At 38.3% G+C, this 288,358-nt stretch overlaps 1 protein-coding gene across 1 annotated transcript; it reads right to left on the bottom strand.

Annotated features, from left to right (window-relative positions):
* Nucleotides 1-91,627: 91,627 nt before the first annotated feature.
* LOC138105676 (neurexophilin-1) lies at nt 91,628-229,936 on the bottom strand. The gene is made up of 2 exons (XM_069005795.1): nt 229,851-229,936; nt 91,628-93,499 (listed from the first exon to the last, which is right to left on the bottom strand). The coding sequence occupies exons 1-2, from the start codon at nt 229,902-229,904 to the stop codon at nt 92,738-92,740; spliced, it is 816 nt and encodes a 271-aa protein (XP_068861896.1). The 5' UTR covers nt 229,905-229,936; the 3' UTR covers nt 91,628-92,737.
* Between the last annotated feature and the right edge of the window lie 58,422 nt (nt 229,937-288,358).

The raw sequence follows: 288,358 nt of genomic DNA, 5'->3' as shown, positions 1-288,358 counted from the left end.
TTTAGAGTGGCCTGCAAGTATTAGACTTGTCCCTCTCTCTTCCACTGCTTTGGAACTTAGTGTGTTTTAACATAACCTCACCAAAGCTCTGCAGCTTAAAATGTATTGGTCTGGGTGTGTCTTTATGTACAAAGAATACTGCTGGCAGAAATACCAGAAATAAGGTATACTGACTCTTTGGTTCCCAGACATCAGCACAAATGAGATTATTCTTGAAAAGAACATAGCCATTCACATCAACAACATTCAGCTGTTAACAATATAAAAAGAACAAGAATTATTGCTTTTTAAATATATTTATATAAAAATTTGTGAAGTCATTAGATTGTCCTCTGAGATTTTTTAACTTCTATTTCTAAAGACTAAAAATGCTTATTTGGAGATTTTAAAAAAACCCATAATAATACCAATTTCAAATCTACTTTTCCTCTCCTGTTGCTACGAGGTAATGCTTTGTACCCACTTTTAAATCAAAGAAGATATATCTGTAGAAGTCACCCATGATTGAAGTTCCATCATTTTGCCATCCTTTTGAGACATATTTACTGTTTGCGGGGTCTGTGGATTTTTAATATTCATGTAGCGAAGCAACATATTGCCTTAATTAAAATAAGTCACATTAATTTATCAATCTCTGTTTGAAATTTGTCAAATAGTGATTAAGGGGTAATAGAAAGATGCAATCACAGCTAACAGGAATTCAGCAGTTGTCTCACAGTAAGAAACTCTTGACCTTACAACTCATTTACTCTTCAGCTTGGCCTGGTAATCTCCAGAATGAAATGACGTGGAACACATGAGGATTCAGGTCAGAACCTTGTTAGAGTCAGTGTGAAAGAGCAAAAGATTATTAGGCCTCTCAATAATTTAAGATTGAAAATTATTTAAAGGCAAAATTGTGCTGGGATGCAAAAGAAGCAAGCAAAAAAATAATTAAATAATAAGTCTTTATTCCACTGAAATCACCTCAAACCTGATGTATATTGACACTTACACTACTATACAAGATGCCTACCTATGTGCAGACTGATTTTCTTTGTTATATTGTAAATATTTTTATTTTCAAAAGCCTATTGCTATTTATGATAATGGACATCAAGAAACAGATACATAGTTCTATTATGTGTGTGTAGGTTTTTCCTATTTGCTCTACTTCTTACACTGATAAAATCTTGTAGTTACTTATGCAAAAATATTTGGATAATAAACAGAGTCAGTACTGATTAACTACAAAGAACCAAGTTCTCTCTCAAAAAGCCATTAAACTCCCTTCACTCCCACATTCACATACTGTGCTCATTCACAGTTTTCTTTACTCCATTAGAGTACCAATACCTGCAAGCTTTTACACAAATTGGAGGCAGAACAGTGTGTCCAAAAAAGACTCATTAGTCTAAAATAACTGGCAATATCTGAACAAATTATGCTCTTTGGCAGTTTGCAGTTGTGCAGTTTTCTTTCTGTATGTTTAGTACTACTCCCTATCTAGGAGTAGTTAAATGTTGTTTAGCATCACCTTATCATTATTTGCCCACTGCTTAGCTTCTGCCTTGAATCCAGACTTTACCTAAACTCTCCCAGTTTGGAGAGTACTATCACACACAGTCCTATCACATCTGTCTTACTGTTGTTCCAAATCTCTAACCTCAATGGTTACTCTCTTGCCTCTCCTTCAGGTTTCCCGCAATGCTGCTACTAGATGAAGGCCTTACTTCATCTTACTTACTTACTTAAGTCAATACTTACATTGACTGTAAATCCATAATCTAGCTATGGCTTATCAGTCTCATCCTCTAGTTACTGGCTACTGATGAACAATCCTCTTCAAGATCTCAATAGTTCCTGAAGGACTTAAGGTCCAGTAAAATATTCAGCCAGAGATTATGCTTTGGTTTTTTAATCGCATATCTAGGTGATTAAAAGAAACAGGATTTTCAGTGGCCCTTTGGCTTCCTCATATTCTTGAAGACTAGAAACATGGTTGTCCTGTTCAATACCCCCAGAGAAGATAATCTCCACAGAAAATGTCCTTTCTGCTTCCAAGACACTTCCTGGCAAAAGAAGAAAGGCTGTAAAACTCTGTGCACTGTTATCCACAAAGTAAATATAAGGGAACTGATCTTAAGCAGTCCTGTCAACACAAAAAAAAAAGAAAAATCAGAAAAAGATCTCCATAAAATGAAGGGGAAAAAAAGGTAAGCAATATGTTGAAAAATATTTCAATGTGATCACCAAAGTCAGGCTTCTCAGAAGACTATGCTCTCTCAGACAGTAGTGAATATGCTGTGATTCCTCTATTGTACCAAGTACTTACCAGGAGAGAAATTCTCAACTATTGAGAACAAGATCTTTGTGTTATATACATTCAAAAATGTATTTTAGGATCAGTTGGTAGATGCTATTCTTATGTGTCTAGGACAAACACATCCCATCTTGGGTTGCCAGCGAAATGCTCACACCAAGGCTTATTGCACTTGCCACAATCCTCAAAAACAATCTCATGATATGAGAAATGCCATTAAGAGATTCCTTCCCAAATTACTTGTCGTTGTACAGGAAACCACCAGATGGCGACTAGAAATGCAGATCATCATTTCCTGAGGCTGAATAATGTTCTGTCTTCAGACCTGGCTTGCTGATGGCCTCAAAGGGCAGTCAACTTAGAGTCGATGAAAGGAAAGCATTTATCACCTTCTGTAGTTTACACCTGCCTGCCAGCCAAAATTTTGAGAGAGCTGCAAACAACTTAAACATCCATAGATCTGTTCATAATGTCCTAGTCTGCTATGAAATTTATTCTATAAGCTCTCCTTTGCCCCAGCTTAGCAACACATACACTGTGAATGCAGCAGAGATAAATCTGCTATCACTCAAGAAATCCTAGGTCACCTGTCAACTCAGTGTCTGGGAGCAAGTCATATTGTAACAGGGAACAGGAGCCCAACTGTTCTGAAAGATAAAGTGTATTAGCAGCAGAAAAAAAATCAAAATAAAGGGAAAAAGGCTGAGGGCAGAAGTGACAAAATTTTTCCACTATTATAATAACACACATATTTATTAATCTCTCTTAGTGTTGCTTTAGTCCTAAAACAATCACTGTGTATCAAATGAATGAGTCTTCTTGTTGCCAATGTGTCAGCTGAACTGGGTTTATGATTTTCTTTGTTACATCTGCTTCATTAATTTGCTTTAAATGACCTGAGAAACTGCTGGGAACATATTTTACTGCTAAATAATTTATATGGACAGTAATGATATGTGGATATTAGTCTGCAGCTGCATTCCCTTGTACAAGTTACAGTCCACTCTCCCAGATAAAAAAGCTAATTACAAAACATCCACAGTTCTTAAATCCTGTAGTTAGACTAGCTATGCAGCTTCAGTGGCTAGTGGCACTCACATTTGTTTATGTTGCCTTGAGCTCCCTCTGTCTTGCTCAAAAGAACATGTTTACCATACTTGCATTGTGTACATTGAGTATTTGAACATGCTTAGAAGCGGTGGCTTAGAAGGCTGTAAATGAATATTTATACTCATCCTCTTAAGTTTATATGAGGAAAATACAACTCTTGATGGACCAGAGTATTTTGATATATTCAGGAGATAATCTTTCTTCTTTCATTTTTGAAATAAAATGTTAAATTATTTGGGGTGTTTTAGTGGGTGGGAGGGTTTTGTTTGTTTTGATATTTCTTTATATCCCGAACTTCTTTATCAAGGAAAAGTAGGAATTCTTCCCAACTGTTTCTTGATAAAAATGACAATACTTAAAATTCAGTGGAAGAAGCCAATTGTCTTTTGTTAATGTATTTTTTCAGTTCCAATCTGATTAATTGGATATGACGAAGAATATTCTTTCTTTATCATCTTAAGAATTTTGCTTTAAATAAAGCCATCAAAATGTAAATCTAACATGTACAAAGAGCTTGGAGAAGTTGAGGACTAACCACAAGTGTAACAAAATTTGTCATCAAGAATTGTTTAGTTTTGTGAATTTTGCCTTGCAATGAATAGGAAGGAGACTACTACTTTACCAAAAAAAACAGATGCAGTACAGTTATGGTATCAAGCATCAAGTACAAATTATAGTACCAAACAAAACATATTTAAAGTAGAGGAATTAAATGTGTATTAACTGCAGGTGTAGCTTGCAATGTGTTCCTATCTTCCAGAAAATTCTCTTTGCCCTTTTCTTCAGCAGAGAAAATTGCTCAATTGATTTAAATTTAAACTTGGATTTTTAGTAGTCCTAGAACCTGAAGATGTGCTTCTTGATGGTGAGTGGAATTTGCGTTGTCAGCTTCTTTGGTTTTCAGTCATCTTTCCAAAATTTGTTTGCAGCTGGGCCTGGACATGATACCTAAAGTTAAAGGTACAGAAAGTGTCATTCTGCATTGGAAAGTGGCCTAAAAAGGTACATCACCTCAGGGACAGCAGACAGCACTGGAATTAAAGTACTTATAGAAAATATCATGTTATTGTTATTAGTCCTTGCTACTCCTTTTGGTACTACAGCACACCCTCCCCACTCTTCCAACCAACTCCACATGAGGTATGTAAAGATGCAAGGGAACTAAGTAATTTCCCATTTTCTTCAAGCATGCTTGAATATCAGCTCCATCATTCCCCTCAGATCCTTACAGTGGTCATCAGGTGCCTTACAGCTTCCACAGAAAAAGGAGAGATGATAGATAAAAATGCAGTGTTCTTACAAGACCAGTCTAGCTCTTACTGTTCTGCAGTTGTTTACTATTGTCTCAGTATATTTATTCAGTTACCTGAATTTCATGTTGAACATTCTGTACTCCATAATCTATGGAAATTATATTAATATACATGTATGTGGTATGTGTATACATGATATATTATCTATAATGTCTAATATATAGTTTATAATATATTGATATTCTGAGCTTTGTCTTATCCCAAAATACTCATCTACCTGCCCTTGATGACCAAAATGTGGCTTGAATGCAAAATTTTATTTCTAATTTTTATAGATCACATGGAATGACGATGCCCATTACAGTTTAATTGGATTTGAGCTCTTTAAGCTCTTTAAAACTACAGCCTGTGATATAAAATATCACTTCATAAATGCAGTGGAAATGTACTAAGAAATACAAAGAAATACAAAGAAATTCAAGAAATAAAAGCATCTATATTCTTTAGAGCTCTTGTTGATAAGCCTATAATGTGTACGTGTTCTGCCAATAAGATTTCACTTACTGTAGGTTTCATTTCATAAATAAAATAGAAAGCATGCATAAAAGTAATTTTATACACCACCTATTTCCTTCAAAACCAGAGCATATTCCAACCCTGTTTTTTGTATATCTACTAAATGTGAGTTGTGAGCAACAAAACAAGAAGCATTTGAATTAAAGTTTGGGCGTGCTTTTCTTACACTGTCCATTACAAAGGCCAAAAAAACTAGCAAACATTCAATGTGGCCCTTTTCAGGACTATTAGTCAGTCACCCAAATTTCAGCTGAACTAACTCCAAAAAGCTTTTGGCTTTTTTGTCGATATATGAAATGTACAAATAGAAATGAGAACTAACATAAACTTCTGAAAACAGCTCCCTTCCCCTAATCCATTATTCTGGGGAAAAAGCCATCATCTGCTCCAATACACAATGCTGAGTAGACTAGGCAATCTGCCAACGCCTCCTTTCTTTGTGACATGAGATCAGATAAAGCCCTATAAATGTAAAAGAAAACACCTCCATTAATAATGGAATCAAACTACTTAACCAAATAGCAAACTGTTTTAATGTTAGGAACTTACCCTGATGCTGACTTTTGAGATTGGAAAAACAAAATGAGGAGGTGGTAAGGAGGGAATGTACCACTTCAGTGGTGTTCTTTCTAGTCTGATTTTTCACTGAGTAGGGTAACTCAGAAGGTGGTAATTTCAAAGCCACACATTCACAATTCTTGTCCTTCACTGTATGTCATAAATTTCAGTATCTAATAAGCTTTAAGAAGCATCAATGCTTGGTATGATGTAAGCAAAATATTTTAATACCTATCTCAGGTAAGATCACCACAAAATTAAAGAAGACACATCATGAGATTTGTGTAACTAAATGAAAAATTTTGTTTAAAAAAATGGAAAAAGAGGATTTTGCTATAGGGCCTACTTATTCAACCAGCTTTTAACTGTACTGATAACTGTAAGCACAGTTTTCCACCTCCAATTGTTTGCTATTTTTTATTGTTAACTTTCTTGTTTACTTGCACAATTTATAGGAACAGTTTTTGTGTGAGAGAAAGTGTAGTCTCACACTACAGTGAAGCAAAGGCACAGAGTTTCATTCCATAAAGTTACTGTTCCCACCAGAAAGTCTTGCATCTACATTTTCTCTGTAGAGTGACAGGTTGTTCATCATAAAAAATGACTGTAACATCAGAGACAAGAGGATTTCACACAATTTTCAGTGAGGCAGATTTCCTTTTAAACTCAGTTTATGAGCTTCATTCTACTTTGACACCAAGATAGTCAAGATGTCCAGTTGGTAAATCTGAAATCTCTGAATGTGCAAGTGGACATTCCTAGATCCAAACTGTATGGGGCAAGTCTACTAATGTCCACCACTGTGGCTTCCAAAGCATTTTGAGGTAATGGCATTTTCTTTTTTTTTTAATATCAGCAATAATAAAGCTGTAGGCGGGATGCCCAGAGAAAGTGTGAAATCTCTGTCTTTGGAGATTCTGGAAACTTGACAGTACAAGTTAATCTTTTTTTCAGGGATCACTAAGTTACAGTTCTCTGCAGGTGACTAAGTTGATTGTCCAGCTGTGACTGAACAGCAGGAAGCCAAGAGACTGAGTAGTCTCTGTTACTTCTCCCACTGTTAGAATGGTAGCTGAAGGTTGCTCTGGACATTCAGGTCTAGAGGGACTGTGAGAGACTATGCTGTCCTGTCTTTCCATCAAACAACCCCACAGACACATCTAGCCCTCAGCTCCTGGGTCATTCACCATCAGAATTTCTGATTTCTCAGATCTCAGAGAACAATCTTTTCTTACCTGCTCTCACCTTCTCTCCTCCTCCCCTATTGCCCCTTTCCCTCTTCTGTCCTAGCCCATGGATTAACCAAGAAAATGAGGCACAGTATCCCATTATGGTCTTCTACCTTGATATCACCTTAAAAGAAACAACAAATCTTTGAACCCTGCCCTCTAACTCCTTCCATTTAAAGCCCACATCATCAAGTTTGGACATCTACCACCAAAGATTCCCTTGCCTCTTCTAGAGAGAAGTATCCCATTCCTCCCTCATAGGCTATAATAATCGAAGAATGTCCAGTTGTTGTAAAAGCCAAAACCCTCAAGACAGCACTAGCCACTAAGCCAGAAATTTGTTTGCATAATATGTCTATTTCTGGCTGCAACCTGTTCTCTAACTGGTAAAATGCAAGAAAAGATAATTTGGGTACCAATACTTCGCTTACAGATCCAGAGCTTTGTAGTCTTCTCTGATTTTGTTCAGGTTCCAGCTTGCAGTTTCATTTATTCCCACATGAAAGGGTAACATGGGACAGAAATCTGTGCTCTTGACAAGCTGTGGCACCCTCTTGGCAACATCTTGGACCTTAGCTCCCAGAAGGCAGCACACATCTCATGACTCCCTGTCAGAGTAGCAGATCAGCTCCTGAATGCCCCTTAACAGAGAATCACCCCCTCATTCTTTCTTTTTGCAGTGTATACATATGAAATACCTGTAAGGTAAGAAGCATTTTTGTCCCCATTTCTGAACAGAGAATTGAAGCACTGGGAGATTAAGTGAATTGCCCAAAGTGATAGAGGTAGTAAGGAATAAATCCTAGTCTTCTGACACCAACTCAGTGCTTTAGTAATCCTCTCAGTTACAGCTGCTATAAGAAAATAAGCCTGATCCCCTGTAAATATTGCCTAGACCTCCAGATGTGTAATCCTGCTTGAACGTGTAATGTCTGTTTCGTTGGCTGGAGACCTGAAAGACAGCTAACTATATGAAGACATCATTATAACACTTTAACAGTGCCCATAACCACATTGAATAGTATTCACACTCTGCTGTTGCTGCCCTGTACAGCCACAGTAAAGTCAGGTCAGAATCTGCAGAGATGTAGAGCTGTAGATTCTTCCTCTATCAGAATGTTAAATAATGGTTTTAAAATTTATTGCGTGCATAGAAGATTGTATTTGTACATATACTAAACACAGTACTTAGGGTTTTTTAATATTTTGAAACAACTACTTATTACACCTTAAAATACTGTCTTCATGAGCTAAAGGCAAAGGCCTACACACTGGTTTAAAGTTCTAGCAGGTCCTGGATAACACAGTGACAAGCAAAAAAAATCAATTTTACACAACTAAAATGTTCCTATAGTTTCACAGGACTGGTTAATTATTGCCAAAATATGTTAATGTGAACCTCTGGTATTCAAGTTTGAGGTATATAAACACACAGAGAAGGCCCACATTTTGCTCAGTTAAAAAATTTAGAAAATACTCATTTCTTTGGGACAGAAAATTCCAAAAGATCATAGCACGTTGTGTGATATGGTATTAGAATGGAAAAATAATTTTTTGTCAGGTCCAAGGTATGGGACAACAAAGAAAGAGAGGCTTTCCAGGTTTCAATGGAGCAGACAGAACTCTGCATTTGGCCTAACCTACTCAGTAGCATTTCCCTGAGCATGACGACCACGAAAGGTCCTAGGCCTGTTCACCGGAGGTCAGTGCTGTCTTGCTGACACTGCACCTCCCTTTGCCCTTTCTCTCCACAGCCAGGAATGTGACTACAAAAGCAGGTGCTTTTGTGATTTTTTTTTTTTTTTTAGCTTCTTTTGTTTCCACTGAATGGAAGTCTACAGTGTCCATTCCCTCAGGGGTACCCCACTGGCAGGCAGGCTTTAGCAAGGCAACATGGGGAAAAAGCTGGCAGGGAAATAAAATGTAGCTACCCTCTCCCAAGGAGTTCCCTATTAAAAAAATCTGAAAAGCTACTACCATTTATTCCCTTAAATCTCCACAGTACCTAATTCAGTGGCACTGAGAATATGAACATTTTTTTAAAGCAATGCAAAGTGATGCCTGGACATTGAAAAAGCTATGTATATTTATACCAAGTAAAATATGGCATAGAAACATGATATATATTTTCACATAATTACACATGCTTGAGAATACTGCTGTTCCTGTAGGTTTTTGAATCCACTGTCTGCCCAAACTGGAACTGTTTTGAGGCAAAAGGTGGCTCCATATTTTTATATAGTACCTGTACCAGCATCAGTATTTAACTGTACAAATATTTCCAATAGGAGTTTTGAATATTAAGCTTTTCCCTAAAAGGGAAAATAGCAATATGCCTTGGAAAATTTGGGACAGGAAATCATTATTTGAAATTCATGTAAGTTGGTATTATGCTTTTGATCACTAATTTCTCTTCTGATATTCAGCTAAGAAGCAGTTGTCTTGAATTTAGTTTAAAGGAAGAGTAGAATTGTTTTTGACATTGGAAACAGAAAATTTTCAGAAACAAGGAATTAAGAATTTAGAGGAAGCATTTTACATTTCTGTGAGAAGTGACTGTAAAATAACAAACAAAACACTCTGCCCTCATCTGCTTCCTTACACCTGCTGTGGGGAGAAACAAGACCAAGAAAACAACAGAACAGTGGGAACTTTCTCTGTGTAAAGAGGGGATTGTAATCAAGAGCTATAGCTTGAAAGCAACAGGTTGAAAATCTTTCAACAGCCATTCTTCTGGGAGAAAACTTTATTTCTCCTAAACTAATTTTTTTTAAATGAACACAGCAGGAATTTTGCATTGGAAAGAGTCTTTAGGTATATTGGATTTTTTACCCACAGTAAACAAAAAGAGACCTCACCCAGAGTAGTCAAAGCTCAATAGTTGTGCAGTTACCTGCATACATGGGTCCTTAGTTTAAAGTCCTTCTTTGCCCAACTCAGAAAATGACATTTTTACCTCCCAACTGAGTATCCTGGATATGGAAATAGGATCAATCATACACTTTCTTTAGCACGGTGACATTCTGTGTAAAGAATCCAGTGGGCCAGCTACTTAAAGACTGACCCAATGGTCACCATGTTCCCTTGAGAAGCAAGAAGAAGAGACCCAAGGCCCCTCTATGATAAATATTTAATGATTTATCTGACGTGAAACAGTTCCATTAAGACAGCTTGGAAAAGAACACTCTGCCAGCTACCCTACATGTCTAGTCACCAGGAAAGACCTTGCTCATCTTGTTCCATCTATAATTATACACTAAAGAAAGAAAAACATAATAGACAGCTTTCTGTTCTTGCATACTGCTTTGATCACTATAAAAGCCAGAAAACCCATATGGGAAATAAGGGTGAAGGTTTTAGCTAGAACTATTTATTGATTACAGTGATAGATATTTTTCACCAATTTTTAAATCAAGATGTGGTTCAAGTTCAAGCAGTTATTATTCAGGGAAGTCTCATGGCCAAGTCAGTCAGGAGGGATTATTAGGAGGTTACACTAATTTCTTTGGGCTCTGTAAGTTTAGAATTTATGAAGATGACACAACAGAAGAAGGCAAGTCAGCAGCAAAGGGAAGTGAGTGACCTACTGAGCTGGTTGCATGGTTAGGCCAAACATTCAGACAGTGGCCACGGTCCCCTCAGATTTGAGGATAAATATCTACTCTGAACAATCATGTGAGATTTTTGGACAGAAAAGGATCTTGTGGGCTTCTCCACAAATCCAAAAGAGTAAACAGAAATACATTCTTTTCTTCTGAGGCTGTTTACTATTTAGGCAGCCAGAGCTGCAATATAAAGTACTACTCTTCTATAAAATTTTTTGTAACCTGAATATTATTCTTATATTGAAATGCTTTTGAGTCACCAGTATTTCAACCAGACTTCATAGCAGAGAAAAACAGCAGAGAGTATGAAATTCTTGCTGTAGATATCTACCATCTAACCTGTCCAAAGCAGACTTACTGTCTGAACTCCATTATATTCTTGGGGAGATAATCAATACAGTTAATGGAGTTTAAAGAACAATTCATCTGATCAAATTTAGGACAAGATGAACTGCTCTCTAGATGCCACTGACTGTATTGGCTATATCTTCATTGACTCTAATGGGACTTACACAATTAATTCAAATATGGCCAGATGCATTACATGTAACCAAGGCAAGATGAATCTTAACTAGACCCTTTCCATTATGTGGGTAATGAAAATACTCACAGCGACATTAGACAAGACTTTTTTTGTTTAAATCTCTTTGTTTCATCTGAAATTGAGCTGGACTGCCCTCAGCCTTTATCGCAGCTAAGAAGCTGAGAGCAAGCAGACATATTGCTAACCGTACTGTTCCTTGTGTGACATGGTGTAAAAGAACTGCTGTACCTCAGCAATGCTTCACTGGCTGGCCATCTTGGTTTGAGCAGATTACTGGCTTTGATGTGTGTGTGAATATGCATAAATATGCATCCCTAGAAATCAAACTGTACCCTTGTCTGCTTGTAGCACTGTGCCCAAATCAGTAACACAAGGGATAACTGGACTTTGGAGTTGAAATTTTCAAACACTTGACTGTTCTAACTTACATTGCTTGGAAATGAGAATGTTGGATCCTCAGTATTCCATTATTACTTTCCTAAGATTGTAAAATATGTTTAGTTATATGTGACATAATGTAATTATTTCAACATAAATTCAAATCCCAGTAGATGAGTACAAGAATCTAAATATAGGGAAAAAAACAGAAATAAAAATATTATGAATGTTTTAGAAAGAGCTACATGCCAAAATATTTTAAAGAATGCTAGCTAGAAGGTGAAAAGTTTCATGTAATAACTGTTCTCATAAAGTATATGCAAATGTTCACTATAATGAATAAAAGATTATTAAACTCTTTTGTACCCTGAATCCATGTTTGGCTTGACCTTATCTCATTAAGAACTTGGTGCTGAAATAATATCTGCCAGATGGCATTACAATTCTGGGTCCAAGGAGCATGGGCTAATTCCTTCAGGTAAAATGTTTTCAGCCAGGACGTATCAGAAGTGGTCTCCTGTTACCTTTAAAATTTGTTTAACAGAGACCAATCGTTTGTCTAAAAATACAGTCATACCGTTCAATCAAATTCCAGTACTTTGACTGATAGGAACACAATTTAAAATGACCAGCTGGGACAGTCCATTTTATTTCTTGTTATTGATTCTGGCAGGAAGAATAATCTGTGAGTTTTTCTCAAAAGTTCATTAATACAAAATAGTTGTTTTCTACAGATTTATAGGTATCATGGATATTTTAAATTTTATATCACAGTTAAATTATTTTGGTTTCATTACTGACAATATTTCTGTAAATTTCTGATTTTCAAAAATTCTATTCCTCTCTGGGCATATGTTATTTGCTGGTAAAAGTAAGAAAAAGGACATTGTTTCTCCAAAAACATAGGACAACCTTCAGCTCACATGTGAGATGGCAGCAAGGAGATTCTTTGTAGTTTTACAACTGAATATATGTGCAGACCATAAGCTATGTCATTTTGAAAAGGGATTTTATGTCATTCTGAGCATGTAGTTATGAACAGCACAACTGCCGTAGGTCAGTATGCAAACTAGAAGCAAAAGGATAAAGAAACTCCATTTGAGCTTTCAAAACTACAGGGAAGTAAAACAGGTACGAAAACCACAAGCCTCTCCCCTCTCCCCCTCTGGTGGGAGACAAAAGGCAGAGATCATAAATTGAGATAAGAACAACTTACTGGAAAAAGCAATGAGATAAGAAAATGAACAGTAACAGCAACAATACTAATAACAGAAATCACACAGGAGAGGGTGATTTACATGAAAAATGCTCACCCAGCCTGACCCAAGGCAGTTTCACCCCAGATAAAGAACAATGGTTAAAGGTTTCCCCACCCTGCCACCCTGTTCCACCCAAGGCTATGCCCAACTTCCCAGAAGCAGACTCCCTTCCTTCTGCCCCCAGAGGTGATGTATTTGGTGTGGAATAACAACCTAGACAAGCCCACATGGCTCCAAGGCACTGGGCACTCATGGCTACCACCAAAAAAATTAACCCTGTCCTGGCCAAACCCAGGACAGGAACCACAGTGAGGCCAGGTGGATTACATAGACTATCCTGAGTAGTGAAATTACAGGAAGAAGTAAATTAAAAATAAAAATGAAATAAAAAGAAAGGCAGAATTGTAATTTTAAAAGTCAGGGTGGAAAGAAAAGCTGCCAAAAAGTCCTGTATGAGTAACAATAACAGTCCTGTTATCCCAGACAAACTCTCTTCCACTTGAGAGTCAGCCCAATGACATGAATGCTGCAAATAGTTCAATGCAAATGTCAGGAAAGACCGAAGACCTTTTTCTGGATGTCATCTCAGAGACAGACCAATGAGCCAGGTGTGCTAGACTATAACTTGAACCTACCAAGCCCCTGCTTATAGAAAGTACGTGTTTCAATATGGTGATAGGGCAGAACAGTATTTATTAAGAGTATGGCCACCCTGAGTGACTGACTCAAAACCTGGGCTTTTAAACAGTATTGGGGAAGAGCTGTTTAGCAGGAGGCATCCATTTTGACTCAGCAAAATTAAATTCTTGGTCAATTGGCAGGTTCTCAGACAGAATGATAATGCTCAGAAAAGAGCTTCACAGATTTGCGTTAAATACCAGAGAAACCCTGTAACTTGATGTGGACTGAAATCACCACAGACTAAATTTATCTGCTAGCAGAGTATACAAATGCTGCTACACAAATGATCCTGAATATCAGTGGACCTCCACAGGATGAAAAACTAAACACAATAAATCCATTCAGATCTTCTAAAGGGCTATAGCCTACCTTATCATGGTCAGGAGTTAGGAGCTGCCAGACCGTAGTCATTGACTATAAAGACACACCAGTATCTTATATATTCTGGTTCCACTAGGTAATACTATGCTGCTACCCACATGCATATTCATGCAATACACATGCAACCTCAACATCTCAATAATCACAAGAGATTTGCAGAAGTGCTTTATTTTCTCTTTTTTTTTGTAGATGCCTGTCTGTGTGTGTTTAACAGCATTGTGTTGGTCTTCAGTTTCATTCTTCCGGCTTTAGGAGTAACACAGACTAACCAGAACTGATAGTCAGCAAACAGCAGGGAATTGCTTTCAAAGCAGGAGAAACAGAGAAGATATTTTTGATCATGTGTTTGACCTGTCCCAGTGACCCTGTGGAGCACAGCACAAAACTTCATGAACAGAAATATTTGTTCAAAAAGGCATCTGAACCTCAGGATGTTGTAGCAGAAATTGTAGGCTGGTATTTTTTTTACAAGTCTCTTCAGGGTGTTAACTGTAGTCAGGGTGTAGAGACTATTCTTAGTCAGCATCAGTGTTTTATACTCATCTTAAGCACTATACTCGTTTTAGTGCCTCACAGATCTTACCTACCAAAATTTAATTTTCAGCATCGTCACACAGCATTCAGTCAGCTTAGCACGTGGACATACTCTTACTTTGATGGTGTTTCTTTAACACTAACTACTTTAGCAAGAAGTGCTGTGCATTTCCAGATGTTAAGTTTCTATAGTTGTAAACATCAAAATAATCAATTCCATGTGCAGAATTGCAGATTGAATAGTGGTATTAAATCACATTAATCCTTCTGCTTTGATGTACACCTTCTTTATCCAGCAACAACAATCACCCTAGCAGGGAAGACAGTAATAGCAGATCTTCTGATGCTCAGAGAGTTCAGCCACAATCTATGAGGTTTAGCAGAGATCAACCCTTAAATCTCTGAAGCCAAATTAGAACATAAGACAAACTAGCTTTGTTTCAACTCTCACTTCCTGAGTTTTTCTGTTTTCTTTACACCACTTATAGACTCAGTCTTCCTGTGCCTAAGACCTTTCAATTCCATAATCCTCCCTCTAGCTGTATGCTCTGTAACCTCTGAATGCAAATCAAGGGACCTCAGCTGGTGTTTCTGGCTGGCTGCTAAACAGTCTTCTCACGCTCCTGTTAAAGTCCCCTTGTGTTACACAGAAAATGCTCCCTAATTCACTTATAGCTACCTTAAACTTTAGAAAATATCATGGTGCAAAAAATTTGCACCAAACCACTTCAGACTTGTATATTTCTGCAAAGATGTTTAGGTTTGAATACATACATAGCAATTTTATATATGGAGAAGAGCAAAGAGGAACTCTACAGGACTTTGGATCTTATTCATACCAGTTCATCCCATAGGCCAGAGGACACTTTCATGTCTGCCCCTCACTCCTGACCTAGTATATGAGCATAGTCCAGCTGCAAATTTGAAAGTTATTTTTCATTTTATCTGAAAAAAATTAGATTTGTTTCATTTTCACCAATTAAGCATAAATCCTACACAATATCAGTCAATAAAGGACAGCCAAGTAGAAACATTCAACTGCTCAGAAGACAGCTAATGAGATTTATCTATTGTGCAAGTCAAACTTTTTCTATAAGAAAATTTTGCATCCTGTTAACTTTGTTTCCATTTTTTCTCTCCCCTTTCTTGCATTTACTTGAGTCCCATCCCCAGGGTAACAAAAAAGCTGATGAACATCAGCAACCTGATTCCATGCAGGCCATTTTTGAATAACTCTCAGAAGACTAGGAAAGAGCAAATCCTAAGATTGGCTATGGCCAAGGGAATTGACACAGATCCCTACTTGCCAGAGGTGATTTTTTTCCAGTTTTCTGCTGCAAATTCTAAATGCCTTGCTCAGCTGTTTATTAGAGTCAGGAATTAGCAAGTTCTTTGCAGATCCTGCAAAATATTTGGAGCTTATCTGGATGGTGCCATAGGATCTCTACAGAATGGATCTCCAGATATTATTGATGACTGGTCATGTGCACTGTCAGAATGAAAGTGAAAAAACTACAATTGAATATAGATATCATGGTTGGTTTGTTGTTTTTTTCTTCCATATTCTATAAGATCTAAGACACTGCTTGTCTCACTGAGAAAAGGAATAGTTGAGCCATTTTTACTCCCAGTGTGAACCATGAAGCAGATAGATATTCCTCCCTGGAAGGAGGAAAAGTGTCATTTTCTTGAAGGTTAGAGGAGGTCAAATTCATTACTTCACCATGTAAAATACAAGGGGTGTTTTATGGATATTTGATTACCTAAAAATTTATAACAAAAACATCCATATTCTTTATAAACATGTTGATTTTGGAAATGATGACACTGTTGGGAGGTCTAGCTTGCAAGCTACTGACCTTCACTCTTGGGGAAGGGAGATGATGCTACTCAGGGCTCCTTTGGTCTGTTGTCTCTGAATGACAGTGTTCAGAGGAAGCCCTGCCACATAGAACAAGAACATAAATCAACATAGTTCTTATAGGATGTGAAGAGCATTTGATGTTTGGGGAAAAAGAGAACATCCCTGTCCTGTTGATCTTTATGAAAGTTCACCAAGTTTCTTACTCTCAGCCTAATCTGCAGAGACTGACTCTCCAGCTATCCTGGGGGGCAAAGTAATTACTTCCTATGAAATGTCTTCAGAACTACCCCAAACTGAGTGTTCAAAGGACTCAAAAGCTATAAGAGAGAATTGATAGGTAAAGGGATCATAGACACACATTTACATCCTTCACATACAAGATGTAAAGTATGAACACCTGAATATTATTCTCTGGCAAGACCAGACTGAAATACATTAATAAAAAATGTGTGGACACATTTATTTAGTAACTAGTAAGCAGAATAATTTGATCTGGCTCATGCAGTCATTAGGACACAATAACTATACAGGCTGACATTCCCACAGGCAGCAAGAAAAAGAGCTACTGTTGTCAACAGCTTACATATATATGTCTTTTTGCATAGATGTATTACTTTGTTTGTGGTGGCACTAAAAGGATGTGGAAGTAAAAGAGTGCATATATTTCCAAGATTAAAGCAAGATATCCAAGTTCAACAACTGTTTGCTTCTGATTTTTTTAAAAAATACTATCTTGATGTTTTCCTATGTCACCAAACAGCTCTTTATCCTTGCTTTTCTTCCACTATTTACAAGACAAAAAATCTCTTTTCTTATAGAGCTAAAGAAACAAGAATCTCACTGGTTTTAACCAGGGGAAAGGATGGACAAGTTATCGTATACTTAAAATTCCCAGGGAGAGTTTTACGAGAAACAAGGAGAGGGTTAATTTCTCTGTATTGTCAGCAGGCTTCCTTCACCCCACAGTGAAAATTCCAGAACAGAACGGTAAGACCTAAATAACAAGGCAAATCATAATAATGATAGCAAATAAATAACAGTGTTAAGACATATTCCAGTCATCTCTTTTGCCTTTTATTTTGCCAGAGGCATTCTACTTTTTTCTATTAAAATAAAACAAACAAAAAGCAGTAACATTCTTTATCAGCTTTGAAAATATTACTTTAAAAAATGGATCCCTCTCAGCAATTTTATTAAAATAAAGTTGAATATCTTCTGGTTTTAAAAGTGGAAATGATTCCGTGCTTTTAATTTCTTTCTGAAGTAACGAATTGCACAGCACCAGAATGCTGCTTACCATTACTGGTTCTGGCCTTAGGGAATGTTACTTTATTACCTTTCCAAACCATACTTCAGAGGAATTAATTAATTGATGCTCTTAGCAGCCTCATCCTGACAAAAACATATGATACTCAAATGTTAAACATGGAAGCTAAGATGAAACTGTCAGGAGAAGGCTGAAAGTGGTTATTAATATGGGTTTTGATAAATATCTTCTCAGGCTCACACTGTGCCTCGTCTACTTTCATCTTGGAAAGTAGTTAATCTGATTGATGAAGATCCTGTTTCAGATTGTCTCCATGCTGAGTTTAATAACTGCTTCTTTTTTTTCTCAAAAATAAAAAGTCCCTTATTGCAAGGCAAAAAGCTTTGCACTGGCAATCATGTAAGAAGCCTAACAGTGAAACCCTTGGGTTTTTCCACATTCCATGCTTGAACAGTGTTGCTTAATTACCACACCATTCCATATATGACAGTCCACTCCCTCCTCCCTGGGTGCTTTACAAAGCAGACTCTGATAAGAAAATTGTCATATGCTGCTAATGTTAAGCCCTTAGGCTTAAAAGAGTAAGTTCATCATGGCATCCTATCAGGCCTCCAGCACAAAGGGGCAACGCAGCAAGCCAGCTTTGTGTCATTACTAACATTCCAGTGTTAAAAATGGGGGTTTTTTATTATTTAAATTATTCTGTTTTAAACATATAGTCACAGTTATGGCTGCCAAGTTGAATAGAAAGGTGTACAGATTAACATCTGCAGAAGCATTACCATACAGAAACCAAACTTCAAAATACAGTATATATTTTAGAAGAGAACTTGAAATATTTTCTAAGCAACTAATTCTACAGATAAACTTGGATAACACTGAGCGCTACTGCAATACTGAGGAACAGGTTGTATCCACAATCCAGCCAAGACTTTACAGCCCCTTAAGAAATTGTCCGGGAAATGTTATTTTGTGTGAAAATACTGACTCATCAGAAAATAAATTTAGAAAGGTTCAATTTCTGCTGCCTTTTGTTCCAAAAATGATGTAACAGAATGTTCTTTTTTTGTGTATGTTTTTATCTGAAAGGGCTCTTTATTTCAGATTGTAGTGGCTTTTCATAATTAAAAGCATGAAGGGAAAATATATCTAAGTAAATGTAGAAAACTGTTCCAATTCACTGAAACTTTGTTTTTATACTGGTACCATGCAAATATTTCTGAAAGGGCAGCAAAATGTTTTCATTCTGTAAAGAATTACAGTATATTAGGGCAGCATTCCATGAAGTCTTCTCTTAACAACGTAGACAAACTCAATTTTGTTCCTGCAAGACCAAGGGGCCTACTGGGAGTATAGTGCTCCCTGTTCCAGCAGCGGAGGCCTTAGCAGACATCTGAGGGGATAGAGAAGATGTGAATCTGTGTACAATGAAGGGAAAACACCTGAAGGGTCAGGCTCGGTGTTCCTTGCAGTAGTGGTAAGGAACAGGCCAGGTGAGAACTTAAACTAGACATCTGTTAGAGGCAGGAGCCACCTTTCCCCACATACCCAAACCCCTTACTGGTGGTGTTGCAGAAACTGATATGGTTTTCCAGGGCCTAAACACTGATAAAGGAAATAGGAAAGGCCCACAACACCCACCGTTTATCAGTTTCCACATGTAAGCTAGCATTGTTCCTTCCTTCCCTCACCAGGGAAGGAAGCAGTTATTTACTGTGAGGGAAGTTGCACCACTGCCTGAAAATGCCACACACACTGTGGCATACCACAGGGAATCTTGAGTTTGCTGCCAGTCAAAAGACTGATGATATCTCTGTCTCTTTTGAAATGAAGGAAAAGCTTCTCACATACCAACTCCAACAGAGCACTAAAACATAGCACTACCTGTATGCTTTCTCAAAATATGAAGAGGGGAGAGGAGGGGAAAAGGAAGGGTCTCACCTTCCTGAAAGTTAATGCCTTGATAAACATATAATACAACATGTTTAAATGGCACTCTTATCAGTGTCATTTTATCAGATTATGCTGCTCATAACAATTTTAAACGTCACATGAGTGCCTTGGGTGCTACATTATTTTAGGTGCACTTTCCTGGATGAACAGCACGCTGAGCCAACTGCCAGCAAATGTAGAACACAAACTTTGCAGGGAAGGACTAGAAATGCTTAGGCTGCCAATCTACACAGGAGCAGCTGGTGGATTTTCACTCCAAATTGGTGTGGCTTGTTTTGTTTTGTGGTAAGTTACAGAGACTGCAAGAAGGAAAAATCAACTGATCCGAACGGCTAAACAGAGACCATTTCATATCAAAATGGAAATAAAATCACACTAGACTTGATTAAAAAAAAGAAAAAAGGTTTAAAAATTAGTATTTTTATAATGATGCCGACTCAGATTTTCTCTTGCCCTCGTCAGAGGGCATATTTTACAGTTTCACAACAGAAGGGAGGACAATAAGAAACCGTATATCTGCAACTGGGAATTATCTTTACATGGGTGTCCCAGTAGGAGAAAAGCAGACGTGGATTTTGCCATAATGGGCATCATCACTCATTCCCATAGCAGGACTGATAGATTGCGTATCAATAGAGGAGCAGGAGGACTGAAATGAGATATTCTTATTTATTCATGATTGTAAAGATGAATTGCTAAATAGCAACCTTTCATCCCCAAAAGGACACCACAAAAACTTCCACAACTGATTACATTACCAGAACTTTCCTCCCTGAATTCTTCATGGTCAACCTATCAAAATTAAATTTATTTTTCAGAAAGGTATTTATAATCTGCACATATTAAATATGTCCTGCTTGTCTCAGGTCTCCTCAGACATGCTGTAGTTGAGTCTCTTATTTTTATACATTCTTTAAAAAAAGGAGCAACTTGACTGTCTTTTGGTGGGAGTTTGATATAACCAAAAAGAGAGACATGGTTTCCTCTGCTGAAAAGCAGAACTATGAGTACTGTGAGTAATGAAGGGCATGCAAGTAAGTGAGGTTTCTCAGTAGGAGAGAGGCAGAAATTGGGGCCAGGGGAGAGAAGAAAGGAGAAAAAAAAGGGAACTTTTAGGTGAGAAAGGAATTCTTCATGGATGGAGATGATAAATTCTTTGGTGGAGCAAACCCAGGAAAAACTAGTAAAATTAGATATTTTGCATGCAAAATTTAGTATTTTTATCCTTCATGCATACAGAAGGTTTTTGTGGTTTTGTTGGAATTTTCCTTCAAATTATGAACATTATCTTTCATGTGTGGATGAGGAGGGGGAAGGGGAAGTGACAGAGGAATGCTGATTCTACCCATGATGATTCATAGCAAAGAAATAAATACAACCACCGTCTCTTTCTCTACATTAGTTACTGGTATTCTTGTGTCTCTTCCTATAGCATTAAATGGTATGTAGCAGAAGAAAGCTCAGTGGAGGATCTCTTAAAATTTTTTAACCATCTATATCACCAGTTGATATAGGTCTTCCCACTCCATCCAGTTATTTTATGTATAACTCACTAGTTTTTCTCCCATAGCAAGGCTGGGAAAATCATACAATGAGACTTCTCATCTTGAAGCATAGTCTTTATCTGTCAGGCCGGTGTCGAAGGGGCAAATTTGTGTCAGTGCTGGGACTCCCCAGAAAAGATGTTGAGATACTCAAAGGTGTCCAGAGAAGGGCAACAAGGCTGGTGTCTAGACAACAAGGGTCTAGAACACAAGCCCTACGAGGAGTGGCTGAGGAAGCTGGTGTTGTTTAGCCTGGAGAGGAGGAGGCTCAGGAGAGACCTTATCACTGTCTACAACTCCCCCAAAGGAGGGTGCAGCCAGGTGAGGGTTGATCTCTTCTCCCAGGCAACCAGTGGCAGGATAAAGGGACACAGTCTTAAACTGCACCAGGAGAAGTTTAGGCCAGACATTAGGAAAAAAATTCTTAACAGAAAGAGTGATTGGACAGTGGAATGTGCTGCCCAGGAAGGTGGTGGAGCCACCATCCCTGGAGGTGTTTAAAAATAGACTGGACTTGCTACTCAGTGCCATGGTTTAGTAGATGAGGTGGTGTTTGGGCATGGGTTGGACTTAGGCTCAAAGGCCTTTTCCATCCTGATTAATTCTGTGATTCTTTTGTAAATGAGCACATTCTATTAACATGGGTAAAACTTGTCTGCTAACAGGAAAAGTCAACTGGCTCATCAGTTTGTACTAGGGGGTACTGAACCCTGCTCTTTTTTTTTTCTTTGCTATTCCTACATTTTAATACAAAGAAAACAATTAATCTTCTGGAAAAATGATAGCTGAGGTTTAATTTATTTGAGAGGATTAAATTTCTACACCAACAAACAGTAGCTTTACAAAAAAATACAGTACACTGTTGGCAAATTACTATTAAGAAATGTAGTTTTAAGAATTCAAATTGGTATCAGATTGGTGGGAGCCCTGAGAAGCTGTGAGGATATACATTAGTTATTTTAGCATCTGTGGAAGAAACTGTAGGCCTAAGTGTCTTGCTTTTGTTTGTATCAATCCCTGTGACTGTTAAAGCGATAAGTATGTCTGACATGTTTCATTTCAAAGAAACCTCTTTGTGACTAACAATGAGTTGATCTCATTACCTGCTTCTTGTATCAGTCTGGTGAAAGAGTAAATCTGAAGTTCAATTTGTCAGTCTTTCTTCTTAATCAGTCTGGAAAAAAAGTCTTTAAACTAAAGTGACTAATTCAGAAAAAAATAAATGGAGAACTAGACGTTCTTATCTTTTGAAATCTGGGCTCTAGCTGGAAGCTACATTTTTTTATTAAAATACCTTTTATAAGCCTAAGATATTAACTAGTCTAGAAAGAACATTTATCAAAGCTGCAGTTAGTCTCTGAAAAGCAGTTAGGTCTGAGGAAAATGAAATTAAATATGAAAATTCAGTGCCACTGTGGAACGAAGCACTGCATGGAAATATAAAATGCTGGTATATATTACAGTAGTTTAGCACACACCACACAGAACAAGTCATTACATAATTATAATTAAAGTTGCTTAATTGTATTCCTACATTATTATTACCAAAGGCAAGAATCAAGAAACGTTCGCTCATGTATGTGAGTCTCCTTCACTAAGGCTTATCACCCTTGGGAATACAGGCATCCACAACAGAGTAAATCAAAGCACCAGATACTCTCTTGGTTTGCTGCTATGTCTTCTATATCACTCAACTTTGTAAAATATGACCATTTAAGAAGGTATTGTGCATGAGCTAAACTTATTGTAAAGAATTTCAGTTTCAAATAAGAGGATAAGAGTACTGTCAAGAGTAGGACACTACTCAAGCAGGAGAAAATACAGGTATTATCAAAATAGCAATATCCAAACTGAGTCACTGAGGGAAGAACAGGGCAAGATGAAGTCACTTGAATGAATGTAACAGCAAAAGATAGTGGACAAATTGGGAAAAAATAGGGTAATTTAATAGCATCAGTTGAAAGAAGAGTGAAGTCCAAGAATCATCAAGGTCACCTCAAAGACACTCAGTCAAGAAAGGGCCTGAAACGGGAAGAGACTTAAAGTGTCTAAGTACAAGAAGTCTCTCAAGGACTGTCAAAGAGTTCAAGCTGAAATTAAGCAAACAACATGAGCTAGAAATAGAAAATGCAACATTTAATATAAAAGTAATATTTGAAGTGCTCAAACATGCTTATTTAGGCATTCAAAGTTCAAGTTTTGGCTAACAGGAACAAATATACATTTCCCCTTACTTTATATTATTATATATAATATATGTTTGAGTCAACTATTTCATCTTCACAACCATGATGCACAGGAGGAACTTTTCAGAAATGAAAGTTGAAATGCACATATTTTTACAAGAACTCAAAGGAACATGGCAGCTTATTCAATTTTTTAAAAATGGCTTTACATTGTGTAATGACCTAAAAAGCATGTGGAAGAAATCCATGTGAAAATGAGTGATGAGTAAAAATTCCATACAACAAAAAGAAAGTCCAGGTTTGGTGGGGAAAGTTTGCTAAATACAGCGCTGAGCAGTACCTGTCTGCCTCCTGTCATTGACACTCACCTGGGTGGGACAGGGTTCAATTTGGTGCATTTGCTCTACCTCACTTGTCTTCAGCAAACCCTGCTTTCAGTTCCTGCTGCCCCACCACTTCACTGTCTGTACTTGATTTAGAAAACAAATTTGTCCACTGTCCATGCCATATGTGAGTGGAGAATTTCTGCTGGATTTCTTTGCGGAGATATACTTACAGCTTTTTACCGGCTAGGCTCATAGTTCAATGCCTTAGAAAGCCTCGGGCAGCCTAGAGAGGTGGCACGGGCAATCCAGCATTTCAGTAGCTCTAAAAGCGGTAAATCACAGCTGCAAAACTGATATCACCAGCAGAAGCAAAGAGGGAGAAATATAGCTTTCATCTTGCCTAATTCCTGCAATTAGAGCTTTCAAATGGAAACAGACAAGAAGATGTTCGCAGAAAGGGTGCAAGCCAAAGAGGGTGGGTCCCCCCTTGGTCCTTTCTTTTATTCGGAGAAGGGGAAAGGGGAGGACGGGGGGTGGACCCGGGGTGAGCGGCCAATCAGACACTGCTAAAGAGTTTGAGTTACATTTGGTTTTGCCCGCGCTTGGAACAAAGGAGTTCAAAGCCCATGGCAGAGGCAAGTGTCTTGGGGAGGGGGAAGGGAAGCTCGGAACAGGCAGCAACATTTCTTCTCTCCTGCCCTATCTTTAGCACTTTCCCCATATTTTTTATGTTACATCCTGAGACCTGCTTGCAAAAACTTACTAGGATTTTTGATTTGGGTGCCCAATTATAGTTTATTCTAAGAGTTTGGCTTTTTTTGCCAAATTATATCTCTCATAGTAGACCAAGTTTATAGGCTTTCCAGCACATTCCTAGAAATGAGACAACGATGAAGCTGGGATACATTAAGAGAAATGCAGCCCATACAGAGAACTTAAACTACCAGAGAGAAAAGAAATAGGAGCTCCAAGACTGTAATTGGACTGTAGTTATTGTCATCCCAAAATAAAATTTCTTCATTGCATTTAAAAATGAAGATATTCCAGTTAAGGACAGCTTTTCTTCTGATATTCCTAAACCGGAAACAAAAATGTTCAAGCAGTCTCCTATCTTCACCATGACAATATATTTCCTTGTAGCAACCATATGCCAGATAATATTTTGACATAAGATTGCCAGTGAAACCTTCCTTTGAGGATAGAAATAAAAAACAACTACAACAAAACAAACAGAAGAATGACATCAATAGAAAACAGGTTTAAATGCATAGTTTCACAATTTTACTAGAAATATATTTGCGTCAGAGACGTGATGACTGAGAGAGACCAGTGGAGGTCATTTAGTCCAGTCACTCAAAGCAAAGCAAGTGATGTTGGTGACGGAATTTCTTTCTCTTTGCCAGGAGGAGAATGATGTTGACCCTCTTCCCCCCGTAAGGGACTGTGTTTTAACATTTTCCAACATGCTTTCATATTGCACTCTCTCCATTGATCTTCAGCTCCATGTTACATGCAAACATATGATAACCAGAGTGCCAGAGATACGATAGATATTTTTTCTTTGCTTTTTTTAATCCCTAAATCCGCTTTTTTTCCTTGCTCACAAGGTTGCATTTCATTAAATGACCAGTGGTTTGTAGAGTTGGTATGTTCATTATCATCTCCTGCCACTTCAGGTTGTATGTGGATTCTTCTCTCCTTCATCCTGTCTTGATCTTAGCTGCTCTTTGTCTTCAGATACCAGGCTCTTGCTATTTGGTGATCACAGCTGCTTTATTTTTTTATTTTTATTAAGACAATATTATTTTCCTGAGAGTTGTAAACAATACCTTCATATTACTACCTATGTTTCCTACACACCTTAAAAAGCGAGATGCTTTTACTTCTTTTCTGAGAAAAAAATTGGAAAATAAAAAAGGGTTTTTTCAGCATTAGATCAGTAACCTGATCTCAGAGAAGAGGTAGGCTGAGTCATGATTACTGAATGCTGAACTCCTGAGATTGGCCATACTGATGATTAGGAGAAATGTTCCTCAAAGGCAATAGCAAAAAAGAAAAGAAATGATTGTATGTGGTTGATTTACAAGTATGAGAATGAAACAAAGATCCAGATGGTGGAGAAATATAAGGGCAGGAGAAACTGGATGAACATCAGTATTTACAGGAATGGTGATGAGGGAGAAAGAAACAAGGGCAGTAATGGTAAGTGAGGAACATTGTCTGTGACAGTCAATACTCAATGTGAGCACTGTTCAATCAATATGCAAAGAAGCAGCTAAAGTGGCAACAGCAAAAGGCTCCAGGAAGAAGTGAAAATGGCTGCAGCACATACAGTGCGCATTTGTTAATCAACAAACAGCTGAAGTCGTACCATCCACTGTGACATGCAAAAGAGCAAAAGAGGCAGGGAGCAGGCAAACTAAGGTTAAGTAAATAAAATGTGATTGATTATTAACAAGGCCAGCAAGCAGGTGGGAAGCAAAGGCAGTTAAGACTGAAGGATGAAAAGCACAATTCTTTGTAATGACAACAGAAAATGCCTAACCACACACACACACGTGCTCACACTTGCAGCCCTGCTCTGCTCAGAACCCTTCCAGCCTCACACACACCAGAGGAGCCGCAGAGTGGCTCAGGCAGGCTGGAAATTTCCCACAATACCCCATCTTTTTTGTCTCTAAGTGCTAAAGAGAATTCCCTAGTGCAAATTCTGTCTTGCTCCAGGCATATCCTCAACATTCATATAATATCCCCCTTTTCAGTCCTATATTAGTGAGTAGGAACTATGATTACCTGCTATCACCATATACATTCTACACTGCTAGCAATAATGTGCACTCTGCTCTTTCAATTCCTTTCTCTATTCAATGCTTTGCTATTTCTTTGGCCTTTTACCTGTCCAGATCTTTACTTTCATTTGTTATTATTTGTTTCATTTGTTACTCATGGAGCTTATTTTTATTGTAACATATGATAAAATAAATACAACTTGTCAATGGAACAGAGAAGGACACATAGAGAAGGACAGCACATTGCAGTCAGCTTAAAAATAAAGAAGAGTAGAAACATTTAGTTAGAGCCCTTAGAGACAAGAAGGATAGCCACAACTAGACTTCCTCTGGTGCTACCATGACATTTTTCTCTTATGATTTCTGTTTGTTTAGGTTTTTTGGATATGGGATAGAGTTGGGTTTTTTTTTCAGCTTATGAATAAACTGAAACAATTCCCAAAGAAGATATATTGTAAATGAAGGTGAACAGGTTCAATCAATTATATCAGTATACTACAATAGGATCTATCAAGAAATTTGTGACCCATAAGTCATATACCTTGTTTGCTTAACGAGACTGCCCAGGCAGCTGTTCAGAGGCAATTTCTCAGCATAATCAGGAATCTGAATATTACCGTTTGAACAGCTGAACAGGTTGTGATATTATCCACTCTAAGAAGAAGAATACAGTTAGACTATGATGGACATAGCCCTTATGAGCTTACAGTACCATTTTCTGCCTGAATGCTGAAATTCTACTGCACATTACACATTTTAGGTACAAAATATTCAAAACCAATGTAAGGCCCTGAGCTATCAGCAAATCTGACTTAGTTTTCCCATAGTAATTTGAAGTGGAAGACATTTAGCTTAGGAAAAAATACCATACGTAATTCTAAGAAGGAGTCATGCAAAACTTGCTGTCTCTGGCCTGAGATAATTTTACACCATGATATTATAGAGTTATATGTTATAGATTACATATCACTCCCATTACATTCCTGTAATAGTTAAACAGTAAAGGGCACAATACAGAATCACATATTTTTCAGAGATGCGCCATGTTTGGAAATATGCTTTAGGTACCAACACTGGGAAAATGCTTTCCAAGTTTCTTTTTTGATTATAAAACTAATTACTTTTAATAATTTTTGATTAAAAAATTAAACTGAAACCACATTTGTACAGACCCTCAAAATACATTTTTTTAGACTCTTATAACTTGAAAAAATATTTTCATTAAATCTACATATAAGCATGTTCTCTAGCACCTTTTATGGAATTGGCATTTTCCTGGAGGAATGTTCATGAAAGCACGTAAACTACGTCTTACTCTCAAAAAGTTTTTAATATAAAGAAAGAAAAAGCTGTTTCTCTGTGCCACTTCATACAGTTACTCTCAGATATCATTATCAACTAAAACAGTTATTCCACATAGCAGATTAATCTATAGACATATAGAGTCTGCATACAGCTCCATAACTACTAAAAAGAAATAGATATCAATATTCAGACAGATTAATATTACTATAGCCTCTTTCACCTCTAAGTCAAAAAAACAAAAGTGTGTATAACTTAGAAGAATAAATACTAGCAATAATGGTCAGAATACCACAAGCTTACCACTGAATTTTATATTTTCTGTGAAATAAACAGTGAGAGTATAAGCATGTTCATAAATGAAGGGGAAAACAGCACTCCATAACAATAGGTGTACATTGTGTTAGGTTAAGGGGAAAAAAGCCTTAACAAATCACAAGGAAATTTGCACATCTTAAGGAGCTATTTAGCAGAATTCCATACAGGTGTGCTTACATCAACAGAGGTTTGGGAGCCCTCAGTAATGACTTTCAAATCTATTTGTTAATCTTAGCCACATTGAAGAGAAGGCAAGAATCTCTAAGATATCTGACAGAAGACAAAGATAGCATCAGTGAATAGTGGTGGAGGACTTAGGAATGTTTTGATGTTCAGCTCTTGCTGGTCGCTGGGATTTGGTTCAGCTGAGAGCCATTACAAGCTTCACAGTTGTAGCAAGGCCACAGTTGCCATTTTCACCTTACTAAACATAACATAATACAGCTGCTAAATCCAAACCCAAAGGAAATTGGATTGGATTATTCACACTTACAAAGCAAGTTTTCAGAGATCACTGGCCTTTATTTATTAACACAACTGTGGATTTTTGCAGCCTGAGCAGGAGTAACTTCTTGAGTAATATGGTACTAGCTGTAGTGACTTTACAATGCCATGTGGAGGTGAAGAGATCTAGACAGAGGCCAGAGATTTGTAGGAAACTGCCACAAAGGGGAGCCTTTCCTAAAGGAAATGTTAATAGAAAAGGACTCTGAGAAGGACAGGTTGTCTAGTCATTGTAACTCCCATTAGTTAAAGTTCTCAAGTGAATGGGGAATATAACAGCCTCAGTAAGAAATCTTTATCTGCAAAAGGAAATGTGCTAGTAACTAGAGAGGAGCATTTCCTTCATACAATTATACATATCTGCATAATTGTAAACTTTAGCTTACCCAGCTGCTGTGATATGGATCAAGGTACTGGAGTGTAAGGGTTTAGACTTTATTTGATATTAGTCCTCTGTGTTTCAACAGGGGAGAAGCTGCATGTTGAAAACGGAGTGGGGAAAGGTAGTTTCACGTCAGCTGCTCTGATACAGAAAGGGCTGAGAGGGAGTTTCCCACGCTCATCCCTATGGATCTGAACTCTTTATACGAAGTGAGAAGGTGACATCAAAAAGACATTTGTGTTGGCTGACTAAAAAGAAAATGATAAAACCAGACAGAGGTCTGGAGATATAATGTATTGATAGATAAGCAGTAAGCAGCTATGGCAATCTGAGTTCATTACAGAAGACATAAATCAAAAAAACCTGTTTCAGTCAGGACATATGGAGATGCCATGTAGTACAGGAAAAAGGCTAATACTGTGACCTGTCATAATGTCAGAATTATTTTACGGTAGAAAACATGGGGCTGACTTTGAAGAGTACTTCATGACACGTGCAGGGAGGTTTGCCAAATTCAAGTACTGGAGTATACAAAAGGAAGTCCCACCAAAGCACTCCTCAGGACACTGCACTTGTTATTGATCCTATGCGAAAGTTACCTCTGTATCAGTTTAAGAAACTTAACCTTGTTTCCCCTTCCCCACCTTTTACTTTCCCAAAGAGAAAATGCTCTGTAAATTCTATTCCAATTACTCCAGTTTTATATTTCCCAAATGGTTTTTTCCAACATTGTTCTCTTGCAAGCATATAGTATAAACATGTTGAGAAATGCTATAAAGATAGGAAAATATAATTTCCTCAGACTCTAAGGGGATTTGTCAATTATCCCCAGAGCAGTAATATTGGGAATGGGGAGGTATGTTTCCTTGCCACTTTAATTCCCCTGGGGAAGACCTTAGCACATTTCAGGTAGGATTTTCTATGAAGGCCATATTTCTATGGGCTATGTAGGCACCTAAGGAAGAGTAAGAATCACAGTGAAGTTTATAAAAGCATGCGAATAAATGGCGGATTGAAATTATCAAAACTAGGCTGAAAAGCAAAAAAAAAAAGTGAAAATAAGACTCTCACAGTATTTAAACACTCTAAAAAGTCTCAACTAAATCAAATTTAAAATCATGCACCCCATGAAAATAACCAATGGGTCTTCTGTTCCTACGTTATTTATGAGCTTATAAAAATTCCACCTTTAGCATCTGTCACTTTTTAATTTTGACAAAAAATGCAAATGTCCCAGTTCTAGAAATAACTGCAACATCATCTCATGTTTTCATCATCTCATGTATTAAACAAGAAAACAATTAGGTATATAACACTATTCTTCTGGTCACTCAGGAGCAGTGGCTGCCAAGCATTTTATAAAGTCAGTGAATTGACTGGACTGTTTCAGTGATCATTGATGGCTGCTACCTATTTCACTGTCTGTAGTTGCTGGAAAAATTATTAGTCTAACTAAGACAAAAATAATGTTAATGTCCCAGAATTCTGTTGCAAAGTAAAATGACTGAAGAGCCAGATTTATGTTTGACTCCTATTTGAAACATTATTCATGACATTTTCCAACAAAAGTTGCAATTAGTGTCATGGACATTGCTGTCATCGCAATGCGAACACTTTGTTTCTTGTCTGTCAAAATCAGAGCAGCTGTCACAATTTAACTAAGTTGAAAAGAATTGTAATTAGAAATCCCCACTTTATAAAATTTCCCCATAGTTTAGCTAAAGTCACAGTAGTAATTACTCAGATTTCAGTCAGAAATGCAATCTTCAAACTTTTAAAATAGAAAATATTGCCTTTTTGCTTTTCTGAATGCCAAAAGAAATTAGAAAAAATGGAGGTTAACTGAGATTAGAATATTACTGTATATCCTCAGTATTAGAAAGTAATACTGTGAAAAAAATATTAAAGTATATATATTGTATATAATCCTCTATCCCTTAAGTGTTTTCTGTATAGAAAGTTGATGCATTTACCCTAGAACCAATAACATGTAAAGGGCACAATAAAGAGGTATTTAGAATTAGAGACTCAGTTTGCATCATAATTTTTCAGGTACTCAGAGAGAGAGATTCCACCAGAAAGTTCTTGTTATTTAAAACCAATAAATGATGCAGAATAGTATCTGATGTAGCTACAGCCCCAACATAGTTGCTGGTTTGGGCAGAATAGGAAGGAAGAATTAGTTTTAAACCTTTCATCCAACTCAGATCCCTACAGGGGCTGTTGTTATAGTGAAGGAAGTGTGGTATCATACAATTTATGAAAAATTTTGCAGCTGTGACTGGCTTTATTAATTTATTAAGAGGTATTTTAATTAGTTTAAATTTCATTTAACCTGTACAAGCATTAATTCTTAAAAATAAAACAGTTTTCAGTAAATTCCTATACTCTTTTTGCAATAATTTGCAAATATTTCTGCTTCTTAAAAAAAAATCTTTTTAGAACTTACCTTTTATTGGTCAGCAGAGACATTATTCAGCCAATTCTTTATTGCTATTTTCTTGCCTTTAAAATCAACAAATTCACCAACATTTCTTACAGAGTAACACATAGACTCAGCAAAATATTAACAGTCAGGCCTCTGTCCCAAAATTTCTGCAGAAAGAGAACAAGACAGCTGAATAATGAGGGAGTAAAATTTCTTCATGAACAGACATCAACATTTAAGTTTGTTGAATAGATTACTGGCTGTTAATAATTATTTTTATTTCCAGGTATCTTTGATTTATTTCCCATTTCAATGTCACTTTCAACTTTTAAAATACATCTATGTTTCCCTTTATACAAAACCCCATATTTTCAGAGTTAGACATATGAAATAAAAGCACACTGAGTTATCCAAGTAAGTGACCTGATTTTTACAAATGTTGAGACTCAGCTTCCAGTGTGATCAATATATATTGATTCTACATACTACATTCTCTTTATGCAGCTGAAACATACCAACGTTGCCATCCAGTATTTCATCAGGAAGCTATAAAAATTTCTTAGATATCTGTATTATTGACAAACTAAAAGTAAGCATCAAACTATAATTTCAGTGGTGTATAATCTTAATAATGCTCAGCATTGATTTGTAGAGTTTGAATTAGAGAACTTATTTATGTATTCTCTGAAATGCAACAAAAGTTTTCAAACAGAATGCTATAGAAAGGGCTTAAAAAGTGTTTCTTACCTCTCAGACAGTTCACTTGAAATCTTTTTTTCTTAGAGATGTTGTTATTAACAGTATATATTCATATTCTACATTTCATGTAAGAACAGTTCCTCTGTGAAGCCAAGCCACTGATCCTAAAAGGTTTGGTTTGTTTTGTTCATATCATTCTTACCATCCTGAAAATGCCATAACTTCCCTTATCTTATAGCTCTTACTGGATTATAAACTGGAAAAATCGACATCCTATCTCTGTTAACCTTTGGCAAAGCTTGAGGAACTATTTCTTGCTCATGAAAAAGCCATCTAATTGCTAATCTATAATCCTTTTAATATGCTCTACGTTGTGGATTGATCTATTGCCAGCTGACCCAGCAGTGCCCGTGGCTATACTAATCCTATTATTCACATGTTCCAATGGAACTCTTTAATGAAGTCTGAAGGGCTTGCATACTACTGATATTAAGCATGGTTACACTTGTATTGCACCTAATTATGGAACATTCTATTGTATCACCTAATTGTGCAAATTACTTTTTTTCCCAAGGCATAACTTATTTCAGCTATGAGTTTTATCATATTGTTTTCATCCGTGTTCTTTTTTTTTTTTGGAGGCAATGACTTATTTACAGCTTCAATGCTATGTTTTTAATATCCTAATAAGTGTTACATTGCTTGACCAGACTGAAAATAAAATTAGCTAAGTAAAGAAAGAGGTTCTGAAAAACAGGAGTCATAAATAGTAATAGTATCTTGTATAATTAGAATTTAACTCGAGGATTTAAAGCTACTCTAAAAATAATGATAAATTGCTAGACCTTAAAATACTCTTTTATGAAAACATATTTAACATTATTATAAATCTGTAGAGAAAGAAATTAATGAAACATGTTAATAGCAATGACACTGCTATCATCTGCCATAGTTCTTCAATCTTGACTTTTTGACTTTCTTCCTCATAGAAAATATAGAAACAGTATGGTTTGCATTGCCTTCTTCTTTAGGAGTTTGAAGCAATTCACAGCTGTTGAGGCTGATGCAATCACTTTCAGTGTCCCATACTAAAAACAAATGTCTTTCCATTTCATGCACTGCACAGCAACTAGGCACATCATCTGTAAGTACAGCATCAGAAAAAAAGTTTCTAATCCAGCCATCTGTAATCCAGGGCAACTTAGAAAATAAAGGCCGCTATTCCCTTCACTAATGCCCTTCATTCAGTCTTATTATGGTTTGGGTCATGTACCTGCCCTGCAGTTACAAAAGAAATCACTTACCCTTCATAATGCCATAAGAAAAATAATAGCCTGCTCACTCAAAAAATCACTCAAACCAGATGTCACGTTTCCCTATCAACCATCCCAAGAAATAAGAGCATCAAGAACACAACCTGTGTTTTCTAAACTGCATCTTGGGTGTGTTACCATCTTACCCCAACTTGGCAGAAGCCTCTATTTGCATTGTATTGGAAATTAACATTTTACTATTAACCCCTAATAATTAAAGAATAGTAAGCATGTTGTAATATCTCAGCTGTTGAGTGATCAGCAGAGTACATGTGCTCCTAACTGGTAAAAAAGAAATAGCAAAGCCTCAACTGAAAAGTAACCCACAGCTTTTTCTGAAAAGAGAAAAATCAAGCTTCTTCTCTTAGATCTGTTTCAAAATATTAAATCTATCTCATAAAGCATAACCTTAGACAAGTAATGTAACAGTGGAGTATTGATTACTTGCTTAGTCTTGGTAAGGTTTATGTATTTATACGCAAATACAGATTCACGACAAAATATACTTAAGATAGCCAGCTTATACTACACAATATTGTGCAACTGGCTTTTCTTGTGCTTCCTAAACACCAGAGAAAATGAGGATGAATGCATGCTGCCTCTGAAACACTTCATTAAGGTTGTCTAATTAGAATGCTACTTAATTATCCAATATAATGCCTACAAGTGCTTATAAGACATGCAAATACTCATAGACACATCTAATTCAGGATAATAGTTTAAAATGCACTACATTGGTGGCTTTGGGTGCCATAACTGTAAATAAAACTGCAGTAGTTGCACATTACTCAATATGTATGAGGTTCCTTGACAAAATACTGGTCTCACAAAAATCTCTTGAAAGAATAATCTCCTCTGGCAAGCACCAGTTCTCACTTTCAGTTTGGCTTTTCATACAAGTCAGTTGCTTCCCCAGGACACTCTGCCTAATCCCTTCATGAGTCTTTCCATAGAGCATCCTTCTTTCCTATCTGCACATGTATCTGTAGTTCCTGACAAGGAAAATCAGAGACACTAATGAATTCATTGTCTTTTCATGGTGTCAGAAATTTGGGACCTACTTCAGAGGATTTGTGTCTTTCAGCATAAACCCAAAAAAACCCAGACAACATTTCCCACAACTAAGAGGCCAGGAGCAACTCTCAAGTACTTTCTCACACTATTTTACATATACATATGTATGTACATATGTACAAGGTAACTACACAACCCCCCTGAAATATTACCCAAACTACAGGAATCACCTAGAAATGAGACACACAGTGCTTAAAGAGACTTGATAAGCCAGAACTGAAGACTAAAAATTCACCTGAAGTTTTGGTGCAAGCCAGATACCCACGCTGAGTATTCTTCCTCCTTACCAGTAACCTCATCGTCATCCCAAGGAACCTCTGAATTTTAGGTGAGATCCAGCATGGAAAACAATGTAACAAGCTGGGAAAGAGAGTAGGTAAGAGAGATAAGTGAAAAAATAAGTAGTTCAACTAGGGAAATCAATAGATTATTCAACCCTGGGCAATATATGCTATTAACATAAATATGTTCATTAGTCTGCTAATAGATTTACCAGCCAAAAGCATTTCTCCCTTTAGGGCTACAAACACCACAGAATGTAAGTCTCTGACTCTCTTAAAAGAAGAGAACCATGCCAATGTTGGATATATTTCCTTTGACCAACACTAGCAAACACTCATAAAACTGAAAAAAAACAAAACAAAACAAAACAAAACAACAAAAAATAAACCACCCCAAAATCGATTAAAAAAAAATCCAACTGGTTATGCAAGACATCAATATTGCTCTGGTGATACCTTAATTAGAAGTTTCTTGACCAACTGAAGCAGGAAACCATTAAAGAAGACAGTAAGAACCAAGTTAGGACAATGTCATCAGTCATGTAGGCTGAGAGAAACAGTATGAAAGGCCCAGAAGATCATGGATTGCATGCAAAAATGAAAACCATCTGGGAAAATATATGTAGAAGTTGATTTATTTTTTTACTATTTCAGATTCCTGAAATCCTGCCCAAATCCTGTATGTTCTCCATTAATAAAATTTCAATTTGTTATCAGCTTATTTTTGTAATATTTTATCTTTGAAAGAAACTAAGCTAAGATTTTAGGTTTAGAGGGAAGGAGAAGAGGGAAGGAATTATATATGCTATCTTAGATTTTGACTAAATGACATTGATAGTCACTATGAGTTTATTTCCACATTATTTCTAAGATATCTCTGATAGTTTACACTCAGCAGCCATATGTGTGTATCACTTATCTGGTATGTTCTCTAGGACTTGTTGAAGTAAATTGGCACAGATTGATTTGGGTTTTAAGATATTAGGTTTTTGTTTTGCTTTGGGGTTTTTTTTCAAACAATTTTAACCCATTTTCAATCACCCTTAAAAAAATCTTCATTTACATCCATAAGGAGCAGTAATAGTTTCTTCAATTTTTAAAGTTAAAGATTAGATGATCTTCTCTTTCTGGAAGTTAATGAATTTTAACTCTGCTGGTTGTCAATTTGCAGTTTGAATGATGCTGAACTAGGCTTTGAGCACCTTTGCAAGAAGGCTTCATAAAGTTTCTGTTGTTGATGATACAGTTAGAGAATCTGAAAGAGTGAAATCAATTCAGATACTTCTGTTAATATATTGATGAGCTGTCTTAAAATTATCAGATTCACAGGTGTGTTATTTGGCTAACTTTACTCTGGGAGCTGGTTGGTAGAGCTCAGCATGGCCATTAGCTTCTGACCTCCTACCTTGCAACCACTTTGAAATTTTGAAAGTTTCATGTATATAAGATTCATATTATCATTAATTATTCGTATTAATTATTCATATTATTCATATGAATCATTTATCTGTTGTTTGCTGGATTACATCTATTATTTGCTTTCTCCAGAAATATGTATTAGAATTCACATATCACCGGTTCATCACAAGGATGTAATTCATCAAAAGAATTTGCAAGTGCAATATGTGATGCTTCTCTGTACAAAGTACAGCACAAATTTTAATTAAGTTTCCCAAAAATGAAACTGACTGGCCATGGTATCATTTTCCTGGTAGTATACTTTGTTCCTAATTTTTACCAAAATATCATGAACAAGTCAATATTTAGAAAATAAGTGACAGTAAATTCACAGATTAAGCACCCATTACAAAGAACAGCTCAACTATATTTAAAAGTCCAAAATCAAAGTTAATTGTAAATTGTCATAACTATCTGATTTGGGAGTTGATCGATCAAACAAACTTAAGCAGCAATATATTTCATAAAATTGTGAGAACCTTGCGGCAAAGCCATCAAACAGAAATAGCAACATTAATCAAAAATGGCTCACTGCAATAAGTGAAGGTTTAATAAGTATAAATGTACTGAAGCAAAACATTTAGTTAACCCTACATGCTCTGCTGATTCAGCAGGCTACACCATAGGTTGTTCTAGTAAAGCATGTTTGTATCATAAAGTAATTGAAGGAATCAGCTCCTGTGGTGCCAGCAGCCTATTTTTTTGTGAAAAAAACTTTAGTATGGAAGAAGAGAAAGAGGGAGACTGTTCATTTGCAGCAGATAAAAATAAATCTTTTGTTTATGCTAGGTCCAGTGGAAAAAATATTACCTGAGGATAAATTAAAATCGCTCCAGGAAAATATTATATTTTTCTTAAAATCTGAACAAAAAATGCATGTCCTAAAGGTTGAAAAGCATTTAACTATTTTGGGGGGGACATATTTTCATGTCTTTGTTTTCTACTATGCAGACTTATCAGTGTTTTTTGTTTGGTTAGTTTTTTCCCCAGGCTAATCCTATAGAATATTTCTTAACAGTCTAGTTATTCTGAAACACAGTGCTCTCAGTGGACTATAATGAGTTACACTGTGCAATCTCTATCCAGGAGAAAAAAGTTCACACAAGGAAAAAAAAAACCAACATCTTTAAAATGAGTCAGTTTGGAATGTACTTTACTTCAAGACATATTCCATTAACTGTGTGGGGGTTTTTCCCCTCCTTTTGGTTGCATTTAAACTCCATATAACTCCTCAAGGAAAAATATGGTACAATGGAAAAAAAATTTCCCCATGTGATCAAAATAGATAACATAAATTCAACCTCAAGAACAATTCCTTCAATACATTAAGATGAACTTGATAAAGTCTGTGAACAGTTCAGCCTGTAATGTACTGTGAACCAGGCAGTGGACATACAGCTAATTCAGGTCCTGAAGTCTGTGATATTTTCCTTAAAAGAACTATGGCTGAATAAATATAAGGGTTAAGATTATGAGAGTATCTGGAAGGACATGAAAACATGGATAATAAATAAAACAATCTACTGAGGATGGACACTGGGTCTGGAGGGTTACTATTCAGTCCAGGGAAAGTTGAGAAACAAAGAAGCTGTGCAAAAAGTGCAGAAAAGTGACCTCGTTTTTGCATCTTCTAAGCTTCTGAACTAGCAACCAGAACTTTTAAGCATGCACCATCCCAAAACAATGTGCTGCTGTAAGGTGAGTATAGGCAATCCTCAGATGAGTCTCCTCCCACTTGCAACTATCCATCCATCCCACCAGTTCCAGGGTCTTGTGGAGTCTACTGCTGCTATGAGTTAAAACTTCTGGCACAGGGAATCTTCACATCTCATTTCTACCCACACATTTTTAATGGCTCCCAGTGCCAGCAAGTGTGTCGGGAAAAAGACCTGTTGACTCAGACAGTAATATGATAAAGAATTTGTTACTTTTTGTTCTCTCTTTCTCTTCCACACTACGCTTCTATTAAACTCTTCAAAGTATTGCAAAGACAAATGATGTAAATACAGTTAGAAATTTACTAATTGGATCAACTATTTAAATCCTGGGAGACCTAAATTGAAACTATTTCTGAATTCAGAATAGGGACTTGGGTACCTTTTTTCATATTACAAGAGTACTCTTACAAATTGTCTGCTGGCTAGGGTCCAATAGATGTTTCTTGTTATTTCTCTCAGTTTTGAACTCTTAGTGATAAAAAATAACTTTCAGTACTGTAAAAACTATATATAATACATATATGACAGGAAAGAATTTTAGAAGAAAGTGCATCAGATGAAGTAGCTGGAAATAAAAGACTTAAATATAAGTTAAAATAAGTTATTTCCTGATCCTTAACAAAATAGCAGCAAACTCAAAAGAAAATCACAGTTTGAAACAACAAATTTAAGTAAAACAATTATATTTAATGATCTGCAAGGACAAGCTAGTTAACTAGTTAAAAATAATGAATCATGAACCAGGAAAGAAAAGAGACTGTAATGTGTCTGAAAACCACTATCATAATTAAGTACATAACTCTGATTATAAATCAGAGTTGTAATTTTAATTGAAAGATTTACCTTTGCAGCTTTTTTGTACTTCTCTGATGAGATCAGGTCTAATAGATCAGAAAATAGCCATTTTGTTGAAAATTTTCTCCCAGTCTCAGTTGACCAAGTGAATTCATTTTGACACAAAGTGATTGCTTTGCTTCACCTGCATAGTTTCAGTGCAGCATTGGGCACAGAAGTTCCCCTGGAAGGATACCTATGACTTTTGATGTTCCCTTTGATACAGTGGGGGAAGAGATGGTGGTGACTGTGCTGGCTCCAGTGGACAGGTTTGTTAGTTGTTCCTCTGATAAGGTCTGGTTGTATATATTAGCCAGGTGGATGTTTGGTTCTTGTGGTGAGTTGGCAAGCTCAGAATGTTCAAATTAACAGAATTTTCTTTATTAGAGGAAGAAATGAAGGAAGATATTTTAAAATACAATGTTCCAGTGCCAATTGCTATCATTCAATGATTTTCATATAGATTAGTTTATGTTATACCATGTGAAAACTAGAACTACAGAGTTTGTGGTATTTGTAACTTGTTTGGCCTCTGCTTTCTGCTTTAAACTTGTACATGATATTAAAGCATTGAGAAATTGGAAAATACATACATTAGAGTTGCTACCTAGTGTGATGCTTTGTGCTTTATGACAAAGTTCTTAATTGCTTGATCTCAAATTTCTGTGAAAATATGTGGTAATTTGGAATCTTTTTTCACGACATGTGCATAAACACATGTATTCACAAAAGTCTGTCTGGAGGGAGATACCAAACTGAAATTTTTTTAATACTAGCTATCATGAGAATTTATTGAAAGTTTTAGTTGGAAGATGCTAGACTGGTCTATAAAGAGTCACTGTCTCAATGCCATGACATGAACCACAGCATTAATTTATTTTATAGATGACCTGGAATAAAGTTCCCAAATCTATTCTTCCATTTTTTTTATGCTATTTGCTATTGAGGCTTAAATCTCTAATTTTGGTTGAATATCATATTTAGATCCAAAGAATCTTTCTGCACATTTCTGAACATATCTCCCACACTAAAGCAGTTCCACAAAGTAGTTCATTTCTAAGGGAATATTTTCTCACCATCTCTGGTTGGGGTATAGTATATACTCATCAAGGGGAAAAGTTGTCTCATCTACTGAGTCTAGGCAGGTATCTTAAAATGGAGATTTTTGAAGATTCCAATGAAAACAAATATATCTTCTAGTGACATTCGCCTTCTTCAATAGACCCAGAGAGAGGAAGATGAAAGTTCAGGGAAGAAAGAGTCTTATAAAACTGTTGTTTGATTTTTACTGATCAAGACAGAAAGCTGTATGTGTTTCTAACCACGCATTAATTGATCGTTATTTGTAAACATTGCTTTATACTTTAAAGACAGTCAATTGGTTCGTTGTAAAGCTTACTCATGCATGGAAAATAAAGCCTTATGTTTCTGCCAGTTCCTTGACTAGTGTTTTACTAAACTACTCAAAAAATTAATTAAATAACTAAATACTAATTCTTGCATTTTCCTATTTTTAATTTGGTCTGTATTCCAAGAGTGGGTTAGTTAGAGTGGGTTTTTCCCCACATCAGTATAATACCTAAAAAACTTGAAAAGAAAACACACATGCACGCACACACCCATGCAATACTCCAAAACAAAACCCTCAAAACCTCAGAATACTTGAAACACAGAAACATTTCAAAATATCGCAAGTACTTTCTCTTCTGCAACTTCTTATCTTTTAAAGGGCATCAGCTTTATGACTGATAAAGCATCAGCTTTATGACTCAGCACCTGCTAAGTCACAGTTATATGTGTAAACTTTGAGATGGAAAAATGCTTAATGGCAAAATACAGAATTTGGCTTGATATGGAAAGAGAATATTGATTCCTCATAATATGGAGTACTTTGACAACTGAAAGCAGTGTAAGATCTAGGCCACTGAAGTGAGCAAAAAGATCATTGATTTCCTTGTTGTTTTTTACATTTAAAATAAATAAATACAACAAACACATTCTTTTGTAATTGTACCATATTCTTTTAAAGAAAGCTTCTGAATTAAATATGGAACCTTTGTTTAGAAAAAGCCAATTATTCACCCGGGTATTTTCCAAGATAAACACTATTGCAAATAGTGAAAATGAGCAGCAAATATCATTTGAGCATGAAAACAATTTTAAATTGAAAAAAAAAATTAACCTTTTCTATTTCAGAATATTTCTCATCTTCCTATTAAACATTATCCACCTTCTCTAATGCAGGATTCAATTTCCAGCACAAAAGAGATAAAACACTGATAATGGTAATGGATATTAATCTGAAATGGAATGAAGAAAAAAAAAAGAAGCGTGCATTAATATATGTTAATGTTAATGTTTGCAAAATATCCATAATATCATGTTTTTAATGTATTTAGGCAAACTGAAAACAACTGACATTAACAGTGGATTACAAATCCCTTTATTTTGTGCGTCCTCATATAATTTACATGCTGAGATCATTATGTTTCTTGACACACATTTGTAATGAAAATAGCAATTAAATAAATTAATCTGGCACTACTGAAGTGGGCATTGCAGTACAGTATCTCTCAGGTTTTGAGCCTCAAATATACCCCAAACACCCAGAAAACAAACAGGACACACAGTATCATACGTACTAGCTTACACCACAGAGTTCTCTTAACACACAGAGAAACTGCCAATATGCCCTTGGAAAATATATTGCATTAAACACGTCAATATCAAACACTATCAGCTTAATGAAACAGATGTTCAGGATTTCAAGTGGATTGAATGACACTGATAACTTCATTCACAAGTAGTAGTCAATATAAAATATGATTTTCTTAATAGAGCAGAGCACAGTATTGATAATTAAATAAACTTTTAATAATGAATCTGTCACAGAGCAAGAAGTGCCATGAATCATTCATAGTTACATGCTTGAGGCAAAAAGTGAAAAATGACTGATATTTTTCACTTTTATTCTGGAGAGATTTGCTTTTCCAAATTAGCTGGCCAAACCAGCTGAATAATGAGGTCAGATTTTTGACAGGGTTAAAACATCATGGGTTTACATCTTTTAAGTAAGTTGGCTGTACAGCTTTAATGTTCAGTAAATTATTCAAGATTATGTAAAGCAAGCAACTATGATAGAATAGATGACATGAGGTTTCCTTTGCAAAGCTGTAGTAAACAATAGCAGTTCTTAATATTTCACTGTGTTTACTTCCTATGAATATACATTCTTTCTTCAGTTCGATCCAGTCTGGAAGTGTCTGGCATGACTTGGGGTAAAAACTGAAACACAGCACAACTCTCCTATAATCTGTCCACAGAGTTCTTGGGGCTCAGGTACTCCAAAACATGGAGTCATTCTTGACATACCAGGAAAGCTCTGAGGTTTCTAAGAAGGTGGCCTGCTAAAGATACCTCAGACAGGCACCTCACACAAAGCCATGCAAAGAGACAGAATTTACTCAAAAAAAAGAATATTGGAGGAAGATAAAAAGTTGTGTCAAGTTTTCAGATGACACCAAATTGGTGAAGACAGTCAACAGGCTCCAGAGCAGAGCTGCTCCCCAATGAGACCTGTAGAGTCTGGAGGAATGGGCCACAGGGGCCTGATGAAATTCACCATGGACAAATGCTGAGGCCCACACATGAGAAGGGAGATCACCTTGTAATGATATTGGATGAAAAGCAGCTCTGCTTAAAGGTCCTGGAGCAGTTTGTAGAAAGTGAGTTAGGTGAGCATGAGCCCAATGGTACTTATTGGTACTGAAAGGTTATAAACTGGCCCTAGTGTTTTTTGTTCAGTCTGACTCTGCTAAGTTTTGTGGAGATGAAAAAAGACCAGACAGAATAGAGACTACTCAGTGAAATAGCCAGTGAAGACTGGAAACACTGCTAGAGACCTTCTGGATAAGACACTACCCAAAGGAGCTCGAGTGCTCCAGATTCTACACTTCTGTTATTCTGTTCCCATCTTCATCTTCCTGAAGGTCAAGCAACAGCACAAAACACTTCTATGTTGCAGTCTCTGTGGTATAGATTTGTATCTTACATAATTTTAAAACAAATTATCTTAAATTACAAAATTAAATAAATTAGCTTTCATTGCGCTCCATTCTGCTGAGACTAGTTTTCTTCCACTTAACTCACTGACAACTTACTTTACCACAGTGACACAATGCTGCAAACTGCAAGAGAAAAACAGCTCAGGAGAGAAACTACTCAGTAGGTAATTGGTGACCTCTAGTACCGGTTCATCAGTGATGTGTCAAGCATCACTGCTGTGCAGCACAACTCTTTGCATGTTCCTAGAGGACTGTACAGTTTGTTTTCCACAGGACTGCAAGGCAGGGTTAATAGTTTCGCACAGATATTTTCTAGTCTGTCTCATATTCTTTCTCTGCTGTGCCATATTTCTTCAGTTTCTTCACTCAAAAGGATTTACTTTCTTACAATCAGATAGATATGGTGAGTAATGCAAGTAGCTCTGTATTATACTCACGTTCTCAATTAGTTCCTCCCTATTGAAGAAGTAGATCCAGGACAGTTTCTCCTCTGGTTGCATTTTCTACTTTCTGGATCATAAAGCTGTCTTCTCTGTATTCTAGGAACTACTTCAATGTTTTACTGTCTTCATTACCTAATGGGTTTCAAAATGGTTATTGTTAAGTCCCTCATGAATATAGTAGCTTCAGCCTTTTAACACTTCAAGAGTTGATGTAGGAATTTTCCATTCCAAGTCAGGTGACCTATAACAAACACACACAGTCATATCCTAATCATATCCATTTATTTTTCCACAGTATACAGTACATCTAGCCAGTAATGTTTTGTTTTCTTATTTTTCTATTTAATGATTCAAATAATTTATATTCTATAGCTATATTATCGCCTTTTTTTTTCTTTTTCTTTTTTTTGGGGGGGGGAGGGGCTGTTTTGGGGGGGTTTTTTTGTATTTTAATTCTCCCCTAGGAATATGTTGGTTTGTGTTTTCTCCTCTTTTGATGTCTTAGCACTTTTCTTGCCCTCTCTTTCTCCTGACACATGTTGCATCTTTCTTTTCTACTGTTTAATACAAATAGCCTAGAGCAACTAAAAGATTTCTTTTTTCTTTCAACTGAAAATTAAGCATTTTACCCTATGGGCTTTGCCAGAAAAGATAAAGATCTTTGTCATCTATTTGTATACATTCCTTTAAGAAAGCATATTCTGTATATCAACTAACTGATACAGTAAGGCACAGTAGTTGCTAGGAGAATTTTTCACTACAATAACAGAACAAATAGTGATTTGTCTGAATATAATTTATAGCTTCCCTAAGGCTGCAGTAAATTATGCATCTTCTTTTACACACAGAATGTCTTACAAATGTCTACTGAAGATACCTCTTTTTCTACCTGTGTTTTTTTCCCATAATGCTTCATATTTTTAATATAGACAGCAATACGTTCATAAGAATGAATAACATTTCTCTTTTCTTTAAAGCTAACATCCACAATAAGTATGGTTTCCTTATAAGTATGCTCTCTAAAGTAGCCAGCTTCTAAATGAAATATAGGAGTTGTTAATTTCTAATCATTATGGAACATAGTAGAATTGGTAGAATGTCCATTCCTTCTTCCTTTTCACCAAGGGTATTAGGACATTTTGTTAGCAACTGAAGTATTTAGGAGAATCACAGAATGGGTCACGTTGAAAGGGGGTCATCTGGTCCAACCTCCCTGCTCAAGCAGGGCCATCCTAGAGAATGAGTACTAAGTTTTCAGAAATACTTCTAACTTCTTAGGGTAATTTTAAAACATGCCCTTTGAGATGCTGAAAATCAAACCAGAGTAATTTTTTATTTTTGTTATTGGTTTCCTCTCACAGGGAAGAGTTCTAGTAAACTCCCTAGAAAGAGAGCTCTAATTTTATGTTATTCATCTTGGTCACAGAGTGCAGCATCAGCAACTGTCACTTGCTCAATTACTTTTGGTTGTCAGAACTGACTTACTGGTATCAGAGACCTCTACTGAAATTTCCAGGAAGCTTCACATCCTTCAGTTTACAGATAGCAAAATTATTTACAGAATAGTGTTATAATGCACCTATAAAATCAATTTGTTCCAAAGGAACTGCAAATTACTAGAATTTAAAATAAAAGTCTTACATGAATCACAGTTATGGCTTCCAACAAGTTCCAGTGTTCTCAAAACAAGAGAGCATTGAGAAAGCAAACTCACAAATGAAGAAATGAAAGTTTGAGCTCTCTAGAATATAATTTATGCAGTGTCCAAAAGTTAAGAACAGTCACATTCTTTAGCTGGATTTATTTCAATATTTTTAATTATAGCTTGTTTTCATGGTATTAACTTTAAAGATACAGGTATTTGTACCCAATGCAAATATAACTGCATTTCATACACTGAGACAATGTGGAGTCTGAAGGCAGTGGTATATGAATGTAAAATATAATGTCTAAGGCTATGAGTGTCAAAACTGACACACTAAAAACCATGATAAGAACTTATAGTAAGAAAATTTCTTACTTATTTAAATGATCAAAGAATTTATTATTTATGGAAAAATGCACTTTTGACCTTATACTCCTAAGCCTATATTGTTCTCAACTCATGGCAAGGCATAAAAGGCTGAACAAATCCAAGAGCTTATGTGAATTAAATGATTCATTTCAGTCATAGAGCAAGTGCAGTAAATTATACTAAACGCAGAACAAGACAGCAGAGGAGAAAGCAAATAGCTCAGGAAACTGACTCTTATTTAAGAAGGCAAAATGATCTTAAACTTGCACAACAAATCTTGAAGAAAATTCATAACCATATCGTGTAGGTTATCTATATTATTCCAGTGTAGGATTGTAGTGGCTTGACCCTGGCTGGATATTGGGTGCCCACAAAGCTGTTCTACCACTCCCCTTCTCAGCTGGGCAAGGGAGAGAAAATATAAGGAAAGCTTTATGGATCAAAATAAGGACAGGGTGAGTAACTCAGCAGTTACCATCATGGGCAAAACAGACTCGACTTGTGGAAATTAGGTATTTATTTTTATGCATCAAAATCAGAATAATTAATGAGAAAACAAAATCCAAATCTTAAAACACTTTCCCTCTACTCCTCCCTTCTTCCTGGGCTCAGCTTTACTCCCAGTTTTCTCTAACTCCTTCTTCCCAGTGGCACAGAGGTTGGGGAATGAGGCCTGCAGTCAGTTCATCACGCATTGTTTCTTCTGCTCCCTCCTCCTCAGGGGAGGACTATTCACACTCTTCTGCTCCAGTGTGAGGTTCCTCTCATGGGAGGCAGTTCTACACAAGCTTCTCCAACATGAGTTCTTCCCACAGGTTGCAGTTCTTCATTCACTGCTGCAGTGGGGGTTCCCCACAGGGTCACAATTCCTGCCAGCAAATCTGCTCCAGCATCATCTCCTCTGATTCCATGGCTCCACAACTCCTGCCAGGAGCTTGCACAAGTGCAGGCTTCCCTTGGGGCCACAGGCTTCTTGGGATACCTGTCCCTGCTCTTGCATGGAGCCCTGCACAGGCTGCAAGTTGATCTCTGCTCTACTGTGGCCATCCCTGGGCTGCAGGGGGACAGCCTACCTCCAAGGGCTTCAGGGGAATCTCTGATCTGGCACCTGAAGCACCTCTGCCTACCCCTTCTTCACAGATCTGGCTGTTTTCAGAGCTGTTTCTCTCATGTATTCTCACTCCTCTCTTATCTGTCTGCAGTTGCTGTTGTGCAGCACCTTTTTTCTGCTTCTCAATTACATCATCCCAGAGGTGCTACCACCATCGCTGATGGGCTCAGCCTTGGCCAGCAGCGGGTCCATCTTAGATCGGGATGGCTTTGTCTCCATTGGACATTAATTAGAGAAGCTTCTGGCAGCTTCTCACAGGAGCCAGCCCTGTAGCTCCCCCTGCTACCAAAACCTTGCCACACAAACCAAGTACAAGGATTTCCTCTTAAACCTTTTTTATTTAAAGGAAGGAGACAAACAGTTACACCTAAATAGTTCTTTTTCTTTTTTTTTCACTGCTGGTTTGATTTTCTTAACTGACCTTGTTTAGGTTTTTCAGCAGGATCAAATGAGCATTAGGCACAACACAAACAGATGTGAACATGGCTACAGTGGACATGGGCAAAGATTATAAAAATACGGACAATTGCAACCGAATGCCTTAAACTCTCCTAGAGAAAACCACTTCATCTGCTGTGTATGGAAAACCAAATCCTCATTTATGTTCTCAGGACATGTTTAATCTCTTAGGTCTGTGACATTTGGTTTTAAATTCAATAATATTCCAAATTACTCTGGGAGTTTAGACTTGCTATGCAAGAAGTTTGCAAATATTAGCTAGCTTTTAAGGAAACATACTGGTAAATATTATTCAAAGGTATGAGCACTGAGGAACTGGGTAGGAAACTATCTTAGCCTACGGTAACACTGCATCAAGCCAAAACTACAACTTCTGAAGGGTTTTATGGGAAAAAAATAGAGAACATCTGTTCAGAAGAGGCAGTAGCTCCCACGGGATATGAGAATTGCAAGTTCAAGACATTCTTTCCAAATGAGTCAGGCCAAAGATGTAAAGTCTGCTTTTTCATATTGTCAGTGCATGGCTATCTGTTTGCAATGACAGGATGGGTTTTTTCTAGTTTTGACAGAAATTAAATGCTGAATAAGAGAAATCTTTCCTGAATAAAAAAAAAATCTGTACATTCATGTGGGTAGTTCCCTTCCAGTACCTCAGTATGTTCTACTGACAGTTTCTCAATTTCTAGTATCATTTTTATAAGCTCTGTTACTTAGTTCCTGGCTTTTTCAGACTACTAAAATTTGTCATAGTACATTACAGAGGTCTTCCTTAACAGAAGGAAAAAAAATAGCCTAGAGTTAGTGATCAAAAGATACTTCAATGGTAGCTGTGCAAACTAAACCATTATATGGGCTCAATATTATCATTAACTGTAAGCTTTTACTGAGCAAATCTGCCTGGTCTCTAGTTCTTTGTGCATTTCTAAGTTACAGCCAGTCTTTGATTCCTGAATTTGAGAGAGTGATGTATTGTGTATAGTTTATCTTCTATTGTATCTCCAAGATAGTTTTCTGCAGTGCTAATTTTCTCATGTTTCACACACCCAAGGAACTCAGGAGGTTCAGAGGAGTTTATAGTGACAGCTGTTTTAGAATATATGGGGGTTTGGAGTTGCTGCTGATTTGAAACCTATGACCTCATACTACAAGGTCCAAGGTGATTCAAGGGAAAAATTTCAGATATTTTTAAGTTTTCCAAGTTAGTTGTTGACCTGCCCCAGCACAGAGGAAAATTTTAAGCACAGACTGAGACACTTCACCTTGATCCCTGACTCAAGAAGAAAGGGGGAAAGGATTTGACTGTCAGCTGCCAAGGAATGTAAATTAAGATTGCTGCTTTATTATTAACTTGATTGATATATTCTAGGTAAAAGCACTCTGGAGCACTCCTGTTAGGTAGTGATATTGGGTGAAATAGCTGTTTTGCATCTCCCCAGTTATCATTATGTTAATTAAGTTAATAAAGTTACAGCCTCTAGCAGTAGTCATATTCTTATGTGTGCATCTTATTTGCCTGAGGTGTTTAAATCAACACACAGGTCTTATCAAGCCTGATAAAAATCCATACTTTGTTACATGATTACCAGTCTAAAAAGAAATTTGGGGGGTTTGGGATGTATTCAGTTACTGGTGCATTGAAATTTTTCCATTTTTAGGAAATATACCAAAGGGATATATACATACTTTCAAAGTACAACTGCAGTCCACACATACAAACTCAGGTTGCATAAATGAGGATTTTTAATGAGCCCAGGGTAGTGCAGACAATCATATTTCTTTTTAAACACTATTTTATAGGTCATTACATCAAATGGATTAACCTCTACCTATTTAAATTCTTTTTATCTAATTTGATGAGATTTTTCCAAATATCCTAAAATTTCTCTTTTCTGGAGAGTTTTCAGAGCAGTTTTTGACTTTATAATTAAGAGAGCTGTTTTCTGATCTTGCTCTAAATAATGATAGTGTAATTGGATTTGAAATTAAAATACAAGTGAGAGGAGAAAATTCACTTAAACCGAGTCAAATAAACATAATCACTCCTATCATTTAGCAGTTCTAAATTAGCCTATGGAATCCAAAAGACATTATGAAAACCTAAGGATAAACCAGCTTCATCGAAGTTTGACTTGTTATAGTTTGAAAAAATTGATATTGAAATGGAAACATCTGTATAAAAGAAACAGAAACTATTCTGTTTATACACAAAAAAAAAATGAGGACATCTGAAAGAAAAGACTTGAAGGGCAGGTTAAGCCATATTATTTCTATAATATCCCACATCCACCCCACTAAAGAATCCAATTTCAGCCACTATCTGAGAAAAGCTGTAATGTTAATGTTCCTTTGATTCTACTGAGGAATATCATTATATCGGACCAGCAGGGTTAAAAGCATTTTACACATCGAAGGATTACTTCCTTATTTGTTTCTTCATCTCACTATGGATTTTCAGTATAAATGCAAAATAGAAGATGGCTACCAGCAGATGATGTCACAACCAGGAGTTGTGATAAGATGCACTCACCACACAACATTAATCTGTAGGCTTGCACTCCATTCTGCAAGATCCTCCAGGCTTTTTAGTGTGGAAGGCAAGCTGATTGATGGGGTTGGCAGCCCTGAAGGATGGGATGCCATCCAAATGGACCTGGACAAGCTTGAGATGTGGCCCATGGGAACTCAAGAGTACAAACAAAGCCAAGTGCAAGGTCCTGCACCCAGGTCAGGGCAATCCCCATTATCAATACACGTTGGGGTATGAACAGTGGAGAGCAGCCCTGCCCAGAAGAACCTGGGGATGCTGGTGGATGAGAGGCTGGACATGACCCAGCAATGTGCACTCATAGCCCAGAAAGCCAAACGTGTCCTGGGCTGCATCCAAGGCAGCAGGGTGAGGGAGGGGATTCTGCCCCTCTCCTGCCTGGAACACTGAATCCAGCTCTGGGGTCCCAGCACAGGAAGGACATGGACCTTTGTGAGCAAGTCCAGAGGAGGCCGACAAGATAATCAGAGGCATGGAGCACCTCTCCTAAGAGGAAAGGCTGAGAAAATAGGGATTGTTCAGCCAGCAGAAGAGAAGGCTTAGAGGAGATTTTACTGCAGCCTTTCAGTATTTGAAGGAAGCCTATAAGAAAGATGGGGACAAACTTTTTAGCAGGGTCTGTAGTGACAGGATGAGAGGAAATGGCTTCAAACTAAAGGACAGTCAATTTAGATTAGATATCAGAAAGAAGTTTTTTACAATGAGGACTGGGAGACACTGACACAGGTTGTCCAGAGAGGTGGTAGATGCCCCCTCCCTGAAAACATTCAACATCAGGTTGGACAGAGTTCCGATAAACCTGATCTAGATGAAGATGTCCTTGCTCATTGCAGTGAGGTTGGAATAGATGACCTTCAAAAGGTCCTATCCAACTCAAACTATTCTATGATTTCATGAAGAAACAATGAAAATATCTAAGTGAAGGTTTGGGTCAGAATACATGACTAGATGCTGCTTTAGGGCATGGTCAGATATGGGGGTCGAATTCAGCTTTTCTGTGGGTCCTCTGGGTCCACAACTGACTTGGCAGTTTGGGGAAAGAATGTGGAAAAGAGACTGTTGGTGAAAGGGACATTGTTTAAATAAGTTCTGGAAATTCAACAATGTAAAGTATTTCACACCATGACTGGCAAATTAAAATTCAGAAACCAAAAAACAAACACACCCAAAATGTATCCATTAAAAAACAATGGGTTTTACCTTATTATTTTTGAACTAATGTCAAAAGATAATTAACTCATGAGTCTCTGATTTCAAAACTTATTCTGGTTGGGTTTTTGGTTTTTTCCATAATATCTAGTAGGAATTATATGGTGATATTCAGTGAAGTTTTCCACATTCATATGTGAAACTACTGAATGCAACAGATCAGTCAGTAGAGTACCAGTTGCAATGAGACTTTCAGTTGTAATGAGATGATGCGTCAGCCAAACTGATATCATAAATAAAAGCCTTTCTCTCTATAGAAACAAGTAAAGTAAGCAGAAAGCTTACTGTCTGTTTAAAATACTTTGGGTTCCAAAAATAAATTTCAGATCTAATTTGAGATATCTTAAGGTCAATAGAAAAACTCCCAACAGTTATCAGGGCTTTTTATAAGGTTTATGGTTTTGGGGGTTTTGTTTCTGAAAGAGAAATTACATCATATTTTCCTTTGAAAGGAGTTCATTGATGACAATTGTTACACTTGACTTGATGATGTATGGAAAAGTTGGGCAGTGGTTTTTTCCCAGCTAGTGCCTTTTTTTTCCTCCCTTCTACAGCTGCAGTTGTGTTACCTATGTTCTACAATGTAGAATTAGGATTTAGATTTAGCTAAACTCCCATATCTTTCAAACTCTGCCCTACGATTTAATTCTCAAAAAAAAAACCCAGAACCCCAAATCATACTCTAATGTGTGATTAGCATGATTGTCTGATTAAACTGTGCTTAGTTTCAATCAGCAATGCTAACATGTCAGGAAGGATTATCTCAGTCCAGCCCATTTTCAAAACTGTCACTGGCTCATAAATTCTTTGTTATGTTGACACAAAACACATCAAGTCAATGGGCATTTTCTGTTGAATGGCAGCTGGGACAGATATCACATGTGTAGTGTTAGTATCAGCACTTCCATAGTGTACAGTCTCTTCTGATTTTACTGTAAATGCTTTTTCCTGCATCTGATTCACCTAAAAGCCTCAGATATCATTAAACAAAAAAAGTGTTTATGATAGCCTATTTGTATAGCCATAATTTAAAAAATACTGATCAGGAATACCAATTTTACAAAGGTGGTCATCCTCCTTATATTTAGAGAACTTACTTGACGTTTGGGTTTAGTTTTCACTTTTCTTTTTCTTTGGGTTTGACAATTTAGAGTGGAGTTCTTTTCCAGTTCTTTCTAGTTCACACAAATTAGCAATGCTAGTTCTAGTACAAATCTCAAAGTTTGGTATTGATTTCACAGACACCTCAAACAAGATTTTGAAAAGGAAAACCTATTAGGAAACTTAATCATTTGTAGTAAAATTATGTTAGCTACTACTTGGCAAGATTGCTTTAGAACTAAGGCTTTGAAGCCTGTCACAGGTCTTAAAAATAAAATTGCTTGAGTAGTTGAGGAGAACTGTATTAAAATGCAAATTTTCAGCTGCTAATATTTCTTCAAAAACCAATAATCCCTCAAGGCCACCAATATGTCAAATACTTAATGGAAAAATATCCCTTAGGCAGAATGGCCTTTCTAAGTTGACTTTTGATTAAACTTAAAATACTATATAGCAAAAAAACTTAAAATCAAAAAGAGGATATAAATATAGTACTAGACTAAAATGTCATAAAGAATGCAATTGGAGGGGCAAATTTAAGGTCGCTAATTTTTAAGTAATTTTCTACCCTTTCTGAGGATTAGTCAAGAAAATAATTGCTAATATAAGGTATACCTTATAGTACACACCTACAAATGGGCCTTGGAGGAACAGAAACTAATATTTTTTTCAGAGTAATACTGATATAAACAAAAAGTTCTGATATAGTTGGTGTGTACAGCACTGAAGTCAAAGTCTCCACTGCCAAACATTTCTGATTCTACTATGTTGTACAAAACCTCAAACCTAAGGCTCAAAATTATCGAGTGAGAATGCAACAGATCTTATTCTCCCTGGCTACCAAATCCCAAGGGTCTATGCATCTCTGTCAAACACAGGAGAGAATTTTCTTTTGAAAAAGAATGACTCAGTAAAAAGTCTAACCCTGTTCTCACAAAAAGCAGTGACAAAATATTAATGTGACGAGGACTAGGATATTGGTTTGTTTAAGTTACAGTACACTTTGACTGAGTACATCAAAATTTTGAGGAAATGAAATTGTTGTTTAAACATTAAATCAATCATAGAACCAATAGCTGCTAGCATATTGAATTCCATCATTCCAAAGTGTTGTCCAATAAAACAGATTTGTGGAAATCACAAGATGTCTGTTTACTGATTAGCATACTCTGTGACAAGCGTGCTGTTGCAGTATCACCTTTTACAATGAAAACTTTGTGGCAGCAAGGTAAAAACCATGAGATGTGTTGGGGTTCCTCCCCCTGCCATGTGGTCCTGGGGGAGGGGGCCCTGGGCTAGAGGCATGACCTACGGGGTTTCCCCACTCCCTGGTCAACCTCATTCCCCTTTGGTTGTTTTGTATTCTGCGTGGGGAAGGACCTTGCGGGTCCGGTGATTGTGGCAGTTCCTTGGCAGTCCCTGGCCATGCGGCTGGAAAATAAACATCTCTAAAACATCTACCAAGAGTCAGCCCCTATTTTTTCCCACAGGCCCGCTGTCTTATACATGTTGCAAAAATCCCCACTGCAACAGAGATGCACGTGGTTTGTAATGTCACTGAGTGAAGAGACTATTTAGTAGCAAGAAAATGCAACACACTCACCTCCAATGTGCTGCACAATTGTTTTTGAATGGGAACTGGACAAGTGTTTTGGTCAGATAAGAAAATCTTATGTGATCACAAGGAAACAGCAGCTGGATTCTCAGCTGGGCTGAAGCAGAACAGTCTGACTAAAGCATCTCGAACATACAAAGATCTTTATCAGTTAAAGACATGACATTGCATTTGATCTTCAGAAGATGTGGCATGATGTTCTTAATCTGTAACATAATTCCAAAGAACATGTTTTCAGCACTAAAGGTATTTTATAGTACTTTGAAACATAATAATCTGTATAGCTTCACTTTAACTTTTGAGGCTTCAGTCACCAATGCATTAATCTAGTAACTGTGAACCAAGTAAAAAGAATTAAATTACCCTGAGGAAAAAGTATGAGGCAGAAGCAATACCAGGCCCCTGCTTTTAAATAGCTCTAGTTTTTAGCAGTGCAGATCCATCGCCTCCCTGAAGAGTCACGGAGGCACCCTGAAATCTATATTCCTCCCAATCAGTTCCTTACATCTAAGAAAACTAACTGCCCTAGGTCTCACCTGCAGATGTCTTACCATCTTCCCATATAACCTAAGCTCTTGATACAGGATTCTGAATTGTAACCTTCAGTTTAAAGAATACAATGCATTTTCTCTCAATAATTAATAATCTCTCAATAGTTAATAATCTAATCTAGTAACCTTTAAAGACTCTTCAAAGGAAAGTACCCACCCTTTTGAAACCCCATGGGTTTAGTTCCTGGGTGAGCTGATAAAGTAGAATCAGACATAGACACTTCATGTGATCAGCACATTTCCAGTTCACCAAGTACTCAATTCTTTTTTGTAAAAAGAAATTGAAGTCTAAAGAAACTTTAATTTTGGGGGATTTTTCCAATCATAAGGAGGTCACTTACTGAGTGTTGAGGACACCATATTAAAGGCAGTGACCAGTGATCACACTCAAAACCTGGCTGTGATCAATGATCAAAATATACTTTTTGGCAAAGTGTTGCACAGTAGCATTTCTCACAGCATCAAAATAGCTATACAAACTGTTTCATTTACACTGGGTGGAGGATGATTAGTAGTACATTTTCAGTCTGACAATTATATGCTTAAGAGAGGGTAGAAAACAAAAATGAAATATAGTTAGGAGTACAATAAACAAAGATCACTTACAGTATTCGGCATGAACAACTTTAAATGAAAAATAATTCAAGTGCATTTCAATCTAACTCCCTGAACTTGTCTTTAAAATTAATTTTGTTGATTCATGCTTAGGCCTTAGCTGCACTTCCAGCCAAAGTACATGTCATCAAAACCATATAAGTACAGTCATATTGTTATTCTAGCTTTACATGGCATTTAACAATGCTTTATTCTAAACCCATTTTTGGTTGTTTTTAAGCCAGACTTTGCAGCAATAAGTTGTTGCAATGAGCACTGTTGAACCAAAGATGGAACCAGACAGTGTTTTGTATTCAGTTCAGGGAGACCTAGACCCCTTTTTCTTCATCACCCCAGAGAAGAAGAAATGAAAGGCTGTTTCAGTATTTCTGAGATTCAGAATTAAATGCTGTCAGACGTTCACTCCTTTAATACTCTTTTAGGTTGTGTTGTTAGCAATTTAAGCTCACAAACAGGTGAGCCTATGTAACAAGATTATAGCTTTCTTTCAACATCAGTTGTTCGGCCTTTGTTTATATATCAGGATGTTCTGACAATCTTTTGAAAGTTAGCAGTCTTACCCTTTTATTTGGTCTGTTTTCTGATATTTCCCTTTATTTTCCCCAGGGTCCATTAGGAGTTAAATTTTAGTTTTGAACAAATTCAAACATCCTTATTTCTCTGATCCCTAAATAGTTGTTTTGTTTGGGGTTGTTTTTTGTTGTTTTTTTTTTAATTTAGTTATTCCTAAGTGGCCTTTTTACATTTTAATAGACAATTGAGAAGGCATTCCTTTTATTTGTTTACGTTTTATCTTAGAAAGTCTGTGGTGGGTTGACCTGGCCAATATGGCAGGTGCCCACCCAGCCTCTCTACCACTCCCCTTCCCAGCTGGACAGGGGAGAGAAGACAAGATGGAAAAAAACTTGTATGTTGGGATAAGGCACTTTACTAAAGTGAAAGCAAAAGTTTACACGTGCATAAGCAAAATTAAAAAAAAGGGTTTATTCTCCACTTCCCATGAGCAGGCAATGTTCAGCCACTTCTTGGGAAGCAGGGCTTCAGCACATGTAGGGTTGCTCCAAAAGACAAACACTGCAAATAACAAATGCCTCCCCATTCCTCCTCCTTCCCTTAGGTTTTATATCTGAGATGATGTCATATGGTATGGAATATCCATTTGGTTAATTTGGGTCAGCTGGCCTAGCTGAGTCCCCTCCCAAGACCTAGTCCACTTCCAGCCCCTTTGATGGGGGGGAGGATGTTGAGAGACAGAGCTGATGCTGTGCCAGAACTGCCCAGCAGTAGCCAAAACACTGGTGTGTTATCAACATCTTTCAAGCTACCAATGCAAAGCGAGGGTTGCTAAGGGAAAGTGAACTCCATCTCAGCCAGGCCAAATACAAAGACATATTTTGTCTTTTAGTTTGGTAAGGAAGTTGCTTGAGCATTGTCAGATTTCTAATTGATTCCCCAAATGATAGTGTTGTTTGTGACTCATTTTGGGGGTTTTGTTTTTTACATTTAAATTGCCTTTTACTTTGTTATCCAGTTATAGCATCAGACAGCCTTGTTATATTGTAGGTAATTTTTTTGATATTCACATAGCAATGGGATCAGGAAGGGATTATGCAATGGTTTACTTTTAGACATATGGTATTTTTGACTGCAAATTTCAAAAGAGCCTTATCTTAAATAGTTGAGAAACAATTAAATTTTCCATCAGAGAAAGAACATGAATAAGTTAAAAGTAATGAGTTTCTGTAAAACATATCCCAACAATCAGTGTTGTCTAAAAATTAAATCCTTTGGCATTGTTATAAAAATTGCTTAAACTAAGAATTATATTATGTTGTAAAATGAGGGTTTATTATCAAAGAACAACAAAAGTAAGAAAGAAAAAGTCTGATAAGTGACTTGGATTTACTGCCCAGCAATAATGCTTATTCTCAACGGCCTCCTTGAATTACTATAAGTAATGGAATTTTCCCTGTTGTGTCTGTTGAGTAACTGTCATTTTGTTGGGTGGGTAAGATTAAACTTATCTTTAAGGTTAACTGGTATCTTTAAAGGTGAATTCTTTTCCTTGTTATGAACTTATGATTCTCTTGTCTTTTGACCAAAGTGGCAAATAGATTTATAAGCTGTGATTTCCTACTATGGTGGCTTGAATTTGGCCAGGTGACTGATTCTCATCCAGCCACTCCCTCTTTTCACTCCTCTCACAAGTCTGCTCAGAGAGACATCCCAGGCTCAACTTCACTTCCTCATTCTCAACTTCTCTAATTTCTCCCTGTTCCAAGTAGTGCAGGAGGATGAGGAATGATGGGGTCACAGTCAGCCCATAGCAGTTCCTTTCTGCTGCTCCATCCTTTTACTCTTCTTCAGTGTGGGCCTCTCCATGGGCTGCAGTCATTCAGTGAAAACCTGCTCCAAAATGGGCTCTCCATGGACCACAAATAATTTAGGAAATATCCACACGCTCCAGTGTAGAGTCCTCCATGAAGTGTGGATGTCTTCTTCAGCATGGTACTCCCATAGGTTGCAGGACATTACCTGTTCAATCACGGCCTCTTCCACAGGCTGCAGAGGATTCTCTGCTCTGTTCCTCCTCCTCTTCCTTCCCTAACCCTTGTGTTCCTACTGCTGCTTCTCACTGGTTTTCCTCACTCCTATTTGTCATTTTTCCTTTTCTTTATTTTTTTTTTTCTTTTCCCCAGAAAGGCTTCACCAGCTTTGCTTATGGTCTCAGCTGTGTCCTGTGGTAGACCATAGAGAAGCTGGCAGGAGCTGGCTGTGTCCAGCACTGGGCAATCCCTGACCTCCTCCCTCAGAGGCCAACCTTGCAACCACACCACTCACCAATAGATATTTCTGATAAATATTCTATGCAAAGTAAAAAATCTTAATAAAGTTCATATAGATTTTCCTAAAATAGAGCTAAATTGTTTAGGAAAGTAAATTAGGAAATGATTCCTAACACAGGTTTAAAATCTGCAAAAATATATGCATGTTTACTAAAATCTTTCTCAAATAACAAACTACTATCTTGCCTATATATTTTTTTCTTTTATGACAGAAATTATGAGTCTTTTAGCAATCTCTCATTTAGGCTGCATATGTCAATAAACTGGCAAAGACCACCCAATCATACCATATATCATAATAGTCACGTTCTTTAAGCACTGTCTGTAAAACCCTGTCTCTTTAAATCAGAAAGAACACAAGCAAGAGTTTAGTAACACAAAATCATCACAACTAAATTTGAATTATTTTATTGAAAAGCATTTTTGCATCTCTATTAAGATTTACTTCCTATAATGGTTTTGCACAAGCATGCAAAGCAAGCAGCAGTTTCTTGTTGTAAATGAAAATAGAGGCAATGATACCAGATGGATGAGGAGACAAAGGGTCAAATTAACCATAAACAGAACTGTCAGAAGAAATCTGATTAATTTTCAACTTGTTGGTAAATGAATAAGGCCCCTTCATTCAATCTGCAGCCAAGACAGTGGCTCCAACACTGCAATGCCATAGGCAGACAAACTCTGCATATGCATTTTACATCAGTATGTGAGCATTGTGACACCAAAGGGGCAAAGATGTGCATGGTTTAATGTAGAAGGCATCTACGTAAAAACAAATTGTAATTAAATAACAAAATTTGCACAAGTGACTGCAAATAGGCAGGATATAATGCCAAATACATAAGAAGGATATTCACATACGAAACAATCACTAAAGACTAGCAACCATGTAGATGCAGGGATGATAACTATTAACTTGTGGAGGTTTTAATGAAAGAATTTGGTAATGTCTTTTTCTAAACCTCAGAACTGTTCTGTTTTGTTAGTATCTTAAGCACCCCCATCATACCAGTCTCCAAGTCCCTAAATTTTATCTATATCTACATATATCTGCACATGTAATAAACTTCATGGCATCTCTCTATCAGTATTTAACCATGAAAATTTTAAAATTTTCGCATCCAACCATTTCCAAAATGACAAAGAATTACATAGGTATCACTGCACAAACTCCTAACAAGTCTGCTGAGAAAGGAAAACCCAAATTACGTCTAAAGTATCTCCTCAAACACACTTGCTGAGAGCATATTTCAGGCTAAGCTAATCTACCAAATCAGCAAAGCCAACAAAAGGAACTTAAACCAGGGATGTTTCTCCCTCTCTTTACCCTAACATGGTGCTATCACCTGCACTACCAAATCCTAGTTCCCCAGTGTCAGAGGAGCTTGGGATACCAAGTCTCCTCAGTGTTCCTTCTCTACTGGGAGAAGCAATGTAGCTTGGAGAGAACAAAATTTGGAGACACAGAACTGCACATAAAACCATCAAATGTGTAAAGTCTAAGGCATGAGACAGGCAATAGGAAATCTGGGAGGGATGGTGTGGTAAAGGCGTGATCATCAGCATTAGTCCATTCAGATCTCTCTGGGGCTACTGAACAGCTCATTTTTATAGGACTCCCTGATGAGTCTTCAAGGGCTGGTGGTGACACAAAGTTCCTCAGTCCCTTCAATTTCTGTGATCACATTGCAGTTTCTGATGATGATGGAGATTGTCTGCATCCCATGAAGGGAGTTAGGGTTCAGTCTCTGGTGATCAAAAAGTCTCTGGATTTGGACTCTGTAGAAAACATTCCCTAGAAAACATATACAATGCACTCTTCAAGTCTTCTCAGTATAGTCAGCCCTTTCTGGGGAAAAAAGAATAATGAAACAACAGAATGAGCATCTTACAAATGCAACAAGTTTTGGTGTATGGGCAAGACAAGAATCCTGATACATCCTGGATCTTGGGATTTATCTACAGAATCTGTATCAGCTGTACATCACTCCAAAAAGCAGTCACAGTAGGGAGAGGCTGCATCTCTTCTTTACTATTATCCTCAAATGGGATGCATAGGTGGCTTTGTTAATCTATGTGTTGAGAAGTATTTGGGAAGAAAAAAAAATGGCAGTATAAGAATATATTTCTACAGTAGGTGACATGTTATGTAGAAAAATTTTTATGTAAGAAAATTCTGTTGCCTTAATTTTTCTTTTGAAATATCCTATGTTTTGATATGCTGTTCATTCAGGTGACTGAAAGTTTCTTCTGAGAGCAGATTTAATAGAAAAGAAAAAACAAAGTATGAGGAAAAAAAAATAAAAAGAGAGAGCTAATGAATATGATGTTTAGTATGCTCTCTGCCATTTAAGGCTTATGCTGCCACAACTCCAGTTAGCTGAGCACAGCAGTAGTTATGAGGAGTAATGAGTTTGCCAGACATTTTGAAATTCCTCTCCTGCTGCGTCCTGTCAGTTGAAAAAGAGGGAGACAGTGATGGCCAACAATTTAAACATAATGGATTGACCACAACTGGCACCTAAAGAACAATAAAGCAAAGACCAAATGGCAGGATCTGACCAGCTAGCTTGTAAGCTCCCTGAATATGACAAAGATTTTTACATTTTAAGTTTTGCTTGAAAAGAAAAATGCAGCTATAGATTCAGTAGCTGGAAAACATTTAATTAGAAATAACCACATTCTATTGGAATAACAAGATAATTTATGACATAATAATGAATATTAAAGATGGCTACATAATTTTTCTCTTTTTTCTGCCCAATTTAAAGTAGGGAGGTATTTCTTGATAATCTTGAGTAATAGATAAGAAAAGGATGCATGCCAAATAGATTTCTCCAGTTCTAGTGATGATCCTGTGAAAGACCAGAGATTATTTTCCTTCTGCATTCCTCCTCAGAAAGATTAAAGTCTGGAGTTTTAAAAAACAAAGAAGATCTTCATAGCTGTCACCATGCTACACAGTTAGAGTATTCATTATTTTCTGGTAAAAGAGGGATTGGACATCAAATTTTCCACTCCAAAACAATATTCCTCTGCCGAGTTATTTAGATCAGATCTATATGAAAAATTTATCCTGCTAGAACTTTATTTTCAAAATAATATTTTAGTATTGATAAGAAAGATTAAAAAAAAAAAAAAAAGAAAAAAATCATAAACTCACAACAAATGGCTTTTCAGTTCTACTATTTAGCTGGAGCAAGTCAGCCTGGAGTGGGCTGTGAAGCTGTTCCTATTCTGGTATATACTAGAAGACTCATCAAAGGAGAGGGTTTTCTCTTCTCCTGCTAAGGAACCCAAACCTTAGTTTATGGGGCTGAGCTAGTCACCCCATGATTCTGCTATAGACAGCAGAGAAAAAGGAAGGCACCTCTAGACAATTATTTATCTCCCTAAAAGGATGGATTCGATTAATTGTATCTATTTTTGCTTATATTTGCTATAAATGGAGTCTCAAGTGTTTAATTCTGAATTAAATATCCAGTTTTTAGACACCTAAACTTTGTGCAAATCTTTTTTTGCCATCAATGTAGCTCATTTTGTTATTTTTCTATAAATATGCCATTTTACTACTTTTGAAATAAAAAAGACAAGGCACTTTTGCCTAAAATTCAATCCTCCATGATTCCAACAGTCCCTATTTTCAAAGGGCAGAACCTTTGGAGTAAATATATACAACTTGTATCATGTTATATAAATTAAGTCATGCAAAGTTCTAAATTATTTAATGCAAAAAATAAAGGTAATAGTGATCATGCCTGACAATGCATGTCTGTACCTGTGATATAAGAAATAACAACTTTCTATTTTTATTTTTTTTTGTAGACCACAGCAGTGACTTGTTGCAAGGCATATTTGGACAACTCTAAGTTCACAGCATTACGAGGTGATCTGGAAGCCCCCTAGCCCCTGAATCTGGAATTCAGCCACTCTGGAATTCACCAGAACACTGCTAGAAGAGGTATTAGTTCACAGATCACTAGCATGACGGAATCGTTATCTTAAATGCCTAACTAATTTCCTTTTGTTTTTAAATATTAAAAAATGATGGGGTAGATTTATTTCAAACTAAGAAAACAAGAATTGGGCATGCCAAGCTCAGAGATTCACCTGCTTTGTCTCCATCAAGCATCCTGACTGTAGAACAGTTATGCAAAGAAGCCTCTGGACTACCTGGATAATGTATAAAGCTCCACCAGATTTACTTAAGGAAGGTAGTGCTGGATCACAGGGTACAAGTGTCCAAAAGAAGCACAGAGACACAGAGTCAACGTAAAATCTTCACTTCCACATCCATTGGATGTAAATATATTCCCTCTTTTGTCATACAAAGGGAACACATTGTTTTGTCACATTACTTGGCAGACACACATCTTGGTGTCACATCACGTACCCAGGAGAGCTTGTGCTGTGCACGCACCAGTGCAGGTGCTGCTTACGTGTGCAGGAAGAAGGGAACTCCAGTTGTGTACTGGCCACATGTAAGCTCCCAGCGCTACAGCACTGAAGCAAATGCTTGCATCCGACTTCCCGAAATAATTCCCTGCCTGCTTAACACACTAAGCGCCACAGAAGGACTGCGGCTTTTACAACTAGATAAGGAGAGCAGCTTACAGCAAGAATGGCAATAGGCTTAGGTACCATAATCCACAGCCATGGCTGCAGCCTAGACAGAGTTTTGTGAACTGCATATAAACCTATCCTGGTCTCACAGGGTGTTCTTGCTATTCAAAACCATTTCAAAAAGTGTTTTTACATGTAGGTCTGTCACCCACTGTAATGGCTGAACTGTATCATCTTTTCTGCAACATGATTATTTTTCAATCCAGGATTCCTGGTATAGCTCATGCTCCTTGAATGGACAACACAGAAGTTTAAGCGGGGAATTTACAAGTGAAAAGTAAAAAAGACTAATCCTCTTCAAATATAATAAAGGAATATTCCTGTTTAAATTTCTCCCTGGCTTTTATATTTGGCAATATTTTTATGGGGAATATAATGAATTTTTAAATACTAATACTAACAAGCACAATAAGGGGAAACAGATTTATAACAATCATTCTCAAAAACATTTCAAGCTGTTTTTTCATACGAAGGCAATTCTCTATTTCACAGCTTTATTTTGTCACTCAGAGAATCATATCTCTTATTAAACAAGGGAATCTGGGGTATTTCCAGCAAAGGGAATCCAGGGTGTTTCCAGCAGTTGTAAGCAACCTGTATACTTTGTACTTAAGAGCAACCGAGTCCTAGAAGAAATAGTTTTCTCTATTTGGAACAATAAGAAAGAAACACTGGGTATTAGAAGGATGATGTCTTAGGATTTTGGCTTTTATATTTTTCAGATCCTGTACTGCTTTAGTGTGTAACTCAAAAACTCCACATAGCCTGTTGGCTACTGTTCTCCCATTCTGGTTAGACATAACAAATCCTCTCCAGGCCTGAGACTCAAGGACAGCTTGCTGTCCCAGGCCCCGAAATATGTAAACAAAGCCTCTAAAAAAGGGGAACAAACTTGGGGTAATGGCATCGTTACCTGAAATTGTAATTGGAGAATTAACCCTGATATGCAAATGGACCAAACTTATAAAAGTGTGAAAAATCCATGACCCATGGTCCATTTTGGGTGTAGCCCTAGCCCACAGTGTACCTTATTGAAGGCCCTTCAATAAATACCTGCTTTTATCCTCTTAATTTTGTCTAGCCTCTGTTTTTAGGTTGCCCCACCAAGGCATCAAGGAGGCATGACCTTAATGCTCCAGTTTTTGAAAGCAAGTGTTTATGACGTTAACTAAATTTGCAATTAGTTAAGAATTTTGCAGTTGAATGAGTGTAATGTCCATACCACATAGATGTCAGTGGTACAATAAACCTCATATTGTCTGACTTAGCTGACAGGAGTTGGCTTATTCTAGGCTGGAGTCTCAGTCCCTGTTCTGACATTGATTCTAATCATATTTTGAAAGCAGTAAAGCTTTGGATAGCTATCATTTTCCACAACTGCTAGTGTAGGGCTGATGTTTTATTCTTAAAACTGAATAGGAAAGCAGCATGGTCTATGTTCTTAGGGTCTTCAGAGGGGCCTGACTTTCACTCTGGTCTTGCCTTTATTCTGATATGTAACAGAATGCCACTCATGTCTGCATTGCCATAGTCTGTCCAGATTCTAGCATTGTCAGGGAAATTCTTTTAACTATAAATGCAGAAATTAATTCCAAATTGCTAAGCCTTGGGTGAGAGGCTAAGTCTTAGAGCATACTGACTGTGTATTCAGCCATCTCACTACAGACTTCTAATCTGAATCTTTATTCAGTTTTATCCATGAGAATTTTTTGCTATGGTACTATAATGTCTCCACACAATAAAAACTGTTAATTAAAAATCTACCTGAAATTCAAGCAATAATTTTGTTGCCTGAACCAGGTTAGCATCTCCCACTTTAAAGCAGAGATAAAGGCAGATTTCTGAAAGATGTACATCACTGTCACAAGATACAAGACAGAAAGTTCAGAAAAAGGGAATGATCCATGTGAAGCAGGAGACATAGGAGTCAATTTCTTCCTCTGTCACTAACTCTGTTTATGTCCTTAGACATACCAATCAGAGCTTTTTTTTTTTTCTGTGTTGGACTACCTTCAAGGATTAATAATATTTCCCTGTCTCACAATATTTGACAGACAATCCACACAAGACTTTAAAGCATTTGGATACAAGGGTACCAATACTAGTCTACAAAAGGGCATTCAATAGAGACTCCACACCAGACTATTATGGGCTCCTCTTCGATGCCTTCACTCGTGGCTTTTCATTTCCATCAGCCCAAGCGCCGCTCCGCACAGCTGCACCGAGTGCAGCCACCCAATGATCAAGATCAAGACCAGCTTCCACACTTCAGTTCATACAACCAGCTAGACCAGTGCTGAAACCTTTTTATATTTTTTGTCTCAAATTTCTCTTATGCTTTTGTTTCTTTTCTTTCTTGTTCCTCCTCCCACCTTTCTTCCCCATTTCTGATCCTGAATCATACTGAGTCGCCTCTTGTAACAAAGGTTTCTCACTCCTTTCCTAATTGGCAAAACCCTCCGAAGGGGATGACTTTTTAGCATTTCAACATCTCATATTACTGCTGTGATCTTTTGCATAAGAGCTGCCAGACAAAAATGATTCAGGTTCAGTTTTCCAAATGAGATGACTAATGGGAGTAGACAATGGATCTGCAGATGGACGTGTTTGTCTCTTTCTACCCCATGAATGTGCAAATATATCACCATTTAGATGACTGGCATTTTGTGGGTTTTGCAGGAGTTATTTATAACATTTTTACACATTCAAACTAGAAAATAATCCTCCTATTTTCAAAACCATTATCTATTAGAGATTACATATCCTCAAAGTCATATTAAATCCTAGTGTTGGGCATAAAGACTTTTTCTAATTAATTCAATTTGGTTATGCAGATTTGGTTCTGTCTAGATAATTTTTTCATACAGCATTTTTAGTATTACCTCCTTTACAAAGAGATTAGACTTCACAAATTAAAATAAAAATCTATATGAAAAATAGGATGACATTGGTCTGCCTTTAACCCTAGCATCTAGTTCTTCTCTAAGATAATGGCTGCTAAGCAGACTAAAGTTCTTAAGTTGAAATGTGACTGCATAAATCATGCAAAACAATTCAAAGTTTCTCGGCATCAAGAGGCTTGCAGGCTTGAGGTGTGATTGAAGAGTAATAATGTGCGTTTGTCAGTGAGTTAGCCTGGATCTGAAAAATAGACTAGTTGATTGAAGGACTTGACCTAATGATCTCATTCTTCCATCTCTACTCTGTCCTTGTTTCCAGTCCACTCTAGATTTTTGTTCCCCACTTTTTAGTAGAAGAAAATTTTCCATCCATTCCACTTATGTAAATGAATGTCACTGAATCCGTTAGTTTTGGTGAGATCACTCTTTATGGTACCCTTACTATTATCAGTTGATCTGACAGACCTAACAATAAGTAATAAAAATAACTTTGGCACAGAGATCACAGATTTTTTTTTCCAGAAAATTTCATGTTACTTAGATACAAATCTATTTAACTAGAACAGTAGCACTTTAGGTAAATATAGATAAAATTTAAAAAAAAAAAAATTACAGAAATACCAAGAAGCATGGAAAAATATACCTACTTAAATATGGCTATTTAGATTTATCTCAACTGCATCTGTATTGTTTTTTCACGGCCTGGTTTTTGGTATCTAGGGGGCCCACAGACACGGCACCTGGGAGAAGGCACTAGAAGCTTCCACCATGCCCAACAGAAGCAGCCCTGGGGTGATGCAAGTGGCCCCACCCACTCTAACCACTGAGTATAACCCCCAACACCAAGCTGTCCTGGTCAGGCACTGAGGTCTAAAGCAGCTCACTCCGTGGTGAGGGTGACAACTCACAATCCCCCAGTTCTATGATTTACATGTTTCCCTACAACTGGTTCATGTTTTTTCCTCCCAGTTTTATGTCTAAATCTATGTAAATTCATTTTCCTTAGTTAATATGTATTGATTCTAGAAAGTTCTGTCGTGCTTGACACTCCATTGGTTCCTTCCCCAAGTCCCTCCTATGTGTTATTCCCATTGGTTCACTCACTGTTAACCCCGCCTACTTGCCCTTATTTCATTGGCTGTAATCCCTTTCCTCGCCTTCCCATCCCCACTATAAACTCCCTGGACCATGTCAAAAATTTGGCTCTTTGTCCGTGTCCCTTCACCTGAATAAATCTTAGTGTGGAATCCATACGGAGAGTCCTCTCTCTTCATCTCCGCCTGCATGCCCTCACACCTGTGACAGAGAAGATTGCTCCCTCGGGTGAGGAGCTCTTTGCCTCCTTTTTGTGTGTGCTGCCTTCCAAAGGGGTTGCAGCCTAGACCTCCGGGCTCCTCTTTGTTGGCACGCTGGGTGCAAACCCCCTCACAACCCCTGATGGGTCTGAAGATGGACATGCTGCTCGCCAAACCTGGCCCAATTAGAGATGGTGGTAATGCCTCTGTGATAACAGATTGATTAACAAGGAAGTCTTCATTATATTTTTTTTCTCTGTCTAGTTGCAGAGGGGAGTGAGCAAGAGGTTTTTGTGGGTGCCTGGCATTTGGCCAGTCTCAAACCACAACAGCATCATTTGATAGAAAGTTTAGTTTGCTTTATGTGTCTTAAATTATTCCCCATCTAGAACAGATTACTAGGAGTTCACCAGTACTTTTCCCAGACCATAACAATTATTGCACAAATAAAAGTGTAAGATCTGTGCTAAAGGACTACCTGAGAGTTTTGTATGACCTACACCACATTGTGCTCATCTTGTTACAGCACAGAAAAAACCCTCCAAGATTGACACATGAAATAAACTATTTTCTTCATTTCACACAAAATTCTTTGTATTTCCAATGCAGGAAAAGAACATTTAACATTCTAATAAACACTGGAAATAAAAGGTCATTTAAGGAACGAAAAATGAAATTTGCATTTCTTACACCTCTTATAAGTTGCCTTATCCATAGTTGGCATCACTGTCATCAGAGTAGAAGGATATTCTAATTTTAAAAAAAATTATATGAATGGCAGTACAATAATTCACAGGTGATTTCAGATTTCAGTGTTCTTGAAGAAAAATGCAGGTTTAATTTGGAATAGCTAACAGGGAAATTAATGAAGATGTATGACTTAATTTAGATATAAGTGAAAATGGCTGCTACCTATTAGATGCTTTCCAGAAGTGCATTCTTTCTAAGCTGCTCTATCACAGAAATAAAGAGATCACTTTATAATATCTTTTCATTATCTTTATTATCAATCATTCATCACGTGCTTTAGCTGTTTAAAAATAAGAACAAAATCATTGAACAACTCTAGCTAAAGATAATGCTGCTTAAAATTAAAGGAATAGTTTTTCTTTGAGTTATCATTTTCAGAGTGCAATGAACAACTGATTTATTTCAATATGTATTCAAAAGTAATGCTGCAAGTTTCTAAACACTATTTCTCTGGTTTATGCCAATATTATATCTATGCTACTTCCACACAAGAAGGCATCCATAAGGGGAAAAAAAAGTAAGTTTTACTTTGCTTATTTTTATAGCTGATTTATTGTTTCTAGGGATTTAATCAAAGTTTCCCCTCAGAAGCCTAATTTTTGAAACCAATTTACATCTTACCAGCTATTCTAAAATGCAACCAATCATCAGAAGACCCATTTGTATGTTTAATTCTTTAGCTGAGAGGGGGATTTTTAAAGGGAAATTCATCCAGTTTTGAAAAGGTTTGCAAAAGTTTTGCACTCATTTATGCACTCCATTCAGGCTGTAAGTGAAACTCTCAGTGCTGCTTGCTCAGGAGACTTTAACCCAATTAAAAAGCCCTTGACAAAATAGGCTACTGCATTTCAGGCTCAGTTAGCCTCAGGAGAAAACATCAGGGATAGGGACATGACAACATGGTCAATTAACATGACTTCAGATATGTTAGCCCAGCGCTGCAATGCCATTAACTAAAATCAAGTGAACTAACACAATTAAACAGAAGAGCCTCTTTATCCATCCAAATATACCCCAAAGACTAAGAAAGATGATCCAATGCCTGCCAGATCTTTTCAGGGAAGACACAGTTAAATCTCCATTTGGAGCACCATTGCATCCTTAGATACAGCCATGTGTTCAAGTGAAACTAGAAATCAGTCATAAATTTTGCATTTATCCTCGGTTTCTCTTGCATAGAAACCATTCAAATGCCTTACAGGAGCATTGAAGCATCCTCCCTGTCCTTTTTTTCTTCTGTGATCCATCCGTACTGCACACTCAACAGGCTAGCACTGGTACAGAACCTGTACAGCTTGGTTTGTGTTTCCTCTACCTGTTATAATGACCCCTTCCAGGAAGGGCTTATTTGGAGTTTTTTTCCAACATTTACTTTGTCCATGTAGGACTATTCATCTTTTCTGATTGAATGTACATTTTCAGCTTTCTGACAAAGGGTGACATTGACATGCAAACCAAAAGTATTATCACTCACTTTGGAAGTTTCTTTGACCATGAGTGGTCATTGTACAAAAAGTTCATTGAGATATAAAAGTGGAATATTATTTTTAAAGTGTATTGACAGACCAAAGATACAAAACTAATTTAATGTATCTTGAGTGGAAAAGTCTCATAAATTGTATAGACACTTAAAGAATAAACCCTAGCAAATTTTAAATACAAGAATAGAGACAATCACAAGAACTGCATTGAGCTGTGGTTTGATAGGGTGATACTGACAATGTTAAAAATAAAGTTGTCCAATTTAACAGATGACTAAAATAATGCAGATGAAAAGAGAGAAAAATGCAAATATTTTCACAGCAGTACATAAATTCTCTAACTTATATTGGATGTTAACATTCAGTACCTTTGCAAGGCTTCTCTTAGTCAAAACTGTTATGGAAAAAACTGTGGGTGCACAGTGCATGTCAGGAAATACCCTTCTCACAGCTGCAGTCCAGAGCCTCTGGATCAACATGTATCGCTTTTACCTGCACCACTTTGTTTACATACTGACATGAAATAAAGTTTCTAGTCAGGCACATAAAACAAGGCAAAACTTCCACATGATTTGTAACTACCAAGCTCTGTGCATGTCAGTGTGGCAAGTCATGAAACTATTACACATTTTTACCCCTATCCTTTCAATTTTTTCTTCTTCCTGCCTTGTTGTTTATTGCATTCATTGTGACCCATTTTAGATTTGATCCTGACCTCTTCAAGGGAGAGACTGTTTTCTCTTGGTATTTTGCACAGTGATTTTTTTTTTTTTAAATCAAGTAATTTGTTTCAAATAATGTTTGAAAGAACTAATAATTGATTTGAATAATCAGTGTTAGCTCTTCTGTTATTGAATCAGAAAAAAATAATCACACTTGCTGAATAATCATTTTAAATTAGAATTTTAAAATATTTGGAAAGTAATTTAACCAGTTTAAGTATTCTGAAATTTGTCTCAAATTCTCCTGGAGGAGTCTCATAGGCAAACTGTGATAAATGCTGTCTGTTGTATCTAAGATTTTTTCCATCATGGAGACAGTAGGATTTTACAGACCTGTAATGGCTGTCAGCCATTCAGGTATGGATTACACTTCTTTCCTATAAAGATCCTTTTGTTGTTTCTGGATGGTAATCATTGCTGTCAGTCATGATACTCTCTGTAATTTCATGGTTTTCATGATTATGAGAAACAATAAAACAGCAGCTCTCCATTCCCACCATTCTAAATTTCTCCCTCAAGTCTCGTTTAACTCAAAATAAAATTAAGACAAATATTTATGTTAGCAGTATTTGACCTTCCAGCATATTGTATTCAATGGGAGTATGAACCACACAGCAATCAGACAATACAGGCTCAACAAAATTTTTTTGGTCAAATAATATAAAAAAATATATTGTCTGTGGGGATTTGTACAAGATTGTCATGGCTATTCACAAAAATTTAGCTTACTGTCACAGAAGGAACTGCTCAGCCTGAAGAAGGGATAATTTCATGGGGAACATGAATGCCAGGACCTAAAAGGACGGCATCAAGAATGGTTCTCCACAGAGGTGCATGGCTGGGAGGATGACATGGACATAAATTGAAATAACAGAGGTTCAGACTAAATGTAAGGAAAAGAAAATTTTACCATGAAAGGAGCTAAGCAGTGAACCTGTTTGGGCAGAGAGTTTAGGTAGTCTCTTTCCTTGGAGATTTTGAAGACTGGATAAAGCCATGAGTATCTTGTGCTTAAGTCATAGTTAACTGTGAAGAGGAGACTTCTTCCATTCTGAATTTTCCAATGATCCTTTAATCCTATATCTAATAGAAATGCAGAATATGATAATGGGTTGTGTGGTTGCATTGCACTTAGAATTGTATGGCAATACACGGAATACAGTCTTTTTTTCATCCATGGAGAACTATTATTATATCGGCAGAAGAATTCAGCTGATTTAGTGGTTTGTACAATGCTTAATACAGTAGGGGACCAGGCTGGGGGAGTTTAAGTGCTTAAGTAGCATAGATCACAAATAATGATATTAAGCATACAGTACTAAGTATTTAAGCATTATGACTTACTTGCAATAAGACAGGGCATGCATTCATTTTAAATATACTACTAATCAAAAATATTTCACCATGTATTTACACATACTTCTGTATGCTCTTATATACCTACACATACAGCAACACACAGCATATTACAAAGACATAAAGTAATTGAAGTAACTACATATAACTCACAGTATAGTCACAGGAATATCAACATACACATGAAGCTGAAATTTCAGCCTTGATTTCACTGGAGAGAATTAGCATAAACAGCATTTGCAGAAAGTGTCAGCACTGTTGAAAGCTATGTCATAAACCGGGTTATCATTTCTTTTCAGGCTGCAGAGGAAAACCTCTTCACCATCTTCCTCATATGGACTTATCCAGGTTGCCATGTTTTAGTGAACAAAAAGGAATCACCCCTTCTCTGTGAGTGTGTGCGAATAATTTCTCTAGGTATATATGGGTACAGCTACAGAAATAATAACTGGAAAGGAGCAGGCTGAACAGATTAAAAGGACAGGTTAAGACATAGCCTGTGACAGCCTCCAAAGAACTAGTATCCTCCAGGGACCAGATATCCTATTGAATCTACAAGAATTGATGATCTGAGAAAGCCAAGAGTTGAACAAATCTGTGCAAGGGCAGTGGCATACAGTGGGATCAACAACAGTCTGTGTCTCTTGAACCACTTCCAGTGATGACTGCAAAGACTAGAGGACTGTGCACATACCTTATAAAAGAATGGACTTGAGGGATTTTCCAAACACCTACAAATAAACCATTGATCCAGCAGATTGCAAACATTTAAAATAGCTGGAATCTGGGATTCCAGCCTACTGCCCTGCAGAAAATGCAGCAAGAAGCTAAAATGACTCAGTTTAGCTCAAATAAAGGCAGCAATGAAATTTAAGTATCTTGAATCCACTGTGATTGGTAATGCTAAGAGCATATTTTAAGAAATATTACTTTTTTTCCAGATTTTCTTCATACATTTATTAAGTCTAACGGCACCCACAAAAAAGGAAAACATTCTTCAACATCTTGATATTGAATGCATAATTTTGTCTTGCCCTGGATGTCTTATTTTACTTACTGTTCCCATAAACAGGAGCTGACCTCTCCTGTCAAGAGACAAGTTATAACTTTTAAGTGCCAAGATAGGCACAAATTGTTACTTTGCTTTACTCTCTGATTTTATATTATTTCTGTGATTTGTAATGTACTGCAACTCCATTTGCAGTCTATACTGTCTTTGTAGGGAGATCAATTAAAGATAACAAGACAAATTCTTGATTATATTCAGGGAGTCAATTTTAATATTACTTAAAAGAGGGGATTGTAATCTTATCAAGGATGTAATCCCTCCAGTTTTGCTTTTGCTTGGGAGGTTTGAACATAGTAATTCAAACCAATATGATATGGAATATAAGCAAAGTCCAATTTAACAGCATTCCATCACATAATTTAAATAAATAACAGTGTAATGAAGTCAAAGCTAAAAAAGAAAACTGCAGTGACATTTCTGATGGCATATTCTAAGAGGCAGTGAATCTCAAAGTCAGTGCAGAATATGAAGGAAGTATCAAATTAATACCAATTTCAGAGAAAAATACAACCTCTTACTGTACTCAGAATGACTTTAGAGCATCTTTATATTCAAAAACAGCATAGTATCCTTGAAAGAGAACAATGAGGTAGCTTGACTCCACTAACTGCTGCCTTCAGTGAATATGGAAACATCAGATACTTCCTTTTCATACAGGATTTCATGAATTGTTAATATCAGAAGACTGATTACGAGGTGGGTGTGAGATCTTGTCTTACTGAAAATCAGAACTGACATCAGAATGTATCATTTTAGATATCTAACTTGAGACTTTTGTAAACAAACTGTTGACATACATAGATTATATTTCTATCAAGCTTTCATTTTGCATACATACCTGAGGCACTGAAAGTCCAAAGTGTTTGCTATTGAACAGGTGTAGACATTTTAGGTTTGTTGAAATTAGTCAAATACTTTTGCAAACTAACATATTGGTGTGAATAGGATTCAAATAATAATTTAGCAACTTTCAAAACAATTTGCTAGTCATTATTTGCTCATAGGTGTAGGTAAAGAGGCCTGAGAGAGGACGGAGTCATTTCATGTACTCTGGAGGCTTTATCCATACAAGACTGATCCCACTTCAGTTAATGGAACTACCGTGACATATAAAGGTGCATCAGAGTGTAGTACTGTCTCTGGTTCAACACAGCTTTTGATTTCTCCTTGTTCTTCACTGTGCAAGACCTACTATAGCTAATTTGAAATAAATTTATGAACAACTATATTTAATTATTTGGGTTTGGAAGATAAGCAAGAAGTAAAAAACATAGCATTTTGTGTTGCTTTCATTACATTTTTGTAAGAATGTGACTGACCTTAAAGCAAAGAAGGCTAAGTGTCCTGAGCTTCATTAGGAGGAGTATTGCCTCAAGCAGGTCAAGAAATATGATCCTTCCCTTCTGATCAGCACTGGTGAGGCCACACCTGGAGTACTGGGTCCAGTTCTGGTTTCCCCAGTACAAGATGATGTGCTGGAGACCATTCACTGAAGGGCCACAGAGAAGATTTAGGGGCTGAAGCATCCTTGATATGAATAGAGCTGTACTGAGCCTGAAGAAGACTCAGGGGTAACCCCATCAAAATGCGTGAATATCTGAATCGAGGCAGTGGAGAAGACGAAGCCAGGCTATTTTCAGTGGTGATCTGTGACAGAACAGGAGTCAATGGACACTGAAGGTTTCATCTGAACTGTGAGGGTGATGGAGCACTGGCACAGGTTGCACATTCCTTGGAGATATTTTAAAGCCATCCAGGCCTGGTCCTGGAGAACCTGCTCTGGCGACCCTGCTGAAAAGGGTTGGACAAGATGACTTGCTGAGATCCCTCTCAACCTCAATGATTTGGTGATTATGATTCTGTGGCTCTTGTAGCTCACATTCCTTTTGGAAAGTATCAGAAATACTGTCTTTGGTTTGCTCCCACAGGTGCAGAGCCTAGAGCTGTGTGGGCATGGCTGAATTGCTGTTCTGTACCACCCACTGCACAGCTGGGGGCGTGGCTCTGGGGGAAATTAAAAAACAACCTCAGGACAGGAGTGCACTGTTCTGTTCTACTTCTTCCTTGGGGCAGCTGCCAGGACCAGCACTGAGGACTGTCTACCTCTCCTGCTGCTGCCCTTCCTGTCCCTCAGAGAATGCAGCTCCAGGCAGTGAACAGGTCTGAGCCATGGCGCATCTCCAAAAAGCAACAAACTCAGCCCAGCCTCGGCTCTGAAGTGGCAGGGAGATGAGCCCCAGCCGAGTCCAGTGGAGCCAAGCAGACAGGTCGGAAGCAGCAGCACCACACAGAATTAAATCAGAGGAGTAGGGCAGTCCAGAGGTGGGCACTGCAGTGCTGTGCAGATGATCCAGCTTTTGGGGAGGTTGTCTGTCATCATTTTTCACTGTGTTGGGCATGGGGATGGGGAATGCCAGCTATGGAGAACCTCCACCAAGTTGTCTTTGTCTTGGCAGCTACACAGAACTGAGCTGAGATGGTGAACTCCTCTTGTATGTAAAGCACTGTCTTGGGGTGACCTTATGATGTGTATCCCATATCGCTGCCCTATGCCCAGAAATTAATTTTTTGTGCCTTTCTATGCCTCTAAACTGAGCCTGAGAGGGGGAAGGAAAAACTGAGCAAAACTTTTTCAAAGCAGTTTGCAGCTTGTTCAAGGTCACACACAGATAGCAATTTTTTTTTCCAGCTGCAGCGGGGGAGGGAGGAAGCACCCAGCTTGCTGCTCCCGGGACAGTTTTCTTGGCCAGTGGTTCAGCTGCTTTTTCTCCGGAGAGAGACTGAGAGTTGAAATTTCCCTTTCCCTAGAATTTTGGATTTTCCCCTTTTCCCCACTGGATTGCTTCAATATCAGAACACATCGGGAGAACTTTCCACCGAGCACAGAGGGCCTGGCCCTGGGCCAAGCCCCAGCTCAGAGGAGACCAAAGGGAGGACTCTAACACTTTCCCAGGTTTTTTCTCCACAGCGAGAGATTTTATTGTTTAGCATTATTTTCCCTGTGTGTTTGTTAAATAAATAGTTTTTTATCTCTTTCACTTTCCTTTGAGGAAAACTTATTTTCCCCAAACCTGGTGGGGGAGGGGTAGTGACCTGCCTTCTCTCAGAGGATATGTATTTCTAAATTTGGCCAAACCAGCACAAGCACCTTCTCTTTTGTCTACTTTTGTTATTAATATTGTTGCACTACTGTGTGTTTCTTATTCCATTGCTATTTGTTTTCAGTAAATTGTTATCTCAACCCATAGTGTCTACCCTCTGTCTCTCTCACCAGAAGGGGACTGGGAGAAGGGGACCAGCATATTTGGAGTTTAATTCCCAGCTGGTTTTTTTTAACCACCACAAGTATATAAGGGCTTTCATGACCAGTTTTGCCAAACATGGGTTTGTGAAACCAGGCGAGTGGGAGGAATGAAAAAACAGGAGACACAAGGAACTGAGCTCACAGTTCAGCGCTACCGTCCTTATGCGGGCCTGCAAAGCCCAAGTTCAGCTGGATCCCACCGCACAGGTGCAACTTGACCTATTAGGACTTAATGATGCTGCAAGGTCTGCATTCACTGAGCACCACTTCTATGAGCTGGGCCAATTTGAAAGTGTAGTATGGACTGTAAGCCACAGGGAGCCTCACATTTATCTGAAAAGACATCCACAGTGCCAGCTGGGGGCATGCACATCTGTGTCAGCACCGTTTTTTATAAAAGTGTTTGGGCCCCATTTTTAGGAGTCTTTTAGCTGATCAAACTCCTGGTGGTCCTAACCGGATTTGAATGGGCTGCTGTGTAGGCATCCAGGATCTGCCACAGTGGAGAGTGAGAGAAGAAAGTAGAAGGACTAAGGAGCTGGATTTGATAGCACCAAGATTGATAACTTGTCCCACTGTGCATCTCACATTAAATTAGGTTTCTCAGTCTCTCTTCCCATTTATGGTACCTCTTTCAGACACAGCTGGTGTCACTTGACTGTTTATGCAGATGTTCCAGCTGTTAAGGACTTTAATCTGGCCCTTCTGCTACAAGGTTTACAGGATAGAAAGTGTTAGGCACTTTATGTGAATTATATATCATTCACAAACTAGATGTTCCCAGCTTCTGTAATAGTCCATCTTCAAGGCCTCAAGGCTGGAGCTAGTGCTCTAAGCAGCTAATCAGTAGGGAAAGTTGCAGCACTGCTGTGAAGCTGCCAGTTGCAAGAGACTATACACGTAACTGAATTGGACACCTGGGAGGCTGGGCTGTAGTTATAGCTGTGAAAACAGCAGCCGTGCCAATACTATGAATCTAAGCACCAATCTGTTGTTTTGGGAGCCTGAATTATTTTGAAAGACCTAGCAAATGACTGTCAAGGAGACTTAGAGCTACAGCTATAACTTGTGATGGGATGTTTCACAGGTACTTTCTTAGGTCCTGAGGTAGTCACATCAGTTCAGGTCCACTCCAGTATGTGTATTTACTTTCTCAAAATGGGATGGTTGCTTGGACTAAGAACCCTGGAGACTGGTATAGGTGGTGACTGGGAGAAAATTCTGCTCACAGCAGTGCAGGCTGGATATCCCAAAACTCCAACACCCCTCAGTGACTTACGAAAACTGGACTTCAGGTTCCCAAGTCATTTTATACTGGCATTTCACATCTCTTTCTGAATTTCTAGAACAAAAATAATTACTATTCCACCAGTAAGGAGTAGAAAGCAATGGTGAAGTTAAATATGGTACATTTAGGGTTTATGTTCCCATGAAACATCTGTCTCAGGAATATAAGTCTCTTACTTTGCCAAGCAAAGACAGAAAAAATCTTATTTAAAGCAACACTATTGAAAAAAGTGTTTTCTCATTACATAGAGTGTTGAACATTACCTTCTAGTACTTGTGTTTCTCCTAATTGTAGTAAAACTATTTTTAAAGTTGTAGAAGTATTTAATGAAAAAAACAGTACAAAAATTGTCTAACCCACAACAAAAAGAGTTCTGCCTACCTACTCTCCCATTCCATCTGATGTATTTTAAACTAGTTCTGAGATAACATTGAATGTTCCAAATATATTTAGCAATGTTAAATATAAATTATGAGCCGGCAGGGCTAGCTACAAAGCATAAGGCTTACTGACACTTTTTTCCTTCATAAAATGAGACTTGTAATTCAATTATGTACTCATAGGGGGAGAAAATGGTGCATGTTCCAGCCAGCAGCTCCCATTGTCCACATGTGCATTCTTGGATCAAACAGATCTAATAATTCCTTGTTAAAGTCATCATTTCCCATTAGATGAGCAACTGTGGCTGGTAAAAGGTAATGGTTACAGTGTGTTACACAATTAACACAGTGTGAAATGAACTGAAATATGTTCTCTAAAGACGATTTTCAATGGAAATGGAGTATTTAGACTGTATATATCAAAAATACACACCCAAATGTGGATTGTACTGAATATTTTTACAAAACTGACAGTGTGCTCAGTCACAGCAGCTCTTATACTACAAATAAAATTAGTATGCTGTCAAAAGCATAGCAAACATTCTTTAGGGCTATGAAAGAGAAAATTTGCATTACAAGAAAATCACTTGAAGTTGTCTGGAAATACATAAATGATGGAAATATTTTCAGGCTTTGTAATGGTTTCTGCCACAAAATGTACTAAAAATTCAGATAATCAGAAGGACTGCAATAGATAATAGCAAGTTTAGTGTAAGTAGAAAGAATTAAGAAAAGAAAATTATATGGGTCTGGGGATAAAAAAAAAAAAAAAAAGAAAGAAAAAAGAAACTAGCAAACTCATAAGTGAAAAGTTTACTGTGTTTTCTACATGGTATGTTCCAAACTATCCTAGAATAACTCAAGTAGTCAGTGAACCACAATATCCAGCAGTTGTGAGCTACAGAGGTGCTTATCATTTCATGCAGTTTCTGCCTCTCAATAAAGAGAGCAGGTTTGGTAGCAGATACCTGATCTGAATTTAAAAAAATAAAAATCCATACCTCTTTTCATGTAGTAGAGCATTTTTACTACCTGTAGGCTAAATGCAATACTGTGGAGTTTAGAGCAATGAAACCATTTAATATCTCACCTGGGTAATGACACACTGCTGGAATTTGATAGAAGGTGCTCCAGAAGATAATGTTGTGAAATTTGTTCTTCAAGGGCATAAATCATTACCAAAACTAGCTGAGACTCTAGAGCCATTTAGACAGGTCTGTATGCAACTGTATCCCTGCTAACAATTCTTGCTTCTCAAATGGATTTATGGGTATAAGGCAGGCTGACCAGGTTAGCACACTGGGAAGGTTAATGTACAAGTGGCAGCGTCTGACCATTTAGACAATTCCTGAAGTACTGTCGTGTTGAACAGAACAAATCTCTAACTCTCAGGTGGCCCTTAGGAATCTTTTGGTGTAAAGAAGCCCCACGTTAGGATCATAAAATCACAAAATGGCTCAGGCTAGAATAGAATCATAGAATCATAGAATCAATCATAGAATCATAGAATCATAGAATATGCTGAGATGGAAGAGATTTCTCAGGATCAACTCCTGGCCCTGTGCAGGACACCACAAGAATCCCACCATGTGCCTGAGAGCATTGTCCAAATGCTTCTTGAACTTAGACTTGGTACTGTGACAGCTTCTCTAGGGAGCCTGTTCAATCACCCTCTGGGTGAAAAAACTTTTCCTGATATTCAACCTAAACCTTCCCTGACTCAGCTTGATTACAAGAGTGAAAAATCTCAAGACACACCCAATAGTGCTGTTGTGGTGAAGTGAGTTTCCTATTATAGAATCATAGAATCATAGTATCATAGAATCATCATAGAAGCATAGAATGGTTTGGGTTGGCAGTGACATTAAAGAACATCTAGTTTCAAGCCCCCTGAAATGAGCAGGGACATCTTACTAGACCAGTTTGCTTAGAGCCACATCTAACCTGGCTTAGAACACTTCCAAGGGTGGGGCAACTCTGGCCAGCCTGTTCCAGTCCCCTCACCACCTTCACAGTAAAGAATTTCTTCCTAATAGCTAATCTAAATGTATTCTTTTGGTTTGAAGCCATTCCTCCTTGTCCTGTCACTCCATGCTCTTGTGAATAGCCTCTTTCCATCTTTCTTGTAGGCTCCTTTCAGATGTTGAAAGACCACAATTAGGTCGTCCTGAAGCCTTCTCTTTCCAGGCTGAACAATCGCAATTCTCTCAGCCTTTCCTCACAGAAGAGGTGCTCCATCCCTCTGGTCATCTTGGCCATCCTCCTCTGGACTCGCTCCAACAGGTCCATGTCCTTCCTGTGCTGGGACCCCAGAGCTGGATGCAGTGTTCCAGGTGGGGTCTCAGCAGAGCAGAGCAGAGGAGCAGAATCCTCTCCCTTGCCCTGCTGGCCACGCTGCTTTGGATGCAGCCTAGCATATGGTTAGCCAGGTGCAAAGATATGGCTAAGCATTTCAGAAGAGGATTTCATAACACTGAGACATACTACATTAGAGAAAATCTGGCTGAATCTCAAACACAGGCAATATAATGCAGATCCCTTACTGCAAAAAAACCAAAGTTCAGATTCCAGTCAGGATGAGATCAGGCCATTAGTAATTAAGTTATATGAAAAGAAAAAAAAGTGATACACCTACATGTGTCTTCCTTTTGGGGCAGGAGGGCTTCTCAGGTGAAGAGATACAGAAGCCAGATGTCGGAAACAAAAATACTTAAAACCAAGAGTCTATCTATACTCTATAATGGAACACAGTACAGTAATCTCCCCTGTAACTACTGGAATAGCATGGCAGGTTTTATTTTCTATTTTTCTGTGTTGCTCTCATGCTAGATTTCTTTTTCATAATTACTCTGTTGCTCTTCTCTTGAGTGTTGCTTCACCGTATACCACTCTGCTTGTCCTTGAGGCTTTCATTTTACAAGCCTGCAAGGTATCAGGTGTTTGATGAGACCAGTTCAGAGAATAATTAGGAGATACACATTTTATCCCATTAATAGGATACAGTAGCACTGAGATAGTTTTTGAGGCACTAGGCAGTATCTCCTTTTCCTTGTCTTTCTCCCTAACTTTCCTTTTTATCCTCCATAATGCACACCTTGAAACTCCCATCTCCATTTAACTAGTTTTTGGGAAAGGGACTGTCTGCTTCTGGCTTCACAGTGGGTGAGATCATATATCCCATTATGCAATTAGTAAGTAATAAATAGCAATAAATAAATAAATAACCATATGACAAACGTCAAAAAACAATGGTTCCATTCCTCCGTTTGCAATCTTTCGAAAGAACACAACTTTTTGTAGGACTGTTTCTTTTGCATTGTCAAGATCACACTCTGTGTTCCCTGGGAATGGGATGAAGAAGTGTTGTTTCAAAGATGAGGAAGAAAAGCCACCACTAAAACATCCATTGACTAGATCTTGTCTCTCAAAAACAGGGAAAGATTTATTCAGCTATCTTGTCTCTTTCAGAAGATTTAGTTAGGTTAGTCTATGAGACAGTTACAACTTTATCTGTAGGCTGTGATGCCTTTGGTTGTAGTAGTATTCATTAAAATCATGGCAGAAAATCCAGAGGCTCCAAAGTGAATCTTATCAAGGATTTTGGTGGTCTTGAGACTGGATATCACATAAACACTCTGATATGCATTTGAGACTGTTCCAAAACTGAGTACTTCAGATAATGTCAGTGCTTTCATATAAGCAAGGAATGTCAGAAATTACAGACCGAAACTTGACCCAGTATGAATACTCAGAAGACTTGATTCCCTCATAGTCTAAATTTGACCTTGTAACTATGCCCTCTGTGAAAATGGTGTTAGGCGACTTGCCTTAACAGTGAAATGATGGAGCATGATATCTCCTTCTATAGCTGAAAATACACACAAAAGAAAATATCTGCTCTTACAAATCAAACACACTGTACCCCTTAGCAGATGATGTCCAGATAGGTAACTTCAAATGATTGGCAGACAGAATTTACAGCCAAATCTCTTAGAAACCAGCAATTTAGTTTCAGTCCACAGACCTTTGAAACTACTCTTCATGACTCAGATCGTCCGTACATGAATTTTTCAATACACTAAGAGCATTTGATAGTTCAAACTAACAAAGAAGAAATTGGCTATAATGATGCTCTTCAACTGCTCTTTTCAGAAACTTCAAAACAATGACGTGTAATTGTAGATGAAAAAAATATTGTCATGTCTCAGCAGAACAGCTTTTGTTCAAGTGGAATATGTGCAATAAAAAGCCCTTACATAATTGTCTATAGTAGTGGTGAAGGGAACAGAGGGAAGTGTGAGGTCCTTCACACAGGTCATGCAGAAATACCTTTAGGTAGGAAAAAGAGGCAGATCTATCTTCTTGCTTTGAACAGCAGGAAGCAGTATTAGTGAGAAGAGACCATATGGATGCATGAGCTGATGCAATTCCACATGGAAAAGCTGTTCTACAGTTGTTGCCTCCTCACAGAAGCCCAGTCCTTGGAAATCAGAGGTTCCACACTGTTTCCTCTTTAGGCTGATACCATACAGGACTAATAACATCAGAAATATAATTAAGTGAAGAGTGGAAAGACCCTCTTCTGACAGAACTTTTGCAGGAAATGAGTTAATTTGTGCCTATCAGGCTGTTAGGCAATTGAGAATAACTGGTATTTTAGTTCCAATACTGAACAACACTGCAAATAAATTCTGAGTATATTGATTAATCAGTGAACAAGTAAATAGAGAGAGAGAGACACTTTCCTCCACTGCAGTGTAAATGGTCTTCCATTTGTTTTTTGATTAAGCTGTAGAGGTTAATTCACAGAAGGACAAATGCACCTTGAAGCCCATCAAGCTTGTCCTTATGATACTGAACCCAAAATTTCATGCTATTCTTTCCTAGCTGACTGACTAAACAGTCCCCTTGAATAGCTAGATCTCCTTCTCCAAAAAACATAGGCCAAAATTGCCCTTGTTAAGTTGCTGTCTATCAGGAGAGGAGGTAAAGCCTACACTTCTTACAATTTCAAACAGTAAAACTCCAGGATACTTGAAAGCTTCTATTCTGCTTAAGTGCTGAAAAATGAATACCTAACATATGCCTAAGCCCTTACACTTTCCTCTTCTTGAAAACCTTGGAGGTGTTCAGAATGGTAGGCTTTTTCAGAGTGCATAGAACAGAAACAAAGAGAAATCATGGTCCTAGAGCATGCAGGTAGAGTGTATAATTCAGCAGAGTAGGGAACACTGAATTTGGAGCTAGGATACATCCTCCAGTTTCTAGGCAAGTGATGTAACCAGATGATTCTCATAGAAATGGTGAGGATGAAGCCTGTATATTTTAAAAGGGAAAACTGTTTTCATTGTTTTGAAGGAAATACAGGAGTGAGGACTGATTCGATTTATACTGCAGCTGTCATGAGATCCAATTAAAAAAAAAAGACATGTCTGAGTGTTTGGAGACAACAGCCCAGGAGATGAAGAAGCAGAAAACTTTTTTTACCAGCAAACTGCAGAAAAAAGAGTGGCATTAAATGAAATCACTTTCTCCGTTCCAGTCCAGGATCTACAAAGTTGTTCATGTACATTTTTACAGCCAGGTGTGAGCTGACTTCACTTATCCTATGGACTTACCTCCCTTCAGCCTGAAAGCTGTGCATATTTATCACCTCAGTGATGTTCTCACATTTAAACCCATCAAAGATGTCTGTTAGCATAGGAGAGTGTGTTAATACAGCTTCCTCCTCACATTTTGATCAGAGCACTGGCAAAATCTCTGCCTGCAAGTAATCAAAGACACCTGGACCTTTGTTTTCACTCTCTACATGTTCTGATAGCCACATTATAACCAGGGGTAAACAGAGAGGTGATAGCTAATAGTAAAACAGTGTAAACAGTAGACATAGGTGAGTTTTGTTTTACAAATATTTGTAGTTAAATTTTTATAAAGAAGGATCAAATTCAGATTAAAACTAAATGATGAAAATTTAATGATGAGAAAACTGAAATAGTATTTAGAGAGATAAAGTCCTTGTTTTGACAAGAAGATACCATTAACATATCTTAGACATGTGGTGTCCATTAAAATGTGGGAGCTTGTCTTAGAGTTATATAAAAGTCATTTTCCCAAACTGGAGCCTCTGATCTAGGCAGGTTTTATTTGTAACGCATACATAATAACAGGCCAGAGGTAACAGGTACTTCTAGTATATTAAAAAATGTCAGCATCAATCCCAAAGAAACTATGAACGGCATTCTCCAAGGAATTATTTCACTCATTAATATGAGAAGGAATTAGGCCTTATTAATTGTCACTGGTTTCAAGAGAAATACTTTTCTGCCTTGACTTTACATGCAAGAATCTACTTAAAGTTTATGACCTTTCTTCATTCCAAAAGCAGATAAATTATAAAAGTAGCTCATTCCCTCAACACATTAAAGGTATCTCTTCTGGTGAATAATTTGTTGAGTCTTCTGTTTAGTCCCCAGTTAATCATTTCTTTAAACTCACGTGATTGCAGTCTAAAAACTGTAACTGTAAAAATGCTATCTTGGTTACTCTGACAATGTTAAGACTCCACCTGTGCCATCTTGTAATGATTTACAATATAATTAAAGACTACAAAGTCTATGAAGAGCTGATGTAACTTTGAAAGGAAAAAAAGGGGGAGTAGACAAGTGCTTTATTGAATACCAAAATTATTTTGATAAATGGGGGGGTTGGTCTGAAATCAATAACAAGAAATTCAATAGAGACAGGTGCAGAGTACTACACTTGGGGCTTGTCTATACAAACAGATTAGTACAGAAAACTAAAGCATGAATTTACAGTACACTTGCTGCTGCATACTAACTTTTCTTGCTGACACTTTGCTAAGCAGTAAGTATAGCTCTCTGTCAGGTCTTCTACTTCACATTTTGCACAGAGCCAGCATTAGTGTAGGCTACAAGCATCCACAGGGGAAGCTGGCGTGGAGCAGCTAGTGTGCTGTAAATTTATACCCTATCTTACTGAAATTTGGTAGTTTAAATTCTACCATAGGCAGAAAAAATCATTGAATGCACAAATAGAAAATGTGGAATTACAGGTTAGACAACCCAACTGCATAAGCAAGTTGTAGTCAGCATAGTCAGTGATAAATGATGAAAAATAATTATGATATTGGTATTACATAGAACACTGTTACTAGTACACAGAAAGAAACAGAAGAGAATTATTCAGATTCTGCTTTTCTCACTGTTGGTGAAATATAAGCCAGAATAGTCTGTTTTCTTTGGAGTTCCACACTTGAAAGGGTAGGCAAATTTTAGAGTAGTCAGAAGAATGCAGTCAAACATGCTGTAAGAACCAAGACTGATAAATCCAAAACAACTATGACTGATGGCTAAGTATGGTAACAGTCTTCAAAGATGTAAAAAAATGCTATAAGACAACTTCCTCCTTAATTTTTCAAGTCCAAGGAGACTTGGAAGAAAATAATTGTTTCATTTACAATTGTGATATTCCATACCAGCAGTTTGGATATGTTGATGTATACCATTCTGAGGGGTACAAGACCAAGGGCAACAATGGAAACAAGGGGAAATGGGTTTGTAACATCAAGACGTTCTAGGAGTGAGTGTAAGAATAGCAGTAAAAAAGTGAAAGTGAGATACTTCAAGATTAGCTTCCTTTGAGAAAAGGGCACAAGAACATACAGTTTGAGAACTAATGAGTTTGGAGACAATTTACCTTGAAAGAACAAGAAATCAACTACACTGGAGGGTCCTAAAAAGTATTCACAGGCAAACACCTTTCCATGTGGTCTAAGCATTCTTGAACCTTTCTCTGGGCAGAAGTTCAGAATTAAACAGCTTTGCAATTCCCTTTAATTTCTTTTTAAACCTGTAGCAGCCATGCTAAAATATAGACCTTCTAGTGATGTGTACTTGGCTCAAATACATTCTTTGCAATTAGCTAGAGAGCAGCAACACCTATTGAGTGAAGCCTGACAGCAAGTGACTGGGACTCTAATTTTATATATGAATATTTATCACCCATTTTTCAGTTTCCCATCTAACTTATCTTCCTCATCTTTGCTATATGTAAAAAGAAATTTTAGTGTTATACTTCTAATCATTGAAAAGAGAAATAAATATGATAATTACAATATATGCAAATTATGCTTATCTTTATATTTGTTCTGTTATTATTCATTTGCATTTGTCTACTTAACTGTCATTCTATGTGCGTCCTAGTTCTCCATATATAATTTTCATTACTGAATGTGTTCTATACTGAATTTACAGCTTGCATGTTACAGCACGTTCAACCCATGTTATATTAGGACCCAGGCAGCCTAAAAAATAAGCCTTTGAGTTGGCTTCATTTCTCTTCCACAAAGACTGCACATAGAAATGATCTTAAACTGAGAGATGAAAAATCAGTACCTTCTAGAAAAAGAGTGGAGAGTAAATGTAAAGTATGCCAACTGGATAAACTAAAAGTTCTGGAAATTTAAGAATTCAAAAGGTCAAAGGGGAGATTACAGTTACAGAAAGTTAGAAAGCCTTCTCTTGAGAACTAGCCATCAGCCTAAGTCATATAAGACTGGCAAAAGGAATCCAGTGTAAAGTCTTTTTAAAAATAATGTTAATAGTATCTGGGGGAGAACAAGACAAAGTGAAAGGAATAGAATAAGCCTACAGGCTGGCAATTACAACTGTGTATTAGTCTTCTACCTAGAAAGATACAAGGAATAGCAGGAAACTAAATGGAAATAGTGTGTATTTCCTAGCAATTATGCAAAATTTTATTACTGATTTGTTCTACCACAGAGCTAATCACTTTGCCTTTAGTGATATTTAGACACAGGCAACAATTTTTTTACATTAGTTCCCATCCCTATGAATAAAGTAACTACATTTTTTTCATGGCATACTTAAATCTTTACCTGAGTATTAGTTACAGGTATGACTACCACTTGTTACTTAGTACTTCTAAATGAGTTTATGCAATCACCTCATTAGCTCAATTTTTAATAGAATACATAATTATATATTTCATCTGCTCCTATGTGTAAACACATCAGTGAGCACTACTCACATCTGATCTGGAGCAGACAGAAGGACTTCAAACATAGAGCAAGAATAAACACACCAAGCAGGGAAGAAGGCAGACCAGAAATCAATCAGAAAAGAATAAAATATTTCCTATCTATATGACATCACAGCAGTTAGCTGGAAGTCTAAGTAATGTGCTAATGAAGTTCACAGGCAATTCTTACATCTGTGAGGTTAGAAGTGTATTAAAAATGGGTCTAAAGAGGTAGACTTGCATGAAGTAGCGGCAAAGGAAAGTAGTCACAAATACATCTGAAGACTGCTACTTCAAAACTCAAATGAGAAGGAGCATTGGAAAGCAGTATAATTAAGACTGGCTTCTATTAGAAATAATAGTGGAGAGCTCATTAGCAGTAAATTTTTTGCAGTTTGGGACCTGAGAGATACCATTGTAACTATGAATAGGAAGGAATTTCATTAGAGAAAGGTGATGAGACTCTTTATCATTGGAATTCCATCTAAAATACTGCATTCATTTTGTAGTCTTTAACTGTAACAGAGATTGAGGAAATGGGAGTTGTTCTGAAAAGACTCACACAGTTCTTTTGGAGTGGTTAATGAAAAGCAACTATACAGGTAATACTTGTGCAATTAGCAAAAGGAACTAAATTGGGCAAATTTGTGTGATTCCCATGAATAAATGAAAGGGATCTTTTTACCTCAGTAGGAGGAAAAGCCTTCTTTTGGGAGTGTAAATTCAGTAACAGCATAGTCTGCAGGGTAAAAAGTAGAAACTTGTTCAACATTTTTAGAAGAATAGTAGAAGAATTTTTAGAAAATAATACTTCGCTGAAAAATGAGAGATTACTTACTAAAACATTTCTCGGAGTAATGGCTTTAATTAAAGAAATTGTATGTCCCTGATGTGCACAGGAGATGTTATAATTCCATAAAATGGGATAGTACTGAAAAATTTTGGTGAGATCTTGAGAAAAATACAGGCCAAAATTTGTGAGTATTGATCCTGTTTTCTGAAGGGCTTACTTACAGCTAACTTACTGAAGTGCATCAGCTAAAGGTTTCAGAAATTTTTTCTCAAGTCATGGAAGATTCATGTGGGAATTAATCTGATACACAATTTGTGTTGCTACTGTCTGTCCACCTTATTAACTAGACATGACCTACAGGTCATTAGCATAATAAAGACTAGAGCACTTAATATCATACAGCTATATATCAGTTTGTTTCATAGAGTTTATGAGTGAACTCCACTGGAGTGTTAAAGTGAATCATGGCTAGATAAATGCATTTCTTATGCCTCTACATTTAAACAAATACAAACACAAAACCAGAAACAGACAAACACAACAAAATTAACATACAATGAACTCGAGATGACCACAGTCCTGCCAGTCAAGTTCTATTATTTCTGGTTTGTTTACTACCAGCAATCACAGTTCTGGATTCCACATATAGCCAGTTGAAAAGAATTCCAGAGTACTTGCCTCTGGAAAGAGTATGTTGCAACTGTAGAAACTTCTGTGCAAAAAATTCCATGTTTATTTCCAAGACCTCCCCACTCTTTGACTAATCAAAATACTTTACTTTCACAATAGAAATTTAAAAATGCTTCATAAATATGTCGTAATAAATTTAACAATTATAGATAGCTATTGGATAGTGGAAGAATTAATATGACTTTTTGTTTACACTCCATAAGTGACCTCATTTTTCCTTACCCTACCTGTTTCTAAGTAGGTTTTTGCATCTCATTATATATTTTCTGTGACCTAGATGAGGAACTAAAGATCTCATGTTATTTATGCCTCTGCCAAGTCTGGTTTTACTTATTTGTGATGAACAGGTCTGTAAGTACTTTTGGCTTTTCCCAGAAACTCAGTAGCCCTTTCATAAAATACTGATTTACTTTTTGAAATGTTTAATTTCCACATCTTCACTGATGTGTATGAACTGCTTCAACTTTATAAATTTTCTTTTGGTGCCTCTAATTTCTTGTTAACAACAGGCAGAAGTTCATTTCACACACCACGTAAGCCTTCCCTCACAGCAATATCTCTACTTGATACATGGCTGAGGTATAGTTTGAACTAGGAATAAATCCCAAATATGCTCCATCTTCCCAAATTCCTTCTTTGACAATGGGACTATGGCTCTCTTAGAATAAAAGTTCAGGTGAGTCTTTGGCTTGCTCCTGATGTAAAGCACCTACAAAAAATTACTTTCTTTATCCCAGAGGCAAATTAAGATAAAGGATTCAAAATTATGTATACCATTCACAGAACATCAGTCCAAGCTCAAGCAGAGACTCACCAGCTGTGTCCTTCAAAGAAGAATTAAAAATTGCATAGGTATTTTCCAATGAGAAAATAAATTCCTGTACAAAACAAAGTAATCTGCTTGCTGGTTTGGGTAATTTAACAAAGTAGCACAGAATACAGGAAACAATGAAAAAAATTAATTTTAACTTTAAAATGCATCAATGATTTTGAAGGGATAATGCTACAAGTATTAGATCATATTATCAGGTGCATAGTAGCCAAGGAAATACAATATTCCCATAGTCCCATAGTCCCACAATTTATTGTATCTTTACAAATGACAGTTTTATTTTTAATGAGTGCTCCTCTCACAAGCAGTAAAAAGTGTTAACCATATCCATGGATATTTAGTTTGTCAAATTGATCCAGAAAATTTTTAATCTGCCAATTTACCAACATTTTAGTAAGATACTGCCCAATTAAAAAAAAAAAAACGAAAAAAGGAAAATATTTTTTTATTATAAAATAGTCTGTTCTTCCACTGTCAAAATATTTTTTGGAAATAGTATTCATATTCATAAACTAAAGTGGTAACCATAACTAATCAGAAGGGCCAAGAGTGCTTGTATTTCATTGATGTATGTATGAGATTTTAAAAATAGTTCTTTTTTGGGAACTGTGTATATTTAACAAAAAAAAAAAAATCAGAAACAGTATGCTTCAAATTTATAAGTAAAGGGTTCACAAGAACTCTGCAGTACACTGTCTTGAAAATTAGGCATTCTTGGCATCAAAACCATTCCCAAACAGGTATTGTATACATTGTATATTATGCAGGTCCTAGCACAACAGATCCTTGATGCAGCCATTTGGGGTCTCTGGCAGTCCTAAGACACACAGTTGAGCACAAATCACTAGAGAAAAGCTTTTCTTCCTTTTCTAGATGCAGTCAGATACAATTTTACTACCTCTGCCACAGAAGGACAGAAGGACCCACAAGATGCCGAGACTGAGGCTCATTGTCTTCTGTTGAAGAATAATTCTTCAGATCAGTTGCCTAAGCCTAGTATTCTAACAGATTTGCAATTTGCACCACAGGATTCAGAACTCATGAGGATATCATGACTTAATCAAGGTAAAACTGACCTCTGACCAAATGGATGAATAGTATTACATAAATTTCTAGGCTAACATGTACAAGGACACTACAATACTTCCATTGTGCTCTCATACAAAAGGGAGTTGGAATATTTCTAATTTTACTGTAAATTACTACCATAATTTTCAACAGTTTCTGACATCATTACTTTTTAAGTAAGGGGAAACTTTGAAAAACCATGTCTGTGTAAAGATGAATTTGTTAGTTTGCTTACTGTCAGTGTAAGAAGAAAAAGAGAGAAAGGGATAAAATTTTACAAGTGATTTCATAAGGAGAGAAGATAGTATATTTTCTGCACCATGCTGAAATATTTTGATAAAATTAACAAGTGAAAGCCTTACAGGTTTCACCATTGTTTAGAACTTTGATCAGTGATTTTTGCAGGTTTTTTTGCAAACTACCCATTTCCTATATCTTCGATTCCTTTTTTCAAAAGCACAGGAACTGACACATAAATATCACTGATCCACACAAGGCAACTTTAATATACTAATACTTGCTCATGTGCATGATCCATGTATTTTTCCACCAGAAATTATTGATTCCATTAAAATATCTCTATTTGTGATTTCTCTACAAAGTGAAAATAAGAGCCAAAGAATGACTTAAAAGTTTTTTTTAAAAAAAAGGTGAACAGAAACAGTCTCTTCACTTCTTAAAAATAAGTGACTTAATCTTCTTTAATCCTAAAAATATATCTTTAGAGATATACATCTTTATTACTTCTAGAATTAGTGAGTTATAGAGTGGCAACATTTGCCTGGCCTAGCACTCCATTAAGGCATTGTTCATGTGCAAGACCCAGATACCCATACATACATTATTTAACTGACTTAACACATTCATGTTCATTAAAATCCTTTTTCAAATGACAAAACCAAAAACATTCTTTAACAAAATTAGTAAACACAGAATGTTTCCCAAAAAGATTGAATGAAATGCAGTGAACTAGCACCTAAGTAATACATTATCTATTCTGATATTAAATCACTGTTTCACAACTCAATCACCAAAAGAACTCTTTCAAGTTCAAACTCAAAAATGCCTATGAAGAATAGCAAATTCTTCAAAGGCATAGGACTAATTAATAGTATGACTGACTGTGACAGAGGCAGACAAAATACCAACAACCACAGTTAATAGGATCAAAACCATTGCATGATGAATAGTTCCTTTTTCTATGGATTTTACCTGAAAAGCGGACAAATATTTATATATGAACAGAATGCGTATATTGCATATATTTATGGGAAGTTTTAAAAAATATAGAAAATAATGAAACTGTACCAGCAATAGTATTTCACATCCATTTTCCAGGTATATAAACGAACCATGTTAATGCTCAATTGTAATACAGATTGCTAAAATTGTTAATCATATTTAACACTGGAGTTCTACAGACTATTAAATAGAAATTTATATTGAAATCAATAGCAAAATTCCCATTGATTTAATAGACCCAAGATATAACTATTGGCAGCAACACAAATTGCTTTATGGTATATATTCATAACAATTACTTTTCATAGAGCACAAGGGATAAACACTACCAGTTTAATCATAATCCCTGTCCAAGGAAAAAATTGTGTATCTCAGCATATTCCTGAATGAGATCAGAATAGGGACTACATGGCTTGGAAAATTTCTTTCTCCAAATCTGCACACGGTCCAGGGTCACAAGTTTGTCCTGGGAAATGTCATACATAATGAAGAAATTCCCACAAGTGTATCAATTCAAAGAAGCCAAAGCAATAATAATATGAAAGTCTCCTCTCCTACTGGTACATCAGTGGGAGAAACATTTACTTTCAATAATGTTATCCATTTGCTTTGTTCCATTCTCATTTAGGTTCTGCACATTTCAGCAAGAGAGGTCCTCAACTGGTAGTTGTTTCAAACTTTTCAGTTCTTGAAACATTAGTGGAGTTTTTACTGGGATTTTGGAGAAGCTGTTCATAATGCTGCACAGAGTTGGAAGCTGACCCATATCTGCATTCACAGCTTTGACCCAAGGGCACAGAACCCGGGGACGAGGGTGATAGGGGGAAGAAAACATTTCCAGGAATGACAATTCTGAAAGATATGATATGATAGGATATACTGAGTTCTTCTTTGGGCAGCCTTCTTTTAGGCATGGACTTCTTACAGTTGCTGGTTTTCTGGATGTTGGGGGTAAAGTATGCCACTATCCACAAAAAAAAATATATATATAAAAGCTATGAGCTTTTTCTTTATAGGAAGAAAATTCCCTAGTACCATAAAAAGGGATCTCTTCATTCCATAGAGATCAGTACCTCAGAGGAGGCTAGAATTAAGGCAAAGACAGGCCTTTGTACACAGAGAGTGGCTCTATGTTTTCCCACTTCTAAATTATAATGACTCATTTTAAACAAAACCCTGCACCTGTAATTTCTTATCAGAGTGGGGGCTTCTGCTTGAGCTAGCAAGACCTTCAGTAATCAGATCTGCTTGCTAGGAAGAGGGCTAGAGAAATTTTTATGTATTCAACATATATATGTATTTGCATACACTCACACACACATGTACTTATACACGCACAAATATGCACACACACAAATTTATAAATAGATGTCTATATATGTACATATGCAAAGAGACAATATTGAAAATCATATTAGACTTGGAGTGTTACCCGCTTGTCAGAACTCTTTAAACTACTATCTACACAGTACATATTGAAACTCAACTTTAAGATTTTTTATTTTTATGTACAGTTCATTTTTTTCCTCTGGAAATAAAATATCTAAATACAGACAGACTGTAATGTTGTATATGTATAGCTTTCAACAATACTTTAGCTGAATAAATGCTTTGTACATAGTTCTGTCTTTTAATGGAGTTTACAGCTACATTGATAAAATGGATTCCTCATTTCCTTGATTGTTTTAACCAATAACAAGCAGAGAGACAATTACAAGTTAATATTAATAAGCAGCTCAAATAACACTGGTTAAATTATGTACAATACAAACCATTCATACAAATGAAGACTAGGATATTGAATTTGTTACAATATTTTGTAATAAAGATAAGACAGCCACTTATAACTTACATGTTCTCCATCAGGCATTTTCGTTCTTAGAGATCAGTTGCAGTTTTTAAGTAGTTTAGCTGGCCTAAACTCAAACAAGTTTAAAGAATCAGAGCTTAAAGAGTCAGAGAAACATTAAAACAGAATGTCTGCTCACATGTAAATTCCAAATGTTTGCCCATCTTTACTAGAAACAGGCTTGTTCCATGGAAAAAGAGCCACCACCACCACCTTGAATGTGCCTACTGTGTGCTGGGAAAAAGTCATGACACTTTGCTGTGTTCATATAATAGGGAATACTGAACTCTAAACACACGTTTTCCCCATTTTTTACAAGTATTTACTCCTACAGTATTATTTACCAGTACAGCTACTCCAAGCAGTAGAATGCATGAGTGGGGATTATTGATTGGCATGTACTCAAAGGACTTTCAAGGAGATTTCCATAACAGTCTGCATTAGAAACCTTGTACTGTCTAGTTAATCCATTTTGCTTGATGATAGGTTATGCTGAATCCTTAGATATCAGACAATGAAAGATTTCTTAACAGGAATCTCAATAATGTGCGCCGAGAAGTGTGTGTGTCTCTGTGTATGTGTATGGTTTTATTTCAAATCCATAGTGATTTACACCTAGATTGATACATGGAGCTTACTGGGTAAAAATTACATTAGATTGTTTTCCACTAACATATTTGTAGCCATTTGACAGCAGCAGCAGCAGGTAGACACATTCCAGGAAATAGATATGGCCTTCCTCCTTGAGGTTACAGCCCTGTCATTCGACCTCTTTTATTCCCCAGGCTTCAGTCTCAGACACGAGTTGGTCCTCACCCTGAAGGGAAGTAGGGTGTGTCACTGTGGTAGTTGTAATCAGGACACACTTTCTGTACTAGTTTATAATCTGTACTATAAAAGGAAATGTAAATACAGATTACTTTAAAGGGCTTGGAGCAGAGCCATGACACGTGACTCTGGGTCTGCTCCTGATAACAGGTTTTTGAAGGGTCATAGTTGCAGAGTGTATTCTTGGTAGCCTTGTCAACCTTTTCATACTCGATTCGACAGTTAAAGGACTTGGAATCTTTGGCATCAATCACTGTCTGTTGTGCCAAGTCAAATTCCACTATTTTCGTAGGGGGCACTAGGCTCACAGATACATTCCCTTGACCAGTGGAGTTATGCCTGAAGTAAACACTAAACGTCCCATTGCCATGGTCAACGATTTTCCCTGTTATTAATAGATTTAGCTTCACAGTCTTGATGTTGGAATGAAAATCTCCCCAGCCAAACATTTTCTTAAATTTCCCAGTCTTGACGATGGGTCGTCTCTTTGCTCTGGGCCGAGGCTCTTGCAGATCTGTGGAGTTCCTCAGCCAGTCCCAGAGATCCTGCTCAGAATAAGTTTCTGGGGCATCATATCGCAGGTCCAAATCTGTATCATTTTCCTTTCCACGAAAAGTCTGTGACAGCAGTCGGCTGATGGACAAGTCTTTGCTACTTTCCGTCCATATGTGCTTTAGTGTGGATTTGGAGCTTCCTGATTTTAGAAGTTCTGTTTTTCCTCCATTTGTTAAATTTGCACAGGTAACCTGAAAAAGAAGGGAAGAAGAAAGAAACAATATATTTAGATATGTGATACAAAACCTATCATTTCCACCTGAGACCAAAAAGACCAGATTTCCAAATCATAGAGAAATACTTTTTTGAGAAATTAAATCATATCATGCTACTTAGTAAACTAAGAGAAATGTCTGTTTTCCTCCACTTTCCGAGTAGTTATTACTAAGTTCTCCTTTGCCAGTTTTTTACGTTGGACTTTAGATTTAATCTGAGACATTCACATTATTCTTCTGTTGTGATGTCTGTAAGTGATGAGTGTGTAATGAATTACTACAAAAACTGACGTACACAGTCTTGTCATCCTTCAGGCTGTATGTGGCTGTATGTGGCATCTCACAGTTCTTGCTTGAATGTTCACTCTGCAAAGTTGCTGTGTCTTCCACCGTCAGAGTCACATTCATTTATTTTTGCTGCCCCTGGAGTCCACTGTCAGGGTGCTGTCTGGGTGGTGCCAGCCTGACCGTGCTTGGAGTCCATGTCATTATGAATCTAATAATAATAATACAATTTCCCTACTCCTTTTATGAATACTCATTGGTCTGTGTTCTTGACTGGGACCTTCAGTCACAACTACAATATAAATAACAGAATAATTAAAATTTTAATGAGTTTTGAGTCGACAGCTGTACATACTGTGTACTCCACATCAGTTAATGCAGGAGAAGTCACAGCCTTTTCTAATAATCCCTTACAGGCAGCTACTGATTTGTCTTGTCTGTATCTGGTATGACAAGCATTTCTCCTTCCTCGCTTCACTTCTTTTTTCACCATTTCCTCCCCAAATTAAATAGTGATCTGTGTAAGACAGAAAGCCTTCTGTGTATTTACAAAAAATAAAAAATATATATAGGCACCAATTTAAAAGCAGTAATAAAAAAAATCCTGCAAAATCAAATTTTAAAGAACACAAAATCTTGCACCAAGTTCCAACAAAATCATATATTTCAGACATAGTTTTTCACAAAATTTACTGTTAGAGCAATTTGTCTTATTTATATATTTTCTCTTTGCTTTAATTGAGTGGAAAACAGAGAACAGATGCAGTCTCACAGCTGTCTAACATGCAGCACTGGCAGAGAGCTCTGACAGAGCGGAGCTGGGAGGACTAGAATTCATGCAGGCAGTGAGTGGATGGAAAGGGGCTGACAATGTGTGTAGTCCCATTCCCCCTAAAATTTGCACCACACACTGCCCGATTTTTTAACATTTGCACTGTTCTGAAGAGGCCATCAAGTCTCTTATTTCCTTTTTCATGGCTACAAATGAGATTTCAAATATTCCTCTGTGTTTTGGCACTGATTTATGTGCTTCTATCATACTTGCAGTTATATCTTTCTCTTCACTTAAAAATGAATTAAGTGCATTCCATACCCAGGAAACCCATTGGAAACCAGAGAGTATTTAAATCATGTCCCCTCCCTACTGTACAACTGGAGGTATATGTCACAGAGGATATCTATCACAGCATGGCCTTTTCATTTCTTAACAGTCATGAAATTGAAACACACTTTCATTAACTTCAGTAGTTTTTCAAGGTCATTTGAAGGCACATACATAAAATCAGTCTAAATTGTCCTAATACACTGATCAGATAAGAGATCTGCCCCCAGCCTTTTACAGCAGATAAATAGGTAAATAAATCTGTCACATCCTACACTATACCTCCGCAGTCTATTTCATGTGGGGCCAGTAAGGATAATAGATAAAATATGGATTTAATTCAGGATTTTGCCAAAGAAACGACTTCCCCCTCTTTTGAATGGACAGAAGGATTAAAACACAGACTAGCATTTTGATAGCCAGTTCATAGCTGCATCTTAGCAATAACACAGTAGGCCAGGAGAGAAGCTGTAATAAAATGCACTGATGGTGCTCTGGTTAATGAAGCAGCAACGAAGATGTCACAGGGAGAGAGAAAGAGACTCAGAATATATTTTTTTTTCTATGGCATATGGGGAAGGAGGGCAAAAATAAGAAAAGAACTGTGGTTAAAAGGAAAAATTTGACTGTCTAGCACGAATCTGTCAACCTACAATGAATCTAAGCAGTTAGCTAGCACAGCTAGCAAACCAGCAATCTGTAGGTGGGATACAGACTGCTTACCACTCTCGTTTTCTTTGCTTACAGTTTATTTTTCCTTTGTTTTTTTTTCTTCATATAATGATTTACATTTCATAGGATTAGACTACCAGTTCCATGTAACAACATGTAGAGTATAAAAACCTATAAAACAGAAGGTATCTCTTTTTTTCAGATATACAAAACTGAAGGCTCAGGAAAGGGAGGAGTTATTTTCTGAAATGATTGATGACTGATCCAATACATGTGGTTTTTTGAAAGCCAGCATATTTAATGGAAATGGATGATTTAGACTCCATGCATTCTATACTGCTTCATACCCAATCTAACAAATACAATTTATTGTTACTGTCATTGACTATGTAATACCTGAAAGACTTCTGGTTGGGCAGGTAGCCCTGAGACCTCTGTTTGTGATTTAGTGTGGGTAACTGTTGCTTCCATGAGTAAAGGTCTGAACCTGCCCTTCCTAGTCAAGAGTCTGTGCAAGCACTAAAAAAGCAGCCCTCAAGGGTTAATAAAAAAGCTCTAGATCTCATTGTTCTTCACTAACATTTTCCATCTAACTGCTCTTTTATATACTGCTAGTATACTATATGCTATAGAAAGTATCCTCAGAGACTCACACACCCAATAACAGAGAGCATTGCTGTGTAATAGAATTTCTGCAAATGCAGCAGTTCTTTCACGTGAACTGATTCAGTTTTCTTCGATCTCTCTTCCCAAAAATAAGGCTACAATAATACAAGAAAGAGCATGCAAAAGCATGAGGTTTTGTACTTAGCATTGTGAACCTGAAACATAGACCTATTTTTAGGGGTGCGTGGAAAAAGAGCCAATTTAAAGTCAGTAATAAAACACTGAGCAGCATAATTTATGTGGTGGTTTTATTGTCCTCTTCCTTGAAGATAAAATTCAGAAACTTGCATATTCTACCTTATCAATTAGTTAACTATAGCCAAGTGTCACTCCTAGACAAAACATTGAAAAGCTTGCCCCAATTTTAATGGCTCTGTCTAGGATGGAGTTCATTTTCTTCATAGCAGCTCATATGGTGCTGTGGTTTAGACTTTTGACCCAAATGCTGGTAACACACTAACGTTCAAGCTCTGGCTGAACAGTTTGTACAGCACCAAGACCTTCTCTGTTTCTCTCTCAGCCCCTCAAGTGAATAGACTGGGGGGGGTGCACAATGGATTGGGAATGGACACAACTGAGCAGAGAACCTGAATTAACCAGAGATACTCCATAATATGTAGCATCATGCTTAGCAATTAAAAGGAAGTGTCAGGGGTTTAGAGGGGGGTAGACATCTTTTGTTCAGGAACTGGTTGGTCATCATTCTACCCACTGGAGTTGGTTGTGTGTTGAGTGTTGCCTTTGCATCCTGTGTTCTGGTTTGTTTTCTTTTTTTCTCTCTTCTAGTATTTATCCTTCTACTATTTATCCTTCACCTATTAAACTTTTCTTTATCTTGATCCCCAAGTTTTCGTGCTTTTGTTCTTCTGTTCCTCTTCCCTGTCCCACTGGGGAAAGGGGGAGAGTAAACAAAGAACTGTGAGGTGCTTAGCTGCTCACCAGTGTTAACCCAAAACACCACTGCAGTGCAATAAATCAAGGTTGCAAAAGGGCTGAGTAGGGGGATTTCCTCCACGACTGCACAGCCAGGAGTGGTTCTGAATGATGATGATGGCAGAAATGTTGATTTAGAAAAATAGTAAGGAGCAAAAAAATTTAGAAGTTCTTATCTAGTGCTACAAGCATCATTGGGAAAGCACTTATTAAGCATGGCAGACTGATATTTGGTTCTGGTCTTGTACTTTTACCGGAAAGTATGGATTTCCACTACCTACTGATATCAAAAAGGCACCAGGAGCTTTTACAACTGCCTAGTAACTCTTTTACAACAAATACTGACAAATTGTTGTTCCATTTCTTCTACTTCTTCTTTGAAGAAGGAAATACAGTGGTTTCATTGGGCACAATATCCAAAAACATCATTAAAAAGACACAGGAATTGATCTGTAATTAATTTTTTTAATCCATTAAAATAGAATACTCTATTCATTTTCTTTAACTTCATGTTAACTTCATGTTTAACTTCATTAAGCATATTTTAATTAATATATGTAGTTCTTTTAGGACTTCCTAAAGGATAGGCAGTTCATTTGTCTCAGAAATTTTGGAGTTCTCTTTCAAGACACTGTGCCCTAAATGCTTTGCCAAGTCAAACCTGAACAATTGGAGCAGAAGAAATGAAGTTAAAAAGGAATTTCAGGAAACTATGAAGGCCTCAAGTGGTGATTCAGGTCCTCTTCTCAGTAATGAGAGGTTGAGTAAAATCAACCATAGGTATATTAACATTAATTTAAGACTGATCAATTTGAGATTTTAAAAAATAGTAATTCAAAAAGGTACAGAACGCATCTTGATTTCTCACTCTTCTCCTTTTATTCTAGCTCTAATACAGTTCATCACCTATAATTACAGTATTGGTTCAGAAATTATGCATTTATTCCTCTGAATATATGACTACTTGAGAGCAAAGGAAAATGCAAACAAACAATCTAATACTCAAGGTGGAAAATCTCTCTCTTCAGGTAAATAACTAATCAAAAGCCAAGATTGTTTTTATTGGCATAGCACTGTAAGAATTTGGCAGCACTGTGTTTGCAAATGCTCTGTATAAAAGAACAGAATTTTCTTTCTTCGTTAAGATATCTCAGATACAACATAGGTAGGAGAATACTGTTGGACATTACAATAAGTTGGACCATTATCAAGGCGTGACAGCACTCAGAAAGTTTTCACTGAATCCGGAGTCCTTATGTTCATCCTGTTTATGCAATGGGTGGAGGGAAAACAAGACTGAGTTTACTCTTCCATTTAGATCAGTTTTTCTTCCTGCAGCTGTCTACACATTGTACAAAGTTACCAGTGGCATGGAAACATTTTATTCAGTGAAAAATTTCCAAAAAAGTCAAAGTCAATATTCTGCAGATATTTGATAATAAAAAAAGAAACTGAGAATGCAAGTTAATGGAGATATTATTTTAATGGGAGAGAGTAAAACACACTGAAGGACTTGTGCCTGTTAAAATGGACACTTTGGAAAGGGAGGACAAACATGGAAAACCACATACATGGATATTTCACAGAAACAGGCCTCTCTGGTTTTAACTTACAAACCTTTTGGCTGCACAACATGAAAAGAATAAGGATGTGTGTCAGTCATCCAAAAAAATCTGCAAACTCATATGAGTCTGACAAACAGAACAGTATCTCATGATCTACTGTGTCAAATGAGAACTCAAAAGTGGCTATGCAGGATCAAACCAAAGATTCAGTTAGAAAAATCATGATGTCTCCAACAGCAACTATAAGAGATGCTTGGTGAAGAGCAAGAACATGGCAAGCATATTAGAGACCCCTGATTTCTTCTCAGCTGTCCAATAATTCAGTTTCCTCTGCTGATGCCAGGTTCTTTAAGGCATCAGCTAGATATTGTTTCTGTACACATTTTCTGTTTCATCATTTCTCTTTCAATTGATAAAATATTATGCTATCTCATGTAAAATCTGTAAACTGAAGGACCAAATGAGTTTTCTGTTTCAGTAACTAAACAGACTGATCTTCTGTGCATGTGTTCACTTTGACCCTTTGTAAACTTTTAACATTCATAAGGTACTTACTTCAGCAATGAGTTCCACAGCTCTACTTCCTCTTACTGTTTGTTTTGAACCTGGTTCCTGACACCTTCTTTGAGAACCCTTCAGATGGACAATTCTGTCTCTATCCAAATTTCCCATGCTCCTCCTTAATTTTCTTTGCTGCTATGATTTAAGTATTTTTTCTACAAATACCAGTGAGTGGAAAATTTGATGATTCCTAGCTGCATAAGGAAGCTTCCTTCTAGCTCACTAGTACATGGGTCAAACTATATCCATTCATAATAGTAAACAGATATTGATCACTTTTCTGGCCCTGAGTAACAACCTCTTGAATCATGCAAATAATCCTTGTACATAAGCTATTCTATACCTGTACCTTTGAATCTCCTTTTTTGTCCTTCTCCACTCCCAGTTCTGTCTTTAAAATGAAGAGACCGGAATGGCACACAGTATACAAGATGTGGCAGAACCACGGTCCTGTATGATGGCAAATATGGCCTTCCATTATTTGTTCAGTCTTTTTTCTCTACTAATTCATTTTATTTGGGTTTTGTCATTAAAGAGCACTAAATTGATGTTTTCGTGAAGCATTCTTAACTCTAAAATCTCAATCCTAATTATATATGGAGCAGGGATTTATATTTATAATGTGTTCCATATTGCATTAGCTACCACAGAATTTCATTCCTTAATTTACTGCCTATTTATCTATTCTGATAAGATCTCTCTGCCTATTCCTCATTCTCAGCTCTTATCATTTCTATTCTGAAATATTTTGTCATCAACAAACTTTCTCACTCACCTTTCCCCAGTCATTTACAAATACATTGAACAGCAGAGGTCCTTGCATAGAGCCCTGCAGAATTTGTATGGTGACTTCCTTTCATTATTAACCATGTAAAAAGAAGCATCTGAAGTTTTCAATAATATTTTCTAAAATAATCACTTGGGATCATTCATTTAAGCATAAAAAATAATTTTTTGTCACACAGAAAACAGAGGTAGTGACATTTTTTTTATTGTCTTTAGGTTAAGAAATTGAATTTAACATGCATTGTTACTGCGATTTTTATATAGAACATCCTTAGGAGTCACAAAATTCAGAATACTACTATTAATTGTGTTCAGTTCAGCTTAAATTCTGTATTTTTCTGGTTTTAATCTATGAGCTATCATTCTTGATTCAAACGACCCTTGTTAAAACAAAAATGTAGCTACCTGAGCTTTTTCATCATTCACACAACAGCAGTTATGCAAGACAAGAGCTGATATAAATTCAGCTGACGACAGCTGATATAAATTCAGTGAAATTTAACATCATTGAAATTACAGTGGCTCTATCAGTTGATATCTGAGATCTAACTGAGAATCAAAGACTAATTAGAAAATTTGTACCCACAGAAAGACGAGGGTACTAATAGAACAGTAGCAACACTGCTTTGTTTAGGTGCATTATAATTCGTAACAGTTGTTATCATAAAATATTAGGGTATTGGAATGGCTGTTCTGCAAAAGAAAAAAGGCCAGCCAAAATTATAGTTTTACAGTGCTTTCTACCCCATGTAAGTTGACTGTTATAAATAAATCTGAAAACTAGCAAGTTTCAAATAGTTTGCAGGAAATGCAAAGATGGTAAAGCACCTTAAGTGTTTGGTCTCAGTAAAAATCCTTAAGAATTGCTCTGTCAAATTTTGCTTTAGAGTTTCATTTCCTCTCCCTTGCATTCCTGGACTGTGGGCTAAGCTGCCACAAGCCCTGTGAATGGTTAACAGACTGATGAATAAAGCTGTCAACCTACCAGCTATTAAGTCCTGAATTAGATCATATTTTTTGCCAGCCCAGTCCATGATCTTGGGTGGGATTCACTGATCTACTAATTCACCTGGAATTCTAGGCCTATTCCCTAATCAAGAGAGAAACAGAATGGATTGTGTCCTCTATGGCCATGAATTATTGATCAACCTTCCAAACTGAATAAATGCTCTTCACCTAGTTGCCCAATGGTAACCAAGAACAATCTGACCTATGGTGCATAGCTTGCCCTGGAGACAATTCTATGGGGAGAACCCAAAGGCTGTAGGCTGGAAGCAGGGCAATGAATGCTCTGTGTAAATGCCTTCTGAAATTCTCTAGTCATGCTGAGGTGCACCTCTCCCTATGCATCTGTAAGCATGCTGAAGCTGATAGAATGATGTGGTACTCATACAGCAAGGCATGCACACTTGCTAGTATTGCTCCTCCTTTTAGATATAGGAAATTCCCCATCTCGATGTTTCCTTTAAGAAACAGTGTAGATTTGTACTATTCTGTTATCTTTTTAGTTTGATTTAATCACCTGAAAAATTTTCACAAGTATTTAGGATCTGAAAAAGTCTTCTTGAGCCTGTTTTGTTCACTAGTGACTAAAAGAACTGTTTAGTAAGCAGCCTTTTAAAAAGTGTTTAGTCATCTAAGACAGATAGGTACTTTAAATCAATCAGACTTAGATTGTAATTACAGAGACATTTCTTCTAGTAGCAGTGCCCTAATGGATACTTTTCTCTTTCTCCTTTTTTTCTCTGCTTCATTCTGCCAGTGCTGCCTTCTCCCCTGTGGCAGTCAGATATATACTCAGAATTAAACATCCAGGCTCCCCTATCTGCCTGGATAACACTAGGACCTTTGAAGCAAGAACCAAAATCACAGTTCCACAACAGGAAATCATGAAAAGCCAGCCATACTGTTTGTTCCACCCTTTTCCTGGAAAGCAGGAGCTAAGACAGGCACTGCTGTCACTGTTGTTTTTCAAAGAAGAAAACTCATTGTTTTCTCTCTAAACATGTAGCTTTTAGAGAGAAAAAAAAAAAAAGGAAATTATTGCCATTGTCTATTTAATTTAAGAGCTTGAAAGGATTAGCAAGTCAAAATGGAAGTCCATCTGGTCCTGTACAACAGCTAAAATTTTATTTTATCAACGAATGCAAAATGAGCGGAAGAATATGCTATTTGTACCAGAAAATCTTTTTCATTTTCAAGTCTTTGCAGATCAAGGACTTCTTAAGTTGGGGGTGTGGCTATGAATTTATTCATTTTCAATAAGTATTGCTTACAAGAATTTGTCTGTTTCTGTTTGAAACTTCCACCATGTGAAACACCCTACCACCTCGTCTCTATTTCAGACTCTTAGAACTTTCTCATCCTGTTTTGAACAAGTCACCTGCCAGCTTCATCTACTGCCACCTAAATTCTGGTCCAGCATGACACAACAAAAGCTAGCAAGGAAGCAGCATTTTTCCTGTGGAGTTCAGGCAGAAGTTTGGTGCCTGGATGCTGAGGCCAGGCAAAGCTGTAAAAGTCTATGGCTGGCACTAGAGGAGCTTCCTCATTAAAGAACATAAGGTGTTGTCTGAGTTACAGGTACTTCCAGAACTAGGCAGCTCCAAAGGTGATAGTCAAGGAAGAGTGTAAAACTGTAGATTTCAAGTGCATAGGAAATGCATGAAATTTTCCCAATCAATTTGTGGGCCAAAATTTGACCCACCAATAAAATTAATTTTAAAAATTCTAGAGGAGCAGAAAGATGGTGTGGTACTCTTTATCTTAATTTAATTTTCTTACCCAGTTAAGACAGAAGGGAAGGTGTTAGGTTTGTAAAACATCATTTTTCATTCCGTTTAGAAAATACTATGCTATCACATATAACAGTCTGTGAACTGAAGGACCAAATGAGTTACAATACTCTGTGAAAATCTTTGCATTAGAATTTTACAGCTTCCTGTGTTTTGCCTTAAAAGAACAGAAATTGAGCCCAAATGTTTCTGATGGCAGAGATACAAGTGAGTGTATAAAGATTTGGAAAAGGATTGAAATATAACTGTATGAAATATCCTATTAACTCTTGCCTAAGTTTTACATTTTTAGAAAGAATTTAAACTAAACTCTTGAAGCCTGCTGTCTATGTTGTCATTACAGATTTTTTACTTCACTGGATTATGACTTTTAAAAATTCACCCATTCCCGTTCAGCAGAGGATTAAACTATGATGGAATAAATTAAAGTGGGTTAAAAATGTCTAACAGAGTTTTAAGACCCCAGTATTATGCGAGTATCACAGAGTGCTGCTAACTTTGAAATGAAAGTCTATCTAGGTAAATAAATTTTGACAAGGATCTGTTGTTCTTGTTCCGCATTCCTGTAAGCCTTCTTTTATTAATATTAGCTTGCCATTTTCTGCATACATGTAGAAAGTAATATTAAATAAAATTAGGTTTTATATGAAAGGCCACAGAGCAACATTTTAATCAAAATTTGAACTATAGTTTGGTTTATGTGTAACAAACTGAAGAGCATCTCCATTTCCATATGAGTAGCCATATCCTATGAAGAAAGGGAAAAAGACTATAACTTGACATACCCTGGTACTAAATAATGGACAAGGCCACTGTGTACTATTAACATACTCTATTAATATTGCTCATTTTCTACATGAAGTTTCCAATCATCCACTGTAAGATGCAAACTTTTAATAAAATTAAATTCACACAAATAGTTCATTGCTCATGTGTCAGACACCATATTTTTTCCAGAGAAAAACATTAGAATGTTGATACAGCTGAGTCACTTTCCACATTCATTGGTGCATCCTAGAAATCTTAATTTGAACAAAGATGCCTTTTGAAGAAATTTAACTCCCAGTGACGCTGGCAGAATGCACATTGCCACACAAAGGAATTTCATATCTATATGAGATACTTGTGAAAAAAAAAAAAAAGAAGGCCTCCCACTACTGCAAGAAATTCTATTGCAAAAATATAGATTCCTTTCATTAAAATTCCCTGTTCCCCACCATGAGTTATTCATTTATTGCAAACAGCTGAATACTTCAGGAAAGGCATTTTAAAAACATAGAGGAATGTGTTCCAATATTCAAAGTTTGGCATATCACTGCTAACATTTAGGCCTTCATCTTCACCTTATGCCCTTGCCAGGTATACATACTGACTTCTCAGAAGTATTTTGTGATCTCAAAGAAGAAGATTTTCCTCTCTTTGAATTTTAGCAGATGCAGCAATATACTGCCTTTCTAACTGTTTGTTTAATAGGCATTGATCATTCATTTGTTGAGTCAGTGGATTTCAACATCTATTAAAATCCATTTCTGAGGAAAGAGGTTTATTTCTTTAAAGTTGTTCTAGTAAGAAAGGGAAGCATTAAGCACCTATTCTATTGCAAGTGTACTCAATTTTTATTGAGATTTTTTTGATGGTTTTGTCAAGGTCTGCTAATTCTTTCAGGGGTATGCTCAGCAATAAGCAGCACGTGGGCACCAGCTCTGCTGGGCAAGCCAAGTGCTGAACGTTGTTTTCCTGGCTATGACATAGGCAAACACGTTGCAATGTTCGCGAAGTGCAAAGATGTCAAAGAAATATGAATTGGCCTGTTGGAAATCAGGAGACACCACATGTTACATATTTACAAGGTCCTGGCAAAACTTAGTCTTGATCCAAATCTAAGCAGGACTTTCTCATCAGTATACGTTTGCTCAGTCAGGATGCAGGGAAACCAAATAGCCTCAGTAAAACCCATAGCCACACTTGCCTACAGAGCTGGTCTTTTTGTGACTCTGGACAGAGTATAACAAGAGACCTATATACCCTTAAGAGGAATAGAGCTACAGAGTACTGGAAGGGGATATCATAAACCAATTTCCCTACATCACATAAACCATTAATATTCAATTAATATGATGCTTCTTTGTGCTGACTATCACTGAGCTTGCACAGACCTGTTTTAAGGTCTATGGTACCTTTCTGAGCTGATCCAAACAGACATTGTCAGGGAATTTACCACAGCCAAGCAAAACAGAATAGAATACTCAACAGAAAATCAACATTGTCTCTGCCTGATAGTAGTCTTGTATTTTCTCCTGCAATAGTATCACACCTAATTAAAAGTGAAAATTGATAGCCAGCAGGATTAATCAAATTCCATATGCAAATAGCTGGCTCATGAGAGCTATGGTCCAATTGCTAATACTATCACTAAGGTCATTAATTTAAATTGAGATGAGCTAAGAGTCCTTTGGGCATTGACACATAAGTTGAAGGAGGTTATTCACTGCTAAGTTTTTCACACTGTAACAAAAAACTTAGGAAGGGAATATATGAACTCCAGCATGCCAACTTCTAGGATGAGCAGCACTGTGAACTTGTCTGTGGGGGCCATGAGTCTTCTCCTGAGCAGTTCTGATACATCACTTTAAATTCTTATTAAGATGTACTGACTTGAGTTACATACAAGACAGTTCAAGGTCTAATAAGATTACATCTTTGGAATTATTTCATGCCTGCTGGCTTTTGCTGAACACCTTCAAATAAACAAAAATACTTCTATTTTTTAAACAAGACTTGAGTACCTGTTTCATAAACCCTTCAGAACTTTTCTAACCTTCAGCCTTCATAAAAGTCCAGTCATTTCCAATTAGCAAGAAATATTAACTCAGTTTATGAAGAGAAATACTGCAGCTCTAGAGCACTGATTATTCTAATGCAAATACTGTGCATTCTCAGCTTACCAGCTCACCCTAAAACCTGTTCCAGTGTCTTGATCTATCACTGCCTTTCCAGACAGGGTGACTAGAAGAAATGTAGTCTTACAGGCAGATTATAATACAGTGCTACACACCTATGAACTTTCTCCAAATGCTGATGGCTAAAATATTTTAAATTGCATAGTAACAAAATGACTGCAGAGTAATAAAGTAGTGATGTGATTATATAACTTCTCCTACATAAAGAATAAAAACATAACATTTATTACTCTGACCTTGTATCGCAAGAACTTCTCAGGTATATAAAAAAAATTCAATTGTTCTATCAAAATAGGCTTAGACTAAAGTGAAACCTGCAAATCTTGGTTACCAAAAGGTTTTTTCTAAATTTAAAGAGAACACCAGATTCTGGAAAATTAAACTGGAATCCTTACAAGTTTGGGCTTCATTACTTATTCAAGATCCTGTTTTCACATTCTTAAAGTATAAAAAATTAGGGTTGAGGGAGAATCAGGCATTATTTGTCCAAAATCTGCTCAAGTTAGGAAATGAGGGGGCACAAAAAAATGTATAGAGGAACACAAACTTTTCACACCAAATTTCAGAAAGCCTTCATCTTTTTTGACTGATACTCTGCGTTGACCTCAGACAGTTCTAAGCATCACCACTCTGACCACACTGAAATATTTGAGCCAATTCTATCTTCAGTTCCACTCGTGCAGCCTCCTGCATGAACAAGATTTCAGTGGAGTGATTCAGACATGAATTAAGTGCTTTGCCTTTCACAGAATAAACACTTCTTCAAAGACAGGTCAAGATCACTGTTACATTCATATGTCTGCCCAAAAAAGCAAATCACTTTTCTCCATTGTCTCATCCTTCTATATCTTTGTGGCTGAGCAGCAGTGCAAAACAATTTAACATTAGCAAGCAAATTTCATTTGTTACCTGCCAAATGCTGATACAAAAGATAACTACGAAAAAGCAATAATAACCTCATTCTAAGGCAGAAGGTAACATGTCTTTGCTATAATATACTTGCTAAATAACATTCAATGAACTCATAAAAGCATTTAATTTGAATATAAATGCTTAGCAGTTCCATTTTTCAGTAAATGACACTCCTGCTTGTGTTTCTTTTAAATGTGTTTTCAGAATGGACATCCTTTCATAACCTACAGTTAGTGTTATATATTATTGCAATGCTCACAGACCTCCCTGTGGTCAGAGTTCAGGTGTACTAGAAGCTAAACATACATAGTCACTGACCTAGAAAGATTTCTCACTGAAACATATTTGGCAAAGGCAAAGCTAAAGGAAGAAATATTGGTGATGACCTAACTCAGTTGCAGAGCTAAGAGTTAGTACAAATCTCTGGACTTCTCTTTCCCATGTCATATTCAGTATGTACCAATAAAAAGGTCAGTTCCAATAACTGCTTATACATAATGCCACTAGCAGTTTTTAAAAGGATGTGAGCTCAAAAAAACAAAGTCAGCTTAGAAGGGAGTTGTGTCAACAAGAAGCCTGAAAACCATTTGAAGACCATTAGGTGGTCCCACTTTTCTACAGGAGCAGGAAAAACTGTCCTTGTTAATGAGAAATGTTTGATTTGTTCCTCTGCCAAAACATGATAGTGAAAATAATCATACTAATGTCTAGTATGATTATTGTGTTGCAATGTCATTGTAAAACAACAACAAAAAAATAAATGAAGTTGGTTTCACAATTTGGAAGACATTATAAATGTCTTTCAAAATGTCAATCCCTCTGATTCCCGTTTATCTTTCAGCAGTCAGTCAACACCAGCTCTGGGTAGTACATAAGCTACCTACTGAATAATAAGAATATTTTTCCATTGTTTCAAACTTACTTTATAAAAATCTAATGATGTAATTGTTATAAACCTAGTGGAAACTAGAAGAATCTTACCTTATTCAAGTTATTAGCTTTTTAGAGTGTTTTCTTTCTTCGTTTGCTCTATAGATAACTAAGACAAGAGACTGTAGAACAGCAAGAAAAGTCCAGCTGGTACATGTTACAAGATACTTTAAAAATTTTATTCATCCACTGATTTCTTTTTGTCCATTTATCTTATGGATTTTATTGCTAAAATATGGAAGAATTTTCATCTACTGTAATCCGGCAATATTCCTAGATTAATTATTAAAATAGATTTCCTGATAATTTCAGAACAGCTTTTCCATGGAGAACAGCATGTTTTAGATTTGATCTAAAAGAAAGAAATTCTTCTTCTATTTACAGGAAAACATTCTGTCACGAGTTACAGGAGTATGAGAATACAAAGCTTTGGAATTTAAAGTTTTGCTATATCATGGTAGTAACCCTAAGCAAATGTCTGAAGCCTAAGCCCCAGCCCCAAACTCTTACCCATTTTAAACCCCTATTATACAACCTCTCACCTAATCCTAAACTGGTTGAGAGCAAGAAAAAGAACGGCAGGCCTTGTATGTATAATACACATAACTTTGCTATACTTTCTCTAAAAATACTTGTGCATCTTAAATATGATTTTGTACTTTGAGTAATCCAGAATCAGATCTTTTTCCAGGTTCACTGACTACAATTTAACTAATTTTTCAGCAGATCCATGTCAGATTAATCCAGCTGAGAATCAACCACATATATTTAAAATTATCAAATAAAACCTGCCAGAGTTAAGTTGCAGGTTATTCTGCATTCAGAGCCCTTCAAATAATTTTCAGCTTTATTTTGGTCCAAAATATTATTTGATATTACTCAAGGTGAAAGTTCTCCAAATAAAATACAAAAATCTCAGACTGCAACTTTTCAGCTTGTCCTTGAGACGGAAAATGGCAGTAATTTTGTTTATGGGGAATGGGAGTAGAAGCTGCATGGCAGTTCTCTGTGCCTGTTCAATTACTGTCCATTCTAATCATATTGCTAACAAGGGACCATTAGGAGTTTGGTGTCTATGATGTAAAATATCTACTAGGAATTGGATTTTGATCATTACTTCATTTTACATCTGTTTCCCACTAACCAATGGAACAAAGACTGTTAATCACTCTTGACCTTTCCTGGACTTGAACTAGTAATTTAATTGTTAATCCTTACCAAGGGACTCTGAAGTACACTATAGAGCCCCCGAGGCTTGCAGCTTGACCCTCTCTGTTCAACGCTGGTTTAACCAACAACATCATCAACACTCAGATTTGACAATGTTAATTGCAGCTTTGGCCACAGTTTCCAGATGAAGTAGAAGAAACTGTCTAATGAGAAACATTAAAAATATCTGCTGAGCTCTAGGTGATTCTACATGAATCAAATAAAAGTCTTTCCAGCCAAGAAGACCTTGCAGGCAAGACAATCCTGCAGACTCACACTACTGCACTGTCAATTTTCTCCCAAGAAATGCCCAACCCTTGGCAATTAGAATTCTTAAGGGGCTGGTGAAAATCTGTTAGTTTTGGCTTGTTTCAAAATCTTCCCCCAGATGATAATATAATTCCAAACCAGCTGAGATTCACTTTGTCTTGAATTTCGTTCTAAAAAAGGATCATGCAGCAAAAAGAGGAACAAAATCTTTTCCCCCTCCCCAAATTTCAAGTTAAAACATGGAGAACATTTTCTTCAAATCATTCTTTTGAGAATGATTAGATTATTCTAAATTCTGTATCTCCAAATCTAACTTCTTCCTTGATTATTTTCAAATCTACAATCAATTATATTTCAGACTAACATTTTCTAACTGAGAGAGAAGAAACATAAGGCAGTATTGTCTACCATGCACTCAGGTCTTACTGCAAAGCTTAAAACCAGAAGAACACAAGCTTCTACCTGCACATTTTCTGCCAGGTTAAAATCACATTAAACTGATAATAATTTTCCTGTAAATGCCAGTGCCTAATACTGTTACAGTTTGTCACACAGTTTCATGCTTCTTACATGTGTTTGTCAATATATATTGGTTTTTCACCGGACTTAAGATCATATTTGTAACTAAGATTAGAACCACATTTCTGTTTTAAACCTGCCTGTTGAAGATTTCTGTATGCATTACGTTTACTTTTCTGTAATACTTAGAGCACATTGTCATTGAAAACTGGAATGCAGGGTCTACTGCCCTGAGATTGTACTGATTAATATCCCAGACAGAAATACTAGCAAGGTCCCTCAAAGCAGACAAACTGCATGGACATCAAGTTGTGCAGCAGCTAATTAAATCCACCTAATAGTAGACCTTATTAACTCGGGCACTATGCACCTCTGTGCTTACTGGTTCAGGAAACAGCTTGCACAGTTCTAGCTTAGAGGTCTGCACTGAATTTTTTGTGCTGTCAGAACCCTATTCTCTTCATTTTTATCCATTGAAAAATGTAGATCTTCCAAAGTAAGTACAAATCACTGTAGTTGTTCACTGGAGAGAGTAATTTCCCCTGCAAACTGAGTTCAGGCTTCACAGAGGAACATATTGAAGGTACCTCTCAGTTTGATGGGCTACCAGCCACTCAAGTTGCACCTCAAGAGACAAAAAGAGAATGCTGTTTTTTTGTATGCAAATAGAATTATTGACTTCACTTTACTGGAGTTACTCCTGAACTATGCTGTCATAAACAAAAGTTCTAATCTTTTCCACATGGTTACTGAATAGCCCAGTCAATAGCAACTTATTAAACGAGTAATTGATATTTGTCAAGACTGAGAACACTTCCCATTTTCTGCTGTCTTGATCACACTAAGACAGGCCTACACAGGTAACAAAAATTATTTTAAAATAAATATTTTGGCCAGTGTAAGCCAAAAATTTGAAACTCTCTCTGCCTGAAGATCTTAGCAATAGACACACACAAGTCCTCACAGAAAGCTGACTGAGAAAGTGTGTTGTGTTGGAAATATTTCTTTGACTGAGAATTTACAAACTTTCATCTAACAAATCACACACCGACTTTCTTAAGCATTTCAAAGAACCAGCAAAACACAGCAAGAGCCATGAAAAGACTCAGGACTTCTGAACCATTCCCAGCCCTCTTTCTGTTACTGCAGCTCCTCCAGGAAGGCAGCTTGCCAGCTTTCACAAACAAATCCCCAGCACGAGGGGACTGAGGTATTGGATGGACTCAGTCAACAGGAACTCGTGGCCAGTGTGCCAGGCCACCTGTTCTATGGGGGATCAAGCCATGGAGAAGGGTTGAATTCAATTTCCTTAGCAATTCTCTTTACACAGCTTCCCAGCATTTATCAAATCTCTGCCACCTGGAGAAACTCTCTTTATGTCTGGCAGAGAGAGGGAACAATGAAACAGAATGTGTTTCCCCATCCCCATACCAGATTGACACTGGAAACCCCTAAGTAACTTCTTCAAATATTACAATGCAAATACACATTTTTCATCTAAAGAATGAAGAAATTTCTGGCAAAGACCAAAGGAAAAAAAAAAAGGCAAAAATTACTCATTAATTTCTGTGAAAATGAATTAAAACTTCAGGGGACTGAATTAGTGAACCAGATGCAGTCCAGAGGGAAGTTTTATCCATGGTTGTATCATGTTATTTACCACAATAAAGCTCAAAAGTTTGCAGGAACTTAAAACTATTCACCGCAAACCCTTTCTTCTTAGTTATTATTATAGCCCAAAGACAATGACTTCAGCAGCAAATCAACAGCAAATTATAACACAGACAACTATATGTGAAAACCACTTTTTTCCTTTACTTCACAACACAGAGAACAATAAATATTTTTTCCATACTGGATAAAAATATTTAGATATTGACCATTGATAAAATGTAACAAAAACTAATTACTTGAATCTTATTACCTGTAGGAACACAATATAAAAATAATATTCTTTTGAAATACTGCACTTTTCCTAAAGGTGTCTAAGAACTTTACAGTAGAAGCAAGTCTGTGAACTGAATCAGAATTATCAAAATACTGAAAGTTACACCATTTTCTCACAACAACCCAAAATTTTTCTGAACGTTGTTTTGACTGCAAAATTGTAGAATTGCCAAAATGAATCCAAGAAGAATCAAGGACAGTTTTGTTACATTTTCGGTGAGAGTCATAATTCAAATGTGGTCCTGGCGGCAAAAGAACAGGCAATAGAACTTTTTAAGTCGAATCAGTTTGAAGCTAATAAGTATCTGCTTTGATTAGAAATTCAGGAAGTAATTGCAAGATTAAAAATAGAAAGTACATATAAGTACTAACATATTTTGAAAGGAAATGTGTAGATTTAAATCCAAATTATTTTTTTGCCTGTCTACACTACTGAATTTGGCATAATGAAAAATGAGACAAGACAGACAAAAATACAAAGCTTCCCAGTGCTAGTCCATCACTGGCAAAGTTGCAAAGAGGAATGAAGGTTTATACTTGGTGTGGACCCGTGTGACACTTGCTGGAGAAGCAAGCTTTTTATTCAGAAAAGGAACAGATGTTTTGGCAGATAGCATAGAAAGAATCCTGTCAGAGACTATAAACTAGGCTTGAAGGGGGAAAAAAAGAGTCTGGAAAAAATGTGAAGTATAAAACAAAAGAACCAAAATGACATGGATAAAATAGAAATGCAGAAAAAAAGACAAGGGCTTTGTTGAAATTGAAAAGAGAAAGTAAATGTGCTCAACTCTTTGTAACTTTGGAAGAAGTTTTAAGGCAAAAAAAATGAAACTTATCTCTCTTCCACTGACACAGCTCATTGCAGCATGAGACTGGGAGATTAATTTTATAGCTGCAGACAGAAATCAAATAAAAGGAAGAGTCAATGCCCTTTTTAAGCATCAGTAGAGAAAGATCACAAGTACACAGCCAATATTAAAATGCAGCCAAGGTTTATGGCCAACATTTAAGTAGATTTGTACTGGAAGAACAAAAAATAACCAACTGTGTAAATGGAGATGGGCATACAACCACCTCACCTCATCTGCGCCCAGAAGTTTTTGTCTTTCATTTCTTGGGAGTAAAGAAGCTCCTTCTGAACCAAACAGATGTGTTTAAGAAGACCTGAAACTCAAATTCACCAAGCCATTTCCTGTCAATACCTTCAGTCTTCATAAGAAAGAGCTTTGTCAAGAAATTCTCAGCCTATGCCATTCTGAAATCTGCTGGACAACATTTTAAAAATTCCTCTTTAACCTCCAAGAATAGCCTTTTCTGAAAAAATATACACTGTTGTCAAGGTATCCGAGCCAATTATGCAGGACTCAGTCCTGCCATCTGCTCAGAATGAAGTACCAGCCAAAGATACTATGGCATATCTTGGTACCGATATCTAAGAGGGAAAAATGTAGCAGTACGTAAATCACCTCCAGCTAGCTGTGTATCTACTGTGATGACACTGATGCCTGAACAAGTCATCACAAAGGATTCAGACACTGTATTTCAGGAGCTCCACAGTTAGAGACCACACACCTATCCTTACCATGAAGTAAGTTCAAGGCAGTTCAAGACCACTTGTGCATAAACAATAACAAAAAGTTATCACAGAAAAAAAGCAAGAGCATAGATTTTTTTTATCACAGAGTACTCAAATATACACTTTAAATTCCACTGCAGTAAGCTACCTACATCCAAAAATGACATTATCTGGCCTGCAGGGATGCAGCTTAAGGTGCTGTCCCTGAAAATATCTTAAAGACTAAATTTAATGCTTAGATGCTGTCCCAAATCACTGTTTCTATGTGGAAAGACCCATGCAGTAACACTGACTAGAGTAAGAGTTAGAAATGTAATATTGCAATGAAAGTTACATACTTTTGTCTTTTGGATTGTAAACTCTATATTAAGTCATTAAAGAAGTGCTGTTTCTCACACAGCAAGACATAGAATATCTCTGTAAAAACTAGAAACCGTGGAAAAATTTACAGTCAGAAAAATGTACAAGGAAAAACTGCAAGGAAATGAGTACAAAGTCCCAGTAAAACTGACAGGAAGAAATAAGAAAGTTCATCTGGATAGAAAATTGACCGTATAAACACTTCTTTGCATTCCATATATATCTCCATCCGAGGTTCCCATTTAAAATGTTCTCAGTCTGCAGTCAAAACCAGATTTTCCTGTCTGATGGACATGAAAGCTCAAATTCACCTCTGCAAATTAACTATGTTCTTTCCGCTTCATACATCAACTATTATGTGCAACGTTATTTCTGGAATTGTATCTTAGCTTACAATTTGATGATTATGGTACATCAGGGAGAAGAGAATGCACCTTGTTCTGCCACAGCTACATTTTTATTGACTCCACAGTACTGAATTGGGAAATTTCTTTTTGTCAGCAAACTAAGCAGGTCTGACTTGGAAGATTTAAAGGGTGCTGCTCTGGCATCAGTGATCAGTTGATGCTTGCAATGACAATGGGATGGCAAAAAGAATATGCTTAGTCTAGGAAGCTACCACAACTATTTACAACTGAAACACTAAGGGATAACAGTGTACCGGACTTTTGCCATCTTTTTCTCTAGGAAGAATGTGTTTCTTCGTGAAAGGGGAGACTTTCTGCACTCTCACCTCCAACCCACCTCAACATTTGCAGCCTGTTATTCGTCATTAACCAACAATACAAAGTAATCACCCCAATGGTTCCCAGTGAGTCTGTAGATTCCGTATTTTGTGATATATGATCCATCCTCCCTGGTAAAGTCTCTAGCCTCCCAGTTTAGACCTTCAGACTCCAGAACCATGAAACATAATATTAAGACCTCTGAGCTCTCTCACAAATCCTCTGAGGCCTCTAGCAAGATCTTTCCTCATCCACCCCTAGACTTCTCAAAATCTTCTTTGACTCTGAAAACTGAGTTTCTGTCTCCTGAGAAACAAATTCTTTGCTGGCGAGGTCTGATTAAAAGTAGATCTCCCTTATTCTGTAAAGAGGAAACAACAGAAATCATTTCTTACTGAAGAAAAAGGCATGAGTCCAAAATGCCAGAGGACAGAGGGATTGATCAAAAGGACAATGGAGACTTTCCATTAACTTGGATAGACTTTGGTCTTAGGTCATCAATCAGCACTGTTAAGAACTGTGGATTTTGTAAGAGGTTTTGTACTGGAAAAACAGAGAGAAAAAATATAATCTTGACATTTCCACTTGACAAGAAAAACTCAGGGGATGTACTCACAGCCATACCACAGTTGCTGGATTATAATGACCAGCTTTATATTTACATAGAGCAGGTCAATGACAAATTAAGTATGGAACTAATGGTATTTTTTTCATCACTAAGTTTTGTGACTGACTGTTGCCATAACTGGTGGCATACACATTTTTATTTTCATTTTAGAAATAAGTGCTGTGACTAAAATAAACACAGATCTCTATATTTTCCTTTCCAGAATTATTAGACCATATAATTTTATGTATGGACATTCTCTGTATATCAAGATATTACTAGAAAATTTAAAATTACATAGACAATAGAAATTTTGGTATCATAGATTTTGTGATTTTTTTACAGCAAGCTAATATAATTTATATTCAATGCTGCATTTATTGACATTTAATGTTGCTTGGGGTTTTTGCTGTTATTACATAAGTAATTATGTAAAAAAATAGTTATATGCTTATAATTCTTTCATCTAGATCATCCTTCTGATTAATGTTAATTTGCATGTGACTTTGGGGTATTTTCTTTTTCTTGTTCCTTCTACAATTCTCTTACATTTTTTCACCCAGTATGTACAAATTAGTTTGCTGAACTCTCTTCCCAAGCTATCCCAAGTAAGTGTGAATTACTTTGCTTACTTGTATTAAAATGCCAAATTCTACACAAATTCTACTTTTCACTGTTTTACTCACTTATGCTCCCCATTTGTGTTGCTCTAGTAAGTGAAAATTAGCATTATGCTGATCCTCACAAAATGGCTGAAGTAATTTGCTTTCATTTGTGTTTTTCATTACCTGATAACTCCAGCACTCTTTCCCTTCCTGCAGATAATCACCCTCCCTTAGACAAATAAGATGAAGGTCTCAGTGTTTGCTGCAGCTGCCACTGACCAATATTTAACCCAATCTGGCACCAATGCTAGTGTGGATCTGATGGGTGCAGAGACTTCTTGGTACCACTGAACCCTCAGAACACTGCAAGGAATCACCAGCTCTGAAAAGGAAGACCCAGGAGCGTATAACATGTATAACATGCAAAGAGATGCTGGCTGGCTAGAAAAGCTTTTAAAAATCTGGCCTTTTAGACTGTGCTATAGACAAAGCTTCTCAAAATCAACACTTACCTGCCTTTCTCCCCCTCCCTAGTTAACTTTTAATCTGAGACTACTACTTAAAACGATTAAATGTCTTCCCTTCCTGAGTTCTGTCTGTAAATAAATAACACCTTTCTGAAAATGAATGTTTAGCTGTCACTGTCCTCAAGAGAAGAAGTGATCCCTAAATATCATTAATTTCCTGTCTCTCAGTTTCTACTCACCATTTCTAAGTCTACCAGTATTTTCTATTATAATATGATGTTGCCTATACTCACATAAGTTCTTGGGTTTCTCATCTCTGGGACAGACTCTATCTGCCCCTGGAGTTTCGCTAATCTTTAGACGTTGTAATAGCCTGATCATCTGTTCAGGTATGGTCTTGATTTCCCTCAGTATTTCTTCTTCCTCTCATAGGAAATTTACAGCCATTTCCAGCATCTGTCACCCACTCACTTGTGAATGTTAAGGCAAATCATTAACTTAATGTGTAGAAGTTCTGTCCATTAATTGTGTTAGCTTCTTACTCCAGCTACCTTTATGGACTTCCCATGCAAAGTACTTTAAAATTACTTCACAAAACAGCTCAGCATGTCTTTTCTTAGGTTGACTTTTCTATAGGATTAGGCTTCCGGCAAAGGATATGTATTTGTGTTCCTCTTCTATAAAAGCTAAAATAGAAATCTATTGTGTGCATTAGTTTTTTTCAAATCTCTCATTAACTACCTGGTCTCAACTGTGGCATGTACGAATTGCTTTGGTCATCTGTATTAAACCCCTGATTTTCAGGGAACCTAACCTTTTTTCTGCAAGCATTTTAATATAATCACTCTTGAAACTGAACTTTTAATTGTGAGGATTATTCTAAAATTCAAAGTAACCAGACCTGAAGGTTTTGAAAAAATGTAAGGGGATGGCATATCCCCAAGAAAACCAAACAGAAGTTTCTGTTGCTATGGCTGCTCATGCTGTATTTTTGTATGTATTTATTTTTTAACTTTCTTTATAGCCCTCATTCAGACAGAAGATTTTTAGCTTTCCGTATTAGAAAAGAGGAGCAGTCTACACACTGACACAACTTTATCTTAACACCAGACAGTGCTTCCCTTTTACATACAAAACTTGTCACATGTTCCTCTAGAAATTTAGATCACATCATCTCCTTTGTAAACAAGTCAATGTCCAATGTAATACACTTCAGCCTAAATTTTTTTGTTATTTCTGCACAGCATTTTTAATGAATGCCCATTGATGTTCACCTACAAAGGTCTTGTTCAGACTGTCATAATCCACTTCAAATCTCTACCATCATAATGTCTGTTCCTCTGGTTAACTCTGATCCCCTCACACAGAATCTAATGGAACAAAAGCCCCAGCCTTTTTGACCAGTGCCTGTTTATGATTTTCTAAATAATCAGATATAAGCTATTTGCCTTCATCTTCAAATTCTTCCTCATTTTCATCCTACCCATGATCTCCAATGAGCTCTGTCTCCAGTTAGACCATAATGTTGGCTTCCATTATCCATTTGTCAGATATTTTTAAACAAGCTCCTCTGTGATTTTTTCCAAGCATCTGCCACACAACCTCATTATCTTCCTTCAAATCCCTCATTAAAACCCTCTTGCTGTGATGCCTACAAAAAAACATGAGAAAATGTTTAAGCTAATAATGCACCAAGACTCTTTCTCTCATACTGACCAACATTGCCTCATTGTTTCCTTGTGCTCCTTTAGCTGTCTCGATCCATGTGTTGTCTCTTACATTTGAATCATAACCTCCCCATGTGGTCCTGGTTTATGACTTAGAGCTCTTTGGTGTTGATAATACAAATAAGAATCAGAAGAAAAGGCTTTTCCCCTCATTATAATTTGCTAGCTCCGGCAAACATGTTCACACTTCCCTTTTGTGTTAGTTTCTAGCAAGTAATTATAAAAAGCACCTCTAATATAATCTCAAAGTCCTCTCTCCCTTTTCAGAGGGGAACACCCAAGTGAAGAACTAATTCATTCTCTATTTAAAAAAAAAATATATTTGGAAAGGAGAACTATGGGTAAGAGGGAAAAGCAAGTGTTTCAGCACACTTTTTTCCATAGAGGATAGAGAAGTTCAAACCCCATTTTCTCTCCATCTGGTTCTTGCCCCTTAGAAAAAGATACATCGGATTCACTTCAAGGAAAGGATGAGGTCTTTCCTGGGGATTAGCAATTCCCTTTCTTCCTTCCCTGACTGCCATTGTTTCCTGGGTATAATCCAAATCCTGCTGCTTTTGAAAGCACAGACTCCTGCTCTGGCGCTTCCCATGGAAAGGATTTTCCGTCAGGATGGGAAAGAATTCTTTTTCCACAGATAATGGAGAACAGAATGGAAAGTGAATGTTTTTCTCATCACATATTCCACAGTCTCTCAGTTTAGCATTATTTCCCTTCTCAGATCTTAAAGTTATTTGTAGTCTTCCCTAATACATGCAGCCAAAGCAGCTCTGCACCTGCACTAAAAGGAGCCCTACCTAAGAACAGAACTTCCTCTGCACGGATCTCAGAGCTACAGTGATGGCTGATGTTTCCACTTTGGCTTTTAAATCCTCTATGTATATAATATGTCCTTAGCCACTTATTTTTTTTCCCTTTGCATCTTGTCTCTTTTTGCCCTTTTTACCAGATTAATATAACACTCATAGGAATTACCCCTGTTTACAAGGAGGATAATTATTTCCCCTGTCTGACACATTATCATTGCAAACACTACTCAGAGGTGTAGAAATTAGTTTAGATAGATACAATTCATTAATGTGCTCAGCAGATATCTGTCTATCAGCTGGACAACTTCACACCTTTCTAACAAGAGATACACATGCAAGAAAAATATATGCGTTTATATACCTACCAAATTTCCCACAGTAAATCGTACAGCAATTGCTGATTTTGAGATGTAAGCAGTCAGTTTGGTTCTGTATCTTCTAAATAGGCAAAAACACACAAAGACATAGGGTTTGTGTTGCTCAAATGAGATAGGACTTTGGGAAAGCTTGATACTAAATTTTTCCTGTGTTTCCATTTTGTTAACAAAAAACACCAACAATGCAAGCTACCAAATTATATCAATTATGTTCATGAATGACAAGACCCTGCATCATATCCTTTTTAATCAATCTGAGTTATGGGAAAATTATTTAATGATAAGAATTTAAGCTGTCATAGAGTTCATTAATCCCATAACACATCCATGAGAGGTAAGCATGGAACTGCAGTGCAAGCACTGGGCAGAGCCAGAGGCTATTCTAGCACAGAAACAGTTTGGAGACAACATGGAGCAGGTGTAATCTTCACCTCTTCAGGAAGCATTTCAGAATTGCAGCTGTGGAGCTTCTTTGTGCTCCTAGGGGAGTGAGGCAGCTCCATGCTGGTAGAATAATCTCACTCTACAAAGGCAGCAAATGCAAATGTACTGTCCCCCCTTTGACTTCATGTTGACAGCACTGTGTCATGGCTGATCAACCAGTCTCCATTTAATTGTAATTTCTTATCTCAAGAGAAGTTCAACTCTTTACAACTTTCACATCAGAAACCTGTTGGAAAACAATACTAAAAAATGCAGCTGAACAGGAAGCTCTGTTTTCTATAGTTAGCACCTGTTAGTGCCTTACTAGCAGCTATGCAACACTGATGGACACGTTACATAACAATGGACTTTCTCTCCATGCAACAAATACAAAAAAGGTTTGCTTGTTATAAACACAGCAGAAGCTCAGCTTTGAGAACTCACAGGGTAAGGACTTTTTCTTCCACGTGAACATGGCTAGCAGACTTCTTGTCTTAGCTCATGAGAAATCTACCCAAAGCAAACAGTTTCATTGTAAAATGCTGAGCCACTTTAAGAAGAAACTCAAACACTCTTGGGGAAAATAAATTTTAAAAATACAAAAAAAAAAAACCCAAACAAACAAAAAACCCTCAAGAACCAAAGTATATAATTTTCCAGAATTTCTGTAACGATCTGCTTTTCTTTGGTGGGTTTTGGTCACTTTCCTAACATCACTTCCAACACATCTCATACCAATATCAACTTCAATCTTTCTCCAAATTCAAGACATATTCACCTGAAATCATGCTCTGATTTAGCAATAAATGACCTTGCAAGACAGCATGATGGACAATTTAAGTGAGCTGAGGAAATGTTAATTAACAACAGATTAAGATATTGGAACTTAGTTTGGATTATTTGTGTAATACTATGAATAAAAAAGCAATTAATCAAAAAAGGGAAAGCAATAATGTGATCATGTAACAAATGAAATTAAGGAGGAGAATCAATTACCTGATCTACAGTCTATGGACCCAATTTGAAGTTATGCACCATTTACAAAGATCTTTTGAATAATTCACCCAGGGGAAAAAAGTTCAAAAATTGCTGTCCAATAAAGCACAGAGCTTTACAGTTCATTTAAGCTATGTTTCTTTATGCACAAGTACCCATATCTCCATTATGCATCCAAGGGTGCACAATCAGAAAACAAGGTGGACTGTGACAGAAAGGGACATGACCTGTTCCAGCACACAAAATATATGCATTACCAGTGCTCATTTCATTGAGGAAAAGTAAAATAGGTATAAAATATCAAACTGCCTGATGTACCCTAACTTAAAATAAACGCTCATTACCTTTGATGGTTTTATTCTGAGTTTTGCTGCAATAGAAATAAAGGGTGAAGAGGAGAAGAAAAAATTCAACCACTTAAAGAAATTTCACAAGAAAATATGCTGATGCTGAGACATGCAATTTGCAGGTTTTGTGGCCCCACATATCTTACTAACATCTTTTACTGATCTGCTTGGTAACATACATGATCACCAGTAAAGGCTTTTGAACACTCATACTTCAAAGGAAGTAATAGGTAGCAAACCTATAGATAATTAGACAATACAAATCCCATGGGACAGTTTATTAAGTTGGGGAGAAACATCGTAAGGGATTTTTTAAAGCCCCCCAAAAAACATAAATTTTATAAACAAAGAATTGTCAGAATCTTATATCACACCATGATCTACAGTACCTGAAACAACTGGATAAAGTGGACACTGAGCCAGCTGAAAGTTCCCATCACTTTGGCATCTTTAGAAATTTTCAATAAAAACAAAATTTCAAGGAAAAATGTAATAATGTGATTTTGTATATTTGGCAATGGCCTAAGCACTGCCAGAACATACTTTCACACTCTGCTATCCACATTTCAACAGAAATGTTGATAAACTGTACTCAGTTCACAGAAGAACCTTGAGCATGCTTAGCAGATCAGAAGATCTGCTCATAGCTAAATACTCCAAGAGCTCAATACTTTTACAGAAGATTAGGAATGATTTCATCTACAGCTTAAAAGAATGTATATGGGAAATACAAACTTAATAATGGCTTCTCTGATCTACAGCAAAGAATAATTTTAAGGAGTCATCCCCAAAATTAAAAAAAAAAAAAATGGAAAACAATATGAATAAAAGCCATCAGCTTTGGAAAAAGATAGGAATTAGAAACATGAAACATCTGATCTTACATACCCCAAAAGTTCCCCAAACTGTTATAGCAAAGGCAGAGCAGAATTGTGCACACATCACAGACTTCTGAGAGATAAGATATATAGAAATACAGAAGGATCTACATTCACAATGAAAGAAAGACTACAAGACATGAAATGGGAACAGTTAAAATACATTATCAACAGGAATACCTTTGAAGCCATTAGTGGACAAACATTCAATTAAGATTAAAAGGAGATAGCTCAGTATTGACTTCACCAATATATCTACTTTCACTGAAGAAAAATAAAGATTATTAGATGATGAATGTGCTGAATATCTTCAACAGCTGTAGGACAGCTTAAAATTTCTACAGTTTTAGTACAGGCAATGAAGAAGCTAAAAAAAAAATTGAAAATAATACAAGTGTTTCATGATATTCAAACTTGATTACTTTGAACAGATTTTATGAAGTTCCTTTACAGAGTACTGCATTTTCTGCTACAACTATTCACAAACATTGGCAAAGAACACAGATGGAGTTACTATTAGCTAGACTGATCATGCACTTACTAAGTCATGACAGAAATCTTTGTCTCTTGGCATCAAAAACCTAGAGGGAGGCAACAGTAACTCATATGACTGTGTCATAAGAGACACATTAAAAAAATTTACATAGTAGAGAAAACACAGAATATGTGAGTACATATAGAAGACATTGTCTTTAGATAATTCAAATTATGCACATGAATGGGAAGTATTGATTCAGAAAAAAATTCTGGAGTCTGCTATAATAAATTGCAGATGTGTTGATAGCAAAAAGAAAGATATTAGGAAAACAAAGGACAGTACAAAAGCAGAGCTCCCCCAAATACATCCAAATGTAAATGAACAACTTTGACCTAATATGCAACATGGTCAGTGTGCCAGTGTAATCAATATAATGAGAAACTACAGAATATGAAAAGGCTGAAGAAGAAACTGCAATTCTACAGAGGCAATACAAAACTTCAAGGAAATAATTAATCAGAATTAATTTATTAAAAATATGAGTATCCTTCATTATTTCAGGACACATTTAGCTGCACAAAGAATACTATGTTCACTCTTGGATCCTTGGTACAGGGTCCAACCATCTGGGGGCAATCCACTGGAGTGCCATGAAAATGTCTAAGGTGCAAAAGCAGACTTATGAAGCTAAAGAAACTGGGTTCAGTCTAGAGAAAAGTGTAAGGAAGGACCTTATTGTCAGATTTCTACTACCTAAAAGGGAGCTATAGAGAAGATGGAGACAAGCTTTCATAGGAAATTTTGTGTAAAAACAAGAAATAAAGAGAAAATCCCTTTGAACATGGTGAGAACCATGACTGTGATCAAACATGGTAACAGCTGCTTGAGAGACTGTAACACATTTATTTACAACACTGGACTAAACACAGCCCTGATCAATCTGATTACCTTCAAACTTAGTTGTGCTACAAGGAAAACATTGAGGTAAATAACCTTCAGAAGGCAAAAAAAAAACAAAATACAAAGCTATGGTTATGTAGACCCTCCTTCAGATCATAAATAGGAGTAACAAATTGCAAAGTTAAAGACAGACTGAAAACAATTAGCTATATTGAAAAAAAAGTTCCAAAATCTGAGAAAGAAGAGTTAATTGATACTGAGAAGTAGAAGAATTTTAATAAGACTGTAGGTGAAAAGTTGAGAGGCAGAGGTAATTGTTAGCTGATTATTAGCAAAGAAATACAAGGAAGTTGGTGCAAAAAGACTGACCATTACTGTTCCTTGAAATCTGGAGCTATAAGGCTTAGCCTTTTAGTATCCAGTGGCATAAGAAATTTTGCTTTTCAAACTTCTCTTTTGAACCTATTTCATACCTTTCCTGCATTAGGCCTGAAGGTCAGAGAGGGAAGGTATATTTTGTGAAAAACATTCCCCCACTGGAAAATGGATTTTTATAGCCAATATTGTTTTTCTGTAGGGGTTCATTCAAGTGTGAATTTGTTGTTCAATTATACCAGTTTCCATCCTCATTTTCCCTAAGGACTTTTCGTGTGTTAGGTGAAATACATTATATTCTGCAAAATTCAAATACAAAATTCAGGGCTTTCAGTGGTTCCTTTGGAGGAGATACTTAATATGGTGTGATGGTGAATGTTGGGAAATTGTACATTTGTTCGTCAGGCAAGAGTGGACCTTTTCAGAGGATTATAGTTTGAATATAGAGAATTTGCTTCTGATGACTGAGTTTAAGGAGTCTGAGACTGTTCAAAAATTTTACAGGGGTATCAATGCATGAAGAAAAGAATATCAATAATAAGAAAGTCTGATAAAATATAGAAGTGAAAATAATCTTATTACAAAGAATGAAAGTAGAGAAATATGGCAGGAGTGCTTAGACAACCTCCATAAAGAAAGTGGAAAAGCTGACAACAAATGGCCATTTTCCAGGCAGCTGAGCCAAATTTTAAAGAGATTCAAGAGGCAATCAGAACCCTTAGGAATAACAAGCACCAGGTGTCAACAGTGTTGCTGCTGAAATGTTAAAAACAAGAAGCTGTAATCTTAGAGACCTTATCCTTTTTTTTTTTTATATGGAGGTCTGTGAAAAAGCTAAGGGAACTGAAGAAAGTAGGCATATTTCTAATTTCAAAAAAGAAGACAAAATGTAAAGAGACAGTCTGCTTTCTATACTTATTATGATTGATAGAATCCTAGCTTTAACACTTTTATATAGATTTTGCCCTTAGAGGCAACAAACAATAGGAGAATGCAAGTTTTTCCAGGCATATATAACATTTCATAAATTTCATCTCTATGTATCAGACATTTTCAACGCTTCAGTGACAAAGAAAAATTGTAGTATGATCAGCATACATATTTAAATAGATTTTAAGGACTGTGTGATAGCATTTTCCAACACAGTCTTTGTATTGCAGTGAAAGAGATGCCTAATAAAATTATTAGGGCAGCCCACTTGTCTTTACATGATTGAAATTTAGACTATGGCATAGGAAATTCCTATGCAATTTGCCAACAATATAGGATTATGAAGGCCAAAACTATGTCTGGAAAAGATCTGTCATGAACCTGTAGGAAGATTATTACATAGGGTAGAAAAAAGAAATAGGTCTCGAGAAAATTCAGTAGCGGATCATACAGCCAGAATTCTGGGAAAATATTCCAGTTACAAATTTCTTGCTACTGTTCTTATGCTGCTATTGGATAACCACACAAAATGCTGACCAAGGAGGAGGCAGAAAAATATGGCAAGCATTGCTAAGAATCTGTAATGTCAAGATAATGAAAAAGAAGAAATGAGAATCTGAACTTAATTCAATCAAAGTGATATAACAGTTGGCCTTCTTCACTGAAGTTGATAGTTTCATAAGTATAATTTCAACAGACACTCAGGATGAGTATACACTCAGTAGTGAGCTGTGTTTATTCGTTGAGCAAGAGCTTCCTTTGTTATAGTGGGTATTTATGCTCTTGACCATACCTTGTTGAAGGCAAGTTTCTGAATTATTGTTAGACTTGACATGATACTGTACTTCATTACATTAAAATTTTCCTGATGCCTGATTTAATATTCAGATGCAAGATGCAACAGTGTTTTGTCTCTATTTTGTTTTAATTTAACAAAAGTTACCTACCTCAGTCATTTCTGCTCTCCCTTCTGCTTTCAATGACCATTTCATGCTCTTCCTCTTTATCTAGTAATTATCGCTCTAGGCAAGTTGCTAGATCCAGTTACAGTGAGTTCATTACTAATTTTGATTTGAAGGTCCACATTGTTTTTCAAAATCATCAGCAGAAGAAGCACCTTATATCTTACTGGAGATTAGCATATTTTGCTACAGAATACCTCTTATTCTTGTCCCTTTTTCATATACAATTTCTCATAGGAAGAAAGCTGCATATTGGCATCTCTGAGCCAAAAGAAGGATAAATAGGTCATTGACCTTGGAAAATAATCACATGCAGAATTCAGGGCTATCATGTAGCATTTCATCATTATGAGATTTTCTTCAAGAGGCAAAGTTTGCTCCTGCTCTCTTTTCATGGATCATTAACAGCTTTTTAATCAAGAAAAATTAGCTGAAGATAGTGTCATTTATCTAGAACTATATAATGATCTTTCAAATCTATCCTAAATACAGTGTCAAAACTGAAAGATCTCCACAGCAGTTCTTTTATTTATTTCCTATTTCTGTCTACTTTAATGTCTGGCTACAGAATGAAATTTAATGTAATGAAAATTACAACTGAATATTGCAGCTGAAGGAAAGAATTAAAATATCTTTTGAAATAACAGAATAAAACTCACCTTTTTCTATTTCTTTCTTAAAAAAAATATTGAATGTATAGATCAACTTATAGAATGCCATAAAATTCAACAAATAGTCTTTATTGGGCCAAAATGAAGAAATAAGATCACAACCCAATTGTGAGCCAGTAAGATATTTCCAATCCTTCAATATTCAAATCAGAAATTATTCAATTAAATCTCTTCCTTTAAAATTATATACTTTCATAAATTTTGTTTTAAATTCACATCTAAAAACATAAACTATATTATATAGACAAAAATAGACTGTATCTGCAAATGCAGAGTGGCATTTATGTACAAAGACTAAATGTATTTCTTTCAAGAATCAACCTAGTGGCAACAGGATTTTCTATTTAAATTAGCTATTTCTGAATAAAAGTGTCATTTATGGGGTGTTTGTTCAAACAACCAGCATATAGTAATGATGCTAAGACAGAAGGAGTTCAAAGCTTTAAACAAAATTCCTATGTTCATCCAAACATTTGTTTTGTTTTAATTTAGAGACTAAAATTTTCCCTCCACCCAAATCTTAAAAATTCAAAGGTGTAATCCAAATTCTTAAACACAATATAAATTATGCAGATGTACTGTTAGATCACCTAAATAAATAACACCATCACTGCACTATTAGTCTAATCTGCATTTGAGGAAAGATTACCTAGTTTTCACAGCATCTGGCACTGACTATTTGAATTTTAAAAAAAAATCCTCATAGTGATAGTAAAATATATGTAGAAATTTTACATGTACATTTATGACAGCACTTTGTTTTGATGATGTAACATTGTAATTTTACTATATTGACAAAGATTTGTGCTTTAGTAGTACCTCTAATTGTACCTAGTGACAATTCTACCTGAATTGTGAAGAGTAACCACTTATCTGCCACAGTTTGATTTTTAAGATACTCCAATATGCTTCTGCCTGTCTCTTAGTTGTCTTCTGTGTGCTTTATTTATATCTATTGTTTACTCATCTCTCCATATCATAAGATCAGATCACCTGAAGCTATGACTTCCCCAGAGAGAGAGAAGAAGAAGATATCTCAATATACTTGCATAACAGTGTACACACACCTATGCCTATGCAAACCAGATGAAATAAGTAAAATGAACAAACAGTATAATTCAGTAAGCAACATTGCACCTCATATCAAACAAATACACCCAAGAAGAAATAATATCACTGGTTTGGTTATTATATGTAACAGGTTCTACATTTCACAGAGATTGAGAAATTGGGAAAGGCTCACCTGCTTTGGAAAGGCTCCAAAGGCAATCTTCTATGCAGTGGCACGATTCTTTTCTACTTCTAAACCTGATATAGAGGTCCTGATATGAGGTTAAATTTGTTGCATATCACACATCTGTGATGAAGTTATACAGAGAATTATCTAGTACTGATTGCAGCTAAAGTCTGCTATTCTAATGTGGCTGTCCTCCACGTGTTGTAAAGAACCTAAAACCTTTTGGGCATTTATAGCTGGGAATGAAAGGACATGTTTGTGAGGCTATTGAGATATCTAAAGATGTAGATTCTAGCTCCCCAGAACTTTTCAAAAGTATCTGTTCACTAAGGTATGACAAAGACATGTATTCAGAAAGAAAGAAAATAGGCACCTACACATCTGATAATCCCGCTGTACTTAACCATATCGCTCAGCACATGAAAGCCTATGTGCTTTTGGTTCTAAGTCATTTGTTCAAGACTTCATGGAAGGAAATGATCACTAAGCAAAAGATAAAATATGGGACATCTTGTATGTCTGGTTGTTTTTCTTTTTCTGAGTTTGCCATACAAAGTTTGCCATACAAAGGCATGTTCACTCAGGAGCTATGTAACCAGGAACACAGAACTTACTGAAGGTTGTTGGATGTATCTGAAACACTGCAAAAGCATCAAATGTACATTATGTGTTTAAACATAGCCATCTAGTGCCATTTTCGGTACACTAAGTTATCCAAGACATCAGATAACCAAGGCAATAAAAATAACTGTATGAAACCAAATTTTAGAAAGAGGAATCTATCTCAGGGTAACTACTAATACAACAATCTCCATTTATCCCCCACGATCTGGTTGATCCAGTCATTTTATAATCTCCTGGATTCTGCCTCAGTTGTAAATCAATGCTAAACAGATTTCTATCAGTTTGTGGCACCAGACAACAACATACACTTCAGCTTCCAGCTCGCAACTACATAGTTTATCTGGTAGGAACCACTTAATGTAAACAAAAAAACAAACAAACAAACAAACCAATCTGAATATATATCTACCAATAACATATTTATGTTATGAACTCACAAATCTTTTCTCTAGATGATATCAAGATCAAGCTCCAATGGGGAATATATTACAGCTAAAGGTAAACCACAGTAATGTGTTGAACCTCAAGTAAACCCTAGAAGTTTATGCTGGCCAGACTCCCCAAGAGGCCAGCTGTAGGGTTTCTAGGACTGTTTGGGTCTGCACAGAGACAGTGCACAGCTGTAATGTAAACAAAAGACTCTAACCTTGCAGTTAATGCTGTCATTGCTTGGCTTTTTAACTCACCCTGAAGAAGCAGCACAGAAAAGGATAGCTTGAAGGTCTCTTCTGCATAACTCAATTGGTGAATAGTTTTAAGTAACGCCCATAGACCTATTATTAAAGGTAAGATGAAAGGAAAGAATTTTCTTTTCTGAAACAAGGAGAGGGTGCTTGAATTGCTGTCTAGATTAGAGAAGATCTTGGTCAATGGCTGTTACAGCGGGGATTACTGTAACATGCATATATCAAACGAGGAGTCCCGTGGAAAAGAAATATATATGGACAGATTCTTGATAGATGTTTCAGAGATGTTTATCTCTCCAGCCGCATGGCTGGAATCTGCCCAGGAACTCCCCGAGTCACGGGACCTGAGACTCCTTCCCACACAGGGGAACACAAACCAACCAATTGGGAATGAGGCTGACCAGGGGCAGGGAAACCCCGTGTCTCCCCCCAGGGCCCATCTCCCAGGGCTCCATGGCAGGGGGGGAGACCCCAACAAATGGCAGCTCCCAGAAGGAAGGTAGCACAGGCTACCTTGGATCTTGGATGACCTAAACAAGGGTGATCTGGACTGAAGGGTCTCAGGTTTTAAAATTGCAGCCTATATGAAAGGAAAGGCCTATTGTCATTGCAATAACTGAAGTAAAGATAGATTGAAATTTCACATCAATGTATAAATTAAGAGGAAATTATAGAGGAAATGCAGAAGATTCATGTTATGGCAGTGCCATTGTCCCCAGAATTCTTCTCCCCTCACCATGTTTTACTGCTAAGTGACACTGGCTCAAGAAGGGACTCCATGCAGAGCACTTCTCTCACCTGGGTAGACTCACTTGAGTTCCCCATGCAGGCTTTCTGCACCCACTTGCTTTTGCCCTAAACCGCTTCATTAGCTCAGATGCCAGTAGCAGTAATTTATAAAATTCCTTTTGATTTTGGAACATACATAAAGAAATCACTGAGTGCATTATCCAATAAATGGGTGTCCACATGGATTTATCTCCTTCTTAGGTATATTAACTCGCTGGCTATTGCATGTCCTTTTCTGATCAGAAACTAAAGAAGATCAGCAACAACAACAAAAACAAACAAACAATATAGCTTATTCTTCTAATGGATTATCTACAGCATATTTCCTGGAAAACGTCAACAAATACCAAAATTACCTGACTCACTATTTCCCATGCACTTATACAGGATCAAGAACAGCTGGGTAGATGGGCAATAATAACAGTCTGCAGATGAAAAGGGTGACAGCAAGATCAAATGGCAAATTCAGTAGAAGAGGGAAGGTATAAAGAGTGATCAAAATAAGTAAGAAATATCAAGAAAAATAAAGCAAACTGACTGTCCTATATAACAGGTGATCTGTGAGTGTGAAGAGAGGGACCATCTTAAAGGAAATGAAGATTGCTGTCACATCTTACTCAGAGGAGCTGTGTAAGGACTTGGTGGGTGTCAGAGGTTGGTTGTTGTACTGAGAGGTGGGTGGGAAGTCAAAAGGCACAGGATAAGAGAAGGTACTTGCTCCAGGTAAAGCTCCAGGGTGGCTTTGAAAAGACCCACCCTATCACAGACCTAACTCTGCTGCCTTCAGCAGCCTAACTTTGTGCCTTCAGGCAATTAATTTTGTTTCTTTGTGATTCTGTTTCTCTTCCTGTCTTCCCTGCCATCTATTCTGAACCGTATGTTGTTTAGGATAGCAGCTGTTCTTATACAGTTCCTAGAACAATGGGGGTCTGATCTCACAGCAATCATCTAGATGCTCCTAGAATACAAATAATAAATAATCTTAATTTAGCAAATATTTATTGAGTTCTCTCAGGTATTAGAACTAATTACTGCCACTTTCCCTTAAAGAAATAATCCATCACTCTGCTGATGATAAAAGAGCTTTTTGAACAATGGATTTAAAACCTATCTATTCAGATAAATAATTTGTTCTTATTTCTTTCTTATCGCTTTATGCAAATTGTTTGCTTCCCTGTGGGACAACTCCAAACTCTCTAAATAGTGTGAACTAAACCAGTATTGAGCAGGTTCAGATTCTGTACAATGTAAAGATGCAAAGAGATAGTTTCTAAAGACATTGTGTACATACAAAATTTACATTCCACTCAAAAGTAATTAATAGAAGAGCTGAACTATGTGGGATGACTGCATAACCATCTAATTTAATAATTATATATTAACAGTAGCATTTTTCTATTAGATTTGTGATTACACTATAATAATTCTAAGTAACTCATTTCTACCCAGACTATTTAATAGTAGTAGACCATATAGCTTGACTACACCTGTGATAGGCACATTTTCAGGAGCAGACATTTCTTTCAATTGGATCAATTTGAGAGCTTAAATTCAGGTATTCAAAGACTTCTTTTCATAATTAAATGAGACCTCAGAGTCCACTCTCAAGAAAGAGACAGAAATTTGAAAAGTTAGACATATTGCATGGGAGGTTTGCTTACCTAGAGATTGTTTACTTCAGCTATTTAGAAAGGGCTTGTTCTAGTTATTACTGGAAATATTCCCAAGAATTTCAGCAGTACTCACCACAGGGACATGTCTAAAAAGTAGAAATTCTCCTTTCTAGTAGAAAAAGGAAAAAAGGTTTTATATTTCATCTACATATGTCAAATATAGAATGCATCAATACAAAAACACAGAAACCCATCTTAGGTTTCAGCTCAACAAATGTAACGTCATGTCATGTAACTGAAAAAGAAATGCTGTAAATAAATTCTTTCATGACTAATTTATTTTGTGGAGGTTTGAAATCCCATTCTATCTATATAACAATTTGAGCTAGATATTACTCTGACATTAAGCTGCTGGTTTACCTGCTGTAACTGTAATGAAAATTTTGGCTCATTTTCATAAACTTTTTCAGGATAGGGGTTTAAGGAAAAAGCCTTAATATAACAAAGGCTAATGGCATTTCTAGTTGGAATTTTAGAATTTTATCTACCTTTAAAAGAGAGCTCTATTATGGTCCCAGATGGTAAACCAGATCAATTTAGAGAGGATGCTAAAAAGAGAAAGATATTGATAAGACAAATGAAGCAGTTCTTCATTTGCCCTATTCCACAGGTATCATTAGTCTCAGGAAACAAAACTGGATACTAATCTAGTGACAGAGCACTAAAAAATCCACATTACATGAGATATACTGTGGTGAGCATGGGTCATGGGCAATAACCACAGGTCAGGTGATAAGATATGTGGTTTCACTGATTGTTTCAGTCCCCGGACTATCAAGCAACTGACGGTCCCTAAAGCTACATCCATTTATCCCATATAAGAGTATTTCTGGTGTTCAAGGCACAATCTAGCAGTGGACTGAATCTCAAGGATTAGGAGGCTAATTCAAATTTGGCTACTCTGAGCTGTATAACCTTCCTCATTTCATTGTGTGACTGACTTTTCCCTTTTGGCCCTGTACTGTTTAAGCTTCAAGCTTTGTGTGGCAGGTACTGTCTCTTACTATTTATGTACACAGCTCCTTGTACAAGATGGCCTCAACCTCACTCAAAATCCCTAGGTACTTCTCAAACTAAAAACAGAATCAGTAGCTCCATTGAATCAACTCACGACACCTCCAGAGGCATACACACAGACCTGGGGACCTCATTCACTTCCCAAGTCCATGTGGAGATAAACTCCCAAAAATGTGTTTAAACCCCATCCAACCACTGGAAGGAGAATCTGCTTCAGTCACAACTTTTTCTCATCACTGATACAGACATGAAGAAGATTAAAGGAAGAAAAAAAGAAACTGGGAAAAGAAAGACAATGGACATGGAGACTGGAGAGACAAGGCGGTGGAGATCTTTCGTTGTCTAGAACTATGGGCACTGGAAGGATGATACATGATTTTTTCTTGATAAACAAGTTCAAGCAACATCACCACAAAATAGCAGGGCCACAATGCTGCTCATGCAAGACTTTTTTGGCTTCGTAAGATATCTGACAGCCCAGACTTCTGCACTTTAATCTTGCCTTAGGGAGATGATGTTCTTATGAATTGCCTCAGTATTACTTTGCTTTCTGCTGATAAGTTTCTGAAATAAGCTCAGAATCAAATTGCATCAAATTAACCAGTTCCACAACAGTGCTCCAATCTCCTGAACTCCTGTTCATTGTGGTGAGCCTGCAAGCATCAAACCAGGACTCCGACCTTTTAATCACCTCTGAGATTCTAAGCTGATTCCTCTGGATGAGTCTAGCATAGTTCCCACACACTCATTATGAAGATAAATCTAATTTTATCCTATTCAAAAATACAAATTAAAAACACAGAGACATATTTTCACTTTCAGCCATAGGCTTCCAGTATCAGCATGACAATTACTTGAGCTTTTAATTTTGTGCTATCACAGTAAGTAAATCTGCAAGCATGTCAAAAATTAGAACCAAAGGTCAGCAAGTTTTCCATAACAATAGTGATGTTAACATTTGTATAGATCTAGAATTCCTATGAATCTTTCCAAGTAGCACAAAACATTTCCGTTTTACAACAGCAATAACTGATACCAGTATATAGATTCTAAATGACCTAATGACCATTTTTAATTTATTTAGGACCTGTAACAGTATAAAACTGTGTTTCTAAAGTCATGCAAGACTAACAGAGTATGAAATAAACAAACAAAACAAAATAAAAAAACTCCCACAAAAATAATCCCTACCATTTGAGCAAGTTTTCTTAAAATGTCCTTTTCTCTCATTTGTAAAAAAGCTGTCACCAGATGGAATGCATTCTTGACTGCAATGCTCAAAGGTACTCATTAAGTCCAGGAAAATATATATTTCAGATGAAATTTGTACATAACCTTTGCCCACAACACTTTTGAGGTTCAGACCTATTCCAATAAGCTAGGAGTAGTGCTTGTTTGAATGGTTGGCTGGTGTTTTTGTGATTGCGCTGTGTCAGGTTGGTTGGCAGGCTGGCTCTTTATTTAACACAGACCACAGCCCCTTAGTAGTCAAGCAGTTTGCAATCATTTGTTTGTCCTCAGAATATTTTAAAATTACAGGAGTCTCATTTATGCTATTGCACAGCTAGAGGACAGAGGGAGACATGACTCAACTCAAACTTGGTTTTGGTACAGACTTACAATTTTTTACTGCCACTGAGTGCAGGATCACAGAGTATCATCATTGGGACCACCCAGATTGAGTAAAGGTGGAAGAACTGCATCCAGATTATTAAGATTAAAACTTGGAATGTAGATTTCCACAGTATTTTAAGGGAAGAAAGAACCTTCCTCATAACCTTGAGTGAAATGCTTCAAGTAAGCAGATAAAGCCCACTCACTAAAACCCCTTCAGATCTGGTCTAGTTGGGTCTTTGTACCTCTGTGCTGCAACAGGTATACAAATTTTCCCATTAGCAAAATATTTTTCTCTCCACCCCTGAAGCAGACAGGATGTTGGGTAAGGAGTGTGAGAAGTCAGTCTGTGGTTCCAATGCACAGCATCTCATCATGGATCGATGCAGGTACTTAAAATTATAATCTAGAGCAAAATTACTTTTCTGTAATCTGTAATCTGTAATTACTTTTCACAGAATCAAAGCCTAAACCCCTTAGTCCCAATCCTATACCTTTGGCTATGATATCATCTCTCCTGATTGGCTGTAAGTCAGTTTGAAAGACTGGTCTCAGATGATGTCCAGCTTAATTCTGCAGGAGGCTTAAAATTAAGGCAACCTGATCTAAGATGCACTGGAAACACTGGGAGTGATTTCCTAAAGATATCAGTAGCCTAGATATTGCAGATCAAGTACGCATACACAGCCTTCTTGCAAAAATAAGGAAATTCTTTCCAGATCCATGTTCCCCATATGCCTTTCAAGGATGTAGAGTTTAAAAAAAAAAAAAAAAAACCACAGGGAAAAAAAAAGCCAAAACACCAACCTCTCATTTTATTAGGACATTTGTAAAAGTCTTGTTATAATTTCAATTTCCCAGTCAGGTTGATTTATGGATTTCCCCCCTTGTTTATGGCTTTTTCAATGCTCCATTTTATAGAAGCCATGAATACATCAGGATTTGCACCAAGGACCTCAAATAAGTAGCTCAACGTCAGCTGACAAGGCAGCAGACTGATTTAATAAGATTTTTTTGCTCCAGGTTCTCTCAATCTGCTTTGCACCAATTACAGAAGGTAGGGTCAGAACGAAGGCTTAACCTAGAATTTTTTTCAGAGATTTTAGCAATGCCATGTTCAGAACTGTTTTCCTGATCCCTATTATGTTGTTAGCCCAGCAGAGGGAAAAAAGCACGTCACAGTAGGAGCTGTCTTAATATTAAATATTAGATCACTGATGGTAGGTGTGAAATATTCTGGCTTTGTTGTAGTGTTTGAAGGCTTGTACAGAATTGCTAAATAAAGAAACATGATTTTACTTTCTTTTTCTATTTTTAGAAAAAAAAAAAAAATCATGAAGGAATCACTGCATGCCCCTGTTAATACAAACTGAGTCAAAGCCTGTGAATGTATCACGACTATAAATGCTGTAATTAATAGCTCAGAAAAAGACCTGCTTTTCTGGACTCTTTTAAAATTGGGTCAGAGTAGGTCACTTCTAAATCTCCAGGCAACCAAAACTTTTTTCCCAAATGCAAAGTACTTATATGAATATTCAAATATGATCTAATTAATTTTCTAAAAGCCAATGTCTTTTCCTGCCAGAACACAGATTATCATAATTTCATCCTTCAACTTTGAGAAAAGATAATCATAAAATTCTAAATAATTTTTAAAACCTTCACATTATTATATGGAAGTCCCCTATGCACAGAATAATAACAAACAGTTCACAGGTTTCTTAACCTCGAGGAAGAAAAATACCTTTAACCTTGTAAAACTTCAAGGTATAATCATCTCATGCTTTTATTCACCTAAATTGGTATGATTTTTATCAGGACCAATCAGACAAGCTTGTGATTTTTGTTTTTTGATTCTTCAGGCTTCCACAGCAAACCTTTTCTGGTTTTTCATGCTTTGATCTTCATGTTGAAAAATTTGAAAAATAATCTATCACTGTATATGTGATAATAATGTACAGACATATCAGCAATATAGAATAATTTCCCTTCATACAACACATGCAAATTTTTATGGTTTTTTCCTGGTTATTACAGAAGGGAAAATGCTAGCCTTGTGTATGACAGCAATGTGGCTTCCAGTCCTTAGCAATAAATATACCTGGAATATGGACAGCAGTGGCGTTCAGCCTGAACATCCATCACCATTTTAAGAGTTTGAAGAGCATCTGGTCCTTTGGAGTATATTTCCTGTGATTACCCAGCTCAAGTCTTTCCCCACTATTGTATGTGTCATCAAATGACAGTAATGAAAATAACTGCAGCCATTATTATAGGGTTTAGGACTTTGCCATCTGTTGAATATTAGCCTCTGGCTTCCCCCAACTGGCATGTTGTTATGCCAAAATCAACACATCAGCAGTGTCACCATACTACATTTGTAGACATTTTTATGGCTCTTTTGTTTACACATATCCCACAGAATTCCACAAAACAGTGTTAATAGAGCCAGTAATCACCAATAAAAGAGGTCAGATAGAACAAAGGTAGTTCAAGCACTGACACCCAAACACCATGGTGCAGAGAGACAGGGACTGCAGCTGAGATTCCCCATTGCAAGATATGCATGTTTAAAAAGCTAATACAACTGTGTTAAGCATATGTTAAGATCTGGTAGTGTCAAACCCTGATCTCAACAGATTTTTTGCTTCACAATTAGCACCTGTGTAGAGTCTTAGGTGCAAGGGAATATAAGATACTAGCATAATACCCTAGAGAACAATTAATGGTTTCATAGCTATCCTTATAAAATATCAGTTTGTTCTCATATACAACAAAGCATTGGCAGTGTCCTAGCAGCTGAATGCCAGAAATGACTACCCAGGCTTTAGACTATAAAACTTTCTCTTGTTTTCTGAAGACTCAAGTCCTTCGAAGACAAAAATGGATATAAGTATTTTGATATCAGAAATTCTGTGAGTTTCAAGAGTTCATCAGTCACAAGACTGCATCATCATTAGCAATATATGCATTCCCACTGCACCTGCAAGAGATCATTCTAAGCAAAATCTTCGTGGTTGCATTCTCACCTGCTATATCACAGATGACTAAGATGACTTGTAAAATTCACATGCTACTTGCTGGGAAATGCTAGGTTTTGTGACTACTTCAAAGACAATATGTCACCATTAGCTGATAAAAAAAAAGGTCAAAATAAAGCAATGCACTGAATGATTTCAACAGGAAATCCAGTCAGTGCAAAAGAACTATAGTAGATATAGCAACACCAAAAACTCTGTGAGGATTCATTGTGGTGACCAGGAAACTAAATTAAGAAATAAAGATTGTTATATGAAGATTGAAAGTTCTAAGGGAACATCCATACTGGTCATATCCTTCATGTTTTTATGTCTGGAATGTACTGTCTCCTTTACATTTTTCTTCAGAGGTTACTATTTTTGGAAAAATTATGATTCTATGGTTTCATTCTTCAACCCATGGAAACAACCTGAATAGAGGATAACAGCTCAATCTATTGTCTTCAGCCAAAGAAGACAAGGAAGTACAGGTGTCTCAATAATGAATATGGCTGAAGAATGAACACAATCAAGTGTGAAGGAGGTTCTTACCAATTTTTTAATAGCCAAAGCCATTTTCACTTCTGAAAATTCATGTGAGCCATGTACATGTATAGCAAAAAAGTACTGCCTACAACAACAAAAAATACTAAGAAAAACAAACAGAATTGGACAATCCCTGGGCAAACTGCAGGACAAAGTGCATCTGCTATTTCCTGACAAACCACTTCCAGTTCCATACTCAACTGATCAGATTTGTTGGTATTAAAATAAAACTGTAGTAGTTTAGAATTCATAGCTTTATCAATAAACTAGTAGCATGGTACTTTGGCAATCGGTCTGAGCATTAAACACGTAATATTGCTCTTTCAGACACAAACCTAGGCTTACTATTAGTGCTATGATGAACTGTAACTGCTGTCCCTGTTTTTGGAGATTACTGATTTAGCAGCATAGAGCAAAGAGATTTAGAGAAAAAATAATCAGCTTCAGTAAATCTAATTAAGTTTGCTTAATTCAAGATTCTAGATGACTCTCATGTCATCTTTATAACCTTAAGTTTTTAAATTACATAAACTGAGCAACAGAGGAAAGATGCATTAAAACAGGTGGAACCATGGCCAGAATATTCTTTTGATTTTCCTCTCGGTTCCTTCTCAGCTTGTCAATATGTCTGTACATTTCACTAGTATTTTTCCTATTATCACTATCTAACTTCTTCATTTCTAAAAGAGATTAAAAGTGAATAAGATGGTAAAGAGTAACTTGCTTATTTCAGCTCCACCATTTTTGGAAGACATGATTTTCTAAAATATGGAAGGTGATTCCTCTTTTGGAGAAGTTATGAAGGAAAATGAGTGAGCACAGAACATCCAGAAGAGTTGATATATTGACCAGCAAAGTGATCAGCCACCAAGATGGTGAAGACTCATTTTCGGTCCCTTTTCATACTCTCCCCACATTAATGCACTAAGAGATAACAGCTCTCTTGGGTTTCAGCTCTGTCTCCGCCTATCTCACTGTTTGTAATCAGAAGTTTGACCCTTAGAGGATAGAAATCTTTTCAATTAGGCTGACTGAAATGCTTACATTACTGTGAAAATTTTGGCTTCGTAAATTGGTATATTTTTAAGACATACCATTTCATCAAAATATGCCTGAGCAGTGTAAGACTTCAGAATCAGCTGGATCAGAAAAAAATGTAGGATAAACTCAGACCTTGTAATAGAAACAGAGCTACATGCAAGTCACATTTCACCATAGCTCTGTGGGAACTGTAATCAGGCTAAGTGCTGTAAAATGTAGCTGCAATTATTTGCAGATTAAAAATTCCAGCCACAGTTACTCCTTGATTCAAAATTGAGGATGAAGAATTAGAGGTCACTCTGTTAAAATAAGAACATTTTAGTGTAATGTTTGTCAAGGTTGTATTGCTTAAGGTTTTTGTAGTTGCTTTTGTACCATGATGTAAAAATAAATTCTATAAATCTGCACACAAATTCTAAATATTCAAATGCAAAACCATGAACTATTCAAAATGCTGCCAAGCAAAATAATGCTGCAGGCCATCTTCAGTGATAGAAGCACAGCTGTATTGAGAACCTTCACTGAGATCTCCACTAGAGCATGGGAGTACAAAGACTGGAGAAATGGTCCTGTAATGTGCAATGGGAAATCTGCTGTAATTTTTAAGGACACAAAATTGAACCAAATTAGAGAAAATTATAAATCCAGACTATTTAGCCACCTCTGGAGTCAAAATGCAAAGTGTTAGAGTAGACAAAAAGTCTAATAGTTTGTTTAGACTACAAAGCTGATTTACGGTTCACTATATTCCCAACCATCTGGGACTAACCTGGAGACAAAAGCCTCTGTATCATGTGGAAGGACACTAAGCTATATCATCCACAGCCCTAAGTACAGAGAGCAAGTAAGGTGAAGGGGAAATGTGTTAGAAGCAACAAAGAAGATAACAGAAGCCAACTAGAGGGAAGTCTGGGGAATACATGAAAAAAAAGGCTGCTTATACTGCTGTGCTGAAGAGACACATATTTCATGTTTTCAGGAGTACTGCATAAACATATATACAAAATTCAGCTTAGTGTTAGTTTCAACTCTCTGCTGGCTACTAGCCATAAGACTAATCCTCTCTTACAGATACAGACTTTCTGAAGACCACAAAATAGCTCCTGTTAACTGAGCCTGATTGACACCCAACCCCTCATTCTCATGTGATACTGAAATGTAAGTTTCTTATTTCATACCAAAACCAATTTTTGGAACAGAAAAAAGATTAAATTATGACTTAACTATTACTTCTTGAAACTGAAACTAAGCTTCTATCAAAAGGAATTACTGTGATCCCCATGTGTTAAAGGTTAGGCAAAAGCCTGTGAAAGAAGTTGCATCCAATCCAACAAGTATGCCATACTCTAGGACTATGTGACACAAAAAAATCTGAAAAGTATATTAGCACAAATCCAGTGAAATTCATTAAAAATCAGGCATGCCTCCAGCAAGAGTTGCAAAAATTATCCTGAATTTTTTAGTAAATTATGAGAAATATTTTAAATTTTTTTTTTAAAGTATGTTGCTTTCTTAACTCTGTGAGAGATCCAGAGTCCCTAATAGACACAGTGATTCAATCAATACATCTATATAGTCAGGAGATATGGTAGTTATTACTCATTCATTACGTAGCATTCTCTAAAGCCAAATTAAAAGGAGATATTAAGAAACGGCTGGCTAGTAGATTGACACATGCCATTGTGCTGTATTCAATCAATTAAACCATCCAGATAGTCCTTTGAGGATAAATGGGTAGATGCTCAAAGAACATATCTGTGCAATCTGATGAAGACATTGAAACAGCAATTCATCATTGCTTCAACATGAATGGTAATAAAGACTAACCAAATGACAGATGTTCTATACAAAGTCAGACATTGCAGACAAATGCAAGAGATAAGACACTTTAACTCCTTCCAGTAATGACTGAAAAAACATCAAGCCAAAATCCCATGTTTATAGAAATATTCCACTAGAAAAAAATCTCCTGCTGTTGGAATAGTCCATTTTGCTTTGCCAAACTGCTGTAAGCATGCAGCCTTGACACAAATAGACTGTAGGTTACTTTGTACCAGCAACAAATCCTGTCATAATTACTTAATACAAATCACTATTTGGTTGAAGAGGAATGTATTCAAGCACAAGAGATATGGCACCACTGGAAAGTGGCTGGCAAGAGTGAGGAACATGCGTAGCTGATCCACCAGCTTAATTTAAAAGGTTGCTGAGAGTTAGTTTGCAAAATTGAAAGTAGTCTCAGGTTCACACTAAGTCTACAGGTTTTAAGGTCTCTCTTAAAGAGATGTTAAACCACCCATGCCTGTTGAACTACTCCTGCATTGTTTGTTTTCATCAAATCACATTTGTTCCTTTCTCTTCCCCAGCTGTACTCTAGAACTGTGAGTCTTTTGTCCCTTGAGAGCTTAGAAATGATTTGTAGGGGATCAAAATGTCTGAAGGGCTCATTTCATGATGGTTTAAGCTAATCCAAGGTTCCCCTGCTGTCAAAAAGAAGGATCCTCTTTCTCACAGCCTCAGACTGCAATTTCCTCCTTTTCATCAGCTCTAAGACTAAATAGAGCCATGAAATGAGTCACATCAGTTTATTGATATCTGATTTCTGGAGGGTTAGTTTTAGTGTAAGCCATCACACAATCACAAAGCTCCAGCACAACAAGCAAGCAAGGCTGGGGGGAAGGGAAGGACCGCCCTTTTCCTCATGCTGGCCATGGGCTAGCATAATCTGAACATAGGACAACTGATATTTAGGAGTACTGATATTTAGCAGCAGTTCTGTTCTCCACAAAGCAGGGAAGCGAAAAGCTACTGCTAATTAGTAGCTGCAAGTGTCTACACTAGCCAGGAGACTACTAAACACTTGTAATTTCTGGCATAAGCTCAGATCCTCCAGGACCAAGTGCGTATTTACAGCATCAGCCAATAATTAGAATTGATTGCCATTCCCCAGTCTCCAGGAGCTGAGCTGCTGCCAAATGCCCAGATCACACAGGTGCTGGGGGGCCCAAAAAGGGTCTCACAACTTCAGAAAGAGGTTCAAATATAGGTTTTTCCATCAGAAGAATGGCTCTTCTTCCCAGGCATTAGGGCCCAGAAAAATGCAGTTCAGCTCTTTTGCAGGCTCTTGAATATTAGCAATATTTTTTTTGTGGATGGTTCTGGCAAAAGATGCTAATGGATTTCATGTAAATGTTTGATGATATTTCAGCAGTCAGTGCTACCTCAGAGAAAACTTAGCCTGCAGTAACAACACTCAGAGCAATCAAAAGCCTTCTGTAAGATAGAGACTACTGCACTTTCTGGCTGGGGAAAACGTATCAGCTCTGCAAAAGGAAGATATATACCTTGGCCCACCATAAGCCTTTCAACCTTTTCACACAGCTATGGACTGATTTTCCACGTAATACTGCGGGGCTTCAAGGAAAATGAGTATCACGGTGTGGCAAGCAATTAGAACTTTGCATGTTTCACTGAAGATGGCAAATTCCCAAGTCCTGACTATGGAAAAGATAGCTGGCACTAAGTCAGGGAAGAAATTAAACACCATGTATAAAATCAATGAATGTCTGTACACCCCGACTTGAACATCACCAAGCCAGTGTAAAGAAAGATTTTAGCACATCAGTGTTGGGATTTTCTCATTTATGCAAGAAATTAGCATCTCCCAAACCAAACTTGCCTTCTCCTTGCAAAAGAACATGAAAACCTTTCTTGTCCTTTAATTATCCTAGTAATTAAAAGGTAGAATAATAAAATAAACTAGAGAATATTTTGTGCTTTCTCTTTTTTCCAAATATTTACTTGTTTCTCATTTTTTCATCTCTTTTTTCATGGATATGTAGGCTAATTCTTCAAAGGTACTCATCAGCAAAGACCCTTTTAAGTGCCAAGGTTTTAGAAATTTTATATCCCAGAAACTTGATAGGTTTGCATTATAACACTTGCCAGTATCATCTCAGATGAGAATTTTTATAAAGATGGACCTTAATTAATATTTAAATGGAGTATTACACAGTGAAGATGTTGATTTTAGTCTACAAACCATTCTGCAACAGTTGGGACTTACCAGAGAGTAATTACATTTAATAGCCAAGCCAGCAGCTGACATTTCCATGTTCCAGATTTCTCCTAACTGTGCACTGTGTTGGCAGGAGGGCAGCCTAACTGTAGTACTATCATCAACACAGAATACAAAAGGAGAGTCAGCTTTATATGCTAAAGAAACAACCAATGAAAAGAAATATAAGCAATTAATTTTGGAGTGTTCTGTTGGTTAAATATAAAATTATTGTGCTTTTTTTCTTATTAAAAACTGATTGCTTAAGGAAGGTCTCTGTAACTGTTGTTAGTCCATTTCTCTTTAGCATAGATAACAGCAGTGACAATGTGAATTTCAGAATTTTCATTATATTAATTTCATTGCATAGGAAATGGATAGCTTTGAAGTCATATTTTTGTTCAATTGGTCATAATTCCTATTATTCATCAGGAAGATTAAGCGGCCTGGCTTGTCCTACCTCTGTCCATTTATCATACTGGTATTGATGCCTTTTCCTGGTCTTAAAATCAAGAGTCATACATGGTTAGAAGGGGAAAAGGGATTTTACCTTTGTATTTATTTTAAGGATCCTTAGGTGCACCATGTCCAGGTCATATGCATCGAGATGTACCCTACCAAGTCTATCTCTCCCTTTGTCTTCTGTCTCCACCTCTGACCCCCTCCCCAACATTGGGTATAACATTATAGGTTTTACTAATTAGCATATCTATCAAAGATTCCCCAATGAGAGGCTCAAGTGAGCCCCCCTCCCCAAGGAACCTTCCCCTGGATGGTTCTATCTTGGTTTACAGAATGTGTTCTGGAGAGGACCTTGGGGTCTGGGGCACACTGATCTCTGGCTACGAAGCTTCTAAAATGTTTTGTCTCTTAGCTTAACAAACAAGTCCAAGAATGTAGGCAAAAAGCACTAGGAATACAGAAGTTGTAAAAAGGTATAACAGGGGTATAAAGGAAAGGGCAAAAATCTTCATGGCATCAGTATCATTCTGCATCCTCAGCCACAGGCAGTCCTTGAACTGTAAATTGTTGGAGGGTAAAGATGCATGATGGAGTTCTGCTTTCCTGGACATAGCTGAAAATCTGCCAGTCCAGAAAGTGATGAAGTGGTGAATTAATTCCTTGGTTTGCTTTGCTTGTGTGTGCAGCTTTTGCTTCACCTATTAAAGTGTCTTTATCTGAACCCATGAGTTGTCTCACTTTACCATTCCGATTCTCTGCCCATCCCACCAGAGGAAGGGGTGTAATCAAGTGGTTGTGTGGGGCTTGGTTAAATCAGGACAAAGAGGAAGGCTGTCCATTCTCCCCAGTCTGAAGTGCTACAGAGATTTTCTCCATAAAGCTTGCTTTCTTATATTTTACATTGAAATAACTGACACTTACTTTCATTTCTGTTCACCATTAGTTGACTTCAAAGGTATTTTATAAATAAGAAGATTCTGACAGTCAAAACATCTATTCCTTTTAAGATCTCTTTTTATTTGCTGCAAGATTTTCTTGTGAAAACTCTGTTTCAATATTTTCTTATATTCCCAGTTTTGTAAATGTGAAAAGAAAAGCATACATGTAATATTAATCGTATCCTAATTCTGTCTTTAAGGTCAAACATAATTTTTGAAGTTGATATACCTGACAAAGGATTATGACTACAAGAGTCATATCTGCATCTTAAAAGCAGATTTGAGAAATGCCAAATTACTCCAGTTCTAACTGCAACGCCCAGAGAAAACACCTTTCCACATAACACTTCAGCTGTTTTCACTAATTTACTCAAGTATTAATTTTCCAGAGTAGATAGTGAGTATACAATGGATATAACAGTTTCAACAATGTTGTCACAACTGTTATGTTACCATAAATTAGGTCACCTACTAGTCAGCAACATCTGAGACTGTACAGAAGATTACCAGGAAAGCCTAAAAAGATGATTTTCTGTCCTCCCTCAACACAATGTGTGAAAACAGCAACCTTTCTCACCTGCATGTGCCCTTCAGCAGCTTAAGAGTTATGTTGCAGTGCATTAGTATTTCACTGTCTCCTTTTGGTTTCATACAAGGTGATAGGGGGTAGGGGTGGAGGGTAGAGGGGCAGAAATATGCATGGATTTCCCCTGTATTTTATTGCTACAGATGTACTTTGCATGATTGCACAGCATCAAGTTGTCCTTCTTCAGGGTAGGAGAGCCAGCACATTAAAGCAGAATATCACTGAACAGCCTATTTGTTGAAGTGCCCTCAAAAGCAAGAGTGTCCAACAAAAACTGATACTTGGAAGTAAGAGTAAAGAGCTCTATGTCTTCTCTACTGAACCCCAGAGAAAGACTTCACAAAAATTTGGTGGCCAACCCTCACTTGAGAAACTAGACAATTGTACCTTGCAGTGTATTGGTATAGGCTCTGTGGTAAACTTCTAAGTGTTGTGTTCTTCATTGAGACTATTGTCCTGGAGAGCAAAGAACAGACTTGTTTTTCTCTGAGTCCAGGTGATGGCATGGTACCATACTGTTTAGTGAAGAAAGAAATCATGTTTAGTCCTCCTGTTGGCGTCTTTCAGGGAGAGGATGCGTTAGTATTAATGCACTAATCTCCTCTGGAAAGGAAACTCGAGACAAGAGCCTCTTCCCAAGGAGAAAATATTGAAAAGGTCATATTTTTATAGCAAACTGAAGAGCAAATATAAGCATAGAGGCAATTTTGTGCCAAATCCTATTTTGAGAGCTTCTTTTTTGTTTTTCAGAAGCAAAAATATCGTCTGAACTGATATTTTTCATTTTTGTGCTCAGTCTGCAGTTTACCACCTTTCATGATGAATAAAGTAAAATGTGGCTATTTTTCATTAAAAACTGCCTTTTGTACTTTAAAGAAAATGTCCTTGTCATTTTTTGCATACTGCTTAGGCCAGAAAAGAGTTTTTTGACAAGTTCCAAATGCTGTATGTATATAGTCAAAGGGGAAGATTTCATACTTGACTGAGTGTGGAAGTAGCAGATAAGAAACAAATGCATTAACACATAAAAAACAACATATTCTAGAACATCTATTGGCCTTTGTAGAACAGGATATTTATAACAATCCTGACTCAATGCTCCAATGCAAATGGATTACAAGTATGTTTAAGGTACTATAAAGTCAAGGCTTCAGGTACTGATCCAGTTCTGTAAAGTCAAAAAGGAGTCTCTGGGTATTGCATTGGATATTAAACATGTAGAAAATGCTTCCTGGCATCCTGGGAAGTGTTGAAATGTTTATAACATAATCAAAACAATTTCTTTGTCTGTTAAGCACTTCTGAGCATACGTTACCATTATGCAAATACAGATATTGTTAGGCTACTGATTACATGGTCAACCAGTTGTTGAAGAACTTCAATACCACGACATTTTCTTTGTAATACTACACATCCCAATTTACTATTTTTGCTTTTTACATGTCTATATTTTTAAAGATGTGGAAAGCACTCCCTCTTCAAAAGGAAAAAAATATCATTTAAAATAATATTTTTGTGACATTTGGTTAAGAAATTCACAGTCATCAAAATGTCAAACAATTCAAAGTTATGATTTCCAGGACAAACACAGCATCCACACTGCACATAGACCTAGAAATAGCTGCCAAAGAAAGTGTTAGAAAATTCTCTGCAAAGTAGAAGAAGACCAAGTTAAAATTCCTGTGAGAAACAACACTTTGAATTTCTTGACTCCTCTGTGCATGTACATTCTTATCATGACATTGCACAGACATACTTTTTTGCATTTCATACTACACTTCTACTACATTTGTAACACCAGAAAATTTCACTGTGAATGTTAAGCACTAGGATCCTAATACCTTGTTCTTATGGAAAAGGCTTACCAGAGCAGAAACTGAGCTGTATTAATTTATTGTCATGATGAAAGGGATAGTGAGAATCAGAACTGACGCTAACTCCTTCTATTTTCTCCTCTACTTTTTGATTGCAATCATTGTGGTCTCCACGGATGTCATATCCTAAACAGGCACACAGCATCTGAAGCAGTTTACTGAGGCTGGAAAACAATTCTGATAAAAATGTGCTGCTGCCAGAACTTGGCATATTAGAGTGTCTGAAAAGATTGCCAAGGCTGGCATTTTGCCTCTGTTGCCCAGGGCCATGGAAGATTGACACAAACTAAAAATAGTTGAAAAGATCAAATGTGTGTGTTTTTATGAGACGCTTTTCTTTTCTTTTAAAACACCACTTCCCTGACAGACCACAAGCACCTAAAACAGCAAGGTGCTGATGGTTTCAGGTATGGTGCTTGGGATCATATGGGCTTTGCTTGGTTTGAGAGCTCTCTACAGAACCAGATCTATGGCACATGTTAATCTGCAAAATAATATGTACAAGGTGGAATTTTAAAAAGCCAAAGGAGTCAGAAAAGCAAATGTCAGTAAAAATCATGCAAATCATGTAGAAATTGATGGACAAAACTAAAAACAAATAGGGGATTAGTATTTGATCAAGGTTTTGATCAAGCATTAAGTTCTGTGACCTTTCTATGCCCACAGAAAATTCAAACCTCAAGACTCACACAATCTGAGTAATAGTACCTGGTACATGATTCTCCCTGGATTTGCAACACCCTTTTTAGATTTTTGAAAACTTGAAACTGGTTTTGCCTCATTTCTTACAGAACCATTTGGATGGATGCAGACACACATACACAAAATTATTTATTTATTTTTGATTTTTTACATAATTCTGCATCTATTTTTTGCACTTTTCCTCTATAAATCATCACGAAGAGAAGTTGTACAGGCAAAAATGTGTGCAGCATGCCAATTTCCAAATCAATTATAATTGACTAATAGGTCAGATGTAACAGTCTCACAGCCAATATCCAGCTTCTACAGAGGATTTTCCAGAATGTAAAGATTACATTTTTAATTGATTATTCTAGGATATGAAGGAAAGGTAAGCATGGGACAGCATTATATTGAGTATTTTATAAATAGAAAATACATTCACTAAGTTCAAGTTATTACTAGTTGTGAACTATTTACAAACTTTAGAACTTCTTGCAGTCTTGGAGAAAAAAGAGCATAAGACCAGATTGGACATGGCTCTGAGCAACCTGATCTAGGAGGTGGCATCCCAGTCCGTGGTCATGGGGCTGTAAGATGAGCTTTATGGCTCATTCCAGTTGAAACCTTTCTATCATTCTATCATAGATTGTACACAGAAAGCAACAGCTTGGACAATCTTCCAACACTTACTTCCTCTGCTTGACCAAACCTTTACCAGAATTCCTTTGAAACAGAACTTTGTAATATACAAATTTGTTTTGCATAACTGCAAAAACTCAGGGGAATTTTAGGTTTCCTCTAGTGGATTTGCATAAAACCTGCTAGAAGCTCCTTTCAGATTTTGTGCATACAAATGGTGTAATTAATTCATACTAAAATCCGTGGCACCTGAAGGAACTAAAAGGATAGCAAAACTTTCCATGGTTTCAGAGAGGTAGAACCAAGACCAAATTTCCAATCAATTCAATTAATTCTACATTAATACAAAATGAGGTCTGTATGCTACACAGTCTGTCTCTGTGGAATGATATAGCGTGTTTGAGAATCGGGAGAAACACTAGAAACCTGTTTCTAGCAGCTACTTATGACAGGAGAGGTACCATATCTGAGGAACATTATGATTTTCAAAGCCACTGTCATTCAGATATGGAAGATTGTGGGTTCAATTACTTCTTGTATCTTATAAAAAATATTAGTTTCTCAAGAAAAATAAGTAAGAAAAATATTGTGGCATAATGAATTTCTCTGAAGAGCTAATAAAACTTCATTTCACAAACTTCTCTCAAATGCTGATCCATACATTTCTAGTTACTGGTTGTTTGATGGCTGCCGAGTCATCAGAGTGACTGACACACTTTTGACTTTAAAAAATGCTTATTTGGTGCATCAGTAGCAGTTTTCAATACACTGGTTCTGTGCCCTGCAGACCTCTGGAATTAGACTGTCCTGGCCCACAGAGGCAGATTCTCCAATTATAATTTCTGCAATATCCTCTCTCCCTGCCACTTCAAGAACAACAATGGTGGTGGATGCTATAAAGCACAGACTGCATTGGACTTTCACACTTACAGCTCACTTCCATGCTACTTACAGTTATTGTGGCATAGATTAATAATAAATACTGCCTCTTAATACTGTAGTACAAATACTTCACCAAAACTGCTCATTCATTTAGCCTTCTTTGTTTTTTCCTTTTCTCATAGGAAGGAATATGTGTTTTTCTGAGGATATGAAACGTTTGATATGTTCACCAAGTTTGCTTCTTCATTATGTTGGTAGCAGTGGAGCTTTTCTCTGTTGGTGGCTGTGATTGCATCTGCATGTTATTGGTCTATTACCTATAGAGGTTGAGGGCGTGTGTGGATGACTTCCACCACTAGAAGTTTCATACTGAAAGTTGGCCATATGGGAAATATCTCCATGATTACTGGAAAAGAGGTTAAAAGGATCAATGCAATTTTGTTGTCTCCATTGAGGGATTCATGGATTGTAAATTTCCTCTTTTGTGTCTCAGCATCTACAAGCTAGAAATGTATGTTAACAGAGCAGCTGTCGCCAGTCTCAAGCATTTAGAGACATCCTGATTCAATTAGATTGTCACTGATGAATTCATACTTGTAATACATTTTGGCCCTTAATTTGTACTCTGGGAAAAAAAATAATTCCTACTTTCTGTAGTCCTACTTTCTCTAGTCCTGCTCCTCATTTCACCAAATCTTCATAAATAAAAGCATAAAAGCACAATAAATGAATGCTATTAATGAAACAAAGGATACAGTAGTACTTTTAACTTCTTCCAAATTATTGAGCAGATACCACTAAAATAAGAGGCCATTTCAAGGGACATTTTCATTTTTCCTATGCCAAAAGAAAAGGTATTAAAATGTTATCTGTCCTGAAAATTTGTAGTATATATGATTTTATGCCATGTCTTAAAAGTATTGAAGAGTTTTCATACTAAACCAGGCATTTTGATCAGAAGGTAACTTGAAATAATATTTGTGTCATGTCACGATCATGAATAGCACTTAGCACAAAGGCAGGGAGACTGTGCAGACCTTGAGAAATTATAGGATGACACAATCACCAACCATCATGAAGTTCAACAAGGGAAAGTGTCAGATTCTGAACCTGAGATGGGGCAACCCTGGATGTACAGACAGACTGGGGAATGAGATGCTGGAAAGCAGCGCTGTGGAAAGGGACCTGGGGGTCCTGGTTAATGGCAAGCTGAACATGGCAGCCAGGAGGGCCATCTGTGTCCGGGGAGCATCAGGCACAGCATCACCAGCCAGGCAAGGGAGGGGATTGTCCTGCTCTGCTCTGTGCTGGTACAGCCTCACCTTGAATATTCTGTGTGGTTTTGGGTGCCACAATATAAGACATTAAGCTGTTAGAGAGCGTCCAAATGAGGACAACAAGGATGGTGAAGGGTCTAGAGGGGAAGCCATATGGGGAATAGCTGAGGTCAGTTGGTCTGTTCAGCCTGGAGGAGACTGAGGGGAGACCTCATGGCAATCTACAACTTCCTCGTGAGGGGAAGAGGAGGGGCAAGCACTGATCTCTTCTCTGTGGTGAACAGTGACAGGACCAGTGAGGGAATGGCCTGAAGTTGTGTCAGGGGAGGTTTAGGTTGGATATTAGAAAAAGGTTTTTCATCCAGAGGGTGGCTGAGCACTGGAACAGGATCCTCTGTGAAGTGGTCACAGCACCAAGCCTGACAGAGTTCAAGAAACATTCAGACAATGCTCTCAGGCACATGGTGTGATGCTTGGGGATGGTCCTGTGCAGGGCCAGGAGATGGACTCAATGCTCCTTGTGGGTCCCTTCCAACTCCACTTACTCTGTGATTCTGTTTCCAGGGCTGAGTTCTCTGCTTTCAGTCAAAATACAAATAATAATGCACAGCAGATATTTTTAGTAGTGACACATTTTCACAAGCAGCAGACTTACCTACCTATTCTTACATGGGACTCTAGACAAGCATGATATCTACCTTTGAGTCAATTACAAAAACTTACTGGAGCAGAGGGCTCTGATCTAAAATGCACAAAAGCTTTATAAAGTTAACAACTATCACCAGAATCATCCTAACACTGAATGTGCACACCCTAAGACTACCTCAAATCTGATATAAGGTCACTCAGCTTAGGCTTTCCTTTGAGTTTTAATGCAAATCCCATTATCTTGCAACTGGAATATATTAAGGACATATACACTTGCTGTGCCTGTTATCAGATGACTTTTATGACTTTTGATCAGTAGAGCACATAGGATCAGGACAGGTCCCCAGGACTCAATAGAGTGCCTGAATATAACTGTAGAAGCTTTGCCATTAAATTACAGAGGAGTTAACTGAATAAGCATAATTAAGCTCAAAATTACCATGACATAGTTTTTAAAATGAAAATATTTTTTCTGTTTTGTTCTTTTGTTGTACTGAAAACATCATCAGCTGAATTTATTTACAGAAATGTAGTTGCAATTGTCTCTGAAACTTTCAGCCCCTTAAATTCAGACTAAGACCTAAAAGACTCATAGTGTGCATATAACTGACAAATTACATCAGGATTGGATCTTATACGCTGAGATTTCTGCATCCTCTTGCATTAACACTTTAACACTCACACAGCACAGGTTCAGGTGCTCTTTCTTCTCCATTATACCATGCCTTCAGGTAGGTTCTCTGAGCTGTCACACTCACCCACTGGAAAAGCAAATTTTCAAAGGTTTTGGAGAAGGTTTGAGACCTTCATAGAAATTTTTTTTGGTGTTGTTGGAAAACCTAATGTGTTCTCCCATAGCTGCAGGCACTGAAGGTGAAACTAGATGTAACCATGAAAGCAATCAGGTATGTCTATTAGAACACATTTTTTGCTGAATTCAGCATGAATAAAGTAGTTACTTGATCTCCTGAGAGCAGTTCTTTGGTCTCTTGAGAAAGGGCCAGCTTATAGAGATTCTTTTCAAGGTGTTAAGCAATGCAACCCTTCTCCCTATAACTTGTTTTTCCCGTTGCAGCAAGTTCTTAGCTCTTTGCTTTTGTAAACAATTAACACAGTCATTCATTAATGCTCTTCTTAGCCAGGTTCTTTGTTGAGCTCCGTTCTCTAATAGAAAAAGAAGAAAATATGAGAGAACTTTATCGGGGTTTATTATGGCCCTTTAGCAGCATTGGAAATATTCCATCAAGAAATTTTAGTCACATTATTTGCTGCAGGATAGATTAATCAAAAAAAAGAAAATTCCTTTAAAGGCATTAACCTTTGCTAAAAATTGCAGATGGCTGTAATGACAATTTTTATGCCTTAGGTATTAGATGATGTACAAAGTGCCTGATCCAGCAAAAAATATCCATATCCTTATGGACCATGCAAACACTGGATGCTGCTTCCGCAGCAGGTGAGTTGACATATTCAGATGAAAGGTCAAACTGCAACAGAAACCAAATACCTCAAGTACAAGTAGTGAATGGACTCCCTGTGTCCATCTGGCACCACCCCTGGTCTCTAGACAGTCTTCCCACCGACAGCCATGTGAATTACAAGGCTCCCATTTCCCTACTCCACTCCTTTTCTCTCTCATTCCTTTCTTCTGTTCCTCAGTACTGTGAACAACAAACTGCTCCTTCATTACTTATCTTTACAAGTACCTTCTGCTTCCTTACTCCTTAAATATGTATAGCCAGTTATTAACAAATCCACTGGAACAGTAATGACATGGGTTTCAAAGTCAGATCACCAACTCAGAATAGTTCATGCTGATTCCTGTTTGTCCCAGCTGACAATAACTGCATATTTCTCCACGCTGAATAAGTTTTAAATGTCAGGACTTTCTATTGTCATTATTCAGATAATCAGAAGAGATCAATTTTGTCTATCTGCTCACTTAAACACCTTTGTGGTGTTAAAGGACAAAACCTTTATCCTCACTGCACATTTCCTGTATAGTACCCATACCAGAAGTTTGTTCTTATTTAGGAGTAAAAATCAGAAAAACTTTGAAAATGTTTGAGAGTAGTTCATATTGGCTTACAGAAATGCCCATTATACCCACGCTCAACTGGTGTGTGTGAATGAATAATCCAAACCTACTGTACCTATAAAAGTGGGCTGGATAATAATGTTCAGGGCACCTAATCTTTAAGATGAATTAGACTTATTCTAAAAATTTTGTATTTCTTGTGATATTCCTGTTCTGTCCTGGGTGAAGGAAAAACAAGAAAGGAAAAAGAAGGCAGTGAAGAAAGTGAAGAAATACTAAGCACAGCTCTTGAGGGATATTAAATATTTGCCCTAGGTTCAGGTGCAATTTTTGGTGAAGGTTCATATCTAGCTCTGTTTGTCAAAGCTTGATTCTTACAGGAAGGATTTCTAAAAATAGATGCAAGTGTATATTACTTTTCCTTTCTCTAAATGCCCGCAAACATTTAAATTATGTGTTCTAACTACATGCTATTCATGTACTTGCTTCATTATTGCAATCTATCATATCTGTACAGGTAATATTAAAAATCTGGTCATGTACATGGGACGCTTTAAATCAAACAATTAATTACTTTTAGAAGCACGGTTCTTTTTCAAAGATGAAGGAAAATATTTTAGTTAGTCAAGATATCTTATTACTTCTCCATAATATACAGAGCTTTAGGGAAAGATTAGGTTTATTAAGTCAGATTCACAATGCAGGCTTTCAACACTGCCATTTCCAATAAGTACACATTTGTTTAATATTAAAGTTCCCTTTCAAAACAAAGTAATTAAGCCTACCCTTACATTTATACATCTGCAGTTTGTTTGATAACTTACAACATAATTACAGGCTGTCCTCCCACTAAATGCTGTATTCAGACTTATGAAACAAGGTGGTAAAATATGCACTGGAATCTGAGTACTAAGCCCATAATTTACCACAAGCACTAGGAAGAAAAGAAACAGAGGGGAACCCTGCTATTTAAACTGCTCAGTTACCACGTTTTCCTCCCCCACACATGCAGTAGCATATAACCCATTCATATTTCAATTTTACATTTCCCAAACTGTCATCTTGTGTTTCAAGTTCATTTGAAATCCAATCTGCTTATCAGAGCAACAGTGAATGCTATTGCAGATAGAGAGAGAGCTGTCACTCCCCACTAACAGATAGGTCTGTGGCACATGGGTTGGTGAAATAAAGCAGGCCTCGAGGGGTTAAGAAAAGTGCCCAGTGTTATGGAGGGAAGAGGTGTCCAGCCCCTTTCTTACCTCCCATGTCCAAGCAATGAGAGAGTATCCTCCCTCTCTGTTGGAGCTGCAGCTAAAATAACTAAATAAATTCCCAGGTAGAATCAGGGAATGTGGAAAAATGAGAGACTGACCTAATTTCAGCCATTTCAGCCAAGTTTCTCACAGAGAGTGGGCCACCCCAGGGAAGGCACTGAAGAGGCCAGCTGCCCACTGTCCTGCAGTGCTCACTGCAGGATACCTCATCACCCCTATCCTTTCTCCAGAGCTGCTTGCTCACATAGAAAACAAGGCTCACATGGTACCTGGGTTCTGTCCAGCCTTTCCTTCCAGCCTGGCTTCCCTTGGAGTAGGAAGCTCTTTCCTCAGAGCCTGCAAGCCATTAGCCAGAAATAATGCTTTCAGGTAATCACATTCTCTTTCTTTTTTACTTTTTTGTTGTTGTTCATTTTACTCTCCCATCAGATTTAAATAGCAATCACAGGTTCTGAATTGTGATGTTCTGTGATATGTGTATGTGAAGCTCGCCTTGCAGCAGTGTTCTCAGAACAGCTCCACTCTGTAAACATACCAGTTCACTTGGTGCAGCTCCAGACAGCATTTGTCTCAGGCACTACCTACAGCTGTAGCAAATTACCCAAGTTTTAGATTTTAAAAAATGAAAGCTACATCTTCACATATACTACTCACTAAACAAATCCTGTACTATAAAAAATAACTGTTAAAGGCATACTTATTTTCCACTACGTTTTTTCTACCTTTTTGCTGCCTCTCAAACCTGCACCATAAATATCAATGAAAACACAGCCCCTCTTAATTCCATTTTAAAATCTCTAAAGTACATTTGCCATCATTGCAAGATGAAAGTAGAGTTAATCTGCTGTGAGAAAACAAGTAATACTAGAATAACATCGTAAATGTAGGTATGTGACTTTCATAACAGTGAAATATTTATTAGGGAAGGGAAGGAGATAATATACTGAAAGCTGAGTGGTTTAGATTCCTTTGTTTGCTAAAGCTTCTCTATAATGTGATTCTGAGAAACCTAGGTCCATTCCCACTCATTCTGAAGTATTGTGAAATGCCAAGAAAATTAGAAAAGCATATTCCACACAATTTGCTCAGTAAGCTTTCTCTTAGTTCTCATACCTGTTTTATTCAAGGACACCCATCTCAGATTTTGTCTGGGCTTTCAAAGAAAATAAAGGATGTTTTCCTCATGCCAAAATCTATACTGGTTTTTTTGAGTGTACTCGACAAGCAGATAAAACTGGTAAAGACACAAACTACCAAGAAGCTATTGAAATCTGTTGAAATTTTGTCTCCTGCAATTACATCCAAAGCTGCAGCCTTACTGAGATTCTACCTTCTATGTGAGCTAAACCAAAGTGGTATCTGACAATATCTGAAATAATACAGGAATCTTTAAAGCACAACTTGAAAAGGCAAAAGCTTTTCTGACCTGTATGGATGCAACATATAAAAAATGGCTAGGACATGAGGCTTCCAATAGGGGTCCCTATTTCACTACAGTCCTTTAAGTTGAACCAGGGCTGGTTAGAACATTCAAGTCCCATCGCCTGCTCCAGAAAAAAATATTAAAAGATGTTAATGGAAGAGACAGACAGATAAAGAAGAAAACCAGATGTGTCTCTCTCAGTATTTTTGCAAGCTCTTTTTCAAACTGTGTTGAAGAGCTAAGAAATTCAGTGCAACTGTTGCAATATCAGCAGAAAAAATATGGCACTACTGTAAAAGAAAGAATGTGAGGCAGCATGTCAAGGTGTTTGATTCTTAAATAATAAATCAGATTTATGTTTGAAATAAAGTTCCTATATAAAACTATTTACAATTTCTGTTCTTATCTGTCAAAGCTGGCTACTTGCATGTCTGAGTCCCTATATAATCTGAATCATAGCAATTATAATTTATGCTTTTCCCCCTAAACCTTTCTCCAGAAAAACATTTCCTTGGACATATTTTCCAAAACTCCAGTTTGTCATTCTCTTCTTTCCCCATCTATCAGTTAGCCAGAATATATTCTTCAATGCAGTAGTGAAACGTGCATGATGCGATAAGTCCACCTAGAAGAGACACATCCTTTATGACACAGGTTGGTATTTGGGCATGTAATGTCTTTGGGTTTTGAATAATTGCCTAATTAACATCCATCTATAGTTCAAATAGTATCAATTAAAGCATGAATGTGATGATGTCCACAAAAAGAAAGAAAACAGATTACAAGTGACTTCTGAAAAGACAATTCACATCTGTGGACTGACCCACCTGGCATGAAAACAAGAACAGGAAGGCACACACAAGACTTTATTTTATGGTCTGCCTAATTATCCAACTATACCTTTTGTCCCATGTAATTAAGGCTGCTGTGAGGGAGGGAATGGTGCTTATGCCTGGATTCACAAAAAGGGCTACTGAATTGTGTATTTTGATGATGGGCAGTGTTTTTTATTTTTTCTTGACTCCTGTCAGTTATAGGAATCAACTGCTGACAGATGTACTACAATTCAGAGTTAAATTGCTAGGTGGCTGGGCTCTGGATTGCTTCTTTAAAGTTCAACAGCAATGATCTTTGGCAGCAAAGCTCTCTTGTTTTCACAGCTAATGCACTGATTTGGGGTTTACTCAACTACTCTGTTTCATGACAGCATCTTAAGTGCTCCATCATGGTGAGCTCCATGAAAAATTGTGATGCAACAACAAAAGTTGCAGTTGTTGTTTTGCAGTTCTTTGATCTGGAAGCCTGAAGTGAAAGGTCTTCTCTAACTAACACTCCTCACCACTCCCAGGCTAAAGCACGGGTTGTAGCACCCATCTGATGCCTGGGTTTCAGTTACATCCCTTCTCTTTGCTAGAGAAGGTAACAGAGTGGTAACCATGTACCCTGGGTCCACCTCTTGAGCCAGAATAGGTTGGGAGGCCAAGGTCCCATGTGGTCTCTGATGTAAGGAAAGGTTGCTGCAGTGCTGGGGAGAGCACAGGATTGAAACTATACACAGTAAAGGTTCAACTTAGTAAGTTGCTGACACTTTGGCAAACCTGATTCAAGTCTGGGGAAACCCCAGTGCCAGGGAAATATATATCACTTGTCCTATTTCAAGCTTTGTCTTTGCCCTTTGGAAAGTATCTCCTTTTAATGTCATTATTATAAATAAATCTATAGGTCCTGCAGAGTGGAAACAAGTTTATAAAAGAAGTATTTTTGCATTGTCACTTATCAGGATACAATTCCTCTAGGCTAGAGACCCTATGGTTACGTATTCACACTAATAAAAAGCAAAATTTTCCATGCCACCCACAGATTTTCCTGCTCTTGGAGTGCAACTCAATAAGAATTGACTTGGGTTAAGAAACATAAAATAGAGTGAGTTTTCAATAATTTCAGGATCTATCAGTTCCAGTAGAAGTCCAAACATGCCGTAAGACCTACAAAATATATTCACAGGCTACATCCAGTACTACTGATGTTTTCCATTCATCATTATTTAAGTTATGCATGAGGACAAAGTATGCTGAAGAGCTGATAGGGAAGGTGACACTACCACAAAGTATTCCTATTCAAAGCAGACTTTAAAATGGATTGTAACAAGTATGAGATGAGTAGTAGAACATAGCAGTCAACAAGCCAAGGATAAAGACAGTAATCTACACCCCAAATGGTCTTTTAAAACAAGGCTGATCATGGCCAGTACTTAACAACCAAACTATGTCAGAGAGTGTCAGCTTTCCAGACACTCACTAATGCTGACTGACATGCAAAGTGATTGTGGAAATATCAAACAATAGTCCAATTCCTGAGGTTCTTACTCATATGTTTAACTCAGTTGTTACTAGGGCAATTTTTTTTATTGAAGTCAATCCATTCTGACACCCTGCTCTGAACGCTTGTTGGACTTGGCAATAATAATTCCTTCTGCTTCTTTTCATGTGTTATCCCTTCAGCCTTGATCCTTTCATCTGTGTCCCCTGTAGGAATGATGTACAATCCCTACTCTATTTGCAATTATTGAGACATCTGGAGACGGTAGTAAGGAGGCATGACAACCAAAATATAACAAAGGACCCTAAATTTAAAAAGCAAATTCACCTAATAGTTGCAGAGAGAAAAGATTGCTATGATTATAAACAGACATTATAAACATCTGATAATTGCTCACTATTTGAAGTATGTTTAATTCAACTGAACGCAATATCTTTTCTCTTGCAGACATTTTGGATTTGAGTAAAAAGAATTAAAGCATAATGAAAGATTAAAAAGATGAAAAAGAGGAAAAATCAGGACTTTTTTTGTTGAAAGCAACTCTACCAGTTGAGAAACAAGTAAATAAAAATCCCAGGTCTCTACCAAACTGCTTCTGCAAAAATTTGACATCAGTTTGAAATTTCAGCCAAGTAAAAATGGTGTACAAAACTACAAACTGTAGAATCCTTTTGTTTTCTGCAAAGAAAGACTATCTGATTATTTTAAATCTCTTCTATAAACAGTCAATACCACATAATTGAAAGAAAAAAGCTGGGAGATATTAAATTATGTTTAAATTCAGGATGACAAAAAAATACTGGCAACAAACATTTTGATACCTTGCATCACAGGTCATGGTGAAGACATGTTCAGCAACTCAGCACAACGTCAATATTATGTCTGCCAAGCAGGAGGATTGAGAACATTTTGTCATGCCTCCAAGGCAAACTCTTTCTAAATTAGTCTACTAGCCAGATTGACTTCTACCACCTATATCCTGAGTATTTATGCATTTTAGGCAGCCCTTTGTAACCTCCAGCCCACCAGGTCTCACTCTACCACATGTGCTATAACATCGGTGCTCTGCTTTGCCACGTGTCAGCCACAAGCTCATAGGCATGCCAGGCACCCTGCCTAAATTCTCAGCAATCATCTCCTTTCAGGGTGAATGATTTGAAGGTTCCTGGACAGAGAGAGGAAAGCCTGCTTTATAAGCCTGTATCATGCTGTGAGACCAGCCCCCAGCTTTCTGTTATGCAAACCTTAATCTCTTCACAACCTGTCTAGTTTCATCTTAGTCTGGTGTGAATATCGTTTCTCTGCTGAAGGATCTGGATTGCTCATGATCTAATCATGTCTCCTGTCATCTCAATACAGGTTATTTCTCCTACATGTTTATCATAGATACATACTTCCAGATGTCATCTAAAAACAATGTGACAATATCAGCAAAGGTTTACTTTATGTTGGGTATTTGAGCAAAATGGCACCATCTTCTTTTCTAATTTTTAATCCTATTGCTTGCCTTTTCAATGTCACTAGTTGCTTCCTCCTTGCTTATCCTCTAAATCAGACAGTGACAGTACATTTTCATACTGTACTGCATTTTTGTAACTCACGTAACATGAAAAGTTGCTTCTGTGTCAATTTTTTTCTATCATTGACTACTTTAAAAGTAAGTCTTCAGCCACTGATATTCACAAAGCGTTTCTGTGAATATCCTTGAATATACCTTCAAAAGCAATCATTCCCTCTTGCACAGTAATGTATGGGTCTTTTAAGTACGTAACCAAAAGAGCGCACATCCTTGGGCTCTATGTGTGGGTCCTTCTTTACTTTTACTGTGTTTTTATTTTGATGTTTATTGATCTTTTTACCCTCAGATCCAAACCCGTAAAAACACAGGAAAAAACATCCTCTTTCGAGTGACAGAAAAAGAAAAGGGCAGCAAAAGCCGATGCCAAAATCCAAAAGGTGAAGGAAGGATCCCAGTGAGATGATGCAGCTATGTGTGTGCAGGGCAATAGAGAGAGAGTGAGCCTTCCTTGTATTTAACCCTCCTTGTAGGAGAAAGAGAAAGGGCAGCAAACTCAGGTCTTCCCAGTAAACAAAGAGCCAGAGGGAAGGAGGAACAGACAAAATCAGACACATCACTGGGAGCAAACTGTCCCCTGAGAAAAAAAATTTTAAAAAAATTCATCCTTTCCCCCAAAAGGGAGGGGAGCAGGTGAGACACTGCCCTAAGGTCTGTTTGAGGAGGGGTGCAGCCATACAATGTTTACCCAGACCTTTCAAACTATGTAGTGTTGCCTTCAGTAAGACATTACTGTGAACACATTATAGCACAGCTATCAACCTAACACAACCATTCACATCCAGGCAGGTTGAGCACTTCATACATCACTCTATCTAGGGCTTTGCCTTTAAATCCTCTTACTTCACTACCTCAAAGGCACCTCAGTGTGTCCTAGTCAAAGTGGCTGCACAATTTATCAATAACAGCAGCAGCTGCTGACACATCTTGCAGTTATTTGGAACTGTAGCAATCCACCTGTAAGGAAACAGTGAAAAAAATCAGCATCTGAGATGTGCACGGGTAACAAAGGCAGAGCAGTAGTTTTATGAGGCCTACAGCAGGCTCCAATACAGCAAATTTAAATGAATGTGACATTGATTTCTCCTGTAGCTCAATTCAGTAATTAAAGCTATAACCAAAGGATCATTTCATTTTTTACTCAGGCAAATTCTTACTGCAGTCAAAAGAATCTATCCAATGAAAGTCCAGGAAAACCTCAGTAGTAGTCCAAAGATTTAAAACTACTTGCTTTATTTCTAATCACTCTCTTTTAGAAGGGTAATTAAAGCCACTTGACATGTGAGATGCTGTATATGTGCTGTAACCTAGTATGAGAAAGTAACAAGATAGCCTTCTTTGTTAGAAAATAAAAAGCGCGAACCAGAAGCAATAATCTCCTCTGGGTTTTCTGCAGCATGCCCTGATTAAAAAGGAAATCTTTCTCCTGTCTACAAATCAAGACAGATGAAGTCTACAATGCAGTATTTAGACTCCAAAAGTTAACAGTGGTGCAGTGTGAGGCAGCTGAAGGCAACCTCTGAGCCAAGACTTTCCTATCCTCTCCCTTTGTACCCCACGCTCACCCTTTGTTACGTGTCCTGCCCACCCATGCACCTGCAGCACCCATTGGTGCTCCCTCACCTGCCCTTGCTCTCTCCTTCCCTGACTCCCTACACACAGGCAGATGTTTCCTCCACTGCTGAGAACTGGATTGTTGCCCTTATTTATTTGATTCCCTTTTTTCTAATCTCTGGGGATGACCACATGGGGTTGTCATTGTCACATCATGACTGCCGCCTTTTATAATTACAAGACACTGGCATTCCTGTGTATTTTCAAATGCAGTTTAAGGATTAATGTTATGTAATAATATCATTTTCTTCTGACAGAGCTAAAGTTTTCTCCATACTGTTACACATTCACAATTATCTCTTAAATTTCTTCTGTGGAAGGTACATCACAGTTAGAAGTGATCATCAATTAACAGTGTTAATATACTGTGATATCAAAGTGTCTTCTAAATAAACTTACTGTTTAATTTTTAGGGGTTTTTTAACGTTCAGAGGTTACTTAACACAGTTTAAAAATAATGGCATAGGTCACTTGGAGGCAAAACAGTTTGAGAAGCTATCCGCCTATACAGCAAAATGCTAATGCCCTTTGAAATACAAAGGTGGGGGTGTTGTTCTATTTATTGTCTGTGTTTTGTACATTTACAGACCAGGTCCAGAAGTATTTATCTTTCACCTCAAAATCTGATTGCTGTGCTAATGCCATTTAAAACTAAATGGAAGAAAATTATATTCTCCACAAGAATTCAATTGTTCCCTTTCTTTGGATAGAAAAAAATAATAGTAGTTTTTATTCACACAAATTCCTATATAGAAACCTCTGTGCATAAATCACATTGGGCCTCTATCATTTGTTATTAACTATTGGTTATAGTTGGGATAAATGCATGAGAACACTATTTACCTAATTGTAAGAAATGTCACATTTGGATTTGGGTGTCAGACCTCCTGTAGCTTTCTACAAATCTTTCTCTAGTTTTCTCTTTTCCAGCAAATTGTTGACTTTAAGCCGAACAGGAACATTGTTCCCAATCACAGGAAGAGTCAAATTAGTTCTCAGTGAGCAAAAAACCCAAGGGAACTCACTATGCAGTTGTATCAACTATATGCATAATGTTTAAAGTGGCAATTGAGGAATTAAATGGGAGGAAATATTCAAGAATTATTCAAGTTTCCAGTGAACCATATGATGCTTAGGTAAACATCTTTACAGACTCTTTACAGAGAGGCCCAGTTTTTTTTCCTGACTCCTGACATGGTGCAGTCCAAAGGAAATGGCTTAATGACACATACCATGCTAATACTCCATATATTTTCCCTTCATATTCCATCTTGTGATCTTCCCTATCATGCTGATAGTATGTGCTGCACAACACAGGACAACAGAACCAACTTACTGATTCACGAGTGCAGAAGCCTTCAACTGAAAATGCTAACTGTTGTGTGGGATGCTTGGATATCACCTTCCCAGACGAGGAAGGAAAGCAGTTCAGTATAAAGATCTCATCCTTTTGTGCCCTTTCACTGACTATCGTTAGTGCCTCTAGAAACCCACAAAGTAATTTACAATCTGTCTTTTCAGAATACCATTCAAAGAAATCATTAAATAATATTTTAAATTTTAGCCCTTTACAGAAATATGAAGCCGTACTTGCTTTGCTTGAAATAGAGGTGTACAACAATTGGTTTTATATGCATATGCAGGTACTACAAGTATATGTTCAAATAGCTTATATGTAGAGAGCTAGCTAAACACCCACTTATGAGTTAAGTTTACATGCCCCAGTTACAGACATTCTGTGTTTAAATTAGGTACTTAATTGCATACTCAAACCTTGATTTCTGTTTGTGAATCTGATCTTTATTGGATTTTCCCTCGATAAAAGATTCCCAAAGCACCTCTGCCACTCTGTTGAAAGTATTTTCTTCCCCTTCCCAATCTTTAACTTTTATCACAGATTCCTTGGGGCAAATACATTGTTTACTATATCAAAGCATTTGCAGTTCACCTGATCTTTCTCTTTCCAGAAGTTGAAGAATCATTCTGTAGATGTCCCAACTGACAGTGCAAAAACCAGACCCTCACAGGAAAGAAGTCAGAGCCTGCACTCATGCCCACAGTCTATAAAGCAGGACATGTATTTGGAGAAAGGTTCCTTGCTCCCTCACCTCCCAGATATATGTGCAAACATCAGGCATAATGCAAGATGCAGCAAATTTCTTTCAAAGCTACAGAGGTCCAGTTAGAATCTGGACCACAACACAGAGTTCCCATTCTCCTCACACAATAGAAGACAATGCTTCTCTAGACTCATTCAGATTTGGGCCTGCAGAATTAGGAATACCAAACTGTCTTACATATTTTTCCAGCTTATGATGTATGCTACAGTCCACTACGAACAGATCTGAAATAATTATATTTCATTTCATCTCACGTCAGACAACAAATTAGCTTAGCACATTTTAATGGAGTGGTGCACAGTGTCTCTTTCACTTAATGAGGCTACATTTTGATGAGAGACTCTAGTGGGTTAAGGAATCATAACCATAATGAAATACAAGGTTTGGGGTTTGGTTCATTAGGCAACAAGGAGAGCTCTTCAGAATACTTGCTTCCAAAAAGAAATACTGATGCCAAGATGTTATATCCCTCTGGAGAGTTTTTCTGTGAACTGTCATTACTGAAGAAATGTACTTGGAGGGAGAGTAATGGAAAGAGGGATTAAAGAATTCAGCTGTGCCACAACACATTTATCTATCAGAAGAGGATAAAAAGTTGATTTCTCAGTCATGAAAAGAAAAAAATTAGTTCATTAATCTGGTTTGATAATCAGTCTTACACTGGGAAAAGAGTCATTTCTATTTCCAGAATATCAGTTACCTTGCATACATTCAATGTATGCATGACAACTGACAGTTACACACATCTCTTTCCACCATGTATACAAAAAAGTACAAGCAGAAGATATGGGCAACGTGCATGTCTCCAACCTTTGGCAGGTATTTTCCTAGAAGAAATTAGTATGGTGACTTCACTAGGAGCAGACAGCAAGAAAAAGGGGACAAATTAGCAATTTTGCACTATTTAAACCTACAGAAACTGCATTTCCACTTCACTATGAAAATATGATCAAGCAAAAGTTGAAGGTTACTTTTGGGACATGTGATGTGTTTTCATACCAATTCTCCTTATGATTATAATTTTCATAAACTAGCAAACATACTGGTAATAGAGAAGGAGGGAAAAGTTATGGATTATCTTGCCCAGAGATGGTCCCTCTGGAAAGGTAAGCAAAAAAAGATGTGCAATTTTTAAGAAGGTTGAAGTAAACCAGATAAAGGAGGCAGGAGTTTATCCTTTGGTGCACTTGTATCCATGCTTGTCCCAGAAGCTAAGCCATAGACCTGTAGCATCAAGTAATTGTGTCCATTTTAAAATCTGAACAGAAGAAGATAAGAAAGGATTTAAGTACTGGAAAATAATCAATATCCCTTTCATTAGTAGTAAGGGAACAATCAATGTGGAGAGCTGGAAGCCCTGAACGCTTCTTTACTATAATAAAATGCTAAAAGTCTGAATCTGGAGATTGGAAGAGGATTTCTGGGAGCTCTGTTCCTCTCTGCATGTGCATGTTCCTCTTTGCATGTGCCTGCCATGGATCACAAAAAATCTCACAGAAAACTGTATGTTAATACCTTCAATCTCTGAACTACTGAAAACAAGGTGAATGTAGTCGAAGCATTCCTTTCAAACATTAATGTGCAGACTATACAAATCCTCCCAGGCATAATCATCCAGCAAAAATTATAATTAAAAGCCATAATACATACTTTTTTCCCAAATCCCACACTTGACTTTGATCATAATATCAGATTACAAGGAACACATAATCAACAATATTGTAATTAAATTCCATCAGAGATTGCTGAACTTTTGGTGCAATCTTTCGGGTAAAATTCACAGTACACAAAAATATTTTATTCTATGTGAAACATTTAACATGCATAAAGAAAGGTAACTTTTGACATCAACATAATTAGCCCTGGCATATTGACTCTACATGTCAGCCCTTGGCTGTGAGCTAACTTGTGTGAGATCTTGACATAATCATGGTAAGTGCTGCCAGTTTGCGTAGCTGCCATGGATTAAACAAGAAAAATGGTATCAACAATGTAGGCGTACGTTCTCTGCCGCATGTTAATGAAGCCATTTGCACTAAAATTGTTGATATTTAGAATTTCCTTTGTTTTAATTATGAAAACGATCAATAGTACAGAATCTTAGTACTTTTTGAAATAGGCTATTAATTAACCTATTGATTAGTTTGGAGAGTGAGATAAATAATCTTCCTAAAAATATATTCCCTTTTTCAAGGTCTTCTCTGTGCCTTTTTGGGATGCTGAGATCTACTGACAGAATAATGTTGCCTTTTTACCGTATGAATAAATAGCCATGATAGCGACAGCATAATTTACAGATTATTTCTGTTCTCCTTGAACCAAGGTCTGAAAGCTGCTAAAACCACTCAATAAGGGAAACTTGCCATCAGATGAAATTGGATTTATATCCACAGAAAGCACTGGATTTAATTTTCTCAACTTTATCTGGAAGTTGCATACTGAGAGCAGGGACCTCTGAAGACTTTTCAACTTGGCCTGTCTTTGCATACTTGATATCCTGCAATCACCTTCTGAGATCTTAGAGCAGTGTCATTTCTCCTAGCAATGAGAGATAAGAGGATGTACTTTGCACATTCCTTAAGCTTGATAACATTAAAATACTGTATCTTGGCATCAGTAGAAACTTCATTGCAAATGTAACACTGTGGGTTTTAATACATGCAAGGTTTACATTATCCAATTTTGATCTTTTTCTATTATTTTAGGTAACACGATACTAATGCTTACTTCAGCATATGCCTTGGTGCTTTGATGATCTGGGGCAAGGCAGCAAATTTTGCCACATGTACAAAACTATCATGAGACCATATTTTAAGGCAGTGACCAAAAGACAGTTTCAAACTTGTCTATTTATACCACACACAAAACAAAGTTTGACTTTTGAATATAATGATTTCATAATCACAAGCTACAACTTCAGTATCAGCAACATCCATTAAAAAATCAGCATTATCCTTTATTGTTAAAAATACACTTAACAAGCATAGGTTATAAAATGATATTAGGAGCTGGCCAGCTCCAAAATTTAAATTTTCCCACATTCCGGTGCATTGCAGGGTAACTAGTTTTAAATATCTAAATCTGAACCCACTCTAGGGTCCAAATGCTGCCCTTCTGTTTAGGATCTCTCTGAAAAAAAATCATGTTTTGGCCACAATTTAAGCACAGGAGGATAGAAAATCTCCTAAAAAAGACACTGCTTTCTCAATGATTCCACCATTTAAAAAACTCTGATTCTGAATCCCTTGCAGCAGGTGAGTACTGCTGATCCAAATCCATCCATAACCCTGAAACTGACTGAACCTGTGCCGTTCAGGTTACAGACCTCATCTGGAGCTAAATCCTGTTAGAGGAATTGTCTTCAGAGTGATTTTTGTATGAACTTAAAAACTGCTTCTTTATAAAGTACTCTTATTAGTATATTAATTTTCTTCCTTTAAAAATAGATCTGAAAGTCAGTTAAATCTCTTAACAAAACTGATTCTTTTTAAAAAGAGAATTGGAGCATCCTAATAATCTGGCTCTGTTCTGGAATTTTTTAAGGTTCTTGCTAACCTTTTATTCCAATCTTCACAGATAAAACAATATTTATTTGCCTAGAAACAGGTATTTACTGGCATTGGGACAGCCTAGGATTGCCTGCTTTGCATCCAGCTACCACTCCAGAAGGGTGTGGGCACACTGTATGTCCTGTGCCATCTCTGTCAAAGCCACACTGCTATCAGATGCTTACAGTATCTCCAGTGGCAGTGGGCATCTTGGTGTGGGCAACTGAACTGAGTCCCTAAGCACTGCTCCACACACATAGGGTAGCATTCAGCATGGAATTAAAAGGTATGTTTTAGGTGTCTACATACAAGGCAGGTGTCCAAGCTCCCACTATAGGCAATGGAGGGCTAGTAAAAAAAAAAAAAAAGTGGTGGGGACCAGGAGACTTCTTACTTCTTATCTGCTCAGCATATCTTAGGGTGCAGTAACTGTACTAACTGCAGATTCAATTCAGTTGCCTAAAGTTTGCACTTTTGTCTATTAAGATGCACAAATGTTGTAAATGTGACATAGGACATGACAAATCCAAGCCTTTCTGGACCAACAGTTTGCAGCAGGAAAGTCTGTGTTTCGAGTGGCACCAGAAAACTATGTTTAAGCAAATGAATCAAGCTGTGCTGTTATACTGTGAATTTAGACTCCCAGGTGATAGGCAGACTCTTATTTTGATGTATCTGACAGGGAACTAAATCCAAAAATGGTGTCCAATGAAAAATTCACTTCTAGATCCCAGTATTCCTGTAACTCTCACAAGTTTGAATCAGAAACAGCACAAAATGTAAATTGAATTACTTTGATGTACAACTGAGAACCACCTGTTTGGCTTCTTTTTCTCCTACAGTCCAGTAAGAGTATAGATTTTATAATTCTGCAAATCATAGGCTTAGTCTTGCCACTCCAAGCACCAAATCAAACCCAATTCCGGATTAAGACATGAACATCAAAGAGATACTTCTACTACTCCTCCTCCTCCTCCTTCCTGCACAGTTTCTTGCTCAGCCATTTAGGGAATTAACTGCACAGTCCATGTACACAAAATCAAGTATCTGCAAAGGAATTTTTTTATTCTGCTTCAGCTTATTCCTTATTCTGCTTAATAGTAATGAAGCTTTCCAAAAGAGCTGTTGATGTGCCTTCCTATTCTGCATGATGATTCTAAGAAGCACTTTACAAGCAATCTTGACAGTACCAGTATTTAGTGAAATGGATTTCTTTTACTTTTTGCATTGCCACACAAGTTATTGGTTCTGGAAATTTAGTTTAATTTATTTATTTCCAAGTATCTCAGCATTTCACATGTCTTTTTAGTATCCCTTTCTCTCATCATGAACACTAGACATATTTATACCTCCAGGGTTCTTCATACATCTTGAACATAAAGAACAGGTATTCTTTGTGCTGCACAGAGAGAATCTAATGATCAAAAACATTCCACTGTGAAAATTTTCATTCATCTTCTCTGGATAGATGCTAATTTTAAAAACATACACTCAGGTATAAATAAATGTTAATTGTCAGTTTTCTCTGGGGAACTGTGTTTGGTTCTGACTGCTTAATACATCAACAGCTTTATATTCTCTTGTGGGACATGTATGTAATCCCTTGCTGCTCTTTCTCCAGTACTTCAAGGAGTCCTAGACAACACAAATAGCTGGTACCAACAACAGGTGGACACATCAAAAACAAGTCTAGGAAATCCACCCATTTTTTCTGGCACTATATTCTGCAGCAACATAAAAGGCACTACTACTGAGCAGAAGCTTAAAATTTCTCTTAATTTTTCAACTCCCTAAAGAATAATTTGAAAACTGATGCCAAAATGTACTTTACAGGATTCTTGGAACTTTCAGAATTTCTCAAGCAGCAATAGCTGAATCCTGTGAAATGTAACAACATGAGAAAGATTTCCAAATGGTGTCATACCCAATCCTCTTTTTTTCCCCAGTTTCTTTGCTTAACTGGAAAATGCTGAAAGTTCAAGAAATCTTTAAGTCTTCTCTGTATTATCATTTTCACTTAATTTTTTGATGTGCACTGAAAAACAGTATTAACATTGGGAACAACATTCCAGAGTGGTACATAGTTCATATGTGGTATTCCAAGCTAGTTTTTATTCCCTAGCAGATTATTTTCGTATGTGACTTCAAAATATTCTTCACCAATTGCTGACTCCTTTCTCCCTACCATTGCTTATGGTCCTTGTTGTCTTCTTTTTACAACGGTTACATATCATGTCCAAATTTTTTTTGACCTGTGTTTTGTTACCTTGCAGTCACCTATAATTTCTGCTACTTTTGTTCAAATACAGAGGAATCTACAACATAAAATTTCACTTCCTAGAAATATCATCCGCACTCCGGGCACCAGAGTGATCAAGGAGAGTTTTGCCCATAGGGTAGTTTTTTAGAAACTTAGAAAAGTTTTAAACATTCTTTCCAAGTCAGTTTGCCCATACAGACAGGTGATCTTGTGTTTGAGACTAAACCTTGGAGGCATTGATATCATTAAGATCACAGTTTTTTTCCTACAATGCAGTGTTTGATGCCTAATCAAAGACATTAAATAAACCAGGATGTATGCACCCAAATGTATGCACTTCACATTTTTATGTATTACAAATACATATATATGCATATATATATTTATACACAATCCAATAATAACTGGCACCCTGCACATACTTGTTCTGTCAAAACGATTATTCAGATATTTGAATGTTTTTTAAAATTGGATTTTTCTCAGCTTGTTTCTATATGCAGATTTTATGATGTTTATAGTAATGTAGATTCTTCCATAACCTGGACCAGATTTGCCAAAATGTCCTGCCTCTTACACTTTCTCGTCCTGACTTTGCCAAGAAAGGCGTTTCATTTTGACTCAAGTATGCAAGCAATATGTTGCAATATTACAGGTTATCTTACTTCTGATATGCGAGCCAAACCTTATCAGGAATGCAATAAACAGCATGTATGGCCACATTATTATCTATAGATTCAGTAACTCACTGAAGAAGACAGACATGGCAGGTATTTTCCTTTTCGTAATAATTTCTAACCTTTTTTAGACTGTGAATCCTTCCAAACATTTCAACCTGTTTTGAGCATGTCTGCTGCACTCTTTTGGAAGCTTATGAATAAGCTCTGCATAGCAACTGCTCCCTGTGTACTCACTCACTGTCGGGAGGTTAACTGGTAGATCTTTATTTCCCACATTTTCTCCCAGGCTCTAAAGCCCTCATTCCCTCTGCCACGATAAACAGAGACCCTACAAGCACCGCTCTAAGTACACACAACCCTCACTTCCATCTCTGCGTGAGATTTCTGTTGACTATTCCCTAACCACTACATGCAGCAAAGCCACATACGTTTTGCTATTATCCAGGCACTGTATGCCTCCTTAGGGGATGGAAATGCCTGGGTCTTCTTTATAATAGTTATTGTCAGAGCAAAGCCCACTGGACAAAGCACAATATTTTCACCTTATAAAGAATAAACACTACTATTCATGTAGCATAAGAAAATGCAGCTAAGCCCTGAATGCCTTTGGCATTCAAAATTCATAGCAATCCTTGTACCCAAAAATTATATCAAGTCTGAGATTTCTTATAACTAACCCTGATTTTATGAGGATTTCACTCATCCGTCACAACCTTCAGAAAATTAGAGTTTACCTATGCTTATTTTTAGACATGAAGGGTAAGAGGATTTCATTTTAACAAGCTTTAAAGAACTTGCAAAGCCAAAAATAGTTTCCAGTAATAATATGCTGAAACTTCAAAATGCTTAATGCTAAATCCTAAAAGTACTAGACAGTGAGTTTTACTATTTTAGTTACATGAAGGGTTTGTATTTGCGTGAAGGTGCTGTGGTCTTCATGAGCATATCATTGCAAAAGTCAGTTTCCAACTTACCATGAAATTTCACAACAGGAAATCACCTTGTTGTAGATATGAAATTTGTATACTACTTTACCTATAAATCACTATTTCTAGAGAGCATGTCATAAGATCCCCAACACCTGAAGTTCATTAGTTTGTTTGCTTCATTAGTCTGGTGGGCAGTAAAGATGCTCATGTGTAGAAGGTATTCTGGTCTCCTTTTACATTCTCAGTTATTTATATATCTGAAATATTTTTCTCATTAAAAATTTTTATGTTTCAAAAATCTTTTCTTCTGATCAAATTTGACTCATCCATTACTGAAAAAGATATTACAAAGTCTCAGTGTGTCATAAGAAGTGAAAAAACACACACGTAAAGATAGTCAATTTGCCGAGAGTTTTTGTGTAATAGTTTTGGACTACAGTGCTGGCAAACTTAGTTCCTTGATGGCAGTCTTCAAAATTGGCTTGTTCCTTCCAGTAGATTTCCAGTGGAACTAAGAAAGCAAGTTTCCTCTTTTTACACTGAACAGTTCAATTTTTGCTATTGAAGAATAAAAGGAAAATGTAAAAAAAATGGTAAGCAATGAAACTTTTAAAATTGAGTATCATTAATTTTGACATGGTCTCCAAACCCGCAGACAGATTCATAACCACTGAGATTACTCTGAAGGTCACTTCAGGATAGTTTTATGTATGGTGAGTTTTAAAATTTGAATAATCATTTCTCTTTGAGCGTGTCTCATTTTGCCATCTCAATAAAGAAATTCCGAACTGAAGACCATCTCCAATGTGTCAGCAAATTCTACCACAATTTATTGAAACATATTACAAAGATTGAAGGTCTTTGGAAGCATATGCACAATCTGGTATTTACTACCAGTCTGAAGGGTTGTTTTTTCGACTTTAATAATCCTTGATAAAAATGATTTCTCCAGAATGCATGAAAAGAAATCCTTCTTTTACCAAATACCTAATATCTTCCATATAAAGATTTATATGCATTCTTTTAAAGCAATATCTTGTTTCACACTCTTAAACTAATGTTTCTTTTCCAAATAATATATGATTAGTAGATATTATGCCAAGAATAAATCTACTGCACAGTAATAGAATGAATCTGTAAGCTTCAATACTTGCACAGTACTCTACCAGAATATTTTGTAGCAATCAATAATACATTTCACACTATCAAGGAACAGCATAACAGTGAAAGATGCATGGAAGTCTTTGCTATATCAAATAAATTATGCTTCTTAGCCAGATTTTGTTTGAGAATGGGCTGCATTACAAACTCCTGGGAACTATAAGTTCGGGATCGCTTCTATAATATCTGCAGATATATTAATGTCAAATCTGGAACATAAGGTTCCAAACTGATTTGATACCTAAGCAAATTGGAACAAATGCTATATCAAGGGCATTTTTTTCATCATTAATAAAGCTGACATACAGCATACCACAGAACTGTGCTAACATATATTTTCAAGGATGAGCCTAACTGCAGGTAATAGAACACATCCTGAATGTAAATGTTTTTATGCAGTGGCAACAGCAAACTTAAAGCCCACTCTATGACATTTATACTCTCTAGCTAAGGTAGATATAACTTTTGCCAAACTTCCTCTGACTACAAGTGACAAGGTTTCTTTATAGCCCAAGTTAACAAAACACTTGTAGCTGTGCAGGTACTTCAGATGAGAAACACCACTTCTCTCAGCTATTCATACCACATCTAAGTCACCATGCCTTCCTCTCTTGAGGAGCTGTAAAACACTTCATGTTATAGGATCCTGTTAAATTTTTTCAGTTGTTTCCCTCTGCATCCAGAGGGCAATTGTATTTACAACAGAGGAAAAAGCTAGTGACAACAATTTTAAAAAAAATGGAAAACAAGGAAAACAAAAGCTGTTTCATGGAGGAAATATTTCAAGAGCTAATATTTCAGGTCTACAAGAGGAAATAACCACCATGAGTCTGAACATCTGCCTACTTTTTGGCTGCCCTTCCACAGACGAAAAGAACTTCATAAAGAGGTGAAGGAAGCATGTTTTAGAAACGACAGTAAGCAAATTTCTGAACTCCAGATTCCCATGGTCTTGGGAAGTTCCACAGATGGAGAATGAATCTATGAAGACCCCATTTTGAAGGATCTGAAAGAGTCTTTCTGGTAAAATAGACAAATTAGTGCCTATTGGAGGTATGAGTTTTGTATTTAGTGTTCACTTAGGGCTCAAATATTTAGATCTGAATGCAGTTTTAATTGCCTTAGAGACTGAGGTGTCATCTCTCAGATTTAGTGAAAATTTGAGGGAAGGGAAAGAAAGAGAAAAGAGGATTTAAGAGGCACAAGACAAGTGACCTTGTGAACCCCCTCAATACATACAGATACAAATTTTCAAAATTATTGTAGTAATTCAAATAAATACCAAAAAAAAAAAAAAACAACTGTAACAGAATTCACTGAAATTTCAATTAGAAATGGACAATCCCTATGATATAAAACTGGTCCTTACCTATCTATTTACTTTATTGACAGCAAAGCCCTGGAAACCCAAGCTGCCACTGAAGGACAAGTGAGAATGCATCAGGCAATACTCTTGGTTGGTGAAAGAGTCTCCACCACCTCAGTAATTTTTTGTTAATTTTGATAAACCAAGCTCTCTGTAGCTCTATATCCTCTGTGTAGTGCAACACACTTCTCACCGATTCACTGATCCCTTCATCCTTGCACAACAGTGGGGCAGAGCCAGAGCGCCAGGACTGACGCAAAAATAATCTCAGTTCTGCCTAGGCCTCTTATAACTCTTTATTCACAATCACTTGTCATGTGTCTTCCCTATGTGATACCTGGAACATGGAGCATGGGCAGATTTTCTTCAAACTCAAAATACAATACAGTTAAAATTTAAGTAACTCAAATCAGGAAAACAATTGAAGAAAATCCTATCTAACCCACTTAGGTGTCAGGGACATACCTCCCTGGTAATTATTGATGTATTACTGAGGAAACTCTCTGGCATCTTTACTGAGCTGGCTGCCTAGATAAATCACCTCTCATTAACAATTGAGAAGGATGCACTGATGTCTGAGACCTCAGAGGAGCCTAGATTTCTAGCCATTCTCTGATGAAAATTAACTCATTCAGACTGCTTTGTGTGAAAAGCTGTGGCAGGTATGAATGGTACCCACTTCCTACATCACAGCAAAGTGTTTGAAGCACCTGCCTCAAAAGCAGGAGCCCAGCTTCAACAGAACAGGCACAGAATACTTTAATCCAAAAAGCTAGTGTTGAAGGCACTGCCTAGAATGCAAAACCCGTTAGGTTAATGCAAGTGAGAGCTCTCATGACTCCATACCAGCATAGGAATACTGTACAGTTTATAAGGTCAACATCTTACCTCACAAAGACACAGAGCAATTCCAAGCTCTGATTCCTAGTACAGGAGTATTACTTGATACGAGAGTATAGCTTGTAACTCCCCTCTTTTTTGGTGCTAGCCTACTGAGTAACACATGAGCTTTTGCGACTCCCAGACTGGGTACCAAACCTGCCACACCCTGTGTGTGGGGAACTTTGGCGTTATGAATTCAACTTGCTCAGCAAAGGTCAAGTACCAAGGGAATTTAGAAGCCAAGCTTGGATAACAAACTTGTTTACATGGCTAGAAAGCTTTCATAGTCCCAGAATTGCTTGGGGCATGTAATCTATATATTGGTCTCTTGCTAGACTGTTGAATGGGGAAAGAGCATTCCCTGACAAAAGAGAACAGATGATAAAAGTGTTACACTGAATGTTTGCTTCTCAACTGAAAAATAGTATTTGTCTGAGCATATTTATTGTACATCTAATTTCATCTTTGTTTGCACTTCACAGATACTGCCTACCAGCACAGATGTCTTATGTTGAAAAATATGACAATTTTGAAATGAAATTACTCAGCATATATAATGTCAGCAGATGTTTTGGAAATATGGAAATATGTCCCATTTCCACACAGCAGACTTCTGCTACTTTTTCCCAAAAGACATACAAGGTAACAGAAAGCTCGTGAGGCTAATGGTTTTGGAGCAGCCATCAGCCATCTTGGAGGAAACTGGTTGTGGACTTTGTGGTAGGCTCGGGTTCAGAGGAAATCCCTTTGACAGCCAGGCTTCCCATGCCAATATCAAACCAGGCAGTCAACACCAATATAATTTCAGATTCCAGCCACTGTTTAAAACCACTCTACCATGATTGCTACAAGACTGTGTGTCCACTAGAACCTATTCAATCACTTACCCAGGGAGGTTTGACTCATTTACATGCAGCCTCTTTATGCTAGCTTAGCAATGTGGAGCAGTCATAAAATGGATACAAATGCAAAAAAAGTCGTCCTCCATGCTGCATCCATATCATCTCTGCATAGTCTCCCTAGCCTTAGCACGCTGTTGCTCCCCATCCCACTCTTTTGTTGTCCCTCTTAGAGTACCCTGTGTGAAAGTAAATCATTAGCTGCTTAGAGCAGGGATGTGTAATTATGGGTAATTACATGCAGAGAATGCACTGAAAAAAATGTATTCATAAGAAAAATACTCTGCTAAGGAATAACTGAGAAATTCCTCTCATTGTCAATGGATGGGAAAATCTAGGCTACTTTATTCCCACTACATTGTTGCCTAAGAATCACAGCACCCTTTATAATCCCTCTTCCATCTCAGGGATGACAGTTTTCAGCATATGCAAGTTACTGTCTCCCCTCTCCTACCTCCCCACACATATTTCCTGTCAGTTATATTTTTAAACTGGTTCTACTTGAGGAACAACTGAGGCTCCCCCACCTCCAGATAGTTCATACCCAGGTAATAGATCCCAGTGCCTGCCACTCCACAATACCTGAGGTGGGCATGAGCTCCTCTACTTTCCTCATCCTCTGAGTACCCTCATAGAGCTAAATGATAACCTACCTTGATTTGATTTTAAAGTGCATTATGGGTGATCTCTGAAATAAGTTTTCAGAGTGTGAACCAAATCTGAAAGAACTATGAAAATATACATATAACTCCATGAAAAAGGCAATCTGGTTTGGATGTGGAAAACTAACATGGTCTTTTAAAAAAAACTTATTAAAAATGCAGTCTTAACCCTAAATGTGGTTAAGAGATATGCAAATAAGCCATTGCTAAAGGTAATATGAAAAGAGATTACCAGGGAATTCATCATGGGGCACAAAAGCAGAGCAGTTTAGAGCATCCTGGTGTTGTGCTTGAAATGAGCCAACTTCCTTATGGACTTCTGCTGTAATCACACACTTTCTCAGCTAGTCTATATGAATGCAGACAAGGTCACAGGCATGGAGAATTCAATGACAGACAGATAAGATACTAATCACATCACCTTCCTGCCTCTTATTGGTATGCTTCAACCACACCAGCCCAGCAAGCCATCCCAAACAGGAGCTGCAAACTCAAAACCTCAAACCTACAATGCTCAGATTCAGGGTAGATGGTTCAGGGCCATCACTTCCTTTCTTTGTCATGTTGGCCCGTTTCCCAGATAAATAACAAAATACATATAGGGTTTTCTGTTTTCTTTCCATCCCTCACCCACATATACAAATGATGAAAACAGATACAAGCATACTAATACCTATTGTTACAGTCCCTTGCCTTGGGACAGAAAATTATTCCCTTTCTCTAAATAAAGAAAATGCTACAAAAATACATGTTAATTCTCCCATAATATTGTATAAGGGTTTTAAAAATATTCCATCTATAAGATTAGAAATCTGAGATTTCAGAGAGTATCTGGAAGTCAAAGTACCTACTGCCACTTTTGCCAGGGGTATTTTTGCATCTAACTTTTCACCTCTTTTCTAAAACTAATGACACACAGATGTTCTGGTAACTTAGTATCAGTGCATGAGAGAAAATGAAAAACCAAATTCATAAGTGGCATTTTTCAAAATAACTTGCTCACAGACTTTTTTTCCGGATTGGCAAACATGCTGAGATCTGAGGACTTATGTTACTGATTATTTTTTTGTTTGTTGTTTCCTATTTAATGTCCTGAGGATGTTTGCATTGTCTACGTAAATGGCACAGGTTAATTAAGTAATATCTTTAAATATATTTCCTTTTATCAGTTTTAATTGCAGAGGCTTTCAATTTCAAATCAAAGTCATTTTTTGATAAAATCTTTAGAAAGTAAATAGAAGCTTCAGATTTAGCTTCTGATTAATATTCACTATCTTGTATACCTTCATTGTGTCTTTTTTCTTTTCTAAAATTCATGACTTCATCTCTTTCTTCAGATCAAAATTGCTCCGTGCTTCTATCTGTTTTTGCCATGTACCTGTTGGCCTCTTCTCATTTATATGTATATGGCTTCGGCTGGAGTGTAGAGTTAATAAAGTGATGGTACTATATCTTTCTATTTTTCCCGTGTTACACTATTGCTCTTTGCCAATTACTGTGGAGATTTATAGTGAGCTGTCCAAAGTAGCCTCCAATACTGTACTTCCAACTCCACAGTCACTTAATAGAGCGGGCTTAATTATATCAATGTCACATCTGGCATTTCAGCTGTTTCCAATTGGACTGTGTCGTAGGTTACAAAAAGAGTATTATTTACTCATTGTAGCTTAGAGCCAGATACTCAAAGTCACCTCTTTTGGGGTCTTTAACCAGTTGATATCTTATATCTTATTGATCTCCTTTGGGATTTTTCATGGAAAAGATTTTGGTCAGGACACTGGTAATGTAATAAATGTCATAATCTGTGAAACACATACAGTATTTCTGTAGACATTTCCACGTATTAAGAAAGTGTACCTCTTTGAAGAATATAATATAATTTAAGTGTAGCACTACTCAACCATTTGATGACTTAAATCTACTCATTATAAATAGTCAAATCCAGATTTTTAAGCATTTTATTTCCATCTTTCTTTCCTCCAGGCTATAGAATTCTTCTTGCCACATGACCAAGTAATCAAGTTCAACTTCCTAGCCTTTTTAGCTTTGCACTGACATGTACATTTTATTTAATATTTAGCCCTTTTATTTAGCTTTGTGTTCTGATATGCCATTAACTTTTCAGGATACTCCTTTGTGAGCAGCACCTGTTCCTCCCCTAGTTCAATTGTAATTTTCCTTATCTTTTACGACTGATGTCTTTGGCAGATGTCTTTGTCTGACCTGAATACTCTTTAGCACCTGTCAGCCTTTTCCTGCTCTTGCTTTATATAATTTCCCTAAATATTGTCAGTTCTCTGTGGTAGCAGTTTTGCCCTGTTAGACAAAGAGGAAGCATCACTTTCTGTAGAGGACTTTTTTCTTCAAAACTTTCTGCATTTCTAAGTATATTTGAACTCCCTGTCTTTACTTCTGTTTTCCTACTACAATTCTGAGAGTTTGAGTACTCATGCTGTGCTGCACATGTTGGTAAGTTGGGGTTCATTTCATGGAACTGTTGCTTAGAGGGGCTTCTTTTCCTGTTCATTTAATTTTGTTTTCTAAAAGACTCATTTCCCTTTGCACTGTCAAATTCATAGGTAAAAGTTTCGTATCAGGCCAGAAGGATTTCTCAGGTCTTGCCAGAATTTTACTGATATCCCAGGAAATAACCCATCTTCACACCTGTTGCCCATAACTTCCCAACCGTCACTTACCCAGTAAAAGACTTATTCAGACTAATAACTGAATTTCCCACCGACAACTCCATCTCCTGGTGTTACAGGAGTAACAATATCACCACCAGTTCTAGTCTGAACTGCTGAGATCATTGAATTTTTCCACAGAAAACAAATTACAAGGAATGAGCAAACAAAATGTGCAAATTATCTTTCCAAAGTCTTTCTTTTGGGAAGTTGCAATTTATTATCACTGGTATGTATTGCACTTTTTTTTTTTTTTTTTTTTTTTTTTTTTGCATGTATAAATGATTTTGTATTCTTTGAAAACATCACAGACAAGGAACTGAATTTTAAGTGGTAGTGGCACAGTTCTCCATTTACATTCATTTTTCATATTATTTTCCCTTGTGGCAATTTCCCTCAGGCTAGAGCACAGGCAGCTAATCGTTCCAGGAACAAAACTTTGGATTAAAAGATTTCCAAGTCCATTACAAAAGTCCTAATGAAAGTGTTTACTTTCAAAGTCATATTTAACAATCAAACACAGTTCCCACTCAGGCTGTAGTCAGTCTTAGAAGTAAGCCAAGGCCTGACTTTAGAATACAAAGCAAATATTCTGCAAAAGTGTTCTGCACATTGAAACTTCAGAGTAGTTTCTCCAGTTGCAAACCCTAGTTAAAGGCTTGCCAGATAGCATCTTACAGCCTCTCATGCGTATTCACGGTGACTGTTTGGGAATATCTTTAAACAAGCAGGAAAAATGGGCAAGGAGAGTTCTTCTGGACTCAAAGGCACCATTAAAGATAGACTGAATTGGCTTACTGTTCCCATAGGTTAGGCTGACATTTTAAATTGTAATTTGGAAAAATGAGGGAAGAGATATTATTGAAAGCAAAAAGGATGAGGGGAAATGAAAAAGAAAGGAAAGAGTAAAGTGAAGCTGAGACAGACTGCTTTTTGCAAATGCAAAATGAAGAGATTTCCCATTTACCAGTAATCTTCTAAAATATAAATCACTGTACTGTTTCTCTCCTGTAGAGATAATCCTGAATTTTTCCTTCTGTTGTAAAGGCCATGTAAAGATTCAATAAAAACATCTCTTACATAAACTGAAAGTTGTTTTCTTTACAGGTCATCTTTTTAAATTTTCAGTTTCTGAATCTTTTCAATTTCTGTCAGGCGTAAATAGAAAAAGACCAGAACTTAGCTGTTATAAATATCATAGGCTAAAGAGAGATCATCAGTAAAATATAGTTAAAAGAAACTACCCTTGGATATCCCATAGATGCCATTCATCTGTTCTTGCACTGGTTTTTGATACAGCAGCAGAGACAAATTTGCCCTTATGCATGCTATGAAAAGCTTACTCCATCACTTCAGAATTAGGTCCTGAGGTTGCAAAGAGCAGAGGACCCTCTGCAGTCCACGAGAACTGAGGGTTTTCAACATCATGAGGGGCTGACATTTTTCATTATCAAAGCTAGAGTCCTTGGGCAACATCATTCCCTAACTCAGAGCTATTACTTCCAGCAGTTCTTCTGATGAAGTATAAGCAAACAGCTCTGGAGTCTTCTACACAGTAGGAAATTTAGAAGTAGTTTCACTGCAAATGATTTCCCACAAATAAAAAGACACCAATAAACACAAAACTGTGATTTTCAATTTTCAGAAATGACCTAATGAGCTGAGACAGTGAAGCTAATGTGCCCCAATTATGTCAGGGAGGAGAAGGGGGAGGAAGAAGAAATGAAAAAACAAAGAAAGAACTTGGATTATAAATGGTTCTGATTTCACCCTTCTGAACACCCCATTTTAATTCACAATGAACTAGTCAGCAACTGAAAATAGACTGCAATTTTCTGAGGTAGTTTTAAAGCTGCACGGAAGGAGTATGCTTTGAACTCAGCATGCAAGAGCACCACAGCAAGTGCTCCTGAAGGCAGTGTCCTTGGAGCAGGTATTGTGTGATCATCCTCTTCCAGTCTACAGGATGCATTTCTTTTGTGAAGGGCCTGTTGTACAATGACAGACATGTCAGTCAGCATGGAATGTAGCTTCAAAGGTGCCACCTCTTCTCTTAGCACTTCCCTGAACTGTGTTCAAGACCCACACCCTCGTATCCACACAGAGTGTCTTGATAAAACACATCTAACAAGTATCTCTCCTTTCCATTCCTCTGCATGCTCCTTTCCTGCTATATGGCTTTAAAGACAAATTCTAGTGTTTTTACAGCTAGAGACATGTCACTTGACAGAGACAAAATGGGGACCTCTTGGCAGATAGACTATATTATACAGTTTAGTTTAGAATTTCTTGGCTTGTCTTTGACTCTTTTCTACAATCTCCTCACAGAATCTTCTCCTTTTAGCTTCATTCCCCCTCTGTTGCCCTTAGAATTCTCAGTCCTCTTCATTTAGCCTCACTTCAGTGTAGGCTTCCCTTACATTTTTGCATTCCATTTCTCTCATCAACACGACTAAAGCCTTTCCTATAAAGTGCCAAAAATGAACATACAGTTTGCCACCTTCCATTATCTGCTAAAGCACTTACCTCTATTTCTAGTTTCTTGTGTTTAGGTTACAAATTTAGAAGGGCAGGAATCATTTAGTGATTCACATTAATACAGTACCTAAAACAAAAGTCCTCCTGCTGAGGAATAAGAGTATATTTTTCTCCCTCTTCTTTTTAATACATGTGATGGAATAAGGAACTTTATGTAAAGCATTGGAAAACACTTGCTAACAGTTGGATAAACTTTTCTTACCTTCAGGCTCCCCTGTAACAAAATATGGTTACTTCTCCTTATCCCAAAGCATAGACTCGTGTCAGCAGAGTTGTGGCCTTTGTGCCTTGCCACCCCATAAGAATGAAAAAACTGTTATCCTTTCCTGTGTTACCATACTGAACTAAATAAACACAGAGAGGCTCTCAGGTAGGAGACCTAATTTTTCATTATTAAAAATGAACCTGGTGACTTGAAGAAGTGGTTTGAAATCAATAGGATGCAATTCTGTAAGGACAAGTGAAAGTGCTACAGTTATGTAGACTAATCAACTGTACAGATAGAAGGTGGAAAATGAGTCTGTAGTTTGTGACCTATGGGGGATCACAAGCTGAACAGAAATACAGTCTCATCTCCCTGCAAAAACTATTGCAGAGGTTTTCTGGGGCAGTATCATGTGTAAGATTTGCCTGTAGTTACTCCAGAATCAGTAAGCAGCTAATGTACTGTATGCGCCTTTAGGCACTCTGCTTTAAAAGAGATGTGAACTTCTTGCAGAAGCCCAGGGAGAAAAACAAGGTGGATTAGAGGACTGGAAAAAAATGATCTGCAGGTAAAAATTGAACAAAACCAGAGTTGTTCAGTTTGGAGAGTGAAACACTTAAGAGGAAATGTCATAACAGACTTTAACAGTACCCTGCTGAGGAATCTGAATCAATTGTTCTCCATGTCCACAGGGATTAGAACAAGAAATAATGGAATGTGGAAACTTTAGACTAAACATTAGAAAAACTTTCTAACTTGATGAGAGCAAAGCATCAGAGCACATTGCCTGGAAAGACTGCAAAATCCATATCATTGGATTTTTTAACAATAGGTTCCAGACATGTTTTATCAGATTCTGTGATAACATTTGTAATAATAACACCTTATGTCTCTCTTGTGTGTTTTATAACAAAGAACCTCAGGGTGCAGCTACCCTCTAAGTAAAACATACAGACAGGAAAAATTTGCACTCCACTTCTTCAGACAATGAGAAAAATGTCTCGAAGTAGTTAAGTCTTAGCTGTAAGCATGCCCTAAAAAAGGATTGTGCTGATAATTTGGGGTCTCAACTCCAAGGTCCCATCAAGCTATAATGACTCCATTGAGTCTGAGCCACCTGATCATCCTACAGACGTCTATAAAGTAAACAGCTATAACAACTCATCATAGTGCTCTCCCTTTGTAGTCAATGAAAGAGAGCAGTTATGTTTAGGCAGTGAATCACCTGGCCGCCTAAGGTACACAATATAAGCTATACTTCATTGTTTTGCAGGCTGGGAGTGGATGCACCAATTAGGAATCTGAGCTTTTCAACTCCTCCCTTTAATAACCCAGGATTTGAAATAAAGTACTTTGAAGCTACATATTTGCATATAGAAAAGTAGGGGTGTAACTTGGCCATTCTCAGTACATGGTGGAAGTTATTATGGAGTAAATTCTATATTTAGGAGCAGAAAAAGGAAAAATTCCCCTTCTACATTTTAACATGTTAAGATGATGGCTCAATTTTAAGAAGATGAACTGCCTGACAAACCTTGTATGATAGATGAAGATGGCCATAGGAATATGATCTGTTCAGCTCTCATGTGATTTTATAATTTACCACATGGTCCATCCTGCATCTATAAAGTGAAAAGGATCTCTTCAGATGTGCTAGAATAAAAGTCAATTCTAGTAACAGCTTTCATATTGCCTTTCCCCCAGAAATCAATCTCCTTTCACACTAGATTTGTTTCACAAATATGAAATCTTTCTCCTGGTCTGCTTCCCAGAGATTTTTTCCTTACTTCAAAAACATCATCTCTTCAGCTTCAATCTGTCTCTTTCTCTTTCCATCTCTTTTTGCCCTCATTCCTAGCATGAGGTCTCACCCTTAAATGTATCATGAGCTTTTAGAGAGACCTGACTAATCCTGAGAAAGGATGGCTTGTTTAGGTGGCAGAATCAATATTCTCCTTGGGACCACAGTACAATTCAGGAGTGTTATTAGCTAGGCATTCTAGCAGAGGTGATCAGACTAAAGACCTTTGCCCTTGACCTCCTGTGCTACAGGTGAGGGAGGTTGCTCTGCAGCCACAGAGTGGAAGGCTGCCAGGTCAGCTGTGGGCACTGGGCACAGCAGCAGACCAAAGGGACCTTAGCAAGGATTAGCAGTGCTTTAGATGAACTCCATGCAGCTGCTGAGCCAACACCATTTGCTTCTGAACACCTCTTACCTTAGGCTGTGCAATACCAAGTGGGTCCCCTGTTAGAGGGGGCGACCCATCCAGGTGGTGCCCCGCTGACTTAGACACTGTGGCCCCTTCTCCAAACATCATGATCCATGAATTAAAATGCTTTTCAAATTAGCAACTCAGCCCTGTATGTATTTTCAATTGTGCCATTGCCCTGGACCGGGATGGAGTCAGAAAAGTGGAGCAAGCTTCCATTTTGTTCATACATTTAATCTATTTAATCACAGATCCTCCAGGATGTGGATGCAACGAAAGGAAATGTCTGAATTGGGATTCTGCTGACAGTGCCTCTTATTCTGAAAATACCAGTACAATCACAGTACTCATTTGGCTTTGTTTTAGTCCTGTAGCTGGAGAATTGCCACTACTGGTCCCTTTGGCCACTTTTCGTTATCTCTTCCAAAAAAAGCCATCTAGCTTGGCTACTCTGAGGGCTAGTTTGGCAGCTGTTAACTTCCAGATTATATTTCTTGAGCACTGGCATCTGCATCAGTGACCGGCCCTTCCTCTGGCCTCTGCCCTGGCTTTGTTCCCAGCAGCCTCAAGAGCCTCAGGCTGGTGCAGGCCCAGTCTGCTGCTGGAATCCCTTCACATCCTGGTGGCTGCTTTCCTTTGAGCCCACCTTGAAAATAGAAAATATGCTTCATAGTAGCTGCCACACTTGCAAACAAACCCAATGGGCTGCATCTTGTATTCAAGACAAGCACAGACCTAACACTATCCTAAACACACCTGGAAATTTTTTGTTGCCACAACATGCTTGGAAGAAGTGCAAATCACTTGTATTTGAGCCTTTTCTTCATAAACAGGGCAGAGATTTTATATGTGCCTTATTTTCTGATCCTGTTTTACAGAAGATTTCTTGTATACAGTCACACAATTGAAAGTAATAAAATTTAATTATCACCCATCAGCAGACGCATAACACCTAACAGACTATGTCAGTACCCTGAGCCTGGATGAATCAGTGTAACATAAGAAGGCAGCCCACATTGTTATAAAGTACTAGAACTCTCTAAGTCCAGAGTTTACACTTGAAATGGGAGATGGAAACGGATAGGACACAAATTAATATGAATAAGGATTTGGTAGATAATGATCATGAAAGCCCAAGAAATCTTACAAAGGACTAAATTCTACATCAAATGTGGAGCCTATGGAATTTTAAAAATAAATGCTCAAAGCAGGTTGCAGGTTCCAGGTGCTTCTTAGATCACTAAGCTAAGTCCTGTCTGAGACCAAGATTTCAAATGAATTAGCCTTAGTATGTTTTTAGAGCAGAAATCTAACTCCCCAAACATGCATGAGGAAACATGGTAGGACTTGCAACCAGTGAAGCAGACAGTGTGTACTCTGTGTCTCTTTCATCTTAATGTAGTATTTAGCATGCTAATATAGGGTTAATTTTCTTTGAGGTAAGTTCAAGATGCAAAGTTCATTCAAAGCCTCCCAAGAACTCCCCATTGCCTACAGAGTTACTCTGCACTGGAAGGAATCATGTCAGACACCAGACTTGCAGAGGCTTCTACCCTGTCTCCTGGGACACTTCCCAGCACTGTCATTCAAATCCTTTGCCAGAATGCAACATAATAGTCAAGAAGCAGGGAAAGGGAGAGTAGAGGGACAATGACAGACCAAAATAACTGTCCATCCCCTGCTTCTGTGAAATTTTGATATGCCATTGGTAAAGTATTACTCCTTATCAGATTTAATTTCCCACTCAGGAATTCTAATTATCTGCTCAAGACCCCTCACTAACTGGTCAGATGTGAAGGTTCATTTTCCCAGTGTCATGACCCTGTAAATCACATTGAATTCCGGCAGCAACACATTGAATCTCAGTTGTAGACAAGACAGTGCGCCAGTGACTAGGCAGAGTCTGATAAGCTGTGATCAAAGTGAGGATACACACTATCTGTATTGTCTGATCCATTCTGGGACTTTCAAGCTAGACCAAACTTTGCTTTGCAATAGCGGCAACATTGTTCACAGCTGATATCTACTGAACTCAGATACAAATGAATGAAAATTTACAGAGCAAATTTTTCAGGTATATAAAGTGTGTTCAGCATTTGCTTTGCTCAGCAAACTACAATTTACATGGGCAAGTACAGGAAGTTTGGTTTCATTACAGAAGCTGCAAAGGTGACACAGGTAACCAGGCACCTGATAATTTTTCCATTAAATCGGAAATCTCCAAACAGGATATCACTACATACCCTCCATTCTGCCCTCTCTTACATTCCTTGGGTAGTGTGTGAAGGAAAATGTTGCAAAATGGCTGCATTTTTCAAGCTCTGGTTCATCTAATGTTCTCAAGAGATCTCTGCTTCAGGCTGTTCTAGCTGAATTTCTGGCTTCAGAAAAATCACAGATCCCTGACCTTCTCTTAGGTCTTCACCCAGGAGAGTGAGTTCATATGAATCTATTAGCTATGGTTGTAATTAAGATTTTTTTTAAATCTACTGTATTCTCTACAAAGCATCATTTACATTTTAAATGTAAAGTGTTGCTACACTTACACAGCTCTGCAATCAAGCTGAAGTCAGCAGCACCACATCCATTTCAATGGGTGGATTTAGTTTATATGAGTTAAAAGACATAGTTGCAAAAGAAGGACCCTGATAAGCTACTACAGGCACCACATCCCGTCATGTCTTTCAGAAATCAAAATCAGTGAACAAAATCCATGTTAATACTAATTAAAGTCTTCACTGAGCTCTTCCAACTGGTCAGATGCTCCAGAACACGTTTCTCTGATTGCTAGATGTTTTCTAGTCTGAATTTACTTATGGGCAATCACAAGACCTTGATTCTTATGGCAATGTTGTTCAGCCAAAGGAAGTGGTTTTTCTTCCTTCCTACTTACCCCAGTATGTATTTAAACAGAGTAGACATATCCCCTTTCTTGTAGGCCTAATAAGCCATCTTTTAGACGGTCTCCTCTCAAAAAAAAAAAAAAAAAAACCTGGCATTTCACAGAGTAATTTATTTCTTCCTTGAATATGAGTTACTAGAATTGCACATAATTTTCCAGATAAAATACCAGTAATATAATTTTCCATCTCACTAGAAGTACCTAGCTTGACTCGCCTCAGGAAAATTTGATCTTTTTCATGGCTAAATCATATTGGGATATGTTGGTCAATCTGTGACCATTTGATTCAACCAAGATTCCTTACTTCCTTAGTAGTTTCCAAAACATGATTTCTCCAGTTTACCAAATAAATTCTTTTTACTAATTCCTAAATGTAGTGGCTGGGTTCTAAAAATGTTCACTATTCTTCCTCTCTGTTCTTCAAATGAAAAGTCAAGCTCAGTCATGGTGTTAAAACTTTCCAGTTGGGTTGGGCTACATGGATTGGACTTTTCCATATCTGGGCTGGACTATCACTCTGTGTCAAGCATTTTACTCACTATTCACATCACCTCAATATTAAAAGGACATATTTCTTACCAGAGTGGATAAAACTGTACAAAACACACTGCAAGAAAAAAAATTAGGTCAGCAAAGAAATTAGAAGAGTTTAATTGCTTCCTGCTGTACTAGTGGCTTTCATCTCTTATTAAATACACAGTGAAGCTTCATATTCTCAACAGATACTTTTTCAAGCACTTCTCTCTTTTATCTTTAAGAAAAGATACAAAGCATCTCGTAGATGGGCAAACCAATGCAGAAAGCCATGATGAGATTTTGCCCAAGCAGGTAACACTGCTGGCTGCACAACTCAGAGCTGTAATCCTTGCTTGGAGGAATGCACAGAGACACCAGTATTTGCTTCACTGAGACTAGGTTTTCGTAATAATATAACTGGTAAAATAAAAAGCATTGTAAAATGAAATTCAGTTTCTGGTTTTGATTTCTTAGTCTGAGGTTTGAGGGTTTTTGGTGGTTTTGGGTTTTTTTCTGTATGTGTCATGAGGCTATCTGTGCTTTAGTTTATTTTTCATTCAGTTACTATTCAAGTATCACTTCAGGTTTTCCAGAACCAATGATATAAACTTATGCTTTATTGAAAACCCCACCAAGAAATAAATGAAGAGAAAAATGCCCTTCATCATGTGTATTTCTACTTTGATTTAGTTTAGGTCAATCTGGGCCAGAAGTGTATTTTTAACATTCCTTAACAGGCAATTTCTCTCCTTTTCAATAAATATTGTTTTGTCATGCCCCACTATAATACTCAACAACTGCAATGCAATCACAATAGACAATTGACTTCTGTCAAATGCCAAACCAGGACATTTATGTCTGAATGAGGTTGAACTATTTACTGTAATCACGTAATAGAGAAGCTTACCTCCTACCCAGGTCTCTTCCCAGAGTGAATTAAACTCTCCTGAACTCTTATTCTATGAGTACACTTGGTTTTTGCATATCATACAGCAAATTGCTAACATTCTTGTAGCATCTCAAGGAATGTGAACTTTGAAATGGAAACTGTCATGTCAGAGGCACCACTCAACAACTCTTTATTTGAGAAATTTACCAGAGGCAAGGGGCCGAGACACGGAGTAACAGAGGTCTATTCTTGCAGAAGTGGTTTTTTCTCATTATTTTGCTATGTAGATATTACCCAACACCAGAACACTGAAAGGTTTTGCATAAATTCCCCCCACTTTCTCTTTTATATCATTCTTGAAGGTTTTTTCCTGGTGTTTCATTACTTGGATGGGTGCACTGTTCACTGTGTAATAAACAGGCTCAGCCCAGTGAGTGGTGGTGAATGGAGTTAAATCCAGATGGCAACAATTCACTAGCGGTGTTACCCAGGGCTCAGTGTTGGGGCCAGTCCTGTTTAATATCTTTATCAAAGATCTGGACAAGGGGATCAAGTTTGCCTCCAGACAGCTTGCAGGTGACACCAAGTTGGGCATCAGTGTTGATCTGCTGGAAGGCAAGAAGGCTCTGCAAAGCAATCTGGACAGGCTGGACAGGTGGGTCAAGGACTAATGGTGTGAGACTCAACAAGGAAAATTTCCACATCCTTCACTTGTGTCACAACAACCCCATGGAGCACTACAGGCTGGGGGCAGAGTGGATGAAAAGACACCTGAGGACCTGGTCTACAGCCAGTTGAACATGAGCCAGCATGTGTCCAGGTGGCCAAGAAGGCCAGTGGCATCCAGGCTTGTAGCAGGATTAGTGTGGCCACCAGCACTAAGGCAGTGATCATCCCCCTGTACTTGGCACTTGTGAGGCCACACCTCAAATCCTGTGTCCAGTTTTGGGCCCATCACTACAAGAAAGACACTAAAGTGCTCAAGCGAGAAGAAGAGAAGCACAACAGAGCTGGTGAAGGGTCTGGAACACAAGTCTGATGGGCAGAAGCTGAGGAAGCTGGTGGTTAGTCTGAAGAAGAGAAGGCACAGCGGAGACCTTATCACTCACTGTCTACAACTACCTGAAGGAAGTGTGTAGCCAGGTGGGGGTTGTTCTCCCAAGTAACAAGGGACAGAACAAGAGGAAATGACCTTAGGTTGTCAGAGGAGGTTTATGTTGGATTTTAGGAAAAACTTCTCCACTGAAAGAGTAATCAAGCATTGGAACAGGCTGCCCAAGGAAGTGGCTAAGTCACCATCTCTGGGGGTATTTAAAAGACATGTAGATGTGGCACTTAAGACATGTTTCAGTGGTGGACTTGGCAGTGTTAAGGTAATGGCTGGATCTGATGATCTTAAAGGTCTTTTCTAACCTAAATAATTCTAGCATTCTATAATTTTATATGCTAGAGTGCAGGTCTCAAAATCATGAGTTAAATTAAATGACTGACAAAATGATTAACAAAAAGTGTTACCATCTTGGAGAATCCTTGATGGACTATTTGTTCAGAATTGCTTTTCCTTCCTATACACAGCAGGAAACTAAGAACTGGATCCTATCACAGACTGAGGGAAGGCTTTGCTGGACAACCACCACTTTCAAGGTTAGAAAAGATTTTAAAAATCTTTTAAGAAGCCATTCAAAAAATAAAACCCAAATCTGCCAAGTCACTTCAGCTTTCTCCTATGGCTCCCTTGGTGTGGATCACAGAGACTGCAGTGATTCTGAGGGACAGCAAGGTAGGGTGGGCCTCTGAAGGGGATCAGCAGGGGCAATATTCAAGAATAAAAGGTTCAGTCACAGAAAACACTGCAGTAAGGAACAGAGTTCAGGAATTAGGTCATTATTAATCAAATTACAGATCAGTCCCAATAACCACATATTTCCTTGAGCTTGCATTCAACAGCCCTTTTGTAAGATATTCACAGAGTAGGATCAATATCTCTCTGGAGGTAAGTGGCATAAATTATGTCTCAACATATACACCACAGGAGTTTTACTGTGTGTTGTATACAGTAATTGCATTTTATAGATGACTGTGGAAGGTTTCAGCTTTCATTGATTTTTATCATAAACTAAAAGGCGTCAAGAAGAAAAGAACAGCAGTTTATATGAAGAAGCCAGTCAGCTGAAGCTGGAAAAGAAAATGAAAATTTGGCAAAGTATGTGCGATCAATCCATGTTTCATGCAGAAATGAATGCAGATATTTGAGCCTTTCCACTCAGAGTAGGAAAAATCCTGAAAATGCCACAGAAATCCCAGTTCACCTAATAGCAGTCCATTGTGCTGTCCATCAGCAGGGTTTGAGACTGTAAGAAGTCTTTCTAATTACAGCATTTTTAATACTTCTTATACCATGAATGCCATCTGAATCATTTATGAAACAAGGTAACAGGTTGTGTTTTCATTATCACACATAATGTGACCACATTCACATTATAATTGAGGTGAGGGATATGAATTAAGATCATCATCCCATCTAACATTTGTAACTTTCAAAAGCATATTTTTAAAACATTGCTCTTCTGATTTCCTTCTTTTTCATGTCCTTCACAGCAAGCAATTCAGAAGAGATGTTAATGCAGCATAACAACTCTTTACCCTTTTTCAAGGCCAATTTTGCAATATGGGCAAAGTGATTGGAAATGTAGTCCTGAAAAAGCTTAAACCATCTGTCAGGGACTCAGTTAAGAAGATCCACACTGTTTCACAGCCAAAGATGTGGATAAAATATGCCTGGCTAGAAATGTCCAAGGCATGTGGGTTACCATTCAAGCTTATTAGGATGAATTGCAATTTTTTTATTGTTCATTACCCTGGTAAGATCATCTTTTCAAATTATAATATGCAATAAACCATGCAGACTGGAAAGCAAGCAAGTGGTAAACACGGGTACTAATGATTATAAAAGCTCCGTGTCCTGTTATATCAAAAAGCCATGTATGTGTATGCACCCAAAAGCCTATTTGTTCCTCTGTTGACATAGCTTTTTCTACATTATTGTGCTCCATACATATTTATTTGTTACTGATCATGTTTAATCACATGCCATAAGCCACTTGTCTATTTTATTCCTGAAATGTATTTCACAAAAAAAATAACAATGTGGAGAATGAGAGGTTGGAATTGTTGTGGTTAATTGTATTACTTAGGCTAGAAGACATAAAAACAATATTAATGTTATGCTGTTGTTTTAATATTGTTATTGTTTTAATGGACATCTGTTATTCCAACATTTCTAAACAAGGATATTTCCAAAGTATTTTATAAACACTCTCAGTCTAAAACCCTCTAAAGACCATAAATACTGTATGAAGCTTTTATCAGAAATATGAAACTGATTATTACTTGAGGGAAGGTCTCTGGACAATATACAAAATCAAAATAAATCAAATTTTCCCATCTAAATTACTGTGCTATGATTTTTAAAACCCCCACAGACACTGTAAATGCTAAAAGGTATGTGAAGATCTATGCTTATTATATATACGTGAGAGTTATGAGAATTATTTGATAAGCAATAGTCACTTTGTGCACAAAGGCCATAACTAGTGCTTAGCTATCTAAGATTTTCTCCTCCACAACTATTAAAAAATTCTTCCAAATCCTAACATTTATCCCTTACCTGCTTCAGAAATTACCACTAATTTCACCTGGGAAAGTAGATGGTCTGTAAACCAAGCCTGTCCAACTAAATTTAACAAAGCCCTAAATATCTTGGCTTTCACATTTATGAGTATTTTTTCTGATTAGTCTCTTAAGGGTCAAAATAAACTAATATTTGATTTTATCACACTACTTTCACTGTCCAGGAATGAAAGATGCTAATATATCTGAGACAGCCCATTAAGACGGTGAAAGCAAACCAAAAAAAATTATCTGAAATGCTGATGCAAATAAAAATCTCAAACTTTCCTCTTTCTTTCATCTTACCACAAAGTACTTTTGCATGTTTGAAATCAGTCTTTCTTGGGGAAAGGAAGATAAAATTAAGAGAGGCATAGAATGATTGTTTAGGGTGATGGCAGCAATTCGGCAGAGTACCTGCTGTAAAGCGATGCAGTGTATAGTGTACAGGTACCCCTACCACACCCAGAGTGGATCCCTCATGACCACTCAAAGCACTTAACAGGCCACATATTTTGTACAGGTGCAATCAAGTGAAAATATACAATGATCACAATTCCAAAAATGGATGCTATGCAGCCAAATTTCTCTACAAAACCACCTTGGCATCCTTACAACCTGAATGGTCTTTTTTATGTTTTCACTGGATAATAAAAGTGATGTAAAATCCATTAATACAGCAAGAAACAAACAAACAAACAAAACAAAACAAAGCAGCAGCTGGCACATTAGGTGCTGTTCAGGTGCCAACACAGCAGTCTGCAACTAACAAGATTATTTTGTGTTTGTTTTGTTGATTATATTCAGTGGAAAATAGATTGCAAGCAGGAATAGCAGCTTTATCAGTGAGGCTGACTGGAGACTCTGTTAGGCTTTTTGCAAAATGTCACCTGAAATGCTTTTTACTCACATCACTTTGGTTTTTGTCTCTGTCTCCATTTTTATACTGGCAAAGCTTGTGTTTCCACTTACAGTTGATGAGTATATGACAATACTCCTAGTCAAGCACGTCTAATTTACAGAAGATTGGGCCAAGTGACGTCTTGGACTGAATTTGAACTGATAACATAGATAATGGAAAATCAAATGACTTTACAGTCCTGTGGTACCTAGGGCATGGGTTAGTTTCAGACATTGGAAAAAAAAAAACTGAGGAAAAATATGGTGCCCTTTTGTCATTTTATTTATGTGAGCAAATTTGTGCATCCCTGAAAGATTATCCTCTTATGTCTTTAAGCTCCCTCCTCCACTATAACAACGAGCCAGTTGAGCTATTACTTATCACAGCAGGCTAAAATTGACACAGCCTTGTCTGACTGTTCAGGGAGAGAGGAAAGGAAACTCCTGGCGAAGCCATAGGTTTTTGCCTGGTTCTGCTCAGAATATGAATTTCTCTGCTATGAAAAGAGCAAGAAGCCCTCATCCAAGTAACTGGAAAAGGGGAATTACAAGATGTGGAACCCATGTCCAGACTTACCAAGGACATGGGGAAGCAACTTATCCTCTACAAAGAAATTAAATGGGAGAGGAATAGAAGGATGGAAATCTTACTGGCAACACCCTAACATACTTGCCAATATACACTCCACCATCTTAACTGCAAGCTTAGATTGTGCTTTGGCTTGTTCCTGGAAAAGGGCAAGTACAGCTCTCCTGTCTATTCTCCACCACCCTGTGGCAGATTGTAAAACCTTAATCTAGAAAAAAACCCTTGCTTTTCCTTCTGCCCTCAAGGAAGTCTGAATAGTATATTATAGCTATAAAATGACTAGATATAAGTGCTACTGTGAAAGGCATATAAAATATTCTTCTAATGCACGGGAAAACTGTATTTGAGGTCAGTTACCTTAAGTCTGTTTATCTGTTATGTAGAACAAGTTTCATTTGCCCTAAGCCAAGCTCTGAACTGCACCAGCAGTGAAGCATTTTTTAAATGAGAGCTTCTTTGAATAACCCAACACCTGCACTTCTAATATACCTTCTATTCTTCTGCTCTCCACTAACTGCTATTTACAGTAGACTTTGTAATTTATATATGGAGTTTGGTTTGTTGGTTTGTTTTATAAAAAAGAAATAAAGAATAGATGACTGAACTTCACATTCAGAGATCACCAAATGAAAGACTGAAAACATCCAGTGAGAGAATAATTGTTAGAGGATAAAAAAACAAAGCCAATTTTTGATTTAGCCTTTCAAATAGCTGGCAGTATTTAAATTTTGACTGGTTTATGATCTCATGTTTTGAAGTTCAAAACAAATCTTGAATGCAATGCAAATAAGCTCATTATCTCACCTCTCATCTTTATGTATCTAATTTCTTGATGACCTGTTTTACTTTTCCTCTGCCTTAAAAGCAAGAAATAATTCAGAGACAGAGGAATATTTTTACATTTTTTCTATGTCTCTTACCCAGATGTGATTACTAATCACAATGAATAAATCATTCTTAAATGAATACTGGGTAGACACAAATGACTGACTAGTCAGTGTTCTCAAAACAGCAAGATATTTTTATGTGGAATAGAAAAATAAAGTAACCCTCTGGTAAGTTTTGAGATGTTAATAAAGATAAACATCTATAGAATTAAAATGATGTTTTCTCAGTTCACCTGACAAAATAACAAATGACAAATGTTAATCAAAATAACATTTTAGTTTAATCTATATAACAAGTTAGCAAAATGCTTGTTTTAGACTCTGAATGATGAGCTTCAGAAGTCTGTGCCAATGTGAATGGATCAGTCTGCTGCTTCTCATTAAACTCTGTTCACAGTACCTGTGTTCATCTCCTTGTTGTGTGGGGATTTACAAATAGAACACTTCTACTCAAAGCATTTATGTGCTGGTTTTGTCAGTAAATGAAGTATGCTAAAGATGAAAGAAGTTGACCATGAAACATCAAAAATATTGAAGTAGCAACCATGTTGCCAACATCTAAATGTGAGGATCTTGAATTATAGACACTTACAAACTGTCAGAGGAAAAAAAGCTGTAATTCCAGAACAGATTGGGGAAAGCTTGCAACTGTAGGTCTACCAGTCAGTGGCAAATCTTTTCTGTTCCTTCTTCTCTCCCCGTACAGTGCACAGGCTGAAGTGGATGCTAAAGTTCACACATTGAGTGGGTAGATTAACTAAAGATCTGCAATAGTTTCTGGGATCTGAAGTTTACATCAGACATTAGCTGCTTTTCACTGAAATATAAGGAATGTTTATGCCACAAAGGGCTGTGGCTTAGCCCACTCAGATTCATTGCTACCTGCCTGACATTCAACTGTTGTGGATCTTTTTGGAGCCAAATACACAGGGACGTCTAAGTGCTGTTCAAAGAGCCTCTGGGGAAAAGGAAATATACATATATGTATATATATATATGGAAGATACATATATGTATCTATGTATGTATGTATGTATTAATGCAGAATATACATATTTACAGACATTGTTTGTGGTCAGTTGGAGCAAGAAAAGCTCCTATACAAAATTGAATTCACTGGTATACTGAAGCTCAGCTGCTACATGGTGGAACACGAGTACCCATGGAGAAAAGGGATCTCATGTGTGGCTTACAAAGCCCTATCATGACAACGAAGACCTCACCTGCAGGTCAGTGAGGTCACATGCTGCCCTTGAATTATGCAGAAACAGACTTGTAGAATCCTAAATTTCCCCGAACTACACCAGCTAGCAGAGTTCATTGGCAATGGAAGTATCCTGTACCTCCTCTGCATGTTCTTACTGGGGGTGTGGGGGACTGTCAGACTCATAAAACATTTCACCCAACAGAACTGATGGTTACATTTGAAAGAATCCCCTCTTCTGCCCACTCCCTTGTTCCAGCACTGAAATTTTCCTCATAAATCAAGGACTGTTTATGGAGCTAAACCATTAGAAAAATTTCTCTTTAGTTTGTTTTCTTGAAGGATGGGGGAGAGGCTAGATAGGAAACCAGACACAACTTCTTAATTCTTTACTTTGGCCCTGATGTAATTCAGAGTAAACCTGTATTTGTGGAAGCTTTGTATTACTTCAGTAGAACTGTATAATCTTATCTAGTTTGAAGTACTAGCAAATATATTCTACAATCTCTACTTTATGCATAATGAATAACAAAATAAGTTTAGGGACTTAGACCATTATTTTGATGGATAGGTTAACATTCTGGCTTTTAAACAATAGACTCAAGCAGGAAACTAATGTCAGTAAAGAACACTGTTAAAAAGTAGTCTAATACTGAAGATAAATTGAATGCCTTTAGAAATGTATTGCTGACCTTTTGATATTCAATGTTAGATACAATTTGGCTCTCTGCACCTTAATTTACCTATAAGTCTCATCTCTGAAAAGTCAGTTAAAGTGATGTTTTATGACATAAGGGATATATTTCAGGGGTCTCTCTGTGGTTTTTCACATCCTAGAAACAACCACACCATCTGGCACAATAACCTCTGCACATGTAGTCAAACTACACAACTTTGCAGCAGCTGAGCAGAACAGTATGGGAAAGGTTGCCTGACAATTTCTGTAAGCAGAGCTTGAAATAAGACCATTAGTTTCTCACATGCTGGAGCACATCATTAACATGAGTAATTGGAAATGAAATAAAAGGAAAAACCCAAGCTACATGACAACACCACTGCTACAATGTATGAAAATACATTTACTTTTTAATTGGACTTTTACCATCAATTTGAATTGTGGATATGTGATCCAAAATAGTCACAGCATGCCTATGTGAATTGGCTAATGAGATGTCCGCTGACTGCTGAGCCCTTCAATTAATCAAATAGCTGAATACATTGAAGGTAGATAAATATTCTTCTCTCTGGTACTCCATTAAAACTCAGCATTATATCAGATATTTTCACAAGAGACTGAAATCTGAGTTCATGTTGGGATAGCCTTCAAACGAAAAACGACACTCATTTAGTGATTCGAACATCTGCTTAATTATCTTTATTACCCTGCTTCTTCTTAGGAGTAATATACCAAGAATTTGACTTACAAAATAAATTACCTTTAAGACAAAGAATGGAAGATTAGTTCATGTTAAGACACCTGGGAGAGAAGTGGGTTTAAATCCCAATTCTACCATTCTTTTCTGTTTAACCTTGGCCATGACATTTAGCTTTCTAGCCTTATTTTCCATATCTATGATGTTACAAGTGATGGTTAGCTCTTCCTTCCCTACAGCAAGTTAGAAGCCATGGAATCCCTGTAAAAATGGTGCTATACAATGATGAGCTAAAAGATATCCAACACTTCAGAAATGCTTAATAAGAAACTACTGTAAAGAAGCAACTTCACAATATTCCTACCTAAAAACTTTCATCAGCGTATGGAGGAACTGTTCAGGGAACATCCCAGACACTGTCTTAAGGAAACTGAATACTATTGAGTATATTAACATTTTTTTGTCTCATCTTGTGTTTTTCAGAGACTTATGTTTGTTTCCCTGTTGAATCCAAGCCTAGCCTCACTCCGTAAGTTGTGAGCAAAAAGAGGCTATGTCCTCACATACCTTCTCTTTTCAGTTCTACTGCGATACCAAACCAGCTTCCAGAAACAACTGCATATTAGTTGCTACTACCATTACCATAATAACAGTGATCTCTGCAAATTCTAGTGATCAAAATCATAAAGGGAAAGGCAGAAGTATGGGGTTTTTCATAAAAGATACCATTAGCTACACCCTATATTCACTCACAGTTTGCTGCATACAACTTCAGCATTTCTCCAGCACGCAGCCAGGCTTATGCTGTGGTCCACTTCCCAGACCATTCTACAGTGGGGTCCTTCGGGACACCTCTCTTAGGCAAATGAAAATCTTATAGCTGAGAATCTTCTTTTTCCAGCAGAAGAGTCCCTTTCTTAAGCATTACATGTGGCTGAGGAAGTGATCTATTGCAGAACACCCAAACTAAAAAGCAGCACTTAAAAATAAGCATATTCAGATAATAGTGCTCACAGTACTTACTCAGTATTTATCAGCAATCCTGACCTAATTAGAAATTGTGATGGGATGGCCCTATACAGTAGCTAAGTTCCCACCCAGTCACTCACTCTCCCCCCAGAAGGAAGAAGGATGTAATCAGAAGGGCTAAAGCAAGAAAAACCTTATGGGTCACAATAAAGACAGTTTCTTAATAGAGTTTAAAAGAAAAAAAAGAAGAAGAAGAAATAAATCAAGTGATGCAAAGGCAATAGCTCACAACCTCCCACAAACAGACCAATCTCTAGCTAGTCTGAACAATGTCTACTTTGGAAAAACTGCCCTTCAGTTTCATTGCTGAACATGATTTTACAAGACACTGTGCAAGCTCTGTTCAGCAATAGCTAAAACATTGGTGAGTTATCAGCAATGTTTTCATCACAAATCCAAAATGCTCCATAAAGGCTGCTTTGAAGAAAATTAACTACATCCCAACCATATCCAGCAGAGAAATGAAACATTCCCATGGTTTTTGGGAAGCCCTATAAAAGTCACATCCTGTTTTCAGTCATACCAGACAACCTCTCCATTATATGCCTCAGTATAATTTCCAAGTACGGAACATGACTGTTGAATATTTGACTAATGCCAGAAACTTTTCAAAGAAACAGCTTCTCCTTAGGCACAGTCACAAAAAACTGTCTTGGTTTCAATGGTGAAACAAAAAAGCCTCTGTTACTCCAGCACCCTTCCAGAAAAGAAATTCAAGATTCCTAAGAGAAAATTTATTCCAGCTTAAAGGCTGAACGTATTCCAGGTCCCAATTCTTAAAAATTTTGGAACCACAATAACAATTAGAATTTCTGAAAATCTTGCTCTTCTTTTTTGTCAGTTCCTCAGTACTTCAAGAGTGAAGTACTATTGCTCAGTCGACGTAATTAAGTCATACTACATTAAGTATACTTCAGCTGAAAAACTGAACTTATCTGATTTTGCCTGCTACAATACCAAGGTGGACATGAAATATCACATCATTTGTTCTGGTGTGACATCACACCCAAAACAAAGTTCCCCAGCTGTTCACCTTGCCTTATAGTCTAGAGAAAATCACCAAAAGGCAACAAAACAAGAAAAGCATTCCTTCTATACAAGTAATGTTATTCCACAAAGTGGCATAACAAATGCTCACAAGAAACTTTCCTAATGAGGACAATATTGGGCTAGATTTAAGTGGCTACACATAGGTCTGTGCACATGAGTTGGGCATCTAAGATTTCATTGTGGCTGACAGAGCTAGCCTACAGGATCATTGGAGCCTCAAGCAATTTTTCCCAAACTGAAATACACATAAAATTATTTGGGCAAGCCTAGTTGCTTTAGCCAAAACTCTAGCAGACAACCCCTATTTCCTACTCCATGCAGAAATGTTCTGTTGTAAGAATATTTTAGGTTGTCAAAATGAGAGAAGAATTTAGGATTTTCCTACTGCTTCCTACCCCTACCTGCAGATGCCAGACATGAGGTAGAGGCCCACTCTGCAACAGTGTAGGAAAGACAAGGGCAATAAACCTTGAAGAATGTTTGGGCAAGTGGCTAGTGAAAAGGCAGAAATATAAGATTAGGAACACAACGTGTGGTTCAGTTTAGGTTTAAGAGGCAGGCTGTCCTCCTAGTTTGTCTAGTTCATCTATTTTCTACCAGTCCATTTCCTTTGATCTGTTAATGATATTAAAGTCTTATTCTGCAGTGCTGCTTCTGAACTGGTCCATTTTTCCTTTAAAATTCCACACTCTGGAAGGAAGGGCTATTGTCTTGATCTTCTTTGAAGATAGATTTGCTTGTTGTCACAGCTGATTTAGAGATTCCCATGACATTCAGATCCCCTCTGGTTTCCCATATTGCAGATGAGCAAAGCTTTCCCTTTGGAGGCACTGACAGGTAGAGCTAATTTGCAGCTCCCAGTAATTGACCATTTCTTAAAGACTAATGATGCAGTTCACACCTAACCAGCCTTACAAAAAATGCAAGAGAGCAAAGCAATTCAGAAGAATGTATATTTCAAACCTCATTAAAGATCTTTCATCGCCAATTCTTCCTCAGACTTGACAAACTTTCACTCTCTTTTATGTTGATGCAATTTGTAAACCTAAACAATTGGCTCAAGCTAGTCCTATTTATTAGATGTTTTAATACGAAATTACTGCACTTTCTATGGATTACCAGCTTTATATTACAAAAAAAATTTACTTCGTTAAACAGAAAAACCATTCCAGACCATATCTACGTGTATTCCTTTTCTCATCACTGCAATGTGAGGAATCTATTACTTACACTCTTGAAATATAGACTCTCATAAAAAATGTGTTTGTGTTCAGTGATTGCTATACATTGCTTTTCTGCAACTTCCTATACACCTTTAATGAAACCTGGGACAAAAGCCAGAGTCAATACAGTGGCGTAAGTGAGAAAGTGGGAGTAAAAGAAATAGATGGGAAGGGGTTAAACAGTCACAAAAATCAAGAAAATACGTAGATGTGTAGCAGTATCACTATGAAAAAAGAGAGCAATAGTAAACCTTGACTAGAGAAACAGTACCAAAAAAAAAATTAAATGAGGAGAAAAAGTCTTGGAAAAGAGTTCTAGAGGAATAAAATTAGATTGGAGAAGATAAATTAGCCTAACATAATATAAAACACTGGTAAAATTCCCTGGAAAAAAAGTAGTCAAATTCCAAGTGAAAATGAGTAAAACAAAGGAAGGAAAAAAAGTACTAATAACAGAAAAATATTGTTGTTTTACTAATTTTTAATCTGTAAGAGGCTCATGCTATCCATCATGTTTGATTTCACAGAAATTCATGAGCATACACATTCTATACACTACTTCATTTATATTGATAGTACTTCTGCATGTGCATGTAGTTATAAATATTTGCAGGACTAATATTTCATCTCCCCCATGTTTGATGGGCCATATTCATGTAGAAGAACCATTTCTGTTGGTATGAATTGTTCTAATAGTTTCTTATCCAGCAAAAAAAAATCAACACCTGTGATCCATCTTACATTGCTGTGACACGCACATTCCACCCCAGAATCTCATCATCTTCTGGAAGCCTTCTTGGTGACACACACATCTAAATTACATGGAAAACACTTCATCCAGCTGTATTTATCCAATGTTAGGTAGACAGTCGCAACACATAACTTCATCTGCATATAGATTTTGAGCTGGTTTCAACTAACTTGCTGGCAGCCATTTCAAAATACAGGCACCAAGAGTTTATTTTGCTCAGCAGCTGCACATTATTTACTCGCAACTACCTTCAGACTATATATTTTTTATATTTTCTTTATGAAGGAGAGAAAAGAATTAGTGTTAGTAGAGATAGAGTTCTCCCATATTTCCAGATTTGGCATGAAGAAAGCATGTTGACTGAGTATATATTACTCATAAAATCATCATTTTAATCAAAACTGTTAGTGATGCTGACTTTGGGGTTATCACAGGACATGATTTAATGTTAAATATGGCACCATGGTTTCCCTGATTAAAGAATTTGCCTTCTGTATGTGTCAGAAGAGAAACTTCTGAAGTGGAAACTTCTCAGTCATGGGGCTCTTATAGTATTAGACACCATCTATCTTTGTGTCAACAGCACTTCAGGTGGCTAAAGTACGAGTTCTCCCCCTCTGATCTACTGATGAGTTACACTATGACCTAAAAGAAGGTATTCATGAGTAAGCAACCTTCTTCATGGAAATTTATTTTCCAGGAAAGTTTTTTCAGGCATCTCCTCACCAGAGGCAAGCAACCAGTAGAAATGCCACAGCTGTTGGACACTGAACACTTGATATAATACCAGCACAGAGTCATCTAAAAAAAGTTTTAAAGCATTCTTAAATTAAAAGGCAAACACTTTCAATAGCAAGTGCATACTGAGTCGTTTAATGCTCCATGATTTATTTATGAGAATTTTCACCGTAGTAAGGAAAAAACATCGTTGAAAAATAAATGAAAACCAGCATGACATTAATATGACCAGAGAGAACCTCTTGCTCTTGCCTTTGGGATATGATCAAAGGACTCACTTCTGTGAGTATAGTTCTGAAAAATAATCATGTCTGACAGTCAGCATATGGCCCCGATCCTTAGTTGTAGTCGAACAGCATTTGCCACACCATCAGTGCAAAGAAAGACTAAAGATAACATAGCCTTCTCCTGCAGCAACTATGCAAAACAGGGAACTTCCAGAAACACAAAGGAAAGCACCTTGCTTATCCTCATAGCCTAGATAAAGGAAATGCATGGGGAAAAGACCAGGATAAAAGGTCATCCCTAAACTAAACAACTAAACAATGGCTTTTGTCCGTGGGCAGGGGAGACAAAGGAACTTTCAATCTCCAAAACTACAGGAGATTAGTTCTTTGAAACAGCTCCCTTTTCTTTTGAAGTTGTGCTGTTCATCCCAGTGACACAGCTGAAAAGCAAGGGCTTCCTCCCACAGACTATACACAGACTGCAATGAATGCTCTCTGCGATGCCACGCACAGTCTCTGTTCACAACTAGTCAGTTTGGGATCTACCCAAAGCTGATTGAAGTTCTCCCAAAGCTCATGTGACCCTTTCTTCTAGGAAAGTGAAAGCATAGGAATGGAGAGGAACAGGAAGAATAAAACTGGTGAAAAAAAAGTAAAAATCAGGAAATGCACAGGTGACACACACAAATCCAGAAACTGGGGAGTAATTCTTAGGTTTTGCAGATTTGATAGAGAGTATACAAGTAGGAAGTCATGATATACATTTCCATGAATGCTTTAGACCACTTGCCCTTATTCACTGAATAATTTTGTCCTTTGCTGCGTGTATTTTCTGCTCCTCTTTGGCACATCCTTCTATCAATTCCCCTAGCAATCAGGTCAGCACAAAGAGATGTGAAAGGAAGGTCTCTGATTCAATGCCCACCATAACACACTCTTCAAAGCAGTCTGTCATGTTCACTGTACATGTCTGGAAGGTACAGTTGAAAGCACACATTCAAGCAAAAATCTCTTGCTCTTCTCTTACAGAGCTCTTCCTCACTCTAAACAAGCCCATTCAAAAACCACTTGATCATCTGAAATTACACCTCCCTCTCCCCGTCCCTTCCCATTGCTGCAGCAAGAACTGGTGTCCTTCTCACCATGAACAACAAGAAATAACTAGATTTGGCCCCAAAATACACATCTGTTTCCAGCACCCTGTAAAAATGCTAGAATTGTGATTTTTTTGTCACTGAGGATAAAGATGTACTTACACTATCGAACAACCTAGGTAATTCTGCATTTTATTACTCAGGATCTGTGATTCTCCCTAAGAGATTTAAATTAATGGAGTATAAATAAGTCTGTCACATCTTCAATAATTTTCATTAAGTGTTTTTACTTTAATTTGTGAAAATATAATTTGTACACATTATAAAAAAATCAATATTTCACTTCCCATATCTTTTCATTTACATGAAGAAAGACAGAGGGGAAAGAGAGAGAGTGAGAAGCCTTTTCCACTTCAGCTTCTTCACCTGGGACAATGAAAGGGGAGCAACATTTATTGAGGGAACGAACACTGAAAATTTATAAATTTTTCAACCTGAAGTGAATTTACTGCATCAGTTTCCCACACACATTTATATAGTGCTGTTTTCACCTCTATACTCCCATGCACATGAATATAGTGATCACCCAACATGCCCTGATATCAACACTTCCTGATATCAAGTCTTGAGCATTTCCACACATATGTTTTTCATGTTTTTAAAGTTCCCTTTAGTAATTAGAAGTGAAGGAAGGGAAAATGGATCAAATAGCTGCAACTGATACTTATGTCCACAAATTGTGCATGCTGAAAATATCATCACATCCAAAGATGTTATTCTGTTCACTTTTAGAGTGGTTGTGATCCTTTTCTGTATTATTTTCAACATCAGTTCCAGTACAGATCTATAAATGCAGAGAAATGCAAATATACGCTGCATTTAGAATTCCATACTGTGAAAAGCAAGCTTTTTTTTTTCTTTTTAAAATAAAAAATTAGAATCTAGGGGTTTTTTTTTATTTATAAAAAGTACTAAAATACCAAAATAGACTATAAAGTTACACATCCCTAGAGAGGCCTAGATACTAATAGATGCTTAGATAAATTATTTCCATTTCAAAAGCACTAAACACTTATAAGTATCTGTTGTACAAAACAGGAAATGCTGGATTTTCACTGCCTCTTACAACTTGAACTCTTTAAACACAGACTGAAGAATTTCATTTTAGGTTCAGTCATGGTGACCAGCTGCTCCTTAGTCTTCTATTTGCAAGATAAGCACTGATCTTGATTTGTCATTCTGGGCTTCAGATAGTCGGTTATGCTCACAGAAAGTAAGTGTAATACACTGGTGTTTTTCTAATCAGTGTTCTGGTCAACAAATGGGTATGTCAGAAGTGGTGTGAAACAGTAGAAAATGAGGTCCATCTATTTTAATGTAATTAAAACCACATTTCAAATAAACCTGTAACATACTGTATGGAAAAAAATAATTTGAATTGTTTTGTTACATAGGTATATTTTCTATTTTGTATCATTCCCTCTATGATATGTCATCCTCTGAACATGAAAATGGAAAGAGTCACATATACAATTACACACCGAAACTTCTACATAGATAAAACTGACTGAAACTTTGATTAAAGCTTTGAAATACAGATACTATTTTATTAAAAAAAAAAAAAAAAAAAAGAAAAAAGAAATTGAAAAGAACTTTGTATATTTGAGAATACACATGGTGATTTTAGAAACCCACAGAGACTGTAAGTACCATACAGATCTGGTACATTAACAACGTATCACATCAGAACTAGAAACACTATGAAAACAGAATATATAATTTTATGTCAGGGAATATTCAGCAGTATGTATTTTATAAATATTTTTAATGAAAGGAAGCTGCCTGAACAGCAAAAGAACAAGGTAAATTAAAATTAAGCCCCAATAAGCTGCTCGTTTTTCAGGTGGCCAATCTCAAGTTCAATTCTGTCATAGAAAAATGTTAATTTTTTTAGAGTTTGCCAATTTTATTTTTTGTCAGCTGAACCAGAATATTTAACCTCAGGAGTAGAGGCAGATGTTTCTTAAATAACACACCTGTTCCCATTAAGTAGGAAAATATAGCCAAATTGCATTAGATTATCCACCTGCATGAATATGTTTTAGATGCAGAAAAGAGAATTGTCTACAAGGAGTTGATTATAGTTAGCTTGCAGCAGTTCAGATACTTGTTTCTGCTTCAAGGGCTGGATTCAGACGTCAGAAGACTCAGACTCAGTTGCTGCACTCCATCTCAGGGTGTGGCACAGAAAACCATTTTCCTTCTTCCACCACTCAGAGGAAGCTATTGCCTTGTGAGGCAAGTTCCCCACCACCCACAGAAGCACACAAGGAAAAGCACACAGGAGGTTTTCAAGACCAGTAAACAAAGCGTTCTTAGTGCAGAGTACAAGAACAAGGTAAGTCTGTAATGATGTTTCCCCATAATATCCTTCCAGCATCTAACCATTTGTGTCTCAGAGAGATCCTCAAGCCACAGCATATTTTTTCTGGAAATCACCCCCCACTGCCTCACCTCAGGCAATTTAAGAAAACCAAAACCTATGTCTATTTCACAAAAAAAAAAAAAAAAAATAAAAAAAAATGGGCTCATTTTTGTCCTAAAAACCTCCTTTCCTTTCCATTGGTGTAAGTCATCAGTTACTCTACACGTGTTGTGCCCTTCTAAAATTACTACTAAAGACAAATCAGGCCTAGCTACAAACCTGTCTCAGTGATCATTGCAGGGCACAGTGAGCCCACCCTCTCTTCTTTCCATTATAGAATTGCCAGTGTGTATGGCTAGGCAGCCATAGGGTTCCTACAAACCTCTCCTTTGCAAACCTTATACTCCAACCTCTGATTCTCCTTCACAGGAATAGGGACAGCTGAGCAATCCCTCCATGTGAAGATAGCCAAGAATGCCAGTTATTTTTGTTCCACACTCCACATAAGAGTAGTATTTAAAACTATAAAAGACATTGTGTTCCCTGTGCACAGAGAACGTGCACTCTTTGTGCTGTAACACAACATATGCATTCCAGAAATCTACAAAAGAAATAACATGACATTTTAATAATAAAGATACCAACTATTCTCCTCCAAGCCTCTATGCAGACAGAGGAAATAGTGACTATTGATAAAAAGTAGGTAACTTCCCCTTGATTCCTATTCATAAACTCCTTATGAATGTTAACACTGTAGGTCTTGCATATCATTGAAATTAAGATTTCTGCCTGGAAATACCTGCACTCCTGTAGTGCTTGGCCTACAAAGGCTTTCAAATTTTTAAAATTGTTTGCATAGAAGGAGAAGATTCACTTTATTGTGAGCCATGGCAGCTTGGTAGGCAGATAAGGCTTTACCCGAGACTGGTGTGTTAACTCCTTTAGAGTTTTGATCTCCCCGTTCATTTACTTTTTAAATAGCAGAGAGAAAAGTGGATCAGATAGAAAATGGATGTAACTGCAAATTATGCATCTATCATTCTTACTGCCTAGTGTCAATTTCCCTTTGACTTGCAAAAGAGTGAGATGGGGCTCTTTCAACATTATCAAATGTAGAAAAGTAAAATACAAGTTCTGCTTAAAGTGGTGGCATTGTGAAATGATGATTATTGAAAAACAGTAAATAACAACAACCAAAAAATCCCTATATACTGAATTGGACTTCCATGAGCCAAAGGTCGAATCCTGGGCAAAACCCACTGAAATATTTCCCAGATAAGGGTTAATGTATTCACATGGGTTTTGTCAGAAGGATTATAATAAGACAAGCTTTCCAATGGGCATTAAACTTCTCCAGTCAATGGGACCAAGTGCAAATGAATTACTTTTATGTAATTACTTTCATGTTCTGTAGTGACACCCTGGCTGTACAGCAATTAGGCCTCAGAACATCATGATGCCATTTTCATCACTCACTTAGGCTTCTCCCACCAAGGACAACCCATACTCTAGCCCTGTGGCAACTATCCACATTCCCAAGACACTGTATGAGCTCAAACTACACGTCCTGATGTGCCCTCAGGCCTTCAGCTGTCCTCCCAGGATTCTCCACATCTTTGACCATTGCATCCTGAGACCAACCACACAACTTAACTGGCCCTGACTGAGTCTCAGTCTTTGATTATCTTGTAGCTAAAGACAAAGGACATCAAAAACTGGACTTGTCTATCAGCCTTTCACTGGGTATATGTGCACATGGTATCTGGCAGCCCAAACGGGCTGTGTATCAAACAAGTACCTGTTTTCTCAAGGAGCCAGGCCAGAGCACTCCAGAGGTTTTATGTCTTGCTTACTTAATTTTTCTGAATATAACTCATGCTGCGATTTACTGGAGAATTCTTCCCCCACTGAGATTCCAAGTCATCAAAGGTCACCAAGATTTAGAAATACAGCACACAGGACAGAACACACAACATTGGATGCAACACTCTTGTGTTAACATGAAGAGGTAGGGAGGTAGTGGAAGAACAGAACCAAGGCCGAGGTTCTCTTCCCAAGTCATACAGACAGCAGATTAGTTACATGTCAAAAAGTCACACAATTTTTAATCCTCCAAAAACCTTTGTTGTTGTTCAAGACAAAAGACTTTCATTGACCGCACTCCACACTTTACTCACTTCACAAAGAATGAATTCTGACAGCCCTGCTTCAAGGAACAGCACCCAGCGTGCTTCTCTGTGTTCTTGGTTCATCTGCAAGGCAAGTATGACCCTTTTCACAAAGGACCCTATCTTTAGCACACCCTGTAATGTTTTGAAACATTGAGTTTGATGAGGAGCCACACCTCAGCTGTCCAAGCCCTAAACTGAAAGATGCATCAAAGACAGACAATGCTAAGAATCCTCTGCTAGAATGGACTTCCACAAAAGCAGGCCAACTTAGTTGTGACATACACATACATATATTCATATCTATCAATATTTGTTCATATATGTTCTCTTTATACTTAACTTTCATCCAAAGAAATGTTGATCTTTACTCACAGGAGCCTATACCCTGTCCTCCCTGGCAGATCTCTGAATCAAAACTCATTATCACCTATCCAAGAAATCCTGCATAGTAACCAGGGTTAAAAGAATACAAGGGAGTTCACTTTCTAAGAAGAAAATCCTTGATAAAAACATCACATGAAAACACATTCTTTAAGGTATACACCCTTCCTTACCAGCCTCTGTTCTCACCCACCACATTCTTCCAACACTCAACACCTGAGCCACTTCAAGACTTGCCCTGTGCTTGAGACACCTTAACAGACAGTCCTTTTCTCACATGCCTGTTCCCAGGATAGCAATCACCTGGTTTGGTAGGATTCTCTTAGATGGCTTTAGTTGTGGACAGGGTTTCTCCTCCCTCACACAGCAGTGAAAGAGAAGATAAATCTAAGGTGTCCCGAAGCACCTATATATGGCTGCATAGAGTAGTAACAGATGGTTATCCAGGAAGAACAAGCAGGAGAAAGGGTGAGAGAGCAGAACATCAAACAAGAGAGAAGCAAGGCCAAACCAAACATGCATACCCAGTAATCTGGTTACAATCTTGGGTTTTTTAGTCCCTTCAGATGCCAGATGAATGGCCATAACCCAGGATACTGATTCAGAGAATGTGCAACAGTAGCTGAGACTAGGATAATCACAGAAGCAGAGATGTGGCAGCCATCATCACAATGAATTTTCTTTATAACACAGGAAAACTTAACTGCTAGATTGAGAATGTCATGTATCTTTCCAAATGTCACTCTCATTTTGTCTGCTGCATGAGTATTTATGCTAAAGCAAACAGAATAACATGGTACTTTGTACAAATATGCATACTTGGAAAATATTCAATCCCTACACATCTTCTGCTGTACCAAATAAAGCACTTCATATATGTATTCCTGAAAGCCCTGGGAAGGGAGCAGAGGAACCATGTGGAGGGAGATGGGTAGACTTCACAGCAGGAAGGTACAGCTGAGCTCCTGATTGAATTTTGCTTAAGCATGGGCACAGACTGGCAATGGACAGCAGTGGTACGTACATAAGTAAAGATAGAACTTGTTCCACCGGTTGACGTGTGAGGTAAGAAGAGGCAGGACCAAACTGAAACAGCCACAGACCTGTGTTGTAATGGTGGGAAGTCAAAGTAACACCATCTATGCTTATGCATGTTGCTCTGGTCATCACTGTAAATTTCAGGTGTCAAGAGTTTCCAAGAATTGATAAGCAAATCTAGGCTACTTTTTTTCTCAACATTTGGGCCACTATCACCAGTAAAAGCATATAAGGCAGAAAGACCTGTTTTCTGTCTTAACGAAGAACCCCAGCTACAACTTGTACAACCTTGGGGATAAGGTAGGCTCTAGATGCACCAGATAAGAGTCTCAGATGAGACTCTGGGTGGTGTAACCAAGGTCACTTCTCATTATCTGCTTCCAAGTGCTGGAAAATCATCTTTCTCCAGAACTGGACTGGGTTGTTTTGCAATATGCACCAGAGATTACATTAGAATACTAACAGCTAAACAAAACTCTGACCAAAAAGCAAGTTAAATAGGCTTCTTACTTTCACCAATGTGTAACTGTAGTGGGATTCCACAGGGCTTCATCCTCAGACCTGTGCTCTTCAACATCTTCATAAATGAGTTGGGCACAGGATTGGAAGGGATTCTAAGCAAGTTCACAGACAGTAAAAAAGTGGGAGGAGCTGTTGACCCCTCAAAGACAGGGAGGCCCTGCAGAGAGATCTCAACAGATTACAAAGCAGGGCAATCACAAACAGTATGAAATTCAACAAGGGAAAGTGATGGATTCTGCACCTGGGATGGGGCAACCCTGGACGTACAGACAGACTGGGGAATGAGAGGCTGGAGAGCAGTGCCATGGAAAGGGACCTGGCAGTCCTGGTCAATGGCAAGTTGAGTATGAGTCAGCAGTGCCCTGGCAGCCAGGAGGGCCAACCACATCCTGGGGTGCATCAGGCACAGCATCGCCAGCTGGGCAAGGGAGGGGATTGTCCCACTCTCCTCTGCACTGGGGCAGCCTCACCTCGAGTGCTGGGGGCATTTTTGGGTGCCACAATAGAAAAAAGACATTAAACTATTAGAGAATGTCCAAAGGAGGGCAACAAAGATGGTGAAGGGTCTAGAGGGGAAGCCATATGAGGAGTGGCTGAGGTCACTTGGTCTGTTCAGCCTGGAGAAGAGAAGACTGAAGGGAGACCTCATTGCAGTTACAACTTCCTCATGAGGGGGAGAGGAGGGGCAGGCACTGATCTGTGGTGACCACTGACAGGACCAGTGAGGGAAAGGCCTGAAGTTGTGTCAGGGAAGGTTTAAGTTGGATATGACAAAAAGGATTTTCACCCAGAGGGTGGCCGGGGCTCCCCAGGGAAGTGGTCACAGCACCAAGCCTGGCAGAGTTCAAGAAGCGTTCAGACAATGAGCTCGGACACTTGGTGTGACTCTTGTGCAGGATCAGGAGCTGGACTTGATGATCTTTGTGGGTCTCTTTCAATTCAAATTATTTGTGATTGTGTGATATGCCTCTGTTCAGCAGAGAATGGAAGCAAATGTTTATACACATGAAGTCTCACTGCAGCCTGTGTTACATATTCAGAGTTCAGAACATGCTTTGTTGTTTCACTTGACTGGCACTAACAGAGTTTCCATATCAGAAAAAGAGTGACATCAATTCCTCTTTGATTGTAGTAGTGAAAAATTTACTAACACTAAAATTCTGCCTGCATTTATTTGAAACAATAAAAATGGACACGTGCAAATACACTTTGGTTTATAGAAAGGACATAAGTAATGTGTAAAGACTTGCAGGGAGCTCAGCCCAGCTATTTACCTTAGGTCAAACACAGCAAAACATTTTGACTTCTAAAGATTGTTGCACAGTTCTGCTAATACCAAGGAAAGAGCCTGTTCACCATTCTTCTGCAAGGCCTCTTTCATTGATAATGAGCTATGAATAGATTTCTGAGGTATTGGATTTGTTTGGTGCTTTTAAATCCTTTTCTGAGTCATATTTCTCTGCTCTTGTCCTTTTATTACAGATGAGTTAGTTGCAAAAGCACATAATATCCCAAAACATCAATCTGAGATGGCATAATGAGAGCAGGATTCATGGGGTGTTTTTTTGATTTTTTTTTTAATCAATTACTGACAAATCAATATATTTTATACTATTTCTGCCTCACTGTTTTATTATTTCATGAGGTCTGCTACTTCGATTAAAGACTAAATGAGTTATCATACCATTAATTGTTCTAAACTGGTGACATGTTCCTGGTTATATATGAATGTCCTTGTTTATGACAGATAGGACAATTGCCTCCCACAGAGACACTGTAGCTGTAGTGTGATGTCCCACAGAGTATCCAGCATCACTGCTGATGGCAAGTGTGCATGGTTAGTGTGACTGGCAGGGAATTGCTTTGCACCTCCAACTTCCCCACCACTGGCCTCATGGTTCAGTCAGTCAAACAAGTGATGCAGCTGTCTGGAGATGAACATCTAAAACTAGCCCAAGATGGGTAGCACCTTTCACTGCTCTTCACTTCTGATTTATCTTCGTTATGATGTTTCTTGGGGGTTTTTTGGGGGGTTTGGGGGGAGTTGAAGTGTTTGGTTTTGGGGGGTTTTGTACCTTTTACAAAGCTCAGAAATCTTTTTTCTGGAAAGCTTTGTTAAACCTGTCTAGAGCTAGTGCAGAAAAATGTCCAGTTACATTGACGGGCTTTAGATCAGACTAAATCTAGCAAATACTATAAGCAAATATTATACTTTTCTTCATACATTTGCTGCTTTTTATAATATATTGAGAGTACATTTTATAACCCTTAGGGCTCTGTCATGCTTGTACTTTTCCTCAAAAGGATGGCATAAAATGGCAAAGGAAAAAATAAATCAACATAAAAACCCCAAGTTTTACTTCTCCAAAACATGTAGTAATCTTGGTTATGGTCAGCACATATTCTTATATCTCATTGAGCTTAACAGGAGACTTCTTTTAAACAACTCCATTCTGAAAAATTCCCTCTTGGCTAATAAACCCAGGAACCATTTCCTTTAGACTCACAGGCTTGTTTTCACATATCTTCCTTCAAGCTGAATTTTACTATGAATATTACAAATAAACACTGACCTCATATCCCTTACTGAGCCTAGAAATACCTTTGTAAGCAAAGGTTAAGTAAAGTAGCCAACAGGGGAAGAACAAAGCAATTTCTGGAAGATAGATTTTTATTCCTTGTCTCAGTTACAATATTCATCTTGTTCATTTATGCTGAGGCTCAGGACAGAATGCAACAACAATGTATCTGTGTGGTCAAGCACAGAGCATTTCTTTGCCTCTGTGTGAGTAACTTCCCAGATGAAAACAATTACATTTGTGCAGATCCACATCCATGCTAACAGTTCACCTAAGAAGAAGGTGTTCTTTCTTTGCTCAAATACTTTGATTTCCTAACTGGGCTGCATATGTTCAGGATTAGAGATACTTCCTGCTCCCATAGCTCAAAAGACAGCCTAGCCAAGCACCTAAGTTGTCTGCATCTGGCTATGCAGTTGAGTTTTAAGACAGAGCCCCATATATGTTCTCTACAGTAAATCTACAGACATCTACCTCATGAGAGGTAGAGTTCCCCAGTACTAGCCATTGGAACAACTTCTTCTGTTTCTAACATATGAAGCTATATGAAATCCCACCACAGAAAGCTAAGAATATATTTGTAAAAATTTAATCCACAGTACCTTTGCTTAATACTGAAAGTCTGATCTTTTTGGAGGCTCATGGATATCTAGGGGGAGTCTGGGAAGTGTGTTCCATCAAATTCTGTTGCTGTAAAGTGTTTGTAGAGTCTAATAGTGGTTAGTTTTTACCAGTTCCTCTCAAATCAGTTGAGATAATCTCATGGTGTGTGTTCAGTGTGTTCCACAGGATATAGAAATGAAGTAAGGGCCAAATCAGTTCACCTAATCTAGTGTCCTGATCCTACCTGTGGCCAATATAGGTGTTTCTAGTGAAGCTCTAAATAATGCAGCACATAAATATTTAAGAATAAGACATTGTTCACATTCTGCAGAACAAAATCTATTATTTCCACTGAGAAAATGCAGAATTAGTTGCATGTATGAGTCTCATGCCAGCATTAAACATTTAAGGGTTTGTTTCTGTTTCAAAGCTTAACAGTTTACACACTTTCAGAACAATTGTCTGCTAGCCAAGAGAGGAAGCAACAACAGAAGGTATGCATAGTCACATATGGCCAGATCAGGGGAACCATCCGGACTTAATACCGGCCGAAGCTCTGGCCAAAAAATGTTGCAGCTATCCAGAGAGAAATCTGTGGGCACTTGGGTAGTCCTCATTGTGGCAAGCAAACTTCACGCTTATCCCAGATCTTGCATTGTCAGAATTTTAAAAATCCCATTTAATTAAAGCTGTGTGCTTATTCATCTCCACCTCAAAACAGCATGCATAGTAGCTTTTGTTTGTTTTCAATTTCAAGTTTTAGAAGAATGCAGTTTATGCCAAATTTGCCACAAAGATGATCTGAGAGCATTGTGTGAGATAAGCACATAGAAGCTTAAAGTAAAACTATCAGAGAGCCCTTGAACTCTTTTGCTAGTCGTTCCTCCTATCTTTTATAATACTCAGTCTTGTTACAAGACTGCAATACAAATACAATACTGGCACTCTAAAATCTTCTCATTTTATACACAGACATTCTGTAAATAAATCTGAAATGAAGTGCTTAAAGGTCTATTTCTTACTTTTTAGCAACTAGGCATAAAATGTTGGGCTATAAAGTGCTTACAAATTAGATTACTGGAAGGGAATGGAATGCATTGTTATCTACTGAACCAATGATGGGTCAAATGGCACCTTGAATTCTTGTGGTGAATATGACTGCGACCTTCACATAGTCCATTGACAAAAAGCAATTTTATTTACATTTTTAAATCCGCATAAGGTGAAAGATGGTACCACTACAAAATGAAACACTAAATATTTTGTCCCAAGGCATAACTGAGATCTCCCAAGGTTACAAATAGTCTGAAATGAAGCAAGACTTTCTTAATCCTGCTACCAGTATGTTTCACCCAGACCTTGTAGTGCCAGTGATCTATTTTTTTTTGCCAGTCGAAAAGTCTCCTCATTTTAAGATGGAGAAATAAGAAATAATGAGAGACTGTTTCTTTGTCCCTTAACTGTTCTGCACAAACAGATCATTAGTTATGTTTGAGCTGCTATAACAAGCTAGTTTCATCTGTACAGATTAAAAAGGTCTACCCATAAAGAGATGGAAGGTTGAAAAAGCCTTATTCGAAACAAAATATACCACATCCTCCTGGACCAACAGCACTATCATGTCTATGCTTTTAGAACAGTGTATTTAGGAAATAATTAAAGCTGTGTCTAATTGGATACAGTCTGTGCATTTAAAGAATGGCATATTCCTCCTATGTATACCAAATGTGCCTGCCATTTTCAATTTAAAAAAAAAATCTTTACAAATCTATCCATTACATCACAGTATTCCTTCTGCGCTTTCTAAGAACCTCATGATGAAAAAGTTATTACTAAAAGATTTGTTTTTAAGCACCATACAGTGGGTAGTGTTATAAAGAAGTTATAAAGATGCAAAAATAACTGCATTCTTCTAACCAATATGCTTAGCCATGGAGCTACTCCAAAGTACAACATTAAAAAAAGTGCAACAGTTTTTTACAGAATAACACCATTTTGCAAAGTACTGTCAAACAGAGCACCTAGAAGGATACATAGGTTTATAAACCCTAGGTGGTTCTGGTAGCAGTGGCTATGATTAAGGTGTCCTGAAACTTCATGTAAGAAGACCTTTTTTTCAGTTGCTTATAAGTTTGCTGAACTCTTAACTACTAGGAGAAAAATTTTTCCCTGCAAGGTATCTACCTGAGTATTTCTTTAGTCTTTGTGGAAAGATTAACACAAAGTGGTTTAGAGAACAAGACTACAGGAAAATATCCCTGGCTTTGGAAAAAAAAACAAAACCAGTTTTTCTTTGAGAAGTCCTAGTGTTGCATTTTTGGAAATGGAAAAACCTTTAAAATGTGTTAGGGCAGGGCCTTTTTGTCAAGCATATAATTTTTATGATTCCTGGAATGCCCATTGAAAAGGAGGCTAGTTTGTTGGGGGTTTTCAATATCAAACCTTAACTACTTCCCAGAATCACTTTAGTTTCCACAGCTAAAAATCATTAGTGTTCTTTCCATGTTTTAACACTCAGGGCTGCTTTCATGGAATGACCTATTCATGTTTCATGTTTCAAAGCAGAGTTTGCTTTCTTCAGCCCACAGAACTAGATGCACCAATCAAGAACACCCCTTCAATCCTTGCTCTGGATATCATAGACCAACAAAATAAGGTGGTGGAACCAACTTCTCCTAACCTTTCCTGACAGTTCCTGCAGGTGCACTGAGAATGAAGAGGTAGGTAGACATAGAGAGAGCATGTAATGCAGTACTTTGTTTCAGGTTTTTATGGATGAGAGATAAAAATCATTAAACAAAGGAAATTATAAGCTTAAAAATAATGGATGGGGAATGAGGGTAGTGGCCTGCAAACTGGTAACTTTTTACATCTCACAATGCGCACCCACAGTTAACCATGAGTATTCCTCTTCAGGAGAAAAAATAAAGCTTTCAGGATCTTGGGCACATAAACAGCTTTCTAGAAGCAATTAGTTACTAATTAGTTACTGTGCCATGGCAGACTGACAGGGTTTCTCAAAATTTAAGACAAGCATTGGACATGTATGTAGCTGTGAGGATAACGGAGTTTCAGCAAGCAGATTAAAATCAGGACTGCTTATGTTTACTGTTAGCTACCTTGGAAGATTATTCAGGCTAGATCCAGAAGGTGCCTATAATTACTATGGTGAAAGGCTTACTCTCTGTGTCCAAGGGACCTGTTAAAGTTCATAAACTGGAATTAGCTACCTATATACTTTTGTTGGGAAGTGTTTCCTGAAGTAATAATTCACAAAAGCTACTAAACTGTCCAAACTAAGCAACCAGAGAAAGAAAATAAATTAACTTAAACACTTTCTGACATTTCTGAAGCATAAATGCCCCTAGAATTAGGAACCTTATTCTGCTGTTGCTCATATGTCCAATTAATAGAATTGACAAGGCAACATATTTTCAACTTTCTGGTTCAAGAATTTCTTACACATGATAGTAAAGCCTTTTTCTGATATAGAGCTCTCAAAATCTGAAGTGTTTCGATTATGAGGGAACTCAAATGCGTGAGGTCAAAGAGCAAGAGAGAGAGATTTAATAACACAAATGTCTTAGAATTTACCTACAGTGAGATCCTGTTTCCAGATTAAAGGAGTCCCTGACTATATTAAACCAAGCAGAATAAAATGAACAAGCAAAATCAAGAAAATTCCACAGATTATTCCAACAGGCAGTGGTTAAAGCAATTACCTCAAATTGTGATGATTGGGTTCACATTTCCTCAAGAAGTAAAGAAATTGAATCTCTTAAATCCCTAACAGAAGCTTCAGTCACTGGACTGATGAGAAAAATATGAACGAGAGAGAGAGAAAATGGGGAGTGGAAAAGTGCTGTGACCCTATCAAATCTTTTGTAAGTCTAGGGTGTTACACACCCAGCTAGAACTGCTTCCTGATGGTCAGCACTCCCTTTTTTGGTTTTTTCGGTTGTTTCTTTGTTGTTGTTGTTTGGGGTTTGGGGTTTTTTTTCGTTGGTTTGGTGTTTTTTCTTTTTTGTTGTTTTTTTTTTGGTTGCTTGGTTTGTTGCTTGGTTGTTTTTTTGTTTTGTTTTCATGTTCCGAGGTGAGTCAACAGAATGAATACCAGAGAAGTTATGGTATTTTAGGCTGAAGTGGTGGCATTTAAGTTGAAAAATAACTCAGAAGTCTAACTATCATATCTGACACTAATTCTGTTATGATAGCTGAATGTGAGGTGCAGTCATTTATTTGTGAGCAAAGCTTTGCTATTGTTAGTTTCTTACAACTGACTAATAGGATGCTTGAAAGTGTGAATGCAGTTGACAGCTGAGCCCAGGAGGTCAGGTCTGACATATCAGCCATGGAAAAGGTACTGTTCAGTGAGGACATGCACACTGAAAAACATCCAAAGAATATGTTCAGACTGTCATGAGACAGAGCTTGAGTACATGGTTGATGTGAATTAATTATGGAGTAATATAAAGTAGTTAAACAATTAAAGCTAGAAGTTGTGATACAAGAGATGAAAAAGAATATTGCATGTAAGAGTAACTTTCTGCACAGTCATTTTGTTGAACATTTGCAATGTGTTTTTGCTGTGATCAATGGCAGTAAAATTGTAGGAGAAAAAAAAATCCCTAGATGAGGATTTCAGCCTTGAACCAAGCCTGTGACTGAACTCAGAGTTTCAGGTTTGTGGGTAACACTGACTCAGACACCAACAATGCAAGATGTAAACGATCCTTAAGTAGTCAAGAATGAAACAGAGGTCCACGCTCAGAGATGGAGACAGACTCTTGTAAAAACAGACATCAAAGCTAAGCAATTGGGACAGGATGAATCTTTACTCAGATTCTGGGTTTTCTGAGATTTTGTTTTGATTTCTAAGAAGGAATTTGTGTTGTGATTGCCTTTTGATTACTGTACTTGTGTCTATGCAACTACAGTGACTCATTCATGTTTTAGAACCAACAGTATTCCATTAAAGACTAACCTCCTGTTTCTTCAGGCATGACAGGTAATAACATGCATTCCCTACCATTCCCAGTGAGTCTTCTAGCAAAAGTAGAGGTGACCATAACAAAATTGCTTAGGTATTAAATAGGTCAAATCATATGCTTTTTAAAAATTATAGCTCCCATATCATGTTTACTTATCATGAAAACAGAAAAAAGGTCATAGAGTCGAGTATATTTTCTAACCATTGGAGGTCACTTTTATGCTGATATTTCTGCTAAGAATTCTCTGCCTAAGCAGTGATACATTTAACATCCATAAGTAACTTGAAATTACTTCCATTGTCAAAGAGAAGTGTCTCAATTAAAAAAAAAAAAAAAATAGTTGAGTCCATTTTCTGTCAGGCTATCTTTATGGCAGCTTCTGTTTCCTAAATACATACTCAGAAGGCATTGGAAACTAGGATAAATTCATCAATGTGATTTCAGTTGTGTAGATTTTTCCATCGCCACTGGGCATATTTATTGGAATCTTACTGTAGCTGGTCACATTATTAATAGCAAACAATTTATTTGATTATTTTACCCTATAGTTCTGTTCATTAAAAATCCTCTCCCATTTTGATTTCTGCTTATTTTAGTCTGGAGTTCATTCAGTGAATATGCTGACAACATTCAGTGAATGTTGTCAGCATATTTTAGTCTGGAGTTTGTTTGGAAGCTCTTTGCTTCATCTAATCAAAATTATTATTTCTTTACTGGAGATGCTGTAACTTGAAATCTTCAGTTAGTATTGTCTCTGTTCCCCTAATTGACTTTGCCACTGTAAGTGCAGTATCTGGAACACTTCTGACATGAACAGTGAACATCTAGTGCCACATTTGAAGCACTGACTTACCAAGGGATGCACAAATCCATAGGAAAACAATCTTTCTCTAAACAGTCATCAGACAAAACAAGTTTACACAGGGGTATGTTGAAAAATTAATAAAAAAATGTGAGAATACAGAAAAATTGAAATCTTTGGAGAAGCAAGAACTTTTATAGATGGATCCTCACACTATTATTCCAACTCATTTCAAGCCTGTTGTCCTGTAATATATTTTCCCAACACAGAATGATCCATCGTTCATTCCAACCACCAATTGATCAGCTCCAGCTAAATCAAGGCAACAAAGGGCCCATAGGAGTTGTAAGTAGCCTATGAAATGAGAATTATAGGATGTATGATCAATGAGTTTGCTGGCTTTATAAATGTTATTAGTATAAATCCACTAGAATTAGTTTCACCTAAACATGCTGAAGAGAGAATTATTCCAAACATCTCTACAGTCTTTGAGAACCTAACAAAAAGACAGGTCACAAAAAATCAGTCATGCAAGGTGGATTTTGCTCAAAGAGGGCTAAGTAGAAATACCATCTTAGACTCCATCTAATTTACCCATTAATGCACAAAGCTGAGGTAAAAAAACCTCCCATAGGAGCTCCCTAGAATCACCACATTCCCACAAATTAACAACTGTTCTTGATGAATACATAAGCATATATGCCTCTCATTACGTGAAACATTTTATAGGTCAAGAGGTTAAAAACTTTCAGTCAGCAATGGAAATGTAGGTACAAATTTAGGGAGTGTAAAATACCTGAGCAAAATTGAGTCAGGGACCTGCCCAGGGAGACGGATTTTAGCCTGAATCAAGAGGCTAACGAAGTCACAGCTCCACCTGTTGAGCTAAAGCAAATCATCCACCTGTAGCAGTTGGCAGCACAGGTTTGGTTTTGTGCCAGACATAGATGACTAACACTGTGCTGCTTGGATAAAGTAAAACATCAAAGTTTAGGGACAAACCATGCAGTCATTACTCTGGGTGAAGGAGTACTGTAGCCATGGAACCATTCTGCCAGAGAACAAAAGGACTCAGATCTACAGGAAGGATCTCATGGCAGACCAAAGACAGGGTGATATTCTTCTCAGTAAATTTACTAAAGAATAAAACAGTGACAGAAACAATGCTAGAAATAAAAGTCTATAGAGCGTGCTCAGCTCTTTTTGACTTCACAGAAGACTAAGTTGCTCAGACCAGAGGCTATGAATACCACATAGCCATACATACATATTCTTTCAGGTTCATTAGAAATTCTTACTACTTCTTTCCTGTGTTACCTATAAATAGCCAGTTCATACAAAGCAAATCAAGCTAAAATGTAGTGAAATATCATTTCCAACAACCTTATAAAAATGGAAATATTTATCAAGCTAAAGACCCCATTTTACAGCCAAAGAAATCAATGAAAAAGTTCTCACGAGCCTGAGTGGTCTTGAATCAACATGCAAGTTTCTTGTGGAAGAATAAATAAGGCTACATTTTTTGCTTTACATGGTCATTGTTCCAGAGAATTTTTCTTCTGAAAGGAAAAAAAGAATCTGCAGTGGTCTGCAAAAAATGTACATCAATAATGCAGTTAGACTTCAGCTTTAGACCACAAATATAGTATTGGAAAAAGGCCACACATGGCTTTCCGAGATATGCCACCATTTGCAGCTCTTTGTAATTCTAGACAATAGTAAGGGTGGTGTCTGAATGCTTCAAAAACACATTTACAGAAAAAAAAAAAGGACACATGAATTACCTATTTGAGAACCACAACTTCAGTTTAATTTCATAGATAAAGATATTTTTGTAGACTGTTTCTTCAGAAGCTGGAGCAGTAGTCAGAATGAGTCACAAATCATGACTCAAAAAATTCAAAATTAATCAAAAAATATAATTATTAACCCATAATTATAGGATTTTTAATAATTTAATTCATTATTATCCAATAACAATAAACAATATTTTTAGGATAAAGGATAGTAAAAAGTATGTGCTTGGTTCTATACAAATACTGTAATAGATTCTAAGTAGTCTAGAGGTAAGTTCAGCAGATTATTGCCAAAAATATTACTCAATAATATTTTTGAAGACATGGATGTGTTATCTTTTCCATCATGGAAGAAGAAAATTTTATATCCCAAAAAAAGAAATGCAAAAACCATACTGGATTCACTTTCTGCTAGCTCAGTAAAGCACTGAAGCATACGTGAGCAAGTGTCCTGTCTTCAGCTGAGCTTGTGTTTTGCTTCTAAAAAGTAGTCGCAAGCTACCGACTTTTACTCTGAAGTGTCTGCTACAACACCACAATTTCAGGATATTCTATAAATTGTGGAGAACAAAAACAGCACCTCCTCTAATGTACTTAGTCACACATTTCCATATTCATTTGGGTTGCATTACACTGGAAGACTGAACCATATCATTACAATCTGCTAATCCACACAATAACTTTTCCAAGACTCACACTCTGCTCTAGCTAGCAAATATTCGGTGCATTTACGATGCAAACACAAGCTGTATTCCAATATATTTATAATTCTGGGGGATAGTACCTTATAGCAATGACTTGTGCTAGCAGAGAGAGCAGAGCTGCTCACAGAGGAAAGAGACACACAGCAAGAGGTCCCACTGAGTCAGCAGACAGAAGCTAAAGATATAGAAGATGACTCACACAGACCACAGCCTTATGAAGGACCAGACAATGCCGTTTCTTATCCACTCCAAGTGACCACTCACAGACGTGATTCCACTGAAGGTATCGATGCACTACCCTCTGTTTGCAACAAGTACTACACTGCCACCTGCTACAAGCAAGTCAGCTAAGCAAATATGATGGTTGGTGGAAGCAGGGAGAAGAAACACGTGGAATATAGTATGTGGACATTGTTAAGGTAATATCCATTGCAGACAAAGGCAGCAGGATGGAGCGCATCTTTTTTAATGGTGAAAGCTTTCATGTACTATTTATTATGCACATCTTTTCTGTCATATCTCTGTAGTCTTCCTTATTTTCCTGATCCTTAAAGACCTGTTTGCTCAGTAATTGTCCTCCACAGAGCTACAGTATTATTGCTGTTTTACCTATCAATATTGCTCACAAAATCTTCTCAAGGTGCAAAGCATTCCCCAAATAAACATTAAGAAAAATCTCTGTATGTAACACAGAGTAGTTGCAGTAAGTGACAACAGAAGTTACTCTAAATTAGAGTCAAATTACAAACTCACATTCTGATTTTAAGCACACTAATATTTTACAATACTGCTATGGACAGTGCAACAAGTATGAGGACACAATTTTAACCTTATTCTATTTTATCTCTATCTCTTCTTTTGCAAGACCTCAAATGCTATGGATGAGATTGTAAATATAAAAAGCAGTCCATTAATTTTATATAAGCAGTTTTATACACCTGAAGGCCTATGACAACATTTCTTGACAAAATAGCCTAGCAGAAGAACTGTTTTTATAAAGTTCAATCAAAAATAGCTTATAAAAATGACTGTGCAGATAAATATTATGGTACAGGTGGTCTGAACTACCCATAACAGAAGTTCCATTAGCTAAAATTTTTTAAGAGCTGCCAATTACACTTCCAGTTTGAAGTGGTTTCTGAATAGTGACAAGCAATTCTCAGAAATAGGAATGGTCTACTTAATCTTCAATATAAACAGAATCTGTCCTTCTCACACAAGAATACAAACCATCGATTTACAGGGAATCCTGTCTTGTATTACACTGCAGGATCAAGGCATAGGATCTGCTGCAGAGGAGTCTTTGCTTTTCCATAGTGTTCTTAATTTATGGCCAGAATGTTTCTCCTTTTCTATTTTCAATTTTACCCAGTAGCTCACATGCACCTCTAAAATAAGTGCAGGAAATATTGTACCAGCTGAAAGTTAACTCACACATAATGCAAGGCTGACATAGGGCAGGGGAAGGGGAAAGAGGATCATAAAACACACTGGTCGCTAATCATCAGTAATTTTACTTCTGTTACTTCAAAGCATGTTCCAACTAGGAAGGTAAGTAGCATCTTTGGTTTTTCAGCTGAGGATAATGTACTGGTTAGATTTAAGTGACTCTACACTTCTCTTTCTAAATAAATATTAAAATTTTATTAATGTACCATATATTAATATAAGATTAATAATTAATATATATTTTATATAATACATATTATAATTTAATTCCATGCCTTTCCAGAAACTAAGGTTATTAGATCACTTTTTTCCTAGTATTATTTTGGCTGTCAGCTCTGCTTCTAAAATGAGTCTGCTGCTATCACCAAATTTCAACTAAATATACGAAGGAACAACATAGACATATTTTACTTATCAGTTTTTCAAATGTCCAGCAAAAAAAAGAGCATTCACAAGTGCTCTTGTGCACACAATAATCAGGTTACACACACAAAGAAACAACCAGGCTCTTTGTTCCTTTGGTTTTTGTGTCAAGTCTGAGTTAGAAGATGAAGTTTGAGGAAAATAGGGCACTAATATAATCATTTGGTAGGCCTAATTTCTCCCCCTTCAACAACCTGCAGATTTGGAAAGAGCAGACTATCTTTCCATACGCTGGTCAACCTGTCATCAAAGTGATCAAACAGATTGACAGGAAAGGTGATAACCCAGAGGCACTTGCAAACCTAACTAGTGAATGGACAGGACAGAGACCAACTAGTGGACAAATCTTTTTTGAGCAGATGCAGGGGGCAAGGAAGAAAATATTACTAAACCTCTCCTTGGAGAAAAAAAGACAAGGAGGGAGAGATGGCGCAGTGTGCAAGGCAGACGAACATCCTGGAGACATTTGTCACTAGCTGGATGGTGAGACTTTGACATTAATGAGGGTGGTATTTGGAAGATAAAAGCAGTATCTGCAGCAGACAATGCAGTTTTGAGCCACCACACACAGGGATAAGTTGTAATCAAAAGGGACTGGACAATGTTCACATCTAGCAAAAGCATCACGATCACTACTGATATTCGTGGGAGAATATGGATCAGGACTAAATGGCTTATGGTTTTGTCTGGAAGGCTGGTGGAGATTGTAGGTTATTTTACCTCTCAGTCAAGTCAATTCCTATCACATTCCTTTATTGAAGGACTCTTCATCAGTCATTCACTTACACCTGCCTTGCCAAAAGTCACTGTTTCATTGACAAGTGCTTTTCAGGCAGCAGAGCTGTAGAGGACAGCTCTGTCGATAGTGAGTGGGGATTTACAGGGGTGGAGGTGCTTGCCTGCGATTATCTTCTCCTGAAAACAAGGAGAGATCTGGGAGATACCCTGAGCACTCTCTGCCAGGACACAGGCAAGTGAAGGCAGCAAGATCTGGCTGCCCCTCACAGATGCCTCAGAGAGCCACGACCCCAAAAATGACATCAACTGTGTCTGAGAGATGCTCCTGACCCGACCCATGGGATAGAAAGTGTCATTGTTAATTAATAACTCCCTGTTCTCATGTCTCAGTGTCAGCCCTGTCTCAGAGCTCATTTTTTACTCCAATGCTCTTGGATATCTCTGGTTTCTCTCCAAAAGAAGTCGATGCCGTGGTCCTGGGATGAAATGAGACAAACCTGAGCATCTCAGAGCAGCTTTCCTATCCCTAGATTCATTCTACCATCCCAGTTCCACTCCATGCTCGTGTATTGTCCCTCTGACCAGTTTTTCCTCACAAAATAAAGCTGCTATTTCGCCATTGAGAGAAAGCCAGTCAGCACCAAGAGTAAATAAATACATCTATCTGCTGGTCCACCTGTCTGCTTCTTCCTTCAGGAAAACTGACGCAGAGCGCCAAGCCCCAAGTCCAGAGCGGGTTGCGGGTGAGGTCTAAGCAGCAGCAGCCCGGAACATTGACCAGCCCGGGACGGGGCGCCTGCGAACGCGCAGTCGGCGGCGCGGGCCGGGGCCGGGCGCTGTCCGCGGTGCTGCCCCGGGCGCTCTCCAGGGTGCTGCTGCACGGCGCCGCCGCCCCGGACAATGGTCAGCGACAGCCCCGGCCCGGCGCCGGGCGGGACACCCAAAGCCAGCCCTCTCTCGGCCCGATTGCCAGAGCTTGCCCGCTCTCCCCGCTCTCAGTGCTTGCACTCGCCGTCCGCGGCTCGAAACACTCAGCATCTCCGACGGGGGGGATGGGGGGGGGAGGGGGGAACACGCTTTAAAAAAATAAATAAACAAATCAATCAATCAATAAATAACATGTAGACCAATCGTGCACGGAAGAAAGTTTTAGACGCGGATCCAGCAACGAACAGGAAAATACGAAGAAGCCAGACTGACCCCATATGTGCTAAGGACAAGCTCTTTCTGCTTCCTCATTAATGCTTCATGCAAGGAGTGCAGCCCCACATGTGAAAGTAACCATGTCCCCGTCCTGCTGCAGAGTTTCGAGAACCTCCCTGTTGTCCTTCAATACCGTCTCTCTGCTTTGATACAAAAACTGAGAGTATTGGGAAGCGATAGAAGAAATCTGACTGCATCAATCACAAGCAAGCCCAGCAAGACGGATTATGGGAAAAGAAGCTGTATTCCTGAGTAACGACTGGCGTCACAGTAGTTAATATAGAACAGAAAAGCCTCTCGCAAAGTCAATTCTTATGTAGATGAGGTGACATAAGAGCTTTTCTCTCCCTTCGAGGGCTTAGTGAATTCCTAATTTGCCCATAGAAGCCCTAGAGGAATGAGAAAGAAAGGGCGGGAATATTGGTATTGCTAGTCATAACAAATATCACCGTGATCTGGATTGTTGCCTAGAAATACACTGAAAATGAGGGGATCCAATGCCATTGTCTCAGCCGAGCTATTTGTCTTGACCTTCGGCTTTGTCCATCCAGGCTGAACAAACTTCCTGCAATGAGCGTCGCCCCCGCTGTCTCCCAGTCACACAACTTTGATCTCTCTGGGTCACGGAAAGGGAAAGAGGATGGGAGGAATTTTCCCCTCCGAAAGAGGGGCACTCGCAGAAGTTTAAACAACAGCCAGAAAAACGTAGGGTTCAGCAATAAACTGGGAAATGTGCTGTCCTGGGAAGAGAGAGTAGTTTGCACAGCATTGAGAACCCGCCAATATATATCATATCAATAAAAAGGAGCTCTTCGAAAGCTTGCATAGTAATTGAGATTGGAGATCTTTTTTGATATGGGTTGGCATTTCCTCATATCAATCTGACAGAGCCAACTCAGGAAATTGCTGGTAATATTCATCTGGGGAGCACTTTCATTAAACGTAATTCATTCGACTTTCACAATAAATTGAGTGACATCCTTACAGCAGAACCTTTTTATCCCTGATGAAGTGCTTGCCAGCCTTTGGTTTTCCACTTTATTGTCACATTCCTTAAAGCAGAATCGTCAACATGTCAATCTGCTGCATGAAAAAAATGCTAAAGCTGTATTTACAAAGCACCCAGGAGGTGGTTTAATGCTGACTTACAAGAAGAGCGAGCTGGGTGTTAAACTATCTGCTAAATCACAGCAAAACTTCATCCAAACCCAGTCAGAACAGAAGCCAGACCTAGGGAGGGAAGGATGGCTCACACATTCATTTTCTCCAAGTGCTGGCTATTCCAAGTAATTGGTTTCGTAACCTGCTTCACCGCACCTTCCAAGACGATTAGGAAATTGGCTTTTTGTTAATTAAAATGGCGGTTTAGAGATGCAGGGAAATATTAAAGAGGTTAAAATGGGTACCTCTAGGTACCGTACCAACGTGGAAGATTTGGCTAGTCGAAAAGAGGCAGGGATATTGGATTATATTCAGGTGCCTCCCTAAAAGGTGAAATCTGTTCCAGATTGCTTTCTCCAGCGATGTACTAAAATAAAATAGTGTGTACTAAGCATCAGGTAAAACAAATTTCAGTGCGGGGAAACCCCTTTTTAAACTAGCACAGGTCCCTGGTGGTTAGGAAGTAAGGAAGCCTGGGAAAGAATACACTATCCTCCGCTCGAAAAAAAAAAAAAAAATTCAAGAGCGCAGATAAGTTTGTTTCACCTACACAAGATCGGGGTCCCGTTGTTATTCCCGTGCCTTACCTTTTCCCTTACACCACCGCTACAGCGTCTCTCAAACTCCTTTAGCAAGAGGGAGCAGGAGCATCTCAAGGCTACGCAAACTCCCCCGCACAAAAAGCCACTTCTGTCCCTGCTCGCCAAGCGCTCTCCCCCGCCCTCCCTGCCTTCGACGTCAATTTGAAAATTGAAAGAAATCGCTTATTTGGGGAGAAAAAAGCAATACCCAAATGCATTCAGCACCAAATGCCTCTGAGAAAATACTGTGGGTGGTGATTACGATAGGACAATGCCTTCTCTCTCTTTTGTTTTCTGCCTATAGAGGTGCGGGTTTGTTTGTTGGGTTTTTTTCTTCCATGATAAAGTAGGACACAATCAGCAACAATCTTAAAAAAGAAAGAAGAAAAAAAATCAATTTATCTTCGCCGGCACGTGATATTTCCTCACGTTCACCACGGCTTTCATTAACCGGGGTGAAATGACCGCAAACAGTGCGACACACAGCGAAATTAAATGTACACAAACTCTGGAGCCGCTGACCCCCTGTTTACCCCCTCAGCAAATACTGTACCAAGTGTGCCACCGCTGAGGACAATTTTAAACTTCTATTATTCACAACAATTTTGCAGGAAAGCTCCTCTCGGTTGTCAGAAGGCCTCCGAGCTACAGTGGCGGAGTGAAACAGACCTTAAAATCCCAGCCCGGCACAGGGAGAAGGTTAGCAGGCTGTTTCCAAAGCCCCTCGGCCAAACCCATCGCCCTGTTTAACAAGGTGCCCCTTGAGCCCCGTAGTTCTACTCCTGTGGCAAAGCGCCGCGCAGGGAAGCTCCCCCCCGCGAAACAGCCTTCGTGGCGGGCTGAAAAATCACCCCTCCTTTTGCTCCTGCGCTGCTTAAGTTTTGCAGAGTTGAAACGCTCTGCTACCCGGCTCCTGTGCGTATCCTAATTAACAAACCCACCGCTGAATAAACACTTCGCTGGGAGAAGACGACAAGCCGAGCGGGAGGATGAGGGGGGGAGGGATCCTTAGCCTAGCAGCATGCCACGCAAAATTCCAACTGCTTTTAGTTCCGTACCCGCTACTCCGGGTGAGGAGCACCTAAGTCATGAGCCGAAGTCTCTTCGAGCCCGGATGATGCCAGCAGAAGAGGCTCATGTTACCACTCCGTGGTTGTGCGGTGCGGGAAGGTCTTCCCGGAGCGGGCGGGGGAGTAAAGCCTGTGACCGTGACGGGGGGTGAAATCCTGCCGTGTGCGAGCCCTTTGCCGCCCGGCGCCCGCTATTGCCGGGGGTGCGCAGGGCCCGGGGGCGGCCGGGCCGGGCCGGGCCGGGCCGGGCCGGGGCAGGACGGGCCGGGGCAGGACGGGCCGGGGCAGGACGGGCCGGGGAGGGAGCCCGTCGCCGCCGGGAGCTGGCTGCCACAGCCCGCCGGGCCCCGCCGCACGGAGCGCCTCCGCAGCTGCCGGCACGGAAACGATCTGCCTCTTCCTCCGAGGCCCTGCTTGACCTGTCCCTCTGAGAAACAATACTTAGGATCCTTGCTGTCCTTCCTAAAAGCCCACGCGTTCTGTAGTCGCTTCTACAGCATGCTGCTTCCACATTTGGCGGGGGGGGGGGGGGGGGGGGGGAGGAGAGGGAGGGGGAAGAAGAGAGGAAAAGAAACAGCCTGGCCTTTTATTGTCGTGTGGTGTCAGACTGAAAGTCCACTGGCAACTAGGCAGGAGGTACAACGAGAAGGTTTCCGTTAAGGGAATGGTGTAAAATCCCGGCGTCCTTATAAACAGAACCCAGTTCTATAAGAGTCTGCAATTTCCGGGTGTTATTTTGGTTATTTCTTTATTCTTTACGTGCTTCCTTACTGACAATTTTGAGCTCAGCACAGCACTGTTAGTTAAGAAAACATTATCCATTAGAATCAGACTAAGATGCTTTTGAAACAACAGAGGTGATATGGAGTGTCGTGGTAAATAAGACCGAGTGTAGGTGTTTGAACACTTTCTGCAGCTTTCTAAAAGTAAAGAAAGAAAACAACTGCAAGACTTTAAAGGTTAACTCCCAATTTTGCCAAATAAGTACTCAGTTACCCGTTTAGGCCAAAGGAAATGCACTTCCACTGCAAATCAAATATAACATTTTCAATACACTGCACAGCTCAAAACAAGGAGAAAATGCACACCTCACAATGCACAACTAATGTTGTTTTCAATAAACATAATACGGTGAACCATCTCTACCCCAGTAAAATTCCTACTCATTCAGATCGGCCATGACCTCTATAAATTTCAGGCAATAAGGCTGGATAGCATATGGCTCTATTAAAAAGGGAAGAAAAGCAGAAGCACTATTTTTTTTTTCCCCTCAAGATTCCATTACGAAGAGGTTTAACGGGGGGGCGTGGGGGGGGGGGAACAAAAAAAGGAAAAAGAGCAGCGGTTTGCTGAGTGAAGAGGAATTACAAGGCAGACAGTGTCTGTAAATGAGTGACTTCGAGGCAGCCCAGCCTCGCCGCAGCTGTTCACTCTCCATGAACACCTCCTAGTTCAGGCAAAGGGGTAACAGGCTATTTTCCCTCTCACCTATATTATTAGCCCCTCTCAAAAAGGATTGGGTTTTTTTTAACAAACTCGATAGGAAGCTGTTTGTGCTGCCATTTTATTTACCCTTCCTAACAGTTTGAGCACTGAAAATTTAATTCCTAATTGAAACTGCTTTTGTCCACGCGGAGCGACGTGCACATACGGATAGGCACAACAAAGTGCTGCACCTTGCTGCTTTGTGGCACCGCATTAAAGCTTTAATCAAACTTCATGCTTCAGTGCTAATAAACTGTTTATTATCATGCGACGGCCTAATGCAAACTTTCAGACTCACTCCTGAAATACAGAGGATAGGGAGAGATTGGCATAAACGTGGAATTATCGAGTCAGAAAAAAGAATCGAGCTAGGGAAATCCTTTGGATCCTCCCCGAGAGCTTTGGCAGAAGACACAGACCAGCCGAAGGGCACATTCCCTCCCCCTAGCTTGTCTTTCATTTCCCGACCTTTTTTTTTTGCCTTTTTTTTTTTTTTTTTTTTTTTTTTTTTTTTTTTGGTATCATATTTCGCATTGTTTCGAGGGAAACTTGAAAATCGTCTCCTTCACTCTGCAATGCCAAGCCCTCGGAAAAAAAAAAAAGTGTTCAGGTAATGAAGTCTGTAACTAAACGGTAATTGAATCAGCATAATTTGCACACTGAATGGTTTTCAAATGCTCCCAGTTTACAATTAAAGGAGAATTAATGCGCTTGTTGTTCAGACTGCAGCGCATTAGAATAAATCCAGCACTGTTGTTGTAATGAGTCGAGAGCAGTTTAAGTGCCAGCAAACACATTTAAAATTTAACACGACGTATCGATCTCGCTCCGGCTTTTTGATGGATTATTTGCCACGCACTTTTCTCCCCATTTTCCTCCACCCCTCCACCCCCACCCCGGCTATAAAATTCGCGGGGAGGAGAGACGCCCGCGGCAGACGTGGTACCGCCCGGCGAGGGCAGGACCCCTGATGAGGGAAGCACGTCGGGCGGGCACGGGAAGGGTCGGGCCGGGCCGGGCCGGGATGGGTCGGGATGGGTCGGGCCGGGCCGGGCGCGGCGGGGGCTGCGCGGGCGCGGGAGGAGCGCGCGCGGCCCCGCCTGCCCCCCCCGCCCGCGCCGGGCCCGCGCCCCATTGGCTGCCCCGCGCGGGGCCGCGCGCGCTGCCCCGCAGCGCCCCCGGGTGGCGCGGCCGCCACAGCGCAGGGAGCGGCGGCGCGGGCAGCGCCCGGAGCCCGAGGAGCCCGAGCCGGAGCCCGAGCCGGAGCCCGAGCCGGAGCCGGAGCCGGAGCCCGAGCCGGAGCCCGAGCCTGAGCCGGGGCCGGAGCCGGAGCCGGAGCCGGAGCCGGGCCGTCGCCGTCACCACCCCCAGCAAGGGCGCCGGTGTTCTTCTCTCGGCAACGCTCCTGGAAAAAGGTCTTTTCCCTCCCCCGTAGACATGGGGATGAGCTGCCGCCAAGCGTTTGCCTGCTTAACGCATCACAGGCGAGAGAGGATGCGGACTGCAAAGGAGCAGTCTGCCTGGTTTTTGTTCCTTGCAATCGTAGAGGGAATAAAGCGTGTGTGTGTGTGTGAAAGGAGATAACGCCGATGTTTACTCGTGTTCCCGCGGTAATCTTAAAGGAGATTTGCTACGAAAGTCAATGACACTTCACGCGGAAAATACTAGCTGTGCTCGCCGCCGAGTGCCCGCCTGCCTGTGCCGCGCCGCCCGTAGTGGCACACCGCGGGGGTTCCCTTCCGGAGGGGCTCCTACCCTCAGGAGGGAGCAGAGGGCAAGAAGTTGCCTCCATCCCACAGCCTGGCCGGGCGCCCCCGTGGCGGCGCTCTGGTGCCCACGCAGACACCCGGGGACCCGGCCCGGGAGGTGGCACCGGGGGACGCAGCCCGGGAGACCCCGACCCTGCCCTGGCTCAGCGGAGTATCCCTCCCCCGCGGAGATGTTACTGGCCTGCGCCCCCACTGCTCGCGCCCCGCCGACATTTCCCGGCCGGGACCAGCAGCTCCCCGGCCCGGCCCCGGCCCAGCCCCGGCAGGACGGGGCAGGGCTGGCTGCGGGGTGCAAGTAGTTGCCGTGAGTTTGTTCGTTCTCCACCAGGCTGGTGCCCTCCTCCCCGACGAGCTCCCCCATGTCCGGCCCGTGAGAGAGGCCGGGGACACTCACCAGGTAGAGAGTGGGCTGCAGCAGAAGGACCGCGTACCAGTACACAGCCTGCATCCTCGCCGCTCAAACTTCCCCCGCGCTGCTTTCGCTGCCTCTTTGTTCCTTCCAGAACATAGATCCACCTGACATCCACTTTACAGAACAAGCAGAGCTCTCACCAGCCTAGACAAAAATGAAATTATAGATCCCATGACCACAAGACAAGGTTAGCCTTAGCACAAGGGGGGAAGAGAGGTGTGTAGAGAAGGGGGGTGGGGGGGGAGGCGGGAGAGAAGGAGGAGATGGGGTGTGTGAATGGGTGTGGGGGAAACAAAAAACGATTAAAATCGAGTTAATCCAGCAGCAGTGCAAAGTGATCGCACGGTCCGAGCTGGCGACACACCGCCTATAGGCAGCGCTCCCCGGCGCTCAGTCCTTTTACTGGGCAGGAGAGCCCCGTGGTGTGAGCTGGGACGGCCCGAGGATGCCACTGCCAGCCCTGCCTGTCTGTGTGCCCTCGGTGGGAACCGGGCTGCAGCCGCCCGCCAGTTGGCCGCGGAGCCCCGGCAGCGAGCTGGGCAGCCGAGTGGCGCCGGAGCGGGGAGAAGGCGACAGCAGATGCTGGGATCGGGGCTCCGGGTGCTTCTGGGCGCTTAAAGCCGAGGCAGAGAGCTTTGCCTTCGGGACGCCCGAGCAGGCTCTGCTTACCCCTGCAAGCGCCCACCTCCCGCTGCCGCTCCTAAAGGCGCGCCGTGCCTTGCCCCGGGCCGCGACCGCGCCCCGGGGCGCCCCGACGGGCGAGGACCCCCATCCCCGGCCCCAGCCCTTCTCCGCCCCCGCGGCCCGCGGACAGCCCCGCCGCCGCGGGGGGGCCGCGGTGGGGATACGTACGGCGTGGGGGATCCGACGGCGGACGGGGCTCCGCGGGATGCTCCATGGGCGAGCCTAGAGGGGCTGAGTGCCGCGGCGCAGCCCACCGCCCCTGCGCATCTCCTCGCCGCGCTCCGCGCCGAGCTGTCCCGCGGCCGCTGTGCATCCAGCGCAGGCACTGTCAGGGCGGCGGGGCGGCTGGCAGGCTCTCCCCCCCTCGCCTCCCCTTCTCCGCACACGGCCGCGCTCTGGGTCCGCCGAGCAGGACACTTACGGGAGGAGGGAGCTGCCCGGGCTGCCCGCTCGCCTCCGGCGGGTGGCACGGGCAGGAGCGGCGGCACCGGCGCTCCGGGGCGTCCAGGGCGATTTGTCTCTATTAAAAATGACTTATTGGCGAGGGAGCGGCGAGCGCCTGCTATTTAACTTCAGATAAAATCTATCTGCAAAGACCTTGGCCGATCATCTTAAAATAAAGCGGTGGAGCCGAGCACTGTCCGAGCCTCACTGCTTGGGGAGAGAGAAAGAGCAGTGGAGGGGGGAGGAGGGGGGGGCTTGCTTGGCGAGGGGAGAAGGGAGGAGGGAGGAAGGGGAGTTTAGCGGCGTCCCATCCTCTCTGCTGAACGGGGTGATGAATTAGAGCCCTCCCCGGGCGGCGCGAGCTGCCTTGCGCTGCCTGCCCTGCCCGCCCTGCCCGCCCTGCTGCCTGCCGTGTGTCCTGCACTGTCCCTGCTGCCCGCCCTGTCCGTGCTGCCTCTCCTATCCGCCCTGCTGCCTGCCGTGTGTCCTGCACTGTCCCTGCTGCCCGCCCTGTCCGTGCTGCCTCTCCTATCCGCCCTGCTGCCTGCCGTGTGTCCTGCACTGTCCCTGCTGCCCGCCCTGTCCGTGCTGCCTGACTTATCGGTCCTGCTGCCTGCCTTTACCCGGGAGCGGGCGATGCCCTCCCTGCCCTCCCTGCTGCCCACGCTGCTGCCTGGGCACAGCCCGTTCCCTCTCTGCCTGCCCGCGGGAGCCGGCTGTCTGCCTGAAAGGAGCATGGGAGAGCACCTTCTTTCGCTTTCTTCCCTTTCATTTCAGTTTTTCCACCTCCCTCAGCGGTGTCCCGTGCACCGGCAGTGCTGCTCCGCCTGGGAAGGCAGCGGGCGCCCGCCAGTCAGGCACGGAGGTGGCAGGATCGCGGAGCCCAGTTGGGCGACGGCTGCGGGAGCCAGGCTCCGGGATGGAAGGGTTGCTTCTCCCTCGCTAGCAGGAACCTGTAGCTGGACAGCCTCTCGGAGTGAAGCTGGAAAGCTCACCCCTGTCGGGTGCTGTGGCTTATTCTGCCAGCTGTCACACAAATGGAAAGGTCTCACCGACCTTTTTTTACTTCTTCTTTACAAAGAGTTCTGTGGATTTTTTCATACACTCTTCCACCCCCCAGACGGTATCATTACTAGTGTGACATTGGGACAGGGTGAAGGGGAGGATACCAGCAGCATAGAGCAGCCTTACCAGATGCCCAAACTCAATAGCAAACCTCATATTCATCACTTCCAAAAGCCAAAGCAAGAAGCAAGCCAGTAAGCTGTACAGAGAAGGAAATGAGAAAGAAAAGGAAGACTTCAGTTCTGTCAAATCCTTGCTTCTCTCAGAGCATGTAGGGGTAACTAATACCTGCGATCTGAGGCTTCAGTATCAAGCTGTAAAATACTGTTTTAATTTGGGGGTCTGAGTTTGGAACATTGTAATAAGAGGGGAGCAGGGAAAGAATGGGGAAGGTAATGAGTACTCTTTGAAAGAGCTGCACCAGAGCCCTCCCCCACAGCCATTTCTGCTCGAAACACCTGGAAGATGGACACCTCCATATGCTTCCAGCACCATCACTCTGCTAGACATGTGGAATGCTCATGTCACAGCTTTGAACAGAAGTGTGCAGCCTGCGAGGATTCGTACTGTCATCCTGCCCCTCCAGACAGCCTCTGCATTACAGTGCAGGCTAAAGCTGCCTAGGGACTTCTTGTTTCAAAAGAATAACAAAAAATTACAGCTGACTTTTCCCTTGCAACTCCTTCCTTCCTACCTCTCCTACTCTCACTTCTCTGTAAGTCTGGGGCTAGAACCACACATAGTAAACAATCTAGAGAGGGATGTGAGAGAGAGAGTACTACTCAGATATTGCTGTCTTTGCATAGAACAAACTTACCATAAACTGTGCTGATCATTGCAATAAGGTGCTGTTTAGATCCAGCACAATTACTCTTATCTTAGATATGAAATTGCCAGGATAGTATGGAGCAGAAAAAGCAAATGCGAAGTCTGCTGGATTTTGATAGGTCATGTTTCTGGAGAAGACATAATATCTTCAGGAAGGAGCAATTCAGCTCTGTGTACAACTCGATTCAGTTTACCCAAGTTCTGATCACTGCTTTCATATTAGAGTGACAAGGAAGTAGTCCTTGGAGAATAATTTTTCCTTCAGCTGGTCAAATAGAAGAAGGTCCTCCCAGTCTTTCTCATCCAGATCCTTAACTTCTCTAGGGGACCATTGTGGAGGAGCTCCTGGTTCCACTGGAATCACAAGCATGGGCTCCTCTTTACTTCATCCCATTGAAATGTCTTCATCCTGTAAATTCAGCAAGGTCTCCTATAAACGGCCTGGTCTGTGTGGCATCTATTTGAATTGTTAGACAGGCTCTCAAGGCAAAGTTCTTAGGGATGGATGGATCTGTTTTCTGAAGGTTCAGACTGATCCAAGGTCTCATTGGCTTAACTGAGGGCTTCTTTCTTTGCCCTTCAGCTGACCTCCTTAGCCAGAGGCCACTGGGACTAACTTTCTAACTACAATGGAACTGAGATTTCCTTCAGAAATGCTGCTTTAATTGCTCCTTCTCTCCATTGCCACTCCAGAAGGAGTAAGGAATATATAGGAGTCTGGATTAAGCTTTTTACTATTAAAGAAAAAAATAAGCAGACTCCAAAGTATTCCAGCTGTGAACATGTGATACTTTTTCAAAGGGAATAAAATGATAAAATGCATATGAAAATCTGACATTTAAGATTTTTGGATAGTCATTTGAATTTCATTTGATTCTGTAATATTGCTGCGGCAGCTTAAGTGGAATATTAGATTTTTTAAAGTGAATAAGTGAATTTTAATTTCAACCATTTGGGTACTGTTTGCAATCTTAACAATAAAGTCCTCTTCAAAGCAGTATCAGCTAGTGAGGTTTTAAAGAATCACAAATTCTGGGCTTAGTAATGGACTTTGAAAAAGACCAATTAGACTTTAGAACGCAACGGGACTATTTTTAAAGCTTGGAAATGCATTCTAACCTTTAGATATCTTCCCTGGTTCTGCAAAGATAGCGTCCTGGGTTGCAGAACTGAAAGGGTCAGAAGCAGAAAATTCAAAGACAATGGCAAGTGATTAATAACTGCTACAGGTTCCAATGGAAGATGGGCACACGGTTTAATTGCTTGAGGCACTAGAAGAATGCTGTAACGATAAATATCAAATGATTGTTCTAAACTTACTGCACAATGTAGCTAACCAGTCTAAACATGGACAGTTATTTATGAAATAGTAAATAGAACTGAATCCCATGGAATCCTATTCACAGAGGCCACGTTTCTTATTTTGGAAATAAACTGCTTGAGAAAAAAAAAGAAAGCAAAGCAAAGAAGGGAAAGGTGGGCCAGAGAACAAAGAAATCTATTTAAAATGTGAAGAGGTGAAGGAATAAGAAGAGAAAGTCTGATGAATCAGTGTTTGTCAATATGAAGAATATTTCAGTAAGATTATTTACATGAGTGATATGAAGTGTCCAGCCTGTAACTGTATAGTACATATGTAGTGCATGTGCAACTCCAGTATCTTATCTATATGCAAGCTGAAGTACTATTGAATTCAGCTGGAGTTGCATATGCACTACAATGACAGATTATGGCCTCCACAGCTTTTCTATATTTGTACTATACAGTGCATGGGCCAGATGCCTCATATCACTCATGTAAATAATCTTATTGAAATGTTCTTCATATTGCCAGCCATTAACTCATCAGACCTTCTCTTCTTATCCCTTCCCCTCTTCACATTTTAAATAGACTTCTTTTGTTTCAAGGAAATCTTCATGTTTGAACAGAGTATTTTTATGGTTGGTATAAATACTACAGAGTCCCTTGTCACATTTTATTTCCATTTTTCAAGGTCAGAATATGACTGTATGTACCATCCCTTTTCTAAATATAAAAATATCTCTGTGAGACTTTTATTTTTATTACATTGATTTCTGCCTACTTACCATCAAAGGCATACCACAAAGTGGTGTTTCTCTGTATCCCATGTGGAAAAATACAGGAATACTCCAACCACTTCAAGAGAAGTACCTTGTATTCATGGTGTTCTTAACTATTTCTCCTGATGCTATGTCATGAGGATTCACACCTCGCTGGAGTGAGATGTGACGTTCAGTATCAAAGAAGACTAAAAGGTAATGTACAAACAGCTGTGTCTGGACCACTCAGCACTTCTGTGATATAAACATGAGCAAGCCTACAGGCTTCACGAGACATTCCAGGTGACACTCAGTGTGCATATATATACTCAGGATTTTACAAAAAAATATTTGAGATGAGGTAAGACATAAATTGTAACCTATATGAATAAAATTTACAGCCAAGTTTATCTACAGGATTTTCTCATTAATAATGCTTTTAAATTCAAGGAGGGGGGGAATCATGAATATAATAAGTAAGAAATCTTTCTAACTTTCATTGCATAGGGAACTTCTTTCCTAACATAATATTTATAGTAGAGATTTTTATTTGCATTTCACTTTTATTTCATCCATTAGATCTAGAAAAAGTTCTACAGTGACAATACAGGTGTCATCAAACCACAAGAACAGGAAATAGAAGAGTTTTAATAATAGCTATAAGAAGTGGAGAAAAAGAATTTAAAGTAAGAAAGGAGTCTGTACTAAGTCTGTATATTGTCCAGAAAATATCACAACTTGGGTGAGTTTCCTGAAGACATAATTAGATTTCAAAAATAGTGAAGGACTAAGTGAATTGGTTAATTAAAATCCAATTATTAGAATATTTCATGATGACTACTCTAGGGATTGTTAGCTGACAGCAATACTTGTTGGAAAAATAAAACTTGGTAACAAAAGTTTTATTAAATTTTTTATGTCTATGAGTCTGGGTTTTAACTGCAAAATAACACAATGTATATCATGTCAGCTGGGAAGGCTTTATACAAAAGAGCTAAAATAGGAGAGTTAAATTGTCTTGAAGTAGAAACTGATGTGGGGGAGAGTCTGCAAAGCCAGTTTTCTTTCTTTCAGTGTGATGGCGAGGAAGAGAGCAGGGAAGTCCCTGAAGGCTTCTTGGGCTGCCTCCTGAGCCAAAGGAAGGAGGGATGTTTGCAGCCCAGGGCACTGTCGAAGCACCTCCCCTTGGCTCCTGGGAGCAGTTTGCTTTTCAGGGCTTGAGTCAGAGAGCTGCATAAACCTTGAGCATTCAGGGCAGAAGGACACTCCACAGAGAATGAGGAAGAATGGCAAAACTTCACCCTAAAAAGCCTGCCAGGGTAGGACATCCCGACTCTAAATAGTATGTGCCAAAAAGACCCTGTGGAGTCACGCCCTGTGAAGCAGCAATCAACTATTCTCCATTCACTGTATTATAAGCAGGAACAAACTCTCTGATGCAGTGTTAAGGCCACTGAAGGCAGATCTGCTTAGTATCTTTCCCTCTGCCTCTTTTTTTTCTCCTTCATCCTGTATTGACTGCATACACCCAACAGCAAGGCTGTCCTGAAGCCAGAATTTACTTGTCACTCTTACGGGATGGCTGCAGCAGCAGCCAGGCAGGGCAGGACATTAGGCTGTATACTCAGTCGGGCTCTTGATGTTGGAGCCATCACACTGAAGGCTCTGGGGGCAGCTCCTGCCACCCACCCTTCCACCCCTTGGGGTTTGTGGCAAGCACATTGGTGCCAGGCTGAGAGGCAGCAGGTGCTGGGTCTGCTGCTCCACGCTCATCTACTCATGGGGAGCCAGGTTGGGGCTACAGCTTTTACACGCTGCAATAAAGAGCTCTGTTGACCTCAGGAAGGGAAGTACAGGTGGTAAATGACTGGAATTGCTGTGCCCAAAAGGAGCCTTATTCTCTTTCGAGAAAGCAGCTGATAAAAGGATAAATGATCTCGGATAGAAGAGTTCAGACACTGGACCCTTCATGCCAAATACAGCTGCCACTGGGTGTAGCTAGCAAGAAACCAGTTTCTGAGTGAGTGTTCAGTGTGTTTTGTGGAGCTCTGCACCCTTTCACATTGCTTTTGCTTCATGGTGAGTTTGTAAATTACCAACCACACTGATTTTGCCTCGAGTTCAGTGAGTAGCAGAACCTGAGGGAGATTTTTTACCTTTCATAAAGAATAACTTAATATTGTTTTACCTACCAGGCAAAATGAACTATCAGGAAACTATGCAGAAAAACTCTGCCTTTCATGTTTTAGACCTGTAAATTTGGGTGACCAGTCTGTTCATCAGCAGATAAACCAAATTATTGAGATTTCCTTTGAACAAGGTGGAGTTGAGATTTTGTGAGAAGTCTCCTCTGGATATGTCTTGCAGCAACAGGAATTTTTAAAGACAAATTTTTTCTAAGTCCCTGATCAAGTACATTATTTCATGTGGTCAGGTCTTAAGACCAGCAAGGAATATTTTTTAAACCATTCAAGGCTGTTTACACTTCATTATCAAGATTTTACATCGCAGCTACAGTAATTAGGACTAAAAAAGCACGTGTTTTATTTTCTTTGTTAGCTAGAGGGCAGTCTCTTAGGCATAGGTGTAAAAAGACAGTCCGTAATTGGACAATAGCCCGCTCAAATGAGCGACATCTGGTTCCTTTACTCAGCTACGAACCAGCTTCGATATTTTCAATATTTAGAAGATCAGAAGGAAATGTGGCTATATGGGAAGGAGCTATATACTTTGTAAAGCCATGCAAAAATTTGTCACATTTCACCTCTAATAGTAATACAGTAATTAACTGTTTTTCTTTACCCAAGCCTACATCTGGTATTAAAACCAAGTGAGATATTTGAACTAGATATTGTGAAATCTATTAGAAGTGGACAAACCTTGGAAGAACTTTCACCTTTGAGAAAAACCTGAAATAGATTTTCAACTTTATAAGGGAAGAGAAAACTTCAGACAACATATGAAAGAAATTACAGAGGAAATTAAATTCCCTCTTTTGAATTGCAGTGGCTGCTGAGGTATGAACACTTCGTTACAAAAACAGAGACAGATGTTAGGATCGCCAGTAGTAAAGAAAACGTTGAAAAACAAAGGGATGTCTATTTGTCGAGTTAGTTGTTGTACCTTCGCAGTAGCTACACTGCATACAGACACATTTCCCTTTCACTCTTCAGAAAACTTCCCAAAAAATTTTTAGTGAATTCAAAAATCAGAAGAAAGAAAAATAATCAATTCCCATGGTTTACATGATTTAATACAAAAAGTTGTGCTTTCTCTGTCGGAGACTGCGGGGTGATGGTGTTAATTACGCTGGATTATAGCAATCTTCCAGTGCCACCTTGTGGCGCAGTATAATACCGCAAAAGGCGTCCAACACTACCCTCGCCAAGCAAAAGCATCCGAGTTATCCATGCAGCAGTCCATAAACATAATAAGCTGAGAGGTGGAAGCGTGTTTTCGTCTTAGATATTACACTAACTTCTGCCCCTGCCACAAGAAAATGTCAGCTTTTGCTGGTAGACAGTAGCACCCATCACACCTAATGCTATTTGGGTGTTACTCTAAGGGTGTCCCCCAAAGCAGTGTGCAGAAAGACTCCCAGGGAGGCTTTGCAAAAGGCCATGTCGAAGCACATAAGCATTGCTCTATGTTACACCACATAATTTAGCACCAAGGAGATTTTTTTTTTTTAAACCACCATTCTTATTTTACAATGTAATTGGATCCATCAACATAGGCAAACATCACCAAACGTGGGCATCTGTTCCAGTCTTGACTACTCTCCCTGTGAAGATTTCCCTAAGCCCACGGGGATTTGCCTTGCTGCAGCCTGACTCTGTGTTATCACATCACACTCACAGCAGTAGGACCACGGCTCCTGAGCAGAGCCCTTCCATGCTGCCATGAGGACTCCTTGCACACACACAGAGTACCTTGGTGGTAAGTGCTTTCCACCAACAGATAAGTGGAGTTCTTAAAGCTGGAAGTTAAGAGATATACATCACCCAAAATAAAACTGGCTGATTTCATTGACACATATCCCAGAGCATAATAGCTTTAAACAGGGAAGGCGTATCTTTGGAAAGGAAAAGGGTCCAAGGCACAAGGATGCCAGCAATAGTGGCAGTGACACTGGCAAGAGCTGCAGCATACTCAGACTGGTCCTGTGAGCTGTGATTTGGGGATGGACAGTCCAGTTCCCCAGGCTGGTTAACCTCACATCCTACTGTGAAACTGCCCATCTCAGCTGTACAAGGCTTGCAGTGACAGCAAGGACATTTGGAGGATATAAAAAAATTAAACCAAGGGGAACCAAGTGGCTCAATTTCCATGAGTGTGAAAATCCATGAAACCTACAAATGACGCATGAATTAAAATAATCTGCAGGATGCTAAGGCAGCATGTACTAATAAGATCAAAATCAGTCCTGGATAATTATGTCTCAGATGGTCATGCAGTGCCAGGCAAGCATCATACAGCAGGCTTTAAAATGGGATTCCTGTTTTGGAGAGTCAACCAATTACTCTACAGACAGATCCATCTTTTACTTTTCATCCTATACTTCTCACAGATCTGTGCTGACAAATCTTTTGTTTCTTGTCATCTGTCGATAGTATATATTATGTTATTTTCAAAGGTGCTGAGCTTATGTAGTGTACCACTCATAAGGTAATAGGATCATAAAATATAATTGTAAGAAGCACATTTTCAGAAGATTCATCTTCCTCTTGAGGACATAAGATGTGTCCATGGTTTTATTTCTACACATAGATTTAAGGAGACTATCAGAAGCTGACAGAAGCCTGATTTAAACAGCAATGGTGTTTAAATCTAGCAAGGTGGCCACGATCACTCCAGCTCCCCAGGTAAATTGAAACTTGCAGATCTCATTTTTGTCTTTTCAGAGGAGGACAGTTTTAAGATGAAGGACAATACTCTTCTAAGACAAGCACATACTAACTACATTGGCTTCTATGTACGCATCAGAACATGAATGTACTATGTTTTTCAAGTTCAGGTTGTTTGCACTTTTAGATATATAGTATAAAATATATATTCCACAATAAGAACAGACTGTCCAGGATAAAATCTGCTTTCCTGAGCTGACAAGTTTCAAACACTGCAGTAAAATAAATTCAGTAAATTTGAATTCTACAGATCAGCTAGTCTTATGGGGGAATTACATTTAAATTTGAGACAGGCTGGGAATTGCGTAATTCAACTAGGTTTTAAGTTCAGCTAATTTAAAACTTTGCCACCATGGTACAGTGTACTTAGACAAAACAGACATACAGTTTTAGAATTTGTTCAGTTTAAGCATCACTGATTAAAATTGAGCAAATCCTTGAGCATGGTAGTTCAAATTCCTAGTTTGAATCAAATCCACAGCTTTAACAATATTTAACTGGATTCAGTATAAAGCTGGTCTGAAAGAGTGATAAATAGGTTGCTGTTTGGTTTCCATTTGAGTGCTGGGCACTGCAACGGTAGATTAATTACCCTTAATTAACTATCTCCTTTGTAGAAGCTTGGAGCAAACTATCTAATGAGACCAGAAGGAGAGCTGAAGCTACTTGATTCACTTAATGCACAGGTATCATCTGTACAATTATCTGCCCTCTGAGCAGATGGGGTGTGCTCACAGCATCCGAGCTCCTGGCCCTGGCAAACGTGACAAATGGCAAGATCTCAGGGAGACAGGAGAGCACCACCAACACACGTGGAGACAGCACAGTCCCAGCTGCGGGCTACAGCACCTGTGCTACTGAGCAGTCCTACATCAGGGCTCCACTCATCTGAAAAGGAGCACATTTCTCCAGCACAGGGAGATGGACATCCTTAACCCTAGGGTGTCCATGTATTCTTTTTCACCAAGGATATCACTCAGTGGTCAAGGAATCTAGTTTTCATTGTAAAAGAGTTACACTACAGAAAGATTCAGTTGTCAAGTACACAGATAATCTAGTTTCCAAAGCCATGGAAACCCGGACAGTGTTTTGTATGCCACATGTAATAGCACAGGACCTCTGAAGGCTTCTAGATAGTTTCTTATACAACATCAAAGAAGATGTGGTAGCTCTGGACCATGATAGTATCAATATCAAAGGGAGAAAACGTAAACTTTTTGGCTAGGAAGTGTACTCTGAAACTTCCATAGAGACAGAGAAAAGATACATTTGAAAAGCAAGGTTAAGAAAGCAGAAAAGACAGAAAGGGTAATTTTTGGAACTCTTTGGAATAGATGAAATCTGTGTAAGAAGGAAGAAAAAACCAAACTAGAACCAATTAATTGATTAATTGAAACAGTTACAGAAAAGTTCTATTTTTTTTTTAAATAAATAAAAGTCAATACCTATAAAAAAAGCACATACTCTTTCAAACTCTGTAGTGTTACACCTCTTTCTCTTTCTATCCAAACAAATGGCACTCCTCTTCACCAAGTCCACAGCTCTGTCAAGGCTCCAGAGCTAATGACTGTGTGTGGTATCTGACTTCCATGCTGTTTGAAGGGAGGCTCTCTCTACTCGGTCCCTCAGAGGACTCATAAATTCTTATTAAGAAAGGACTATATGCATGACAGCCCCTGGAAGCAGAGCTGCCTCACCTCCATGGTGATGATCCAAGGTGATTCAAACACCAAGAGTACCTGTAATTTCCCAGTCCTTTTACAGGCAGCAGATACCCCCGTTCATGACGTGAGACCCAGCTCCAGAACTGACAGCTGAGAACAAACAGTACCTGGTTTCCTGAGAAAGTACCCTGGGATAGGCTGGATGCTGGAGCATTCAGAGATTTTGGACACTCTTGACAAATACAGTCTGAAAGCACCATGATTTTGAGGACTAACTGAGAGAATCTGTTCTTTGTTCACAGTCATAGCTAGGGAAATGAAAAACAAGGATTCCTTCTTAGCAAGGAGTCACAAGGAATAAATGTTTGGTACTAGATAACAACTTCCTCCTCCTTGGACTAAATACCCCAGGGAAAGACTTCTGTTTCTGAATTTTCATTTACTTCAGACTTTCCCTTCTTCTGCTGCAAGATACTAGTGGATAAACTAAGCAGGACCATTTCATCACAGTGGCAGGATGGGATCATATAACACGTGCGACAAAGCAGGTCAGTGAGCTATTAACAGTCTGGAGAAACCTTCCTAGAGGTTCAAGATTCCCAGGAACTGCTGTTGTGCAGAACGGTGTCAGAGGTACCTCCTGTGTCCTCTTCTCAGGACTGCCTTAGAAAACACTGTAGACATTGCCCACTTATGATTACATGACCTAACAGCTTGGAGAGCCCCCACCAGAAAAAGCCATTATTGACTCAGGTCCAAGCAGTGGCCTACTTCAAACTGGCTGCAAAAGGGATGTAATACAGCCTTATATTACAGACACAGTGACTATGCCCACAGGAGCAAATCCGTTGAAAGAATTAATGTGAAAGGTATTTGATTTCAAAAGAGAGAACTCCCTAAAAAAGAGAAAGCTAGGAAAGAGGCAAAAGGGCAAAAATTTTTGCATGGTGTGGAAATTGTTTTAAGATGTCCTGTTAGAGGCTGGTTCTAAAAAAGACAGTAATTACTATCACAAAGCTTTAAAAGGAACAAAATCACAAGTCAGATTGAACAACAGGGTGAAGAAAGATTTTAAAAGTAAACAAAAAAAAAGGAAAGAAAAGAAGTTTCATCCGAGTGAGGAAAAGAGATCATAAAAACTGGAAAGTTTACAGAAAACCACAAGGAAGAACAAAATATTATTTAGAAGCAATTTGCTGAAGGTATAAAAATATTTCATAAAAAAAATCCTCCTTTTAAACACCTCAGAACTAGGAAGGCTGCCAGCTAGTTAGTCAGGCAGATATATGATCAAGATGCAAAAGGAATGCTCATGGAAGATAAGGTTGAAAATGTTTAATGAATTTTTCCACTACTGTTCATGGTGGAGGATCTGAGGGAGGCTCAGGCAACAGAGCACTTCATATGGGATAAGAATATGATGATCTGTCTCAAACTGAAATGTTAGAAGAAAATAGTACAGAAAAAAATTACAAAATAAGTTGTAAAAAATCAGGTTCCAAAACTGAAAAAATATTCACTCAGGACACCTAAAGGAATTCATGTATGAAATTGCTGAAGAGCCAACTCCATTTCACATCTGAAAACATACACCGGTATTGGTACCAGAGATGTTAAATTTGATGCCAATTTTTTAAGTAGTTGATATGAACCTAGTAAATCTGTTTTCCATCTTGGGTAAATTTGTAGAAACTACATTAAAGAAGGGAATATATAGACTCAGAAATAAACATGATATGTTGGGAAGGGTCAGTATGACTTTCATGGTGAAAAGTCATGCTTCATAAATCTTTGAATCTTTTCACACTTCTTTGAAGAGTCAATTAAGATGTAAACAAGGATACTGCAGTGCAGTAGAAATGTGAGAATTTCTTTAAAAGTTAGGTTAAATTCTCTTCATGAGGGCTTTAAAAACTGTCTGCTTGCCTGGAGGAAGGTAGAGTTCTTGTTATGAATTAAAATTTTTCACAACGGGGAGATTGAGCCAGGGGCTCACAGGGATCCAGGTAGGCATTTTTGGTGCTCAGCAGATTTTCAAATGGTCTGGAAGGAACATTATCCTGATGTGCCAAGATTGGCACATCATGATGATATCAAATTATTCAGGGCTGTAAAAAATTAAGATGGCAGTGAAAAGTTGCAAAGGGACCCCATTTACGAGTGGCTGGTAGGTAGACTGGCAACAAAATGTAAAGTGAAGTTCAATATCAGTAAATTAAAAGGTAGAACCTTTTAACATGTGTTCTAAACAAATTTTTTCCACTCAGGAAAGAGATGTGTGGAAAGTTCAACTTAATAGTCTGTGGGAATCATGAAGACAAACAGATCTTAAGCATTTAAAACAAAAAAAAAAAAAAAAGGAGCAAAGAAGTCAGAAAACAGGAGTACAAGAATTACATTGCTCACAAATGGTTACTGCATCCCCATCATTGACTGTGCACAGGTCTACTCCTCTATCAGCAAATGGCTTTAACAGAAGTAGAAAAGCTGCAGAGAAAGATAAGATCACCACTGTGTTACAGCTTCTACATAAGGAAAGCCTCTACAAACCACATTCTCTGCTAGTAAAACCAATGGCAAAGGAATAAAATGACGTGAAGAAGGAAAAAAATCCCCTTCAAATGCATCAACTTGTTTGTACTTATATTCCAAAAAACACAGATGCTTAAGAGCCAGTGTTAAAAAGTCTGATGCTACTTTTTCCTTTCTCTGTTGCAATTCTTGTTTAGGTGCATCTGAGTGACTAGGGCAAGAGAGATGCCAATTTTTGTAAAAGGAAATGGAAGTGCTGTTATTCAACTCAGCTATAAGATCACTAAATCTTAAAGCTTGTCTCATAGTGGAGGAGCAGTGAAGCAGGAAATTGCTAATGCAAAGTGTATAAGAGAAGATCCACTACAGCAGGATTCAAGCTTCACCCCAAAAGCCACTCTTGCAAAGAAAAAAAGAAGAAATATGTGAGGAGAGGAGAGCACTATGAAAATTAAATAGCATTCCGAAACAGAAAAAAAAAAGAACTCAAACTAATCATTTTACTACTACATTCAAAGTTTAATTGGGTTAATAATTTGTGTGCAGTATTTAGTCTTCAGTTATGCATGCAGCTGAAAAACACCTCAGCTCCACAGAATTAAAACTGTATCAGTCCATTTTATGGAGAGCTGGAAAAGTTATATGATTTATTTTAAATTTAGTGATAATTTACCTGAGGAGACAGTCTGATAGTAGTACTTTGGTTTTAATGATTTCTAGCTAAAAGTAGCTTGCTGTCCCTGTGGTGTTTTTGTGACCTTTTTGCACTTCTGGGGCATGGTGCGCAGTTCTGGGGTGTTTCTGCAGACTCACTCAGGACATGTAATTCTCCAGTGCAACTCTGTGTGAAGAGGTAAGTTTTTAAGATCCTGTGTAATCTATGGCCTTTAGGCACCTACTCTAATTCTGCCTACTTAAGCAGTAGCATGCATCAATGGCACTATTAGCACTATATATATTAGGCACACATTTAAATGTTTTCAGAGTTATAGCTTGTATACCTGCAGATATGTGACCAGCTGTGTCTGGCAGGTATAGTCATGTACAAGTATGTAAGATGAGTGGCAAATGAAAATGTGTACTTGCAGAGGTCTTCATTACAAAAAGCCCATGTGCTTCCATTACAGCTTCTTTTCCTGAGGCACTGTAAAACATAAGATTCCAAATTGAAATTGATTCCACACTGTTTTCTCCAGCCTGGTGAGGTAGTTTCTGTGGTGAATGTTTTCACCTCTTCATGACACTGTACAGACCATTCTGTAAGCCCAAGTGGGAATCTTTCACATCTCAGATTGCTTCTGGTGTCTTCTCACCAAAGGAGGCTGGGCATCCTTCTAGAACCCTGCTGACTCAAGAAATGTGCTATGAACAAAAGCCTATCTACATTTTGGATTATATATAGTATCATCTGGGGGTTTTCATGTTTTTTAAATTTATTTACCTATTTATGGAAAACATTAAATCCTCTGCAGAAACAATTTGCTAAAAAACATCCTCCTTCAGAATGTAGCTATATGCACAACAGTTTTCAGTGTATTTATATCTGCTGACAGTACTTTAACAGACCTTAAATACACACCCATACAATGCACAGTGCTTCGTCCTACTGTGTGATGCATTCATACATTTCAATTACCACTCAAAGAGATTAAAAAATATTTAAAAATTCATTGTCACAACAATAGCTGAAGTAGAGAAGTTTGCCTATGCAAGGGAATTGCAAATTGGAAAATTTAAGTGCTTAAATCTAATTCTAATCTCAATAGAAAGACAAACTGTGGTTTACTCAACATAAAGATATACCTGGCTCTAGCTTTAAAGTTAAACTGTTGTTTATACTTGTTGAAAAAAACTAACCTGGTGCACCATTATGCCAACAGATGCTGCTGTGGGTGAAAATTCCAATTTGTTGAGCTTGTGATGCAAAGAAAAAGGCTTTACATTCCTTACATCCCTGTGAGCAGAAACCAGGAACATTTACTCCCAGAAGGACTGTTGAGTTGATCCCTCATTCTTAAACAGTGTTAGCAGTACAGAGGGCCAAACATACCAAACGGATGTAGTTTGGGCAGTATTTTCATAGTTATCATTTCTGATAGCAATTCAACACATTAAGTGCAACCATCAGCACACTTAGATAGCTGTCTAAGTTTCACTGTCAGAGGACCAAGGCAGGAAATTCCAGAAGGCAATTCATCTTGCATAACTCAAACACGAAGCTTCGGAGCACTTTGACATTTGATTCATCATTTTGACACCAATTAGACACCTGCTTTAGTCAGAGTATATTGTGTTTTCAAGAGGCCATATTTCTTCATTGGCTGAAAAAGTGGGGACAAAATATATTAGATCCTGACTTTCAGACAACTAAATCTAGAGAGAATGAAATCCATTTCCTGTGTCTTCTAACTTGCTGGAATCATTAATTGTGCATTTTAAACTACAGTATGTAGGCAACCCCTTGCCTGACCACTTCCAGACACATCATCCAGACACTAAAATCCTAACTTTAAAGTCCAAATTACTTGATGGTCAAAATCAGAAGCTGTCTTATTAAAAAAAAAAAAAAAATAAAAGCCTGATACCAATTTGAAATTACTTCTAAGGTCACACTACAAAGCCTTTTATTTTTGTCCAATACAAATGTTAAGCAGTGGTCAATTAAGGGATAATGTAAAGCTCTTGCTTAGACACAGGCCTCTATGTCATCTCACCACATACAGATACAGAACTAGCCAAGAACATTGACTGTCAGGGACAAGCAGCTATTTTCAAACACAGCCAAGGTGCTTTCACCAAGGAAATTACTCACATGCTGCTTTATGCAAACAGTTTTTTATAAATTCCCTAGTTATCTATTCTGCTGAGAAGTCCACCTCAGCCACCCAGTTAAAAATAAATGAATAATATAATGCACAAAGACTTCAGGGGCACCTTTGCCATCCTAATTACAGGCAAAACGATTTCCCATTCAGTGTTGAACACAACAGATTTAAGTGGATGAATAGTCTAGTTATTTACCTGCTCTAGATGCCACCTTGGACTGTGCCCCAAACCAGCACCTGCAAGTCCCAACTTTGGGATTTCTGTCTTGGGTCATATATCTCTCTCTTAGACTGAGATGCCCTAAAAGACATGAAAATAGATAGATGTCATGACAAGCAGTCTGAATATGGCAAAAATCAGTGTGGTGGAGCAGCAACTCAAATTTATGTAGCATTTGGCCTCTTCCAGAAGAGGAATAGATTAATAGATTAATAGATTAAGCCCTATGTAGTTCTGGCAATCTTTCTTCCAAGTCAGCATCCTCACTTGAGGAAGAGGAGGATCAGGCACTGATCTCTTCACTCTCATAAGTCATGACAGGACTCGAGAAAATGGCATGAAGCTGAGTCAGGGGAGGTTTAGGTCTGATATCAGGAAAAGTTTTTCATCTGGAGGGAGGCTGGGCACTGGAACAGGCTCCTCAAAGTGGTCACAGCACTGACAAAGTTCAAGAAGTATTTGGACCATGCTCTCAGGCACATGGTGTGACTCTTGGGGATGGTCCTGTGCAGGGCTAAGAATTGGACTCAGTGATCCTTGTGGGTCGCTTTTAACTCAGGATATTCTGTGATTCTATTATTTTACTGCTGCCAGTGAGCAAGCTGTGTGACCCTGTGACCTGTGTACCATTTGGCTGAGTTATATGCTGCCTGCTTCACTCGTCCATTGTACTCATTAGCAAAGGCCTGAAGAAAAATTACTTCATTTGTATCTATTTCTTATCCAGAATTCCCACTGGATGTTCAGCTGTCAGAACATCTCTGTGTTTGAAGGTATTCGAGCATTTCTGAACTAAGATTTGAGTTTTCTCTTGTATTAATTACAGGAACATGCTGAGCTACTCTTCAATCAGAAATCTCCCTTTTTCTACACAAGAATGTGTAGCATACTGCTTACAACAAAGGAAAAGAAGTCACAGCTGTATTTAACACTTAAATGAAATTGAACTTGATGTTTCAGAAACCATTGCAAAAGAATTTTAAAGAATCTCACAGGATCAAATAACATAACTATAATCTGTAGCAGTCGCATGATGTTGGCTGAGGTTCACTTGTCCTAACTTTGTGCTTTCTTCCACAGGGAGAAATGTCAAAATTCTGAATTTCCCAGTTAGCAAGTCTGCCAACAACACAAAGCTGTGTGGGGCGGTTAACATGCTGGAGGGAAGGAATGACAGGCTTGAGAGGTGGGTCCATGAAAACCTTATGAAGTATAAAAGGTCAAGTTCAAGGTCCTGCAACTGGGTTGGGACAATCCCAAGCATGAATACAAATTGAGCAGAGAATGGAGTGAGAGCAGCCCTGCTGAGAAGGACTTGGTTGTGCTGGTGGATGAGAGGCTGGACATGACCCAGCCATGTGCACTCACAGCCCAGAGAGCCAAACGTGTCCTGGGCTGCATCCAGAGCAGCGTGGCCAGCGGGGGGAGGGAGGGGATTCTGCTCCTCTGCTCTGCTCTGCTGAGATCCCACCTGCAGTGCTGCATCCAGCTCTGGAGTACCCAACACAAGAAGGATATGGATTTGTTGGAGAGAGTCCAGGGAAGACCCACAAAGGTGATCACAGGACTGGAGCACCTCTCTAGGGTGAGAAAGCTGGGGTTGTTCAGCCTGGAGAAGAGAAAGATCTGGGAAGACACTAGAGCACCCTCCAGAACATAGAGGGGGCTACAAGAGAGATGGAGAAGGACTTTTAACAAGGAAAAGTAGTGACAGGATAAGGGCTCATGGCTGTAAACTGAAAGAGGAAAGGTTTAGATTAGATATGAGAAAGAAATTCTTTACTGCGAGGGTGGTGAGGCACCGGAACAGGTTGCCCAGAGAAGCTGTGGATGCCCCATCCATGGAATTGTTCAAGGCCAGGCTGGATAGTGCTCTGAGCAACCTGATCTAGAGGAAAGTATTCTTGCTCATGGCAGGAGAGTTGGAACTAGATGAACTTTAAGGTTCCTTGTAACCCAAACCATTCTATGATTCTGTATTTCTGTGATCCTACTCTAGGCACCTCTGTGAAGGGGTGAAAGGAAGAGAAAAAAAAAAGACATAAGCCCAGGTCCAAATAAAGAGATAACACAGCAGTGAGATGTGACACTGTCCTTGCAAGGGAAGAGAACGGAGATGGATAAGGCAAGTGAGATGAAAGCAAGAAATGGTTTATGCTTGTAAATAGGCTCACTATAAAGGGAAGTGAAAAGGTCACTGGACTGGAATCAGTGACTGACAAAGATGAAAGATAATGTTGTGTGATTAAAGGATTCCTGTTATTTATAGAAATAGGTTATTGAAAATGGAAATAGAGGGTATCTCCTGATGCTAGATGGGCTGCTGGTGATTGCATGAAAGTGATGCTACTCAAGGAGAAACAGAAAAAAAGAGTGAATGAAAATATTAGAGAATGTATGGAATTGCTGCTAAACTGCTGAAAGAACTAGGGAGTGGTAGGAAAGTATTTGTGACTGTATGTCCTTCTCAAAGTTTACATCTGTTCATCAGATCACACTGCAAAAGCAGCCATCAAGAAAGTGCTGCAGGAAATCAAGAACTGACAGAAAACAAAAGGTAAATGTTTGTACAATGTTCCTACCACTACTAACAGGCCAGCCTGTGAGGATGTTTGTGGCTTAACAAAAGATGTGGCTGAGTGTGCAGAATGTCCCCAGAGATGCAGGTAGTGAGAAGAGAGATTGGTTTGGGGTTGGTCATCCTGCAAATCCACAGAAAGACAGTACTCCAGGCTACTGAAGAAAGACTCATGGAACTTGCAGGTAGCAGATGTAATCCAAAATCTTTTTACAGGGGTTTCTACTCAAGTGTCTGCCTGAATGCCACTTCAATTCTAAAAAAAAAGAGAAGAGAAAGAGTAGTGAGCAGTAGGAGAGTAAGAGTAAGAAAGTAAGAAATAATAGAAAAGAGTAGTGCATGGTAAGAGAAAAAGACTGTAAATACCTTCAGAATAAGCAGAGCTGTGCAAATGGCAGTATTGCCTCCTAAATAGCTCTGTGGCAAAAGCATGAAGCATTGGTGGGTAAGCTCAATCAAACAGCAGCGTGAGCAGATGAGTGAGGAAGGAACACAGGAGAGGAACTGGCAGCCAGCAAAATGCTGACTGGGGGAGAATACCCAGACTGTCTAGGGAGGTCTGCAGATTGCCCTCTTGCCTCCCTCTACTCATACAACAGACCTGCAAAGTCTGACTGAAACAACCCCCTCTCCTTTTTCATTCCACAGGAGGGGCTACTAGAACAGCAAGTGTTTCAATACACGCAGGTCCTGTTGGTCCTGTCACTTGGTCTTGTAGTTCCTCCTGAGTCTAAGTTTGCCTGCTCACATAAAACAGAGGAGTCAGACTTCAATGACCGTCTTCTGTCTTAGCTAAGCTACAAGAATGAGACATACGAGCCAAAAGAGTGCCTGAAGGTACAGAGAGATTAGTTCACAATGCTGAGTCTCAGCTGGACTCTCTGGAAGCTGCAGCTGCTGGGTAGTGTGGCTGTGAATAATAATAGGAAGAAAACACAGAAGTGTCACGAGTATTTGCACCTTATAGAAAGTGTATTAATTGTGTCATCCAGCTACTTCTGTGCTGTACTGAAAGGGTGGTGAGAACATTTAGCTTACCACAGCACCTCCAATCCGGAAATTATCTGAAATACCCTTCGTTATCTTGGCACGGAGGTAAGATGTTCTGTCCTGAACACACTGGCTGTGCCTCTGCTGAGTCTTTTCCCTTTGGGCCCAGGCTACCACATCACAGCATCTCTCCGTATTACACCTTCTGATAATGGCATCCATTTGGCTTCCCTGAGTAGGTGTGTGATTGTCTGAGAACAACAAAGTAGCAACAAGTGACCTACAAAACTCCTAAATAAGCTAATATTTGGTCAATATGCTTCCAAAGACCTGTTTTAGAAGCGAGTCCTAGCAAGTAGATGGCACTCATTTGAAATGTCATCTCAGGTAATCTATAGTCTTATTTTAACTTTATTAACTTTTTATTGATCTTAAGCAGAAATTTATTTTGCCTTTGCAGTATTCCTTTCTTCATTTTTTGTTGAGAATATAACAAAATACAGATGGCTATAAACTCTTCATTTGTTAAGTATCATAATTATTTCAGGATGATTGATTGTGACAAATTCAAGATTTTCTGTGCTAAAACTACCTTGAGAGGGTTCTGAGCATTAGCTGGCATTTCCTGAGTGTATTTCTCATTACATCTCATCACTTTACTGTCTTTCAACAATGATGTCCCTTGTCTTCATTCCAATGTTACCTTGGGGATATAGTAATAAGTCCTCAGACCATTTTCCTCTCTCTCTCTAAAGGGAAAGCAAAGTGCCAGACGGAGGAGGAGATAAAAAAGCTCACATAGTAGGAAAGCAGAGAAGGAGATGGGACTATACATCAAAGAAATCGTCAGTAGATTTGATTCACACTGGGTCCAGGCATCACTTGACTGATCTGTAAGAGACACGAGCTTGGTCTCTTCTGCAAAACTCCATTGAAATAATTTTAGCTTTCTCATGCTATCTGATCCCTTTCCCTGTGTCTCAGCTGCTGGATTTCAAGTGTTCCCCCTGAGTATTTGAACATTGACTCAAAACAAATATTAGAGAATTGTATGATAGACATTTATGAAATAAAAGGAAAGACAGTCAAGTTTTGTTGGCTTTTTCTTACACTTCCTGTTGCTGGTGACCTTCCCATGGCTATGGTATCATCACTAATTTCCAGTATATAATACTGAAATTGAATTAAGGATAACCCATCATCTTCCACATCTTAAGCTTCCAGCTATTGGTCGTCCCGAGAAAACTGCACATCTTGGACTGTCCACCATTTTAAATGTGGTAATGTCTCTGCTTCAAGGACACATCTCTGTTCCTTCCCTTCAGAGGATCATAGAATATGCTGAGGAGGAAGGGACCCATCAGGATCATCAAGTACAACTCCTGATCCAGCACAGGACATCCCAAGAGTCACACCATGTGCCTGAGAGTGTTGTCTAAATGCCTCTTGAACTCTGTCAGGCTTGGTGCTGTGATCACTTTCCTGGGGAGCCTGTTCCAGAGCCCAACCATCCTCTGGATGAAGAACCTTTTCTTGATATTTAACCTAAACACACACCCCCATCCTCCACCCTGCCCCAACTCAGCTTCAGGCCGTTTCCTGGAATCTTGTCACTGGTCACCACAGGGAAGAGATCAGTGCCTGCCCCTCCTCTTCCCCTCATGAGGAAGTTGTAACTGCAATGAGGTCTCCCCTCAGGCTCCTCTTCTCCAGGCTGAACAGACCAAGCGACCTCAGCCACTCCTCATATGGCTTCCCCTCTAGACCCTTCACCACTTTTGTAGCTCTCTTTTGGACACTAATAGTTTAATGTCTTTTTTCTATTGTGGCACCCAAAAATACCCCCAGCACTCGAGGTGAGGCTGCCCCAGTGCAGAGCAGAGCAGGACAATCCCCTCCCTTGCCCAGCTGGCGATGCTGTGCCTGATGCCCCCCAGGACATGGTTGGATTTCCTGGGTGCCAGGGCACTGCTGTCATGCTCAACACACCATCAACCAGGACCCCCAGGTCACTTCCTCCAGCTCCAGCCTCTCGTTTCCTAGTTTATACACACAAACAGGGTTGCCCTGTCCCAGGTGCAGAATCTTTGCAGAGATTGCCAGAACCATTCTTTTTCTTTCCCTCCTGGAACATCCCCATCTGCTTCTCCCTTTGTAGGTAAGGAGAAGGCCTTCATTGCTGATCACTGAAAGGCAAGTTGGCCATTGCTTCTCCTAGCTCTACTTGCTTTGCTGAAATGGGGTCGGATCTAGCCCTCCTCACTTTCTGTTGCTGCAGGACTGACCGTGGGTTAGGGCAGTGGACAGTACACCTATGGCTGCTGCTGCTATAGCTTCCAGCTGAATGAGTGTTTCTCCACAGCACAGAGACTGACTTGGTCAACACTTTTATGCCTGGATCCCAACAGTTTTAACCAGCCAATGGATATTTCAGTTCTCACTCTTTTTGACCAGGAAATAAGTAATATTGGCTCTTCTCTACATAACTCAGAAATCAGTAGGTATTTGAAATCCCTGTGGTTGTCGGTGTTGTTGTCCTCTTTAAACTGCAGAACATTTGACAGCTTTATGCCCTAGCAACACAAAGCAAGGCAGAGTATGCTGTTCTAAATAATTTCCTCTTGCTGGGAATGTAGAAACCACTTGTGATATAACACACGCTTTATCACCACAGTTCTCAGCAGCCCCACAGACTTCCTAACCTATGACAAACATCCTAGGGAGGCTTGGAAATAGCTTGGGAGCTATAACTTGACATGGGAGGCATGAAGGTCACCTGTAAAAAGCACAGCACATTGCTCAGGTTTACCCAGGGAAGTCAGAAATAAATGCAGGATTTATGGAAGAAGTGTGCAGAAGAAGAGGTTGTTCAAGCTCTGAACATGGCTGTTGTGGTTCCTGATGAATCACTTACAGAAAACACACTTGGTTTTCTTTCAAATGTAAAGAAAAGGTACAAAAGAGAGTTTCCACAAATGGTTTTTGTCCTTCTTTTTATGCATTCAAAACATAGCTTTAACCACTTACTGAAGGACTACACTATCCAAAGCTAAAGAAGCCACTTACAAATCCAGTGGAAGAAAAGGATACAACTATAGAAGTTAGAATAAAATATCCTAGCTCCTCTTTTTCCCTTCACAAAAATACATCTAGAGTGCAATCCTAACCTTCTTGCAATCAAACACATGTGGAAGTTAGAGGGGCACGGTTTCTTTGGGTCACATCCCATTGCAACCACTCTGGCCCTCCTCCTCAGAAAGGCTCTGCTCATGGCTGCAGCTATTTCTCTCTTTAACCACACCAAGTATTTGCTCAGTGGCCACAGCTTCACAGGGGCTCTCAAAAAGACACGCACAGCACAAATACAGCAAGTGTTTACTCTTTGTCCTCATCTTCCTTCCTCCCTCCCTTCCTTCCTTCCTTCCTTCCTTCCTTCCTTCCTTCCTTCCTTCCTTCCTTCCTTCCTTCCTTCCTTCCTTCCTTCCTTCCTTCCTTCCTTCCTTCCTTCCTTCCTTCCTTCCTTCCTTCCTTCCTTCCTTCCTTCCTTCCTTCCTTCCTTCCTTCCTTCCTTCCTTCCTTCCCGTTTCTTCCATGTTAGTCACCACTGTGCATTTTGGTCCCCATTGCTGGTGTTTTTACTTTTGCTTACACCCTCAGGCCACTTCAGAGCTGTAAAGTGCAATTCCCATTTCTTCATCCTCAGCTGGTACCTCGAGTACAAGAGCTCATTCCCAGAGAGAGAAAATTGTCCAAATTATCCTAAGACATCTAAACATTTCCAGTCACTACAGAACTATGGATAAACAAGCAGATATGGGTTGAGATACTCTAGGGAACAGGAATAAACATTTTTGGAAGATAACCTTTCCTCTGGTGTTTTTCTGCACTGACACTTTCAAATACCTGCTGTATCCTTCCACCTTTTACTGCGATACTGTCATAACTTATCAGTGATGGCCAGGTTGTATTTGCATTGCAAAAACTCTAAGGAATATCTAGCTTCCTCAGGAAGAGTAAATGTTAATTTGGCAACTTGTATTTTACCCTTTAACATGAATTCTCAGATTATTATTGCAGGACCATGTAAAGAGGGTTTTGTCTTCCAGATAAGACATAAAGCGAGAGTGCTACTTGCAGTCACTAAAGACACTGTGACACTTTTGTTTAAGGTGTATTATTTCCTCTACTCTAGTGAAACCCCAGCTGTGAACCTCCTATCTCTTTTCTTAAAATTAAATTGGATAGGATGGTTTTCATTTCCTGTCCCCTCACTTCTTGTGTTGTGTGGCTACAGGCAGTTAAAAAACCACAGTGTTTCACCCTGGAGGTGCCTGTATCTCAGTAAAAGGTGAAATAATCTTTTATGAAAAGATTTACCTGCCTCACAGGAATGTTTTGAAGTTTAAGCCTGTTCTATTTTTTTTTTTTTTGGAAGAGGATTGAGATAAAAAATGCCACAAATATACAAATGACCCACATATTTACAAGGAATTGACAAATTTTGAATGCAATTAAGATAATAATTTTCTGAGATTTCAGTTTCCTTCATCATTTTTTGAGAGGAGAAATCAAAATAAAACCAATTGAAAGGTAATCCAGACAGGAAAGAAAAACCAACCACAGTGCTTTTCTATAAGGAAATAGATCTCTCTGCCAGGCATGATCTCTACAGGATGTATTAAAACTATTGTGAAGGACGGCTGTCATATTAATGCATTTTCAGGTCTTTTCCTGCAGCCACTTTGAAGACATGTGACTCAGCTGTGTTTCTCTCTATTCGGCAAAACTAGTGCTTGCTTTGAATACCAAAGGATCAGGAAAAAAGGAACACAGAGAAATCTCTGTCAGCACTCACACAGTCAGTGCAATTCCTGATGAAAATGATGGCAGATGCCTAGGTTACATTGGTACTTTGCACTTTCATTCCTCTTTCACTGAGTTTTGCAGATTTGGAGATTTGACATCCAAGAAAAATTAACCCTTTGAGGTGAAACAAGTAGATGTGATTAAAATTGGGTGTTAAAACTGTTTTCAACAAATTGGCAAATACAGGGCATGGTTAGATGTTATTCCATGCAGTCCTGGCAGAGGGAGACATCAGAAACACCTTTAGTTATTACACTGGAGGATCATTCGCCTTGGAAGGATAACAGCTATTATTAATCCTTGTTTTCGGCAGCATCCAGCATGACTGAGAGACTTTCAAGTGCTGACAAAGATCAGTCCTTAACCTTATAGTCTGAAACTAAATTCAGTGTCAGAGGTAAAGAGGAAATAGTACCATGTACAGAGTGCTCCTTTGGATGGTCTGAACTAGACACTCTAAATCAGCCAGGCAGTCTCATAAGTAGGGATGACCTTGAGAATCCTCCGGTCTATTTTAGTCATACAGTGATTGTAGAAACTGACTGCTTCATTCTTGATGAGTTTTGTCAAGTACCTTCTGTGAAAGTAGGCATACACACTGTAGGAAGAAAATTAAGAGGAGTCTATTATCATTTATTTTCAGGAGAATTCTCCAACTTGCAATTTAATGAGACTTCACAAAACAACCCTGAATTCTTCCTGTTTAAGCCCTCCTTTTAAAGTCTTAATTTTTAATTTTTTTTTACTTTTTTTCCAACAGCAAATACACTAACTACGTGTTGGCTTCAAACTCAACAAATGTTTTATCTTAATCAGATGCTTATTTTGTTTGCATTATCGTGTCCCCTTCTTCTCTGGATATTTGAGGATTAGCATATGTGCATATGTTGTGGACAAGATCAAAGGAATCAATTTATAGTTTGTGAGCTTTATAAGGGAATGATTTGATTTTTGCAAACACAACACAGCTGTTGTGCATGAAAAAATCTACTTGATGGTATGTAAAGAAATGATTTCTATGAGTTCTTTTGTTTGACAAAATTCACTTTTCCATCTCATACAAAAATCAATTAAGATGAAAATGCAACTGGACTGTGCATGTGTAATTTTTCTTTCTTTTTTTAAGAGAGCTCCATGTCTCCAAAATCTATTGAAGTAGGTTTTCAAAGCTCTTTTGTTCTCACCTGCCTATGAAAAATCATTCACAGCATCCTGGATCTCAGCTCACAGTGACTGCCTGGATCCAAAAGGTAAAGTAGTCCATCCCCATGGAGGACGCCAGCTGTCCCATTGATTCTGCCTGGCTCTTGGCTGACGTTGAAGCAGCACTGGCATAATTTCCAGAGAGAGGTGTATAATGAGGTAGCTCCATGTTAACTATTAGCAGGGAGAAGTCAAACATCTGGTCTGGAGGAGAAGAGGAGTCCAGAGCTGAACTATCAGTATCAAAGCATGCATTGGTGGGGAAGTGTATGCCAGGACTCATCACCTAGAAGCAACAGATTTGGGGATGAAAAGGGATGCAAAACTAATAGTAAAAACAACAGGAAAAAAACTCCTTGTTGTCACAGATTAGCAAGCATAGTCCCGGAAGGGATGTCCTTGCTAAGGGGTGCTTACAGCTTCCTCTGGGACCTGACAGAACCTATCAGCTGGCCAGTTTGAATATGGACAATTCTTTAAGCCACTTAAAGTTGTGACTGCCTCTGTGATCCACACTTAAGAATAGACAAACTCCCCCCCCAAGCTCTCTCCCATTTCCAGTGCTGGGACAGGCGGCTGCGGGCCCCGTGCGGGGGCCAGCGGGCCCGGCCAGGCCCTGCTTGGGCCAGGCCGGGCCGGGCCACGGCCATCCTGGAGCCATGGGCCTGTTCCAGCCGTGGAACCCCCCCCACTGCTTTGCCGTGGGCAGCCAGATCGGCTCGGCTCCTCCCCCCCTCCACTGTGATAAGAAAAATTCCAGCTGCAAGGCCAAGGTGAGATTAACCCTTTTATTGCTGTGAAGAGCTGAAAACCTGAGGGAAGAGAGAGGAGATGCTTAAAGCTGAAAGTCTGTTGTGAAGCTATGATATATCAGAGTATCCTGTTGTAATTTCATGAAGATATGGGGGGTGGAGTGTTCAACTCGTCAGCAAAAGCACCTGTGCTGAGATAGGCAGATGCTGACGCAGCTGTAATTTCATGAGAAGTTTGAACAGGGAGAGATGGAAGCAATGAGGACTTTTGCTCCAAACGGGAAAGGAGAAACCTCAGTTCCTAGAGATGCTCCCAGAGATAGTCCTAACGATGAAGATGAGGAAGACCCTTTGCTCCCAGGGAAGGAGAAGGGCCTCTGTTTTTGTTTCTGAATGGCTCAACCTTAAAATTGTACCCCAAAAAACTTCAAGAGTGGACTCTCAAAAGCAGTTGCGGGAAAAGCTGCGAGTCGGGGGAAGGGACTCACATGCGAGCAGAGAACCAACCTGGGCAGCTGTCTCGTTGTGATAATGTGTTTATAGCATGAGCAAGAAGAGACTTCTCTTTCTAAATGGACTGAACAAGGTTATTATGGAAGTGGTAAACAGACTGAACATCTTAAGGGTTTTCTTTTTCCATTGTCAGTGGGAGACAGGAGGAAGGTGTGGGGAGGAGGAGAGTTCTGAAGGTATGGTATAATTTTTTTTCCTCTTTTAGGTCTGTTAATAAACTTCTTTACATTCTTTCAAGTTTGGTGCCTGCTTTGCATTTCTCCTAATTCTTATCTCACAGAAGATAAACAGTAATGAGTATTTTGGACCAAACCACTACACTAAATTGGTGTTTCTGCCCAGTTACAAACCGAACCCCCTACACTTGTTCAATGTATTTCTTTTATAGGAACTATATTCTTGATGACCAGCACTATTAAACTCTTCTACTGTGATATAAGAAAGGATACTCAGAATACCCCTCATTTGTGTAAATGCACAGTTATTTCCTCAACTTTTTTTTTTTTTATTCTATCTGTCTCTATGTCTTTCACAGACTAAGCTGACAGTTTGATGCAATCCCACTAAAACCCCAGCTCAGTGCAGCATTTTCTATCCTTTCTTTGAAATTCTACAGCAGGAGTTACAAATGCCAAGAAGCCCATCTGTGAGTTGGGAGCAATTGCCTTGTGGACCTCTCCTACAGTCCGGAGGGATGATGATGTAAACAGGGAAAATTATTCAGCAACACTTGGTGGAGATAAAGGGGAGTGTTTTAAAAACAGAGGCAGAGGGTGAGAAAGGACGGAAGTCATCCTAGGCAGCCCTTGCTGGCAGGTGCGTTCACACCAGGTGCTGGCTCTGTTCTCCACTGATTATAGCAGCAGGACACTGGCAGTTTTTGCAGTGGTATAGACATATCTGGGTATATTTCACCTTTATTTTTGTTGGGTTGACACTTTTAAGAAATCTTGGTTTCTAACAACGAAACAAAAGGAGCAAAAAAGTGTCTTCCTGTAACTTGTAAGGGATAAAGCAGTTTCTGCATCAGAGTGCAGTTTTCTCTTTGGCTGCAGTGTCAGATATCCAAGTGAGTGTATGGTACATTCACAGTTCTCTCATTATCATTCTGGACATGCTTCTTGCTGAACAAAGTTGCTTCCTAGAGATCTGATCCTAAGAAATCTGGTAAAGTACTTGGGATGCCAAGTTCTGGTGGCAGGCATTTCACAATGGATTCACCATTCTCTCTTAACAGTCATGGGGAATGGTGACTCTGACCTGCCTTTTGCTGTTTGTTTTGGCAGGGTTAGGATTCCCAGCATTGCTCCGTCTCATGACTGATTTAGAATCAACTGTCTGATTAACACATCTTGTTAGCTGTGTACCAAGACTTTGTTCTTTTTTTCTGTTCATCCCTGAGCTGTGATCTTTGCAAAGTGTTATGAGATTGATTGCTATTTTCTTACAATGATAATTATGGAATAGCTAAATCTGCCAAGGACCTTTTAAACAGTATCTCTACCAGCTTTCCTGCTGTCCCATCTGGCTGTTCATAGTATGGATTTGCTACGACATGCTTTAGCTGATACAGCAAAGAAAAACATTTTTGGAACATAAGACTCCCACAACCTCTGTCAATCCCAGTTAAGACTCTCCAAAGTCCCTTATTTCACATTGCAAGGAGTCAGACGCACAACAGTAAGTTATCAGCCCCTAAACCAGAATACCAATCTGTCATCCTCACCCATTTCCTCCTCTTCCACTCACAAACTGCTCCAGGTAGTTTTCTACTCTGAACTGCCCATTGTTCTTTCTCTACTCCTCCATCTGCCTGCTCAGAGCAGTACATCATCTCCTTTCCTAATTATCTTTCCTTACCCTACTTTTTAATGTCAAAATATTCTGTGCCTTTGGGGATTTGCTAGTCCATCTTTTTCCTGCTCACTGACTCTTTCGGTCCTCCCTTCTTTGTAAATATCAGAAACACTGAGGGTTGTAGCATATATGCTATATACATATTCCCCAGTATAGTGCTGTGAGTCTATATTTGTATTACTCATTCCCCAGCTGTTCAGACTGGTGGACCTTTTGGTGTAAACTGTGTCCCTCCCTTCCAGCCAGTGTATTTTTTGGCATAAAGGAAGGGAAGTCTTGCTCCTCAGTTTTACCTCAGCAAGATGGGACACTGCTGGTGTGTGCCTCCATAGCCAGAAGCTGCAAAATCCCAAATCATAAGGTACAGATGTAGCCAGGGGAAAAGAAAAGTGCCACTGCATTTAGAAGAGGCCATATAAAAAAGGTTCTTTACCGACCTATCTGTAAAAATGTGAGTGGTTTCTCCATTTATCCACACCAATTCTGGTGTCAGTCACGTGACAAGTTACTGGGGGGTCAGAAATAATATGCCATCAAAATAAGCTCCTTGAGTATTTCCATTTTGGTGCACAGAACATTTGATAAAAAGAGGCACTTGTCATCACTTCCTTAAACATAGTCTTATGCCTCTTTTGTTCAAACCACTAAAAGCTAGATAACATATGCACAGGGACTAAATTCTTCACACGCGGGCATCTGGATCAGTATATTGAAATTGAGTCTATTTTTAGGCCACTGATGCTAGCTTCCCCATGAAACTGCATATTCGTAGTTTTCAGGCTTTCTGAAGTGGATTCTTGCCATAAATTGATTGTAAATCATTTTGAGTGCATGGGAGGAAGGGCCTGCTCCAAAGTCTATTGAAAATACATTAGAGTCTTTCTATTGATTTGAAAAGCTGAAGATCCAGCCAGCAAGAATTCATTTTGTCCATGTAAAATACGTGCAATTTGCATTAGAAATGCAACATAAATGTATTTCTTATGCAAAACTCAGCTGAACAACACACTTCACTGCATATCTAGCAAATTCCACAGCTGGAAATATTGTTCTCTCTCTTATATCCTTATTCTTCTTATCCAAGTAGCTAAGCAGATATTTGGGGTTTTCTCAATTGTTTCGTTAGGGGGATAAATTGATGAGATAGCCTGTGATTGCTCTGGTACAACCTATTTTCTTTACCAGGAGCAAGCATAAATCCCTGATATGGCAGGCAAAGCAATAGAATGTTTTCTTTTTTTTCTTTTTAAGCATTCTAAATCTGTCTTTTTAACAATCACTCTGCCCCAAAAGCTGTTTTTATCCCCTTTGGCTTTCCTTCAGTCATGCCACACATATTTCTCTGTTACCTGTTTTTTTTCATGGCTGCTGATTCTCTGCTCTATTTATTAGATCCCTAGGCTCTGAGACTGCTTTGCAGAAATTTGGGGCTGTTGGGATCTGCTGTCAGTGTTCATAGTAGTAATTCCACTGTGTCAGTTGCTGCTTAGCACCTACTATCTCTCCACTGTTCTCATTTACCTTAAAACAGAGTGATTGTCATGCCCAGGAATTTCAGCGAGATCTCTGATTGTTTCCAAATCCAAAAGCTCAGGTCTACAATCAAGTTACAACATATAAGCAGTTACCTAACTCTAGATAATCCACAATAAGTGTCTAAATATCCATCCTTTCAGGCCATATCAAATACATAGGAAGTTCATTTAGCGAAGTCCCTAAAGAGCATCATCCAAATCAAAATACATTTCATATTAACTCTCTTGGTGCTCTCAGACCAATGAGGCTCTGAGAAGGATTTATATAAATCAATGGGTTCATATGGGGTCAGACAAGAGGAGCAAGTGGTTTTCAATCTCTTCAGGAAAAATTTGAGCTACCAATCAAGCCATTCCTCATTCTGTGAACTTGTATTACCTTGACTGATCACAAATTGTGAAGCAGTGGATATCTCCTAAGTTATTACCTTTTGGGGACACAGTAGCTCACCTAAGCCGCACATTGCTAGGATAAGAGAAATTCAGTGTTAAATGTAATTGTGTTCTGTTACTTTTTCTCTCAAGCTCAAATATTTTTAGTTCTTAAAGTTTTGAAACACATGCAAAGTCAAGATATATTCACAGAACTTACTTTAGCAAGTGTGGTATTTGGTCATGAAGGGAATAGTTTCCTGGTGTTTGTTCTAGGGTCAACCACCAAAATACATAGAGTTTTGAAACATCTTCATATTTTATTTTTTGATCTTGTGTGATGGCCTGGAGAATGTTTATAAGTAGCCTTATGAATTCTCATTAATTTATGAACTCCATTTCTGACTTACTTTCAACATGGAATAAATTTATGGAAAAGAGACCTTGCATGTGAGACAGAAATGAGCCTTGTATGGCTTCTCCCTGGAAAACAATGGAAGTCACTGCCTGAGACATTAACTCTTAAATATTTTAAGTCTTAGATTAGAGAAGGGATGGAGAATAGAAGCAACACAGAAGAAAGGCAGAAGGAGAAGTTATTGAAGAATGGATTTTACAAGCAACATTCTAATACAAGTGGCAAAAACCCCCCAAATCCTAAAACAGGAAAGAAGGTATGGCAGAAAAAGACCCAAAAGTCCTAAGAAATCTTAACCATGATATTAACAATCCTTTAGAAAATCCTAAAGGGTGGTTTTTTGTTGTTTCTACATCTGCAATTCTTTGTTTTCCATTTCTTCCATTATTGGTTGCTTAAACTCTTTTACAAAGGCTGAATGTGTTTAGCTTCAGCTGTCACAGAGCTCTGCAGAGTTAAATAGCCTGTCAGAGCTACCTCAGGAGGGCCTTGATGAAACCAAAACTATTTCAGCTGAGTGTACGTGAGCACAGTAACATTCTAATGTTTCTGGACTCATATTAGTATAAAAAGTATTGTTTTTCTGCCTAAGTTTTGTATGCCACCTCCCTCTTAACTGCTGAATAAAAAAGCCTATTTACACCAAAAGTAATAAATTGTGACATTGGATTCATAGAAAAAACTACTGAAATTAATGACAAAAAAGCTACAGCGTTTGAGTCTTCTATATGAATTTTACTTTCTGACTTATTTTGTGTCTTTGCTCTGCTTTATCCAGACAAAAATTTATAAACACTTATAATAATCTGTTTACCCAGGTCTTCTGCTCCCTGATGGAACACTTTCGTCTCTCAACCACTATGTAAAAAATGGGCACTATTATTCTCCCTATCCTTCCTCTGTACCTTCGAAGAAGAAAAGGATGTAATTATCTGTTCTAATGAGTTGACAGGGAGGCATAAACAAAAGGAATCCCTTTCTCAAGGTCTTAAATTTCCCCATCCATTAGGCATCTAACTCAGATTTGTCAACTCCACTCCCAGAGCCAATTCAGTTTCAGAACTGAACCCAACCATACATGCAAAGCTAAGTATCAAAGATTTACCAAGGTCATGTGAAGCCTGGATGAAGTGAGGGATTTAAATTCTTTCCTTCAAATGGTTTGTTCCCTTCTAGTGCACCTGGAACAGCACTGAAGACAAAAGCACTAGCTATTCATATAATGAGTAACCCTTCCACTAAAAATTGCTCCAGGCACACTTGGCAGCAGGAACAAGCATAAGTGGGAGGACCAAGGCAGATGATAACACTTGGTAAACTATTAGCCAGCCCACACATGGGCTTGAAAGGTTTGTACGTGTGTATATTAATCTTTTGTGTAAACACGCAGAGGACAATTATGGACACGGTGGCTTAAACAGCTGGTGTTAAGAGATTGCTGACCCCGCACAATTACTACTCCACAACTCCCCCAGATATCTGTCCTTTATGCTGAGAAGGACATCCTCGTTGGGAGTGTTTCTGTATATACATATGTATAAAATGGCATTTGGTCCACACTGAGAGATATAAAAAATATCACGGAAAGGCTCTTCACGACACTGAACAGAGAAGACCATCTTGACAAGTGTGCGACATTTCCTTATGTGAAACCAATAATTCCAGCACAGAGAATGCAGAGAGGCTGCAGTTTTTTGGCAATGCCTGCAATAGGAGCTTCACAGCCCTGCTCAGTGGCCCTAGGTTAAAAAGCAGGTTTGTCCTCTGCAGACCATTCATATTCCATCCTCCTAAAGCCCAATTACTGAGATTATAAAAGCACAGCAGCACTCTCCGTGAGGGTGTTTAAGTATCAAAACCCCCTGAATATAGACAAGTACTGATGTCTCTGTATTTGAGTACATGTCCTATCTGTCCTGGAAGCTCCAAGAGCCCAGGAAAACTATTGCCCTCTCATCCAGTTTCTCTGGGCATTCTGTTTTAATGGTTGTGCGATATTGCTGGTTGCTTTGAAAAAGGTTTCTGTTTCACCCCAGAAGTACATACATACAAACTCTGAAAAACTTTGTTCCTCTTTACATCATAGCATCTGGCTTCCTTTTGCAATAAAAGGTTCTGTATAAGACAAGATATGACAATCTGTGCAATAAAATTAGAAATTCTAATCTCTCCATGCTGGGCACAGAAAGAAGTTCATTGAGGCATTGGTTTACTGTAGTATGTTATCGAATTGTGATAATGCAGATAAAAAGGGAATGGAAATGGCAAAGTTATTAAAGTAACTGTATCTGCAAGGATATTAATTTGATTTATCTCACTTATTATTATTGGCATCAAGCTCAAATGCAAATCCTAAAATTTGAGTTAAATTGATGACTAAATTTAATTAGGGGGAAGGAAAATAAAGGATTAACAGTTATAAATGTTACTCCTTTACATGATTTGGAAAAGAAAATCTTTCTTCTAAATTATTTTTTTATATCATTCTTGTTTTATCATTTTCTTGTTAGTAATTTTTAAAGCTCCCATTTTAAAGCTCCCATTTTAGATAAAGACATCTAGTGTGTACAATTTTGCTTTACTGGCCATTAATATGTTTGCCTGATACTAATTTCATTTTCTGGTCTTTCACTAGATGCTCAGAAGCATATGGAAATCAGAAGACCTAGTGACATCAGCGAGAAACATGAGTTGTTATTCTCTGCCTACAAATAAACAATATACTCTAATAAGTTTTAAAGGTTTGTGTTAGGTTATTGCAGTGTTAGCATATCTGAAAAAATGATTAAAATGTGAAATATATGGTTCTCATTTATGTTTCCATTTCAGTATATGGGATTCTTTATTTACATATCACCTTTCTTTAAAGAAGTGATTAGGGTTGTGTTATGTTTCTTACATTGTATATATTTAAAAGCCCATATCCAGGGCCTAGCACTACACAAACCAGCATATTCTGATACAATAAAAGTGAAATTTGTTCTTCTTTTAAAGAAATGGCAAAAGTCCAGAGTGACGCCTAAGGTATAAATACTGGAGTCAGACTGATAATCCTCATCCTGACGGAGAATATATCTATAATATTTAAAACAGCTTCAACTCACTTGCTGAAGGTAATTTAAACTTTAAAAGACCATTTTGTGACACCTTTGGTACCCAAGCAGGCTTCTTCAGAGCAATGTTCTCTGAAGACATGAGGGTTTTTTAACAATACACAGTGCTTGGGTATAGACTATATACCCAATCGTTGTGTCAGGATTAAATCATTCATTCTTAATGCAATGTATTTGAGATGGAATACATGCTTAAAAGACTTGTTAAATTGCAGTCATACTCTGTGCTGAAAGTTAGGATTCAGATCTTATGAATTTAAAATAAAAGCTAAGCCAAGGGTAGCCAAGGTTTATTATTATAGCTGTGTGCAGCATGGTAATGAAACCTGTGGAAATGTCTGCAGCTGTATCCACAACATCCCTTCTGAAATGGTTCCTTCACTAAGCTGAGATCTTGAACTAAGTGGATTGTTGCCTATCATGCAGTGTACACAGGAAAAAAAAAACAAAACCAAGGATAGAAAGCAAAATATAATTTTGGCTGCCATCTCCCTAAGTTAATAATCTTTGTAGAAGCACATGTTGAGTTTTCGTATTAAAACAGTTTGGTATTACACATTACAGGGAGGCTCATGTGAACAAAGTGACAGATACAGACAATCAAAGTGTCTATCGAGGCATGGAGCTGCAATACGAAAGCAATCAGTGCAGAAAGCAAGGCAGAGACAATACAATTTTAAATCCATTTGACAGGCAAACTGTATCTGTTGAAGCTTCCTAGGCTGAATGAATATAAAACTCATTATCAGTATTGCAGCATGCCCCGTGACACTGCTTTATTCACACGAAGATTGGAGAGTGTGAGTAAATACAGCAACCCTGCTCTCTACAATCTCTTTGCAGGTAAATCCTGTGCCTGTATTTGTTCTTTGTGCACTTCCCATAAGTCTCTCATGTGATCTCCCTGCCCACTGTAGGAAAACAACCTTTCTAGAAAGTACAGGGCATGTGAAGGAAGTGTATTTACCATTTAGAATGGTCAGTGCACACATACAAGTCTTAATGATACTGAAAGTACTGAATCCTTAATCTTGGCTTTTAACATTTAGGGTTCTTGGTTGACTATCTCAGATGTCTGTGAAGCATTACAGACTACTCAGTCATGTCTATAAACGATAAGAGTTGCTTGGCTGGCAGAGTCCATTCAGTTACACTGTGTGCTGACATACTTTGCTTCTGGACACAAATATTTGGGTTTTAATAAGTACTTTTCACATACCAATTTTCCAACAGGGACTATGGATCTCAAGCAGTATTTAGCCCATTTCAATCTGTATCACCAGCCAGCACCTTGAGTCCTAATGTGGGGGATCTCTTCTTCTCCTCTCATTTAAATACAAAGAAGTCTTATAAATAAACATTCCTGAAATATTTCAAATGCACATGGCCAACCACATTTATGCATTTTTCAAGATGGCAAAACTTTTGAAGAGCACATTGTCAATGATTACCAATGGTTTAGACAGTGATTTTTTACCCCAAATACAGAACTACCCCTGATTTGATAGTGTCTGAAACCCAAATAATCTCATATGTCGGGATCTGTGATTTTCAGTGAATTTTGAATCAGACTCACCTACAATAATTATTTTTATTTTCCCTGCTTTGTGGTGGAAAACTAGTAAAGTTTCAGACTTCTTTTTCTTTTTTTTCCTCATCCTTGTTATAATATCTGTAATTGTGACAATAACTATCTGAACTACCTTGCCCTTTTCTTTGGTGAGTAATCTGATTTGAAAAAACTCCTATTCTCAACTTCAGTAACCTTAGGGAAGAGGTGAAAGAGAGGTCATTCAAAATACTGAGATTATCAAAAAGGTTTGAATAACATAATCATTAAGATTCTATAGCTGCCTCTGATGCAAAAGAAGATGGTAATGAAAAGAGGAAATAGCATTTTATGCAATGTATTCATTGGGAAAATTACTGTAACAAAACTTAAGCACAGGGAATAATACAAATGTAGCCTGTTCTCATTATGTTCTAAAGATAGACAACACTGTATCCCTTTCTTCCTATCATTGTTACTCTTTTAATAATCAAACCATGCTTTCATCTTAAAAGTCACATTTTGCTTAACATACTATGCTAATGTGTAACAGAAAATTTTAAGACCAGACATGCAGTCAAGTGGTCAGAGTATTTTTTTGCAGTTCATACAAATGGGGAAACAAATCTTATGCTCGGATCTATATGCAGTATTTATCAATCATTACAATCAGTATTTATCAATCATTACAAATATATTGAGATTTATGGGGTGTAGAACAGCCCTTGGAAACATCGAAAGGAAATCTCTATGTGCAATCATGAACCAGTAATCACCTGGTGAGACATGATGTGAAACCATGGGTTTTCCTTAGGAGGCTGTTGTGCAGATGATTACTCCAGTAATCCACAATATTCATGGACTTACTTGATAACTGCAACACAAAATGAATAAGATGTTGTGAGTATTTCCACTCTCCTTGGTGGCCTTGATCTCAACTCTTTCAATCTCCTATGGCCATAAGTACAGAAGAGAGACCGGGGTCGTGGGGTCCAGTACTCCTTACCTCATAAAATCTGGTATTAACTTAATGCAGTGAGGCACATTATATGTAACTTTTCCCTAATCTTCATTGAAAAATCTATTAAATGAACAACGGGTGTGTGTTATCAAAGGATTTCTTGTGCAGAGGCACTAATATACTGGAAGAAGATTGCTACTTTTATTCTTTAGACTCACCTGCTATGATGTGACACTTGACAGGTGCAGATTTTTTTTCTCTTCCCATCTGTCTTGCTTCCTTTGAGCAGAATTCCAGCACTCAGTGCCTTGTGTCCCCTGCATCAATAAACACCCCTAGGTTTCTAGTGTTACATCTTCACCTGACATAACAACATAATGAAAGTGTTCTTCTGTATATCCAGTTCTGTTTCACATAGCTTTGGCAACTGCCAGCTGGAATAGGAAGAGACGCTCTGATTTCAATAGTTGACAGAAATGATACACAGACAAAACCAGCCAGTGACAACTGAAAAGGAACAGGACGTTACAGAAAACCTGCATGTTAACACCAGAGTCCAAGGCCAAAGAGAGAAGATTCAAATCTCACCCCTTCCTTGCCCCAGCTGTCACCAGGCATCAGACCTAAACAATTCCCAAGTTCACAGTTTTTATAGAGATTCATACTAAGTGCCCCTATACACAGGTAGTGCAGCAGCTGTCAAGCACAGATCACATTGAACATTGTCTAGAGGGGCAACATGGCTACAGCTCAGCACCCATGCACTTTCTGGAGACCCAACTATATGCAAACTTGGGAACAACTCCAGAGGCAATCTGGGGTACCTGATGTACCACACAATGGGAACTTGGGATTCTGCATAGAGCCAGAGCTCCCAGCCAACCTACACACATCAACTTTCTCAAGCACTGCACTTCTCCAAACAAGGACCTGTTAGCAGATGACAGGAGTGTGAACCAAGTGAAAGACCCAGATACTCTTATGGCTTCAGCTGTTCTTCTTTTCTTCTATCCCAGTGATGATACCTGCTCCCACTGAAGAAGGGGAAGAAAAGAGAACGGCATAAAAGGAAAAAGTTTGAGAGCTGCTAGTAGAGTATACAGCGGGCACACTGTATAACAATATTTTCCTAATGTCAAGTCTCTTCTTAAATTGGAATAGTGCTTTTTCTCCATGACCACCACTGCATGCATGCATCTGTCCTTAAAATGTGCAGATGTCCCCTTGTAGGTACATCTAAGGATTTGGAGAGCCAAGGGAAGGGTAGAGAATTTGTCATGAACAATTTTCCTGCCAAAGTCACACATTTTGATCAGAGTAACATAGAAAAGGCTCTGTGACTAAGGTAAAACATGGAGATTTTGCTGCAGATCTCAATTATATTAATTCCTCATTCCCTAAAATTTCAGTATAGCAAATTTCAAGGCAAGCTTGTCTAGAGATTTCTAATGTGTTCAGAAACTTCTTTCCAACACTTCATATGATACTTCCAGGCACGTGATAAACTCTGGATGGAGCATTTTTGACACCTGACATCTAGAGCATCCACATGCCTTTTCAACGACAGCTGCCGACAAGAAATAGCATCCTCCAGCTGCACAACTTTTTTTCCTTCCCTTACTTGTGAATTGAGATGTTTGGCTTTAAAGTGGCTCTCTGTACTGTACTCTTAAAACTGCAATTGTCACTTGATGAAAGGAAGCCAATTGCTCCATCAGTGACATCTGACAGCAAATAAAAATCTCTTTCCTAAGGGCATAATGGGCAGGATGCAGCCATACCATTCTTTCCTCTTATTAAATCACACTATCCATGGGATTAGCTATCAGGCACTAGACACATGGACTCCATAAAAATATACAAAGCAGAAGCAGGGTACAAAAGGCAAGCTCAAGTTCTGCCTCAAAACGGAGTACTATGACATTCCATGAATAAACTAATGTAATTACGCTTCCAAAGAAATACCAAGGAAAACAGCTGGCACTAATGCAAGGCCAGGTACCCCATCACCTTAAGCCTGGCCTACACAGTGGGATGAAACCATAGGGGAAGAAACAAACATCAGTTGCTCACTGTCTGCGGTTTCTCACTTGCAGGATAAATTTTAAAGAACAACACAAGCATATGCACAGTAATTGCCAGATAGTTAAATAAGGGTAAAAAACATGATCAGATGAAACAAAACTCTGCGTTTGTTCATTCTTTCCTCTCACAGCTGCTGTCCAGCCGCAGTCTGTTTCTCAAGCCTAATTAGCAGCCCAAATTAAGCCTTCATGTTGCTCTGTTCAATAGAGTTTGCATGTGGCATACATTTGCACTAATGTGCTATGGTAGAGATTTTCTTAAGTGACTCTCTGCTACTATTTAGATGTTGAGGAATCTGATTTCAGAAAGGGCTGAGTGTCCTGACACACCAATAGATTCTCTGTATAAGGACTAAAATGTCAAAGACAATCCAGAGTGAATCCAACTAGCTGCAGGTCTGGAGGTGGTAGATCTGCTGTGGTCCCCATATCAGGCCTACCAAGCACACATACCCTACAGCATCTTCAGTGATACAAGACATTAATAATTAAGAACCCTAAATGTGCCCCACCAGCCAAACAAGGAGATTTTTGGCTTTTATGTGTGCTTTGTCCAGACATAATGACCCTAAATTATTCATCATATTTCTTCAGCCTAATATACAGAAAATAATACTGCTAATAAAAATCAGATTAAATACTAAATTTTTGTTACTTTTTAATATTTCCTTTATTTACTCCCATGATTTTATTTGCAAATTACAGTTCAGTTCCAAAGGGCCCACACAGGACTAGCAAAAATATGCCCTCTTGACCATGAACAGCTGCAAGGCCAAGGACAGACTTCCCTTCTACTACCACTGGGTCGAAGGGAAATTAATAGGGAAATCCCCACTGTACAAAGAATCTTCATACATACTGTCCACGTCCCTGTTACATCCTCCCCAGAGAAAAGCTTGCTGTATCTTCTCTTCACCACAAGCAAGAAAACACAGGAATCAGCAGAATCCTTTTGCTTTTATCTGTCCTCGTTAGAAGCGTAGGAGGAAGGGGTTCTCACTGTGAAACCTCCTTCCTTTTATTTCGTGATACAGTTTGGATCCCTAAGACACAACATTTCTGTTTCTCTCTTGCACAAGGGAAGGCCAAATTCTGTGTTGCACAGGATACATGAAGAGCTGATTTGGGCTTTTCCAAGCAGATATCCAGTGCAGACATGAACTGAGAAGTGTCTCACATACGAAGGACTTACAGGCAGGGCAAACAGGGAGAGGACACACATCAGTGCACTTATCTCTGAGTGCACAGCAAGCCCAGGCCCCAGTGCTCCAGTCAAAAGCACCATGCAAATTACCTTAACTGACCCCAGTTTATCCACAGAGCATTTTATTCTAGAACATGCATCCTGTGAATCCCCTTGGCAACTAGCTAACAGCCAGCAAAATATTCCCTGCCAAATGCCCATTAAACTTCACATAACGTTCCTACACCAAAGAGGCTTTATCTCTAGTTTGTGGTCTCATTTTTTTAAGCATCCTGCAGTACCAGATAAGCTTTTAAAAAAGGTATTCATTATTTGATGTTTCTTTTGTTCAGAAAAAAATGACAACAAATAAATTCAGAAAAAAAGAAACCAACAGACATCACTTTCATATTTTCAGGGGTGCTATTCACATGACGAAGAAAAGACACATTTTTAACATTCCTGCCCAGAATATTAAAGTCCTGTATTTTGCCAGAGAGAGAATTTGGGTACAGAGAGCTTCATTATCAAAGGTCTCAGCACTTCTTCTTGTCTGTATCTTCCCCAACAGCATCTTGGATGCCACGATCACTTTCTGGGAAAGCAATTTTAATCACAGAAAGCTATTAAAAGTAACCTGGATCTTACAGATACAGCACTTTAACCTGAGAATTTTAAATAAGCAATAGCCCTTCTAAATTATTTAATAAAGATTTAGGATCGGGTATTAGCTCCTGGACAGAGCTGTATGTCAAGTATATGTCATATAATTTGTTACCGAAGGATGAACATTAATGTCTGTTGCCACCTTAGAAGACAGGCTCGACCTGGACAATACTTTATTAATAGTTTGCAGGGTGGGAGGATTTTGAATTTCCATCATTTTTAATGATTCATTTGTGTTTTAATGGGGAGCCAGGTTCACTTCACATCCTTGGGCCATTATAGACATTTTACCCCCTGAGTTAATTCTGTGTTCATTCCCCAAAATGAATATTCATACCATTCAAATGCAATTTTTAATTAACAGCACCAGCAGCATTATCATTATTACACCTGAAAGACCCAAAGCCAGATCAGAGAAATGTTGCCACAATAGAATTCACTAAATTCTGCTCACATTCCCTTCTAAGGCTGATCACCTTTAAAGTAATGAGAATAAACTGTGGGATAATATAAGACAGATCTAATTAAGATAATGAACTGGAGATTATGAACATTGCTACTCCATGTCTGAAGAATTTTAATATATTAGTCTAACAGAATGTTAAGGATTTACAAAAGGAAAGATAGTGAAATATACAATGTAGGCTTTTTGGACAAAGCTTGAGATCCAGCACCTAAAATGTATAAATAAGTGGGATAAAAGGAAATCAAGGAGGATATTTCAGGAAACACACATCATAATTTCTTTTAATTAATTTATTTAATACTTCCATAGAACACATGATGAGAGAATTCTCCCTACAAAGCAAAAGCAGGCAGGGAAACATTGTGAGAAACTGAGAGGCACTTACAAGCTATACTACGGAGAGTTTTATCCTAGCTTCCATCTGATATGGCTATTATGGCCTTGGATGAATTTTTCTTGAGGGAGAAGCCTAATTAGCTTGCCAGCAGCAGCAAGGAAAGGAAAGGGAGGGAGGCAGACAGAGAGGAAAGGGGTAAATGAGCTGTTAGGTAAAATAGAGTTGATATGAATAAGACCTACTGTTCAGTTTCTGTGAAGCTTCATCTTCCAAAACAAGGCAGCAGAGAGACAACTGTTTGAGGGTGAAACTAGAACTAAACAATTTTCTGTAATCAATAGCAGATTGTCAGAAAACGTCCTTCTCACATTTGCAGAGGTACATTCTTCAAAGGAAGTGCCTGGGAACTGCTGCCTTGGAATCGTACCCCCAGATAATTCACTATAATTATTCTGCTACGGCTTAAGTTTCACTCCAGAAAGAATCATTATTACCCTTCTAGAATAGAAATATCAGGTTACTAGCATATTCGTTGAGGAGTAAGTAAAATTAGGCCAGGCTGTGTTGGCTCAGTGCTGCACGACAGGCCTCCTCTGGAAAGAGGGGACACTGGAAAAACCAAAGTCTTGAGGCGTAAGTCACCACAGAGGCACGACTGCAGCTCAGGCAGGCATAACCTGCCCATCACTGGCAATGACAGGAGCATGTCTGCAGCAGCACAGCTTCCACCAGACCGCAGTGTCTTGCCTAAAACTGTAGGTAAGTGCTGAGCTGTGAAGCCTCAGCTGTTCCAGGGGGATTGTTGCTTGTACTCAAACTGGCCAGTGTAATACCCGGCCAGGAGTACTCATGAGCCAGGAGCCTTCATGTGTGAGGAGTGACACCACTCCTGGAGATGACTTGGTCTGCGTTGCACACTGCTGCTGTAGACTAACAGGGCCGTGATGTGCCCCAGTACCTGTGGAAGTATAAACATGTCAAAATGTCCACCATGTTATTCTGACTCTCCTCCACAGAGCTAAGCTAGCACTGCTAGAGGGAACAGGAGGCACCAGACCCTGCACTCAGGGGAGTGCACAGCCCTTAACGGAGGCTGGTCACTGGACACAATGGGGGAAGCAGGTTTATGATAGCCAGCTCAGAATGCCATGTCATGTTGTGTTGCCATAGCAATACAATATAAGGAAAACAGAATAAAATTTTCCCTGATTAAAGAAAAGGTTTAGCTTAGAAAGAAAGTATCCTTTGACAGAAAGAAGTATCTGAGAATAAAATGAAAGTAATGTCATTCTGGTTCATTTCTATTGCTCCAAACAGGATGCCATAGACAATACATAATGGCTCCAACATTCATTTCCAAAAGGATAATTCTCACTGGTGCCACCTGTCAAATTTTCATCTTGTTCCAGACACAGAGGTTGTACTATAGATAAGCCTAATTGTCATTGGCTTCACTGCAATAGCAGTGCTATTTCTCTGTATTTAGGAGCATCCACTTTCCTCGGAAAAATAGACCTCTATAGATCTGGAGACAGAGAAATTCAATTTTTTTTTGAGCTTTCCTTCATATTACTCCAGTAAAACAAACCCCCCAAAAAACAACAGCTTTTTCTCCCTAAAGCAGCAGAAAGAGAATATCCATAATACAATCTCTACAAAGAGTAAAGCCTGTCTGTGAAGCAGACAGGTTCTGGAAGCTTGCTCAGTGCTTGGGCTAAGAAAGGAAATAGGGACATAACAAGTCTCACTATTTATACACTAAACAACATGCACATTTATTTCCCCCTCAATTCTCTCTTATTAGCACAGTATTTAAAGTAATTCCAAAGGAAAATATTCAGCTGGGCACACTTGTCCCCCTGAGGAGAGGGTGAGAGCACAAACATATGCCAGCTGTTCCTCATGCTGCTCTGTGCTCTCCTGCATGTCACTCTGGTGCTTTGGTCATGAGCTCAATACAAAATCCCAAAAGAATAAACTGGAAACCAAGACTGTCCTAGTATCTCTGAGAAGAGCCTGAAAAAATCAGGACGAGAGCACTGAAGCAATTCCTTACAGGTCTGCCAGCTGTCTGCTATACACCAGCTCACTGGGAGAGGACAAATTAAATGAGGAGTCATCTTCACTCTGTGAATTTTAAAATAGATTCTTAGGGTATGACCTGAAAAAAAATCAGTGGACTGTGGAGGTGGGTAAGCCTGATCTCTTAGAAAAATCTGGTTAAGCTGAATGACTTGTGTTTATCAAATTGACAATGCACTGCAATAAACCATTAAAACTGCCCTGATCTGTACACATTTAATTTGGCGTTAGACACAAGACACTTCTACTGTGCACTTCCACTGCAACAATACGCAACAATGAGCAAGGCAGACAGTCAGTGAGAGGACAAGGCACCTCTTGGGAAACACTTGGGTGACAGGAGGTTCTCTAGCCATAGGCAGACTCTCTCAGACTGCCAGTGAGCCCACACATTTTCTTCCATGAATGTAGGAGATAAAGCAAGGAGAGGAAAAGGCAGATAGAAATGTGTAGGTATGTTTAAGCAAATACACTGGTGGGTGGGGTTGAAGAAGGTTGGCCTGCCTGCTTTTAGGAAAACAAAGCATTATTTCAGGGATACTAAGTGACTTGTTTTAAAACCTTTTTATCTAACTCCTATATTACCTTGGATTAGAAGTGATCTAGTCACTAAACTCGGGCTAGTCACTGTCCAGTGGAGACAAGGACTTTGTCAAAGAAGGGTCCACAGAAGGGTATCTTGATTTCACACCAAGAGTCAAAGGTAAAAAAGCTAAAACATGAAATCTGATAAAGGAGAGATAACATGAATAAAGCTTGTCTTCCAAATCATTACAGTCTGGTGAAAATTTTTAGTGAGGAAACATGCAAAATAATTCTATTTTCCTGTATGATAATTCTGGTAATTTTTCAGACAGGTAACATAATTGCAGTTTAATAATTTTAAGTGTAGCTTATAATCATCATGGAGAAATGAGACAGCACTTGTCATCTCTGATTTGCAGAGCTGAAATACTTCTCCCTGTATTTACAGATTCTCCCGTTCTGAACAGGATTTTTTAAGCTTAAATAGAAAATGAAATCCAAAATTGTCATAGTTCACATAGATACTAAATTAACTCTTGATTTTTCTCCTTTCCTATGGAAAAACAGAGAATTCATTCATAGATGGAGAACCAACACCTGTCTGCAATGTCATTTGAGAAAGTTATTTCTTCTGATTTAACTGAAAATTAAGGAAATTTTTTGTTGTAAAATCACTATCTCAACTCCGAAAATATGAATTACCCATCATTTTTCCTTTGCTTAGCAATGTTTATTGTTGTTTTGACAACACTGGATTTCCCTGATACTTTTTGTTTATAAAATTTTCCTTATAAAATATTCAAATCAATAGTTCCAAAAATTCTTTTACTCTCCATTATCTTTCCAATTTTTGTTGGTGCAAGACCATATTTTTATCCCATCCATATGCACAGAGATGAAAAGATCAAGAGACACAATCTCACTCAAATCTCATCATCTATCTTATATCCAATGTACCATACATTAATGGAGCATTCAAGTTTTTGAATTAAGCAAAGGTAAAAAATTCATTTATGACAATAAAGGCTGCTATAAAGGCTGCTATAATCCAGCAATCACAATTTTAACTGCTGCATGAATACGAGTAGGACATATGATTTGAATAACAATGGGAATATTGACAAATATTGAGTAGCTGTGTGAAAGCATAACACTTAGTGAGGTAGATGTATCACTGTCAAAAAGTAAAGGGGAACAGACATGTCACCAGGTCAAAGAAAAAGCTCAATTTTCACACTACCTGTATACTGACCTGTAATTAGTTCTCTTACAAGCAAACTTCAGGCGCTAAAGCATATCACTTTATAAGAGTTTTAAAGAGCTTTGATATTGGGCTGTTCTGTTTAAAATAAGCCAACTTAAGGAATAGTCAGTTGGTAAAAAAACCAAAAAGTCTCACACTGATAGGACGCTACCTCTTACCACTCTTTTAACTCAGCAGCTGCCAAGATGACCTGCATCAAAATTAACAGGTCGATGAGATGCAAATCCAGCTTGATATGAGGAGTGTGAGGAGGGAAGCATTACCACCCTGTCAAGAGCTCCTAAAGAGAATTTTCCAGAAGTCTGGACTTCCATTGTCATTCTGGTAACATTCCTGGAAGGTGTTCTCAGAACTAAAAGTCACCATAGTAAATAGGAGTCATCTGCTGGCCCCCTGCCCTTTCCACTCCCAAGAAGTTAGATGACCTATTACAGAGCCATATATTGTGGTTTTGAATTACTTGTCCTAATTATTTATTCTCCAGCACTGTGGGAAACCACAGGGGAAAAAATTGCACCCTTTCTGCTAGGCCAAAAGCATGGAATAAAGTCCAAACCCAACTCAAAATCCAAGCCCGACACAAAGAGTTTACAATTTAGGGACAAGTCCCAAGCATCTTATGCCTAAGACCCAGAGAGATTAAACAGAAAATTCTCATCATCACCCTTATTCCTGCAAAAGCAACGTGGAGGCCTCAAGGGGCCCTAAAAACCCTTCACACTGAGTAAGGTTTCTTTAGAAGAGGCACTATGAAAGAACCCATTAAGCTTTGTTCCTAACATCCTTTCTCAATGTCTGGTGAAAGGAGCATGCTACAGCTTGGAGCAGGGACAAAAGAAACAGTATTACGGATATTCCAGCCATGACATTTCTATTTCATGCAATCCTATTTCACATTCCCATAGGACACTGAAGAGGAACCACAGTTCGAAAAGAACAGATTACACTAGAGCTTTCACCAGACCCCAGGGCAATTCAAGGTTAAAGGAGCTCAGAAGTATCTTGAAGCTACTTTCACCTCTCTTCCTACTGGGTCATGATTTCTGTGCTTCTACTCTAGGGACAGGACACAGAATTTCACTCAGACTTGCTCAAAGTTGTCAGTTCCAGAACTATTTCAGATGTTGTGAGCTCTCAGTCTGCCTTCTTTAGCCTGGAGAAGAGACAGCTCACTGGGATGTTATCACTGTGCATAAATACCTGATAGGAATGAGTAAAGAAGACTCCTCTCTGTAGTACCCAGTGACAGGGCAAGAGGAAATGGGGCACAAACTGAAATACAATTGCACTTTTAACACAAGCAAAACCTTTTTTTTTTAATGGTAAGAATTGTCAAACATTGGAATAGAGAGGTTGTGAAGTCTCCATCCTTGGAGATACTCAAAACCCAACTGGACACAGCCTTAACAACCTGCTCTAGCTGACCCTGCTCTGATCAGTGACTTGGACAAGACAGGGATTCCCCACAAATTCAGCTATTCTGAGGTCAGGAACCCTTCTAGACAATAACTTGATGCCTACTTCACTGCAAGTAACTGAAAGTTATCAGCATCCGTAATGCTTGCTTCAAAACATTTTCCTTCTGTGAAAGAAGGCAGAATGTGCTAACATGGATAGCAAATGCAGAATACAGTGCTGGATGAATTTCTTCCAAGTTAGTATTTCTGTCTGCTCTAGCTGATTCTCAAGGGTCCCTGAGTGGAAGAAATGCTGCCGAAACTTGGAACTAGAGAACTTCCATATGCTCGTCTGTCTTCAGTGATGCCCCAGTTTTACGCTTACTTATACACAGACTTTCTCAGGAAATTGGCCTCAAGACACGCTTTTCACTGAGGTGTGAGTGGGGTGGGCATGACTTGGGGATGAGGTTTTCAATGGCATCTGAGGGATTTAGGAAACCTACTTACACTAGAAAGCGAGAATTGGGACATCCTTTTCTTTGGCTGGTGATGAACCTGTTTCCCATCATATTTATTCTTTGCTGCGTATGACTCCTTGCAATGAGAACTACAACTTCAGTGATGTGACACCACATTAGCCTCATAGGCTACACAATCCTGTAACAACAATAATCTGCTGTGGTTTTTGTCACTCCAGATGCTTTCAAGTAGCTCTCCACTTCAAGAGACACAGACATAGAGGCTCACAGCGTGTATCAGGTAGCAGACAGGAATTCTTTGCCAGAAAAAAATAACCAACATGGTCAGGTTTTCGGGTTTCCTAAAATCATACAGTTCTGCAATGTCAGATGATTAACCTATTGGGATTTTGCACAGCACCAAAAGAGCTGACTTTCTCCTTACCTTTTTTCACAGTATCTATAGCATCAATCAGTACCACTACCAGTCCCTCAACTTTGCAAGCTGTCACAGAAAAATACACAAATTAGGAACTCTATGAAGGGCCACATATTTCACATCTAGAAATACGTTCAAATATTCACATCGGCTTGTCTGAATCCTAACAAATAATCTCACCTTTCACTTTCATCTCGGAGTCCCTGACAGGAAAATATGGATTACCTGTAGTAGGCACATCATGGATTTCTGAGCCCTAGAAGAGCCGGACAAATGAGACCCCTTACTAAGTACCACGTTATCCTAACACTGGGATCTAAGAAAGTCAAATAGAAGATGAGGCAGGAATAAAAACAGAAAAACAATGTCTGTCAGGTCTGTCTCTCACAGATAGGGGCTTCTTTGACTCTGCTGTAGAGCTAACAAACAGAAGGGACATTCATGGCATGCACACCCTTAGCCTCCCCCCTCCTGCCTTTCCTCTCTTTGAAAAGCCAGAGCTCTTTGCATCTCTACTGCATCTCTAGTTTCAATGATGCTCAGTTTCTTTGCTTCCACATTGATATTTCACAGATTCTTAATGACCCCTTATAAAACCAAAAAGTGCGTTTTCATACATGCTAATGAGAAGAGCATAATGTTAGTCCAAGGAGTGGGAAGTACAGCTCCACAATGAAGCACTTTGCCAAAATACCTCAGTATTCACATGGGCAGGTGAAAAATACACTCGAGGACAGAGGAATAACAAAGTCATATTCACATGCAAGGACATCAGAGCATATATGGGATATAATGAATTTGTGTTTAAACATCTGAATGGAGTGCCTCTGCATAAAATGCTGTGAAGGGATTAAGCCAAAAGAGTCATGTGGCAGTGACTCAATAAGAAAGATAAAGCACAGTCATTTAGGCCCCAGTTTCCCCCAAATCTTAGCGTCAGCTGCTCAGGCTTCATTAACATTACCACATCTTGTGCTTCAGCTATTAACAGCATACTACATTGTGACTGGCCTTTTGTGGGGACACAAAAAGAATGAGTGGTCACAAGGAAACCTTTGTGCCTCTTCCACAGTTGCATAGGAGAGCCAGTCCTTGCAGTCCACAGCTGTATAGGGAGTTTCAGAGTTAATAATGCCAGCAGCAGAACACTTTTCAAAGGAAAGTGGAGCAGAAGGGAGGGCAGTTAAAGCTCTGCTCTCTTTCTCTCACATTAGCTACCAAACTAAACAGAGGGAGTTTATGCTATACCCCCACAAAGGAGACGTACAAACTACTTGTCATTGAAGAAATCCTTTCCATGACACTGAGACTTTCTGCCTGCCCTTGAGAGCTGACAGGCGCGACGCTTTCAGGAATTACCAGCACTGCAGTGCACCTGCAGTTCCCTCATGATTTTGCTGTGCCCTTGGTAGTGTCAGGAGAATAGACATCATACAGTATTTATGCATGTCCTACTCCTGAATTTATTCATGGATTTTTAAGCACTGGACATATGCATGATGCTTAGTAAGACATTAGCTCTGCCTGGAAGAGATTATTTGTTACATATTTCTTCATTCTCTGCCTCAAAAAAATCACAGAGTATTTTAAAAGGTATATAAAAAACCTTGTTCACTCTCAAAACACCAAGTCCATCAGCATGCCTAACTAGCCAATTAGTACGACTGGATTTGTCTTAAATGTCAAACTTTATGAATAAGAAACCTGGGTAATAAGAACTGGAAGCTTGTTTTTATTAAGGACATGCTTAGTGTCTGTAATATGAGCTGCAAGCTCTTTATAAAAATTGTTCACAACATTCAGAAAGAAAAGGATAAAATAAAAGATAGGGGACAATACTAGAAAACCAAAACTCCCCTCATGCAGAAGGAATTAAAAAGGCTATTTTAAAAAAAGCTGGACGTGTCAGCTTTACGTGGCAAATGCATTTGTGTCTGAGCAAAAGAGCCGGCAGGTGTCAGCCTTGCTTTATCCAACCAGCCTCTCCCTGGCTCGGTAGTAAATTCTTGCAAATTTGTTGGTTCTGATTTTTGACTGTAATTTTGTTCTGAGGAGTAATAGTTACACAAGTTAACTGTGTTATCAAAGAAGTCTATATCGAGCAATATTTATATAGGTTCAAATGTTGAAACAGCTGCTACCATAGCAACTGCTGCATCAGATGGATTATAACCAGGTGAACAAGGAGACTGGAACAACTTCCTGATGAGAAATTCAATTAATATATCAGTGTTTGTATGCAGAAGCTAAACAGCAATTTGTCTGACTTGGCAGTCACATTTCACTTGTGATGCTTTTCTCCACAAGGGAAATGATGACCATAATACCTTTATGCTTCCTTCACACATATGTATGCCTGTTTTCAAGGCATAAAACACATTTATTTCCTTTATACAAAATTCTAACTGCTGAAATGATGTACGGGCTTTCACTCTGCACACACATCGCACAGGCAGTGTTTCGTAATGTCAGTGATCACTCTGCTTTGTAACGACAAGCAAACAAAATAGTGTTTCCTTTATCAATAAATGCAAATAGTAGCACTTTTAACCGAAAATTTTATAAAGACAAAGTGCTGTAACACACTCTGTAGGCTAAGGGCAAAAAAAGCTCAGGCCTTGTGCAATTCAGATTTTGAAAGGCTCCTTATCTCCCACTACACTGCAATTTCCACAGCAGTCTGAATTCCCAGGGATGCTGTCAGTCACTCTGATGGGTGCAGCACCCAACGCTGTTTGTTTCTGATGATCTTTTAAACCCACTCCCCCCACCGCAGTACAGTGTAACCTGCAGGAAGCACCTCTAATGAACAGTGCAAAAATATGTCTGTGGAAGACTCCTAACACTTCATTTTTCTTATCTGCTTTAAGTTATGCCATAATTTGATGTAGGGACTTGTAGTCATTTCTTCTGAAATTCCCAAATCTTTTTTTTGGTGTACACTCATGTGAAAGTGCCCTTTGGGTCTCATACTTTAAAACACTTTAATCTGCTTCAACCACAAAAACCCTCAAATGTTAGTTGATACTCAAGACATCTTGTTTCCATTTGCAAAAGAAATGTAACACATTACATCGATTATTTCCAAAGTCTCATACTTTTTTATAAAACACACATACAAAGAACATGCACAAATTTCTCAGAAGCTGACATGAAGGTTTTCCCACTCATAAATTTCAAGTCTGGATTTCCACCTGATCATATGCTCAAAATAATCTTCCCTCCACCTCATAGGACTTCCACCCAGGACTACATTCACAGTTCCCCTTGTTCTCTAGTTATTTTTACTTTCCAATTCCTATTTATCTTTAGGCAGACACCAAACTGATGCATCAGCCCCTGAATTTGTGGTCAATTTTGAGGCAAGTCCTTTCAGCTGTCCAGATAAAGATCCCCTTGGGCCTTGTCCAGCATAACACAAGCTTCTACTGCTATGTTTATTATTAGAATGAGGGAAATTCCACAGCTTCCTCATTTAGAATAAAGCAGAGATAATGTAGTAATATATACCACACAATACTTCTAAGGTCAGCCAACCAGCACCATCAAGCAGAGCAAAACCCTGTGTCACACGGGATACCATCGAAGTGGAAGTTCATAATAAGCATATACTTAACATGAAGTTTGATACTCTCATGAGTAAATGTGTCAGCATATGACCTCTGAAAAATGTGGTTTTCTTCGAGGCTTTGTATCAGTGCCTCCTTATTACCCCAGTTCTCTGAATTTGGAAGGTTTTCTGTGCAACCATGAGTATTAAAAATAACCTTTAAAACTGATCTGTGAAATTTCAGTTAGGTGAGATCCAAAGGTAGGTGAGAGACAGATTAGACTAATAAGCAAGCCCCTGGATGGAGACTTAGCTGTCTGAAGCTCAGAAGACTTGCTTTCAGCCTTTTCACTTATGTATGATGGGACCACAGATAAGCCACTTCCTCTCACTATAACTTTTCTTTCTGCTATCCTTTTTCTGTTTTCCCTGTTAGGATTATTTAGAGACAAAGATTGCTTTCCATTTTATTTACATAGCAGAGATTACAGTGATTACATAGCAGAGACCACATATTGTCAGGATGTCTGAGTGCTCAAGGAATGCAGTTATCCTGCAACACTATTAATAAATCATAGATACCATGGCAAATGTCAATTCACTTGAAAATAGCTTTACAATTCTGGTCACATAAGCAAGGCCATCCATCATATGCTTTGTTGATTTTATTTATTTTATTTTTACAATGTTACATTAAACATTCCCGAAATCAGACTTTTGTCCTAGTTTCCTTTTCAGTTCCTTTTGTGTACTGAAAGAATCTGGTATAAAATGTGTTTAATTTGTAAAGCAATAATTTCAAAATCTAATCATAATGGAATTTCATGCAGGTAATTCCTATCTGCACATTAAAATTAAATAAATGAGTTAATTAATTGGCATATTTTAACATCAATGCAGTTTCATCACATCTAAATTGTGAAAGATATTGAGTTCAATGATAATAAAACATATGTGCATTTTTTATTATGTGGGTTATTACAAACATATGTAACCTGATTTGGATTTTTACATGATATAAGATCAGAATAAAAGAAAGTTGAATCAAATCAAATAAGCAATTTTGGTGAAGATAAAGTACTTTTCGTTCATGTTGGCATCCATACCAATGAATTAGAGGATGAATGTACAAATTCTAATTGCTCATTGGGTATATTTACACCTACAGTCTGAAGACTGTGAACACAAAGGCAGAAGCACAGCTAAGTTCAAGAGAATCTGAACAGTATCAAGATGCTTCCTCTGTCTTGTCTTCTTTTATTAGGTTGGAAGCAAGGCCATTGCCTACAGCATGACAGCACAGTCAGACATCACCAAATATATAAACATTGCACAGAAACACAGGCCAGCACAAACCTGGGCGTTTTTAGTAAGCTCCATTCTGTTTGCTAGACTTATTCAAAGAAAATGGCTTTTCTGAGTTGATGCAACCGAGTATCAGCTTAACCAATACAAACTGACAATTAGTAGCACTTCCTACTGTTTATCAAAAGCAAAATCATCTTGTTAGTTCTTATCAGCTGAAAATGTTCAACATAAGTGGTGAAATTCAGGCACTTGCTGATAGGCCTCTTTAAGCAGCTCCTCACAGATTTCTTGCTACATCATTTCAGGCCAAAGATCTTTTATAATCTGCTGCCATTTCCTGTCTGCAATTATGAATCATGTATCTCAACACAATATACTGTTCCAGATCTCTTATCATTCTGTTTTTCCTTTTTAATTAGAATTTTTTTGAGATTTATTTTGCAGAAATATGCCAGTATCTACAGACTATGTTTTCCAGCTTGTGTAAAGTTAGAGGCAGAGGGCTTTTTCAGTGGCTTAGATGGAGAAAGCCTTAGATCTGTCCTATGAGCTGGTTACCTAACTGTCCTTTTGTGCCTTTGAAAATATCCTGTGGGGCCCCATATTTACTTTTCTAATTATTTAAAACAGTTTGGATCTGAGCCAATAAGGTTCATTAAGAGGCACTCAACCAGGTTCCTCATGTAAATTTCTAACATCTTTATAAACACGTGGCCAGCAAGACAGTGTTAAGAAACAAGGTTTCCTTTGGATTAGTCACAATCTCCTCTGAATTAAAAAAATCCAACCAGAAATGGAACAAAGATAATTAATTTTACAACCCTAATGCGCACCTCTTCTCCCAAAAACCAGACAAATTGGCAGGTGGTGTGAGGAAAGGGCTAGGGAAAATCACCAAACATCAGGAGGCTGTTATACAAGCCACAGAAATAGCCCTCTCTCTGCACTGGGTGTGCATCTGCTCACACACAGCCTCTCAAGGAGTTTCCTGCAAAATTACAGGGGCTTCAGAGAAGAATGAAAGAAATAAAAGGGAGAAGGAGTTTTACAAAGGGAGACTTAAAATATTGATACTGCTTTTCTTAGAAAAGAAATTAGATATAGCAAATGCACTTCAATCCTACCTCTTAGTGATCCTTGCCAGGTCTATCTACTACTGATATCAGGGTTGTAATGGTCAATATGAGTAACAAACAGGCAGAAGTAAGAAAACTTCATGGTTATGATCTTAAATTCAGGGATTAGGGACTGGGCTGAGATCTATATGTGACCTGCAACTAGCTCCTGTATAGCTTTCTGCATCTTCCCCTAGTGCTGGCTGTGGTTAGACACAGCACAGGACACAGGTCTCATACAATAGAGCAATTTTTTTGCTCCTTTATCCAGTGGACACAGTCCAGGAAAACATGAAAATGGGCATATTCCCAGTGCTATAAACTGGAGGCATTAAAATAAGGAAATTGCAGTTAGAACACTACTCAAGTCTGACTAACTTTCATTCCTGAAAAACAGAACTTAAAAATCATTCATAATGCATCCTTGCTTCCCTGTTCAGTGCAGTCATTCCTTCCAGTTCTTTATCTCCAAAATGCCTTGGATAAAACGTGCAGGAACTAAAAATAACAGCATTAGCTCATCACACTCTGGTCAATGAGTTGAGTAATGCAGACCTTATGAAAATGTACGTTTAGAGCCCTTGCAGATAAGCTGTGTAACACAAGCCATTAAACACAACTCTATTGATCTAATTTCATTATTTTCAGCAGACAAAGTTTAGAAATTATGAGCTCCACTAATGAATACCAACCTCAGGGAAAAAATGGCTCTAATTGATTAAATCTTAGTTGAAAACACCTAAGATGAGATGTTTGTCATTATAGATAAAGGTTTACTACAATGTAAGTCTATGTTACTGCAAAATACTCAGAGCCTAGTTTTGTTCAGAGACAATATGCAGAAAATTGAGTAATTCTTCCACACTGATATATTACTGCTTTCTAGGGATAGGTCTAAAGAATGGTATCTTTCTGGAAAAATATACAAGATAAGTTAAAAATGGTGATAACACTAAGCTCATATTTCTATGCTGAAATAGAAAAGAGCACTTGTATAGGCTGCAATTAAATAAGCCATTTCTTTTTTTCAGAAGAGATGGAGAGAACTAGACATACAAAATTATTTCCTCATCACAAAACAGTACTATTTCTTCTTGGTGACAAGGCCCTTCCTCAGTCACAGAAGCTAATTTTTAAAAAAAATAAAATTCATGTTACAAGGGTATGCATGTTGTATTGCCACAACAGAATGCCTAATCTTGACTCCCATCCATGCCAAGTATCAGGACTTCTTTTAATCAATTCCTACTGAACTTGAGAATAAGCTTTATAAAAGAAAGACCTACTGCTCTTATTGTGATTCTCCACAAAACAGTAACACTTGTTTGATAGACTAAAGATCAGTGAATGTTTTTCAATTATTTTGGTGTTTGATTATTATAGCTTCATAGGTCAAATTCTGACTTCAGTTAGAAACATACACCTGAAACAATTAAGTCCATTCACTTCACATTTGTAGTAACGTAATAGAAGAATTTGGCATTGATGTGATGAAAGAGGGAGCAAGTAGCAGTGTTTACACACTTGTAAATATATGTAATTATATGCTAAAGCCTGTTCTGTGCTTTTTCATTTTAGGATGCATTATGTGGTAGGTGTTCTGCTTCATATCTTGAGTGCCAGACAGGACATACTGTTGTTCAGAGATTTGAACCATGTCACTGATTAATAGTTCTATTAAACAGGAATAATGTTCCTATACTTAACGTACTTAATCATAATTAAGTCATACTGCAGAAGAGATAATAGACCTTTGCTGTATAATATATGTCCTGAGGTAAGTCCAGGTATATGCATCTACTACTTAAGACACACATATTAATAAGATGCACATTAACCTCCTTCTCCAGTTTTTCAAGATACCCCTATGCAGCAGCTTTGCCCTCAAATGTATCAGCTGCTTTCTCCAATTTAGTGGCAGCCATGAACTTGCTGAGAGTGTTTCATCACATCATCCAGGTTATCAATGAAGACATTAAACAAGTTAGCCCAGGATCAACTGCAGAAGAGGTACACTAGTGGCTACCTGAACTTCAAACCAGTGACTCTTTGAGCCTAGTGATTAAGCCAGTTTTCCAGCCACCTTGTAATCCATCCGTATCAAATTTGGCTTATAAAGATGCTACGGCAGACTTTAAGATAAGCCTATTAAAGTAAAAGCATACAACATCCACTGTTCTATCTCACTTACTAACAGTGCCAGCTACTTAATCACAGAGAACTAGCAAATTGCTCAGGGATGACTTATCCCTGGCAAATCCATAGTGGTTGTTCCTAATTATGTTATTTGTGTTCAAGAGCATGGAAATGGCCTCCAGGCCAGGATTTGCTCCAAAATCATCCTAGAGACAAGGCCAGGCAGAGCAGGCTACACCTCCCTGGTCAACTTTATGGATGGCCCTTCCTAAACACAGGCGTAATGTTTGCCTTTTTTTTCAGCCATCAGAAATATCCCCTAGTCATCACAGCCTCTCCAGGACAGCAGATAGCACCCCCTCCATGATACCAGCCAGTATCCCAGCCTGTCCAACGAACTGGTGTATATTCAGCATGCCTAAATGGTCCTTAAGCCAGCTTTTCTCTAGCATGGGTAGCACTTCCTTCCCTATGATTCTGCCACAAAGAACAGGTACTTGGGAGGCCTGCAAACAGAACTTGCCAACAAATACCAAGAGATACTTATGATTTTACACATTCTTCTGTAGGTCACAAAAAAAGCTTTATAAAGGTAGATACAAAACCAAAAGGAAAGGAGGAGATTTTTAATTGCATCTTTGTTTTTTTTTTTCAATTGGCCATATTTTGTAGTGAGTGTTTGCTATGGCTGAATAGCTCAATGTATTCAGCTTTACTCAAATTAAATATTTGGTTATACACTGTTTTTCCTGGTTCAAAAGAGACATGTAAACCTGGGAGATGACGCTACGGACGTCATAAATGCATCCTGATTTGGTCAAAGTTAGAATATTACTGTTTGTTTTAGACTGTTTATATTGCATTTATTTCAGTTTTAAGGAGCTCAGGAAAAAAAAACAGGTCAAGAACAGAACTGAACTCAATGGACCTGAAATTCTAATACTACATAAACAGAAGGAATTCAAGAGCTTGAACCAGCAGTCATTGAAGTCATTGAGACTTTAGATTGAACTCGTGGTTTAAGGGACCCAAATGCTAATTTTTTTCTTAGCCATAATGAATACATTCAGTGAAACTTTGCACTGTTATTACTTGTTCATCCCTATAAAACGTATCATCAAACATAAAAAGATAGCTAGCGAGCCAAAAACTTTTTAATTGCATTTTCAAAAAGGAAAGATAACATTGTGTCCCTCTATTAGAGCAGCTAGGTGTGTAAAAGGCTTGCCTTTGTACTAATGAACAAGTTACTTAAATTCCGTATTCCAGCATGCAGAAATAGTCAATACCGTACTTTTCACCATACAGGTTCATTGGGAAGGGGAATAGATTGAGTTTTCTTTTCTTTACACTGCATAGGAACCACCTCTTATAAAGAAAGTTAAAATGAGCTGATGTAGACCAGCAGGAAGCAAGACTCTGCTACACCAGAGGAGAGCGTCTCAAAGGCACAATGTCTTCAAGCTGCACAGATTGCACACCATTCATGGAACAAGGCTGTGCTGAAAGGAACAGTCTAGCCCTGAATATTTTATTTTCCA

This window comes from Aphelocoma coerulescens, chromosome 2 (assembly GCF_041296385.1).
Source record: "Aphelocoma coerulescens isolate FSJ_1873_10779 chromosome 2, UR_Acoe_1.0, whole genome shotgun sequence".
Taxonomy (NCBI): domain Eukaryota; kingdom Metazoa; phylum Chordata; class Aves; order Passeriformes; family Corvidae; genus Aphelocoma; species Aphelocoma coerulescens.
The sequence above is the reverse complement of the archived record's forward strand: the minus strand, read 5'-3'. Positions and strand labels throughout refer to the sequence as shown.

Excerpts from the sequence above, each read along its gene's own strand:
- LOC138105676 (XM_069005795.1), bottom strand. The coding sequence starts at position 229,904 with ATGCAGGCTGTGTACTGGTACGCGGTCCTTCTGCTGCAGCCCACTCTC. Across the intron at positions 93,500-229,850 it reads TGCAGCCCACTCTCTACCTG|GTTACCTGTGCAAATTTAAC; the intron begins GTGAGTGTCCCC and ends CTTCTTTTTCAG.